Raw genomic sequence first — 246,448 nt, 5'->3', positions numbered from 1 at the left:
ATAAATTCTTAAACATATTTGGATGCAGTTTTATTTTCTAAGGGTCACAGTTTTAGCTCAGAAACCCTTAAGTTCCATGTGAATCAGAAAATATTCCTTTTATAAAATTTCAACCATAACTCTCCGAATGCTCTCTCATGGGCCTAGGAGTCCAAAAGCTTCATGTTAAATGAGGTTTTGATGCTTGTTCCTGTGCCCCAGTTTCAAAAGACCCCAACCAACTATTCCCCCCTCATCCCTGAAGCTTCTGCTTAAACTGCAGAGTATTTTTGGGTTGGGAGGAGGACAGAAAGCGTTCCAAACCATGAAGCAAATGGTAAACAATGAAATATTGATAGCGCCAAAAAGAACTTGAGGGAATCGCAGAGGCTCATGTTACTCAGAAGCTTTGTGGGTTTTATAAAGTTGCTTAGCCATATGTCTAAGGATAATAAAACACAAATACACTGCACAAACTCCAATAATGAGGGACACTAAGTCTTTCAAACAATAAAGAAAAAGGTTAAATTCCGGGTTTTAAAATATTTATTGCCACTTTCATCTTTTAGGACCTATAAGCAGATAAATTGAAGCAATATTTAGATTTGAAAATAAGTGCCTAAAAAAAAAAATCCAAACTCAGGGCTGCACACTCTAAAACAAAGCCTCCAGTATGTTATTATTTAAATGCTAATCAGCTTCTGATAAAACAGAGAAAAAATATAGATTTGAAACTTTTGGAAAACCTACTTTGAAAGAACTTTAAAATACATTCTTTAGGGATTGTAAGTAGCTGGGTTGGGAATAAAACACTCACATTTATCTTCTGGTAGAGGACGTTTGAAAAGGATTTTTATTTCTTTAGGAAGTTCAAAGCCAAATAATTTGGGGCAATTGCTTAAGCATCTGGAAATCCCAACTCTGTCATTATTTTGGTCTAATCTCAGAGAGATGCAAACATACATTGGAGAGTTGCCCCAACTTTTCCATTGTTTATGTATCCATGTGTACACAGATAGAAAAAGTCACGGGTGAAAATGAAAGTAGCTTGATTTATTGGGGTGGATGCAGGGTTGATGGGTAAATTTTAAATTTTTTTCTGATTTATGTTAATGTTGCTACTATTACCATGATTGCACAACCACATTTCATAAATGTTTCCTGCATGATGCTTCCTCTAGAGCCAAAAAGCATTGTACAAAAACAATTGTGGAGCAAGTAGTTTCTTGCCCAGATTTTGTGTGGATTCCCCCAACACCAAAATGAGAGCCCAGAATTTTGAGGGAATCTTAGGATAAAAATAACAACTTCCAGCAGAATCCATGTACCTGAAAACCTTATAAATAAGTAACAAATTAAAGGAGCATATGAACCATTGGATCTCGAATCTAGCTGCACATCAGCAGCACCTTTAGAGTTTCTAAAACATTATTGCTCAGATTCCTAGACGCTGTGGGTTCAGTAGCTCTGGGGAAGGAACCAGACATCTGTATTTTTTCAGACCTCCATAGACTGCAGTCAGGAATGAGAACCTTTGCCCTGTACAGAATAAGGCAGGATGGAGCAGTTAACTTTTCATTTTATATCCAAATGTATGCTTTGATTTTTTATTTTTTAGCATATGGATGTATTATTATAAAAACAGTTTAATTTGCAATCATATATATGTATGATTGGTAATCACATATACATTGAAATTTCTCCTTGCTACATGTCTCACAAATCTCTCCCTTCTATGCTTCTCCCAAAACAGCTGGGAGAGGCCTTCTCAGCTCTGTCCCTTTGATATCCAAATGCCATATCCCTTGGGACACTGGTCCTCATACTAGGCTGTGCATAAGAATCACCTGAGAAGCTTTCCAAAATACAGATTTCCTGGCCCCATCTGAGGGCCATCGAATTCAGAACATCCAGGGTGGCATCAGAAATCTGCATTTTTAAGAGGCTTCCCCAGAGAGGTCCATCAGGTTCTATCAGGACAAATTAAGCAGCTCTCTATCAATCATTGGTTATGGGACAGATTTGGCCATAGTTGGTCAGGGGAAGGAAATGGCGTGCTGGAACATACTACATGTTGTGTGAGAAGCACAGAGAGGAAAGGATACCACAAACCAACTCTCCCACCCCACATATATCTTTTACCTTTTCACAAACTCCCAAGTTAGAAAATACAGTAAACTCAGTTACCTTTAAGCTGTTTTGGTCTTTTGGTCTTGGGACTATTTTTAAACAAATAATATATGCAAAAGCTATGACATTAAAACGAGCAGCAGAGCTCATGCTCCAGTTTCCCATTCCTAGCAGTGTCTATTGAAGGTCTGGCCATGGCTCCGTGGAGGTCAGTCGCTCACTAAAAGTCCAAACCTCTTGGCTTTTATTTCTAGCTCCTCTTCTGAGTGCGCTGGGACAAATCATTCATTGAGCGCCTCAGGTTTTGTTTTTTTTTGTTTTGTTTTTCCTGGCAAATCAACAAGAATGTTTTTTTGACAAATTTTGAGGATAGGCCCCAGAATGAAAGTTTCTAGAAATTGGAAAACTGTGTTAAAAATAATAGAATCAGTTCTAGCCATTATCAGGGTAGAGTAAGATATGATGAGTCTAGAATAAAAATAAATAGGGGCAAGTCCGCAATAGTTTTTCAAAATCCCGGAGAACTTGTGCACATTGGGTTCGAATAGTTTTTAAGTATTTAAAGAGCTAAACACTTAAAAACTATCACAATCGTAATGTGCTATAAACATAAATCACAAGATAGCTTTCAAGAATTTCTTTAACCAAATATTTTAAAAACATTTTTACTAATTCAGACATGTTTATGTCCATATTGGTACATTCAAATAAGATTCGTGAAACAATATGTCTAAAGGTAACACTTAAATGACATTTCCTTTTGCTTTCGGAACAGACATCTCTCCTTTTTTAAGTCATATATCTTGGTTCCCTGTAACATCTTTTCTTTCAAATCCATTCACTTGCCTTAATTTTTTAAAGTGCCTTTCTCCACTAACTTTCAAATCAATTATTTACCATCCTGAAAATGTTTTAAACATCAACCCAGCCAAAACGAATGTAAGTGAACCCAGAGGAATTGACAATACATAAAACGAAAGGTTTTTTTCTTAAATGGGGCTACAGGGAAAAAAAGGAAAAGTGAATAAAAGAATAACCTTAATTCTCCATTTCCAAGGAGGGGAAATGAAGGCAAGACAAATTGAGGCATGATGATATTTTGCTCGATTTTTCTTTTTCCACCCAGGGGCAATAATTAGCATATTCAGTGTCTAGTATAAATGGAGGAGCTGCTAGCTTGCAAAAGTTAATTGTTACGTAGAAGTAGACCGAGTGTTAGAGTACTTTGTCAAAAAAGGAAATATTGAAACAGCCTAAAGTAAATATTTAGTGTGTTTAACACGTAGGCTCTAATTAAAGAAACTGAAAAACAAAGGGTATCAGCAAGCAAAAATGTCACAAAGTTTTATTTTGTGGCAAATGGCTAAGGACACAAAAAAATGAACTGTGATTTTTCTCTGGTTCACAAAGCAAGAATGAACATTTTCGGACTCTGACTTTTACCCTACAATAAATGCAGAAATGGGGACAGCTTCAGCCAAAATGAGGATTATGTACTGGGTGCATTCCCAGCCTGGATTTTTAAAAATGCTCCCGGGGGATGAACAATAAGCCAGTTTAAGCCTGTCTCACCGCAGCCAGCAAAGGAACCAGAAAGATGCAGAAAGCACAGACGAAGCAGGGCAGAGCGTCTTCATGGAATCAACTGTGGGCGAAGCGCCGAGCTGGGATCTGTTTCCACAAGAAATGTTTATATCTTCATTAAATCAGAGACTCCAGCCAAAGGCATGCCTCCAGGAACTAAGAATGAGGAATCTTTTTTAATGCTGTAGCTTGTGATGATCTACTAAAAAAATGAAGTTAATGCAGAAGAGAGCCGGCTTTATTTTCCTACCCCCGGACCCCAGATCTCTGAGGACGAGACCTGGTAATCACAGAATCCAACTCCTCCATCTCACTCTTTTATCACCGAGAAAACTGAGAGGCTCAGGAAGTTTTTTCCTAAACTTCCTGTCTCCCCTCAAAGCCCCAGTCTCTGCTGCTACTGCTCAAACACTGGTCTGGAGCTCTCTCAAGATACAATGTTTTTGGTCAGCAGACTGCTTAGGTGATATTAACAAACCGCCAAACGCCACTTACTCCCTTTTTCACAGAAGGGCGCATGTGCACGCAAGCACAAAAACTCACCCTCGAAGGACAAAGGCAAGAACAAATCCCTCACCTCAATAGCAGAATGACACTTAATAGCACTATGTACTACCTAGTATATAGACACAACGGAGTTACTGTAAAAGGCTCGGAGACTGCCGCTATACAGAAACGTGAGAATTAAGTGAGACTCAGGAAAAGAAGGCAGATAAAAAAAAAAACTCTACTTATTTGCAGTGGAGAAACCTGACAAAACCAACAGTGATAAGTCATGTCAATAGTATGTACTTTTGATATGATGTGATGTAATGAAATTGGCACTTTCCCCCATTGTTTTTCCCCCACAAAAACACATAACTCAGTCTAATCATGAGAAAAACAGACAAATCCCAATTGAGAGACATTCTACAAAACAACTGAACCACTTCTCAAAACGGCCAAGGCCATCAAAAACAAGGGAAGTGAGAAACTCATAGACAAGAGGAGCCTAAGGAGAGACGGCAAATAACTGGACATGTGACATCCTGGATGGAAACCCAGAACAGAGAACAGACATTAAATAAAAATGAAGGAAATCTGAATCAAGTCTGGACTTTAGTTAATAATAATGTGTCAATATTAATTCATTATTTGTAACAATATACCATACTAATGTAAGACATTCCTAATAGGGAAACCTGAATGCAGAGTATATAACTCTATATTATCTTTGTGATTTTTCTATAAATCTAAAACTGTTCTGAAATAAAGTTTATTTTAAAAGATTCTACTTATATGGTACATTTACCAGGGGTTTTGAAGTCAGAGAAGAAGTAGGTTATAATCTAATTTCTGCTTATTAACCTTGTCACCCTAGACAACTCTTGCCTTTATTTTCTTCATCTCTAAGTGTTTTAAAAACTGAAGAGGATTCAAATATGTCATCTCAAATATGCCACTTTGACATAAGAATTATTTTGATTCTTTTAAGCTGAAGGCAATTGAGAAACAGCAGACACCGAAGAGCTCTCTGCCCTCTCTCTTCATAAAGGTGATATAAACTTCCATCTGTGGAAAGGGAAAGTGTTCCCCTCTCCTATACCTGGAAGAGAACCAGCTTAATCACTGGAGAGGGCACCTGGAATCAGAGGCAGCATAACAAATCTTACTGAACAATCCTGTCTACCGTACACTTCCTAGTCAACATTCCACAATTTACTGCCCCTTGAAGCCCCCAACCCCTTTTCCTTTACCTAATTACTTCTCCACAATTTATCATCCGTGGTTTAAATGATATATAAGCCCCCAAACCTAATCACTTCTTTGGGGTTTCTCTTCTTTTCTGTGAAGCTCCCATGCACATAAAAATATTAAGAGTCTGTCTGCCTTTTCTCCTGAGAATCTGTCTTTTATCAGCATAAATCACAGGCCCTTGTTAAAGAACCTCAGAGGGCAGAGGAACAATTTTTGCTTCCTTACACAATCAAGTGAGTTCATTTAAACTGCATGTGGGATTGTAGCTAAAAGCATAGGAAGCTTCCAATTAGTTTTTATTTGTATGACTGCCTGCAGTACCTTCTTTAGAATTCAGTTTCCTCATCTATAACCTAGAGGGAATAACAGTACCTTTATCTCAAAGACACGTTACAACAATAGATGAAGGGTTACCGATGTGAATGCCCAGTGCCCTGTAGGACACGTGAGCCGTTATAGTTCACCGGCCCCGCGTAGCTGACCCGCAATCAGAGATCGTTCCCTTCCCTTGGCTCCCCCGATGGAGGCACCACAGGAGTGATGCCTGATCTCCAGCTCTGTTAAGTGTAAATACCACATTTTATTCGTCCAGGTAGGTGTGGCCAGGGGCAGGGAAACTGAGCCATTTTAGCCAAACTTTCAAGAGATTAGCTCACAAACCAGCAGGTTGATGCATTACGTTTTTTAGGCAATATAGTGGTCAAGAGGCTGTGTCTGGCTATGAGGCTGGTTCCTCCATGTTGGAACGTCCTCTTGGGAAAGCCTCTCAGGCTCAGAAGCCCGGTGAAGAAGGACTGGAATGGAGCGCAAAGAATATTACGGTCTTAATAGAACCTGAGCCACTTCTCCGTAATTTATGTTCCTAGTCCAACTAGGAACTGTTATGAGCCCAACTGTATCCCCTGAAAATTCATGTATTGAAGTCCTAACCCTCCGTACCTCGGAATGTGACTGTATTTGGAGGAGAGGCCTTTAAAGAGGTAATTAAGGTAAAATGAAGTCATCAAGGTGGGTTCTATTCCAACATGACTGGTGTCCTTATAAAAAGAAATTAAGACACGAACACAGAGGGAAGGCCATGTGAAGACACATGGAGTAGGAGGTCATCTGCAAGCCAAGGAGAGAGGTCTCTGAAGAAAACAACCCTGCTGGCACCCTGATCTTTGACTTCGAGCTTAGAGAAGTCTGAGGCAATAAACTTCTGTTGTTTAAGCCCCCCAGTCTGTAGTGCTTTGTTATAGCAGCCCTAGCAAAATAATACCCCCACTCTCAAGAAATGCCTAGAGAGCCTGAGACAAATTCTTCCTACTATCCAACTGTTTTTCAACTCTCCTTCTCAAGCTATAATTACAGCACATACTGAAATAAGTTACAATTAATTCACATAAATAATTTTTTGTATAACCTTATTTGTATGAATAAAAATTTACTTGCATACACACATTTATTTGTAGCAATATATACAGGCAGATAATCAGAATCCCTTGTTGAAATTAAGAAAACACTCTAGTATGGAGTTTATGAAAGCTGATTTCTCTACACAAAAAAAGTGATTCTGTGGTTAAAAAAGAACATTGGGAACATACTGCATACTTAGAAGTTCAGTGTTCATTAATATTAATATATTAAAGGTTCTGAGAAGTTCTATAATAAAGAATGTGTTTCAGTATTATTTAATCCAGTATTTGCAGAAATTATCTAGCCATTGCATGCTTTCTTTCTAGTAGGTTTCTATTTACAATTCCCTTTGAGAAGTATTGTTCCGTCTAATGCTTCCCACTTACCCATCATCACTTAAATGTATTATTTCCTCATAAGTCAGTGTCATCCTTTTTATTTCCATGGTTTTTGTTTTTCAGAGGGTGACATTTCTTGCCTGCCTTTCCAGTTCTCAAACTTCTAGTCTTTTATTCACACATTATGGAAAAATAAAATTCTCCTAGTAAAGAAAGGCAAAAGGAAAACTAGAAACCATTTAAGTTAGTGTCATTATCTTGTCACATCAGTTAACTATAAAAGTTTTGATGGGGACCTACAGAAGACAAGAAGCTCTTACTTGATGAAATGTAGTTTTTAAAAAGGCTATCTTTGTTTGAGGCTTTTTGAGGATCTTTAATCGCAACCAATATTTTAAAGAGCCGGATAAATAAGATAACTAGCTGGGAAGCTATTTGTTACTTGTGTAACGGCTGAAGGGGCCTTTCTGGAAATTAAAATTTATCCTATCTGTAGCCATCTTCAATTTGATTTTTATCTTGATTATAAGAGAAAAGTTAACTCAATGAGTTAAAAGCCATTGTTATTTATAATTGACTTTTGGCTTGCTTCTTGGCCAACCGACAAATAGAACAATTATTCCTTTTTGGTCTATTCTTCACCTTAGTCTCTCTTAGCATCCTGATTGTCATTTCAGATTTTGCACCTTGGGAAACAGCTGCTTCTGAAAAAAAAACAGATTACCAGCTTGAGAGCAAACATAAAAGTGCCTTGCCTACAATGAGTGAGCTAGGATGCTAAATTCCTCCGTGAAATTGCAAATACCAGGGATGCCAAAAAAGTGCATACTAGTGAACACTTTTGTCAGCGTTGCTCAAGCTGTAGTTCGCCATAATCAGAAGTGTCTGGACACTGATGGTAACCACTTTGAGCACCTCTTGTAAGTGCAGAAGTCAAATGTGACTTGTATTCATCTTTTGTTATCGGTATATGTTGAGTGTTACAATTTTAATAGTTTTCCTTTCTTAGAATGTGTATACATTTTTTTGGCACCCTCTGGAGAATTAGAGAAACTGACTAGATACTTAGAGTTGAAAGAGAAAATGATGACTATCTCATGTAACGTCCACCCTCTCCCATGTTTGTATTAGTAGAAGAGGAGACTTGGGACCAGACTGTTAGGGAGGCCATGGGGCATCCAGCAGAACAGCACAGAGAGCTGGCTGCCACCTCGGGCTCGGCAGCTTTCCAGCTGGTGGCCCTTGGCCAATCAGTCAATCCCTGTACAATGCTGCTTCTCCCCCATAAAATGCAATCAGTGCTGCTGTGCCCTCCTGGTGGCTTCAAGCAGTTAAGTAAGATCAAGTGAATTTGTAACTGGGTGACCTCTACATGGGAGGTTGCCAACTGGTGGCCTGTCATTTTCCTGATGTGTTTTTCTAAAATTTATTTTAGCTTTGATTTTTAACTTAGGAGATTTTACTTAAAAATCTGATTTTCCATCAGCTTTTTAGAGACTTTGCATACATTCGTTTATTTGTAGAAATCTAAACAAGCAGATAATCAGAATCCCTTGTTGAAGTGAAGAAAACAAGGCCCTTCATTCAATACAGGGCCCACGTTCCCACAGAGAGAGCCAAGGAACATTCCCCCCTTTCGATGGGGCACAGGCTTTCCAAGTTACCCTGGTGCCCACCCTATCCATGTGTTAATAAGACCTGCCTGGCACAGACAGGCTTTTGATTACTTAACCTGTATAAAGGCAACATCGGGAGTCAAGACAGCTGCACTCCAACTTCCCGCTGGGTCTGCTGTGTCCTTTCTTTACATTGGCGTTGGAGCTCCGATTTATCTATAAACCCATAGGTGCTGACAATATGGAACTTTACCTGAGCCCTGTGCTTCTGGAAAACAGGAAAGATGAATCCTCCTAAGTTTTTTTTTCCCCTAAAATCCTTCACCGTATAGTGTTACTGGAAAGGGCTTCTGTAAAGAACCACCTTTCCCCATAGGACTTAGATAAAACTTGCAGACATTCCCTTGCTTACCTATGAAAAGGCCAGACACAGACTCTGCAAATTCCTAATCCTTGTCTCAAAAATGGTTAGCTGAACTGACTCTTCCTCCCCCCAAAAAAATACCCAACTAACTAGACAGAGAGAGAAATGTTTCTTGTTCAGCTGACTGACTGGGACTTCCCCTGATGACAGAAGCACTCCCAGCTGTAAGATCAGCCCACCTATAACTTGCCTATTCCTCCCTATAAAAGGCTAGGGTGAAGCCACTCTGTGGAAACACTCTGATCTTGACATCTGGGAGGCTCTGGCTATTGCAATAGCCTGAGTATAATCGATTTCCTTACCTGTTCAGGTTTTGTTTTGTTTTGCCTTTGACACCCTGATCCTTGAAAACCGTAGGGTCTTTGCACAGAGCATGAACCCTTTAAAGCATTTTAGACATGCCTGAGTCACTGTTGCACAAAGGTTGGTAGGCTGAATGTCCTAGTAAGGGGCTGTTGGAGAAAGGGAAGCCCCAAGAAGACAGGAAGGGAGGGCAGGACAAATCCGGAGACATTCTGAAGAGAAGAAGGAAAGCTGTGTCTTTGTGATGGGCAGAAAATTCTTTAAAAGTCATAGTTACAAGCCAAGACTTAACAGCTTTCACCGCACCCCACCCACCTCTTGAAACATTGTCTGTTTCCTTCCTACCGTGTGTCCTCCAGACCACCACTTAAAATCCAGCCCTGATCCCTTCACTGACCCATTCAAAAGACTGCAATTGCCTTTGTGGTCAAGATCAAAATCCTCCGCAGGGCACAGAAGACGCTTCACAGCTTGATCCTGTCCCGTGTTCCCTGCAGCCTCCCCCACCAGTCCGAGAGCTTCGACCCACCCCCACCCCCCCGCCCAGTACAGCAGTACAAATGAAGCATCTGTCATTACAGAGAGGATCTCTGAGGAGGCCTGACTTCTACTCCCCACGTGGGAACTCTGGGGGGCCAGGGGAGGCCTCCAGATCCCTGTTTACATAAGGACCCAATGGCCCTGGGAAAGACAAGGGAAAAATAATGTTGGAATGAATGTTAATCCCAGGAACCCTGGCATTAAGGCTATCCCTATGCAAATGGTGCCCAGGATGTGCTCAGCTATCCAGGGAAAGAGGCGCTCTGGGGGTTGTGGAAAGAGAATTGTTATTTATTGGGCTACTAGGCATTGACCAGAGGTCAGCCCTCAGGTTATCTATTTCTAATCTTTCATTGCCTTTGAGCTCTTTTATAACATTTTTCACTTATAAGTAAGTGATAGTAATGCAAAATGTTCTCATAGACATGCAAATTTTGTCCTGCTGGGTAGCTTTCCATTTGATTTCCCTAGCTCCTGTGGAAGAATCAATTTGCTTCCATTTACACATTCATTTCAATATTTCTGATCTATAAAAATGTCTTTATAGAAGAACCTGCGATGCTAGGTTTTGTAGGAAAGCAAGTATCTTATAATGTAAAAAATACCCTCTTGAGCTGCCCATTTAAAGAACGCTTCCCTCAAACATCCCCCCCCAAGCAAGCTAGTAGCCATGTCAGCGATCAGTCAGACTTGTGGTCAGTCAGTCTCTCGTCAGCTGTCAGAAACTGTAAACAGAGCTGCCATTTTCAGATGACATCTGTCATTATGAAGACTACAATGGAATCAATCGCAAAATGAAATTGCAAGTCATCTAAAAATTGTACGTTCACACAGCAACGAATCTGACGTGGGAGAACTGTTTGAATCATGCACAAAGCCACCACAGGCGGGAGGAAACAGTTAATAACAGAGAAAGAGAAAACTGATTAGACAGATTTGGCAGACATCCCAGGTGACTCATGCAGCATCTCCCAACCCCTTCTTTTCTGGCCTGCCTTTACTTTAGCGGCTGGAAAAACTGATATAACTCCTCTCCCTGTCTTCCCCGTAGCTAGCAAGAACCAGATTGCCCAAGTTCAAATCTGACTTTGCCTCTTCCTAGCTATGTGATTCTGAGCTAGTCATTTAACTATCTTTCCCTGAATTTGCTCAGCTGTAAAATGTACTTCCTCATGGAGTTGTTCTGAGGATTAAATGAGTTAATGTACGTGAAACCCTAAGAATAGTTTCTGGCAAATAGCAAGTGTTCAATAAGTGTGACCAGGAGTCTGACTGACCTAGAAGTGGGGTCACACGCATGCCTACCACTGTGGGTGGGGGTGAGCGGATTTGATTAACAGGCTCACAGGCCGCGTATTTTGGAGGAAGGGAGTTTCAGTGAGAGAAACACTGGCCGCTGGGCTGGCCCAAACACAGGCGCTGCTAAGTCACCAGGGACAGCCCAGGGTGACTGGCACAGTCATCCACTCACTAGTAGCCCAAGGAGAAGGCATAGGACTCCTGGCTTATTGAATTCCAGAGCCATCCCCACTGTACCCTGGGAAGGCTCGTCTAGAGCCACACTCTTTGGGAAATTATTTTCTTCCTCCCCTGATATTCCTCTTACCTTTTCTTCTGCTACTTTTTCTCAGCCCTGTATCTATTCACACAAAATTGTGATAAATCCTCCTCAGCCCTCTGTAATGTTAGTCTGTAACTATTTGGAATACAGGATTTCCATGACACTTGGTTGGCCATATATCATCACCAGCAGAACAATTTCACCCCTCTTCCGCCACATTTGTTAAGTTCCTACCATTTGCATAATCAGACTTTTCTTCTACTTATTATTCTTGGTAAGCCCCGTAGTGTCTTCTCTTTTGCTGGCTATGTTTTCCTAACAGTCCTTCAATTTTCCTGCCCCCTGACCCCGGGCTCTTCAGGGACCCAGCCTGGCTTTTGTTCACTGTCAGGCAGCCTGGCTGAATACGCGTGTCCCATTTCTTGGCTGCCCTCAATCCCTTGGCTGCTTAGTTTTCTCTAGAGCATGGTGATGAGTAATTGCACCCAAGCTTCTAACAAAAGTAGTGCCAAGAACTAACAGAAGGCCCCCTGAGCATAAAATTACAACTTCGAACTGAGGAAATGTTTCTCTAACCATTTCTTGCCTTTCTCAATTCCTTCCATCCAGATCCTCTATAATCATCCTCCCTAAAGATACAAATAAAATAAAATCTGGTTATGGAATCTCATGACTTTAAGCAGATTCATTGGCACACAGGTTGTAAAGTTTCCATTTTGTGCAAACTTCCAATTTGAAGAGAATAGGCATGCACCCATCTGTGAAATTAGAATAGAATATTATTTCATTAAAAAGCAGGCCAATTCATTGGAGACGTATAGAAAGGACCATCCGGGTAACCAGTGAAATATATGGAACTTGAAATGGTGAAGCAGTGTTTCCACCACTGAGCAGCTGAGTCTCTAAAAACAGTCTGACTAGGAAATACACATGAGGTGAAGGGATTTCTCAGTGGCTGTCTTATGTGGTCATTGAAATTTGGAAAATAGTGTTCAAAGAATAATTTTAATTTAAAATATTGTGGGCAAGCAAACATTTCACCAAAGAAGGTATACCAAAAGCCAAAAAGCACAGGATAAAAATGTTTAATGTCATTAATCATAAAAACATACAAATAAAAACTACAATGAGACACAACTACATACCTACTAGATGGCTAAAATTAAAGAGACTGACAATCCCAAGTGTTGCAAAATGTACAGCAACTGGAACTCTCATACATGGCTGGGAGATGAAAACTGCTACAGTTACTTTGGAAAACAGTTTGGGAGTGTGTTAGGAAACATAGTCTTACCATATGACCCAGTTGTTCAACTTCTAGGTATTTATCAAGAGAAACAAAAACAAACATCCACACAAAGACTTCCACAAATGTTACCAGCAGTCATGTTCATAAAAGCCACAAATTGTAACCCACCCAAATGTCCATCAGCAGGCAAATCGATAAATAAAATATGATATATTCATACAAAGGGTCAGTAAAAAGATGACCTACTGATATATGCAACAAGGATGAATCTCAAAATCACTGTGCTGAATGAAAGAAGCCAGGCATAATAGAGTATATGCTGTATAATTCCATTCATACAAAATTCTAAGCAAAGCAAACTAGTCTGTAGTGACAGTGAAGCAGTGGTTGCCTGGACACAGGCATGGAGAGAGGACAGCCTGCAGACGGGCGCAAGGAGACTTTTGGAAGTGAGGAAATAGTCTATCTTAATTGTGGCGGTAGTTTCACAGACGTGTAATTTGTCAAAACTCATTGAACTTTAAATAGATACACTTTAGTGTATGTAAATTATACTTTTAAAAAGTTGATTTAAAATATCATGGGCCAGTTTGAAGAACAGCAATTACTATTGCAAAAAAGCAGAAAATCTTTTTTCTTCTTGGAAGGTATCTCCTGAGCAAATCCTAAATCATTTAGGCTTTTGCTACTATGACTAGGAACAAATGAGGTGTGTCCAAACTGGGTTGGTTTTCTTCGGGGAAGCCACCTGGAATCAGCTACTCTCAGACCTGGTTTCATTCATAGGCAAGTGGGTGATAACTTCCTGATTTAAGCAGTTCTTCTATCTGAGCACACTTTACCTTGAAAGGGTATTTGGCAGGGAGCTGAAGTTTTTCCCATACACTTAACTGTGGAAAGATCCTTCTTTCTCTGGGAACTGAGCGTCTAGATTCAGGAATAATGTCCATAAAGCTGAGAAAGAGCAGCAACTCCCATACCCCATACACTCAATCTTTCTTTCCTCTCTGCTGCCCCACTCCCCCAGACAGCCAAATAAACCCGTAACTGTAACTTTCATTGGGTGCGTATTATGGTTCATCACTTCACATCTCATTTAATTCACTATAGTTAACCACATACGGCAGATGCCGTTGACATGCCTATTACACAGATGAGAAAACTGAGGCTCAGAGCATTTGTGTAATGAACCCAAGATACATTGCTGGTTAAGTGGCAGTAGCTACTAGATTGTAAACCAGATATTCTAACTCCAGAGCCAACGTTCTTAATCACATCACTCCCTAACATGGAAATCCATGGCGTTGACAATTGTTCAGTTAAAACAATCCTCACCTTTGCTTACTATGATTAAGGCATCCTTTGGGTTCAGCATTCCCACTGTAACTCTGACATTGTGACGTGAAGTCTAGAGCACTTGCATGGCTGGCACTTTGCCCCTCAGAAGGACGGGAGCTGGTGAAAGGAAAGGAAACACCTGCTTCCTCAGAGGCTTTCCTGGCTGCCTGAGTCCTCACACAGGGACAACACACCTTCCTGGATAAAGCCAGAAGGGATTGAGGATCCCAGTGACACCCCAAGAAGAAAGCATTTCAGGTTTAAAAATCTCATTCCTCAGGAGTGTCTCTCTCTCGCTCTCTCTCAGTCTTTGTAGAAGCTACAGCCTTTTTCCATGAACATCTATAAAAGAGACATTGTCTAGATACTCTTGCAAAGCCCAACTCCAGGCCAAATTCTGTGTGAATTTTCAGCCCAATCATAGGCAATTCTAAAGGCTTTCCCTGGCAGGCCTCCTGGAGGCAGCTCCTCCCTGGGCAGCAGTGCTCTTACGCAGAGCTACCTTTGTAGCCCAGGCGCCCCCCTTGGGAAGTTCCTTATCAGAGAAGCTTAAAGACACTTTTTTCCACTCTCCATACTCAGTACTTTTCCACTCCTTGCTCTTCCCCACCTGCACTCCTGCCCCAGATCCATAAAATGGCCTCGGCCTTTTGTTTGGGGGCACCCTCAGCAGTGAAATGAACCCTCCAACCCTCCACATCTATGCTGATCCACCTCACCCTCACTTGATGGTCGGGGTTCCATGGGGCTCCATGGGAGGTGGGGAAGGGAACTCTGGGGAGTCAGTGCTTTCTTTGGTTGATAGTCTGGCTTATACCATTGCAGTACTTGACGACAGGCTAGACTGAACTGGTTACTCTGACACCTGGCAGCTTAGCTCTCTCCAGCTCAGCTAGTCTGTGAAGACCCGATGGCCTGTCCTGCCTTTCTTCCGGTCAGTCTTACACACACCTAGTTTTTCTTTCTTTTCCTCTTTATTACATAGTAAGTCTCTGCATTAACCATTTTCTTATTAATGCCTACCTCTCCTGGGGCACTAAGTGTGGCTCTCTCCATGTCCAGATACTGCTACTGCCGAGCTTTCAGACGCGGCGTTCCTGTGTGTAACTCCCTGTGGGCAGTAACCAACATCCTTGCACTTCACCTTGGAGGAATCGCGTTGGCTGTGTCTTCCCACAGGGAGTGTAACACAGCAAATAGTGAGGGCCACCCACGATGGCTCACAGCACTAGGAAATGATGAGTAGAGTAGGCCCTGGGATGGGCCCTTCCTGAGTTAGGGTGCTACCGACGAGAACTTTGGGAAGAGTGAGACTTGGTGGGTTTCCTGTTTGACTCGGCCTCATATCTAACTTTAGTAAGTAGAGCTGTGAATGACTCAGTCTCTAACCCTCCCTGTAGAGACGATGTCCACTTCTCTGACACGACTGAGTTCCTCAGGGCCAGGGACCCCGGTTATTTCACCTCTGTACCCCCAGTACTAGGTATGACTCACTAACCGTATGCTGATCACATGAAGCAAGCCATAGCATAAGTGGTTGGCACACAGGAGAAATGGGACTTCTGGAATGTTTTCATACTGCGGTTTAATCTTCCCAACCACCCTGCATACAAACTCGCTGGGTAGCACTGGTTATACTGGGTCCTTGATGAAAAGTCAGACAGGTCCTATGACCTCTCTGTCCACCTTAAGTCACCAACCCAGTCTCGAATTCAGTATTTAATGTGTCTAGGCCCGTATAAAATGCCAAACTCCAACTGTGACTTAAAGTTGAACTGCCCCTCCTGAGTATATGGTCGCCCAGGGCTAGCTGCAGACAGGAAGTCTCGGTTTGGGAAAGTGCTTTATCTCCTTTCTTGCTCCTGCCTCGTTGATTTCTGCCTCCTCTGTTTTGTCTGTTGTGGTTTCCGATCTCTCCAGGGCCTGAGGGTCACAGGAAAGTTCTGAATTGACTGGTTCTGTCATCTGCTGGCTCTAGGCTTTCAGAGTCTGGCAGGTGTTTAAAGGCAATGATTCCTCTCATGGGTGTTTTATGGGTTCTTTGGAGAGCTCTGCTCCCCCTCCCCCCGCCCCAAAAGTAAACAAAGATTATTCAACTTGCAACTATCTTGCCCTGGGTACATTCAATTCAATTCCACTGGTACCTGAGCTAGGATACTGGTCCCTAGGAATCCAGTCAGTTCTGTTTGGCCTTCAGTGGATTTCTGGGGTAGGAGAAAAAAATGACCCTAGAGCAGCTCTCTCTCTCATGTTGTGACCTACACTTGGTGCCCAGGAAACGTGTTTTTAGCCTAACAGTCTGTGAGTGACACCTGGCTCCAATGTAACCCTCCTCCTTTGCTTACCACCAAAGCTGTTGGCCAGCCCACTCCTCAATGCTGAGGTTCAGTCCTTGAGCCAAAGTTGACCTCAGACCATTAGGACCCACCTGTGAGACTCCATCCAGCACAACGTGAGGCCCCATGCATTGAGTTTGAGGTGGGAACAATCCTTACCCCTTGGCTGGGATGAGACGCTCAGTGAACCAACAATACTTTTCCAGAAATCCACTCGTCAACCTCTCTGTTGTCCCTATTCTCTTCAATTCTTTCTATGCCCTTGATGTGGGTGAAGAGTTCAAGAGTCTGTAAGGACTCTTGCTAACTCCTTTGGAAGCTCACATGTTGAAATTCAATGTCTATTCTATCTCTTGTACCGTGGCAGTTAAACATCTAAAGGAGCTGAAGCATAAATGCTGTTAAGCTTAACATAAAACGAACCTGCTTGCTCAGTGAGGTGAAGACTGGCTGAGGAGCTGTCATGACTGAATGCCCCCAGATGACTCGCTTGTGTTCCCTGACAGTTTCAGGGGTGCAGAAAGGGCCCCACAAACATGAGGTCAAGTTTTTGTAGATGGGAGATCATAAAGGTTTCCTCCTAGGGGAGTCTATGGCTGTGGCTCAGTGAGAACCGCTGGAATAAAGTGACGAGCCCCACCCCGCAGCCTTTGATGGCGGTGGTCGCAGAGAACTTGGGGTCTGCTGACAGTGTTTCCCAACAGCCCCTGTGGGAATGGAGGTGAAACCCATATTGAATAGAAGAGAAAAGTCCAGACTAAACTCCTCTCAAGAGGTCAGGGGTTGAGGGAGCTTGTGGATTGTTGGGACTGACTTTAGGACCATCACACCAGAGGTCAGCTTTCTCTCTGCCTGTGGCAAAAGAGACAGACATGGTTTTAATGGAGTCCTGGACTCCCGATCATGTCGGCGCACCAGGATGGATGACCAACAGACTTGGTTAACATTTGTAGGAAGGCACAGGCATTTGAGTGGTGACTGTAGTTTGGGACACCGCTAGGTAGCGAATGCCTGGCAGCACTTCATTTGGAGGGTCACTCCATTGAGAGTTAGGAAAAGCCAAGGGGATTTAGGGACAGAATCGATAATTCTGCAGACCATCAGGCAGGGGAAGTGATTGTTGCTGATGGGATTCAGAACACACTACCCCTTGGCATATTGAATATCTAAAGCTGAAGGATTTTGAGAAAAAGGCAGAAGCACGAAGGAAGATCACTCTGACACCCCACCAACCAACCCACTTCCCACCCCCATTGTCCTTCTTCCCTGAAATAGGCCATAGCCTTTGCGTGAGAGGTACCCTCCCTATCCCCAGAGAAAAGAAGCATCCTAACTTCCAAAGACAAAGGGACATGGAGGAGAATTCTAACAAACAGGCCTTGCTCAGTTTCTTCGTTTACTGCACTTACTATTCTTACACTGACTACACTTCATGTTCCTTAACTAGATCACATTTCTCTACAACTGTGCACTCTTCATCAAACCTAGATAAAAACACTCAGGTCTAACTGTTTCATTGGGTCTTCATTTCCTTATGAAGGCTCTCATGTCCTGTAAAATTTATGTTAAATAAATATGCATGCTTTTCTCCTATTAATTTGTCTTTGTCAATTTAATTTTTATACCCAACCAGCGACTCCAAGAGGGTGGAGGAAAACTTTTCCTCCCCCACACAACTTAGGATTTCTTACTCTCGGGATCCTGAAAAATCAAACCCACAGGAAGATCCAGAGACAGGCTTTCCCCCAAATCCTTGCCCCTTCTCTAGGCTCAGGGAGTGGGTGAGACCATTAAGAAGGAAAGTAGGAAGTTCTCTTTATTTCTGGAGCCCAGGTCCTAAGGAGTCTGTTGTTGGCTACTTTCCATCTGAGCCACCAATCAGAGACACTACCCCAAAATTCCCACGGAATTACAATCTCCCATGATCCTTTGCCAAGACGTCTCCAAAGAGCTCACCCAAATAAACCTTACTAGTTTTCATAACATCTTCACTTTTCCAAGTAAAATTCCTACCCACTTATCAAACCTTCCCTTCTTTTTCTGGAAAGGAGGGAGGAAGGAAGGATACATCTGCCAGTACCTCTGAGCCCAAAGAGGGGTTATTCTCTTTTCTCCCCATATTAACATATAACATAGTTCCCAAGATCTTATTTGTGAAAGTTGAGATAAAGGGGAGCAAAGAATTCTGAGAAAGTAGACTAAGAAGATCAGGAACTAATGAAAGTACAGGTTCAGGCTAGGGAAACCCTGACGAAGAGTTCAGACACACCAGGGATGGGGCAAATGGCATGAGTGTCAGAAGTTTGCAGAGAAGTACTTTGTGTTTGTTTGGACCAGAAATTGCCACTCAACCCTCAGGACAGAAGGACCGGCTTCCCCATAGATCAGGGCTAGGACAATGGGTGAAATAGTTCAGACTGATGTATTGTTCTGACTTATCAAATTCTGTGACTCTACCGACTTATTATGTGTAATACCCAGAGATTCTTCACACCGAGTATACTGATTTGGATGACTCACCTAGAAGCAAAATAAAGAGCAGAACTGAAGGATTACATGAGGTCCCAGCAAGCAGTGTAGAATAGAAACTAATTTGTTTGATTAGGGGAGTGGGGATTCAAGAGGACTTTACATGGGAAAGGGTCTTAGATAACTGTGTGTCCAATGAAGACATTTTTGTGACAGATGTTTTTTTTAAAAGACATACATTTAGCTTTCGTGGGAGAATGGAGAAACCATATTTATATTTTCTTCTGCTATAATATAAATCTTACCTAAAAATAGGAGATTAAATGACATAGGGTATGTAGCAAGTGATAGTGTAACCCATAGGTTTTGATTTCAGATTAAAATTCAAATTTACCAATGTGTATGCTAGGAGCTTACCTGTTTAAATATACTCTCAATGAATATCCTAGCTTTTCAACTTTTATGTTATGATTTTAATTTCTTCTCTTTTTTTTTTCCTAAACATCTCCAGATGTTTGAAATCTAATAATCCTTGCTTAGACTGTTCATTTCCTTAGCATGTCCTCCCTAAGCCCAAGCCACTTGCTATGAGGGACCCATCACATGAGACTTGGCGTCCTCGGGGTTTCCATTGCAAATTTCTAGCCTGTTGAGCGGTGTATTAGGTATTCTTAGCAGGCCATTCACCTCTGGTAGGAATTTAAGCTCCTTTCATTCAAATGAAAAATAAATTCAGTGCCCTTTAATGGGATTCATATTCAATTAGTCAATAAATGGAAGGAAGAGTCTACCAATGGAACACAGTCTAGATAATAGAATTAAGCTAATTTACCTCAACTTGATACTATTTTTTTTTCCTCCTGAAACACAGTATGTAGTATAGAAAATTCTAAAGTTTCCTTTAATCTTCAGAGTTTTTTCCAAATTTGTCTGTGCCTGAACACCCAGATACCCATGTATAATTGTGTTACCAAATCTGATACTTCTTTCTTAAATTAGAAGAGACCTTATGTAAGTAACTCATTATTTATCATTAGTCTCTTGCCACAAGAGTGTACCTTCCTGTCTGCACAGAGCTCTATCCTCAAAAGGCCAATTTCTTGTTCAAGGGAACCTGTGGTAGTCCCTCCATGGACTAAAATAGGTATTTGTTCTTCCAATAAATGAAGTTTCATGGTTTAAATGAACTTCTATAAAATATATAAGGTCAGATGAGAAATAAAATTGAGATAAATCACCATAAAGTCCCCCATTTAAAAACAAAACCACTTCGGCCTAGCCCTGCACGGGTAGGCCATAAGTCAGCAAAACAGAGGCTTCTGTGGACAATCCATATCTGCAAATGGCCTCTTGTTGAAGTTCCAGAAGTTGGAGCTTTACAAGGAATTCAGGAAGGTCAGCTTTTAAAAATAACATCAAACACTAAGTAAAGACATTTCCCACCAAATATGATTGTGTCTAAATATATTTGGAAATGCACGTTTGTTCAAATGATCGTCCTTCCGGGTTTCCCGTGTCAAATGCCACAGCCTCGATCATGTGGTTTTACCGAAACAATGGCAACATCAAAAACAACTGAAATTACAGGCCTCTGGCAAGTGAGGGTTACGCCTGATTTTTCTCTAAGTCTTCCTTCTAGGGGAATGCACCAACCAACCAGCATGTGTTGTTAGGTTTAGAGGTTTGAAGGGAGTGGGTTTGTCCCTCACTCAGCCCCACGGATGCCATTTTCTTGGCAGTTTATAGCAACCCTGGGTTTTGCCCTTGGCCTTCATGGATAAGACACTCAGTCTTCAGAAGGGCCCAGAGTTGACTCATGGTCACAAGAGGCTAATGTACAAAGCCTCATTTATTCATTTCCAGTGATAAATAGAACTGTAAGGTGGGCCAAAAGCACACGCCAGCTCAAACAGCTCATTCTTCCCCAGAGGCGAGGGACGCCAGTTCAGCTGGGGGTAATCAGGCAGCATGGCATCAGAGCAAGGGGCGGCAGTGACCTGAGCAGGAGGCGGGGGCGCAGCATACTCGGGTGGCCCACTGGACCATCTCTGCAATAGTTTTTCCCATCCTGCACACTGGCTGGGCGCTCCGTCATATGGATGGTGTTAGAGTAAGCACCAGGATTGTTTGCTTTGGACACTGTCTGAAAAAACCATCATTACAAGGGGGTTGGCTGTCCATGGAAATTAGAAAAAGGGCTGGGGCCCTGTATTTTTCTCAAATGTATCTCTAGCACCTAACAGTGTCTGATACACATAGTAGTAGCTCAATAAATATAGTAGAAGGGCAGAGATCAAAGAAATCAATTTATTTAGAGTAAAGGATTCATCCTGAAGTGGAATTTCTTACTGGGGAGTCCTGAATCGATGGAAAGAAGAATGGAGCTGGAATCAGAAGATCTCAGTTATGTGATCTAACATGTGACTTGAAGCAAGCCAGTTAGCCTCTTTGAGTTTGGTTTCCTCATCTATAAAATGAGGATGGCAAAACTCACTGTATCCACTTCATGGGATTGCTGTGAAAAGCATGTACAGTGGTGAGTGGGAAAGCACAGTGCTCACAAAAGGTGGTGGCATGAGGATAAATCACCGAGCTGCTTTGGCTGTCCAAGGGAAAGCCATTAAAGAAGAGAGTTGTGAGCCCATGTCTGTGGAACCATGTGCTGTGCAAGATCATGGGTAAGCCTGCTGAATGGGCCTCTGGGGCTCTGGAGACAGAAGAGGGGTTCCTCACCCAAGATTGGCACACTTGCCAAAATTAACTGAGCAAGCAGAGCCAAGAGTTAAATGAAACCTGGGTTCAATTAAAAGAGAGAGAGAGCGATAAAACTAGGACAACAAAAGTGAGGCATCAAAAGCAGAAGCATGGAGCCAGGAATCTGAGAGCCTTAGAGAGGCACGCAAAGCAGTGTCCTAAGTGTAGGCACACGCCCGGAAAACAGTGACTGCCTATGCTGCTTTAAAAAAAAAACCAAAACAGTTTTATTGATATATTTCCTATACCATACAGTTCAGTAATTTGAAGGGTACAATTCAATGACTTTTAAGACATTCACATAGTTATGCACCCATCACCACAATCAATTTTAGATTTCGTTAGCCTAAGAAGATAACCCACACCCCTTAGCTACCACACTCCAATATCCTCACACCACCCTCATTCCTAGTCAACTACTAACCTATTTTCTTTTCTTTTTTCTCTTTCTTTTCTTTTTTTCTTTCTTTCTTTCCTTCCTTCCTTCCTTCCTTCCTTCCTTCCTTCCTTCCTTCCTTCCTTCCTTCCTTCCTTCCTTCCTTCCTTCCTTCCTTTCTTTCTTTCTTTTTTTGAGTAAGGAAAGGTTTGTTGATTTAGAAGTCACCAACAGAGAAGATGGGAGCCCTACTGGTTCCTCAAATCTATCTTATTAACCTACTTTCTGTCTGTTATAGTTTTGCCTATTCTGGACATTTCAAATAAATTGTGCAATATACGTTATATACTCTCTGGTCCTTTGTGAATGGCTTCTTTCACTTAGCATGTTTGCAAGGTTCAACCAATTCTATAGCATATATCAGCACTTTATTTCTTTTTTATCGACAAGTAATATTCCATTTTATGGGTATACCACATTTTGGTTATCCACTCATCAGTTGATGAATAGACTTCTAAACCCAGCCGGATTATCATTAAGACTGAGATCACAATAAAGACCATTTTCAGAATTTTCAACATGCTGGTATTTTCAACCCTGTTAAGATACATTTAAGGCTTATGCTGAAGAAAAAAACTGAAATTCTAAATGATTGTTAACCACATGTTTCATTCATTTCATATTCAAGTATAAATAAAACAGTCTATGTTACTCACTTCAAAATATCAATGCCTCTGCTTCCTCTAAGGGACTCTTCCTTTCATTTACACGACATCAACAGAACAAGTAATTCAAGCTGTTTTTCCAGCTGGGAGAGTAGAACTGAGCCCCCATCTTGTGACCTGAACACCTGATGACAAGCTGTGAAGACAGGGCTTCCCTAGGACAGAAGGTCTGGAGCTTTCACTGTATAGAAATCACAGACTCATCCAGGCATCAGCCGTCCAATCTCTTCCTCATGTACCACATGAGCTCACAGCCCCAGGCTGCAGGCCTGAGCTGTGGTTATGCAAGAGGGTTCTTGAATTAAACATTACAGGTTGGAACCCCGTTGACTGGGAGCCCCGATGAGTGAGATGAGGGCGGTCATACCTGGTCTGCTGGGGAGGGCGGCCAAAGGCAGCGGCACTGGCTGTGCCTTCTCCAGATGGGAAAGAAAGCAGGAAGCAAATGCGTAAACATACGAAGAGCTGTCTCTTGGAGCTACAGTTTGTGAAAGTCGTACTGATCATTTCTGGCCTCCAGCCTGGGATCCCCTCTAGCTCTGTAAGACCTTCTCTTCCGAAAGATAAAGAAAATAGGGCCTCTAAACAGATTTTCTTGTCTGAATTGTGTGCTTTTGGTAGTTTGTGGTTTTCTGAGTTTATAAGTAGCACGTTCCATGAAAATTTGAAGGAAAAGACAGCAAAGCAAAAACTATGAAGAAGTAAAGAACAGGAAGTTTTCGCTCTGATTTAATCTACGCAGCTGCTGTTTTCTCATTCTGGAAGTCTCTGATTTACATGCTTGCATTGACTGGATTTGAACATCATGGCTTCTCTTTTCTCTGTGTCATTTTTGTCTATTACATTGTGGGAAAATGTCTCATTGATCTTCTTGCCCTAATTTAGTATCAGCTGTGTCCACCAGCCCATATGGCATTTCCAAACATGGAGATTGTATCTTATCTGTAAACAGCCCTCCTGCCCCCATGGCTCCTCTGTTCCTATCTGCCTATTCTTGTGTCTCGGGGCAATGTGCCCGTGACTCTTGGAGGATAAAAAAAAAGAGATGGTTTAAGGCTTCCTAATGGACTTGAAGTACCCTTTTCAGAAGGAAACATTTTTGCTCTGATTTCTCAGGTTGGGCCTTTCTTTTGTCTTTAAAAAACATCTTTTAACATGTTTGGTGGTTTTTCTCCATGTAGAGGGGCTATCCCTTTATGTCCACTATTAAGAGGTGAGATAGATTCTGGCAGCAACCCCGTGGATCCTTGCTTAAACCCCACAGGTCAAGTAAGGAAAATGGTTATCGATATTCCGAAGTTCTGCTCTTCCAGATTAGAGGTCTGGTGTCAAGGCGGAAGCAGGTGGGGTCGGACCTGACAGCTGGAGGCAGGTTTTGGCAGTCCTGTGCTGTGCGTACGTTCCTTTTCTGAGTTTGTCGTATAGCCCAAAGTTCCTGGGTGTGTCTTACCCCCGTTGGCCACCTCTGCCTTCATTAGGAACCTGCTTCCTAGTGGAGATGCCATCTGCTGCTGCTGGGAGCTGGGAGTGCCTCAGATGGGCTTTGGCACCAGCGGGACTGAGATTTCACATCGCACCTCAGGTCCTCCACCACCTTTGTGACCTCCCGGAGGATGCTCATCCCTTCGGCTTCTCCTCCTCCAGGTCAAAGGGGTTTAGAGGCGTCCTGCTGGGGCCCCCTTCCGCTCACTCCCTGGGGCAGACATGGCATCATCACGCGCCTGCCCAGGGTCTGTGCCCCTTCCTTCTTGCCTACAGAATCCTGATTTTGTTCCCCAGGATACTGTATGCAACCCGAGGTGAACCATGATTCACCTAAGTTAGTGGTTCCCCAGAAAGGTTGTTAACCACACCAGAGGGGGCTCTGGAGATTTTTGGGTGGTAGTAAATGTCACAATGATTGAGGGACACCAGAGAGTGGGGGTAGGGATTCTGGATACCCTGCAACGTGTGGGAGATTTCCATGGCATAAAGACTAGCTCTGCATATCCTTCTAATGCCCACTAGAAATTTGTGTAGATGATAAAACTGGATCATCTGTGCCTAACAATCTAACTCCATTTTACATGTAAACACAAAGTATTTGTTTCATAGCTTTGACAAACACTTAAATTCTCCAGAATTGCAGCTATTGCATAAATTGAGGAAAGATTGTGCTGTGCTTTGTTATGTTTGTGCTATGTTTTGAAATTTACCAATGGTTATTCACTATTACAGAAAATTACATCACCCCCAGGCATAACTCCTTGTATTTGAGTTGATGGGGCCACACCCCAACACTTGTAGCTCTCACATGTAATTATGTGACAGGAAATTTGGATCTCAAATAACAGGCTTACAATAAAATATTATTAAATAAAAGAGGATGCATGAAACATAGGAATCTGAGTTAAATTCATTATTAAAAGTTGTTTGCAAAAACATTTTGTTTGTAATCCTATATTTTTAAAAAAATTGTTTAGCATAATGATAAGTAATCTATGTTGTGAGAATAATGACATGTATTTATTTGGGGGTTACCTATTGTTTTTCAACCTTTTGAGTCTCTCACCAAAATTATACCAAACACCTTCTCTACAGCCTCTTTTATTATGATTTCCTTCTAGAACATCTGTTCCATTGCTTATTGAAGCACAAGGCCTCCCAAGTTGTTTTTAGGTCCTCAAGGCTAAGCATCTCTCTTAACATGTATTAAGTCTCCAAGATAGAAGATGGGTTTTACACACAGACCAATGGAATAGAACTGAGAACCCAGAAATAAATAAACCCACATAAATATGGACAGATAATTTTTGACAAAGAAGCTAAAAACATACAATGGAGAAAAGACAGCCTCTTCAATAAATGGTGCTGGGAGAATTGGAAAGCCACGTGCAAAAGAATGAAACTGGACTGCTGTCACCGTGTAACAAAATGAATTCAAAATGGATAAAAGATCTAAGCATAAGACCCGAAACAATAAACTGCATAGAAGAAAACATAGGTACTAAATTTATGGACCTTGGGTTCAAAGAGCATTTTATGAATTTGACTTCAAAGGCAAGGGAAGTAAAAGCTAAAATAAATAAATGGGACTATATCAAAGGAAAAGCTTCTGCACAGCAAAAGAAACCATCAACAAAATAAAAAGGCAATCAACTGTATGGGAGATGATATTTGCAAACAACACTTCTGATAAGGGGCTAATATTCAAAATATATAAGGAACTCAACAACTCAACAACAAAAAAACAAACAATCCAATTAAAAAATGGGCAGAGGACCTGAATAGACATTTCGCCAAAGAGGACATATGCCAATAGACATATGAAAAAAAATGCTCAATCACTAATCATCAGAGAAATGCAAATAAAAACCACAATGAAAGATTCACCTCACCCCAGTCAGAATGGCTACATCAACAAGACAAATAGTAACAAGTGTTGGAGAGGCTGTGGAGAAAAAGGAATCCTCATCCACTGTTGGTGGGAATGCAGACTGGTGCAGCCGTTATGGAAGGCAGTGTGGAGGTTCCTCAAGAAATTACGAATAGAATTACCATATGACCCAGCAATCCCTCTCTGGGTATCTACCCCAAAAATCTGAAAAAACATTTATCCGTAAAGATATATGCGCTCTGATGTTCATTGCAGCTTTGTTTACGGTGGCCAAGACATGGAAACAACCAAAGTGTCCTTTGATAATGATTTGATAAAGAAGTTTGGTATATATACACAACGGAATACTATTCTGCCATAAGAAAAGATGAAATAGTACCATTTGCGACAACATGGATGGATCTTGAGATTAGTATGCTAAGCAAAATAAGTCAGACAGAAAAAGTAGAGAACTATATGATTTCACTGATATGTGGGATATAAAACTGAAAACAACAGAAGAACAAGACAAACAAATGAAGAAACAAAACTCACAGACACAGACAATAGTTTAGTGGTTATCAGAGGATTAAGGGGTCGGGGGTGGGAGATGAGGGTAAAGGGGATCAAATATATGATGATGGAAAGAGAACTGACTCTGGGTGGTGAACACACAATGGGATTTATAGATGATGTAATACAGAATTGTACACCTGAAATCTATGTAACTTTACTAACAATTGTCACCCTGATAAACTTTAATTAAAAAAAAAAGAAGATGGGTTTTGTGTGTGTGTGTGTGTGGGGGGTATTTCCCCAGTTCCCTGTAACAATAGAAATAATTATTTTTGACACTGCACTTAGCAATAAAGCTTAGTTCACATGAGAGAATATCATAGTTGTCATTGCCTGTACTTCAACGTATAATTTGTCTGGACAATTAAGGTTTTTCTCCCTCTTTCTTTTATCATATACAAACAAGTCTGGTTTGTTACTACTTGTATAATAGTTACACTGGTTTTTATTCTAGTGCTCACTTGAACCTCTGCTCTTTCATAATCCTGTGCTCTTCTATGGAATATCTTTTGATCTTCTTTTTTTTTCTTCTCAATTATTCCTTGTAAATAGGTGCAATCTCTGACCATGACATTATGTCATCTAGTAGAGTCATACTGAGGCAATTATGTATTGAAATGCCTAACATTTTATTATAAATTACTTTCCTCTTCTTATTTTTATGTCACAGGGCATTATTCTGAAATTATGTATATAGATGGGTTATGTGATCTATTCATTGCCTTTCTGGATAAAGGAGTATTACAAAATATTTGTTTTCTAAAAGGAAGGAGTAAAAAGGGGGCTTACTCTGATAGGATTGAGTCTAGGGCAAATATGAAAGTCCTGTTCCCCACTCTCCTAGCCTCCTTGGAGTTGGGAAAGTGGGGGCGTGTGACACAGTTCTAGTCAATGAAATCCAAGCATAGCCGGGTGTGGGGAAGCCTCTTGTTCTCTTGATAAAAGCGAACATCGTAACTTGCCTGCCTCCTTTCCCTTTTTGTCACCTAGAATACTGATGCATGGCTGGAACTGCAGTTTGTAACCATGGGGTGATGAGTCCAAGGAGGAAACCAACATACTAAGGCAGCAGACTGAAAAGAGAGAAAGTACTTGACTGCCCAGATGACATCTTTGATCTACTGGATCAATGCAAATAACCCTTACTTCTGAGTATTTAATTTTATGGGGGGGAAATTTTGCTTAAGCCATTGCGAATTGTGTTTTCTGTTATGTGCTTATCTAATAACTAACTGTTCCTCTGCCTACACTGAATCCTGGGTTGACTGGTCTCACGTGTAACTGAGACCAGGAATCAGAAGTGTAGAAAACTAGGAATCAGAAGCGTAGAAAAATCTGTGAATGAGATCTGTACCAGCATCCACCACTATGCTTGGGGAAACTGCCCATATTCTCTCCAGAAGGCTTTGTTTTAAATGCTTATTCAATCTTTTGAACAAGCTATAGAGAAAAACTTGATCAGGGGATGACCCTTTTTTGCCACCTTCGTAGGACGGCAGCCTTCTGAGGAAAGCACTTCCTTCTTAGGAAATCACTACTAGCATGGCTGGGAAGGCTCCACTGCGGAACCGAGTCGCGCAGCACAGCAGGTCCTGCTGGTAGGTAACTGCGGTAGCACCGAGGAAAGAAAAGCATATCTATTAACTCTGCTACTGTAACCACTTCAGGCTAATTACTTAAGAGCAGTGGTTTTGCCTTCATTAGCCCATTAAATTACATTTGACTATCCATAACTTTTGTTCAAGGAGCACTTCATATACAGACACCTCTAATCAGAGCACAAAGCACTGTAACAAATACTTAATCTGGTTAAACGGAAGTCAAAACCATCATGCACGACATTCTTGCTGCCAAGGGAAGTCTTCAGCCACTCTGTCTGTGTAAGACCAAGCTTTAGAAATAATGAGCAACTACTAGCATTCACTTAGAGGATTTTTGGGGAGTATGGGAAAAAGGTACCCAAACTATAATTGTTTTTCAAAATCCAAAAAAAAAGGAAGAAAAAAAAATTCTTGAAATCATCCTTATACCAAAATCATCCTTATGTAAAATGATGGAAATTATAGTACAATTGATTGATTCCCTAATCAACCAGCAGAAAATAACAACGGGGATCCTAAGAGACAATTTACTATAGGATGTGGAAGTTTTTTTGTCCAGAAAACAGGTCACTTGCCATAGTTTCCTGGGAGAGATTTCGTTGGTGCTTAGTAACTGTTCTTTCATTCAGTGCCTGGTTTGCACAAGGCCACGTGCTGGGCATTGGCCACTACCCATAGCAGGAGAGACACTATCCCTGCTGCCCCTGAATCGGCAGACCAGGGGCTGGAGGATCGAAAAAGAAGGTGCAAGCACTGCCACTGACTGGGCCAGAGGAGCCTTGGGGACACACACCGCAAGGGTGTGGACTTAGAGAAATCACTGAAAGTTTTGCCCGCCCATCTCTGTATCACTTTTACATTGTAAAACCATTTCTCTGGCTGCAGAATGGACACTGGCTGGAGAACAAGCAAGACTGGTAACCGGAGTCCAGCCGACAGGTACTGAGGTGGGGTAGCGAGGAGGAGACAGTGAGAGGGCTTGGAGAGGTACTTAGGAGGCAGACTTGAAAGGACGTGGTGAATTACTAGACATCGGTTTGGGATGACTGTGACGCAATGGGTCTGTTGGTGCCCAGGAAGCTCAATGTCTTTAAGAAACACAAGCCAGGAGTTTTGAAAGAACACGGCATTTCCCCTATCTTCACTCCATGACTGAGGAACTGCACACCTAAAGCTGGTGACTGATGTTCCTTAGGTCACCTCGCCTGAAAATGCAGCTTCTCTCTTGGTTAGTTGGCACTTCATATTTCTTGCTGCTTGAGCGGGCTGCCTTCCTTTCCCCTCCAGCAAACCTCTGCGCAAAGCAGAGGTGACAGGTCTGTCACACAGACTAGATTGAGCAGCCTTTGAAGGAAACTCCCCAGCACCTCTGTGCTAGTAAAAGAGGTTAACAATATTTGTTGAGGCCCTCGTGTCAGATTCTGGCGAGATGCTCTATTTTATCTCATTTAATACAACGTTATTATCCCCGTTCTGATGAGATAAACTGCAAGTCACATGGTTAGGAGTTTATGGGGTCCCAACTCCGGTCTGTCTGGTTCCAAAGGATCCGCACAGCCGTTGCTGAGCAACAGACTCACTGGGGTGTGAATCATAGGGCTACTCCCCTTTTTTTTTTTTTACCAGAAAACTACAAGATGGAACGTGGCTCAGGCCAGTTCAACCAGCTCCATTTTAAGCCTACAATTGTGATTATTTTCTGTTGATGCGATTAACACATCTGCTGAAATTTAATACTTTAGTCAATCCTTGGCTAGCATCGTAGATCTGACCTTCCACCCACTTAAAGAAAGTGTGGAGGCTTTTTCCACTGTCAGATACAAATGAGATCCAGCTGCCTGTGACTTCAACCCTAGGCCAGATGTTTTAAATGTTAAGTTTCCTGCCCAGTGTATCTTTTCATTAACCTTTAAAAAAAAAACAAAAAACTGCAGGCTGCAACCCATTAGTGGTCCTGAAATCAATTTTGTGGATCAAAACAGCCTTTTAAAACATTGGAATAGAATAGAAAAGAACAGAAAATATCAGAACGTATCCCACTGAGTAAAGGGTGTTATTTTATGAAACTTGCATGTCAGTTTTGTTTGTATGTGGTGATAAAAAGTATATTTCTTACTCTGAGTAGTGCTTTTTTCTTTTTCTTTTTTTGTTAAAAAAAGGAAAACCACTGCTTTGGAGGGCTCTGTCACCCTTCCTCTGTGGTTCGTGAAAGAGTAGCTCTCTCTGCCCGTGGGAGAAAGTTAACATACGAAGAAAGAAAGAAAAGGGAAAGGAGAAATGAAAGGCGGAGTCTTCAAGCAGGCAGGAATAACAGCTCCCAGTAAAGTGAGATGATCTTGTCAACAAGTCATTCAAGGCCAGTGTCCTCAGGGAGACTCTGCCACGTACAGTAAATCATTTCATTGTATCAACTTCACCGTTTTCCCACATCTCAAGATTGCTTTGGGAAACTGCTTTGTGGATACTCAACATGTTGGCTTTCTGGATGGTGCAGCATGAAACAAAGAAGTGTATTTCTTTTTAATGTTTTATTGTGGACAATTTTTAAACATATACAAAAATAGTCAGATAGTTTAATGTCACGGACATACTATCGCCCAGCTTCAACAACACTCAAGTTGAAGCCAATCTGGTTTCAACTATACTTTACCCACTTCCCAGATAGTCTATCATTTCATCCATAAAGAATTTCAGTGTAACCATTCAAAGCGATGATTTTTAATCATTTATGAAGAGAACTGCATTCCCTGAGCCATGAGGCTGTGGCCAAAACACAAAAATAGGCAGTCAGGCCCTATAAAAAGTAGGTCAGATGGCTTATGTTCCCTCCTAACCATAGACCCCAAAAAGGAAACGTGATCACATGTCCCAAGACATCCTACAAGGAAAGAAAGGGTGGGAGCACAGAATGGCTTTATGAAAAGTAGGACGAGCAGACATAAATTAAGATCTCATGGTCACTGTGGCTGACTGTCAGAAGCTGGTCCAACACACTGACTGTCATTTTGCAGATAAAGTAACTGAGGCCAGAGAGATAAAATGACTTGGGATAAAGAGCCAGAGAACAGCTGACCATAGACCCTAAATAGTGCATGAATACATGTCTCCGTCAAAGTTAGGAGAGGGAAAGTGACTGAAGGCACTTTCAGGCAGGCAGCAGAACTAAGGGCAGCCCCAGGAGGTCTTCTAAACTGACCTTCTAGAGCTTCATCTTTCCTGAGTCAAATCCCAGTCCCTTTAACTGCCTGCAGATCAATTCCATTTTTACAGAAAATTAAGTGTGTCCAAAACCTTCCTCAGATTATCTCCTTCCTTCCATTTCATTTCCATGGCTCTGCCGTGCCTCAGCCAGGCCTTCCATGGCCTCCCCCCCACCCCCCATCTTCACACAGCTTCCATTTTGCCAGACTGGTTTCTCTGTCCTCTGAGCCCCCTCCAGCCCCTGCCAGGATGTCTCCCTGTGTAGAACACCTTCCTTCCTCCTCATGCCCCATGCCTTATCCATCCTCAGCCTCCCTCAACTCTCTGTGCTTTGGGAAGCCTTGCGCTCCCAGCCGCCCACGCCTCTCTCTCCCCGCCATCTGGGCGCCTGCAGTATTTCAAATCTATTTCATTAAAGGTACACCGGTGCTTTTAAAATTGTCTTCTGTCTTACCCTGGTTCACCTGGTGATCTCACCTGGCCTTTCCTCTCCTTGAGGTTAATAACCGAGGATTCTGCTTTTGTGGAGCATCTCCCACAGTGGATCGAATAGGGCAGCTTGTCAGTCAAGGCTCAGGGCACTTTGAAATGAGCTTTGGAACCAGACTTCCCTGGGTTAGAATCCCAGCTCCACTGCTCGGTCACCATAGGTGGTGGGCACGTTAAGGGACCTTCCAGTGTCTCATTCTCCTCTGGTAACATGGGGGGAAATACGTCCACCGAGCAGGGTAAATACAGAAATGTCTGCTTACTCAGATGATATTTAAAATCTATAGGTATATGTTTGGAAGCTACTAAAGACTTTTCTGCCACATCACTGAGGGGACGGAAGCATAGACTTAATTCTTTACCATCATTACTTTCTCCGAAGCAACTCCAGGATAAAACTGTGCCAGGAGCCAGGCCTATGTAGAAGTCAAACACTGTCAATCGTGAAGGGCTGTGGCAGATATTATTATTAGCGGTAATTATTGCAGATTCAGCAAGAAGTGCAGAGTGCGTTAGGGACAGTATTAACATGAGCTGCTGCAACAGAGTGACCTGAACTCTCCGTGGTTTTACTTAATAAAAGTTTATTGTTGTTGCTACTGTTGCTGCTCAGGTACACTTGGATGTAAGTCCAGAGGCTGTCCTCCATCTTCTCACTAGGAACTTGGAAACTGGGACGCTAAGACCTTGGCAGTGGAAGAGAGGCGTTAAGACTAGAAGCGCTACATCTCTCCTGCTAATTGTGTACAAGGCTGGGAAACAGAGGGAGCACGTGCCCATTTAGAGTGAACTCACTGCCTCTGCCCAGGACGCAGCACTGCAGGCAGCGAGGTCAGCTCCTAATTCTTCTTTGACTGTGGCCATGTTGTCTGTATCAGCCATCACCCTGACACGAAAATTCAAATCGTGCTGCTGTGCCAGTGAAATCCTCTGCTAGAGAACTCAGTGTGCTGCCCCCCGCCCCCGGGGCCAGACTTTCTCAGGCTGGCGGTCACTAAGAGGGAGAAAGAAGGTGGTCCTATGGAAAGCAGCAAGCCCTCCAAGAACCCAGGCTCTCTCTGCTCGTTCCCTCAGCTTTTGTAAATGGCCTCACAGCTGCCTGTTTGCATAGCTCTCCCCGCTCCCTCCACCCCTTGCTTCTGTTTGTACAGACTTTGGACCTAACACCTGTTGTGAGAGCCAAAACGGCAGAGGGAGAAGAAGCTGCTGGCTACCCCCAGGGGCTATCTGGACCCCAACTCCTCAGCTCCCCCCATGAGACCTGACAGTAGAGATCATGTCATTTCTGTGCACCAAGGAGGTGCTCAATACATATTTACAAGGAGGGCAATAGGTACTCCTATAGTGGAATTAGAAGAATGTGCATAGAGTTAGCCACTCCTTCATTCAAATTTTGGCTCTGCCATTTCCTGGTTCTCAGACCTTGGCAACGTTATTTAATATATCTGAGTGCCAGTTCCTGGTGCCAGGCCAGTGTCCACAATAGCTGCTGTTAACTATGTTTACATTGACATCAGCCCTAGATGTCAAAGATGAAATAACACAATATGCATGTGGTACTTAGCACATAGTAAGCCCTCTACAACTGGTAGCAATTATTAGTTCTCAAGGGCAAAATTCATATCTGACTCATACTTTATTCCTAGCACTGTCTTGCACATAGTAAGGACTTCATAAACCTTAACTGGTTGAATTCATTTTCCCAACATTTACTTGTTGGGTGCCTCCTCTGTGCCAGGGGAGCTGGGATTGCAAAGTCCCTGCCTTATCCAGTTACTCTCTAATGGAGAGAGAATGACAGTAAATAAATGGCCCAATAAAATTACATGAAGTGGCAAGTGTATTGAGGGAAAGTGCAGCGAATCAGCTAGAGAGAAGGGAGAGCACTGTGTTAGACGGAGTGATTCCAGAAGGCCTCACCAAGGAGGTGACACGAGAACAGATACCTGGGAGGACAAAGGTTGGGACCCTGTGGCACTCACAAAACTGCTACAGTCACTTTCGCTGCTTGAGACCAATACCACTGTAGGTCTTAATGCTTTGCTCAGAACGATACTAATCTTTTTAGTTTGTAAATAGCCCCTTTATTTGAAGGGCATCCATCCCTATTCGTGCCATTTCTCCCTTCTTATTTCTAACTACTGCACAGAGCCATCTCCCTGCTCCTGCTTCTTTTTTCCAGGCACTTCATTCAAATTTTATAGTCCCTCCTTCTCTCTTCTGTTCCAAAACCACTTTGATCTTTTTGTCCTTTTCCTCTCTAAGTGTTCTGTGGCCCTTTTCTGCAGAACATGCACATTTTCAGCAAAGCTCTCATCTCCATGCCCTTTGAGACTATCACAGAACAGCTGAAAGTGCTGAGCGCATTAGGGAGGCAAGAGCTGCAGACAGGGGGAAGGTCAGAGAGAGCTGAGCCGACAGAACTGCTCAGGCAAGAGTCCCGAGGCAGGTGCAGTGGCTCATGGGCCAGCATGGCTCTGAAAAGGCTCAGAAACCAAGAAATCATTGCCCAAAGGCCAGGAGCTGTGTTAGAGCATTAATCATGAAGATGTCATCCTTTCCAGTCATCCAGGGCTGACCCTGAGTTCAGGAGGGCCTTGGTGTTCATGGGACTCAGAGGTGGCAGAGGAAGAGTACAGACTCAATGGGTTTGTCAGCTTTCCTTGACTGTGACAACCCAAAGTAGGGCCCATAGACAAAGCTTGTAGGACATTCAATAAAGCAGCGTTTCCATCAGTTCTCTGCATACCTTCATCTCAATCTTTGCCACATCTTATCCCACTCATACAATTTTTAATGTAACATTCCACCTTAAATTGACTCATTTACCTTCCTTTATTTTCAAGGAACTCTTTATGTCAAAGTCAAAAGAAGGAAACTAGTAATGGGCAAGAAAAAAAATACACTGAAAACGAAACAATGATATCAAGCAGTGTTAGTCTAGGTACTGTTGCTTCCAGATACTCTAAACCTAAGACTATGTGTTTCATTAAACTCTCTGTTAAAAGGAAAAAACAAAGGAAGAAAGGTAGGTATATTAGCAAGTTAGAGAGGTGTTGAAGCCGTAATAGCACCGATTCTTTGGTTTTATCAGAAGGACTGAAAGAAAATTGAAGACCCAGGATGGTGGAGTAGATAAACACTGCCTGCTTCCTTCTATGAACACCTTAAAACTAAAACTAAATTACAGAACAATCAACCCAGAGGACCATCTGAAATCTGGCTGAAGTTTTATAACTAAGGATGTAAACAAAAAGCCACATGGAGACTAGTAGGAGCGGCAGAGATGCAAAATGGGCTGGTCACAAACCTCTGTGTGGGGATGAAAATTGGGAGGGATACCTTAGCCACAGAGGTTCCCCTTGGAGCAGTGAAGGAACCCAGCCCCCCAGCAAGCTCCCCAGCCTGGAGTACTGGTGCCAGGAAGGGGAGCCCCCACAACACCTGGCTGTGAAAAACAGTAGGAATTCCAACCAACCTGGTGGGAAGGAAGGCTGAGGGAAACCCAGGCGTCCTCTTAAAGAGCCCACACACAGGCTCACTCACTCACCTTGGGTTCTGTGGTGGGACAGTGACTCACGCAGGGTCAGAGGCACGCAAGGTGCAGACTGAGTTGTGTGGCTTCAAGACCAGGGCTGGAGGACGGTTGGCATTTTCCCTCTCCGGTGCAGCCGGCAGGCAGCCGCCATCTTTAATGTGTTGAGCCCGCCCCCTACGCTTACGGGCAAATCTGAATCTGATTGGTCTGGTGAGTTCTGGGGCTCTGTCCTGCTGACCCACTGGGACCCACCCCACCCGACTCCCCCACCCAGTGGGCTTCTTAACCCAGGTAGCCTGCCATGAGCCCCTCCCCCATGGAAAGGGCCCTGATAACCACACAACAGTTACAATTTATTGAGCTCTTATTATATACCAACATCTTAACATAGAGTGTCTGATTTTATGTCTCACGTTATTTTCCAAGGCATGTATTGTTAGAAATGTATGCTAGGCATGCATTTTAGAAGTGAAGAAGCTAAGAATCAAAGTTATGTCCAATTGAAAATCAAGGCTGTCTTACTCCGAAGTCCTTGCCCCGTCGAGTATTCTCCACTGCCTCCCTTGTTGTCAAATACGAGTTCTTCATAAAACCATTGATTTTGCTCAGAGGAGTGGTTTTTCAAGTCTTTAAACCTTTGCTTCCGTTTTCTATTGTTGTGTAACACACTACTGGAAAACATAGTGGAATGAAACATTTTCTTTTGAACACAATTCTGAAGTTCGTGACAAGGCAAGTAAGATTGGCTCATCTCTGCCTCATGTGATGTCTGCTAGAGACAGAATGTCCGAGGTGGCGTCTTCCTGTCCGCTAGGATGCCTCAGATGGCTGGGGGCTGGCTGGAGCTGCCCAACTAGGGGTATGTGTCGGTGCCTCGGGTCTCCTTGTTGGCTGGTTCCTTGAATCTCTGCCATGTGGTCTCTTCAGCTGAATAGGAGGACTTCTTAGACGGCAGCTGAGGCTCCCAAAGCCTGATTGTCAAGGGGGAAGTAGAAGCTGCCAGACCTCTTAAAAGCTGGTGCAGCATCACTTCTGCCACATTCTTTGGTTAAAGCAGTTACAGGACCAGCCCAGATTCAAGGGCAGGGTAAACAAATTCCACCTCTTGATGGAGAAGTGAAAGAATTTCTGCCTCTCTTTCATCGACCACAACTTTGAAACCTCTGAGAAGCTAAATCTTACACACGCTTTGAATGCGTAATACTGATAAAGGGAAGGAGGCAAATTGGTTTAAAGTGGGGATGGTGGGGGAGGGTGTAGAGCCTTGCCCACCCTGCTGCTCTCTTGGACTTTGCATGAAACTGAGGTCTCAAGGGAAGGCAATTTTCAAAGAGTGGCTTCATGACATCAGAAGAATGAGACACAAATTCCTCGCCATGGCCTACAAGACCTCTCTGATCCAGCTTCTGCCCGCCTCTCTGATCTTGCCTGGATTCATTGTCTCAGCCCACCCCACATCTGCTCTCTGAGCTCTGCCCTGCTGGCTTTCTCTCCGTTCTTCAGACACCCCAGGAGTTCTACCCCAGGAGCTTTGCACGAAATGGTGCCATTACTTGGAATTCTCTTCCCTCAAGTCTTCACATGATGTGCTCCATCCTTCCATTTCTACCAGACACCTGCCCAAGCTAATGCAGCCTTCCCCAAACCCCACTTTCTATTGCATTAACCTATCTTATTTCACATACAACAGTTAATACCTAGAATCTACCTTATTAAAAAGTTTCCCAAGGGCAGGGACCTCCTCTGTCTTATTCACTGCTGTCATTTCTGGCACCCTGCACACTGCCTGCCACTTACTAAGCATTTGATAAATATTCATTGAACAACAGCGTGATTAATTGAATGTAGGAATGAATAAGATTCAGTGAAAGGCAATTTTGCCTTGTCTTCTCTTCTCAATGTGTCCCCAGGCATCCCAGAAGAGGATAGATCCTTTGGGATTGTGTAACTAACGGTTCCTGCACAGAAAACAATAATTGTAATATGACTAATAAAAACAGCCTTGAGAGGGGCTCGGTCACTAACCCTCCCTCTAACCCAGGACTCTCAGGCCTCTTCAAGTGCTTTGCCAAATTCGGCATTCCCAAAGTGAGCCGGGTCTACTGACAGAGCTCACTGATGGAATTTACACAGGTCCTGAGCAAAATGTTTATCTGCAGCACTGTGAGACTCCCTGCCAATAAATGCTCCAGGACATGGCCTTTGTGTAGCACTATGTCCCCGGGTCTACAGTGTGCAGTGATGGAGAAGAACAGGACTCCTTTGTCCTCTTCCCCCACGACATGTGCCCAGCCAAGTATCCCATCGACACCCTGGTTATTTCAAGTTCACTGTGCCCAGTGGGAATATGTGTGTTCAAGTATGCCCTGTGGCCACTCTTTCAGAGAACCCAGCTGGGTGAAGCCAAGACTTCCTGGGACCCTGTCAACTTAAAGTGCAGAGCTGTGAAATGAGACCTTTGTCCCCGGAACCCCAGGGAGAACAAAAGTCTTCATTCCTAGACAGTGCCATCCCTTTGGACAGAGCAGCCCTGAGAAAGGGCTTCTTCAACTGCTGACCAGAAGAATGTGTGAGTTACCAAAGACTAACCTCAGTCCTATGGCTCTAAACAAGGCCTCTGTTTAGCATGATTCTCACGACAAACAGCCTTTGTGCTACCACAGAGTGTGTTTAGCCAGTACACTCTTAGAGGGTCTTGAAAAATTCGCTTGGGACTGCCCCTTTAACATAAAGATTTCCCTGTTCTCACCCTAGGGAAGGGTTTTTTTTCTTGCAGATTTCAAAAGATATTATGAACAGTACTAAGGAATTCCCAAAAAAGAAGAACTAGCTCTTGTCTTTAATTTATTCATGAATGTAAACTTTGTTTCCCTGGGCTATACCAGCTGTGGAGGAAAATCAGACGTGGGTTCTAATCACCGCAGAGATTGATTTCCAGTCCCCACCCCATCTGTTACTTACTGCAACTCTAATGCTTCCTGTTTCTGTAACTGTCACCCTAGGGCTGCTGCTAGCCCCGGTGCCATCACCCATGGATTCCAGACGACACACACCATCCTCAGCTGCTGCCAGCAGCACTCGACACAGGAGAAAGCCAGGGGAATGATTGGTCCCCAAGTGAAGCATGCCTTTCAGCCAAACTCTGGCCTTTTGGGCTTGTTTATTCTACTTTGTAATTCCCTGGTTTTGGGGGTGGGAGGTGAGAGGGTGTTCAGTTGACAAACTCCTTCTCCAATACTGAAACGAAGTGTAGAAATAGGGCCTCATCTTTACTGTCTCTTGCTTCGATAGAGTTCTTCACTTTCCTCAGTCACCTAATGACCCCAGGGCCCTAGGCGGCCATTATGTCTTCGTCTTCATCTCAGTCCTGACTGTAAATCCCAAGGTCCACTCACCCGTTTAACCCAAGAAATCTGCATGCAGCTAAGAATCCTCATGGCCTGCTTTGCGGCCCTCAGAGTGCACTAGCTTGACCTCTCCAACCAGAGATTAACTCACCTAAAGTTGGTCACACTGAAAACTATCGCAAATGTGGTAAAAGAAAGATTTTATTTTCTCAGACACACTGTCTATGGATTGGAAAATTTTTCTAGATAATAAACACTCTATACTTCAGGGTCTAATGGAACCTAACAGGCATTGTGTGAAGGAGCCACAGTTTTAGTACTTCTTAATTTCATAGAATCTCCCATCCCTCCCCCAAACTCAGTCACTCTATCTGAATGCTTTAGAAAAGAGACCCAAGGTCATCAGCCTTGGGACACAGCTCAGAATGGGTTGCGAAGTGTTTCCCCCAAAGACTGTAAGTTTTGGTTTATTATATGCTAAACTGATCTTAGCCTATGCAGCTGTCCTTTAAGACAGTGGTTCTAAAAATGTGAGCCAAGGATGTTTGGGCTTGGAGCATTAATCTCCACAGTATGTACTTTAGGGGCATGAATTAGTCATTACGTTGTGATCAATTTACTTGTGATAGCCCTTCTTGGTGTCTCATCAGGATCACCACCATCCATCAGAAGAGCCTATTTGTATCCACAAATAGGAGATTTGGGGGGTGGAGGGAGAAAAGGGTTAGGCGCAGTCCATAGACTAAAACTATTTAGAGAGAGCTGTGACCCAGAGTGCCACATTAAATTCTCAGGCCTCGCTTAGAGAATGCTGAGGAGTCATTCTTGGGGTTGGGCCTTAGACAAGTCGCCACGGGCAAACCATCTCCTTTGCCCTCTTTATAACTTTGGAAATAGAAAAACCACCATTTGGAAAATACCACAATACTAATCATAGCAGTCCTGAATCATCAAAAGATACTGAAATCAGTGGACAAAAGTATGATAAGAACCAACATATTTACAAGTTACTTATTAATTACAAGGGAAAAGCAATAATCTGAGAGTGGAGGAAACTGCCAGAGCCACCTTAGCCAAGGGATCAATGTTAACATCATCATTAATGGCACACGGAGACGTCATGCACCTTCTGATATGATGCACTGAAGAGGATATTCTTCGAAAAATGTAACACCTAAACATAAGCATGAGAAAATGTTACACAAACCTAATTTGGAGAACATGCTACAAAATAACTGACCAGGGCCCTTCAAAAATTTCAAGGCCACGAAAGACAAAAAAAAAAAAAAAAAAAAAAAAAAAGAGAGAGAGATAGAGAAAGAGAGAGAGAGAAACTGTCCCAGATTAAAGGAGACTAAAGAGATATGGCAACCTAATATCAAGTGTGATCCTGGATTTAGATCCTTATTCAGAAAAAGGACGTTAATGGGACAATCGACAAAATTTGAATAATTGTATCAGTGTTTATTTCCTGGTTTTGATCATTGTACTGTGGCTACATAAGGTGTTAACATTTGGAGAATATGATTGAAGAGTATGGGGGAATTTTTGGTACTATTTTTACAACTTTCTTAAAAGTCTGAAAGTACTTCAAAATGAAAAGTTTAAAAAAAATCTTTAGACACAGATACAATCAGGGAAAAATAAACATCAGAGCAAAGTTGATTAACAAATGAAGATTTGAAATAACAGAAATATTCATTCAACAAACGGAGTGCCTATCACATGCTGGGGGCTGTGCTTGGAGCTGGGACGACAATGGGAGGACGGTCCCCGCTGTCGATGATGTCTCAGTCTACACTAGAAGGATCTGGACACATAAAATGATAGGATGTTGTGATGACAGCTATATTAGAGCCATGGACGAAATGTTATGAAACAGAGGGAAAAGAAGTAACGAAAAACCAGGGTATGCCATAAACGGGCTAAAAGCAGCTTGCAGACATTACAAATGCATGGGAAAGAGAGATCCTTTGGAGGGAAAGAACGAGTGAATGTTAGAACAATCAGGGAGGTATGGAAGGTGGAATAGAGTGGGAAGAGACTCAGCAAGGGACTAGCAGAGGAATTTGGGAGCGTTGGAAGATGATGAGAGCGTTTGTAGGTAGCAGGAGAACCCTGTGATTGCGGCTGGAAAGGAAAAGTGAAGTGGTAAGAGCTTTATCCCTTGGAATTGAGTATGTTAGAAAGTGCCTCAGGAAGGAGTCCCTTGGGAGTAGGCACACAGTGAGGCCACAGGGAACGTGAGAGGGAGATGTAGTTTCTCGGAAGGCAGAGCCCTCTCAGCCAACTCAGAATGGTCCAGTGTTGCCTTCGTAACAAGAATGCCCAGGTGGTCAGACAGGCTGACGCGGATCAGGTACCAAGCGCCAAAGGCGGGATCTCACATCTTTGGCAGCATCAGCTGCTGGTGTTGCTATTTGCTCCTCCTGAGTGACTGCACTAAGCCAGACTCCTGCCACCTACAGCAAGGGAGCTCCCCAACGGGCAGAGTCTGGATAGCCACTTTCCTGTACCCCAGAGAGAGCTCTGATGAAAGGTACTGATCTCAGAAGGTTCCAGGCTCAGAGGCAAAGACCTAGCTTGGCCTTTGTAATTCAGTCTGTTAGGTGTAGCCCCCTTCTTTGAATAAAGATTTAAGATTTGGAAGGCTAAGTCTAGGAAATAATCAAGCCAGAAAGAAGGGAAACATGTCTAGACTATATTGAAGACAAATCTAAATTCTAAACAAAGGAAATGTTTTCCTAAATAAGTGTGTCAACAATTAGCTCCATTGTGTGACAAAGTGTCAGTTTGTTTAGGAATGTGAGTGTGGGTATAAGAGAGAAAAGTCCCTGCTGAAAAGATTGCTACAAGTCACAGTAGCTACACAATGAACTATTTCCTCAACGACCACATTTGAAGTCTTTTATTTTTAATTCCTGAATGTGGCCAGCAGATGGGGGTAGTTCTTTATGGGTAGATAATAACTATCACAATCTATTTTGTAATTTTCTAGGATAAACCAAAAAGAATTGTTAGGCCTGTATATTCCTTAGATAACATCAAAAGGACGCAAGATAAGTATGATCACTCCCCTGCTGAAGTAGAACCAGAGCTATCTTTCTCTAAGATTTATTAGGTACCAGCTAGTGAATTAAGCACTTTAGTCTTTATAAACAGCCCTATGAGCTGGTAATATACCAGGTTAGGTGTCCAAGGTCACAGAGCTGGTGTGAGGTGGAGTTGGGCTCTCATCCCAGCCAATGTGGCTCCAGTGTGTACCTCCCCGATTCTATTAGGTCCTGCTTCAGTGTAACTTGAGAACTGATGTCAGATAAACAGATACAGCTCGAGCATGGTGGGGGTTGGAGGAAGGAATATAACAAAACACAGATTGAGTGTTCACAGCAGAAGAGGAATAACTTCAGAAACAGAAGAAAATGTCAGACAAATATTTCCCCATGCTCTTAAAGAAATTAGAAAAGATATACAATCTCTGAGGAAAAGAAAACTCGAAGAAGAAATCGGAGAGATCAGATAAGATCTGATAGGACAACAAAATTCATTGGAAAGTGAGATGGTAGAGTTGAGGATGATGAAAGAAAAATAAAGATACAAACGTTACAAAAATGAAAGGCATATTAAAGGAACAAGAAGTAGAAAAGACACTACTGAACATACTTAGAAAAAAATGTTTTGAGAGAACATTAATAATATGAAGGAAGATGATAGAGATATAAACACGAAATGGTCTGAATTAGAGAAAAATAAGAGTTCTACAAATATCTAGGCAGAAAAACCAAGTCACTCAAAAAGAGGATAAATCAAGCTGGCCTCAGACTTCTCCACAGTCCTGAAATGTTCGATGTCAGAAGACAATGGCGGGATGTTTACAGAATTCTGAGTGAAAATGTGACCTAACAATTTTAAACAGAATGCATATGTCATTCATATAGAAGAGGCAAAAAACAGACATTCTCAGATATGCCAGAACCCAAGACAAAAATCACCCATGCTGTCTTGTAGAAAGAATTATTTGATGACGAAATCCAGCAAATCAAGGGATCATTAAAGTAAAATATTCAGCAATGAAGATGCCAAATTATGAAAAGTCTGGTGGTATTGAGAACATGTAAATATATTGTAATGTTAAGTTACTTTTTATACTACCCCAGGAACAAACAGAATAGCGTCTGAAAAAGATCCAAAAAATATAAGAAACTAAAAAGTAATATAGTTAACACTGCAAAATCAGTGAGGAAAGATGAATTATCTAAGTCACACTGGTTTGGTTACTTACATACTTAGAGAAACAAGCTCCTAAGTCTTAACCTCTTGTCTTTACACGAAGATAAATTATAAATAGATCGACTAGTTAAGTGTTAAAATATGTAAAAGTAGCTATAAAAATACTAGTATCTGTATATTTCGTTGATAGAGAAGAAATTTGTAAGCATGACTTCAAACTCGCAAAGCAAATAATAAATAAATTTGACTGCACACAAAATTTAAACTTCCTCGGGGCAAAAAATAAACAAAAAAAATAATCTGGAAAAAATTGTTGTGACAGATATGACAGACAGATGTAATATTCTTAAACAAAAGCTCTTACAAATCAAAAGAAAAAAAAAGGAGGGGAAGAAGTAATGGAAAAATGTCCAAAGGACATGAACAAATAAATTCATTCAAAAAAGTAATACAATAAATATGTAAGATGCTCTACTATATTCTAATCCAAAAATACAAAATTAAAGAAAAATGAGGGTTTCTGCTTCTAGTATGACCAAAAGAGCAAGAAAGCTTTCTCTGGACAACTATAAACTTGGAAGAAAATAACACACACACACACACACACACACACACACACACACACACACAAATATGAAAGCACTGGACAGTGAACAAAAGCTGATATATTATGAAGTTAAGTTAAAACTTGGAAGAGGGAAACAACAAAAAATGTCTGCTTTTATGGCTTTTAGCCTGAGGTCAGGCTAAAGTCATTGCTACACAGGGTGACTAAAACTGATAGAAAAAAACCAAAAACAGGCTTTGTGGGTTGATGAACCAAAGGACAGAGTTTAGAGCAACTATAGATACTGGAAAATGAATGGGGAATCTAGAAAGAAGAGAATCTGAGTGGTGGAGACCCCAAATTCTGAGTATAAATTATATCCAGTTCTCGGCACACATAGTGTAGACTGAAACAGCCCATATAAAGCAGAGTACTGAACTGAAATTTGAGCTGCCAACCAAAAGACACAATTTGCAGCTTGAGTCCCATCAAGCGAATTGCTTCCAGAAACAAAAATACATAAAAACTCTGGGTAGGATATAACAAAATTCAGCATCTATACAACATATCACAATGTACAAGATACAATCCAAGATTACATACATATGAAAAGTGAGAAAAATGTGACCCAGTTTCAAGGGAAAAGACAGTCAATGGAGACCAACTCCAGTATTACCCAAAGGTTCAATAGCAGGCAAAGATTTTAGAGTAGCTATGGTAATTGTGCTCAACAAAATTAAGGAATGGATGTTCCCAATAAAAGAAAAAATAAGAAATCCCAATAGAATAATGGAAACTTTAAAAAGAACTAATGGAAATTCTAGAATCCCAAACAACAACATCTGATATTTAAAAATTGACTTGCAGAAATAATTTTTTGAAATTTCTTTTATTTCTATTTATTTATTTATTTATTAAGATTTTATTGGGGAAGGGGAACAGGACTTTATTGAGGAACAGTGTGTACTTCCCAGGACTTTTTTCCAAGTCAAGTTGTTGTCCTTTCAATCTTAGTTGTGGAGGGCGCAGCTCAGCTCCAGGTCCAGTTGCTGTTTCTAGTTGCAGGGGACGCAGCCACCATCCCTTGCGGGAGTTAAACCGGTAACCTTGTGGTTGAGAGGATGCACTTCAACCGACTGAGCCATCTGGGAGCTTAGCAGCAGCTCAGCTCAAGGTGCCATGTTCAATCTTAGTTGCAGGGAGCGCTGCCCACCATCCCTTGCGGGACTCGAGGAATTGAACCGGCAACCTTGTGGTTGAGAGTCTACTGGCCCATGTGGGAATCGAACCGGCAGCCTTCGGAGTTAGGAACATGGAGCTCTAACTGCCTGAGCTACCGGGCCAGCCCCGAGAAATAAAATTTTTAATTAAAATTAAAAATTCATAGCAGAATGATGATAATGAAAACAAACAATAAAACTTGGATATAAATCAATAGAAAATACCCAAAGTGATTAACAGAACAAAATTGCAAATAATTAATAGAATCTTAGGGATCTGTGGGAAAATATTGAAACATCAACATACCTTGGGAGTCCCAGAAGAAAAAAGGAGAGAATGGGACAGGAAAAAAATTTGAATACATAATGGATAAATTTTCTTTTTAATTTGGTTGAAAATGTAAGTTAAGAGAGTAAATAATTTCAGTGAATCTCACACGGGGTAAGTATGAAGAAAATTCTAACTAGGCACATTATATTCATAGTGATACTACTGCTGGAAACCAAAGATAAAAGCAGCAAAAGAAAAGTAGCTTATTACAGGAGAACAATGATTCAAGTTTCTGATTATTTGAATCATAAATTATGAGGGCCAAAAGGCAGTGGAACAACATTAGAGTGCTGGAAGAAAACAACACAAAACCTAGAATTTTATAACCAAGAAAAATGTTCTTCAAGAATAAATGCAAAATATAAAGTTTAAAACAAAATAAGATAATTTGTCACCAACTACACCACTCCAAGAAGCACTAAAGGAATTTCTTTGGTCTAAAGGAAAATGGTACCAGATAGGAACCAGGATTTCCAGGAAGGAGTAAAGAGCATTGGAAATAGTAAATATGTGGGCAAAAATAAAAGTATCTTTTTCTCTTAGTTCCTTAGTTCCTTTAAAATACAAAGTAATACTTAAAGCAAAAATTACAAGGTTTATTATAATAATAATGTTTTGTAAGTATAATATAATCCATATATCAACTAGGACAAAAGCATAGAGGGGAGTAAATAGGCATTTATGATTGCAAAATCTTTACATTTTGCACAAAGTGATACACTATGAACTCTAGAAAATGGGTGAAAGAATGCCCAAGAAACTGTTAATAGTATTTACCACTGAGAGTAGGACTGGGAGGAAGAGGAGAATTCTCATTTTTTTCATTTATGCTCTTCTAAACTATTTGAATTTTTTTTTCCCATGAGCATGTATTACTTTTATATTTTTAAAAAGCAACTTGTAAAAAGTTATTTTTGTCCATTATAACAGGCTACTAGTTGATTTGTTAAGTCATTCCAGTTGCAGAATTTTAAAAAATCTTTTCCTTTAGTTTCAGCTAGTGGAAGGAACTTAGGTTTTACCATCATTACTCATCTCATTATGCCTTTTGTCCCTGTTTATGTTGCCTCCACAAGAACCAGGACTCCAGGTCACCTCCTTTTTCTGTACTCTGAATCCATGCAGCTCTGCATGGCCCTGACCCAAACTCCTGTAGCCTTTTCCTGGGTCCTCAGGAAACTCACAGTCATCAGCAAAATCTCCCTCTATCCATAGCCTCTTCTCTAGAGGCAGCCTTCACAGTCTTGCTCTCCGAGGAATACCGCTGTTCCCTGACAACACTGCTCCCCTGAAGCCCCCTCTAGTGGCAGCCACTACCCCTCTCACAGGCCTCATGCCTCTGGATCTGGGGAGAAGGGTTCCTTTTGCTTCCCTCCCTCTTCACTGTCTGCACCCCCTTGCATCTTTGAATCTCAGGTCATCAGGTAGACCACCCATACTTCTCCTTGTTGTCATCTACCAGCTCTGATGCATTGAAGATTATAACTCCTGGCTCACTGTCACTCTCTCTAACCCTGCTCCTGCCTTCATTCTTGGTGATATCAATAGCCACTCAGATGATCCACCGAAAGCCCTGGCCTCTCAGTTCCTTTCATCTCATCCAGTGATCCCACCCTCCACCCTGGGTGGCTACTCACATTCAGAGTCATAGTCCAGTCACATCATTACCAACAACCACAAACCCTCCCCAATCTACTCTCTGGCACCTCCCCCCCCCCCATTTTTCCATCTCTCTTTTTCTGGTACCACAACTGGATTGATAATCCATCTCTTCTATTACCTTTTAATTGTCCCTCAGCCCCCTCTTTCCCTCACGTCTCTCTTTACCCAGTTTAAATTCCATGGTCAATCTCAACTCAACTCTGCCAACTCTGGCTGTGCCCACACAGCTGAATGAGTCTGGAGAAAACACACAAGAGTTCAAGAAGTTAAGTGGGTGATTCATATGGTATCTGGAGGACGGCTATCCCAGAAATAACAAACAGCATGTGCAAAGGCCCCAAGGCATGCAACTGCACAGGAACATTAAAGAATAAAGGAAGGCCAGGCAGCTGAGCAGGAATATGAAAGGGAACCTGACCAAAAATGAGCCTGCAAAAGTGAGGGGCTAACTAGGTCATTTAGGGTTTTGCAAGTCATGGTAAAGACTACCTTTTCTCTGAGTGAGATGGGGAGCCATAGGAAGGTTTTGAGGAAGGAGTGACATCAACTATCAACTGACTTATGTCTACAGAGGTTACTCTGGTTGTGGTGTTGGGAGTAGACTATGGAGAGCTGGGGCAGGAGCAGAGAGACCATCTAGGAGGCTATTGTAATCATCTAGGCAAGCGACGGGTTGGTCTGGCAGTCATGCAGATACTGAAGAATGGTCTGACTCTGGATATATTTCAAAGGTAAGCAGCATATTGTGACTGACTGGATGTGGGTGTGAGAGGATCAGAGGGATTACTTCACATTGTTGTTCCTTTTTGTTTGGTTGGTTTTTGCCTGCACAACTGAAAGGATAGAGAGGCCATCAACTGTGGGTGAGTGGAACAGGGGTCATTTGGGGAGAGTCGCAGGTAAATCTTAAATCTCAGTGATGCCATTCTTGACCATTCTTCTTGAAATCATACTCCACTTCAGCACTTTCCATTCCTTTCCCTGGTATAGTTTTACAGCATGGATAAGAGTCCATCTGACTCACTGCTCCCCACCTCCACCCTTGGCCAGGGAGAACAGGGCTCCTGGTTAGCTGTCTGTCCAAGGAGGCATTCAATGGAGAATGAGTGTCCCAAGAGGAAGGGAAGGTGATGCTATCAGAAAAAGAAATGGGAGCTGAGTGGGTAAATAAAGACAGATGTCCATTACACAAGCTATAAACAGAAAAATCATTCCCTTTCCACTTATTTCTTTTTAAAATTGGTTACAGCTGCAGGAACAATAAATGTTTCTCTTTTCCTATCAGAAATAGATTTAAACCTGAACCAAATAAGATGAGGTTTTTGTATGATGCTATCACATCCTCATCCTGCTTTCTACTGAAATAGGTAGCCTTAGCTAATTGCCAACTTCCGGAACAGCAGAATCCGTCTGAGGTGTAATTTGGCAAGAGGCCACACAATAAATTTCATTTTGACGTTAAGAACTCCAATTGGACCAAATAAATACCTGCTCTATTAAGAACAATCTCAGGTAATGTATCTACTCATTCTTGTAAACATTTCTCTCTCTAGAGATGTCAGACAATGCTTTTTCACAATTAATATCCATATAAGTGCTGCCTTTTACAAACTGAGGCAACAAGCCACTCAGTCCTCATGAGGCTGAACCGCAGGTCACCCTTTTTGACTTCATATGCCTACTTTTTAACACACACACAGCTGAAGGGAAAAAGTCCCAAAAGAAGAATAATATTCTGGGACTTTAAGCCAATATATTAGCACGCTTGGTCATCCCTACATAGCACACATGGTTGACAAAAGAACATAGAGATTTTCTGTAATCCCTGACAGAGGCTGGGATTGGGACAAAAGCCACAATGCTTGGGAACTTCACAAGCAGAGGTAAATGCCTGAGCCAGAGGCTTCAGGCCTGTGCCAGAGACTGACTGGGGTCCGGTGCTCCTCTGTAGGTGCCGTCGTACGGCCTGTGCGTGCATCTGCTGAGGGGCCTGTCCGGAGCAGGCAATCAGCAGCTGACATCACCCCATTAGTTTCTGAGCATTTTCTTACTGTCTGACACAACTTAATTTTCCAGGCTTACCTTATACTTTCTCTGCCTCTGACATGGAGTCAGCCATTTTTCCAAGGAAACTTGTTTCTTTTTAGTGGGGAATGGTATTCAGAAACCAGGATCTTGTCTCTAGGTGTGCTCATGTCTACAGGTGTGTGTCCTTGTTTCTAGCCCTTTTCAGTACACATACTGGGACACACACACACACATACACACACATACACGTTTATTCGATACCTCCAGTTCAAATCCAACAGCACAGGATTCTCCCTGGCCTTCCCACATTCCATGTTTGTATCTACAACATGCTTGGATGCTGATGTTAGTGGTCCTGCACAGAGAGGGAGAAATCATGGGGTGTGGGAGACAAAAAAGACAACTGCAAGAGCAAAGTCTTTGAACATACAGGAGGAGACAGGAGATGGTGCACAATTGGCCTAGCATTTAGTTGAGACTTAATAAAAATGTGTTGAACGAAAAAAAAAAAAAGGTGAGTAACGGACTCTTTCCTGAAGGTGATCAAGTTCAAAGATGGGAGACAGATGAGTGGAGTGCTCATCAGGGGGCAAACTATGCCGTCTAAACTTGTTTTTTTGTTTCATAAAAATGCAAGACCTTTGAGGAAGCAGCAGCATCTTCTCCATGGTGAGCCTTCCCAGAGCAGGTGGCATCTGCTAGAACTTCAAAGATGAGAACATGAAGTGAAGGATTCTGAGAAAGGATGTCACCCCGGCCCGAGGACACAACATGAATAAGAAGAGTGATAAGTGATTAAGTTTGCCTTATCACTTCATAAAACTATGATTTTTACCATAGCCAACATCATACACAAAAAGGGTTTCCTTACCAATGGTTGAAGCTAAAGTTTATTGACAGCACTCTGATAACAGTTCTGGAGGAACACCCTGGTTTATGCTCCTGTCTCTGGTTGGCCCTGAAGAATTTAATGTGGAATCCTCTTCTTGCCGCTCTCATATACAAGCCCTGGATTTCTTGACCACACCACATATGGGGAATACTTTCATCTACTAGAGAGGGGTGGCTTCTCCATTAACTGGTGGAGAGAACTAGCAGAGTAGTTAACTTTTCAAAGTCTCAATTTCCTCATCTGCGAAGTAGGGATGGTAATACATAGCTTATAGAGTTTAGCGAGGCTTAAAGTAGGCAACATATGTGAGGTGCCTATGCCATGTATGGAACAGAATATGTGCTCAGTAAATGGTTAGCTCTTTTTGGTACTAATACTATGCGTGGTTACCATACAACAAATATTTGTGATATGCCCAGTACAGCTCTAAGTGCTTAACAGGTATTACTTCACCAAATCCCCAACTCATCTTAGGCAGTAGGAATTATAATTGCCTCTGCTTTCACAAATGAGAACTGTAAAGTAAGCAGGCAGCAGAGGCAGGATGTGAAGCCAGGCAGGCTGGCCAGAGTCCTGCCTGTCGCCCGCTGTGCCACACTGACTCTCCAAGGGTAAATGGAATCACACTAGGTCCAGAACCAGATCTATCTTCTCTTTTAGATTCATTTCTCTTACTAACAAGGAATCCAGGAAGGAAGCCAGTGGAGTTAGGGTTGTTATGTTCTCCACCACCATGGGAAGCACCAAGAGGTGCGAAAAATGATCCACACAGTTTACTAGCATGCGTTAGTTTGACCAAATGTCCTGCACTCACCAGTTACTACTCTAATAATAAAATGCAACTTTCTTTGTTTTATATTGCAGCTTGAAATTTACCAATTTTCAAGAGTAGGCAGAAATATCTAGGAACTTATCCAACCAAAGCACTTCCACAGGCCTGGAAAGAAATATGAACAAAAATATTTTTGCAGTACTTTTTATCATATTGAAAATTAGAAATAACCCAAATATTCTTCAGTGGGAGTCTAATTAAAGTATGGTACATCCATTCAATACGGTACAGTTTTTAACAAAAATGAGATTTAAAGACAAGAAACATTCTCATATGTAATATAAAGTGAAAAAGTGAGATGCAGAACTGTGTGTCTGATTTGGTTGTACTTTTGAAAATGAACCCAAGTGTTAGTATATGCATAGAAACAAATCTAGAGAAATAATCAAAAAACCCTTGACAGTGATGAGGAAGAGATAAAATAACAGATGACTTTTGATTTCCTAAATTATACATTTCTGGATTGTCTGAATCACTTACAGGCACATATTTACTTTTGATATCAGATGAAAAAAATATGTTTAAGTAGGCAGAAGAGGCAAAGCCTGTCAGACACGGAACAGGGAAGGATACAGCCTGAAATGGGGCTCCAATCCCCCAGTCTGTTAACTGCTGCCTCATTTCCTGGCAGCAGAGTTTTATGACTGGCTGGCTCTCAACACATCCTCCTGCAGGACATTGCCAAGTGGGGACATTAGAAATCTTCCTTGAGAGAACTCTAACCAAAGCATAAGAGGCATTACAACTTCGAAATAGGGCCAAAGGGAAAATCCATAAAAAAAAAAAAAATCCATTCCCCAAGTCTGTATCCAAGGTAGAAAATTTGGCCATTAAGCAAATGAAAGGAATTAGGATCATTATGAAATCACACTAGTTTAGCTATGGAAAAAATGAGAGACATTAAGTACAATTCATCTTTAGAGAACTCCATTCGTTTCCATCAGGCTTCAGAACATTCAGAAGCATGAAAGCAACAGAGAGCAGATAAGTAATCACTAGCACAGCTGATATTTTTGCAATGATACACAAATTTCAGAGTCTTTCATATCCATTTTGTGTCCTTCACACACCACATTGTGTGTTTGCCCTTTCCAAAAACTCCAGGAAGCAGGTTTTTGAGAAGAGGAGGCTATTAGTGATACAGTAGAACTTGAAACTAGGATGTCTCACATCCACCAGCAAAGAGGGTCAACTTGGAATTAACCAGAATAATAATGAATACAATTCATTTTTAGGCAAATATATCTCTTCCTGAAAATCTAGATAAACCATATACAAGATGGCAGAGTAGGTAAACACTGTGCTCACCTCCTCTCAGGACCACATCAAAATTACAACTAAACCATAGAACAACCATTATTGAAAATCACCATAAGTCTAGCTGAACTGAAGCCCTACAACTATGGACATACAGAAGCCACCCTGAGACTGGAGGGGCAGAGACATAGAACAAGCTGTTCCCACACCCATATATAACCATTAAAAATCAGGAGGGATATTTTGGCTGCGGAAGTCCGCCCTTCCTCCTCTCCCCACCCCCGGGAGCGACGGGTACCAAACTCTCCTTAGCCCAGGGTTTCAGTGATAGGGAGAGAAGTCCCCATAACTTCTGGCTGTGAAAACCAGCAGAGATTGTGGTTCAGTGAGACAGAGAGGGGCTGTACTCCCAGGCACTCTTAAAGGGCCCATGCATGTCCTTACTCACTGATGGACTCACTTGCTGTTAGACTCACTCGCTTGGAACTCCAGCAGCTTGAAAGGCACCAGAGACATATGGGGAGGAACTGAATTGTCTGGCTTCGGGATGAGGGCTGGAGGCGTGGCTGTCTCCCAAATGGAAAAGCTGGCAGAAGCCATTATTTCTTTGTTAAGTCCTCTCCCTCCCTGCATGTAGACACAGGTAGATGCCATATTTGAGTCTCCATCAAACTGGCTATCACCTTTCATCAGTCCTGCCCGAGTGATTCCCTGAAACCCTGCCCCACCCAACTTTAAGGCACACTCAAGCCACTTCCAGTGGCTTTTCCATATAAACGGCCTGCCTTGGCTCATACTGCAGACTTTCCTAAAATCTCTCAAAGGTTCACAAAACCCCAAAAAACTGCATGTGGCTTCGGTGTGTCCTATACCTCTACCTGAGCAGCCCTAAGCCTGGCACTAGTGACAGCTGGTCTTGGTTCATGACTTGGCTTCTCAAGGCACTTCCAAGCACAGCAGCAGCAGCAGCTATCTCTGGATTGCTTTGGGCTCATGCCAGGTCACTTTGGTTAAAGTACAGGCTATGGCTGAACTTGGCCTGCAACGATTCCTCTCCCAGGAGACCCTAGGGCTGGCAGGCCCAGTGGCCACCTTTGGACTGGGCCAGGGCAGTACCCAGCCACCTCCAAGGATGACACAACCAAAGGGCAAACTGGGCAGGCACCAGAGCACTACTAAAGCAAACCCTGCTCTGTAGGGTCAGACCCTGCATAACAACTCCTTCACTATAGTCACAGTCAACCTTTACAACCAATCAGGCTGAGGGTCAATCCCTCCCACTGATGTGCAAACAGCAGTCAAGTCTCAAGTACAACAGGAGGGCACACACACCCCACACAAGGGACACACCTGGAGCACCTAGCTCTGGTGACCAGGGAGACTGTGCCACTGGGTCCTATAGGACACCTATTACATAAGGCCACTCTACTAAGATCAGGTGGTATAACAGCCCTACATAGAAGCAAACACAGAGGCAGCCAAAATGGGGAGACAAAGGAACATTTCCTAAACAAAAGAACAGAACAAAGCTCCAAAAAAAGAACTAAACAAAATGGAGACAAGCAATCTACTGGATGCAGAGTTCCAAACACTGGTTCTAAGGATGCTCAATGATCTCAGGGAGACTTCAACAGAGATAGGAAACATAAAAACAGAGATAGAAAACAAAAAAAGAACCACTCAGAAATAAAGACTACAATAACTAAAATGAAGAATACAGTAGAGGGAATCAACAGCAGATTAGACAAAGCAGATAAAACAGCGATTTAGAAGATAAGGTAGCAGAAATCACCCAATCACAACAGCAAAAGGAAAAACAAATTCAAAAAAAATGAGGAGAGTTTAAGGGGCCTCTGGGACAATATCAAGCATAGCAACATTGGCATTATAGGAGTAACAGGAGGCGAAGAGGGAGAGCAAGGAATTGAAACCCTATTTGAAGAAATAATGACTGAAAACTTCCCTAATTTAGCAAAGGATATAGATATACAAGCCCAGGAAGCACAGAGAGTCCCAAACAAGATGAACCCAAAGAGGCCCACACCAAGACACATTATAATTAAACTGCCAAAGGTTAAAGACAAAGAGAGAATCTTAAAAGCAGCAAGAGAAGAGCAATTAATTACCTACAAGGGAGCTTCCATAAGACTATCAGCTGATTTCACAACAGAAACTTTGCAGGCCAGAAGGGATTGGCAGGAAATAGTCAAAGTGATGAAAAGCAAGGACCTACAACCAACATTACTCTACCCAGCAAAGCTATCATTTAGAATCTAAGGACAGATAAAGAGCTTCCCAGTACAAAAAGAAAAAAAAAAAAGATGAAAAACATTAACAATAAAATGGCAATGATTCCATATCCATCAACAACTACTTTAAGTGTAAATGGAGTAAATGCTCCAACAAAAGACATAGGAGGGCTAAATGGATAAGGAAACAAGACCGTTACATATACTGTCTAAAAGGACTCACTTCAGATCAAGACACACACAGACTGAAAGTAAAGGTATGGGAAAAAGATATTTTATGAAAATGGAAACAAACAAAAAAGTTGTGGCAGCAGTCCTTATACCGGAAAAAATAGACTTTAAAACAAAGGCTATATAACAAGTGACAAAGAAGGACTCAGTAATCCTACTTTGGGTATTTACCCAAAGAAACCCAATGCTATTTTGAGGGGACATGTGCATCTATACGTTCATTACAGCATTATTTACAATGGCCAAGATATGGAGGCAGCCTGAGTGTTTGTTGATGTATGAATGGATAAAAATTAGGTGGTATATATTCGAGGTTTGACAATTAAGTTCACGAGCTCATCCTAGAAAAAGTGCTACATACCTCATTGTTGAATATCACTATGGTCACCTTCGAAGTACTCCCCTTGGGAAGCTATGCACTGATACCAGCGCCTAGTTCACCCTTCAAAGCAATTTTGGAACTCTTTTGGAGTTCCAAAAAGAGTTGGCCATCAGAGTTTTCTTTGTATTATGCTTGATGTCCTGAATGTCATCAAAATGTCTTCCTTTCAATCTTTCCTTTATCTTCAGGTAAAGAAAGAAGTCATTGGGGGCCAGATCAGGTGAGTAGGGAGGGTGTTCCAATATAGTTATTTGTTTACTGGCTAAAAACTCCCTCACAGACAGTGCCGTGTGAGCTGGTGCATTGTCATGATGCAAGAGTCATGAATTGTTGGCAAAAAATGCAGGTCGTCTAACATTTTCATGCAGCCTTTTCAGCACTTCCAAATAGTAAACTTGGTTAACTGTTTGTCCAGTTGGTACAAATTCACAATGAATAATCCCTCTCATATCAAAAAAGGTTAGCAACATCGTTGCAACAAATTTGTGAACTTAATTGTCAGACCTCGCATACAATGGAATATTGCTTGGCGAGGGAAGGGAATGGGTTCTCGCCATCTGTGGCGGCATGCATGGACCTGGAGGGAATTGTGCTGAGTGGAGTGTCAGACAGAGAAAGACAGATGCACTGTGATTTCACTTATATGTGGAATCTAAAGAACAAAACAATGTATCCATCCAGGAAGAAAGACTGATAGCAGGTGAACAATGAAAAAAATGGAGGGGAAACTGAGGCCATAAATGAAGCCATAGATGAGGGGGGACATTGGTCAGCCTGGCTTCCCCTAGATGTTAGAGTGGATTAAATTTGGATGTGGTGACAATGTTCTAGACGATCTCGGTTTTATGGGCAAATGGACTATACAGATATTAATGGAGTATGGTCTCCTCTCCATTCTGTCTCCATGTCAGCCATCCCACCACCAAAATGGACCCGACATGCAGTGAAAGAATGGGGACACCAGAAAGCAGCCCCTCCCTGCTTCCAATCTCACTTGGATTGGAAGCCGAGAAGCCACCACCATGGCCTCTGGGGTGGCCAATGTTTGTTTCAAAAGACAAAAATAAAGATGCAAAATCATTACATAAATTCGTCAAGATGAATGAGTGACAAATCCAAGAATAAAATCTACCTTTTCTCAATGCCAACTTCAGTGCCAGACCTCAAAATGGGGACCAATAAGGACTTGATACCAGCCCACACCACACCTCATTTTAGTTCTCATTTTGTATACAAGCACTGACTTTACCACTGTCCTTTTCTAGCTGACTGCCCTTGCTTCCTTTTTGCTCTCACACTGAGCCAAGTTCATTACTCTATTAAACCAAAGGGAGAGGGAATAAATAGATTGAAAAAGGTAGAGAAAAAGATGGCTTAAATAGTTTCTAAAATAGTGTGTATCATCTTTTAAGACAACATATGTTCTAATAATTTTAATGTCTTATTATAGCAACAAAACTTGAGTTTTAAAAATTAGAAAAATATTTTTTCTTCTCAGTCCTTGGTGGGCCCTTTAGAGGAAGACCTCTTCCTTGCCAGCATTCCCAATTAAGGCTTCAATGAATGGACAGGCAGTTTGAAAACAAGAATAAAAATTATCCTGCTTCTCCGAAGTGAACCCAGGTTTTCTTAATGCTTTCTTTCCACCAGCAAATGGGAAAGCCTGAAAACTGAGATGCTGAGCTACACAGTCTTTATGAAAATGAGGACCGGATTCCTCCATTAGCAAAATCTATTATTTGTCCCTTAACAGTGCAAGAACCATGGATCAACAAAATACATATGTACATCTACACAACGGACTACTATTCAGCAATAAAAAGTGTTAATAATAAGTAAAGGAAACCTCATTTAAAATGGAGTCAGGAAGCCCTACATGGGGAGCTCTCATGCATTGCCACGCAGACCCCAAACAGGAAGACTTACCACAGCAAGAGGAAGGAGGATTTCTCCTTGCAGCAAAATACCTCAATACCATCACCTGAACCTCTTTAGCTGGTTGCCTTCAGGTTGGGACTCCAGATTATAGCCTAGCCAATGAGAAACTGCCACACTCAGCCAATGAGAAGCCATTATCACTTTGAACTCTGAAACTGGCTCCCCCCAACTTCCTCTTTTTCCTCTGTGAAAAAACAAGCCCCTCTCCTGTTCTTCCAACTTGCCTATGATTCACAAGTTTGTTTGTCCCCAACTGCAGGTCCTCTGCTATTCCTGAGTAAACCCATTTTGCTGGTAAAATAACTGGCTCTTTTGTTTTTTAAGGTCAACCAAAGGAACCGAATTACTAATAATCCCACAACATGAAGGAACCTCTAAAACATTATGGTAAGTGAAAGAAGCCAGTCACAAAAGACCACACCTCATATGATTCCATTTATATTAAATGTCTAGAATATTCAAATTTCTAGTGACAGGAAGCAGATTAATAGCTGCCTGGGGCTGGAATAGGGTGGGAATGAACTGTAAGCAGGCACAAAAGACCTCTCTGAGGTGATCAAAATGGTCTAAAACTGGATTGTGGTGATGGTCGCACAACTCACTAAATTTACTAAAAGTAATTAAAATGTACACTTAAAATGGTGGAATTTTACAGTAGGTAAGTTATATCTCAATAAAGTTACTTTAAAAAATGCAAGTGTCCCCTGCAGTTCTCAAGTTGCCACATTTAACATTACGTTCTTGCTAGTGTTGAAGCTACTTCAAAGAAAATGACATGCACGGCATTAGTTTTATAAAATTATAGTATGTCCTGTGATTTGCCGCAGAAGAGCCCCCAAAACAAGCCCAAATAGCAAATCCCCACTTTTTTTTTCCATTCAGCAAAGCTGACTATCATCTTCTTACATACTTCCCCTCTGCTTGCTGAAGGTGACTTTGGTTTGTTTACTTTTCATGGGAAATTTGCTATTGTCTAAACACTAGAGTTTCACTTGAAGTTGGCTGCAGAATAGTTTACTTTTGGGTGGTCAGATGTGACTTCCAAATGTTAATCGGCATAGCGTCAAATTTACTTAAACTATGGCATTCAATCCTGTTTTTCCCATTTGGCTGAAAGGTATTTCAAAGGTCTTTTTCCGGTCTCAGAAAGGGTCATTTATGGATAATCCTTATTTTCTATTTTACTTATAATGTATTTGTATTTCATGAAATCTGAGCGTATCAATTCATTCATGTCTTTTACAATATCATGCAGATGGGTTTATGTACAAGGATTTCAGCCTTGTTGGTAGCAGCAAAATATTATTTGTAAGTAGGGAACTGGTTAAACAAATTATTATGCATCCAAACATGGAACAAATTAGTATACAGCTATTAAAAATGTGAAACAAAATCTACGGGAATTGGTGTGAAACTACCTCCAAGATGTATGGTTCGGTAAAAAAAAGATGTGGGACAGAATGCTTATTATGCTATCTTTGTATTTTGGTTTTAAAAGAATATATATGTAGAGGCTGCGTACGCTGCAAAAGCAATAGATCTCTTGGTACTGGACATCTATTACTTACTCATCATTGGGTCATTCAGGTTGAATTGGACTTGACTTATGGTGATCAATTGTCTTTTTGTATTGCAGGACCAAATTCATTATCAGATCCTTAGGGACTAAGTTTAACATTAGATATGTTCGCAGCGGCAGACCAATTCATAATCTGCCTGTCAGTTCATTCCACTGCCTACTCATTCTGCCTATACAATTAATTTAGTTGAAGAAACACTAATAAACATATCTTAAAATTGTGATGGTACATTACAATTGCAAAACACTCCTACATATTTTATCACATTCGACCCTCTTAGCAACTTTGTGGGGGAAGCAAGACAGACATTATTATGTCTGTTTCAGAGATGGTCATAGTTAAATGACTGAACCAGGAAGCAGACAGCTGAAATTAGAAGCTGGGTTCCCACTATCCCATTCTACCAAGGTATACATATTTTACAGTGTGTATGTGAGTTCAGAAAAGGATGTCTTTGCATATAACATCTGTTTGTTATATTAGAACATAAAGACGTTTCAACTTCATAATTTGTTTTTTTCTGAATGGAATTCCCATAGACGTTGCTTCATTTGTAGTTTGAATTCACTTTGACAATTATAATATCTAAATTCACATGGGTAGCCAAAGAGTGTTCTTATGCGATGGGGACCATTCATTTTCATAGTCTCATTTATGAGTCATGGGTTTGTGTGGGTGTTGAAGACAAAAATCCAAAGGAAGAGGGATGGAAAAAGATTTCTTTCTATATTTAAATATAAATAATAGAAAAAGACTGAGCTAAGTTATAAATAACAAGGAAGTGAAATGTTCTCTGGAAAATCCATGGCAATAGCATTACTGCTGCTTGAGAAATGTGACTGCTTAAAACTCTGGTTTGGAAAACCTGTTAATTGTAAAATAAGTGCTTTTTTAATGTTGTTATTATTACATCAAGTCATTGTCCTGAATTTTTCCAGGCTTACAAATGTAACAAAATTGGTTTTATACATTTCAGAGTTATGGTTTTGAATATATACCATGTATTAGAAAGAGAAACTTGGGCTATCATTTCATGTGTTGTTCTGGAGTGAGATAAATTTTCACTATTTTTTGCAGCAAGGTAGGAAGACCTATTCATTATTTTAAACATTAACCAATTATTGTATGACAAAAAATATTATTAGGTTCAAAGTATCATCATATTATTTTCTCACACAATAATAAAGACATTAAATAGTATCTCTAAAACCAGAATCTGAGAACTGTGACAATATTCATGGCATTCTGTGATTTTCAAGACTTAATGAAGTTAAGTAATTTAGTTTGCTTTTGGACATTATCTAACTTGTTAACAGAAGCCATCACCTAATGTGGAAAGGGAAAGCATCACAATTCTGTGTAAATGCTGAAACTGCTCTTCATAGCTTAAAAGGAAATACTTGCTCACAGCAGAATGTTTCACATCTCTTTTATTTGGTTCCCTCTTGCAGTCATCTCGATTCTAAAACGATTTCAGAGCCAGTGATGGGAGGTTTACAAGCCAAGAAGAAACTCCCCTTGCCTTTGCATATGTGCCTTTTTAAAAATTGCATCTCAAGGGCCAACTGTATAGCTGCGTTCTAAAATTTTTAAGCTTCCATTGGATATGTTCAGCATGACTTAGCATCCATTTGAAGACTCCACAGAAGTTGTTCTAATAATCATGCACAGTGTTAATAAATAATTTCCATCTGTTATATAGATGTTCTAAGAATGCTGCAAGAAGGGGATGAAAGGACAGCTGAGGTTAGACCCATTAAAGCGTGAGTGGACTTCTGGTTTTGTTTTCTGCTCTTCAAGATTGGCTTAGCTAATCTAAGCTAAAGAAAAGCTAATTGCCTTGTGTTTGAGTTAATGCAAGAGTTTACATTGTGTTATTCTGCAATGTCCAGCACCCTCTGAGATGAACATTTACTACCCTGTTATTGAATATGTACATATATATGTACATATGTTTAGAATTATGCATATATATGGCTTTTGTCATGGGTAATGGGTTACAGTGAGCAGGGCTACTTCAGGAAATGTTAGCACTGAAAAAAAAAAAGCAGTAGTATGAAAATATGAATTACTAGAGCCACATCATAAAAGAGAGCAGAGATCAAAGGACACAAGCTTAAGAGTATGCTGTTATTCAAGGCCAGGTGACACAGGTGATCAGAAATTTAGAAGTCGGGCACTGAAGGTCTTACAGCACGGGCAGGTAAGTGTGAGCCAGGGACTACAAATCTAATTCTGAGGCAAAGTCTCCTACACACTCTCCAGAAAGATGGGAAATCTCTCACTCAAAGTCTGTGATCCTTTGACTACCACGCAGACTTATGGTCACCTAAATGAATTTTGTTAACAGGATAAACTGAGTAATGCATTATGGCTATTCTCCTGTGATTTCCTACACTCAGTGCTCCTCCTTAACTAGTAGCAAAGGGGCAAATTGAGACATGGCAGGGACAGCTGCCAGGAAGGTGTTTAAAAGTCAGGAGATAAGCACTGCACCCCACACCTCAGAGGTGGAATCTGGGTGCCTGGGGGCTTGACTTGCATGAGCTGCTAAAAAAAGGTTATCATATTTCTGTGATCATTTGTGTAGCTAACATAACTTGAATTTCAAGGTCCACAGGAAGAACGACTAGAAAGGACTTTCTTTGGCTGCTGCATGCTTACAAGGCAGCTACTTACTAGATCAGATTGCACACGGCTAGCCACCTCTGAGAACCTGGGTAGGGAAGATGACATTACTAGGAAGTACCCTGTTACTTGCTCATTAACAGGAGGGGACTGAAGCTCTTATACTGAATATAAGGGAAGTTGAGGTAGCATTACAGATACACATCTCGGTCTCACATATGAGCAATACCTTTGTTTCCAACTGTCACTGGGGCCTGCTCTGAGAGCAGGGCTCACCCTGTAGATTTCAGGTTGAGAAATGTTGAGCATTAAGGAAAGGGGTGTGGTTATCAGAGATGAAAAGACATGGAGAAGGAGTTGGGGGGTGAAGGGGGACAGGACAAATCCAACATGCAGAAATCCAGAACATGGGAGGTTCCCAAATCCAGGTTGTAGGACACCTTAAATGTCAAGTGTCAGCCAGGCAAAGGGTAGAACAGAAGCAAACAGATGTGCCAAGACAGCAGTTCTGAAATGGAGCCCTGTGTCTGATCCAATGATTGTCTCACCCCAAGATTCACAATGAAGAAAGGGCTAAACTGTACCCACAAGAGTGGATGGCAACAGTGTGTATTTATGGGAGTTGATGGATGTCAAAATATGCCAGATACCCAAAATATACCAGCTTGAAACAAACAAAATCATGTTTGCGTCCATTTCCCTCAGCATCCACAGGAGTTAGAGCTAAAAGAGACCTCGGAAAGTTTCTAATCCAGTCCTTCATTGTTCAGACATGCAGTGGAGGTCCAGAGTGGCCGAGTGACTTGCCTGGGTACACACAGTGAGAGGCAGCGCTGAGCCTGGAATTCGCACCTCCCAGCATTCTGGCCAGCATTCTGGCCATTTCCTGGGCTTTTAATATTCACCGAGCAGTGTGGATAAAGGAATAGGTCTCTGGAGCTTCAACAGTCAGAGTATCATAAATTCAAAATCCCACAGAAGGTAAGGGGAACACCCCTCCACGGTAGAAAGTTGAATGAGAAAGAAGAGTACTGAACATTTAGCAAAACAGTTTATATGTGCCCCTGGAAAGGCAGATGCGTGAGCTGAGATGTATTAGGGAAGTGTTCAGCTGGAAGAAACAGACATCCCACGCTTTGAGGGCTGAAATGAATATGGGGGTCTTCTCGCGTGACAAGGTGTCTAGAGAGAGGCAGCAGCTAGCAGTGGTGTAGCAGATCCCAGAGTCAGAGGAATAGCATCTCGGTGGTTCTCTAAAGGCTGCCTCCTGCTCACAAAATGGCTGCCACAGCTACAAACACATATCCAAACGGGAACTGTGTTACAGGCCACCCCTAACTGTAAGGAAGGTGAGGAAGGCAAATGTTTCGATTTTCCAGTATCTATAATAGACCTGGGCAAAGGAGAAAGTGCTGAGAATGGGTGTTGGCTCAGGCAGTACACACACCTGGGGTGGCAGGTCTGGGCATGGGTTCTACCACTTTATCCCTGTGGTGGACATTGCTAATCAACCAAGCTTAGCCGTGGCCTTGAAATGCTCCCCAACAGAGTTTTCCGAGGGAGTACTGCTAATTAATCAAACCTCACTCATGAGACGAAGCCTATTTACTCTCCCTGATTGTTTTTAGCTTTCAGGGCAACTCTGAGGTATGACAAGAAAGCTCTCTTAATAAAGATAATCGAGTTTAAATATCCAAACCATAGATACACAGGAAGAGCCGAGACAGTCTTTAGTTCTGAGTCTTCATTTCACAGCTGAAGAAACTGAAGCCCGGAGTGGGTAGGGGTCTTAAGATCCCATGATCCCACGGTACACTGGCTGAATGGGGTTTCTTTCAAAGCAGTCACCCCGAAAGGCTTTATACCTATTCCTTACGATGTTGCTGACACTATACTTAAACCATTTTTGACACTCCTCTTTTAGAATTTCTTTTAGTTATTGAGCTGCTAACAAAAGAAAATTTAGCTCTTCTGTCTTCTTCCTCCCCCTCTGCTCCCACCAAACAGTACAGCCTGAATCACTTACTCATTAATTCAACAAAAATTTGTTGAGCATGATTATGCCAGATTCATTGTATGACTTGATTCCAAATGACTCTAGGTTGTTTCGGAAAATCAAACCCACTCCTGGCCCTTTACACTCACCCAGCATCTGCCCCTCCCCCATCATGCTAAGGCGGGTTCATGAAACAATTTGCCTGTTGTAGGTTGTTCTAGAGTCAGTGCTATCCAATAGACTTTTTTTTGATGAAAATGTTCTAAAACTCTGTGCCACCCAATACAATAATCATTTGCCACATGCAATTTGCCTAACATAACTGAAGAACTGACCTTTACATTTTACTTGAACTAATTTAAGTAGCCACCTGTGGCTAGTGGCTACCATGTTGGGCAGCACAGTTCTAGAGCCTCCCTCCATTTCCTCCCAAACTCACCCTCTTTACGTCCCAGAGGCCTGGCTCAACCACAACTTTGATGCATAGTTCTCCCACCTTCTCTAGAACCCCCATGTTGCTTTGACTTCATTTCCTCTCTGATTCAATTTCACTTTCTAGTTTTGGCAACTCTACGATTCAGAGGGAGATGCTCTATGATCTAGCCCCCGGTCCACGGACCCTCATGGGTAGCCCTCTCCTGATCACCGCACAAGGGGACCTGGAAATTCAGACATTTGCCATCCCACTGGAGGCATTTAAAACAATGTCCTGAAGGCTCTTCCCCCTTTTGATTGGAAAGTGATAAAATTAGAAATTTGCCCTGGCTCCTAGGGTGACTTTACCCTAGAGGGAGAGCTTAGTGGCACTGCAACAAGTAGTCCGTGGGAAGTTTCCCCTCGGTGAGCATAGTGCACTTGGAAAACAAGACTGAACGATTCTTATTCTTAACACTCCAAAGCACTTCAAATAATCATTCACTCACTAGGATAAGGCAGCATTTCCATGGTATAGGGCTGGCACCCTCAATGCTTTAGTGGATATGCATTTGTGTGGAGGTGCAGAGCTCTTTCACCTGTCCCTGTTGGAATCTGAGATGCTGGAAGCTAGAGAAGGGGCGTGGGCTTCAATGGCAGATTGTGTTTTGCAAAGTTCGCCACAACAATAGCTTCCACATCATATTCTTCTGCCCTTGAATCTGGAAAGGCTGTGACTCGAGAAGGCAAGTGACGCACCTTGGAGCTCTAAACTGCCATGTAAGAAGTCTAGGTTCCCTGCGGCTGCCATGCTGTGAGGCCATGCAGGCTATGGAAAGGGGGCAGCAGGTGCCCAGCGGGTTCTCCCAGCCCGGGCATCAGACATGTGAGTGGGAGCTACAGATCACCCCCAGCCACATAGCCTTCCTAGCTGAGGCCCCAGACATGAGTCTCAGAGAAAATCTTTCCTTATTGTGCCTGTTTTGCATTCTTGGCCTCTAGAATCTGTGAGCATAAAGCGGTTGTTTTGTACCACTAAGTTTAGGGCAATAGTACCCACAATTGCTCTCTCAGTCCGAGAAATGAGTGACAAAACACCTGCAGTTCCCAAACAGAAAGCACTCATCACCCCTACCTTGACTAATTCTTGACGAATTCATGAGGATAAGCCATTTTCCTTCCCCACCCAAGAGGAGAAAAGGAGTGGGTGCTATTTTGTTATAGTTCCTTAGGAACTCCTGGTTAAAAATGGAAGTTAAGAAAGAAGGTCCGCAAAAGATTTGCTCATAAAGTTTGGGTTTTATTCCAGAAGGAAAGACTGACGTCTTGTTCCCTGTTTTGCTGTTCGCTTGGCCACTGGGCTCTCGGACAGCCCAAGTGCTTGCAGACTGGGCAAAGTACATTGGGGAGAGGTTCGCATCGTAGATGGGGGGGACAAAATGGATCTGATCCAAGCCCCCAGGACACAGTTTTGGAGATGAGGGAAGGAAGAGGAGATCGGGGCTGCAGGGTTACCAGATGGTAAGCTTGGAGCAAAGAGGCCCACAGTGGAGGAGCATATGGACAGCTGTGTCCCCCAGGTGCCACCAAAGGCATGGCTCAAATGCTATGGGAGATGGGCTGCCAATCATTTCACTGAGTCCGAGGTGACACCCATCTGAAAGGGAACCAAACCTTGGCTCAGACTCTTGCTTAAGGAGACAGCTTTCCTTCTCTGCACAAGCATGAAAACAAGAGGTGGATGGTGAAGGAAGCAGACCACTCCACCTCAAGCACTCCAGGCTCCTATATTCACAAGCTGAGCCTGAACTTAGGGAAGGAAGAAAGACTTGAATCAAATATGACGGTGGGGTTTTAAAACAAACAACACTGAGTTTTAAGAATGGTGTCACCCTGTTTGAATGACTGAAATGATGCAGATTTATAGAATCGAACTGAGATGACATTAAGGGAGCTCCCGAGAGCAGAGCATTGATGGGGACTGACATTGGAGGCATAAAGCCATGTCATGGGTGGAATAACCAGTCACCTAACTGGTTCCACATGTAACTGACATCAGGGTACAGGTCCTGGGTCTCACAGCCCTGAGCTGAACGCTGCCCTGACCAGCAGGCTGACCTTCAGCATGTCATGTGAAATCTCTCAGTCTCAGTTTCCTGTTTGTAAAGTAGGGCTAATATATGCTATGTCACACAGTTACGAGACTTAAAATGATATAATATCTGTACGCATTCAAAATAAAAAGGAGTAGTTTTTTTGCTCTGTTTGCTCCTCTACGTGTCATCCTCATGGTAAGAAGATCTCCATCATGCCTGGTCCCTGGGGCGCTGTCTCCTGGCCTGTCCCTCACTGTTCAGACCCCCTGGCTTCTGGGTCACTGACCACTGAGGAAGTGAGTTCTTTCCTGCCTTGGGGTCCTCCCAGGCCCGCCCCCCCCATTCCATACTGAATCGGTTTTCCTTGCAGCGCTCAGCACTGACCATCAGACACATCTTCTTTTTGCTGCAACCGCCTTTTCTCTTTCCCCTGAGAACCTGGAGCCCCTGAATTAGTGCTGCCACCCAAGGACTGCCCGTTTCCCTAGGTATCCTCCGAGAGGGGCCGCTCCAGACCCCCACCTGGGCCACTGACTCTTCTCAGCAATTGAGCCTCCTGGAATACCTGGGTCCAGCCCAGCTGCACAGTGCCCTGCGAGCAGCCAATTTTCAAAAATTGAGGTATAATTCATCTATAGTACAGTGTACAGATCTTAAGTATAGGGCGTGATGAATTTTACACACGTATACACCTGTGTAACCGCTACCTAGGTTAAGCTTTCTTAAATGGCATCGCCTCCAATGGCTTCCCCATGCTCCTTCCCAGTCAGGAACTTTCTCCGCCAGAGGTAACCAGCATTCTGACGTCTAACCGCACAGATGTGTTTTACCTATTTCTGCACTTCTTATACATAGAATCATACTGTATATAGTCTTTGCACCTGACCTATTTTGTTCCACAATGTCTCTGAGGTCCAACTGTGTTGTTGCATGTATCAGTAGATTCTTCCTTTCAATTGCTGAGTGGCATTCCATTGTAAGAATGTACCACGGTGTGTGTATCCATTCACCTGGACAGTCATTCGAGTTGTTTCCAATTTTTGTCAATCATGGATAAAGCTTTTTGGCAATTATGGATAAAGCTGCTATACACACTCACATAATGTGTTTTTGTAAACATATGCACTCGGTTCTCTTGAGTAAAAACCCAGGAGTGAAATCAGTGGGGTCATGGGGTAGGCATACGTTTAGCTTTAGTAGACATAATGGGCATTTAATGAATGCTATTTATTTGAATACATAAGTGAATGAATGAATGAATGAATGAATGAATGAATGAATGAATGACACTTTAGTGCCACAGTTAGCTTTCAGACACTAATATAGGGATGTTGGAGTTTGAGGTTAAAAGGGTTTATTGCAGACAGGGCTGGCAATGGTTTTAGGGCAGATAATGATGCTTGAGGGGCAGGAAGGGGGAGAAACTCCACCAAAAGACCCCCAGAGAGAGGCAGGTCAGAGCTTGAATGAGATGGGGGCTGGGAGCGGGGGGCTACTGCAGTGCTGAGAACAGGGGCTAAGCACAGACACGCAGCCCACACACAGCTGTGGCCACAAAGACAGCAATAAAGTATGCTTGCACAAGATTCTCCGTCATGGTTCCTAACTGGTTGCCTTCACCTTGGGAGTCTTTAGTCATAAAACATTTAGCTGCCAAAACATTATCAATTCAGCCATATGGATAATGTATCAGCAGTGTAATCCACAATTAGTGCAGCTGTCAGTCAAGGGCCACCCTCGGGAATACAATAGGCCCAGAGCTCTGCCCCCTCCCTTGCTGTTCCAGCTTTCCTTCCAGGCAGCGTTTAGACACCCAGGATCATCCTGCTTTCTCCAAGCACAAGAGGGCCTGCTCTCCAATCCCTCAGTCATAGGTGCAACCACTTCAGTATTGGCAGCCCTCCCCCCTCTTGGCAGTGCCGGAGTATTTTCTGTATGTCAACAAGGGATTGTGGGAGGGGTAAAGCAGTTGATTAATGGTGGACTTTCAGATACTTGGGAGAGGGGGAGTTGAGGAAAGAGCAATAGAGTCACCCCCTTCCTAAGCAGCATCCTTAGCGAACAGTCCCAGGGTGTCCCCGCCAGTCAGCATTGGTGGGCCCATGCTGCCCTTGTGCCAAGTAGGCTGTGGACATCTTGGTTTGATGCTTAGTCATTGCTCAAGCTCCTGACCAGGGAACATACCGGGGAAGGCTGGGTCTTACTTGCTGACCCTGGGGTAGGGGTGAGGGTGGGGGTTGCTGCCGAAGAGCCACTTTGTCCAGACTTTGGCTCTGTGGCCTGCTTGGCATTTTCTGCTCACTCCCAGGGCACATGGGACATGAGACGGACTTCAGAGCCCATCTGGTAGTAGAGGTAGTGGAGTGGCCTTGAGTTTGCCTGGAAAACAACCCCCGGTTAAGCTGGAACAATTAAACATTTCCCAGCAGCCATTCCCTAGAAAAGCTCAAGGGAGCTTGTCGTTGTTGGTCCCTGCTGAGTGACTTCATGCCCACTACTGGCAGCAGCAGCACCCCATCTGGTTCTCCTGCAGCACTCTGAGGGATACAGGGAAGCATCTCGAGTTTCCAGGGGAGGCCATGGACGCCAGGGAACATGCTGCGCTCAGGGCCAGCCAGTTAGTAAGCAGAGGGTCTGAACCTCAAGCTGGTTTCCCAGTCAAGCTGCTTCTCTTTCCTCTAGGCTCTGCATGGCATGGCCCTTGCTGACCTTAACAAAGCTCATTTCCCATCACTGCCACCCGTGGCTACCTTCCTGTTGCTCAGAGAAACCAGCCCTTTCCTGCCACTGGGCCTTTGCACTTCCTGTGTTCCCTGGGCTTGGATAGCACTGTGTGTGTGTCTTTGGATCTCAGTGTAAATGTCATGGCCTCCAAGAGGCCTTCCCTAGTTACTCTCAAGTAGCATTCACCAGTCATTCTGTGTCTCATCACCTGACTCAATGCCTTCAGATCCCTTATGCCTGTCATCTTTGTCTCCCTCATTAAGGCAAGAGCCTCAGGAATCATGTTCACTACTGTCTCCCTGCACTTGGCACGCAATATCACCCTCAGATGCGGCCGGCTACCTTAAGACCCTTCCATGGGCACTAAACTAACGCCCAGGGGGCCTGCACTGGACCCTACAGCTGTGCCCTCCCCATGGGTTGAGGAGTCCAGAAGGCCAAAGGGATATGCCCACAGTCTCCCCTTCTAGACTACACTGTGGTACTCAGGAGTTGGGAATTCCCTGGCCACATGGGCCTGCGTGGGCTCATCTTCCTGCGGGCAGATCACCACTCCTATGAGCCCCTGCGGCCTGAGGGGCAGCTAAGGGGCCACATTTACAGCCAAGGCTCCTCAGAACCTTGGTAGATGGAGCCGGGTGGTGGGGAAAAGGTGGGGGAGGGAGGTTCCAGCTGAGGACCAGAGGTCTGAGGGTTGGGGAGGAAGCTCTCCATGCCATCAAGTTTTAATGCAGAACTCCAAGGAGACCTGGAATTGTGCATTTGAGCCTGCTCTTCCAGGTGGTTATGAAGGTATGTGATTTTTTAATGAAGGTATGTTTGTTAGTTGGATTTATTACTTAAAATGTATACATATATGGTATGTAGGCCTCCAATTATTCTCTAGCCCTGAGCCTGACGAATGTTAGAGACAGGCCTGCTAGCATATAGCAGACAACCAGTAAACATTGGCTAAATAAATGTATAGGTGAATGAACAGGTAAATGAATAAAGTTTAGGCCCATACACCAGAGCCTCGGCAGTGGCAGTGGGGGGAAGCTTCCATAGAGCATAAAGCCGACTGACTCACTCAGTCAGTCTGGATATGCAACCCAAGCAAGGAGCTTGTGCCATGGTGGGTGGAATCAGGCTGCCCTGGGGATTGCTGTAGGACGGAATCAGCCTCACTAATGAGATCAAACTAGAACTGGGGCCAAAATAACCAGTCATTTTCTAAGGTGGCCTACAAGGCAGCTTTGAGCTTTTCCATGGATTTAATTCCTCCCACTGGCTATGCCTTCAACTGTTGATTGCTGGTGCATTTGAAGTAAAGCATTAAGGAACATTATGGCCTATAGCCAGCTCCATTCTATTTTTCTAGAAACTATGAAGCTTGTGGATAAGCCCCAGGAAGATAATATATTAACAAAAGAAGAAAAAAGAGTTAATGCCATAAAAGGCAGTAACTGCTAAGTCAACTCCTTTTAAAACATTTTAGAGATTTTAAGGTCAAGAATTAATGGTCCTCTTACTTCAAAAGGAATCAATTTATTTCTTCAGCGTTCATTCTCAGAATCAATCTTTTTTTTGTCACCTAGAGAACTTAAGAAATTGAACTTGAGAGCATATTACCGTAAAACACTCATCAGTCTTTCTATGACTTCCAGCTACTACACGTCTTTTCACATAAATTTCAAAGGTAGTTGATTTCTTGTTGCTTTGCTCTAAATATAATAGCTAGTAATAGTAATATGGTCCTGCAGAGGTGTTCTAAATAACGGGTAGCAAAGTGCAGGTCTTGCAGGAATCAATTCAGACCAGGAAACATGTAGTGCAAGGCTGTCCAAACTTTTTTCATCGGTTTTCACCAAGGGCCACATGCGGTAAAATACACAAACAGCCGGGCCACGCGCTCGAGGTGAAGTACTATTGCCTCACCTGGTTTATTTAAGTAAACTAAATATATTTTTGGAATTTGCTGCGGGCCAATTAACAATGGATTGCGAGCTGCAATTGGCCCGGGGGCCGCAGTTTGGACACCTCTGCTCTAGAGTGAACAACACGGGCCAGGCCTGTGCTGTAGGTGCTGGCAGCGGCTTCGGGCACCATTGAAGCAGCACTGGCAGCCAAGTCAGGAAACGCACATAGAAATATGCATTTGCTTTTCCCTCTGCCAGCTGAGTTATTCCTCCAAGATGGTTTTGTTTAGGGTCCTGAATTATTTAAAGATTTATGCTAAAGTTGGAGGACAACAATTAGGCACCAGTGTATCTTCAGTAACATTTGTTAGGTTTCTGCTATGTAAAATCATCCAATCAATGCAAGCTAAAGACTGATGTTAATATCCCAATGCTGCAACTAACAATAATTAGGTGAACTTGGGCAAGTCACTGCAGCTTGGATGGATGATCAGTAAGGCTGTCTGCAGTGCTAACAGCCTGGAAAGCCCCATGTTAAGAAACACCGGGGGTTCAGACGGACCAGCTCTTTGGCTTCAGAAATCAGAACCTCCAGATGAATGAGGGACATTTACTGTTGGGCTGTTTGGCATTTGCACACTCAGTGAATAGTGCTGGGAGCAGATTAGTAAGGAAGCCTTGGAGAGAGAAAGCCTTAGTAATTCAAGTCCCTAAGCATCCTATTAACTAAGAAGTGGCTCTGGATTAAATAAACATTGAAATGAAACACTCATCCCAAGTTGGATTTCAAGCTAAGTGTCATTACTAGAGTCGAGAGATAGCTGGAGGCCAAGGTTACCTGCTCTGCTCAACTTCAGTACTAATTGGATTGTAAAGGTTACAAAATCTCCCAAACTGCCACATAGCTCACACTGCATCTGACTGGATGTACTAAAGGGCAACTTGAGTGGGAACTAGTACTTAGTTGCAGGGGTGGGAGTGTGGGATCTGGCCATCCTATCCCTAATTCTTCACTGAATTTTTTGATGCATGAGATCAAGGTCATATATTTGACCTTGAGCAAATCTTGTTCTATAATCACTAAAGTCCTGTTCACCTCTAACATTTTACAACCTATTACTTGTTTCTAGTGAGAATCAGACCAAAATCAACGGTGGGGCAGTCCTTAGAGTACTAAAGGTAAAAGAGTGCAGTGGTTCCAGACCTTGCTGTACACTGGAATCACCTGAGTAGCTTTAACATTTACTGATGTTGGGTCCCACCCAGAGATTCTAATTCAATTGGTCTGAGGATAGCCTGGACTTTAATTTTAAAAAGCTCCCCAGGGTAATAATGCACACCCAGCTGAGAACTACTTCAGGGAGAAAGTTACACAGGGTGTGTGGCAGATGCTGTGAGCTACCCAAAAGTTATTGACAATTTTCTCTTGTCTTCTTCTCATAAAAAGGGTAGGAAACTTTCCTCCCCAGACTCCCTTGCAGCTAAGAGGCCCAAGTGACCTACTTCTGACCAATGAAATGTAAGTGTAATTCACTGGGTGGAGATCCCAGGAAAGCATTTCAAAGAAGACTGGCTTGGCTAGCATGCCCGCCAGCCTCTTGACCTTTACTTTCTTTTTTTCTTCCCGCTGCCCATCCCAGAATTTTTTGATGCATGAGATCAATAATCCCTTTACTTATTTTAACTATGGCCAGTCACATACCCTCTTTTCTGCAGCCCAACACCATCCTTACATGATATAGAACTTCAAAGGTGTTAACAAGAACTGTTTCACCTTCTCAAAGTCTCCTCGGTCTTACAGCAGAGACGCACAGTGAAAGGCAATTTCCTTAATTTAAAAATGGCCATTCACCTAAACCACTTTTACTGTTAAACCAGGAGAAGACATGTTTATTACTGCTGTAGAAGGCCTGCAAAGGCCTATGCTTTGACAGAACCACCTGGAGCCTAGTCCTTAGTTAAGGTTATGGCTCTTGAAAAATTAATACTTGACTACCATCCTAACCCCTCTCAGCCTCACCAAAGCTGGCTGGGTGAAAGGCCTAATGTGCTCAAGGGAACAAAGGTAGGAAGCTGAGAGCAGAGTTGTACAGAACAGGACTTCAATAAACCTCAGGAGCTTTCTAAAGTAATGTGATCTCAAAGGCCATCATCCTAACAGTCATTTATAACTAGCCCAAGAGTCTATATTTCTGGGTTGGGGGTTGAGATGGGGGCACTTAGTTTCTTTTGCTGCCTTGACTTCACTTCTCCTCTAAGTCTCCTTTATTTACCTACACTTATGCACCCACAAGGAAGAAACAAAGTGCTAGCCATCCTGTGTCCCCTGCACCTAGCAGAGTATCTGGCAGATAGTAGGTGCTCACTAAATGTTTGTTAAAAGAATTAACAGCAATCCTCATACTCTACTCACACTTATCTACACGAACCAACCACCACTCCCCCTTCTTGTGCAATAAGAAATCTAATGTCTTTTACCTATTAAATTATGTTTTCTTCTCTTACTACCTTCTCCAGGTCACCCGACTGCCATTCCCACCACCTGATGCTGGGATTAAGAAAGAGAAATGGGAAAGCAGCAGGAAACAGAGATTGAGGGAGGTGACTTTTTGTTTTTAGGGCACATCTGTCTGCTGGTGGCAGTAATCGACTGAAGAGGGAAAGGTTAGTGATGACAGAGAGAGAAAGAGAGAGAGAGAACAAAGGCACAGTCCTTGAGTAGGGAAAGGGGACCTGAATCATGGCATGAGTGGAGGATTGGGGGAGAAGGGGCCTTCCCCCAGCCCCGAAAGGACAGAAGACAGGTCTTACGTCAGTAGACTTGTAGGTTTGGCTTCTACTTCCCTGATAAAGAAGAAAGTGAGTCCCTCAACTGAGAAGAACAGTAGAGGTAAGGGCAGAGAAGGTTGAGAAAGGGAAGCAGGTATGAACCCACCACAACGCTTCCTCTTCTCCCTTTCTCCTCTGTGGGCCACCCTTGTCCATGGACTGCTGGCAGGCTTTTGACGGCTGGTATAATGACTGGGCTTGGCCTTCTTGGCCCAGGTTATGAGATCTGGTCAATCTATCAAACTGTCTTAACTGTCTAATCCCAACTCACACAGAGAATGGGCATGGAGTTATTTTCTTATACGAGATCTAAGCAAGTCCTTGCAATTTCTCCCCTATACTTAAGCGTCACCCTTTTCCTGGTGGTGGCAGGGGGAAGAGAGGCAGAGATTCTAATACGGGCTATAGCACGTGAAATTTGGGAAATTCAGTGAAGTCAAAATGAGGCCATCCAGATCCTGAAATATGGTGACTGAAAGAAGCAAAGATTTAGTAAGTAGTTTTAAGTTCTCTGGGCATCCTTTGGCAAAGCTTCCAATGCTTCCAAGACTTATAGTAGAACTAATAATCTTACTTAGTCAACCTCAGTCAATTCAAAACAATGACATTAATAGGTATGTCTTAAAATATGGGAGTAGGAGTGTAGGAGGTTGGGGAGAAACTACAGAGGGATGGGGACGCAGGGGTGGGGTGAACCTTTTCTCTCCATGGAATTCTCCAGGAATACCTCTTGGCACACTGCTGGGAATCGCACACCAGCAGGGAAGCAGAACCATCTCCAAAGAGGGGTAAGTAGGAATTGTGTACCATCTTCCTGGAACCAAGAAGGGGAAGGGTCTGAACACCCATCTCAGGGAACCACGATTCTTGGCTTCAATGGGAACCCAGACAGAAGGCTATGAGGCCCACAACTTGCATACAGAACTGAGGAAAAATAATGACCAACATTGGTCAAGAGAGCCCATGCCTATCCCCTGCTAGTTCAGTGCCCATCATAATCACATTAGCTTTTCACCTTTGTTTATTCTCCTCACCGTCAGAGCTTCTACATCTTATTCTTTGTCTCCAAAATGATTCCAGGGGGAAATCAAATAACTCCTGGTTCTCAACACAAGCTTCAAATATTTGACCCCCGCCTCTTCTTGCATCAAAGTCACCAGCACTGACAGCTCTAGAAATGTGGAGTTTGTGCAGAAGAGTCTTGAGGTGAGGCCTTTGCAAAGCACTAACTTTAACATAATGCGAAGACTGGTATTTATTGAGGAATTAAGATGAATGAGTTTTCATGTTTTTACAATGGGAAAAGGGATAGATAATTTTTCCAACCCATATTCAGCCTTCTTCCACTAAAATATAGAATGACACATTGGAGCATCTGGATGGTCTCAAAGCAATGGTTGGCCAGAGTATGGGGCTCAGTGGATTTATAAAGTGCACATTTGTTTTTAAAGAAAAAATAAAAAGAAAGATGTTATGTTGAGAAATTTTGCTAGCGTGACCGGACGTCACGGGAAATATGCTAGGTCCTTTGATAGAGGAAATCCAGCCTTTCCACCCAGGGTGATGGGAGAGAATTCTAAGCAATTTAAATGTATAAAAAGAAAGTAAGAGAAGATGAAAGTAGAAAGAAAATAACAAAGGATGTTAAGACCCAAACCTATATGCCCTTGGGCCACAATGTTCTCTACTACTGGGCATCTAACCACCCCTCCTTCGTATGTGTTCATCTTCTTTCACCCGTGGCTCTCTAGAGATTTGCAAGGGGTTGTGGTTAGACTCTGAACAGACCTTGTCCAATGGTCTTCAATCAGGATCACAATGAAAGATAAGCCAAGAATCCCATTTGCTCTTCCTATGCTTGGAGTACCTCCACATTAGGCCAACTTTCCATTAATGTCACTGACTTTAGACTTCTGGATGACAAATGTAAGAGGGGAAAAAAAAGTGATTCTGTTATTCAGTATCCTTAATAGCTCCTTGTTATCTTCTACCAAGATCTGAAATTACGAGCTGTCCCATTTGTGAGCCCATCAATCTCGGTTTTCCAGTGGGAACTGTACAATTACAAAGAAGTGCTCAGTGGAGGTCTATGACAGCTGTCCAATTGCAGGCCACAGGCACACTTGCCCAAGTGGAATGGGAATGCATATTAGGGGCAGAGGGGCAGGCAACAGGGGGTTTGAGCTCATCAAAGCACAAGGCTTGTTTAGGATTTATTGATGTGTTGTTAAATGTGTTGCAGCTTGTCTTAGTATGATGGCTGTTTATTTATTGATTTTTCAAAAAAGCTTTCAATATTGTGGTTTGTCTATCACGAGGTTTGAGCTGTTGAAAGTTGACCTCACAATAGATGTAATTAACTGCTTTTAGTTTTCTCTGTTTAATTGATGTTGAATTGTCAACAACAACAAAAGTCTGTGTTGGGGGTGTGATTTTCTACTTAGTTGGATATTGTTTTGGCATTTAGAGCCTTCTGGTTACTAAACAATAACTTTCCAAATGTTAGCTCTGCTCTGATTATTAACTTTATGGTGATTACTTTGTCATTATGCCTAATCAACAGCTGTGCGGAAACTCATTTCAATCATATTTTTCCTGCTTAGAAATTAGCAGATGAAGGATAATTACCACCAAGTAGCTCCAGAGTTCTGACTGGCTGCTTCCTGTATAACATTGTCAAAAATAAAAAGTGAAAATTTAAAATTAAAGAAAATGTACAAACTTTTATTTCTGTTCACAAATAAAGGATGACCTCTCAGCCTTTTTTCCATCTATAGGCTGAGAATGAGTTGATCATTTCTCTACTCTGAAACCAACCATTTATCAAATCAGGGTCAATTAACTAGATAAATTAGGTTAAAGGTGCTCTTCACAGCATGTGACTTAAGCAGCCACAGAGTCGTGAAGGATGGCAAAATCTCTCAATTCCCTCTCCAGAATTTAAGTACTGGACTTTTCCTTTGCACATATTTCACAGAAGCATCAGAGCTTTGAAAGACACCAGGGCTAGAATGACTTGGAGAGACCATCTATTCCAGGTTTGCCTGTGGGCCTGGGGGTGCACGTGTACATGTGCATATACCTGGGGAGAGGAGTCCTAGCATCCAGAGATTGCCAAGGGGACCATGGAGCCACAGAAGTGAAGAACCACAGAGCAAACCTAGCTCTCCCATTTCACAGAAATGGAACCAAGAAGGTCTGAGTCAGAGGTGGCAGAGGTAGGATTGAGAAGCAAGGTTCTCAAACTTCCCAGCACATCACTGCCTCACAAAAAAGCTGCCACTTCCCCTAATCCAACATCACTGTTAGCACCCGCTCCTGAAGGCTCAGCACGGCCCCCCATGGCACTGCCCAGGACGTAAATGATCCTCTCGTCCAGTGTATCCGGGCCACACACACTGCCTGCCATCTCAGTTATCAGATCAGCTGTCACGGTATCACAGTGCCTGTGTTCAAGTAGCCCATATTTGACTTAATAATTACTCCAAAGTGCAAGCGTAGTGACGCTGACAATTCAGATATGCTGAAGAGAAGCCATAAAATGCTTCCTTTAAGCAAAAAGGTGAAAGTTCTCAACGTAATAAGAAAAAAAAATCATATTCTGAGGGTGCTAAGATTGAATCTTTTATCTGTGAAATTGTGAAGGAAAAAGAAATCCATGCTAATTTGCTAAGAGAAAGAGAAACCACATTCACATAACTTTTATTACAGTATATTGTTATAATTGTTCTATTTTATTATTATTGTTGTTAATTTCTTACTGTACCTAATTTATAAATTAAACTCTATCAGAGGTATATGTGTACAGGTAAAAACATAGTATATATAGAGTTGGGTACTATCTGTGGTTTCAGGCATCCACTGGGGATCTTGGAACACACAGCCTGCAGATAAGGGGGGACTACTATATTCCATTCTCTGATGTTCTTTTAAGCATCTAATATTTAAGTGTAAACTCCAAATAATATCTGAAAGTATATATTGACTTACTGTAACTACAAATACAAGATGTAGTAAACATGCTCAGAAGAGCTTACCAAAATGTTTCTTTTAAGAGCCTATTAAGGAGCTTTAATATTTTATTTTGGATTATGCAGATAAAGTTTATAAACAAGGGTGTTACAAAATAATGGGGATGAGAAAGTCTGTGTCTCTCTTTATATGTAGGTAAAGAAAATAAAATACAGTGAGTCTAAGTCTGCACCCACTTGGTCAAGAACTCGGGCCATTCCAAACCCTGCTGTCCAGATTGATACAGAGGCTCTCTAATCCCTTCTCAACAATGTGGCTTCTCAACAATGACCAACATTTACTGAGAGCTTATCACACATGGGCCACCTTACATACAGCAGCTCACTGAATTCTCACAATGATTTTGAAGAGACGTATCATTATCCCAATTGTACAAAGCTAGTAAGTGGCAACACTTGAATTTGAATGCGTATCTGCCTAATTCTAAAACTCACGCACTTTCAATCACCCCACACACCCTCTCTACTGATGCTATGGTAGGTCATGTGCTAGAGCCTTGTTGGGAGGAGTCAGCAGGGCATTCAGCAGGCCGGCAGTGATCCCCCTACACAGGCTCTTATGGATTCCCTACTGGGAATAACAAGATCAAAGTTCAAATCCTAGCTCTTACCTTTTCTGCAAACCCTGAACAAGTCACTCTTGTTGAAACTCATTTTCTTCTACATTCTCTAAAATAATGTATTTATTGAGTATTTACTAAACATCAAGCACTTTGGATTATTTTATTTAATCCTCATATAACCTTATAAATTATATTCTATTATTACTTCTATTTTACAGAAGAGGAAACAGGCTTAGAGCCGTTAGGTGACCTGCCCCAGGTCAGTGACAGAGCCAGATTTAAACCCAGGTCTGTGTGACTCCATGGCTTGAATTCCTAACCACCCAGCGTAACTGCCCCTACTAATACTTTCTTCATCCACCTTGTTGTTGTAATAAACAATATATGTGCAAGCATTTTTAAAATGTTAACCATAAATTCTCTGGAACCAAACAAAAACATGCAGCCAGAATGCTATATTATTAGATGGTTCCACTTAGCAGTATCCATTTTGTTCAGCTTTAAGAAAAAGCAAATCACTGTTAAATGTCTTTTTGAACTGCTTTCATTTACATTAGGCTTGTCAATCTTAATAAAATTATTTCTCGTGTTTGAGGTTTACATATGGAAAAGTGCTCAAAAGCAATTACTTTTGTTTTCCAAGCATGTCATTTAAAAAATTCTTATATTCACAGCTTGATCCCTTTAACTCTATTCTTAGATTCATTTTTAATCTGATTCTGTCTAAAACTAAATTATGGCTCTATGATATTGAACAGCTTAAATGTGTCAGTAGTGACATGGTCATTGATTTTATATATCTGTCCAGACTAGTAAACTTGAAACAAAAACAGTGAGGGCCCAGCACTAAAACTGTGCATTCACTTCCAAAGAATGAGCTTTTATTATTACAATAAGATGAATTTTTTGTTTAATTTAAGAAATCTTCAAGATTCTGGATTCTAAGGGATGCTCTTAATTGATGGTAAAAAAAAACAAAAAAAAAACCCTTTCAGATCTTGTGGACTTATTGGAAAAGTGGCACTTGCCTACATTAGGTAGGCAAATCCGTCTACAGAAAATTCACCTATATTGGAGAACCCTAGTTCCTCAAAATATTAACTGGAGTTTCAGTTTTAAAAAAATGGCAGTGGAAATTTTCTATAAGTAGGCATTTCCCAAACTTACTTGACCACAAACCCTTTTTCCAAATGACAAGAATTTATGCTCTATAATACTTTGGTAAAGGTTATTATAATTGATTCTGAAATAAAAATGACTGAGGCCTTTGACCAAACCACTTCAACTTCTTAAGACAGTCAGTGCTGAGAAATATAACTACCAAAGACTGTAATCTTTTACCTTGAGATTAATTTCTAAAAATAATTGGTGACGCAGAATAACATATTGATGAAAACTCACATCATACTCTAAAAATCCTACCAATTCAGTGTTATTTATGTATGTCCCATTTTACTCCACAAAGAATGTACCACACTAATAACATGAATATAAATGGCAAAATATGAAGAGGAAATCAAACAAAAAGTAAATTGAATTAGAAAACCGAGGCCATATTAAAGTAGAAACATAAAAATGGGTGGGGGTTGGGGGGAAGAGCCAGCACAAGCGTTATAACTAAACTTTAAATTTAGTTCTGAGCTCCCCAGCAACCAAAGCAAAAAGAGATACATGGCCATTTACATAATTACCATGATGAAAAGAAGAAAACTTTAACAGGTCCATAAGAAAACCAACCAAGGCTTTTTTTTTTCCTGAATTCTAAAACAAATAATTCAAAAGGGAGAATTTCATACGAGACATAAGGCTTACGACCATTTTCCAAATGCAAAAACTAACTTATGTGGCTAATTTTTATAGCATTGCCAGTGATAAAGCTCAGGGACAAATATTAAATACTACAAAGTTAATGGGTTCCATTTGTCTTTGGCTAATTCAGGAAGACAAGTTACAAATCTAATAAAGTCATGATAACCCTAAGACAAATTAGCTTTTTACTTCACCATTTTCAGAATCAAACTAACAGGCAAGAAAAGATTATGTGCGTTTTTTGGTCAAATAATAATAGCCAGCACTTATATAACTCACTATGTGCCAAGCAATAGTCTCAGCCCTTTATAAGTATTCATTCGTTTAATCTTTACAACAATTCTATCCAGTAGGTATTATTTTACAGATGAGGAAATGCAGAGCCAGAGATAAGTGCCCACGGTCACATGGCAATACTAGCATGTTTACTGTCACTAGCAATCGAAGCCAACTTTTCCATGTGGATGGGTGGGAGGAATGGGACCAGCTTAGGCAGCAGAGGGGGGAACACTACTCCTGTCAGTCTACAGAATCAGAGTAATCACATAATTTATTCTCTTTGCATCCCTAGAGCTGGAGAAGGGGCACTGCATCATCAGTCAAGGTCCAACCAGAAAAACAAACCATCCTGAGTATTTACCAGAGGGAATTAAATTAAATACAAGAAATTGAGTACAAAGGAAGAGCTAAGAAGCCCCAGGAAATGGGGAAGCAGCCCAGAGATCAGCAACAGTGGTTAGGGAACAGTGTTCTTATGGGAAGGCTAGGGGCTGGGGTTACCCACAGCAGACCTCCCCTGGGAGCCCATCGAAGAGCTGCCAGAGCCCCCAGGCAGCTCCAATCTCCCGCTGCCTGAACACTTCCAGAATCCGGAGAGCAGAGGAATGTTCACACCCTGTAGAGATCAGCCTTCCTGTGATAAAGGTCAGAGCTATAAAGGTTGAAGAATGGATCTAAAAGCAAAACGCCCAAGACTGACCTAGGTAGTAACAGTAGAAGTGTGAACATTCTGTTTTCCAGTAGCTGAAGCATATGAGCCTCAGGAGGCAAATCACCGGGTAACTAAAGGCTTGTTCTCTAAATTCCTGGTCACTATAACATGGGGGAAGCCCTCTTTTCACATGAAAACATAGATAGATAAAACACCTCATTCTGCCGTAGCAAAACCATGGAATTGTTACTCAAGAGAGGAGTATACAATAAAAATATTAACAGATTCATACACTTAGGTTATTAAATTAATTCCATAGAAATGCACACAGCACCTTTGTGTACAAGTTGCCACGGCACAGGTTCCTGCGTGTGGCCATGGCATTCGGAGCCCTGTAAACTGCCCATGGGGCACCCCCAACTCTCATCGGCTCTTTTTGTCCCAGCTGATGTTATGTTATGGTGAGAGGCCTCTCCCATGAAACGATGAATGGAGAGTGCGTCCTGTGACTTACGTTCAGCAAGGTCAACCTTGCTGCTGGAGGTAAGAGTGACCAGCAGTGAATTGGGACTATAAGAAAGATGGCGCGCTGAAAGGACATTTGAGAACTTGGCCTCATGAATTTCTAATAGAGCACACAGGCAGGCAGGGAAGAGTGGCATTCAAGCAACCACACAGCAGTGGGTGGGGACAGAACGTGGGTCCAGGGAACCTTCAGATGAGCCTCCCAAAGTGGTCCAAAGGGTGCCAGTACACAAGTGATGGGGAACCACTGTTCTACAGAAGCACTGACACAGCCTACCACTGTGAACCGATTTCTAGAAACCCTAAGATTAAGATATATACATAACCACTTGAAATATGAGGTAGAAAATGAGAATTACCACCGATGGGAACAGTGCTAAGGGCATTCCGAGAAGGGAGAAATTACTTCTAGTGGGAAAGGTGGGTTTGGGATGTGTAATATAAGATTTTCAAAAGGAGGTGACATTGGAGTCGCGTCTCATATGGTTTTGACCTATAGAGATAGGGAAAGAGAATTCCTGGGAGAGGGAACAGCAAAAGGGAAATCCAAAGCAGAAGGGTTGGCAGCTGTATCAGGTAGCCCTTTATTGAAGCAAAAGGGTGCAGAAAGAAAAGGGGTCCAAAATAAAGATGACAAGGAAGATTAAGATTACACCCAAAAGACCCTTTTAAAATTCATAGTTGGGTAAATCTACAAGGAAAACTGTTACGGGAAATTTGGGCTATATTCATAATCTTTAAAGGCAAGTATCTTAGAAGACAGTTATTCCATGTCCTCTGACATTAGAAGTAGGACGCTGGTGAATGGACCAACGCCCTGCCGAGGGACTAACAGCCAGCTCAGTCAGTGCCACTAGTCCTGTTTAGTCCTGTTGTCCTGTTAAATTCACAGGCAGATGCAGAGCTAGAAAGGCACCTTACACTCCATTCAGAGTCACAGAGAACATCAGGAAGAAGGTATTAACAATCAATTTTTCCTCGTAACGAAAGGGAGGCAAAGAGTACATTACTAGTTTCAAGTTTAAATAATGGAGTGTAAAAATGTTTCACCTTATAAAATTATTTCTCTTATGAAGTAATTTCATGCTGTATGACTTTTCTGCCAATATGAGCATTTGGCTGGTATGTCAGCCTACTGACAAGTATATTCTAAATTCAACAATCTGACCACTTAAAAGGCACGAGTGAGAAAGAAATTCATTTAACTTACATAACTAGAATGCTAATTTCAGATCTTCTTAGCCTCACTAAATATGTCTCATAATATGTATGTTTTTTTTTTATATCTCCAGCAATAAAATTTGCCATGAGAAATTAACTGATAAATTGTTCCAAAGCAAAATTTACATGTACAATGCTAAGGCACTGATGAATAATATCGTACATTCATTGTGTTTTAGAACCCAATATATCCTTATTTTCCCGAGCATATACCATTAGTATATTGAACATTAGATGGCTTAGTTCATGGATAAAGAATGTAATGTAATGGGGGAGGGGAGTTTTTTTCTTTTTCTGGCAGAAATGCATACAAAAATAGCTGGCCTGTCACATCATTACCTAACATATTATTAATGGGTTCCCAAAAGTGGCCACAAAAGTGACAGAAATATAAGCTTTATTTCCTCAGAAAAATCTCGTGTTCATGGTCTAGAATAGGGTCTAGCTCAGCTCTCAGCCATTTTGCTCACAATTGGCCCCTCAACACATCAGTTGTCGGAGGGAAAACAAACGCTTTCCCCACTGACGACCCAGCCCCAGTCAGGGAGCAAGTGAGATACTTCCCACCATTTTTAACTAGACTGGGATCCACAAGCCTTGGATTACACTTTCAGCACCGCCACCAATTTGTTCTGTTGTTCGCGTGTTTTAACCTCTCTTCACCTGGAGGAAGGAATAATAATCAATTCATCTCACAGGAATGTAGTAAGGAGGAAAGAAAACAGTGCATGCGGAAGTGCTTTGAAAAGCTGAAAGGACAAATACAAATGTAGATACTATTTTCACAAGAGCCAACCTTTTGTTTCTAACTTTAAGCATGGGAGAAAGATTTCTACTTCCTTTTGTGCCTAATTTGAACAAAAGACACAAACCATCTCACTTGGACTTTTCTCTAGTTCAAGTATTTGGAGAAGGCTTTAGTCAGCAAGCTGCCAATTCCTCGTGTTGAACGGAAATCCAAGTTCCACTCCAAGTCAGGGGTGGAAAGAACAAGAAACATTTCTGGAGCTTTCCAGGTCTCCAAGAGGAAATTGAGCAGGACTGCAGAGGTAACTATAACCATACAACTTGTGACAGACCTCTGCAGAGAACCAGGTTTGGTTTAAAACTGAACAACAGCAGGGGTGGCTTGATTCTTCTTAAAGCTAACCTAGGAGAGAGTCTCAACTGTTGAGCTAGAAATTACACAGGTTTTGCCCCAAACATAAGAGATGACAAGTGAAGGGGTCCTCTTACCTCAGGAATTTGCCCCCATGAAGTTTCCTCTGCCTGGAACACACCCTTCCTCTTTGCCTTGTCCTCTCTTAAGGACAAGGACGTCCAGTGTAAGAACTCAGAGGACCCTCACTTCTCCTTCATGATCATTGGTTATTGTTTAGCATTAGTGATTCACTAATTTGACTGATTAGTGTCTGTTGTTCCCTCCCCCAATAAGCTCCCTGAGGACAGGGCACGGTTTGATTTCATAGTATCCCCAGAAGAGAGCAGAATGCTCAGAGTGAGCCCTCATTAAACATTTATTAAATGAGTGATGAAAGAAATACGATCTGAAAAGAACTTCAAAGCAGATTATTTCAGATCACAAATCATTTCTAGGTGGGTACACTTATGCAAATATAGGCCATTTACAATAAAACCCTTAATTTACTGTTGCTCAGGGAGGACATGTTGCAAATAAAGGGAAACCATAAAACATGGAAGTTAATAAATCAATTTTAATACCAACTTAGTAGGAGGGCCTATGCTTCACATCCCGAATAAGGTGATCTTATGGACTGGATGGCTTGTTTACAAGGTCTCAACTACTCATGTTTAGACATTTTGAAGAAGGGACATGAAAAGGGCAGAGCTGTTGCTTCCCAGGCTTGAAGCCATAAGGACATCAGGGAGAAATTCCCTGTGGACCAACTATCATGTGACAGAACAGAAAGCTGCATGATGGGGCTGCTCAGTCTTTCTTGAGCTGTCAGGACAGCTCCCAGAGGCACAGATAAAACAGCAGCCAGGATCGTTGCTTTCTGTTTACTTTCTTCTGCTCTAAAAAGTCGAAAAGTATGGCTTTTCACTCATTCATCTGAGTGCAAAAGAAGTGAGGAAGATAAAATTAAAAAAAAAAATATATATATATATATATATATATATATAGTTCAAGCACTACAGCAACATAAAGCAGTTAATATTCTTAATTTTTATCAAGCTATCCTCCAAGAGACCATGCTTTTTGGATAAAAGTCAGTCCTCATACACCTTCCATCTGTTTTTTACTCTTGCACACACTTATTTACACACAATTTGGTGCCAATTTTCAACAAAATGACGTTTCTTTTTTATTTTTACATTGTGATCTTCTTATCTTTCAATTATTCTATGGAACATATAATCAAATTCCATCTTCCTCACTAAGGGGCTTGAATTTACACCTTTCTGGGAGCGAAGTGTGCTCCATTCATTTGTGTGTTAAACAAATATAAAGAATAAGGATGCTGAGTAATGAAGATCCTATCTTTTCTGGGGCTTTTAAAGCTATAAAGTTTCTTTTCTTTCCTTCAAAGGTTGTATACAATAAATTACATTGCAAATAAAAATGAATTAAGTGAGGCTGAGAGATCAGAAAAGAAATAAAGGGGCGCCAGTTTCTGTAGAGGGTCTTTAATGGATGATGTTTTGGGGTTATCAGTTCAGAAAGAAAAAAATCAAATAAAAATCCATTCCATACTTATTCTGAAGACCTCGTCCTTGTCTTTGTTTTCATAAGTAACTCTGCCAACGGTTTATTTTGTATAAGATCTATGTTGTTCTCCTGTGTCCTAATATTTGACCCCCCCAAAAACCTAATCCTTAAGAGTAGACAGAAATTAAACAATTTAAATGTTGTTTAGTAATTTCAAAATAACAATATCAGGGCTCTTTCTCCTAAGTATCATCAACCACTCCCTCTTTACTTTTGCTATTGCTCCTACTACTACTCACAGAAACCCTAAAGGATCAGAATGAAAACCCAAAGGGCTCTTCATATTTTTCCAATGTTATACTTAAAGCCCATCTCAGGCTAGGAACTGCCTTCATTGCTTAGAATGTTGGAAACTCATTAATTTTATTTTTCCTTTGGAAAAGTAAGAACAAGTCAAGATCAGAGAGGAAAGCGCATTTGTTTCCCTCTGTGGAATCTCTCTTTGACTCCATTTCTTAGAAGCGGGGAGTGGGAGTGCAAACTTCAGTTTACCCCATGCTGGGGAAAGAGAAGTCATTTTTCTCTATAATGGTGAGCATCTAGCAGAGCTCCTTGAATATAGAAAACATTCAATGTAAATTGGCAAAAGAATGGGTGAATGAAAGAATAATACAATTATCGCTGTTTTAAAACAAATCATTTCCATCCTATTATTTTACTACAATTTGAAACCCCTTGTTACCAGGCTTTACACAATAGGTTTAAGGCCTCCCTACAGAGAAATAGGCCATGCCACAGAGAAATGTTGTGGCTTTTGGAGAGCTTAGAAAGAAGGACCTGTGCTCACCAAGCTTCACATGAAGCATCTCTTCTGAGTGACACTTAGGAGCTTCTCCATAAGGAGAACAGATTGTTTTGGAGTTTGAGACAAAGTAAGGTGTTCCCAACAGCAGAAATATTGTAAATGTTTTCATTTAGGCAAGGCAATGCCCTGTCCAAATCAAACCACCACCGTGGTCCATAAAACTATTAGGGAGATAAAATATGACTTACTCTGTGAGAAATCTTTGCTTTTATCTGACCTACAGTTGAATCTTGTCTCTTTGCTTTTACTTTTTTCTCTCAATGACTGTAGTATTCCAGTTTGGTTTCCCTGTAGGGGTCCTAGTATTTAAAGGGTGAGGGAATGAATAAATCCTAATCCTAAAAAGATGATTGTTTCAGCATTAGAAAAAGCGCAAGCTCCTTCCTGGCTTCCCCGTGGTGCCGCTCTAAAAGGCTGCTTAAGGCGACCGCCCAGATGCGCCAGGGTGTATGGTAACTCATCCCTCCCTTGGGTACTAAGGGGCTCTCTCAGGGAGTGGTGACTTCAAGCAAAGGTACTCTGCCCCATGTGCTAAGTAGGAGCACAGACTCCATCTAAAGGCAAACTTTGCAAATAAGAATAACCTTGAAAGAGACCCTTTGGATGCAGATCAATGCTCAGGAACATTGCCAACCACTTACAACTCCCCTTTGACATTTCACCGATGTGTTATTTACACTGGAGGAGAAGCCTCCTATCCTGAAACCCAAATCCCCACTGTTTCTCGAGGGCAGTGGGGGCTTGTTGGATGAGTCACTGGGAAGATAGACTTGGTCTACTCGGGTCACCTTCGCAGAAGGCTGGGGATACTTCTATGGTGCTGCGACCTGAACCTCTCCGGGGAATTCTCTTATCGTTTCAGGAGGTCTCCGGGGGGTGCCGGCTTCCAAGTCCCCTGGATGTGCCCGAAAACAGAACCATCCAGCGGTCCCCCACCCCCAAGCTCTGGGGCGGCTGTGGCGCTGCGCTAGCCATTAATGGCCATCATCCATTTTTAATCAGAAAGATCACAAGAAGGATGGTAAGCGAATCCCGGTCGCAAGTCAATTTAAATAACATTCCTGGGGAAATCCAATCACTTAAAACTGAGACACCTACGCGAGCAACAGACCCCGCCCCCGTCTGGAGGGGAAAAGCGCGACGGCTGAATTAATCGAGATCAGGATGCTCCCGAGCTGTGCGCGGCGCGTTAACCCTTCCAGCCCCGGAGGGTGACCGGGGGTGACAAGGGGGTCTTGGCAGAGCGCCGCCGGCCGGGGCCAAGATGCCCGCGGCAGCCCCGCGCTCGATGCCTCTGCCATCTTGGGCGGCTCCGGACGCCCTGCGCGGGGCCCCGGCGGCCGGGCGCGCGGGGTTAAGGTCGGACGCGCAGGAAGCGGCTCGGGCCGCGAGGAGCGGCCGCCTCCCGCAGCCTCGGCGCGCCGCCGGCTCCTCCTCCCGCGCCGGCGAGGCCAAGTGAGGACTGCTCCGGCCGCAGGTAGCGGAGGCGCGGGGGCGGCGCGCGGGGCCGAGCGCAGCGCCCCGGGAGGGGCCGGCGGACCGGAGGACAGGCGGGTCCTCCAATCCCCCGCCCCAGGCATTAGCGACGGTCTGCGTTGGCCATGTGGGCACCCGGGGTCCCCGCCGAGGGCCTGTCGGGGGCACCGGCGCCGCCAGCGCTGCTGCCGCTGTTGCTGCTCCTCGCGCTGGCGGCGCCCTCGCGGGGCGGCGGGGACTGCGCGGAGCTGGCGTGCGGAGAGCGGGAGCGCTGCTGCGACGCGGCCAACGCCACGGCCGTGCGCTGCTGCAAGCTCCCGCTGCACGCCTTCCTGGACAACGTGGGGTGGTTCGTCCGCAAGCTCTCGGGGCTGCTCATCCTGCTGGTGCTCTTCGCCATCGGCTACTTCCTGCAGCGTATCATCTGCCCCAGCCCCCGCAGGTACCCGCGCGGCCAGGCGCGGCCCGGGCAGGCGCGGCCAGGGCCGCCGGGGGGCGCCGGGCCGCCCGGAGCCGCGGGGCCGGACGACGACGACGACGACTCGCCCGCGCTGCTGCGGGACGAGGCGGCCGCCGGCTCGCAGGACTCACTGCTGGACAGTGGCAGCGCTGGTCGGGGCCGAGCGGGCGGCCGGCTCTCCGCCCCGTCCTGCGCCTCCGAGCACGAGCTGCGGGTAGTGTCGCCGGTCTTCCTGCAGCTGCCCAGCTACGAGGAGGTCAAGTACCTGCCGACCTATGAGGAGTCCATGCGCCTGCAGCAGCTCAGCCCCGGGGAGGTCGTGCTGCCGGTGTCGGTGCTCGGCCGCCCTCGAGGCGGCGGCGCTGGGGAGTCCGACGGCAGCGAGGGCCGCTTCCCGCTCATCTGAGCGCCCGGGTCCCCTCGAGGACCCCGAGGACAGAACTGGGCTGGGGGCTGCGGGTGGGACGCAAAGGCTGGGGTGGCCGCGGCCACCACCAACTGCCGCAGACCAAGCCTGCCCCCCCCGCCCCCCCCCCCGGCCTAATCGCCTGTCACCCGGCCACTGGGTTGGGATCACCCCACCCTGTACTTTTCCTGCGATCTTAAGTTTCCCTACGTTTCTCTCGGTTCAAGGAAACGTTAGGCCCGCGCAGCAGGGGCGACAGCAGCCGACGGGTCCGGAGTGCAACGTCGAAGGACTGTCCCCACCCTCAAATTGTGTTCACTCGTAAGTGCCTGCTTCCCGAATCACAAAGAACACGTGAGCCCGTTAGCGCGTCGGAGAAGGACAGTATCCTTTAGGGATGAGCGGGAAGGGATGCAGCTCCACTCCTTTCCCTCCAGCACAGAGAAGAGGGCCAGGAGCGGTAGGGGGACAGCAGCGGCTGGAGGCGGCTGCGCGCGTGTCCGGGAAAGAAGCATGTAGGCATAACCGAACGCCTCCCTTGAGGAGGACCCCCCAAAACCCCTCCGTGTCTTCCTGGCCAAGCGAAGTCACAGCTCATGGCTCACAATTCGGTGGGGGATCCCCGTGATATCCAGTTAGTTGCTGTACCTATTCAAGATACAGGAATAACGTATATCCAAGACCATATTCGTAATAAGGTACAGTTGGACTTTTGACTTTTCAGTAACTGAGAAGATATTTATATTTATCTTTTATTTTTATATTTTTACCATGTATTGAATGCGTCAGGAGGGCATTTCTCCAATTAATGACAAGATAATTGTCTTATCACCCTTTTTAGGCCTTACTGGCCTGAAAATTGCCCACACTGTCATTGTTTTAAAAAATGGACATTATTTCATTTACAATGGGGAAAAAAAGAGGCATGGTCAAACGAGAAAACATGAAACAAAAAACATGAAGGATATCTTATTTTCACTATTTGAGAAGAATATATATTATTTTTAGTACTGTGGCATAATATATCTTTTTATAGTAATAACTATGCATTATATAGTCTAGGTCTTAATTGTATCATTTACCACATAGTTATATGTAAAAATGATTAATACATATACGCCTACCATGAAGCATGATGTCATGCACTTTCCCCTCCATTTTTCATTTGGAATACATTCACAACATGCTACAAAACAGAAGAAATTGTGACTTGGAACTTTTGTTTAAACCCATAATTGTGCAGTAATATACTACAGAAGGATTCAGTCAACCTATTTTAAGAAAAAAAATGTCATTGTAACAGTTCTGCCATTCTACGAAATGTTCTTTAAGCAAATGGTAATATGAAATATTAAAACATGTATAATGTACATATGCATATTGTCTATGTACAATATATACATTGTATACCAAATAATTATTACAGTTTATGATTATCATGAAAGGAAAACAGAAAAGGTTTCCTTGCTTAAGGAATGATGAGTATTACATTAAAGATTAGACACATGGACTTCACATGTGTATCTCAAAATGTTCTTATACTTGAAAAACTCTGGCAATTCCAAGAAATCTTAAAACACCTGAATTGTATTAGAAGAAAATGATTTGGTTACCTCAAACTTTTAAAAGCTAGTTGAAAAAGTCTGATAGTTCTAAGAAATCTTAAAATGTCTCAATTGTATTAGAAGAGAATGGTTTACTCTAAACTTTTAAAAACTAATGATCCTGTCATTAAAATCATTTGAAGTGTATTAAAACAGAAAAACTTTAAAATCTTTCTCTGTGCAAATTATATCAGATGTATGACTATATGGTAGTATATTAAAACTTGAAATGTGTATCTTTGTCATTTAAAAGCAATTTTAAGCTGTGAATTGGCAAAAGCACCAGGAGTTGAGACTGTCAATTGAGTATGATACAAGATTTAATGAAATCACATATATTGTATAATTGCATATATTAATATTACTCAAACACTAAAATTTTATTGACATGTGACTATCAATATCACCCACCATTCAAACAAACCAGAAAATGGCCATATTCTTTTAAATGATTTATCCTTTGAGAGTACACTGTTTTAGACACTTCTTAAAATTCACCCATATCTGAAACATCAATATAAATATCTAAATACCAGTATATCAAGAACCAGAAGTTCTTGATTACTGTCAGTTGGGTTGATTGTCCTACAAGTTGTTGCTTCTAATATCTTGAGCTTTACAAGAAAATCTTGCAAAAATACGCTTATAATATGGACCAAGTATGTTTCCCTTGTATCAACTATGGAACATCTCTTTCCCTAAAATTCAGAATTTCTATAATGTAACACCAATCACGCAATGAGGTTCTCTTGAATTTTAAAACTGCAACAAATTTTACATTTGTTTCTTTCCCTATACATCACACAAGCCTTTATTCACATCTCTCAGTTTAATAAAAATGAGTTTGACTTTACTTTGGTTTTTTTTCTTGCAGTTCATTGATTTACCAGGCACAATTTGTTAAGGCATAATTTTGTGGGGAAAAACATCCTTAAGAACTATTTGTATTAGTGATAAATGAACATGTCTCATGGTAATACACACACATACAGAACAAACCATGTTAATACACGTAGAACCTATGTATTCACGAGGCTAGATAGAATACCTGGGTAGAAACATTTGTAAAGCACTAAGGCCAGTATCTACCTGGGTGTTCAGGTTTACAGGTTTCGCCTGGAAGTTATTTATCCCATAGAACTAGTAGAAAATAGAAATGTAGAAAATAGTTATTAATGTAGAAAATAGTTACACATATATATTTATATAGTCTGTGACTGATAATTTTTGCAAGGCTGCTACGTAAGTACCCATTTTAACCAAACCCACCTGAGAGTGCCAGGTTCTCCAGTACTAACCAAGCCTTTGCTCCTGGTTTTCAGTTATCAATGTAATTCACATACTAAAACATTTCAAGCATATTTTATTTCCACTGACTTCTCGTGTAGGGAAATAGTAGTCCTGGATATGTGAGAAAACAATGATTTTCTAAATCACATATATATATATATATATATATATATGATCATCAGTTGCTTAAAAGCAATTTGTTATTGGCATTCAAACCAAGGGGAAAATGTCTTCTAGAGATAGAATGATAGTTTTAAGAGGCCATTAATTGCCACATTACAAATGTGTGCTTCAACCATGGGAAATGGCATTGGCAATTATGCCAAACGGCATGAGGTATACTATATAAGGAAAACAAGATTCAATTGTAAAGGCCAAAGGGAATATTAAGGAAATGGCTCCAACAGTTTAAAAGGCAATGTGATAAGTAATGTCCTTTATGTATACTGTTTCTCTCAAGTGGAATTAATAAAGGCATCAATTCAGAGCTGAAACGGATATGTTATAAACATGAAATGTGGTCTTCAGATTTCTACAATATTCTGCATTGACTTGTAAAGATTTCATGAATCATAATTCATCTGGATTTCCAGACTGAGAGAAACAGTGATGAGTTGTTTTATTTTGAGCAACCCAGCACTAACCATTTCTCCAAAAGTGTAAGTTGCAGGCAGCCAATCAGTAATAGAATATTTGGCAAGTTTATATCTGACCTTCACTAGTTTACAATTAACTTTTTCATTCTCCTTTCATCCACTGGTAAAAAAGCTAATAACTGGTAGGCTGAGGTATTTTATCAAAGAATGAATTGGCAACCATTATTGCAGTCACATTCTAGTTGTGCTGCGAGATAAAGATCTCATGCCCTTTTACCTTTCCAGACAAGACCTTATTTGAGCCTCTAGACCTCAAAGATAGCTCGATTTACCATTGATTGCTGTATCTTTTGCTTTCTTATGGATTTTCTGCATAGGCTCCTCTTCTACTTCCTCTGTATATGGTATTCTCTGTTTTACTGAGTAGACTAGAAGATACCTCTAACTTGACATTTCTTTTATTCTAGATGATCTTGAAGAATCGCCACCAGTTGTTTAAGATTTTATCTGAGAAACTGTCAGTGGTTTTATCTTCTGCTTCTTTGTTGGCTATATTTGTTTCGTCTGACAAAGAATTAGAATCTTCCGGATTTATTCCTGTTTTATATAGGTTTGTGTGAATTTTCTCTTGTGTACTGACCAAAGATTTTACCAAATCAAATCAAAATTGATTTTATTTTTCCTGGGTCTTAAAAGTATCTTCATTTGTAGATTTAATTTTTTTCTTGCAAACTCTTCATTCAGTTGTAACCTTTCTCCATGTGAATAACCCGTTGAACCAGCCAAGCTATCAGATTCCTATAAATGTATACCAGTTTTACTTCTTCCCCTGGTATGACATCCTGTTTCACAGCTTCTTTACCTTTCAAATTTTTATCTTGGAAGCTCTTCACGGTATTCTTTGCGTCTTTAGTTGAATCTTTTCTGTTTATGTAACAACTGAGACTCTGAATTCTTTACTTTCATCTTTACTTGCATGTTATATGTTTGACTAAGCAAATGTTTAGATTCTTGAAAATCTTTCATTTCTTAGGGCAGATCTTGTTCTTTGACTGACTCTATTTTGTATGTTCTTTGGCCACCCATTTCAGTTTCAGAGACATTCGTTTTGGATTCATATTCACAAGGATTACAAGAGGAGTTTTTTTGACTGAGATCTTCTAGTCCATCTTTAATTTTTTCCGAAGCAAACATTTCTTCAAATCCACTATAGTCACCTTCCAAACTTCATATCTTTTGTTTGGATTCTGCCATAAGTGTTTGAGTTCCAAGAAGTCTTCAATTGCATTTTGCTTTTTTCTTGATGGTTTCAATAAAGTACTAATAAATGTTGGCTTCAGGGTTTCTTCTGGGGTTTAAAAAAAATTTTGTATGACCTACATCTTTTTGATTGAAAAATGTGTACACTCTGTTTATGTTCTACTATTTTTTCTATTACTTGGTTTTCACATCTTTTATTACAGATACTTTAGGTGTTTCTTATAATTTATCTGAAATAGCTGATTCCTTACTAAAGGTTTCCTGTGAGTCCGTTTTTAGAATTTAAAGTTGCCATAAATCTTATAATATGTGCCAAATCACCTACGGGATACACCTTAGGAATTTTCTTAAGTTTCTTTATACCTGTAGGATTTTCTGCTCATTCACATCTCTGCTTTGGGGTTGTCATGAGGTTCTTGACACCTGTCAAGTCTTCTACTTGTTTCCCTTTTCTTTTTTTGTTCTTTTTTCTTTTTTTTAAGATTTTATTGGGGAAGGGGAACAGGACTTTATTGGGAAACAGTGTGCACTGTTTTCCAAGTCAAATTGTTGTCCTTTCAATCTTAGTTGTGGAGGGTGCCGTTCAACTTCAAGTTGTTGTCCCTTCAGTCTTAGTTGTGGAGGGCGCAGCTCAGCTCCAGGTCCAGTTGCCGTTGCTAGTTGCAGGGGGCACAGCCCACCATCCCTTGCAGGACTCAAGGAATTGAACTGGCAACCTTGTGGTTGAGAGCCCACTGGCCCATGTGGGAATAGAACCGGCAGCCTTCGGAGTTAGGGCCTGAGCCACCAGGCCGGCCCCTCCCTGTTCTTTAGGTGTTTTGTTTGTGGGTGCCTGTCGGGTGTTCTGTGGGTTCAGTCTCAGTCTTTTCCACAGAAGTTATTGATTACTGTCAGTTGGGCTGATTCACATATCTCCCTGGGAGCTTCTCCGAGTTTCTTGTTGATGTCTTATCTTCTGGGTCCACAATTTCCTGTTGCGTCTTAACACTGATTCTGCCTTTTCTTTGTGTCCTAAACAATCTCTCAATACCTGTGAGATTTTCACCTTTTCCACATTTCCACTTGGGAGCTATGGAGTTCTGATTGTTTCCTCTCTGTAGTTGTATTGCTTGCTTCAGTGTTTTTAGAAGCTCTTTGATGCCTGTCATATTTTCTTCCACAGAGTCTGCATTTTCCCTCAGTTGTCTCCAACAGTCTCCTGAATATTCTTGGATTTTCTAGTGGTTCTGGTTTGTGCTTCGGACTGTTCCTAAGCTCTCTGCGGATATCACCACCATTTATTTATTTATTCCTCTGGTTCTTTTGGTGTTTGCAGGAAGCTGATAGCTGCCAGGTCTTCCAAGTATTCTGGTTTTACTTTCTTTAGATGTTCTCAGCAGCTTCTTGATTCCTGTTAGACTTTCTGCTGGTTCTGGATTCTGCTTTCAAGTGTTCCTAAGCTTTCTGTGGACTTATCATTTATTTGTTCCTCTGGTTCTTTCACTATAAGAAACTCAGATAGCTGCCAGGTCTTCCATGAGCTCTGGTTGTATTTTAGGTGTCCTCAGTGTTCATGGGAGTTTTTGCTAGGCCTTGTTTGTGCTTTGGTGTGCTTCTAAGCTCTCTATAGAAATGATTGCCCTTTTATTTGTTCCTATTTCTTTTGGTGTTTGTGGGGAATTTTCTGATACCCGCCAAGTCTTCCAAAGGTTCTGCATTTTCTTCAGCTGTTTTCACCAGTCTCTTGAAGAATGTTAGAGTTTCTAAAGGGTTCTGGATTCTGCTTTGGAGTGCTCCTAAGCGTTTTGTGGACACCTAGTTTTATTCTAATAAACATCTGTAATCTGTTTATTATTAATAATGTCATCAGTTATTTCCTGAAATTTATAGTATTGTATTTGAGTTCTGGCAATTCACTTTGGCATGTTAACTATCATTATTTCTAGCATGCTCTGACTTAAAATTTAGTAGCAATTTACATTTTAGCCTTTCTTCCAAAGAACAAAATACATGCACAACTTTAGATATAAGCTTGGCAGTTGCTGTGGAGGGTGACACTTTTCATTGGTTATGATGATGGTAGAAATAATAACTATACTTCATTGAATGCTTACATATGCTAGGCACTGTGCTAGGCATTTTACATATATTATCCCATTTAAAATTCACAACAGGAGGAGCTAAGGACTATTGATTCCCTTGTGCAGGTGAGAAACGTGCAGCCCAGGGAGGCTAAGTAGTGTGCCCAAAGATATATGGCCAATAACTAGAAGACCCAGCAGGTGGATCCAGCCTGACTGGAGCTGATACTTTTAACCACTAAACTGCTCCACATGCGGGTTAACCTCACAGGACAGCGTAGCATTAGGGCTGTGGCTGTAGCTACATAGCATCACGTTAGCATCAGTCTTTATTTTTTCACGTATAAAACAAGGTAGCTATTATTTGTTATTTGCTGTTTAAAGGAAGTATTATGAAAGAAATACTATAGAATCCGGGCCAGGAATATTTAATAACAAATTATTTGTTGGAATCCAGAAACGTTGCATAGATAAAACCTGAAATGGTCAACGAAAACAACTGATATTGTTTTTTTCCATTTCTTTCAGCCAATTCCTTAAGTGCCAAGTATGTTTCTTTCCTGGTCTGACTTCATTAACTTTAAAAATTCAAAAACATTCCTTTAAAATATCTGGTACATGTAGCCCGATATTTAAAAAAAAAAAAGAAACAGTATGGGGTTTTGAATGCTCGTCATAAAAATGAGAACCATAGAGTCAGAACTAAATACCCAATGCCAGCCAATGTGGAAGCAAGGATAAAAATAGCTTCCTATATTAAGGTTCTGTTTATATTCTTGTGGTAGAATATGAGTGTTTGTTAAGACTTTATATAGACTAACATACTGGTTTAGAGTTGGGCAGCCCGGGTGCTTCTCTGGACTCTAGATTTTACTAGTTATTTGACCATAAGCAAGTTGCTTAACTTCTCTAAGCTTATTTTCTCATTTATAAAGTGGGGAGAGTACCTCCCTTGGATGGTTGAAATGAATGTTAAGGTAATGTATAAAAATCACTTGACACTATGCCTGGGACATAAAAATATATTTCAAGTGCCAGTGTACACATATTGGTTGACACTGGGTTCTTGGTGTGAAATTCAGATAAACTTGTGGAAACTCAAAAACTTTTCCACTTGATCATGGGCATTAATGATTTGAATTAAGAATAGAAACACTTTTAGGAAAAACAAAAATTTACTTAAAAAAGAAAAACCTGTCAGCTGGTCTTAATGACTGGTTTTGGTTGAGGTGATACACTGTGGAGGAAAGTCTGGATAGAAAAAGAGAAATTGGTTTGGGCAGGAAAGAAAGGACTAGGAGTGGCAGACTAAATGAAATGGAAAGGCTTGAGAGTGTGGATTTCTTGATGTTGGTATAGTAAGTATAGTTGGAGAAAGATAAGAAAGATAGGACACTGGAGTAGGACATTGGAAACTGGATCTTGAGATTTCATAGACAGAGCTTTGGGAGAGGACAGGGGTGAAGCAGTGTCCTTAGAAGCGGGGCCTGCAGAACGGACATTAGGGCTGTAGGAATAGAGGGGAATGCTGAAGGAATAACAGTTGACGTAGAGGAGGGCTAATCAAGCAATAAGGAAAAAATGCATCGGTCCAATGGACATTGAAACCCACCTCAGGTATGATGGAACTGACTCTGCTATAAAGACTTTCATATAAATATTTCTGATTTTTAACCTGAAGAAGAGACAACCAAGGGAAAATAACTCATCAAATATTCAAAAGGCAAACTTGTGGAATTGGAATTATTTTATAGGATTCTAGAAGATAAAACTTAAAAGGAAAAAAAAAACCTACAAATACATCAATTAATTATCCCATCCATCCATCCATCCTCTCATCCATGCACCTACTCATCCAGCCACTAAGCCATTCTTTAATTTACACAGAAACAGAAATGAGGTCATTTACAAAAAGGACACACAAAACAAGACCCTCAGGAAGTAAATGAAGAAACCAAGGCAAAGGGGAAAAGCAAAGTTCGAAAAAAGAAGGCAATACCTTAGTTCTGAGCTTTAGAGGAGGAAATACAAAGAAAGAAGCAGATCAGTTAAAAGATTCAGTGTTTGTAAATAAAAACCAGACCAGCTGCTTGAGGGAAGCGCAGATCTTCCTGATACTGAGATCTGGGAGAAGCTTCTCCTGTGAGTTCTTGTGCAAAAGACACTATCATGTCAAGAATAACATATTCGACCATCTTTACACTAGATATATTCCATAGGGCTTCTAAAGATGAGATCCTCAGTATAGATAAATGGCATAACATTGTAAGCTCACTACAATTTTTCAAGGGGTCGAAATAGTAGTACAAGAACTCTTAATTCCCGATTCTTTGGTCCAATCCCAAAACAGGTTATATTCTAGAGGAATGGATGACTATATAACTTTCAAATTATTCTCCTAAAATGTCATTTCTCCAAACCCTTTTAAAAACCATTTTGTTGCTTTTACAAATTACAGAAGTGATATTTAAACACACACACTGACCCTAAAGATTCCTACAAAAAACTTAGAATAAACAAATTCTTTCAAGTCACAGGACACAAAATCAATATACAAAAATCAGTTGTGTTTCTATATACCGTGTTTCCCTGAAAATAAGACCTAGCCGGACAATCAGCTCTAATGTGTCTTTTGGAGCAAAAATTAATATAAGACCCAGACTGGGTATAATATAATATAATACCGGATCTTATATTAATTTTTGCTCCAAAAGACACATTAGAGCTGATTGTCCGGCTAGGTCTTATTTTCAGGGAAACACAGTATTAATAACAAACTATCAGAAAGAGAAATTAAGAAAACAATCCCATTTACAATTGCATCAAAAATAATAAAATATGTAGGAATAAATTTAACAAAGGAAGTGGAAGACCTGTACATTTGAAAATTACTAAGAGAATAGATCTTAGAATTCTCATCACAATAAAAATAAAATTCTGTAACCATGTGTGATGACAGATGTTAATGAGACTTATTGTGATCATTCACAATATATACATATATGAAATCATGTTGTACAGCTAAAACTAATACAATGTTATATATCAAAGATATAAGACCAGGTTTTATATTATACTAAGACCAGGTCTTATATTAATTTTTGCTCCAAAAGACGCATTAGAGCTGATGGTCCAGGTAGGTCTTATTTTGGGGGAAATATGGTAAAAGCACTTTCCAAGAAGCAGTGGGCAGTACATATTGTGGGACCACGTTGCCAAGTCTCCTGACCCCAGATCCCGTGCATATTAGGGTGGTAATTCCAGTTGAATTGCCTAATCTCCCCGTGCCTTAATTTCTTCTTCTGAAAAGGAAGCTAAGAGTAGTACATGAAGGGGTAAAGCTTGTAGAGCCTGGCACCCAGTAAACACTATATATGAGGTGGCTAGCACTGTCACTGTAAATGATTTGAGAGAGAGGAAGGGTCAAAGCCGACTTCAAGGCCATGAAAAAGTTTTCTGCATTGAGCTTTGAGGAGCCCCTGAATTCCAGAATATGTCAGAAGCAGACTTTTAGGAGTTATCAAAGCCTTAAAAGGTACATAGCGTTGATTCAGAGGTTAGATTCCCCACTGAGAATCTATCCCGTGAAAATACTCAAAAGTCCAAGCAAAGATCTGATTACAGAAAACCTGTCAAAGCACTGCTATAATGGTGAGATGTTGAAAACTAAATTATCCAATAGGGGGGCACTGATTAAATAAATTCTCCATCCATACGAAGAGACAGCCTAAGCCTTTAAAATAGAAAACATCTATTAATATGGAAATGTTTATGATTATGTCATTAAGTGAAAAGAACCAGTAATAAAACCTTATTATAATATAAATACACACACACACACACACACACACACACACACACGAGAAAATTACATTTTAAAGTCCATCTTTTATGCCACTACACTGAGATACTCCAACAAATGAATAGAACCTGGGGAGGCAGGTTTGCTCAGTGGTTAGAACGCAGTGCTCATAACACCAAGGTCACTGGTTCGATTTCCACATGGGCCAGTGAGCTGCGCCCTCAACTAGACTGAAAACAACAACCTGACCTGGAGCTGGACTGCGCCCCCCATAACTAAATTGCAAACAACTACTTGACATGGAGCTGATGGGTCCTGGAAAAATACAGTTCCCCAATATTCCCCAATAAAACAAAAAATTTAAAAAAATATGTATAGAACCTTTCAATCTTGCTTAAATTTTCAATTACTCAGGTAATAACAAATACATCTTCCTTTTTAACAAGAAAACATTACAACAAAGGTCCCCTCTAACACCTGACCCTCAATCCCTGCCCCTCCTCTAATCTGAGAGTCAAACCTTGTGTGGTATCCTTCTAGAATATTCTCTGAATATTTTTACTGCATATAGATGTATTCACAGTAAATATATATTATATAGCACAGTTTTGTACCCAAGGCTTTTGTTTCCATAGAATTTTGTCGCACGTATAGCTGCATGTAACCACTACCACATTCAACACACAGAGCTGTCCCACCCCCACAGAGCTTCCGGATGCCACCCAATATGGCCTTAGAACGTCAATCTTCTTCCTGTCACTAGTCCTCAACCCAAGGCAACCCCTCATCTGTTGTCCCTCTCTAGATTTTGTTATTTGAAGAATTTAACCCTCTAGCACATTATAAACGTTAATCTCTATGCGATTGCATTCTAGCATTTAAGGCTAGACACGTGGAGTGTCTTGGCTTGCACACGCTAATTACGTTGGTGCAAAAGTAATTGCGGTTTAAAAGGTTGAAGGTAACTGCAAACACCGCAATTACTTTTGCACCAACCTAATATTTTTCTTGTACAGGTAAACATTATTTGTCACTAGCCAAACAAATGAGCTCTCTGGTACAGTCCCAGTTGACTTGAGAACCAGAAAATAGACTTTAGGTAGATGTGTTATTGCTTCTCGAGTGAGGCACTTTAAACTCTCTGTTTTGGTGCTAATACTCCCAAAATGGAGATAAGTTTACAACCACTCTATACTTGCCTTTGTTGACTGGCCAAACAGTTCTCCAGGTAGTCCACCGAAAGAGCGGTTTATTCAGGGAAAAGAAAAAAAAAAAACCAAAGCCACCAAGAAGGCTGTGAACACACACCTGCCGGCGGTGCTCCAACCAGCTGCCAACGTGCAAAAAAAGCTCGATTCTAAGATGGTGTCTCTATTTATTAGCATCCCTCCCGCAGAAGTTACCACAAAGTTTAACAGGAAGTCAGGACTAGAGAGTTAACGAGGGGCCCAGCTCCACCCCATAGTCCTCCCAGCTCTATGGTTAGTCATCTTAAACTGCCAGTTCACTTTTATCACCTTACTGCCATAGAATTATAAAGTGTTTTTCCAATTAAATTTTTTATATGAACGTTGCTTTATAGTAGGAGAGTGTTAGAAGATAGTGTTCAATAATCTAGAACATCTGGAAATATGTGAAAAGTTGAATTGCTCTAAATTGTTTTGGGATGGTTATTTTGAAATGGTCTATTTTAGAAATCACTACCTTTTAAAAAGAATGCAAAGTGCATGGTAAGCAAAGTGCATTGTGACCCATTGGGTTGCAAATGTCCAGGCAGTGATTTCCAGCAGCTCAAGCCAAGTTGTAGGGACAGAGTAGCTTTAGAGTAAAGCTGGAAGAATGAAAAATGACTTTGTTAGAAGTTATATAATCTCTAACAGGTTGTGAAATCTCTAGAGGTTGTGAAAATCTTACTTATATTCTGGCCCAAAGGTCATTAACCACTAAGCAGAAAATACAAAAGATATACAGGTTGTGGGCAAGGAGAAGATAATGATGGGTCTTTCCAAGAGTTACTTCATCACCTTCTTTGGTTTTTGCAGATGTGTTTAAAGAAATTCTGACAAGCGATTTTGCCACAGTCCTACCTGCAGATTTGCATGTGAAATCTGCAGTATAAAAATTCATGTATTTTTATTGCTGCATATTACCTTTTTATGATGTGTACATTGTAAATCCTGATTTTTTTTCAGTATAAGAATTTACAAGGAAAATGTGTTTGAGATATTTATCTAATCAGGAATTATGTAGCATACTTCATTTGCAAAAAGGTATATATTTCCTATATGTACAAAATGACAGATATTTGAAAATATTCTTCAGTTGATACTCATGGTAATTGTTTAAAAAGCATTTTCTAAAATATGTTTGCTTTAAAACTTGTTTACTTCTTATCATAACTTATGTTCTATCTTACACACCATATCCTCTGTGATGAAATGTTTTTTGGGGGATCATCATGCCCTACAAATATTATTAATCTGTAACAGGGCCAGGTCCCAGGCATTCTGTATAAACAATCTTCTCTATTTGTTATGTTTATGAAATAATACAAAAGATGTATAGATACTGGGTTTCCCCGAAAATAAGACCTAACCGGACAATCAGCCCCTAATGCGTCTTTTGGAGCAAAAATTAATATAAGACCCGGTATTATATTATATATTACGTAAGACCCGGTCTTATTTTACTTTTTTTACTATAAGACCGGGTCTTATATTATACAGTAAGACCTGGTCTTACATTATAGTAAAATAAGACCCAGTCTTATATATTATATTAATATATAATATAATATATAAGACTGGGTCTTATATTAATTTTTGCTCCAAAAGACGCATTAGAGCTGATTGTCTGGCTAAGTCTTATTTTGGGGGAAACACGGTACATACAAAAGTACTAAATTATGTCAAATCCCCCCCAAAATGTATAAAATTATCAATGATAAACCAACTGAGAAGCTTCTATAATAGATATTTTTTAAAGTGTAAGACAAAGAAAAACAAAATATCATATCAATACACATTCAGTATGACTGAGAAAGTGATACCGTGATATAACAAAGAATATTCCTGGTCTTTGAGCTTCCGAAGCCCTTGGAATTTCCTGAGTGTTAGGAGAGAGAGAGAGAGAGAGAGAGAGAGAGAGAGAGAGAGAGAGAGAGAGAGAGAGAGAGAGAGAGAGAGAGAGAGAGAGAGAGAGAGAGAGAAGAGAGAGAGAGAGAGAGTTGGTGGGGCTAGGTAGTTTCAGGATGAGAGCTAGTCACCAGGAAAATCACCTACCTGGTCAGAAGGATAAAATTTTCAGCTACCTGACCTTGGGGTGGGGGAAGGAGAGGGTCTGGAGATGGAGTTCAATCACATGGCCAATGATTTAATCAATTGTGCCTAAGGAATGAAACGCTGATAAAAACTCAGGACGGCCAGGCTTGGGGAAGCTTCCTGGTGATGAACACATTGCTGGGCTGGGAGGGGGTGGGAATCCCCAAATTTGCAACCACATCTTACAGGCGTGTGCATATCCTGGGGTCTCTGCTTGTGACTGGGAACTAAAATATGGGCCATCTAGTTGGGGATCTCGTCTTTTACCTTGTGAGACCTGTTACTGACTCCAGGTAGGTAGTGTGGGAATTGAATTGCAGGACACCTAGTTGGTATCAGAGAACTGTTGGTAGAATACACACATATTTTGTTACATTTTTTCAACTTTTAAAATTGTAATAAAATAAACATAAAATTTACTCGTTAGGAGGTAATGGACAGTATAGAGAATAGGGTTATTAACATCGTAATCACTATGCACGATGACAGATGTTTAGTGGACTGACGTGATGATTCCTTTGTAAGGTATGTACATGTTGAATCACTGTGTTGTACATCTGACACTAATATAATATTGTATGTTGACTATAAATAAAAATAAATTTTAAGAATTCACCCCTTTAACCATTTTTCCTTTAAAACTTTTTATTGAAATATAACAATGTAGAAAACATAAAAGCACAACTTATAAGCAAACTCCTCATCATACTTCATAAATTGAACACATCCTCCTATCCAGCGTCTGGATGAAGAACAGAATATTCCAACAATCCAGAAAAGAAAAGGAGTATGCTGAAAAGACAGGAACATTTTCATAAAAGAAACCTAGATATATTAATTAAAATTGGGACAAGAGAGGTAATTACTTTCCCAAGCATTTACATATTCTCACTTCATAATATACCATTTCTAAAAATGGCTTCATGGAAGACTGTCTAAGAAGTACTTGTATCAATGTTAAAAAGCTTCTGTGGTAATAATAATTTGGGGACATACTGAATTCAGGCTAGGCAAACAGCTTTATCACTTAAGGAGATTTTTCACACACTCAGACTCCAGGGCCTAGTGCCTGAACATTCTCAAGTCAGGAGAGGAATGAGGAAAATATTTCTTAATCATTCTAGATATATTTCAAAAATTATGGTAAAATAGATATAACAAATTTTACAATTTTAGCTATTTTTAGGTGTACAATTCAGTGGCATTAAGTACCTTCACAATGTTGTACAACTATCACCACTATCCCTTTCCAGAACTCGTTCATCCCAAACAGGAATTGTGTACTCATTAAACAATAACTCCCCCATTTTCCCTCCCCTGGTCCCTGGCAACCACTATTCTCATTTCTGTCTCAATGAACTTACCTATTGTAGGTACCTCGTATAAGTGGGATCGTCCAATACTTGACCTTTTGTGTCTGGCTTATTTCACTCAGCATAATATTTTCAAGGTTCATCCATGTTTTAGCATGTATCAAAATTTCATTCCTTTTTTAAGGCTAAACAGTATTCCAATGTATGTATATACCACATCTTTATCCACTCATCTGTTATCCATTCATCTCTTTTTGTCCATCTTTTTGCTATTGCGAGTAATGTGGCTATGAACATTGGTGTATATGTATTATTATACATTTTCATAAATCCATCCTCATTGTACTTTTGACTTATAAACTCTGAGCGTACTTTACAGTTTAGAGGTCAAATAGAAATTAATGATAACATACATTTTAAAGAGTCCAATGGTTTATTATCAGCATTAATATTTGCTCATGCTGAAGATTCAGGGATAAACTAATGGACAAAAACTGAAATGTAAGCAACATGACGTAGGTGTATCATAAATATATCAAAATATTTTATGAATTATTGGACTAAAAATATAAAAGATGAAGTTATATCAATTATTTTGTGCTTAGTCTTTGATTATATGTTTATATTGAATACACAGTAAGTGCTTATACTCAAAGATTCTGTCTTTTTCTTTAGCAAGGAACACATGCTTCCCCTTGGTTAATCAGAATTAGTTTCAAAAGGCAAAACTCCTTAAAGGTGAGCATGGCATTTAGTGCTTTAGATCTATATTCTTGCTGGGCTGGCTGCTTGATCGCTCTCGTTCTTTAGTAATTTCCATCTCAATTTTGGCTTTGATTTTCTCCCAATCTATTTGAAGCTGCAGTAGAAGAAAAGAAGAAACATGCTTATATAGTAAAGACATTTTTGTTTAATGCAAAGAAACCAAGAGTAAACAAAAAGAGAATATACGACTTCTAAAACAGAGAAAAAGCGGGCATGAAGGAAAAGTTAAAAAATTGCTCAAAACACAAAATGAAATAGCTTTAGGAGTGAGAGCAAACAGAACAATTACCACAATAAAAAGCAAAGACTCTCATTGTGATTCAAAAGACCAAAATCTCACCATAGCTATTTATAGAAGGTACCTCTAAACAGGGTCACGGAGCCTTAGGGTTTTGCACAGGTGCACCTGGGGACACAGGAGAGAAGGTGGGCTGCCCTCCTCCAAACAAGAAGAAAAACCGACAGGGATCTAGACGCCAAGCCAACACGCGTCAGCGCTTTACTGCTTATATACTGAGGTTTCCTACGAAGCCCAACTATGAGGAAAGATCCAGCAGCATTTGCTTCCCCCAGCATACTCTGCAATAATGGCTCCTTTGCAACAACTCTTAAAGTAATATAAAGACACAGTGGTGGTTAAGACAGTGACGAAAAGATATTAGCAGAAGTAGTGGGAAAGCAAGGCTGGGAGACACATAAAAAGAATCGAGTTTTTATCTGTTTCCCTCCCTTTGATCCTGCCCCCTCTCTAAGCTCATTACACTTGGTGTCAGGAAAAGACTGCCCTGAGTTCTTTAGGAAAAAGCATTCTCTGTTTTAAAAAGTTTGGAGATCATTAATTTAGGAATGTGTGCCCTCTTTCAGGCAAAATATGGAAAAAACTGGGTCCTAGGGTAAACTAACTCTGATTTACTATGAAATAAACCCAACTCCTCAGACTGAGCCAGAAGTGAATAGGTTTTCACCTCCATGCAGGGGAGCTGAGTGGAATAAGTAGTATTAAAACAGACTGAAGCATTAGTTGCTGCTTGAACAGATTTATCTTAAGTAACCAAGAGATTAATTTAACCTTAACAGGAATTCATGCCCTTTTTGTTTTGTGCCAGAAGTTGACAGAATTAATTATTTGGTTCTTTTTTCATTCCAATATCCTTTATCCAAATCTGTGAATTAATTTTTAGATACTTTTGGTCATTTTTTAAGAAAGGTAATAATTCCATATACTTTTTCTGTAATATATCAAATAGATGAAATAAAAGAATCCTTTCTACCGTGTTTCCCCAAAAATAAGACCTAGCCAGACAATCAGCTCGAATGTGTCTTTTGGAGCAAAAATTAATATAAGACCCGGTATTATATTATATTATACCCGGTCTTGTGTTATATTAGATAAGACCCGGTCTTATTTTACTATAAGACCAAAAGACGCATTAGAGATGATTGTCCGACTAGGTCTTATTTCAGAGAAACATGGTAATAGAAGATGAATGTCTGTGCTGAGATGCAAGTGACAGCTCACTGAAAGGCAGAGCAAGCATCAGATTATTTGAAAGACTCATTTTTTTCAATCAGGCCAGAACTTGATAGTTTTCAAATGGCCAAATACTTGTTTCTATGTCTAACAAAACATTTGCAAAGAGAAAGACAAAACATGATGAATGCTTTGGCCTTCTTCCAGCCTTAAATTGATATGCATATGATTCTCAAATCAATCACAATAAAACGATACATGGATGGTACATTGAACAATTATTGCCCTGTTGCACCAGAAGTCCATCAAGTAAATTGATGACATCTATATTAGCTACTTGTTATAGTACAAATGAGGGTGTCAGTTGATAGCCATCCTACTGAAACAAATGTTTCACTTTCACTTTCACTTTGGCATTTATCCAGTTTTAGAACAGTGTTCTGACAATATAGTCCTTGAAATAGAATATTTTTAATAGTGAGTTTTACTGAATATGTACTCACGACAGCTGTCAAGTGACTTCTTATACTAAAACACATCCTTTTCTGCTATAGGGAGTGCCAATAGTAATTGGCACTTCCTATTCTAGCTCCTAGTCAATTCTTCTTATTCATACAGAAGTAATTTCAAAATCATACAAAATGGCTCCCCATCCTCTACCTCATCTCTCTTCCTCTCAGCTGGAAATCAGATTCCTACTTTATGGAGAATACAGTGGCCATTAGGCATGAGTTCACTTTATTTCCTTCCTTGCACTCACAAACTTACCTGTATCTGTATCCATCCTTATCTCTTTCCCTTCTGTCTCAGGCCAACCTCTTCACTTAAGTCCCTGATCCCATCTTCTTTGATTCCGCAAGGACGTCTGCCTTCAGTTATTACTTATGCATTCAGTTTCCTTCTCTTCACTGGCTGCTCCTCACCCCTCCCTCTCTATTCCACAAGCCACCACCCTGCTGCTTCTCATTGACGCTCATGCTCTCTCCAGACCACCGTGACACGACTGAGTTCTCCTTGCACTTCACAGTGTAGCGCTATCATCGTGTGCTCGTTCCTCGTCCTATATGCCTTCTCTGCATGCTTCACTTACTCATGCAACACATATTTAGTGCTGACTACATGCCAAGGGCTGTTTTAGGTGCGAGGACTCAGAAGTGAACAAAAAGATAAAAATCACTGTCTTCGTAGAGAGATAAACAAGGAAAGGCAAACAATGGAAGAGATACACATGTCCAACATGTCAGAAGTGGTAAGAGTTTTAGAAACGGGGAAGGGAGATCCTGGGTGCCGGCGGGAGAGTTGGGGTGGTGGTGTTGTATTTCCAGTAGTGATCGGAGAAGGCCTGGGCGAAGCTGCCGTGAAGACCTGGAGGAGACGAGTGAGTTCCCGTGCACGTCGGTGAAAGAGGGAAGGCCAGGGCCCAAGGCAGGAGCATTTCCTCAACACTGCTGAGCACTGCTCTTTGAAAAATCTCCACTAGATTGTCGAGTCCCCCTCCCTTCCGGTTTCTGCTCTCCTTTCTAATGTCCTTTGTCTCTTGCTTTTCTTTTTCTCCTGTATTCTCACTCTACACAAGCTCTTCACTGTTAGTGCTGACCAGGATTCCGACCGCAGCTTTTCCATGCTTTCCCGAGGAGACCTCATCAACTCATGGCTTCCTCATGCCTCCGTGGTCATGGCCATAAGCCCATCTAGCCTGATTCCTCTGCTGTCATGTCCTTCAATGTTCACATCTATATTTCTAGTTGTCCACTAGATATCTCCACCTGAATATCCCAGGTACTAAATATATATATATATATATATATATATTTTCATGCATTCAAATTCACAAGGTCCGAAACTTATATATTCTTCCCAGTCTAGGTTAATGACCTCCCCATCCACGTCACCCACACTAGAAAGACTGAAGTCACTCTCAAATGCCTGCCTCACCTCACCTCCTCTCCTCCCAACACCAACCACATGCTGTCTTGATTTTACAGCTGAATTTTTTGTTTCACTCATCTTACCCTTTCCATCTCCTAGTGGGACTATCATGAGACCCTCCCAACTGGTCTCCGAGTCACCACCCTTACCTCCAATCCACCTTGCACATCAGATGTTCTCTTTCAGTTCTCTTGATGACAGACCTCCAGGTCTTCTCATTGCCTTCACTATGAAGTCTGTTAGCACAATATAAAGACCCTTCCATGTCTCATCCTAACCAGTATTCCAACCACCAAGAACCCAGGATCCAGAGTAGTTACACTGTATTCCTTCCCCATTCTTTCAAGACCCCATGCCTTTGTTCTTATTATCATATCCTTTAACTGACGGCCAAAATCCTACTCAAGATAATTTTGTGGAAAATTCTGAGTTTCCATTTATATTTAGGAATTGGAATTTTAAAAGGGAAAAGTGATCACGCTATTTCCTTTCAATAGCTTCACATTAATCTTAGGAAAAAGTCCAATAATATCCTTAATTTACCCTATGAAACCCTCAAGTCAGTCTCCCCTTTGCTCTTTACTCTTTCCCACTTCGATGATTTCTCTCTGCTTGGAACATGTTAATTCCCACGCACCACCCTCACCCCTAATCAGCTTCTATTCATCCTTTAGAACTCAGCTCAAATACCATTTACTTTGCTTAGAAAAGCCTTTGCTGATCCCTCCACCCTAGATCAACTTCCCCATTCATAAAATCTTGTAGCACCATGTACACAGCCTTCAAGGCAATAATCACAATTGCAATGAACAACCATATAATTAACTATCATCTCCATTTGAACATGAGCTTCATGAGACCAGGGTTAGTGTCTGCCATGTTTACTATTATATCCCAAGCACCAAGGAGAGTACACACTCAATAAATATTGAATAAATAAATGGCAACTAATTACCCAGCAAATGAGATGTCACTACACAATCTCTCACTATTTTCTCTCCTGGGTTTTGTATCTCAGGACCTTGTAAAACTATCAGTCCTTAGAAGCTGCAAGACCTGAAGTGGTTTGTCTGAACTCTAGAGTGTTGACTCTTCCGAATCTTCTTCAAAATTCTATACTTTCTGAAATGCTGCTCAGGAGATGTCTGTTGGTTGGTTGTTTTTTCTCCATGCTTTTCTTTCTTTTAGCATAATATTTTAAACATTTCCAGGTTCTTCTACTTTTCTTCTTGTATAAAGTATGTATTCAGTAGATTGAATATATTCCTCAAGTGGATTTTATTTGCCAGACTTACACATTATTTTACAAATACTACTGAACACCACTATAAACCAGGTACAAAGACTCTAATGGAGTTCTTCGAAGACAATACACCTTGCATGAAACCAAGTTTGCCATATTTTAAACTAGAAATGCTCAAATAATATTTCTGGGCTCATAAATAAGAATGTCTATCAAACTTTTCACTTCTTATATTCACTTTATGAATTGTGAACCCACAGAATTCAAATTATCTAAAATAAATTTCTCAAATTAAAAAAATGACCTATCTCTATTCAACTATTATGTTCTGAAATAAGGTGTTCATATAATCACAATTTTGGCTAAGATGGATAAATAATTGGAAATTTTTAAGTCAAAGGTAATTTTCATCTTAATATACTGCTTTATGATTTCTAGTTAACTTCCAAATAACATTTATGAAGAAGTAGGAAATTAGAACATAGTGCCATACACAATCAAAGTAACCTATATAGTTTCAGAGAGAAAAGAAAACAAAATTCCTAAAAAAGCCATGTTGTTCTGATTATCTCACTTTGAACATTTGTGTGCTACTCTTGTAATTGAAATATTACACTTTGGTAACAGTTCAATACATATATGAGAAAGAATATTAAAATTTTAAGTTTGTGCTATCTAAAATATAATTTTCTTGAAGGTAAGAAGTATATTTTCTACGTCCTCCAAAGCACCAAATGTGAAAATACTGAAAAAAATATTGATGACAATGACGTTGAAAGGAAAAAGAGTAGCATTAGTCTGCTTAAAAATTATACAATAGGGCTGGCCCGGTGGCTCAGGTGGTTGGAGCTCTGTGCTCCTAACTCCGAAGGCTGCCGGTTCGATTCCCACATGGGCCAGTGGGCTGTGAACCACAAGGTTGCCAGTTCAACTCCTCGAGTCCCGCAAGGGATGGGGGGCTGTGCCCCCGGCAACTAGCAACGGCAACCTGACCTGGAACTGAGCTGCGCCCTCCACAACTAAGACTGTAAAGACAACAACTTGAAGCTGAATGGCACCCTCCACAACTAAGGTTGAAAGGACAACAACTTGACTTGGAAAAAAGTCCTGGAAGTACACTGTTCCCCAATAAAGAACCCTTCCCCCAATAAAATCTTTAAAAAAAAATACAATAAACTTAAGGTGGGTGCTCAGTGTTAACATAATGTCATATTTTCAAAACTGTGACAAGAATATCACATATCTGGTGACTGTTCTGCTTAGCACTGTAGTGGTGGTGGTTGCTGTCACATTTTGTGAGTTACAATGCAGCCCTCATGAGTCCCAGGGAGCCTGAGTTTGTCCTAGTAGAAGAGTAAAGCTTCACAGCCCAAACTCCCAGAAGTTTCATTTCAGTACTAGACAAGTTCTGAATGAAACAAAAGAAGTTTGGGGAACTTCTATAAAATACATCCCTTTCCACCGAGAAACCCACAACTTGTGCCTATCCTGAATTCAGATATTGAAATTGCATTTCAGAACTCTAAAAATGTCCCCAAAAGCTTCACTACCCTGACAACTGTTCTGAAGTCCAAAAATATAGATCACGACACTCAGTATTTTAAATATGGGAAGTGGATAGTATTGGCTTTAGTAGGAATTGTAGGGGCCTTCTCTCTACCCTCTTTCTTCTTCCTAAAATTCCTCCAATATACTCTGCCCTCTAGAATGGATCAGAACATTCCATTTCACTCTATCCCCAAGGAGGAACACTCCCACATAGTCTATAAGCTCCATGAAGACAGAAACTATATCTGATTCAACACCAAGCATCGTACTTGGCCCAGAGTGAGCACTCAGAAACATTTTTAAAAATAAATAAACGAATAAAAGGTTAAGAAAATCAACTGGTTCAGAGAGTTGGGAGCAAGATTGGCCCTGTCTTGGGCTTACAAGTCTTGTCTATACGGCTAGAGGTAAATTCTACTTCTGCAGTTGAGCTTAGAAGGATGGGGTCAAGTGGCCACAATCAGTTCTGCTCCAGGCACTGGGGCAAACTCTCTTGTTCTGCTCTCCTCATGGGCTAATATGTACTGGAATGACTCTATTAATTGGAATGATAGAATCTGAGATTGGGGTAGGAATTTGAGAGGCAAGGTAACCTTCTTTCATCGTAGATGGAGAAGTCTACTTATGCTAGGCCTCTCTGGAAGGGTAACCTAGCTCCCTAGAATTCTATAAAGTGCCAAAGTATCCATTTTCTGGTCAGTCCCCTCTGTGCTTATATATGTCTCCTGGGGTAGAAGGGGCAGCTGGTGGAAGACAAAATTCAGGATCTTGAAGCCTTTATCCCAGCCATTTGCATTGTTTATCTAAAATATTAATTAGCACCGAAGCATAACACAAATTGGATACTATGAGAACAGACTTGAGTTAATCAAAACATGGCTGTAAGAATCAAAAAGTTTTAGTAATATAGTCAAAATAAGACTTCCAACATCATAAGGTAAAAAAGTAGTTTTTTTAGATTAAGATATGGATCTAATTTTTGAAGATTAAGGTATGGATTATTCAAATTTTATCTCATTAAGATGAATATTATATAATTATAAAACATGTACATTATTATAAAATATGATATAATACTTACACCTTCTGCGTACTGCAAGTATCGTTTATTAGTTTCCTGTTTACCAAATGTCTCCAAAAACTTTTGACGGTAAGCAAGAACTGTATCAACATGTGTTTTGTATTTTACAGCCAATTCGAGTGCCCTATAATGAGAATAAAACAGATTATCAGCATTGCTTGTATTGGCCTCTATAGGCAGCAGAGTCTGGGGGTGAGTGGGTGGGACAAATGGTCTGCATTGTTCCCTCCACTCGTCCCTCAGTATGGAACGTCATTCCCTACCTCATCCACCTTGCAAACTCCTGTTTATAATTCAAGGTCCAGATCAGATATGATGTCTTCTTTCTGACCAGCTCCCCTTGTAGAAATAAATGACCATTATCTTATCTGTGCTCCATTTTATACATACCGTTATGATAGCACTGCTTACAGTATCATTAATATTTGGAAGTCTGATTCCTTCACCAACCTGTACGTTTATTGAAGGGAGATTTGGCTTTCATTTCTTTTTGGTGAGTATTACAGAGCGTATGTGTGTATGGTAAATGTTCACTTGAAAAATTCATTGAAATCATAATAAAATACAAGTAAGTGAACTTTCCTTCAGTGGAAGTGGTTCAACTATCTTGACCATTTTTGTAAGTCTACTTGTATAATGAATTTATTCTGTTCAATATTCAACTAAATACTGATCTCCTTATGTTATTAATACAGTACATTTAAAGTATGAAAATAAAATTTAAGGATAATAAAAACCCGACAAAAATGCCTTTGCCATTTGATTCTTAGAAAAAGTTAATAACCATTTAAATTTTGTAATCTAATTAACATCTATCTATGTAAAGAAGTTATTTTTAAGGTAATATTGAAACAGCAGACGAGAGCTGAATGAATTGCTGAAGTCAGTGGTACAACACCAAAGAAATAAAATCTCTATATTGATAATTTGGTGGAAAATGAAAAGATGAGCGCTCAGGTCCAGGCCGATTTTCGTATGCAGGTTTTAGGAAGCATCTCAGACCGTGATCCCGTAATCACTCATATCAGTTGAGTCATAAATAATTCAGTGAGTACAGCTTTCCTACACTGTTCCCAGTCATCCTGTTTTAAAGTATGGGAAAACAGCTATCATAATAATCAAAGTACATTATTCCTCACGTTTTCTTGCTTTCTAATATAACAGAAGACTTCTGAATAGGCCAGTCATGATGTATCAGAGTCAACTATTATAAATCTGTTGTTTTGGACAAGACTGACTACTGACTAGATTTCTTTTGCAATGTGTAACTCTTTAGTAGGAAAATCTGTTTCATTCTTAGCATGTTTTGATTTGACTTAAACTAAATAATAATTTTAAGAATGATTTTAGATACGCTGTATGTATTAATTGACAATTGATAGACAATTGAGATTAAAGACCTAATATGAAAAAATTATTAATATAAGTCATGTAGAATACAAATGATTATGCCAAAATTCAGCACAATTTCTTATAAAATATATATTGGCATAAACCATATTGCTAAATCCATGGGTATCTGCTACCCATCGCAAACTCCTCAAAGTTCCTTCATTCCTCTGACTAAATCTTTCAGAGAAAGAGAGGATATACAGAAAAGAATGTAGAAGTACTAGAACATAGAGGAACAAAAGTGGAAGAGAAGGCAAAAAAAAAATTTCATAAAGGATCAAAAGATGAGAAATAGAAGCTGCCTAATCCTTCTAACCCTCTCCCACATTATCCCCCTATATACCCCAAAGGCTCTGATTCCAGTGGTGAATGTGTGAGTGGAGACTCTGGTGAACCACCCTTTTGGTATCTTAGAAGTTCCACTTCCTATTCTTTCTTTATGATTGCACACGATGAGGGAAGGGGTTTTTGATTACGCACATCTATAAGAGATCTAAGTAGGGAGTACGTAAGCATCCATTCTGGGTTGGAGCTTTTCAAAAATTCCAGATATACTTTGTCATGGAACATCAATATATTTAATTATGTAGAAAGGCATACGCCTGCATTTAGAAACTAGATTCTTAGGATTATTTATCATTATGGTCATTATTATTATAAAATATGTATTATCTGATTGAAGAGCAATGCTAAGCGTAAAAATTCAAATGATATGTGCTAGTATAAATGGTCTCTAAAAGTACACACTGGGTAAAAAAATGTTTTCTTACCACATTTAGGAGGGAATTCACTCCAAATTATATAAGGGTTGTGGGAACAGTATGTCTCTAGCAAATGGTTATTTGGCAACCAAACAAATGTGACATTAGATTATGGGGTTGGAATAAGTCCATGTATCTTCTCTGATTTTAAGTAGAACGAAGTGATATAAAAGGATTACTCCAAAATATGATTTTTTTGCATAACTTGAATGAAGTTTGCTTTACATAACTGGTAGACACAGAGAAATTATTTTTATTAGTATTTACATAAAGGATCAATATGTATAACTGGAGTTTTTAGTTTCTATCTCTCTGAACCTTCAGTTTTTCAGAACAGCCCACCACCAAATGTCCAAGGTCAATGTCAGGTAGATAACTTGCTTACCTACCGCTCTTCAAGGGCTGCATTTTATTAGGCAGACAATTTTCAAATTCAAGTAGGGATGACAGCAAGACTGTGCTTCTCAAATGGAATAAGATATTAAAATAAAATCTGTTTCCTTCTAAAGGCTTTAAACAAAGATAGAAATTCAGGTATCTTAAAAGCAATCTAATATATGTATCATCCAATCCATTCTTTGGATTGCACTGCTATAAATGGATTCTTATATTGGATTCAAATACACATCCCTCTTACTCCTACCTTTTTATCTTAGCCATACCATTTGGAATCAAAACTGTCATTACAAAGCTTGGTTGGTTTTGTTCATTGCTGTATCCCCAGAGCCTAAAACCTGGCACACCAGAGACACTCAATAAATTTTTAAAGAATGAATAATGGCTACCATTTATTGAAAGCTTACTGTGTGTCAGGCAGTATGTTAAGAAATTTTCACACACTATGTTATTAATATTTCATCCTGACAATAAACAAGAGGTTGTAGTTATTTTCACCATTTTAAACATAAGGAAACCGAGGCTACAAAGCCTCCGCAACCTGTCCAAGATCACAGAGCTTGGAAGGGCAAATCCAGAAATCAAACCCAGGTCTGATTCCAAAGCTCCCATTCTCAGCTATTACCTTAGCCCTTTTTCTAATTCAACAGCCTTTTTGAACAAGTACACTTAAAATGACACTTTACCAAAAGACTTTAAAAAAAAAAAAAAGCAGATCTCCATGTAATATCTAAATATACCTGAAAGGGCAGGCACTCAATAACTATCCACTGAATAAATATGCAATAGGAGCAAATATTCCAAGAGGCTTCAGAAATATCTGTAGAATTTGGAAATGAATACAATACATAAAAGTTCCTTAGCAGCGATATTAACTTCTGCTAAGTCCTTTCTTACTCAGTCCTAGATAATTGTGCTAAAAGAGATGGGAAACTATGGGTTTCACTTAAATGAATCAGAGATCGGGAGTGACATGTTCAGATTTACAACTGTGCCATGACCGTTACAACTACAGTGTGAGGAATGGGAGAGGGAGAGAGTAACTGCAGAGATCAGTGATGATATAATACCGAGAAAAACTTGGATCAGCTTAGACATTAGACAAGGGTGCTGGTGGGGAAGAGAATTAGTGTCAGAGGTTTTGGAAGGAAAAATAGTTGGCCATTAGGGTGAAGGGGAAGGAGCATAAGGAAAATGTCAAATGTAATTCCTGGATTTCCAGCCTTGCATAGACTGAAAAGATAAATTACTCTGGAAGAGGACCAAGTTTATAAGAGAATAAACACAAATTTGAACTCCAATGGAAATGTTGAGGAGGTAGCTGGATAGCGGGGTTCTGGAAGCAAATATGGGCAGGTCAGTGGGCGGGATGAGAGATGCTTACCTGGAAGTCTTAAGTGTGTAAATAGTAGTCAGAATCCTGGAACAATGCTTGTGGATCTTTATCAGGTAGACACAAAGGTCTAGCAACACTTGACCAACCTACTGGTTTATAGTCAAAATAAAAAGCAAGACGCATAGGAAAGGGAGATGTCAGGTAGACAGTGTTCATTCTTTCCCCATTAAATCCTCTTTGCCCCTCTTGTTTTCCCTCTCCCTGAGATCCAATATCTTAAGGTAGGGTCATTTACTGAAAATTGGATGTAGAGGAGCAGGATACAGAAATAACAGGGAAGCTTTGAAGTTACAGGAAAATAAGTATGGCGCATGACATAACTCTCAAAGGATCACAGATTCTATAAGACAGGGAAATAAAGATGAAGGAGGCAAAAAGGACACCAACTCCATTCATATCCAGATCCTAAGAAACGTGGAGTTGGAAAGAATTGACTCTATTTGAGAGGAAAGATAAAGAAGCAGTGTCCTCTGGGAAGAGGCTAAGTTTCACTTAGGTCAAGGAGATACAGAAAGGTTCAGAAGGCATCATATATATTACATACATTTATATATACATTATAGGCTATCAACAGAAGCCATAAGAGGCATATATCCTCACCTTCCTGCTATGACATGGACACACTGCATATATCTACACCCAATGTTTGTAGAGGAGCAACATGCAAAATGATTAAGAGTATTGCATAAAGATTAAGAGCATGAATGTTAAGCAACTACTATGTATATATAATATGAAATGTTTCTGTCCTTCCATAGTATATAATCTGAAAGGGGAAAGATGATGGAAGTATCTGCACAAATAATGAAAAAGATAAACAGCAATCCAATAAAAAATATAAATAGTACATATCTAGTTGCTTGGTGATACTGAGATAATTCAGGTCCTCTTTGATATTAGAAGACTAAGTTCATATCCTAGACTTGCCACCAACTTATGAGTAAGCTTCGGTTTCCTCATTTGTAAAACGTTGTGATGCCTAAATGATATGATATATGGAAAGTGTTTAAAACAATTCCTGGTATATCATAGCACTCAATAAATAGAGGCTCCACAATTATTGTTTTACTGTCTTATAATTTTATTTTATTTTTTTTAAAGCACTTAATTTAATTAAGTGATATGGTAATTATGGTTCTGATTTGCATTTCCCTATCTGTTGGTCATTGTATGTCTTCCTGGGAAAAGTGTCTAGTTCTTCTGCCCATTTTTAAATCAGATTTTTTGTGTTTTGGTTGTTGAGTTCTACTCAGATATATTTTGAATATTAGCCCCTTATTGGAAGTATCATTTACAAATATCTTCTCCCATTCATCTGGTTGCCTCTTTATTTATTTTTTTTGATGATGGTTTCTTTTACTGCACAGAAGCTTTTTTGTTTGATGTAGTCCCATTCATTTATTTTCCTTTTGTTTCCCTTGCCTTTGGGATCAAGTTCACAAAAACACCTCTGAGATAAATGTCCATAACTTAGTGCCCATGTTTTCTTCTATGTATTATATTGTTTCAGGTCTTACATTCAACTCTTTAACCCATTTTGAGCTAATTTTTGTGTATGGTATAAGATAGTAGTCTAGATTCATTCAATTTACTATTACTAATGAAAATAAAATGGAATTCCTAACTAGGTTGAAAGCTTTTTACGTTAAAGATCATTACATTTTTTAAAAAAAATACTGTATAGCCTTTAGAGAGTTACACAAATAGTAGTGTCTAACATTTACCAACAAAAATATTTTCTCAAAAATATTAGTTGAAAGAATGCTGTAAACATTATTCTATCCTATTTCTCATGGAACTCATAGATTGGTAACAGAATACACAATTTTATTAGTTACTTAACATAGACTTTTTAGCAGACTCTTTCCAAACTAGCTACTTTAAAATAATGAATTAAGAATAAATTGAGAACAAGGACAATGACTTACTCATGTCTGTAGAACCAAAAACATCTTTCCTGATCCTTTGTACAGTTAAACAATGACAACAAATTTGTGTACATAAAGATATAAACAGTGGCTGAATTGTAAGAAGACTATATAGATCACTGGTGTACAAATTAAAGAGAGCATAGTATGACAACGACAAAATTAACCATCTGCCATTTTTGTTACTTGTATTCGAGGCAAAGGTACAGATAGGATATCTATAAACATTCTAATCAAAAGGAATTATAGAGTAAGGGGTCTGTAATTAAAAGATCTATGGGTTATTTTTGAGGCCAGAGACAAACAAAGATGAGGAAAGACATTTCTAACCTGGAAACGTAGGCATACCAATGTTACAACATAGTAACTACAGGTGTTTATAAGCAGTACAACCTCGGTCACTAAGAGACACACACCTGAGAGAGCGGTGGAACTTACTATATCATAGGGAAGAGCAGCATGATACTTTGTCTTAGAAAGCAATCTGTCCCAAAGCCTAATGGTGGAGGGAAGGTTACTAGCCAACACTCCTTACTACAAATCCTTTCATCTTCCTTCCTTAGCATCACAAACCTCTCTTGGCTCTTCTCTGCCAGACTGCTTTTCCAGAGTCTTTCAGTGGATTTCTCTTCTTTCTACCATCTCATAAGTAGTTGATGTCTGCTCACTCCACACAGTGCTTAGGCAATTGCATAAATTCTTTTGGCTTCAACTACCAAGCATTTCCTGATGACTCCAAAATCTATAGCTCCAGTTCAAATCTTTCTCACGGGCTCCTGGTCCATTTAATCAACTTTTATCACATATTTCTTCACAAATATTTCAAATCCAACATGCCGAAAACTGAACTCATTATATTCCCTTCCAAGCCTGCCAATATTAGTATCTTCATCTATCCAGTTACTACAATCAGAAATTTGGGAGACATCCTAGACTTTCTTTTCTTCTTCACATCCCAACTTCTGGTCCATTACAAGTTCAGAGAAGGCACAAATCCTTAATGGCGAACTACTCACAAATATAAACAAATTTCTTTGTGGTGTTAGGAAACTATTAAGTACAGTGGAAAATGTAATTTACTCAAGTGGTAGGTAAAAGAACAAGATCAATCAGGTTTTGAAATTGATAAAAACCATTTTATTACCTTTCCCAGTTGTAGAGATTAATATTGATCTGGATTGCTTGATAAACAAGGCCAGCCTGCAGAAGTACTATTTCAGCCTCCTGCATGTTCCCACTGAACATCAATATGTGGGCCATTTTTGATTCTTTAGATGGAAGATCTTTTATAGATTTGATGTATTGAACCTTATCAATCTAATAAAAGAAAAAATATTTGAAGTGGATAATAACAGAAATATAATAAATTATGGTAAGAAACACACACACACACATACAAATAAGTAAACATTATTTACTTCACCAATTGCTGCGTAGGCTATTTCGGCAGTAGTCATATCTCGATTAGCAACTGCCATAGCAGCTAGGCAAGCCCACATGGTTTGCTCCTAAAATAAAATATGAGAATAATTATCTCAACTACTTGGTTGAACTGCCTTAAAACATACTGATTTAAAATATAACACAATTATATTTTAATTTAAATTTAAAAATTACTGGGTATGGCACCGAAAGAATTAATAATTGAATAAATTAATGATGTGGAAATTTCATTGTGGCTACTTTGTTAAACTATATTAATAACACATAAAGAGCTTCTTTTAAATCAATTTTTTTGAAAAATTTCTTTTCTAATTATCAAAGTTTGGTTTTTGAACTTACAATATACTTTTAAGATAACAAGGTTTAAACCCTCCAGTCTTTTTGATGAGATGTTAAAGACTATAGTTTGTAGGAAACTTGAGGAACAATGAGGCTCTTAGATAAGGCTATTATAACAGTCTGTCATCAATAATCCACTGTAAAGAAAAGCATCAACAAGTCATTCCACTAAAGTGTACTCTAAGGGATGTTAACCAATGTTCAATAAAAGAGTTCTGTGGTCAAACATGTTTGGAAAATACTGAATTCAACCAAGTTGGGAAATGCTGACCTAAAGCAGATTATTAACTTAAGCTGCAGGAATCACCTGAGGAACTTAGAAACTATGCCCAGGCCTCTCCTCAGATTTAAGAAATTAGAATCTTTGTGAAGGAAGAAGGTGGAAACCTGACTTTTTAAAATAGTTCCACAGAAGACTTTTATATGTATTAATATTAAGAACGTGTATATATATAAATTATAGCTTCTTCAGAAAATAAACTACAAAGCATCTATCCACCTACATTATTCATGTCTTCACTTATAAAAAGAAACATGATCCCAATTGCGTATTTTCCAGCCCTTAACTGTTATCATTTCTCATCTTGCACAAAGATATTGTGTAACATAATACTAACATCATATAATATTATATACTAATATAAACGACATATACACAACTATGGATCTTAAATGTGAAGTACCTTAACAAAGCGACAAAGTCTTACAGCATCTTCCCATTTTGAGCTGCTTACATATTCATGGAGAATAGCAGGATATGGTGACATGCTGATGTGAACCAGTGAGCCATCAGCTCTTCTTATAGTTACCTGATTTCCAACAAAACTCACAATATGGGGATTTTTACTAAATTCACTGTTGGGGAGAAAAAAGCAAAGTGTAATTTATATTCTGAGCAAAATTTTTCGTATATATTAAATTTGAGGGTTGACCCCTGACATACATATGAAGTCTCCAACCTCCAAAATATGCCTCCAAAAAAGTTAACTCCAGGAAGAATGTATATATTCAAATAAACATTTGAGTGTAACTTGCTTTATACACTTGGAGCAAAATAGACAGTTTAACGTGGTAAAATTATTACATAGTTGAGAGCTATTCCTAGAAGTATTTGAAATGACCTTTTTTTCTCAGTCTTAAGGTAAATCACACAAATCATTACATCACTTAGCTTCAGCTTTTAGAAGTGTTAAAGTAAACCATTAAAAGTTAAGTTGAGTTCAAGATTTTATCATCATAAAAAAAGGTGACTAACTTCTCTTCATTAGTTTAAATACTTTTTAAATGATGCCTCTGGTTTAGCTAAGGTTGTGAACTTGAATATTAAAAATGAACTCAAAATAGATTTGCACGTTAAGCTAAGGTTTAGAGTTCAGAAGGCTTTGTATTCCTATTTTGTCAAGAGTGGGAGATCTTACTATTTCCTAGGAGAATTTAGAAATATAAATGCATTTAATTTTATGAAGAATATAAAATTTAAAAAAAGCTTTTCAATAATTTCATATATTTTTTCTATCTCTAAGATTAATTTAAAAATTCAATTTTAAGTTGAATTCAATTTTAGAACACATACATTCCTGGACATTTTAGGGTCCATGATAATCTGGGACAGAGGAAAGATAGTTACAAGGCTGGGGAACACTGAACATTCTGAAGAGTTATTAAGAGATATTAAAATCACTAAGCCACATTGAAAAAAAATAAAAAAAAGAAAACCCGAGGTACCATTAAACAACATTAAGCTTGGAAATTACATTCATATAAGGAACAAATAAATAACTATAATAGTATTGCACAACACTTGCAACTTGGTTCCATCACTTAAGTCTCACAAAGCTAACTTTAGCTGAACAAATTAGTTTACTGAGTAAAGTGAAAGATATCTTGCAGGATTGAAATTAGAGTCAAAGATGTGACACTCTTAAGAGTTTTATTTACCACAATAAACAATTTTAGGCAGTAAAATGTTACCTTGCATCCCTTTCATATAATGTTTTAGGCAAGATGTCTCTGTCCACATAAACCGTATTGGGGTAATACCACACTGTTAATCGAGTGTCTTGAAGTCCACACAGGATATTGCATGTATCACTCCATGCCAAAGTATGTACCATTGTTCCTTATTTTTAAGAGAATTAATGTACTGTTAGTTCCACAGTATTGTATTAAAAATATATCTTTAAAATCAATTGTCATGCAAGACCCCATCTAATTTCTGATAGGACTGACTATTTTCTGATCATATAAAGGTGAAAACAGGTACAAAAATTCACATAAGAATTTATGGAAATATTTGAATAGACTTCCCAGAACTATTATATTTTTAACATGCAAATCTTTCTTCAATGCCAATTTAGTTGTGGCAGATAAAGACTTGCCATTAAAATGGAGTTAAGTAGGTAATATCAAAGCATTATTCATAGATTCATTCAAACAAGTAAGCTATTTATTATAATACGACAGAGTAGATCTAAGAAAATTGAAAGTAATTTTAAATGTATTACAATTATTTTACCAAGTTTGATAATTTGTTCTTCCTTCCCAAATCGTTTCACTGAGGTGATATAGAGATCTCTATTTTTATCAATGAAAGCAATTTTTCTATCATTGGTAAGTCCTTTTTGATCCAGAGCAATTTCCAATATTTCATTCTAAAATTTAAAAAAAATCAAAATACTGGATTAGTTTTAGTGCTTAACATTAGATCATTTTAAGTATTTTAATTACAGAGTTTGTTTAAAGATCAATTAAATATCACTCCAGTACTTATAGTGATAAAATGTCCTTGTTAAATAACTTTAAACTGCTAATACACTAATAATTCAAAAGCTATAGTAACATGTACATTTTTTGTTTGTTTACCAGGGAAAGATGCTCCTTAAAACACTATAATATAATATATATTTTGAAACTCTGCAAACTGAGGAACACTGCATCTTAGTAGTCAGGGTGAGAGTAAGGCAAGTCTAGGTATCCCATGAGGTCTACTTTGATTAAGCTTCTCATACCAAAATTTAAGTAGATTGCTTATGCTTTAAAGATTTGTAAGAGTTGATTTATGGAGATATCTTATGTTCTTAAGAGCCTTAAATTTTATAGATTCTTTCATAGTCATTTCTTGCGAAACAGGAAACAATCTTTTGATGTGGGTATTATACTTACTTTGCAGATGAGAAGACTGAGATCCATAGCCATTAAGTGATTTTGCTCAGAAAAAGCTGGTAACAAGCATATCTAGAATTGACAACCCAGACTTCTGACTGCACAATTACTGATCTGTCTACAATAGTAAAGTATTTCTGGCATATAGCATTACTCTATTATACTAGCTAGTGAAATGAATTTCCTTGTAATTTGGAAATGTTTCAGTATGGATCTATTTCAATTCAATCCAAGAGGGATTTGTTTACTGCTTACTATGTCTGAAGACTTGCTAAGATCTATGAATTCAACAAGAATCATGAGCACACCAAGTTACTGTATCTAAGTATACTATTATAGCTCTATAAAAAAAAAATACTGGAAACTAAAAACAAAAACAAAAAAACCCCACACATAAAGCATCATCCAAGTTGATGGATCAGGATAAGCCATATACCAGTTCATAATACATTTTTTTTTTTACAAATTCTTCTTGTCTTTTGAAATTCCATCAATTGTATTATTTTATTTTATTGGGAAATATTGGGGAACATTGTGTTTCTCCAGGGCACATCAGCTCCAAGTCGTTGTCCTTCAATCTAGTTGTGGAGGGCGCAGCTCAGCTCCAAGTCCAGTTGCCATTTTCAATCTCAGTTGCACGGGGCGCAGCCCACCGTCCCATGTGGGAATTGAACCAGTAAGCTTGTTGTTGAGAACTTGTGCTGTAATCAACTGAGCCATCTGGCTGTCCCCAAAAATTGCATTTTAAAGAAGAAAAGAATGTTCCATTTATATCAAGGTATGCATGAAATGTAATTCTAGATATTTCCAAAATGGAAACCTTTCATAGAAACTGATCTTTACAATAAATTACTTGTCATTCCCATCAAAAGTACCTAGAACGTTTTTTTAAACACTGTTCAACAGATGGGATTCTCCTCTCTAAGAAATTCAAAATTGAAGATTGACCATAATAATAATGCTTCTGTACATGGTGGGGAGTGTTTCCTCCTCCTCATCCCCTCTGCATTCAGCAGGGCTTTCTCACTTCCTCCTGTCCAGTCCTCTTCTGTCCACTGCTGTTTTGTTCCTCCTGGGCCACTCTTTGGAGCAGGACATGAAAGCAGCTTCATGTTCACTTGAACCTTCTCCCTTGCCCTACACTAATATTCATTTAGTAAAAGTCAGACTTGAGTTCTAGTTTTGGTTCTGTTATTTATTTGGGATGATCTTGGGTTTCAGTTTCTCCATATACTATAAAATAAAATAGATTGGCTTTTTCTATAGAAATCCAAATTTGAAAATCCTTTGTATTATATACAAGGCAAAGAGATAAAAATATCCTGTGTAACTGAGTGAAGTGTGACATCAGGAAGTCACCTCCATTCCTACAATAATGAAATTGTAACTTTCTTACACTTAGGAAGGGTTCTAGAAAAAGAATGATCACATTAAAAGAAATGTTTATTAAACCTTACTAAATGACTCTCATTTCAATGCTACTAAGAAAAATAATGACTGTATCTTGAAAAAGTGGAAATTTATTCCCTTTACATATGCTTAATCCTACTGTAAAGGAAAAATTCTGCTTACATAGTCTTGATTTAAAATGATTATAAAGGAGAGACTGTGAGGAAGAAGGCATCTCATGTATTACTAGTGAGAACATAAATTTATATATCTCTTTGTAAGAGAACTTGACAATACTTACTAACACTCATGTCCTTTGACACAGCAACATTTCAAGATTTTATCCCACAGACACACCAACACTTGTGCAAGAAGATACATATGTAAGGTAGGTAATCTTGATAACATTGTAATAGCAAAAGACTGAAAACAAACGTCCATCATTTCAGCACAGGTTAAATTCTGATATATCCATAAAATGTTATACTATACGTATATGTGTATGCTGGGGGAGGTGGAGGGATAGGGGATTATTGGGAAGGCCCTTTATGTGTTGATATGGAAAGATCTCTAGAAATAGTGTTGTGTGAGAAAAGCAAGGTACAGAGTTATATTTTACAGTTTTGTGAAGGAGGGAAGAAAAAACATACAGTTTTGTTTGTATATGCACTAAAAACCTCTGGAAGGATATATAGGAGATCAGTGACAGTGGTTACTTATTTGGTGAAAAGCAACGATAATAATGAGGAATAGGTGTAGCAGGGAGACTTTTCCAATGTATAATTGGTGCTTTTTGATTTCTGAATCATATGAATGTATGTTATTTGAATTGAAAATGATTACAAAAAGAAGAAAATAACATATAGAGTCACACTTCACTAGCAGCACAGAACAATAAAGTTAAAAGCATTTTTAGACCCTAATATATCATTTATTAGAAAAATAATAAAATGTGCTCCTTTGTTTAAGGCTAAATATCAGAAACGAATAAACAATTCACAATTCAGGGTCTTTTTGCATTTCCCCCCCCCCCCAATTTAACTATAATCCTAAAATATGAAGAAAATGCTGGCGAAGGGCAGGTCAATGGAAAACTCACAAGCTGTTTAGAAATATAAACACATTTTTATTTACCGACAGGTGCTACAACTTTAATTAAGATAGAACATTCTACTGAAAAGCAGTAAAGAACCTGGACAATAGACATATAAGTCAGACCCTTTTCTTCAGTTAATTTGCATTTATAACTTCCTATTACAGTTTACTAGTGCTTAGTCTTTAACTGTGACATTTTTAGGCAAAATACTCTGTAGAATGAACACTCATTTTAAATATAAAACTAGTTCCTATATTTTTCTTCTTAAAGTGAAAACATTAATTTTAAAAAGGAAGTAAATAAATGGTGGCTATTTACATTAGAAATAGCTAATGCGCATTACCTTATGAGAAAGAAGCTTCCCATCACCTAATGGTTTTCCAGTTGATGCCTCAAAAAGGTAGATTACTTGGGAAAAAAAAGAACATCAGTTAATGTATTACAATTTTTATTGGTAAATTTCAGTGGCATTACCATAATCCTCATGAGAAACTGTTTAACTCTGCGCCCCTAGGAGTATCTCCATCATCAGCACATAAGAGCGGCGGCAGCATCCATTCCTACTTATTAATGGGGTCAGAATTCTCAATGAAAACGGTGGGACTAAATACTTCTTACTGAAAACACACATTCCCTAATTTGAACTGTTAGTAATGGTATGGCCTCAATGCTCCATAAGATCAACAATGGCAAGTCCAAATCTGGATGTAATTTGTAATTTTGATAACACCGATATAGACCAATATAACATCACAATTGTATTTCACAAAGGAAACACGTGTCAAGTGCCTACTATATACAAGGCAGGCAATGTGCTAGGCACTGTCCAGTTCCCTGTGGTCAGTAGACCACTGTGGGATAAAGAGTGTGTCTGGGCTCTGTCCTGGGTTCCTGGCAGAGAGCCTGTACTCCTGGAATTTCCTTAGTGACAGGAAAGAGTCTTTGTTTTGCTCACAGGGGTACTCCTGGTAGAACAAATGCTGCTTTGGCCCCCTTTTCTGTTTCACCAAAGGCTTCTCCTAATCTCAAAAATGACAGTAGTCTTGGCAGCGGTTCTTTCCTCTTGAAAATATTGTTGGAGTGTTTGTTTTTAAGTAATTCCAGAGTTACTTCTGTCCATGATTCATCCCAAATGGAGTGATTTTATATGACTGAACACACATGGGATTACAAAAATGAAAAGACAGAAATGGCATTTAAAGAGCGTAGTCAGAAAGAAAAACATGGACAATTTATAAAGATCATAAAAATGCTAAAATATGTCTAACATGATATTTAAATGCCAGAGGATCACACTTTTATTAATAGTATATTTATTAGAAACTTTTAGTAAACCTTAGGATATTAAATTTGACGTCACTGGTTATATTCACAGAGGAAATCAGGTGCATCTTTTAAAATTGCCAATTATACTGAGAAAGATGAAAAAGAAAAGCACATAACCATTTTTAATTAAGTGTACAAACAAAATTAGAAAATTTTGGCTTCCATTTTAAAAAATGCTTTGGGCTTGGCTAAACCTAGTTATTTTCATAGCTATACAAGTATCTTAAAAAAAAAAAAAAGACTTCCATCCTTTTGCTGACTGTGTGTATTACAATGAGCTGAAAGTATGAGGATAAACTCGTCTACTTCTTTCCATAACTGTAAGTGGCCCTCATCTATAGGAGGCTGGACCTGTATTTTAGTGTTAACATGTCATAGAAACTGACAGAAAGAACAAGGAAAGAGTTGGGAGCTGAAAGAGTTGTTTTCTAAACATATGTAACTTCTCTCTAACTCCTACTCCCCTCATACCCAGACATTTGTTTCAAATAATCACCCACATTAATCGCATAGTGTATCTGTGCAAAGTGAATGGGAAAAAGAAGGAAGTCAAAAGTAGTACCTCTGCTACTTAACCAATCACTCAAAGGGGAATTCACATCCATTTAACATGTACTTATTGAGCACCTACTATAACATAGAATACTGTTCTTGGTTCAAGAATCCTGCCTATAAAGGGACTCGCAAATTATAAAGGAACCACTGAGTTCACTTGTGGATGGCCCCTTTGAAAGGAAATTTTAAAGATTCAGATACTGCAATTGTGTTTTCGATTGTTAGTATATACCTTCACTAGTTTCTTTAGAAAGGAACATAAGGAAAATACTTTCCCTCATTTTATATCAGTTCTACAATAATTTTATTTTACTCTTTTTGATTTTCTATTTACAGCAAAACGAAATTACATGATTATCTTGTTCAACAATCAAAGTTTATGTAAGAAAAACAAAATTTATTAGCATATAAATCCATATTTCTGAAAAATGTTCCTAATTCTTTCTGTCAAATTCTATGAATCACCAAAGGATTAAAGACTAATGAAATATGTTTCAGATGCAAATTAACTATAGAAAAATTCAGAATAAGGTATGTTCAGTTGGAACATGTTTATTAAAGCTTCTACCTAAAATATGTGGTGTTGAATAAGAAAAGTATAAACAACTCATAGTGATCACTAGGATTTTTCAAATGTTAAGTTTGTTGAAGACAAAAATCTGACTTCCTAATTATCATTATTAACAATTACACAGCCATCTTAAATCTGTCTGCTATCTCCATTCTATTTTATTTCATTCTCTTTTCTTCTTCTTTAGCTAGAAAGCAAGTCCTTAAAAACAAAACAATTACCAAATGTCCTCTCTCAGAGAAGGCCTAAGGCATGAAGAGACGGAATAGCTTTATTTAGGAGAACTGTGTTTCCCATTAGTATGAGAGGTGATGCTATCTCAAAGTACAGAAGTTTTAAAAGTGGGACAGTTTTGCAGCTCCTGAATTAGGTCTTCCATGGAATGAACTAATAAAATTAACAGCCAGGTCAGATTTTTTTGCTTGGTAATATTCACAGTAATGAACAATGTTTAGCAATATGTATTAACAGAGAAAAACAATTTAACATTTTTCCACGAGGCTTCAGGGATAAGTCACTCTCACCCGACTGGCTCCTCCTCCTCTTACCCATCTCTAAATATTGATGTGCTCACTCTTTGGTCCTCTTCTCCATATACCTACTTCCTAGCTGATTTCATTCAGTGCCATGGCACTGTACAACGACATCCAGATTTTCTCTAGTCCCCACCTCTCTCCTGAGCCCTGGGCTTGTTTATGTTACTGTTTACTCACCATCCATGCTCAGATGTCTAAGACACATTTGAACTTATCCTGACCAAAACAGAACTCTTGGTTTGTGGACTTCCTCTACACTTCCTCCTTCCCTGTCTTCCATCTCATTCATCCAGGATGAAAACCTAGGATACCGTGCTTGTCTCCTCTCATTCCCTCATGCCCACATCCTTACCATGGCCAATGCTTTATGTGATCTGGCTCCTGCTTATCTATCTTTCTGTCCTCCTATCCTGTGACTCTTAACTCTGGGAACTTTGTCACATAGCCCTCTAGCAGTTCCTTTTACACGCCAGTCATTCTCACCTTAGAACCTTGCACTTGAGATGGTCATTCCTCTCCCTCACCTCCAGAATTCTCTATTTCCTCATCCTGCATTAGTTTTCCTCACAGCCATGTATCATTAGCTGACTATTTAAAAAATATATTTGTCTGTCAATCTTGTTCATTATTGTATCATCAACTTCTAAAAAAGTGCTTGGCATACAGTAAACACTCAAAAATATTTGTTGGATAAATGAAACTGTGATACAGCAATGCCTTAATAAAATGGTTTCACTGTACCATGCAATTGCAAAACACCTGATATATTTATTTGTAAATACTAATGTGGTCTAGATTTTTATATGAACATTTAAAATTATTCATAACTTTCCTCTTTCTTAATTTAAAATTCTGATTAAAAATATATATCAGCAAAATAAATAGTACAATGAAGCACAATATTTACTGTTACCAAATGAAGAAAAAAGGAATGTTTTTAAAAAGATCAATAAACTTAAAAGTTAACATATTCTTTTCAGACTCACAATCTTGAATTCAATCTCTCTACGAACAGCTACTGAATAAGTAAAGATTTATTCCTTACCACTAAGCTGTTATTATTATGACAACATCTATTTGTTCCATCAATTGAGTACGACAACTTTACAGATAGTATGACAACTTTAGTTCTTTCATTGGTTCATGATTAGGACAAATTAGGAAGCTTATAATGCTTTCATATAAAGTTAACATTAATAGATGAGAAAATGAAAGTTAATTTATGAAAATTTTACAGTGTTAACAAATTGAATGGCAATTGGACATAGCAGATTATAAAAATGTACTTACTTTTTTCATCAGCTTTATCTTTTATTGCTATGGTATCATTACTCAGAGACACAGTCTGTGCATTCAGAATATCTGTTCTCATTCCAGGAAATTTTGGAGAAGAAATGAAGCGCCCTTCATAAGAATATAAATAGATACCACTACCATTTACAAGAAGAAAATGTCTAAAAAATAGAGAATAAAAATATATTCTCAAATAACAGTTTACTATATTTTTATATCAGAATAGTTTATCCTTTGGAAAAATCTAAATCTTAAAATTAAGATAGTAAGTATATAGATATATACAGAATGAAATATACAAATAACCTGAAAAGTCAACACTGGCTATTTTGGTTTATTTCTAGGTTTTTGTATTTTGATGGAGATAGAAGAAAAATGAAAATGCCCATAATCACAATCCTATATACTAAAATTTTGACTTCTTTTATATTATATTTGCAATTTATTTCCTTTCCTAAAGAAGCATCTCTACAAAAAAAAGCAGTAAGAAAAATCTTACCATTTATAATTCAGTTATTGTAACGCCAGATGCCATTTGTTTCATTAAACCGTATATTAATATATGTTTCACAATTAAAGATTATGCTAAAGATAATTAAAGATTAAATACTGGTTAAAGTCTAAAACAGTGAAAATGACTCAAAAGTTAACCTCAGGGTCAGCATTTATTAAAATAAGATGTTTTGACTTTAAAATAATATATTGACTATTAGTAAATGTATTCATATTGATGTAGGAATATTTTTCCTGTGAGTCCCCAAATCATGTAGATGATGTTGGATCTGCCAGCAGTTTCTGGGTGTGGACCAGGATCCTGTCTTGTGAAGCCAAAGAATGGAAACACGGACCAGGGAGAAGCAAAGAGTTTTAAAAAGAGGATAGTTTATTGAAAGCAAAGAGTTAAGAGCTCCCGAGTGAGAAGGGGTCCCGAATGTGGGTGCCCCATGACTGAGGCAAAAGCTCTTACTTTTGTACTTTCCCTCGCCTATTTGGGGAAAGGGAGCTGTTTCAAGAAGGGAACTGTTTGAAGAAGGGAATTGGCACCTTCTAATGAAATTTGTCTGCCAGGTTTGTTCTGCTTGCCCATCCTAAAGGAATTAGCAAAGTAACCCACTCTTATGTATCAGATCAGCTCCGTTTGTCAGGCCAAAAGGAATTTTATGATTAACCTCATGGCCTTGTTACATTATGTCCTGGAGCAAAGGAGTGATTTCAAAACCTGGAGTTTTAGGCTATGGCTGTCTTTTGTTTATTCCACCAGGGACCTCCCTTTCTACCTAGGGACATACTAACTATCCTGTCTCAATATCTAAAACAACACATTGGTGTTGACAGCTATATTCAAGGTATAAGCGTTCTGTGTAGCTAATTTTTTGTTAAGTCAAAATGTAAATATTTATGGCTATTTTTTTCTTTGAAAATTTATAAACATTGCAAAAAACAATTCAAACAATACAGAGAAAGCAAAAGATCTCTTGCAATCCTACCTCTGTAAAAATAGCTTATGGCAAACAAATTATGAATATAACATAACTTTGCTTAGTTAACTCATTCCTAACGGACTTCTATTTCAAATTACTTACTGTTTTAAAGAATGTCTAACACATCTCTGTACATCTACCTTATTTACTTTCTTAGTACAACTTCAATAAATGCAATTACTTTTAAAATTTAAATACATATTGTTAAACTGCCCTTTGAAAGGTTGTATTGATTTACATTCATAATACTGCTATATTGGAGGCCTATTTCCTCAATGATGAACACATTACTTTTTTTTTTTTTGATTTACTGGAACTTTATTTAGTGAAAGGTTATTAGCATTATTACTTTTTAAATCTTATATTCAAGGTTTTAATATCCTTGATTCAGAACTATTTCTTTATTCAGGAATAAATAATTGTTCTTTCTTGCTATGGAAACAAATAGAAATAAACAATAAAACCAATGAAAAGTTAATATATAATGAATACCAAATATACACTTTAATTAAATTAATACTTGAGTATTAGTCTAGTTTATTTAATTGAAGGGTCTGACCCTTACATATTAGTGTATAAAAAAATATTTGCTAATGTTGACAAAATGACACATCATATTAGTATATATTCTTTCTTAGTCTCAGTAATAAAAGCACTTTCTCTTCTAAACAAGATACTATAGCTTTTAATCTACTTGTGAGTAAACACTGTGTTTCAAGGGGCAAACATATCTAAATGTACAAATAAAACTAGCAATAGGCAGTAAGTAAAATATTCTTTAATTACCTAATAATTTATTCCATTAACATATGCCTTTACTAAGAGAATATTCAATGAATACATATTTATAAATAATGTACAAATACATTTATTTGGAACTGTTCGAGTAAAAAGAACTTCAGAAATATGTTTACTTTTTTAAAACTTTTATTAAATTATTGTGGTGACGTTGGTTAATAAAATTACATAGGTTTCAAGGATACAATTCTATAATACATCATCTGTATATTGCATTGTGTGTTCATCACCCAAAGTAAAGTCTTATTCCATCACCACATGAAACATGGTTTTTTAGATAGCTGACATCTTACCTTTTAAGGAACAAAGATATCTTTTTTAAAATTTATGATAGAACTAAATAAATAAAGCCTATATTAATTTCATCAAACAGATGATACAAAATTTGACACAATTATTTTCTTGATCACTCAGGGTCATTGATATGATGATCATACTTTCCAGTAACTAGTTAACTGATAGCTTTGATACTCATGAGAATCTGTTGATGCCTCAGAATAATGCCACCCAGCTCCACAGTTCTGTGCTTTAAGTTTCCTCTGTGCTCCCTTGCCAGGCAGTCACTTTTCTTCCTGTCACTGTGCCAGCCTCTAACAGCCCACCAGCACCATTCTGCTGGTTTGCTATTTATAAAAGGCTGTGGGCCAGCAAACCTGATAATAAACACTATTAAGAGCTGCCTAGGTGGTGAGTAAAGGGATGAGGAATAAAATGATACATGGTTTTGGTGCAAAGATTTTCATACGAAGCTATTTTAGGTAATTGTCTATTATATTTTCATATTTATTCCAGGTTTTACTGGGTTGCAGCTCTCTAGTTTAACTTGTGATTCAGTAGGGTATCACTGTACTTGACAGACTGATTGATAGTGTTCATGTAAAACTGTGGGTTCCTGAGTAACAACTATTCCATCCTTAGTCCAGTTAATTGGTCTGAAATTTCTCAGTCCTGTCTGCACAGAATATTATTTTTCAAACTTGAGGTCACAGCCTAGTAATGGCTCGTAAAATAAATGCGTTGCAACTAATATTTAAAAACAAAAACAGAACAGAATAGAAAACAGAGGGACCATGAAGTCAAAACTATTTCATAGTAATTAGCCTGTTTCGCTCTCATTTTCTTATGTCATTACTCTGATGTTTACTTGTTATGAGTTTATTCGCATCATTTTAAATAAATTAATAACTTTTAAATCTCAATTTTAATTTCTAATATAGTAAATGGTGATACATATACCTTATTTGAAAATGACAACTTACAAAAGTGTTTAGATAACTGCCTGTTATGTAGCAGATACTGAACAAATAGAAATTTTGATAACAATCACATGATAAACATAATTATTTTTCCCACAAGTCTCCCAGTGTTATTGTTGGGCTGAATAAAAAAATGTTTACACCTGGAGCTAAAGTTGAATGTCAACTATAATTAAATGTATATATATATATATATACACACACATACACACACACATATATATAAGTGTGTGTATATATATATATATATATATATATATATATATATAGAGAGAGAGAGAGAGAGAGAGAGAGAGAGAGAGAGAGACATATACACACACACACACATATAGGGATATATATATATATATATATATATATATATCCCTTGATATCTTTTTAACTATGCAAGGCAATTTTGAGTCCAAAACAGTTTCAGAACCATTGATCTAAGAGCTATTCTCTTACTTTTTTTCTTTTAAAATAAACAGTAGAAACAGATTGATTCCAGATAATGTACCATTCTGTAGATGGCACGCTTTAAAGAGTGCTTTACTGTGATTTTACTGTAATTTGAAGTATTTTAACCCCAAATTCAATAGTCAAACATAATAAACAAATTACCTTTCTGCCTGCAGAATTAAACTAACAGTTTCTTCTTTGAGATCAAATATAAGTGGTGTATTCCAGTTCTTTGTACTAAAAGACAAATAAAATGGATATTTGTTAACATATAAAACATTAAATATTTTTTAATAGAGAGATAGGTACTCATTTTAAACAGCGTCTTCAGTTGCCCAGTAACTTTGTATATATTTCTATTACAGCAGTTGACTCATTGTGCTGAAATTATTCACATAATTTCTGTATCCCTCACTGGAAAGCAGAGACTCTGTTTTCCCAGCATCTAGCACAGAGTAAGCATTCAATAAAACTTTATTGTAGGTATCACAATAAATTGAGGAATCCTAAGTATAAATACAAGTTCTGTCATTTATTAGCTCTGCGATTTGGGAAAGTCATCTAACATTTCCAATCTGAAAAACAGTAGCAGCATAGCATAAAAGAGGGGTTTTGGCTAGACAAATCAGGATCGTAAATTTGGTTTTACCACCTGTCTGCCATATGATCTTAATAAGCTTAACTCCCGAAGCATTAGTCTCCTTATTTGAAAATGACAACTTATAAAAGTGTTTAGCTAACTGCCTGTTATATAGCAGATACTGAATAAACAGAAACTTGGTAACAATCACATGATAAACATTATTTTCCCTACAAGTCTCTCAATGCTATTGTTGGGCTGAATGAAAAGATGTTTACACCTGGAGCTGAAGTTGAATGTCAAGTATAATACACACACACACACACACACATACACATATATATACACACTTTTTTCCTTTCTTAAAATGTGTATACATTTTATTGGTACCCCCTATATGGGTGTGTGCATGTGTGTGTGCATGTGCGCATAGTCATGGATGTGGAGTACGACATAGAGAATACAGTCAATGGAATTGTAACAGCTATATTTGATGTCCGAGGGGTAGTAGGTTGGGGGGGCTATCACTTTGTGAGGTGTGTAAATGTCTAACTATTATATTGTTTTGTACAGCTGAAACTAAAAATAAATTTTAAAAAAAGAAAAGATGTTTGTGAAGCATTCTGTATACTATCTAAAAGCAAGCTATGACCACACTTATTGAATGAATGGATGAATAAATGAACACATAACTCCTTTGGTTTTTATCGTATAATATGATTCAAAGATAGGGATGGTTGGAGAGAACATTTACAAACTGAAAAATCTGTCCCCAAATAATCAATTGTTTCACAGTTTAAAATATGTTTTATTACTCCTATATATTCTGAATTTCTCTCAATTACCTCCATAGAGGCAATGCTTTAAATCTCATATTCAGTTCCGGAAGTTGGGGGAAAGGGAAGGTTGTAGTGAGTAGACACACTGGTGGGAAATTGATCTTGACTAATGCAGAATCTGATACCCACTTCAATAAGTAAATGCACGCATAGAACAAAACAACGAATAAATGCTACTAATAATTAGTAAATCTGGGGTTCGCAGATATGAAAAAGATATGTGCTTTTGTATTTTAGAAGAAAAATCACGGCATGCTTCATTTAAGAAGTCATTAGAATTAAGCAAATTATATTTAAAAAAATGATATTCAAAACTAACCACTTCCAGATTATTTCATTACAATTTACTATTATCTATGTACTTGAGATTATTTAAATCAATTGAATCTATACAGTGGCAATACTATGTAATGGTATGTATGCTACTGTGTATCTCTCCTCAATTCTGCTTTCAGCAACACATTGAAAGCTTGAAATCAGCCACAGTAGAAATACTACATCATAGAAACCAGCAAACAATGAAAATCAAGTTTGTTTGTTTGTTTGTTTGTTTCCAGAAAGTCTGTTGTTCAACATTTACTAGCACCTACTAAGTTACCATTTTAAAAATACCAAATACTCATTGTTAAAATTTTAGGTGCAAGTTTCTTGGATGTATTGAATCACTCCCTGCTTTCTAATACAAAGCATACTGAATATATTTCCTTTCATCATTTCTGGACAACTCTGGATTATCAATATGAATATTCACAACTACCCTGGGATATGATGTTAAGCCTTACTACCTTCGTGTGTTCTTATTGAGTATCTTTCAGCCTACTGTTAGGCTGCTAGCTGTCCTCTCTTCCAGTGGTTAGAGGTTCCTTTTCCCATTATTTATCAGCTGCTCCTAATCTTCTCTGGACTTTGAAATAAAATTACACTAAGTTCCTTAGAACTGTGAGTAAAGTGACAGTAAGCACCATCTCAGAGAAGATATTTTATATTATTAGAGTGATTATTAACCTTTGATGCACAAAGTTTATTAGATCTATTTTCACTGCTCATAGCTTATTTATTTATCACTCTTTAAAAAAAATTTATCTATCTATCTATCTATCTATTTATTTATTTATTTTTAAGGAGGGCGCAGTTCACAGTGGCCCATGTGGGGATCGAACCAGCAACCTTGGTGCTACCAGCACCACGTTCTAACCAACTGAGCTAACCAGCCACCCCCTTATCACACTTTAGTTGGGATTAGATTCATGATAGGTGAGATTTTGAGAAAGTTAAGTTTAAGCCAAATAGTGTTGATATGAAAGCTTGAAAATAAATTCTTCATCACAGACAAAACTCTGGATTTTTAAAAAATGCAAAATGCTTACGAGAACACATAACACTGAAGAGACGTTGAAACAACTAAGTGCGCATAGTTCAAAGATGCTTTAATGACTCTATCACGGAATTCCAGTAAATCCACTGCATCATTAAGAACGTTACGAACCTAAACAAGAAAAAATGAAATACCAACAAACAACATTAAAATACATCACACTTTTTAAATAAGTTAGCAAAATTTTGTAGAACAAAAAAATTGAAAGCTCTCTTGATTGCCAATCATATAAAAATGAATTCAATAGGAACTAGGCATAAGATGACACATTTGGGTATAAAAATCAACCAACAAAAGTACAGACACAGAACACTTCTTAGAAATAAGTTGAAAAAGACCTATAGAGATTTCTAAACTGCAAGCTAATCTGAACGATGGAGCAATAGAGCAATAAGGTGAAAAATGGTATAACACTAAGACATAGCCAAAGGAATGTGGTACATATGAGTTAGAAAGAGGCTACTATATGATTTCTGGTCAAAACAGTAAGAATATATCTTTTTTAGGATTAGGATTTATATTAAAATTTAAGTTCTAAAAAAAGACATAAATAACTTTAAAAATCAAAAGTAGAGTAGGAGGTATTAGCAAATAAACCAATTACATAGTGAAGAAACAAACTTCACAGAGGGGAAGAAAGTATTTCCCTATGTAAAAACACACAGATAATATATAAGAAAGGTAAGTACCAATCAACAAAGGAAATTTGCCTTTGATAGTCAAAATTGTTATAAAAGTTTGTAACAGAATAAAGCTTGCAAGGATTTTAACAGTTGGTAATATCAGCCAAACATCTCAAAGTTGATGGATAATCTGCAAAAAATTAGGAAAAATGTTGGGCAAGTTAAACTTATCTAATCTCTGGCCAATGACAAAATGGGAAAGATATTATTGTAAGAGCTAAAAGGTACAGAAAAAGAGATTAATTGCACCTAGACATTAGTATTTCTTTAAATTCACTTCATAATGCTACCATCTTTCTAAATACAGTATAATGTGACAATTATAATATTAATGAAGAATGAAAGGTAATGGAAAGACAGATGGGAAAATAAAGTCAAACTTCTTGTAAGTATTTCTTTGACGTACTTCTACTTATAAGGCATATTATATTTTTATTATCCGTTCCTCAACTCCATCCCCACCAAACTATTATCACTATGATAAGAGATAACAAAATTACATATATGTATATTCCTTGACCCAGCAATCTTACTTCTAGAATTCCATCCCAAAGATAAATAAGCAAAATTATGAAATGACATACACACGAGGATATTACTATACATAGCACTAATGGTAACAGCAAAGACTAGAAATAGCCCAAAAGTCTATCAATAGCAGATAAGTTAAACTATGATATATTCACAAAGTGGAATTATTATACCGCTGTAAAAAGAAACAGGGAAGACCTATGGAGTGATCTCCAGGATATACTATAAAGTAAAAAATATAAGATGCAAAACTGTGTATATAGTATGATACCTTTTATCTAATAAAGGGGAGGATACAAAGATATATGAATTTGTTTATATTAAAAAAAAATTGTGCTCGCTTCGGCAGCACATGTACTAAAAAAAACAAAACAAGAAATCTAAAACAGTTTTTGGTAACATATTATTGGAATAGTATTGATTTGTTATTTGAAACTATATTTTAGGATATATATATATATATATATATATATATATATATGTAAAATCACCATTAATGTCTTCAGGAACAAAAATTTTCTCGTAAAAGAGCTTCAAATAAAAAAACAAAAGTAAAACTCTAATCTTAAATTTGAAACTTCAGTATACACTCATATTTTTATCTGTCAAAAACAAATACATTGTATCTTAAAGTAATGATCAAACCAGTAACAATGAGCACACGTAGCACCTAGATTATGGACTCTAAATAACATTTCCCTTCAAAAGGAACAAGGCCTTTTGGGAAAAACGGCTGATTGCACATCTGGAACAGGAAATGTATAAGAGGAGCCTAGAGAATATTTTGTCAGAACTGCAAGCAAGCTATGAGATGATCTCAAAAGAATACAGGAGACAATTGGCCAAAGCCATTTGAGCATTAAAGAGAATAATGACTGCAGTATATTGAAACACATCAAAAATGTTAAAATCTGCAAATTTATTATAACAGCAATAAAAACAACAAAAAAGAAACTCATTGGAAATGAGTTAAGAAATCACTGCTAGGAAATCAACTCATTATGTGAAAACTGGTAAATAAAGGAAAATAATTCAAAAATGTGTCTCACCTCAGGGTAACCAAATGGATGATAAGGCAAAGTCTTTGATAAAAGACTTAGCTAATAATTGCAGAAGAAATGACAGAATAACAAGATTAACATTTTGCGATCCCCAGTTTGAAACATGGTTCTAGACAAGTGTCATCAACGGCTGACAAAAATATTAAGTTAAAAGCCTAACGGGGAACTACATGACATATGAATCAAACTGACAACAGCTGAACACACGGATTGATCTCAGCATCACTGAAAGAGCGATAAGCAGACGTATGTTTCTCCTGATGTGGCACAATAGGAAGTCACAGCATCACCCACAAAGGATTCTTTACACTTATCAAGGCTCTCGATCTAATACAGGGGTTAGATGAACCTGTGAAATGTAATCACCTCACAGGGATGCAAAGAAGAAAATGCGGGAAATTCAACAGAACAAATGACCTGGTTTCTTAAATAAACAAACGAATAAGAAGAAAGAGGAATTGTTTCAGATTTAAAAGGAATGAAGAGACAAATTAACTAAGTGCAGCATGGGACTTTGTTTCCTGACAAACAAACAAACTACAACAAAATATATAAATAAATAAAAATAATTGGAGAAATGGGACCTGTTACTGTAAAAGACATGTAGGAGACAACTGGAGAAATGTGAAATGTTACTATGTTAAAATAAAATAGTTCTTATCCTTTAGACATATAAAAAATGTCTTAATTAAAAAGAGTGATGCCAGGACTAGCGGTAAAGCAAAAGACTATGTTCCCTTCACTCTTCAATCAGTGGGGGAAATGACTGCAAAAGAGGGGTTGTCTGATGGCAAGTGCTTCAAAGGAGCTGGAGTTCTTCAGAGAAATTATTGTGGTCTGGAATTAGCAATGAGAGGTAAGGAAGACACCTACTGAAACTCCAGACCCAGTAATATTTGGCATAAAAAAGAAAAACACCTTCACTTGAGAAGGTTGTAGGAGAAACACTGGCCTCAAGAATCAGCAAGTTTTTACTTAGAGCAAAAATGTGAAGAGAGTGCATTCAGTGACCAGGCCACAGGTGCACGCCGCAGGTGTGCACAGGACAAGTGCAGTCTCAGTGAATAGGCCCCAGCACTGAGCAAGCCATGACTGTAGATGGTGACCCTGGGAGTCCCTCTTCAAATCCTAGGCTTTCTAAAGCCTTCTTTCATGACGGGGAGAAGAGAGCGGCTCCACAGACTCCCAATGCCCTGATTTCACACCTGGATTAGCGCACTTGTGTCACCTCATGGACTTTTCAGTTCCATTAGCCAGCAGGAGCTAACCGCTCCCCTCGCTGCCTTTGGCTGCCTGCTCTGGGCCTGGAAGCAAGCAGGTCAGAGACTTCACTCCACATTCTGCATTTCTGTTCCATTTCTGGCCCACAGAGAGGTTTATCTTGTTTTTGAGTCCAGATAAGTCTTTTTAAAAATATTTTTTTCATATATTATTGATGTCTTTGGAGCCAAAGGTATATCTATTCCTTCCAAGTGTGAACTTATGTCAACATCTTTACCAGAAGCCTGAGCTTCCAGAGACTTTTTAAAAGGTCCAAAATGCCATCGTCTCCTAGAAACATTTTAAAGCTAATGGAAAGAAGTAAGTTTTTAAAGGAAGTTATATGGTCGCTTCTTTATAGCAACATGATACCCAGTGAAACAAACTGGCTCTTAACAGGTTTAGGAAAATTCAATACTTAAAAATTTGATTGTATAAGCCTCTGCCATTATTCAAATTATAAACAGATTTCTTAAAATCCATACTTGCCTAAAGCGTCACATAGGGGAATTCTGTTTTTTTTTTGTGAATCTGGAACACTACAACCAAACAGGAATAAAACATCCCAGCCATAATAACAAAACTAAAATACTCTGATAATTGCTGTTACAATTTCAAAACTGTAGTGACTCCCATATCAGAAATGTCCAGTGCTGAATTTTAAATTGTACCCATTACTCTGTTCAATTCAGGGCAGATCCAGGATTAACCTCATGATACTTCTATCACCTAATATGTGTATCTAACCACAATATATAGACTCTTCAGATTGACATAAGTGCAAAAAATCTGTTTCCACATTTCCAAAATACTCATTTAATCCTATAGATAGCTATAATCTTAGCAATAACTACCATTATTTTTGTTTTACATCCGTTATCTCATTTTATTCTCAAAGTCACTCTGCTATTAACTCATATCTTTACAGGAGATAAAATGACTAAGAATCAAATAATTTTGAATTTTGGCAACTATTAAAAGCCAATGCTAAATAAAGAGTGGCAGGAAAGAGGTAAGCTTGAGATCTGAGAAATGCTTCATCTCCTTCACCTGTACCCTCTCCCTTTCAGGCACTTCCTCCTAACAAAGACATCAATTAACCCTTTTAGAAAGAATTATTCACTGGAGAAAAGAGATCCAAGATGGCGGAGTAGACAAACACTGCCTGCTTCCTTCCATGAACACATTAAAATTACAACTAAATTACAGAATAATCAACCTGGAGAATCATCCAAAGTCTAGCTGAACAGAGGCTTTATAACTAAGGATTTAGAGAAGAAGCCATGTCGAGACTGGTGGGGCAGAGACACAAAATGGGCTAGACCCAAACCTCCATGAAGTGGTTGAGAACTGGGCAGGATATCTTAGTTGCGGAGGCTCCCCCAGAGTGAGGGACCCCAGCCGACCCACACCAGGTTCCCCAGACCAGAAGAGCTGTGTACATCAGGATGTGAAAAACAATGGGGATTCCAACCATCCAGGAGGGATGGAAGGCTGTGGGAAACCCAGGTGTTCTCTTAAACGACCATCGCACAGACTCTCACTCACTCGCAGGCATTGACCTTGGGTTCCAGTGGAGGGACAGTAACTCTGGGGGGTGTCGAAGACATACAGGGAGCAGACTGAGGTGTGTGGCTGTCATGCGGCGGACCCTGCTCGCTGCGCCATTTGTCGTGCAGGGTCTCTGCTCCCGCTCCCCGCCCAAGAACGCAGGACACGGTAAGGCCAAAAAGGAACACCCATGGAGCCATAAGTAGGGGAGTCAAACCAATATATTCTCGCTGGTGTCTGGGCTGGAGACACAGGAAGCAGGATCTACATAATCTGCCTAATAGCAGTCCGCTCTTGCCAGCCACCATCTTCTTGCTAGCCCCCATTCCTTTTTTGCTAGCATAGCCACAGCCGTTATATTAGTGGCCAATGGCTTACGGGTTACAGCTGACGGCCAACTAGCCACAGCTGCTGGCATCTGATCACAGTTTATGGCCATTTACTACCCGAGCCAGCACCTTTCTATGTGAGGCCGAGAGCCTGGACACTGTTTTTTGGGGTTTTGTCCCCACACTCCACCCCTACAGGGTCTCGCCTCACAATCTACGCGACAAGCGTCTTCTGCGAGGGGCCCTGTGTAAGGAGCCTGGAGGTGAATGCACTATCCTGAACACAGCCAGGCTCTCTGGGCACAGCCAGGGTTTCTCAGGGCACCACCACAGTACTTCTGGGCACAGCCAGACTTCCTGGGCTTCTTAGGGTACCACCGGTCTCCCCAGGCACAGCCAGGTTTTCTCAGGGGACCACCACAGTACTTCTGGGCACAGCCAGACTTCCTGGGCTTCTTAGGGTACCACCAGTCTCCCCGGGCACAGCCAGGTTTTCTCAGGGGACCACCACAGTACTTCTGGGCACAGCCAGACTTCCTGGGCTTCTTAGGGTACCACCTGTCTCCCCGGGCACAGCCAGAGTTTCTCAGGGCACTGCCACTCTCTCTCTGGGCCTCTCGGGGTACTGTGCTGGAACAACAGCGGCTCACATCAAGGTGCTTACATATTATCAATGGCGGCCAGTCAAGACACAAAAGCAAACATTCTCGCCAGTCCCACTACATGGTGGTATGTTCCCAAACAGTCAAGCGTCCATTAAATCAGGGATAGAAGGCAATTCCTCATAGTCCATAGTCATTCGCCAGGGCTGTCCTGAGGTGAGGGATGACCTTGACCTCACCCTCATCTCCCACGGAGGACTCAGCAAGCGTTTCCTCCTGGGACAAGTCCCCCATCCAGGCTGCCTCAGCAAGCACTTCCCAGCCCACAGGGTGGCAACAACCTTCGCTTTCTCCGCTTTCTCCGGCCTCTGCTGGTTGGGGAACCATCCACATCTTTCCACCCCTCCACGGGGATCGAGCTCTCCGGCAGCTGCTCCTCCTGGTCTTCCTCAGACTGAGCTTTCATACGCACAAACTGCTCCACTGTCCTTCGGAAAGCTTTGGCCAGCACCGTATCCTGCCGACTACGCCAAGTGTCATGCGGCGGACCCTGCTCGCTGCGCCATTTGTCGTGCAGGGTCTCTGCTCCCGCTCCCCGCCCAAGAACGCAGGACACGGTAAGGCCAAAAAGGAACACCCATGGAGCCATAAGTAGGGGAGTCAAACCAATATATTCTCGCTGGTGTCTGGGCTGGAGACACAGGAAGCAGGATCTACATAATCTGCCTAATAGCAGTCCGCTCTTGCCAGCCACCATCTTCTTGCTAGCCCCCATTCCTTTTTTGCTAGCATAGCCACAGCCGTTATATTAGTGGCCAATGGCTTACGGGTTACAGCTGACGGCCAACTAGCCACAGCTGCTGGCATCTGATCACAGTTTATGGCCATTTACTACCCGAGCCAGCACCTTTCTATGTGAGGCCGAGAGCCTGGACACTGTTTTTTGGGGTTTTGTCCCCACAGTGGCTTAAGAGTGCGGCTGGAGGACAATCCTCATGTTCCCTGAATGAGTTCCTTCTCCTGTGCAGCCGGCAGGAGGGCACTGTCTTTCCTATGTTGAGCCCGCCCCCACAGGACAAATCTGAATCTGATTGGCCTGGTGAGCTCCGCTTCCTCTGGCCTGCTGACTCACTGGGACCCCGCCCAACACCAGAGGCACTTTCTCTGGAGCAGGCGGCACCGCCAGCATTGCACTTTCTTGGAAAACTATCCGTGTCCCGGGCCTCAGGTGGGTGGTGATTGACCTAGGTGTGCTCTCAGACTTTTGCTGAGTAGCTTCGGGCTCAGCAGAGGCACCAAACCAGAATTTATATTAACCTGGTGACCACAACTCTTCCCACTCTAGTGAACTACTCCCTGAGACCCTGCTTCACCCAACTCTTATACTATATGAGGCTTTTTCAGTGGCTGAAACTTAAGGAAGCAGGCAAGTGGCGGCAAGCCTCGGGGTGTTCTGACTTTTTGCAGAGTTACCCCAGGCCTAGTACTGGTGGCAGACGTCCTCAGTTTGTAGCAAAAAACTGTGGATCACTTTGTAGCTCCTACCAGGTAGACCCTGGCTAGTCATAGGCAGTGGGTGACCAGGGCCTGCATTGAAGTCCTTTGCAAGAAGCCCCAGACCCAAAATACTTGGAGGATGGCTCAGACAACAGCAGAGCACCATCCAATTATCCCCCACAAGCAGTACACCCAAAGGGTGGTCTTAACAGGCACCAGAGCCCATTGGGGCAAACCCCACTCGATGGGTTCAGCCCTGGCACAGCAGCCCGTAAGCCGTGGATGTGGCCAAACCTCACAGCCAATCACCTAAGGGCCAATGCCACCCATAGACATGCCAATAGCAATCAAGGCTCAACTATAACAGGAGGGAGGGCACACACAACCCACACAAGGGACACACCAGGAGAGCCCGGAGCAGGTGTCCAGGCAGACTGTGCCAGGGCCCTACTATATAAGGTCACCCAGCCAAGACTGGGAGACATGGCAGATCTACCTAATATATAGAAACAAACAGAGAGGTAGCCAAAATAAGGAAACAAAGAAGTATGTCCCAAATGAAAGAACAGAAGAAAACTACAGAAAAAGAACTAAACAAAATGGAGGCAAACAACCTACCGGAGACAGAGTTCAAAACAATGGTTATAAGGATGCTCAAGGAAATTAGTGAGAATGTCAACAGAGAGAGCAAGCATAAAAAAGGACATAGAAACCATAAAAAAGAACCAATCAGAAGTGAAGAATACAATAACTGAAATGAAGAATGCACTAGAAGGAATCACCAGCAGACTTGATGAAGCAGATAATTGAATCAACAATTTGGAAGACAAGGTATCAGAAAACACCCAATCAGAACAAGAAGAAAAAAGAATCCAAAAAAAAAAAACCCCAAAAAACAAAAATGAGGACATAACAACATTTGCTTCATAAGGGTACCAGAAGGAGATGAGAGAAAGCTAGAGATTGAGAACCTATTTGAAGAAATAATGACTGAAAACGTTCCTAACATGGTGAAGGAAATAGCCATACAAGCCCATGAAGCACAGAGAGGCCCAAATAAGATGAACTCAAACAGGCCCACCCCAAGACACATTACAATTACAATGGCAAAAGTTAAAGACAAAGAGAGAATTCTAAAAGTAGAAAGAGAAAGGCAACTAGTAACTTATAAGGGAGTTCACCTCAGATTGTCAGTTGATTTTTCAACAAAAACTTTGCAGGCCAGAAGCAATTGGCACAAAATATTCAATGTGATGAAAAGCAAGGACCTACAACCAAGATTACTCTCTCTACCCAGCAAAGCTATCATTTAGAATCAAAGGACAAAGAGCTTCCCAGACAAGAAAAAGCTAAAGAAAAAGCTAAAAGCCAAACCAGTATTACAAGGAATTTTAGAGGGACTTCTTTAAAATGGAAAAAAAAAAATCAAAATTACGAATAATAAAATGGCATGCTACACATTTATCAACAATTACTTTCAATATAAATGCAGTAAATGTTCCACTCAAAAGACATAGGAGGGCTGAATGGATAAGGAAACAAAACCCTTACATATGCTGTCTACAAGAGAATCACTTCAGATTGAAAGACACACACAAATGGAAAGTAAAGGGATAGAAAAAGATATTTCATGAAAATGGAAACAAACAAGAAAAGTTGTGGTAGCAATACTTATACCACACAAAACAACTTGAAAAAAAAGTTTAAGGGAAGAGACAATGAAGAACCCAGTAATCCCACTTCTGGGTATTTATCTAAAGAAAACCAAAATGCTACGAGGGGTTGTGTGCATCCACATGTTCTTTACAGCATTGTTTACAATGGCCAAGATGTGGAGGCAGCCTGGGTATCTGTCAGTGGAAGAATGGATAAAGACGAGGTGGTACATATATATACAGTGGAATATTGCCCAGCCATGGAAAGGAATGGGTTCTTGACATCTGCAGTGGCATGAATAGACCTGGAGAGTGCTGCGCTGAGTGGAGTGTAAGACAGAGAAAGACAGATACAATGTGCTTTCGTTTCTATGTGGAATCTAAAGAAAAAATAAACAAACAGAACAGAAATAAATTCATAGATACAGAGAACATATTGATGGTTGCCAGGTCAGAGGGGGGTTGTGGGTGAATTAATAAGGGAAAGGAATTAAAATATACAACCTGGTAGTTATAAAATATGTAGTCATGGGGATGTAAAGTAAAGCAAAGGGAATATAGTCAATAATATGGTAATAACTAGGTATAGTGCCAGGTGGGTACTAGACTAGTCAGGGGGATCATTTCTTAAATTATATAAATGTCTAACCACTATGTTGTACACCAGAAATTAATATAAAATAATATTGAGTGCCAACTGTAATTGAAAAATTTAAAATGGGGGGAAAAGGTGAAGGGGAATAAGAGGTCCAAATTTCCAGAAATAAAACAAATAAGTCATGGAGATGTAATGTACAGCATAGGGAATACAGGCAATAATATTGTGATAGCATAGTACGGTGTCACATGACTTATCGTGGTGATCACTTCTTTAGGTTTATAAATGTTGAAAACCTATGTTGTACACCTGAAACTAATATGATATTGTATATTAGCTATATTTTAATAAAAATATATTTTTTAAAGTAAGTATAATATTAAAAAAAAGCTAATGGAAAAGTAGCAAGGGAATTTGTATCACAAACCTCCTAATTGTACATTAAGACTTTAAACATAAAGAAAAAACATTAAATTTCAAAAGAAATTAAAAAAAAAATTTATCCACTGGTATCTAGCCCGGAAGCAAGGAGCAGATTAAGAAACCTTCTCTCTCTGGTTATGGGGGTGTGTGGGGTGTGTCTCACAAACGCTGAGAAACAGGGGGACAGGGGGACAGGTAGAGCAATGAAGCCTATTACCAGGTAGCAACTGCCAGGTCAAGGTCTAGATTCAAGAATTATGACTCAAGGACTGGCCCAGTGGCTCAGGCGGCTAGAGCTCCATGCTCCTAACTCCGAAGGCTGCTGGTTCGATTCCCACATGGGCCAGTGGGCTCTCAGCCACAAGGTTGCCAGTTCAATTCCTCGAGTCCCACAAGGGATGGTGGGCAGCGCCCCCTGCAACTAAAATTAAACACAGCACCTTGAGCTGAGCTGCCACTGAGCTCCCGGATGGCTCAGTTGGTTGGAGCGCGGCCTCTCAACCACAAGGTTGCCAGTTCGAATCCTTGACTCCCGCAAGGGATGGTGGGCTGTGCCCTCTGCAACTAGCAATGGCAACTGGACCTGGAGCTGAGCTGCGCCCTCCACAACTAAGACTGAAAGGACAACTTGAAGCTGAATGGCACCCTCCACAACTAAGATTGAAAGGACAACTTGACTTGGAAAAAAGTCCTGGAAGTACACACTGTTCCCCAATAAAGTCCTGTTCCCCTTCCCCCAATAAAATCTTAAAAAGAAAAATAAGAATTATGACTCAACATGGTATCTGGTTTCTGAATTAATGAAACACAAATCAACCAAGAGTCTACTAAGCTTCTAAGGAAACTGTAAAATTCTAAACCAGGCAAATAAAAAGCTGTGATTGTTCAGTCCCTATGGCCAACAACAAAATCTCACCTCACAACAAAATTAAGTGGGCTACTTCTACTTTTGGGTATTTATTCAAAGAAAACAAAAACACTACTCTGAAAAGATATATGCACCCTATGTTCACTGCAGCATTATTTACAATAGCCAAGATATGGAAGCACCTAGGTGTTTATTGACAGACGAATGGGTAAAGAAGATGTGAGATATATCTATATCTATATCTATATCTATATCTATATCTATATCTATATCTATATCTATATATCTACATATATATGTCCATTATATATATATATGTGTGTGTGTGTATATATATATATATATATATATATATATATATATATATGTAATGGAATATTACTTGGCCATTGAAAAGAGTGAAATATTACTTGGCCATTGAAAAGTGTTGCCACTTGCAACAACAGGGATGGACCTATAGGGTATTATACTAAGTGAAATAAATCAGACAGAAAGACACATATCTTATGATTTCAGTTACATGTGGAAAATTAAAAAACAAAACAAATTAATAAACAAAACAGAAATAGACCCACAGATACAGAGAACAAGCTGATGGTTACCAAAGAAGAGGGGTAGGGGGAAGATGGGGGATAAAAAAGAATTTGTTCCCTAATGGGGTTGGCTATTGGAGTTCTCTGAATGTTGTCGTACAGGTTGTCTGAATTAAAAATAAATAAATCCCCAATTGCTTTAGCTGGTAGCACAGGTGCTTTCATTAGGGGATGAAAAAAAAATTAAGTGGCCTACTAAAATGTACAGTCCCCAGAAAGGGAATTCTCCCAGGTGGGAGATCGTCCCAGAAAAGCGAAGTAGAATTACCAAATTAACCAAGCAATCGACTCTATTGCTAAGAAATAGAGTTCTCAGGTTTTTAGGATATTCTTGGCCAGCTCGACTGTAGCTATAGACCCTGTAATCACTGTGTATTGTTTTCCCTTCTCCCCTTTCCCCACCTGTTTTCACTGAAACTCTCCATTTTGCCTTCATCACCGTAATTTGGAATATGGGGAGGGAGAGGAAAATAATTAAAATTCACATTTTTTTTACAGTTTTCCAGACAAGAGATTTGGAGCTGAATGGAGTAACTGGATGAATACAGGTTAATTTCTTTTAGGGGGGAATGGGTTTGTTTTCAATTGCATATGGAATAGCTGCATTAGTTAAGCATTGCATTTTCTCAATTTTCACATACATGAATAAGGGTATGTATGTGTGGTTAGGTAGCTTGTAAGATGGCTCCGAATGATCCTCATCTCCTCATATTCACATCTTTGTCTGGTCTCTCCACCGTTGGTGGATTGGACCAGTAGCTTCCTTCTAGTGAACATGGCAAAAGTGGGATGTCACTTCTGAGGGGAGAAAATAGATATGGACATGAAAGGGGCAGGCTTGATCATGGGTTGGTGTTGGGGCTGGGTGATGAGTACATGGAGATTCATTATATTATTCTGTGTATTTTTGTATATGTTTTAAATTCTCCATAATAAAAAGTTTAAAATTTTTAATATAAGTAAACAGAACAAAGAAAAATTATACTGTAACTAATTTGGTGATCATATTATACAAATTAAAATATCGAGATATTAGGGGCTAAAGAATATTTAAAGATACCTGTCCAAGAAATCACAAGATATATGCTTCCAAAATTTTATATTATTTATAATAATCTGAAATCTGAATACTGAAGATAGAGGCAACTGACACATACAGAAAGAAGAAAGATATAGTTTCACTTTCTTTGGCAGAGGATTTGCCATTGGCACACTGTCTTTGGCCTCTTCCTACCTTCTGTCAATTAACTACACAAATATTTGTTGAGTGGAGTGCTTATTATATGCAAGACACTGGGCTAGGCTCTACAGGAGAGCTAAAGACAAGAGAAATGTAGTTCTGTGTAAGGGGCTCACATTGACTAAAGAACCCCCCCCCCATGTTCTCTACCTGTAAAACATTTCTCCCCATCTTCCATCGCCATGTCCCAACCTTCCTGTCGTAGTCTACAAAGTATTTCACTCCAGAAGTACCTACCCTGTTTCCCCGAAAATAAGACCTATCCAGACCATCAGCTCTAATGTGTCTTTTGGAGCAAAATTAATGTAAGACCCGGTCTTATTTTACTATAAGACTGGGTATAATATAATATAATATAATATAATATAATAAATATAATATAATATAAATATAATAAATATAATTAATATAATATAATATAACACTGGGTCTTATATTAATTTTTGCTCCAAAAGATGCATTAGAGCTGATTATCCAGCTAGGTTTTATTTTTGGGGAAACACGGTATTTTTCTTCCTAACTCCCAATAAGAACTTCCTACCATTTTCCCACTTTGGCTTGCCGTAGGTAATTCTTAAAAGGAAAAAAAAATTAGTCAAGTTAAATAAACTCATACAATTATAAATAAATAAAATACTGTAACCCTGACTGTGACTAGCAGGTTAGATAGACCTGCCTTGGGGTCAGCCCCAGGAGCTGAATCGAACTTGTCATAGCTTCCCTCCTGCCTTCCTCAGCTGAATCCATACACTTCCCAAACGCTTTGAGCTTCACTCTCCCTGTGCCTCAACCCTATGACTGCATTAGCTGTGGGCACTCAGGGTCTATACTAGTGAAAAGTTCTCACCTTACATCATGAAAACATCACTAATGGTATAGTTAAAATATATCTAATGTAACTGAATTTTTATAAACTTCATTTAAATATAATTAAAGAAGATAATTCCATAATCTATATAGTGAACTAATGCGAAAAGAAGCAGGACCATGGACCCTAATCAACCATGGACCATAATCATACCTGCATGGTCCTTCTCTTAGTTAATGTTACTTGAAAATTTTTCCATTCCCAACGCTGCTCCACCACGTGTGCGAAAACAACATGTCCATTGCCACAGGCTCCAGCAATCTGAGTGCCATCGATCGACCACGCAATATTGAATATGCTGCCAGTGTTGGGCTTTTCTAACGCATATGACCACTGGGGAAGAGAGAATAAGAAAAAGCCGATTTATTTAAAAAAAAAAAAAGTGTTTTTAAAGAAGTTTTAAATTGAGCATATGTTAACATATTAAGATAATTTGTAACAGAACGTGTCTTTATTCCAGAATTATTAAGATATTTTTCTTGATAAAGCTCTAGTATACTGAACGAAAGATAAAGATGTAATTTTTAAAGTACACAGTGGAATAACATGAAATCTCTCTCAAGAACTGCAAAACACCCACACAATATATTCACATATTGATTCACAATATTACTTTTAAGTAACACTGAATGGGTAAATATAAAGATTCTGTAGAAAAAACAAAGCCATCTTACTATTACTTCTTAAGGATCTCTAAAGTTGCTATACCTAAAAATTTCTGAGCACAATATTTCAAGAATGTCACTAAAAACTGAAACTAAACACACAATATAACTAAAACATCTCTGATATATACTTTAAATCATGAAAGTATAGGTAAATCGACCTTTTTTTTTTTTTTTTTAAAGAAGGCAGTAAATATAACCTCTTCTAGGATCTACCTATCTGTGTGAGAATGTTATCTAGAGATATCAATAAGCACTAACTGGAACAAAAGAGGTGTGTGTGTGTGTGTGTGTATGTGTGTGTGTGTGAATAAGACAAAGAAAAAAAACAAAGATGGTTTTACATGAGTTTTCTTTCATTTTTCAGAGGTAAATACGTATTTGCTATGTCAGGGCCCAGAGAAGGCCACCCCAAAATGGCATATTGATTATTTTGAATTGAAGTTACTTGAAAAGCCGCTGGTGTAAGGGCACTTGGAGCCTCCTTTGTCTCCATGAATGCATGAAGTAAATCCCCCTATGAAGGTGCCCTCCTTGCTCCATCGTCCTGAGAGACGGCCCTTATTGTTCGAGTTAAGGAATCCAGGGCCAAGAAACCTATTTAAACAAACCTTGTGATATTTTTACTTATTTACTACCCAAACCCTCTTTCTGTTTAGATTCCTTCCTAATGAGCACCCAAACCTAAGTTTCTTGTCCTGTCAATTCTTCACAAATTTACAAATGTATAAACAGCTGGCTGGTTTGATCATTTCTGAGTATCATTTATGATCTCCCATGTGGACGTGTTAAATTGGTTTTTTCCTCCTGTTAATCTGGTCTTGTGTCAATTGTACTAGTAGTTCAGCCATGAGAACTCAAGGAGTAACAGAGGGGAGGATTTCCCCGTCCCACCACCTAAAAGGATTATTTATTTGACTAAATTTATATACATTCTCTTTCCATTTTTCCAATCCTATGGCCTACAGTCAAATTAAGTCTTGATTTCTATTGCTCTTGGATGGGTATTTTTGTTCTATATCATTATTTTTTTCAAAAATATTCATTATTAATATGTCAGCAAAATCCCACCCCAGGGAAGAACCGCCAGGAGGAGTCAAGCCATCCAGGTCGTCTTCTATACTGAGCAGAGAAACAAAGTAGAAGGTGTAGATAAGGAACTAAGGCCACGTGGATGGTGGTTAAGAACCCGACCTCTGGAATAATCAGAATTGAATCTCAGTTCCGCCACTTTGCTTTGTGACTTCTTAAAGAGAAATTTGAACTTGTTAAAGAGAACCTTTTAGGATAGAACTTGTGATGCCACCATGTTGCCAAACCTGACCCAGGATCCAGTGCACTGAGGTCAAAGCTAGTGCTTTGCTTTACCTCTAAGTTACCTTCCTCCTGTGAGGTGCACGGGGATGTTTTGAGCACAAAGCCTGGCAAATCTCGCTCTACGCCTTGTTGTGAGGTTTCAAATGAGGTAAGGCAGAATGCTGGAAACCTCACAAGTGGGCAGAAAAATGCCAGTTAGTGAGTAGGTCTCTGGCCAAGCTCTGCTTCCTCTCTCCCTGGAGCCCAGTGCAGCCGGGTGTCCAAGCCTTCCTTGAGACAACAGAGGTACATGGAAGAGATATCTGTGCGTTTAGAGAGAAAAAGCTGCCACTAATTCTTCCCTCTCTACTCCACAAGAGAAGTCTGAAGGCAGGTCTCATGCAGACTACGTATAAAATAAGACAGGAGATTGAAAGCAACAGCAAAGAACATACTAACAGCCATAAGAAGGAGCAGTTGGTAGAGAAAAATAGCATTTAAAAATATATAGAAAACTTAATATACAAAAAGCAGGATGGAATTATTAAAAAAGCACAGAGTACTCTACTGTGTGGTCATCCAGAAACAATACTGAGGCCCCTAAGTTTCTAAGGAAATAGTTCACACTAGGAGAGCTCTGATTCAGAAAGCAAAGCAGGAGAGTGTGCAAAAACCTTAGCAAGATTTCAATCTTATAATGGTCAAAATATGTTTATATAAAGTTTTTGGTACTTGACGTACTTCCTTAAAACTACGGAGCGGCTCTTCCCTCCCCCAAAAAATGAATTGGGAGGTGCTACTGTATTTCACCTTTAAAGAATCACATTACTTGTTCCTTTTCTTTTCTTATTGTTCACAAATTGTGGAAGTACTTTTTTTCCTCAATGCTCAGCCCATTTCTCTGCCATTTGAGCTCACAATATGGCAGGGGACCATCTAGGGACAGGTATGTCAGCCAACGTATGTTCAAACAAACAGCAGAATCCCTTTTTCCATCTTCACCTGTCCACTACAGGGTGTCTTTTGAAAGACTCTGCAAGAGTGCAGACCCATCCTAAGATAAAATCATCAGCTTGGATCTACCCCAATCATCTTCAGAATCGGATTTCAAATGACTCAGGCCTGGTGCGTGTGGTCATCTATTCTGATGCCTGGGAATCGGTTCTGCAGGAAGCAGGCGAAGCAGAGTCACAACAGAACCAGGAAGCCACACAGGTATCACCCATCTGCTAGGGTGTGAGCAGAAAAACTTATACAGTCAGAACAGCAAACTCTTTTTTGTGGGTGAAGGGGAAATGTCAGCCACACAACAAAAAGAATATTCAGTATTAGCTATGGGCTCACTGACAAAAATTTGGAGGAAATGGAAAAAAATACAGAAAAAGATTCACTAATTCGTATTCCTATAAAACAAGATTCCCAGTGAAAGTTCATATATATAATAAAAATGCTGAATGACTCTTACTATTCACTGACATTTTTTTGCAACTCCTTCATGCCACTCTTCAAACTGATACAGGTTAGCTAGCATGTCCCCAGGTAGACAGGAAGGTCCCTGGTGGAATAAAAGACAGCCATATCCCAAAAATTCAGGTTTTGAAATCACTCCTTTGCTCCAGGACATAGTGTAACAAGGCCTTGAGGTTAATCATAAAATTCCTTTTGGCCTGACAAACGGAGCTGATCTGATACATAAGAGTGGGTTACTTTGCTAATTCTTTAGGATGGGCAAGCAGAACAAACCTGGTAGACGGATTTCATTAGAAGGCGCCGATTCCCTTCTTCAAACAGTTCCCTTCTTCAAACAGCTCCCCTTCCACAAGCAGGCAAGGTAAGGTATAAAAGTAAGAGCTTTTGCCTCAGTCATGGGGCACCCCCATTCGGGACCCCCCTCCCGCTCGGAAGCTGCAACCTCTTCTCCTGCCTCTAATAAACTATCCCCTTTTTAAAACTTTTTGCCTCTCCCTGGTCCGTGTTTCCATTCTTCGGCTTTACGAGACACGATCCCAGCCCACACTCAGAAATTGCCGGCAGATCCAACATCACCTACATCAAAACCTCTGTTACTTAAGTTAAAGGGCCAATAATAAAGTTAACAAAGAGGTGGTAAAGAACAAATCATAAGCTTTGCTTCTTCAGCAGCATGAAAAGAGTACAAACTTCCTTTTTTGAAATTATGAACAATAAGTTCAAAAAATGAATACATCGGGGGTGCCAAAAATATGTATACATATGACTTGTTTTCATAGTTTGTTATTGGTATATATATTATTACAATTTTAATACAGTTGTTTCCTTTCTTAAAATGTGTATACATTTTTTGGCACCCTTTGTATATAATACTTGAGGTCATCTTTTTAAAAATAAGTGTAGAAAACTAGGAAATTCAAGAGTACAAATAATCTGCTTCTGGCAATAAAGTGAAATCAACTCCTTTGTGTTCGACCAACAAGAATTATGAACTACTACATGACTTGCTTTACGTATGAGATAAAAAGTGGTTGATACAGACAAATGAGACTCGATTTGATAACATATAATACTTAATGGCTTGGACCATGCTTATGGCACAGCTTTCATTCTAAATCTAGTCTGTTCAAATGGTATAGATGGGACACAGAACTGATTTTAAATTGTGTTTGAAAACTACAGACTCATATTTTAAAATTATTTAAAGTATGATTTTAAAACACCGAAAGAATCAAATCAGCCAGTAAAAAACATCTTACTAAACTTAAACATACAAGTATCTAAGAATTCATGGATGCCCGACCCTAAGAGGAGGAAATGGCAAGAAATGTTTAGATAATATTATCAACACCCCACATTCCTCTAATTTCTTTCACAGTCCATATGAAGCAACAAAAGTAAAATATGCAACATGCAACTTATCCCTAAATACAAATTTCAAAGAATATAAATCGAAACCCAAGTTGTATTAAATTGATACTTTTATAAATTTAAGAAGTGATTTCTTTTAGATTACTGTAGTAATAAACACACACACACAGCACAAGCATATCATCAGAGAACGGATCTTTAATTGTCACTTAATTTGGGAAGACGGGGTTCAATTTTGTCCAATCAGTAAATTTAATAATTTTTATTGGTAAGTCAGAAAGACCTACCAGAAAGACCTATGTATCACTTGTGCTTATAAAGAGACTTTTAACACTCTTAAGTCTCTTCTCTTCCCCAAATACGCCAAAGAATATTGGATTCAAGTTTGGATTTCTACCCTTCAGAAAAAAATGAGGCAGATGTAATTTAGTGGTTCTAGCAGTAAGAACCCTGAAGATAAAATTTCAAATACCCCTCACTTACATTTATCTCTTTCTTTAACCAAATGATCCCTTACTTTATGACAATGTTATTAAAAATGTGCTCTGGCCAGCAGCATCTTTATCTCCAGTGATCTTGTTAGAAATGCAAATTAAAGGGCCCCACCACATCCTATTGAATCTCCCCTCTCTCTAGGGCAGGAGGTCCAGGAAATTTTTAATGAGCTGGTCAAATTCTTAAGTGTGTAAGGTTAGGATACTGGTTCTCAACTATGGCTGCACATTAAAATCATCTAGAAAGCTTTAAAAAAATACACACACACACACTCCCACACACCCCCCAGGGCTGGCCCAGTGGCTCAGGCGGTTGGAGCTCTGTGCTCCTAACTCCAAAGGCTGCCGGTTGGATTCCCACATGGGCCAGTGGGCTCTCAACAACAAGGTTGCCAGTTCAATTCCTCCAGTCCTGCAAGGGATGGTGGGCAGCGCCCCCTGCAACTAAAATTAAACACGGCACCTTGAGGTGAGTTGCCACTGAGCTCATGGATGGCTCAGTTGGTTGGAGCTCATCCTCTCAACCACAAGGTTGCCGGTTCGACTCCCACAAGGGATGGTGGGCTGCGCCCCCTGCAACTAGTAACAGCAACTGGACCTGGAGCTGAGCTGTGCCCTCCACAGCTAAGACTGAAAGGACAATAACTTGAAGCTGAACAGCACCCTCCACAACTAAGATTGAAAGGACAACAACTTGACTTGGAAAAAAGTCCTGGAAGTACACACTGTTCCCCAATAAAGTCCTATTCCCCTTCCCCAACAAAATCTTTAAAAAAAAATACCAAAGCCCATGAATCCAACCAATTAAGTCCTGAATCTCTTTGGGTGGGGTCTGGGTATGTTTTTCAAAGTTCTCTAGGTGATTTTAATGTGAACCAATGTTCAAGAGAAAAAGCAAAATCTGTGATTTGGTTTGAGACCATCCTGAGCAGTTGGCTCACTGTTAACACCTTGCCAATTCATCTCCAATTCAACTCATCTGCTAACTACACGACCTCCATCTTAGCCTCTAAACCAGCGTCTCATAGTATGTGTAAATTTGGTTTCTTACATTCATCAATTTAATTTTTTTCTTTTTCACTTTTTATTATTAGCATTTCAAACATCCAAAATCCAGACTGTGGGAAACTATAGGACATAATACAGTTTCTTCAACTACAGAAAAATGCAAGGGGAAAGAAGAGATGGACGGGGAACTTACAGATCTAGAGATCTAAGAGACTTATCAACCAATCACAATGATTATACCTTATTTGCATCTCACTTTCAACAAGCTGAAAAAAAAGACACTAGGAAAAATTTGAACAGTGACTGGATACTTGAGACTATCAAGGAATTATTGTTTTTAGGTTTAATAGTGGTATTGAGGTTAGATCTTAAAAAGTCTGCATTTTTAGTAATATATACTGAAATATTTAGTGATGAAATGATATGATGTCAGGGAATTGTTCAAAATAATCTGGGCCACGGAGAAGCAGGTGGTGATATAGATGAGATAAGAGTTAGCCATTAGTTGATAACTGTTGAAAGATGGGTCTTGGGTAAATGGGACTTCATTACACCAGTTGGTTCCCTTGTAACTTCCAAATGTAACCAACAAATGTTGTTTCGTATCATTAACTCATTAATTTTAACATATTTGATGTGTTTTAATAAATATAATCCTCAAATTAAGCCAGTTTAGCCACTGGTATCCCTCAAGTTGTCGTTTAGTCTTTTTGACAGAATCTTGTAGTCTTTGATCACTTCCCTTGTTTTCTAGTATGACACAATGTTCCAGATTCATATTTTATATTTCCTGACCCACACCTGGAATCAGCCTTTTCTTCAGTGGGTCCTGGTTCATTTTTTAGAAATGTGGAAAATGGTATTGAGAGAAACATCCACAAGTACTAGGGGTGCTCACCGATACTGAGACGAGCACCGCTTTTCTAGGTCTTTTTTACGAACAGAGCTAGGACATTTTTTCATGAACTCAAACTGACACTTCCATTTCAAATCCAGGAACTATAGGATTTTTGTTTACCCTCACTAGTCTTACCTCAGTATCTCCTTTCACCTAGCCAAAAATCCCAGTTCTTAAAAGCACTGATATCAATATTCAAAGTAACAATATCAACACCATAAACAATTCTAAGTTTAATTTTTTTTCATTCTTTTGACTTTAAGCCTACTTCTTTTAAAAAAATAACAACTTTGAGATACATTTCACATATTATAAAATATGGTATCCAGTGGTTTTCAGTATAGTCAGAGTTGTGCAAACCATCACCACTATCTAAGTTCAGAACATTTTTATCACCACAAAAAGAAACCCATACCCATTAGCAGACACCCCCATTCCCCCTCTTGCCCAGCTCTTGGCAACCACTAATCTATTTTCATTTTCTATTCTGGCCATTTCATATAAATGGAATAATACATTATGTGGCTTTCGTTTAGTGTAATATTTTCAAGGTTTATCCATGTTGTAGCATGTATCGGTACTTCATTTCTTTTTATTGCCAAATAATATTGTATTGCATAAATATAACATTTTTTTCTCCATTCATCATTTGATGGGCATTTGAGTTTTTCAGCTTTTTGGCTATTATGAATAATGCTACTATGAACATTTGTGTACAGGCTTTTGTGTGGACATGTTTTCATATTTCTTGGGTGCATACGTAGGAGTGGAATTTTGGGGTCTCTGGTAACTCTATGTTTAACATTTTGAGGAACTGCCAAACTGTTTTTTTTCAAAGCTACAGGGAGATTTTGCATTGAATATGGTGAGCGCAAGGAACACACAATCAAATCGTTTAGTCACTGGGAATAGCTCCTCTCTGGGTAGCTACACAAACAACTAAATACAATTAGGCTCATTTATTTTACTTACTTTTGAGTTTGGGGAATTGCTTTCTAAAAATTTAATTTTGTTTTATAATTATGTAAAGTATTTACATGGTTCCAAAGTTAAATTTACCAAAAAATACGAAACAAGGTAAAGTCAAAGAAGTCTAACTTCTATCACTTTTCTCTCTTTCCCCTACAATAACTATCTTTTTAAAAATTTTAAATTTATATTGGGGAACAGTATGTTTCTCCAGGGCCCATCAGCTCCAAGTCGTTGCCCTTTAATCTAGTTGTGAAGGGCACAGCTCAGCTCCAAGTCCAGTTGCCCCATTTTCAGTCTTTAGTTACAGGGGGGCACAGCCCACCATCCCATGCGGGAATTGAACAGGCAACCTTGTTGTTGAGAGTTCATGCTCTAAACCACTGAGCCATCCGGCCGCCTCTACGATAAGGATCTTTTATTTTGTTTTATCCATACATCTTTCTTCAAAATAAGTGTGTGTGTATGTATGTGTGTACGCACCAGCATTTACCTAAGAAAGGGGTTGGAGTAGTGATACAAATATGTCTAACAATATACCTGATATTATCTATTGTAGTATATGAGTATATACATTCCTTTATCGCCACTGATAGTATGATCAGTATGTTTTTATGTACTATGTCTGTGCACACGTGTGGCTGTCCTCTGTGGTCTTTATTTGCTCTCTCTCTTTTTTAGAATATATTTTAGTATTCAGAAATGTTTTTAATCTAATTGTTACCTTTATACTAATTACTTTTACAAGAATACTCTTAGCCCCTTGCCACCTTTAGAACACTGTTCTATTGGTTGTCCACTATAAACAATGTGAAAATTAGGAGATATCCTTGTCCTCCCCTTTTCCCCTTGATTTTAAGTAATATCCTTTTATTCTCAAATTAATACCTACAAAATAATCAGCAAGTTTATTCTACTTTTCATATACTTCCTCAATTCTCCCATTTTTGCAATATTGGTGCCTATACCCAGTATATACTATACTGTATTCTTCATAAACATTTTGTCATAGTTCTACAGAAAAATATGTATCTAGTGCCCACAATCAGTCCTTATTTTACTATGTCCCTAGACATATTGTTGATCTGAAGCTAATTCTTCAGTGGACTCCTCAAAACACTCATGGGAACAACATTTCTTGAGTTCCTACATACCCGTTTATTCCAGTTTGCTTATGACCCTTACACTTAAAGGTCAGAGTGGCTGGATATAAAATCTTTGGCTCACCTATTCTTCCTTCGACTATCTTATGCTAACCTATTGTATTCTCACATAAAGTGTTGCTATCAAAGTTTGATGATATTCTGATTTTCTTCCTTTTATGAGCGACTTGGTCTTTTCCTTGGATGCCCATAGTACTTTTTCTTTTTCTTCAAACTCCTTTAGTTTTAGTACCATATATCCGGGTGTTGGTCATTTGAGTCAATTTCCTAGGTATCTGGTATGCCTTTTCAATAACAATTTCAAATTTCTTGTGTTGGAAGAAATCTTTCTTGAATGGTAGCTTTCTGTATCTGTTCTGTTCACTGCTTTGGGCTTCTCCTTTGAAGACTCCTATTAGACATACTTTGGATCTTTTGTATCTACCACTTTCTATCAAAACCTGTATTTCTTTTGCCATTTCCTTGCTTCCCATTTCACATTCTATTTATGTCAAGTCATTATCTATTATGTTTATTTGCTCATAATTATATTTCTTCTCATTTGATCTTCATTTCTGTAATAATTTTTCCTTTTTTTATAATACCCTCCTGAGTTCTGTCATCTCTCTCCTTAAAAAAATCACCTCATTCCTTAATTTTCCTACTTCTTATATGGTTATTTCACAGCTTTTGTCATATTCTTAATATCTTATAGCTTGCTTTGAATTATTTGGTTGCAGTGCTTGTCTGTTTATGGCATACTTTCACTGTCTTTGGCATTACATAAGTTGGCTGTGATCCTGTTCTGCTGCTCATTTTTAAATGAAATGGATTTTGCTATACTTTTGAGAGGGAAGGATGTTCCACCAAGATAGCTCTAGAGCTCTCTCTTCTATTGTTTCCTCATAGTGATTTAAAAAAACAAAAGGCTCCATTATTATCTTTCTTCCATTTTTATCTGAACCTTCTATTTTCTTTGCTCAGATGCCTCTGTTCCAATCAATCTGGATTTTACTACCAGCAAGTTTTGTTCAGTGTAGGGTTTTGTCCTGAAAGGAAGCTTGATTTGTTAGTTTCAAGAGTACATTAGGCCCAGAGAGCTACAGCACTGTCAAATTCTGTCATGGCCCCCTTGCACTCACTCAGAATTGGATCCTATAGAAATTTCTTTCCAATTTCAGCTGCTGTTCTCAGATTGGTCTGTCTCACTTTCAAGTATTTATGGTGATTTGGGCATTCTTTTCTCATGGTCTTAGAAGGCTGGCTGCTTTTCCTTTGCTTCCTCACACACAGATTCTGATACTATGTGTACCTGTCAATGGTACTTGGGAAAATCACTTGTATTTGCAAATTAGTAGGGGTATCGTGTTACCTAGTTTTATTGTAGTTGCTGTCTGTGGGTTTTTGGTTATGGTCTCTTATTTTCTGTTGTTTTTGTTTTAACTTTTTTAAAAAAAATTTTTTTATTGTGTGTTTTTCTAGGACCCATCAGCTCCAAGTCAAGTAGTTCTTTCAATCTAGTTGTGGAGGGCGCAGCTCACAGTGGCCCATGTGGGGATTGAACCCGCAACCCTGCTGTTAAGAGCACCGTGCTCTAACCAACTGACCTAACCGGCTGCCCCTTATTTTCTCTGAGGAGATTTGAGAAGATTCAAAACCATGCCCCTATACCCAACAACATGGATAAATCTCACAGACATATGGTTGAACAGAAAAACTCAGACACAGAAGTGTAAATGCTGTATGATTACATTTATAAAAGAGTTAAACACAGGCAAAGCTAATTGGATGACAGAAGTCAGAATAGTAGTTACTATGGAGGGGTAAATGACTAGGGGAGGCACAAAGGAAGATTCTAGGTTGTTAATAATGTTCTATATAAATATGGGTGATGGTTTCTTCTTCAGTAGTTACACATATAAAAATTACTGAGCTACATACACAAGATACTGTATATGTTATATTTCAATTTAAAAATAAATGCTGCCTTTGCCATTGTCTTTCCCTCTCAACCTATTTTATCAAAATTATACTCATGCTTTGCTTTCATAGTTTGAGCATTTTGAGACCATAATATAATACTGAGCTAAAGTAAGTATTCAACATAAATACTAAAGGATATGTAAAAATACATGTATAGTACTCATAACTATGTGAAAAATATATCTGCTCAAAGACTTGTAAGGTACATAGAAAATGAAAATTTTTTTTTTATATGTTGTGATTATGGGTATTATTTTGCTATTTTTTGTTTTCATTATTTTTCTTATACTGCTTTATGCCATAAATTTCTTCAAAATACAAGCCTTATATCTAATTAAACTATTTCATATTAATCACTATTTGTTCCTACACATTACTGGTGAGGTTTCCTATTTTTTCCCCAAAATCCAAGCAATAAATTACAGCTAAGAGATTTCTTAGGATCCAAAATATGAAAAAGTAAACAAAAATTACTTTGGACTTGGTTAAGTGCAATTAATTTCTAAAAAAACAAACAGCTGAATAAGCAAAAAAACAGAAGAGCAACAGAAAAATCAGTAATTATAAAAGTTTATAGAACACAAATATGATCGGTATTCACAATATGACTTCCAAGTAAAACACCGATGTTATTTTGAGTTGTTTAGGAAGAAGCATTATGCCACTGAACAAGATCACAACAAATTGCTATTATGCTTTTGAAAGACTTAGCAATATATTTTTTGTCTTAAGGCAGTCTTGAAAAATTATGAGGCTTGCCACTTTGATTTTGACTCTGGGCAAATATCGCTGGTTTCTCCCCAAATATCTAGGGTGCTGATGGTCCCCCAATCTCCCTGGGTAATGGAATTCTATGCCTTTCTTTTCACTCTGTCATCCAAAACCTGCTCTAGGCTAGCCAAATTACTGAGAAAAGACCTGATAAGTTTAACGTATTCCTCCAAAGATATATTACATTTTAAGAAATAACAATTTCTTAAATCAAAGCAATAAAGCTCATGGGAGAAATTTTGTTATCAATAAGAAGGTGGTGAAAGCCATCCTCAGAACATGCCATCCACATAACTCATTGCTAAGAGTAACCCTGAATTGCAGTTACAAAGATACAGTTTGCTATTACTGCTGTAACAAATTCCCACAAACTTAGAGGCTTAAAACAACACAAATTTATTATCTTACAGTTCTATAGATCACAAATCCAACACCAGTTTCACAAAGCTAAAATCAAGGTGCCAGCCAGCAGAACTGCATTCCTTTCTAGAAGCCTGGGGAAAGGTCCACTTCCCCGATCATTCTGGGTGTTAGCAAAATTCAATCTTTAAAGCCAGCAATGGCAGGCTGAGGTGCTCTTACATTGAATGTCCCCTCCGCCTTCATTGTCTAACCCAGCTGGGAAAGAGTCTCTGCTTTAAAGGACTCATATGATTAAATTGGGCCAACCTGGATAATCCAGGACAGTCTTACCATCTAAAGGTTCATAATCACATCTGCATAGTCCTTTTTGCCACTTAATGTTATATATTCAGGTTCTGGAGATTAAGGGGTGGGCATCCTTGGGGGCCCATTATTTGGCCTACCACAAAATTACAGCAGTCAATTTGGCGACTTTTACAAGCTTATTCATTTTTTCCTCTAAAGATTTAAACTCAAATATAAGCATAAACACATGAAACAATATGTTTACCACTTTTAAAAAGTAGTTTGGTGTTTGTGGTTTTGGCTTTCAAAAGGCTTATATTCACAATCAGAAAGAAACTGAACAATAATTTGACCGTGTTGTCCCCAAGTGGTAGTAGAATCTTGGTATTTTTCATGTGGTACTGAATATCAAGAAATCCAAGAGAAAATATTTAAAAATTATTGAACAAGTTGCTTTTAGAAAGAAAAAAGAAACAAAATAGGTTTATGACATCAAGCAAAATATGCATTTAATATTCTATCGTGTAAATTGTATTAAAAACATTATTATACTAAGAAAAAGAAAGCTATCATTTTTCATGACTATTTTCTGGATAGTATGAATAATTAGACTGAGATAGAATCTTCCTCGGAGAAAATATGGACATCTTAGAATACTGAGGAAAAAGTCCTTAAGGAACATTTTTTTTTTTTTTAAGATTTTATTGGGGAAGGGAAACAGGACTTTATTGGGGAACACTGTGCACTTCCAGGCCTTTTTTCCAAGTCAAGTTGTTGTCCTTTCAATCTTAGTTGTGGAGGGCACCGCTCAGCTCCAAGTGACTGTCTTTTCAGTCTTAGTTGCAAGGGGCACAGCCCACCATCCATTGGAGGAGTTGAACCGGCAACCTTGTGGTTGAGAGGACGCGCGCTCCAACCAACTGAGCTATCCGGGAGCTCAGCTCAAGGTGCCCTGTTCAATCTTAGTTGCAGGGGGCAGAGCCCACCATCCCTTGTGGGACTCCAGGAGTTGAACTGGCAACCTTGTGATTGAGAGCCCACTGGCCCACGTGGGAATCGAACCGACAGCCTTCGGAGTTAGGAGCATGGAGCTCTAACAGCCTGAGCCACTGGCCGGACCAAGGAACGGTTTTTAAATCCTCAACTCTATAACTGCTAACAGATGTTACTGCAAATAATTAGATATGGCCTAATGGTCTGGAAAAATCTATAGAGTCTTAAGAAGGTAGATGGTGAGGAAAAGTAATTTAACTAGAAACAATGAAATGAAAGGAAAAAACATCTTTTCTTAAATAGAAATAAACGATTCAAGATTTTTTACATGATTTGGTATCTCTGGCGATGACTAATCAGAATGTGCGAACGTTGAAGTTTGGTTTACGAGGTATTTATAAGTAGAAGAAAATATGAGAGAGATTTTAGAAGAGAAAACTGTACTCCAAATGGAGGATAGAGGAACAATGACACACTGTATAAGAAATCATAGTTGGATTGCCCATGTGAAATGGAAGCTTTTGCATGATTTTAGCATGTGCACTTCTAGAGAACATTGTCAAACAGAAGTAAATTTCTGTGCTTCTACAGATAGAGAATTAAATACAGATTTTTAGGTACCAAAATCAGAAAAAAAGCAAATTCAAATTTATGCTTCTTAGGGTAAAAACAAACAAACAAACAAACATCATGATCTCTGGTTTGAAAAAAAGTGGGGTTTTGGGTTTTTGTGGTTTTTTTTAATGTTTTTGTTACTCAACCAGAGAGGAATTTTACTTGGTTTAGTGTCATCTAAAGTAAGTACAGACGTATCTGAAAATTTACTGTTATTCTACTCCTTCTCTATTCTCCCACAACTATTATAACCTTTGCCATTAAATAACTTAATTATCTGTTTACATGTCAGTATTCTCAATAGAGGGTGAGCCACTCCTGGAGGACAGGTGTGGATGTGATTCTTTGAACAGCCAGAATATCACACAGAACTTAGCACATATGAATATTTGTTGGATGGATGAATGACTGACTGACTGACTGAATGAATGAATGAATGAATGTGCCTCTGTACTTAGGCACTCCTTCCTTCCCTGAGCTCAACCATGACTTTAACCAAACTCGACTTTTAAAATTAAAAACCCAAGGAACAAACTAAAACCAAACATTTAGAAATTTTAAACTCGCCTTCTCAAAAACATCGACCAAACTGACTAAATGGATCAATTCTAGTAGTGAACTAATGCAGTCAAAATGCTGCAGTGTAAGTCACTGAGTTACACTGAGTTAAGTTAATGTAAGTCATTAAAAACTAAAACAAAATCTTTTATCTGTCCAATGACCCATTAAAATGCAACACTTATGGAACACCTACGCTGTGTTAGCTGTTGATTTAAAGAAAGATTAAAAGTAATAGAACTCTGATTTTGTATTGCTTGCCAAGTTTCTTACAGCAAGTCTGGACAGCAGGGTTTCATATTGTAAAGGAAGCACAGATCCCTTACTTTATGGTTTATACTTTACAGCTTTATAGCTTCTAGCAAAGTTGGTTTTATATTAAATCTGAAAATACAATTCTAATTTCCATTATAAAGGCAGACATTTATTCATGTAAAAAGAAACTCTCTCAGAGGATTAAGTTGAAAACTTTTGGTAAATCAGGCTAAGGTGGCTTTGAAACACAAATGATCACCTACAGGGTAGGTTGTCTCCCTCCTGCATTTTCAGGACCTGGCGCTCACCAGCAATCTCTATGGTTACTGGGAGAGTCCTGGCAGCCATGTTTATACAACATACCCCAACCTGCCTAGGCATATCTGATTAGATTAGGCATGAGTACCTTACCTAGGCAGGGCCAGTGACTAACAGAAGCAGAGGTAAAAGACAAAAAGGGGACACTTTCTGTGTTTTCTTAGCACTTCAGTCTCTGATTCCTGAGGCTCTTTACCTGGCTTCCGGATGGTATCCCTGTAAACTTATAACCAATTCCTCTTTTTGCTTAATCGTTTCTGCTTCTTGCATCCAATTATAATGAAATGTAGAGTAAATTTGAAGTTATAGGGTCAGCTACATTTCTCTAGTACTGCTTGAGTCTTTCCCACTTCTGTCATATCATGTACAGTGCTGCCTCTTGGTATTAAATTTATATTAAAAAAAACAAACGAAGAGCACAGTAATACTACTCCTGAGAGGAAGCAACCACTATGTCCAGTGCCTATGGAAAAGGTATCACAGATTGTGAAATTGAAAGGAGGCAATCACTTCGCCTTGCCCATCTACTTCAGAGATAAGGAAAATGAAGCCCCAAGAGAGGCCTTTAACTTTGTAAATTCACCACTGGAGTCTTGACTCCAGAGCGCTACAAACATGTCAATACTACTCCTACATTAAAATAAAATAAAACAGGCAATCATACCACACAGCACAATACAGAGAACAACAATTGAAAATGTATCTATAAAGTGTTGACCTACCTACTAAAAGATATTATAGCCCTTTGAGAGACCATACATTTTTTTTTTCCTGTAGTCTTCAAATTGCTTAGGCATGCAGATTATTTCCCAACAGGAAAATAAGAGATATTTAAACTGAAAAACACGTCTTTCCTATAATAACTTTTAAAAGTACCTCTCACATGCCAACCTCACCCTTCTCTTTACTAGTCTTGTATCAATATACAAAGTTAAAAGCCTCTTCAAAAGCATGTGTCTTTAGCCAAGTTGAATGAATTCAATTCATAAAATTGTGTATTCACAAAGTAAGTTTAGGTGGAAGAGAAAACAGATGCACAGTTTCTTAAATTTCTTTAAAGTACACTGATTTTTACGATCAATATTCTCTCTTATATACTGTGTTTCCCGGAAAATAAGACCTAGCCGGACAATCAGCTCTAATGTGTCTTTTGGAGCAAAAATTAATATAATACCTGGTCCTATTTTACTATAATATAATAATATAATATAATACCAGGTATAATATAATATAATATAATACCGGATCTTATATTAATTTTTGTTCCAAAGGAGCTGATTGTCCGGCTAGGTCTTATTTTCGGGGAAACAGGGTACCAGGAATTAACAAATTGCAGGCTGTCTTAAATTATGTGTTGACATAAACAAGTATAATTGACCATGAAAAGTTACATGTAACAGTAAGACCAGTTACTGCAGATGATGAACCACTGCAATTATTTTAACTGAATGGTAGAATGAATGAAGAGAGGAAAGTGTTTTTATTATAATGACTAATTGGATATTGAAGAACTGAGAAAATAAGAATGGCAAAAAGTTCTCTCACACACAAGCAACAGCACCACCTGCTGATAAATAAAAGCAACAATGTCATTTAATTTAAAATGTGCTCAGTTACCTTATATATCCAAATCTTTTCCCTTGAATTGTTACATTTAATGCAATATAATATAATTCATTAACATATTCTGCATATTTATTTATAACTATGTTAATTTGAAAGCTTTTACCTTACATATTTAAATCATGCCCTTCTTAAAAAGCAAAGGTAAAAATAAAATTTATTATGGAATCTAGAGAAAAATTGTAGTACCATGGCTTTTAATTTTTATTCCATAAGTAATTCACTTATGCCATAATTTACTAACCTCTCGATAATGTACATTTGATTTGTGTCTGATATTCCCTGACCACCTAACCTAAAATAATGCCATCTCCCATATCCAGGTTTATTTTTTATAGCATTTATTACCATTTAACATATTACATATTTATTTTGTTTGTATGCTTATAGTCTTTCATTTGCTGAGTTAAAACTCAGAGCAGGGAATTTATTTTGTTTACTGCTATTTCTTTAACACCTCTGGTAAGTGCCTAACATATAATAGACTCAATTAATATTTGTGAAGGAATTATTGAATATAAAAATAAATGAGCAAATGAACATGCAATGCATTTTTAAACTTCCTTGAAAGCATAATAGCTATTCAAAACTTTCAAGTATCTTGATAGATTTTGCCAAATTATACAAATTATACTTGAGAAAAGTTGTACCAATTAATGCTCCCTTCAATGCATTATGAGGAGGCCATTGTCCCATTTTCTGGTAAGTGGGAAATGGCATTGTACTGTGATTTTTATTTGCACGAAACTCATTATTGAAGAGACTGAACATATTTTGGGGTTCTGGGGGGTAGGGGTATTTACAACATACTTCTTTTATCCTTTGCTCATTTTTTTCAGTTCCAAATTTTCTATTTGGTTCCTTTTTTAAAATTTGTATCTATTGAGCTTTTCTATTTGTTCAGATCTTGTTCTCTTGATTTCCTTTAGCTCTTTGAACATACTTAAGACCATTAATGTAAATTCTTTGTCTTATAAGTCAGCACTGGGCCTGCTCAGGGATGGTTTCTATTTCTTTTTTTTCCTGTCAAGGGGCCATACTTTCCGGCCTCTTTGAATGCCATGTAACGTTTTTGTTTAAAAATAGATGATCTGAATATTATAATGTGGTAACTCTGGAAATCAGATTCTCCCCCCTCCCCATGGTTTGCTATTGTTGCTTTTTAGAGGGTTGTAGTCACTTGTTTACTGACTTTTCCAAACTATTTTTGCCAAGACTATTCCTTTTATGTGTGGTCACTGAAGTCTCCGTTCTGTTAAGTCAGAGGTCAGCTTATGATGTGACAGAGCCAAAAAGAAAGAAAAAAAATACTCTCCCACTCTGCCAGTTGGCTCTGAGCTGGGGCACTCATTAACACTTAGCCGGGCCCTATAACACTGCCTTAGCCTTTACCTCCTGCCTGTGATCCAAAGCTCTGCCCAAAGATCACCGGTGACATGAACTTAGCATCCTTTCATGTCTTTTCTGAGCCTGTGTCTGGCCCTGGGCATGTGTGTTGCACTCTGGATGCCTCAGTATATGTGAGAGCCCCCCAGACCTCTGCTCTCCCATGTATCTTCCTCCTTCCTAGGCTTTTTGGTCTGTGTGCTGCTTGCCCCATCCACCATCCCTTGCCTCAGGTGGCTTGGGTAGTAAGTCTTTACATAGTTTCAACAGATGTCACCTGGGAAGCCACCCCAGCTCTGAGAGATTTCCAAAGGAGGCAAACAAAAACAAGGCTCTGTGTCAGTCCTCAGGAACCATCAACAGGTCAAAATGTACAACAATTTTTTGAGAACATGGTCCATATTGTTCCCTCTGGCACCAGCAACCTGCACCAGAACACAGGGTACGATCCCCATGGCCACTGCCAAGCTGGGAATGAGGGATGGTAAGCAGGTAAGCGAAAAATGTCACAGTGTTTTCTTACCAAAATTTAGCAGCATCTTTCTTCATTAAGCATTTCCCCTGGTTGCTATAAGTTTTAAATTAGATTCCAGAACTCTGAAAAAGTTGAATCTGACATTTTTTGCCAGTTTAATGGTTGCTTGAGTAGAAGGTCCAATCCTTGGAGCTCCTACTCCACCATTTTCTGTGACATCACTCCTCTTTTGCTCATTTTTATTGAAGAATTTTTAAAAGATATTTATTGCATCTCTATAATTGATATCTTTCATTAAGAAAGGTTCACACTATACAAAATCATAAAAGGAAGAGGACCCAAATGTATCCAGCAACAATGGTTATACTTCAAGCCATATAGTTAGAGACATGGGTATACTGCTTTACTTAAGTGCGATCATAGGATAAAATGCTCTCCTGAAACCTGGTCTTTTTACTAATAAATTATGGATATTTTTCCATGTTACTCAACATAACCTCTCTTCCCCATTTTCAATGAGTTGAGAGGGTAGTCCCTTTTAGATAACAGAATAACAACCTAATTAGTCTCCTAGTTGGGGACATCTAATTTATTTCTAATTTTTACTATTATAATACTATAATAAAATCATCTTTGTATAATTGTACAATAATCTCTTTAGAGCAAATTCCTAGAAGTGGGATCCCTAGGTCAAAGAATACCTTACACTGGGGATATGTATTATCAAACTACCCTTCAAAAAGATTGAATCAATCCACATTCCCAACAACACTGTATAAATGAGGATGCTCATTTCCTCCTACTTGAGAGAACCCAAGGTTTTTAACTCCTTGTTAAGCTTTGCAACCTATTGGGTAAAATACCTAATAGAGTTCTTTATTTTATATTTATCTATTAGTTAAATAGATAAATAGGACATCCTTTCATGTTTATATTGGCCATTTGCCTTTGTTTTGTGAACTGACTATCCATGTCATCTGGCTATTTTCCGTGATAATTCCTTGAACAGTGCATCTCAAACAGCTCTCCCTCTCCACTTCACTTTGAGAATCGCTGCAGTAGTTAGCACAGCTCTCAAATGTGCAGAGCTGATTTTTAAAACTCATGATCAATTATTTTAAATAAAATGTTGCTATGTAAGGAATGATAATAGCAGGACAGCTGCTACCAGGCCCGCCTTCTCACAGATAACACCTATACACTCCAGACAAAACACAAAAACAACTACTTGAAGACTGGAGAGCAATCAAAAGCAGGCAGACAGCCACTCTGGAAAACAGTTTGGCCATTCCTCAAAAACATAGAGTTAAACATTCTCTAAAAATAGAGTTACTATTTAACCCAGTAATTCCACTCCTAAGTATATACTCAAGAGAAATGAAAACACACAGGTACGTCCACACAAAAAATTATACCCATGCAAAGCAGCATTATCCATAATAAAAAAATTGAAACAACCCAAATGTCTATCAATTGATAAATGGATAAACAAAACGTGTCATATTTATATCATGGAATATTATTTGTCCATAAAAAGAAAAGATGTACTGATATATGCTACAACATGGATGAACCTTTAAAATATTAGGCTAAGTGAAAGAAGCCACAAACCATAATGTTATTCCATTGATACATATTGGCCTAACATGTATCAGAATAGATACATATTCTGTATCTATTACAGAATATGTAATAAATATTACATATTATCTAGAATACACAAATCCGTAGAGAAAGAAAGTAGACTAGTGGTTGCCAGGGGCTGGGGATGATGTTGGGAGAAACAGGGATTAACAGTTAGTGAGTATGAGATTCCCTATAGAGGGGAGGAAAATGTGCTGAAATAGAGTGTAGTAAACTGTACACTTTAAATGGATAAATGTATAGTATATGACTTATATCTCAATAAAGCTGTTAAAGCAAAAAGCAGTCAGAAACTTGAGGGGAGTCAAATGTTGAAAGAAGGGCACAGTATTGACTGAATTTCCATTTTTTTATAATCTTTTACCTGAGAGCAGGCCCGACTTGGTGCCTGCACCCCTGTTCCTATGGTATCAAAGCAATATTTCCAATATACGAATATTATCATGTTAGCACCCACCATCCATGGTTCTCTACTGATTAACATACTGGTTTTCCAACTTCATTGTTTCAGCTGTTCAAAGAAAATCTTATATTGGATGCTAGTAGTAAACCTTATTAATGTGTAGCTTCTCTGGTTGCAGGTGGCAAGAAAGACCAGGAGTTTAACACTCTCACCTGTTTTCCACCCACAGCAACACTTAAGGGGGGGAGGGGGCTCCACAGAAAATAGATTTTAAAAGATTAAGTTCTAAACTCTCTTTCATGGTAAACAAGATCCGGTCTGAGAATGTCTTCTCTGTATTCTTTCCTGGCACTTATCCTATTAAATCTTACTGACATTGCACGAAAGCACCATATTTTATACTTTGATGACAAGAGGTTCCTTTAGCCTGCACCTCTCTTCCATGACTTGTCTCTCTGGAGAACTGCTAATTCTTCAAGCCTCTGCTCTCCAATCAGTGTCCCACAAGCAGAGGTAGGCTCTGCCACACCTTCACAGCGCTTGCACAAAACAAACCTTCTGTATAGCACTTATGGCACTGTACTTTAAGTCTTATAGTCAAATTCTCCCCTGGACTGTCAACAACTTGAATGAAAAGCTTAACAGCTTCCCATCCCCAGTTACTAAAATACTCTGATGAGTAGTATATGTTAATATTTAATGTCTATTGAATAAAAGAAAATCTATTTAAAATGTTAGTCTCAAGTCCTTAAAAAATTATTACACTATATTCATCTATTCAGTTGAACAAAGTAAAAGGAAAATCCTTTGAGAAAGTTTACTTTTTCAGATTAGTTAACATTTTAAAAATAGGTTTAGTGCTTAATAAAGTAAATCTCTAATTCACTTATTCAGATGAATTCAATGCCTCAAGCTTTTAAATTTTTTAAATATTTTCATCAAATTGGCAAATTAAAATTATTACGCTTAAATTCACTTATCAATGAATTGCTGAGTATCTACTGTGTTGTACAGATAATCATTAAGCTATGGGATCTTATAAACTATCTAGGGAGGCAAAAATAATATACATGAAACTAAAATGGACAGTATAAGAGCACAATGCATTGTGAAAATGAGAGCACATATATTTACAGACTTAGAATCATTGATAGAAAATTAGATGGAAATGAGATCATCTGATCTAATGTCCTGATGTTATAACTAAGAGAGATGGAGGTGAGAGAAGTTATAAAAATAGGTTAAACTTTAGATTATCTATGAAAGGTATCTTGAAAGGAAGTCGAACATGAGATGAGCCCTAAAGAATGGGTAGAACTCAGTAAGTATTAGAAGGAGCTGAGAGCATTTCATGAAAAAAGATGACTAAGAACATTAGTTGGGGCTGAGAAGATGCCTGAACCAGTGTTCAATCTGATCTGAGTACAGATACAAATTAGGGAGTTGTGAGCGGAAGCACTGAATGGATTTTTATGGCACCCGGTTTCAGAGAACTTTTAAAGCCAGGCTGAGGACTTTATATTCTACATCATAGAAAACAAGCAACCAGAAAACTTAACAGGTCATTCATAAAGCTCTAAAAATTCTAAGTTAACTGTCTTATTTTGGAATTGAGTAAAATAAGCCACAGAACGATTCTGTGACTTCCTCATAGTCAAGAGTAGCATGGAACAGCCCCACTCACCTAATGCTGCTGCTTCTGGAGCACTTTGATGAAACAACTTATTCTCCAAGTGCAATGGGTAAATGCTATTGAGCTTGGCTGTTTGCCTAAGTTCTAAACAAAGTTTGTGTGAAGAAAGGCATATTCTCTTGTGAGGAAAAAGTCTCACTCAAACATGAATTTTTGACAAAAACCAACGTCCTTTGGTTTTAAAATGACCATTCTTAAAATTTACTATCAACTCTATCAAAAATATGCAACCCAAATTTTTGTATGGAACATATGGACAGTGAAAAAACAGTTTAAAACTAACTCTCCATATTGATTGGGCATGAATTTTAATACTTTGTTCCTTCACCATTTTTTACAATTATGCTTAAAATAAGTATTTCCAGAAAGACAAATAGTAGAGAACATACCTATTCTTCAAACTTAAAGAGCTTGGTTCCATAAATCTGGAATTGATTGAACCACTATATTAAGAAGACAAACCAGAAAGATTCAGTCCAATGTATTCATTGAAAATGTTTTTTAAAGATTGAGAACCAGGTGTGTTGTACATTACCACATTTATGACAGCACATCTGTGATTGCTCACCACTATAACTCACCCCGGTTTTATCACACAAGCGTAAAGTATGAAACGATCCAACAGCAAATAATTCTCCATCTGGAGCCCAGGCAACTGAGGTAATAGGATGTTCGTGAGGTTGTGAATTGTACAGAGGGCGGCCATAACTATCCCATACCTACAAAAGCAAATTTTAAAAAATATTTCATAACCGTTACCACATTATTACAAATTTGTACTCCAATAAAGTTCAAGTAAAGATCTAGAAATCACCACTTTACAATATTAGCAATTAAATGTTTTTACTATCACACAAGGGAGGGGTAAGCTGTATTCCTTGAAACCTAACTATCTTGAAAAAATATAACATTGTGGTAATTTTCAGAATTTACTAAGTCTTTGATTAATCATAAAACTTACCCATCTTAAGTCCTTTGAAACTTAAAAATAAAGTTTTGAGATGATCAGTTTTTTGCTTAAATTCTTTCTGTCCAGTTAAGTGCTCTATCAACTTTCCCTACAAGTTTTTGTTTCAATTAAATTTCCTCTAACTATAGTTATATTAAATCTTGTTGTTCCCCCAAAATTATTTTGGTCTGAAGCTGATCAATGTTTAATAAACCAATAAGGCTGATTTTTAAAAATCTGAATTGATTTAAATTGAGTCACTAAATCTAGGAGTTGTATTTATGTTGCTACTTATTAAATCAAATTCTATAGGTCAGTGAGATAGGCCAATAAGAAAGTCAAAACACTAAAACACCACTTAAATTTATAAAATAACAATTTGCTAACGTATTAGAGTTAAATGACATGGCTAAAGTGAAGAACTAAAAGAATATTCTCAGATGCTAAATACTTTTCACCTATATTTGATTCTTTCAACTAGGTGGTAAGTTCAAACATCACATACCTTATATTTACAGTCTTCACCAGCAGATAAAATTAAATCATTGACTGAGTTCCAATCTACTTTTAAAATAATGCCATCATGAGCTTTCCACTATGAGAAAAAAATAAGATATTAATTATAACTTTAAGAGTACTGAAAAAAACTTTTTTATAGAAGAAGACATTTTGCCCTTTCTAATGATTCTCTTGTCCTCTCCTTGGAGATTCCCATCTTCCTTTCATAGCCATTATGCATTAAGCTCATTTGCTTGTTTCATTTCTAATTTATACTGATGAAAGCACCTAGCACTATGACATCCACTATATAGCTTACGTCCTTATGAATTTCCTCAGTTGCCTGAACTCCAGATGGAAAATCATTTGCTGTTGAACTATTCCAAACTTGACATTTGTGTGAACACTGGAACAGAAAACGTTATGTATTCCAAAGCTTAGTTAAATCCAAATCTTGTTCTCCTTTGTACAGTTGATCCCATTACTGATACTGCCTTCATTCTTGTTTACTCTCTTCTTTTTTTAAGAAAAACTTCTACTACACGAACATCTTCTTTAGTACTTTCTTCATCCTCTTCTGCATATTCTCCTAAGTATCATTCTCTTTACCCTCATGTCTCCAGAGTAATCACTGAACTACCCTGAGAAGCTTCTGCTGCATTACCCCTATAACAAAAGGACATATGAGTATTCCACAGATATCTATATACTCTGTATTCTATACATATATAGAATGCATAGATATGATCTATACATATATAGAATGCATATATATGTATATATGTGTGTATAAGTGACCCAGAAATAGACAATCTAGAAAGTAAACATGGATGTCTTCTTGCTCTTAAATATTATTCATATGTCCATTAGCTATTACTACACATGTAATTAAAAGCTGTCTTTCACCATGTTTAGCTGTCTTTCACCATGTTATTCATATGTCCATTAGCTATTACTACACATGTAATTAAAAGCTGTCTTTCACCATGTTTAAAAGCTGTCTTTCACCATGCAGAATAATATAACTGAAAAAGAACTAATTTTCCTTGAAGATTATAAGGTACATTTTAACATCTTAGCCAATAACTTCATATCAAAGAGTGACCAATTTTAAGGGCTCTCTCTACAGACCCTTCCCAATCTATTATACGTAATGCATACAGAATAAAATATTAAATTATGGTCAAATAAGCTCTAAGAATAATTCATAGCTTGTTTTATTCAAGATACATAAAAATATACACTCTCAAAAAAAAATGTTTTGATAATATATGTTAAAATGCAATAATTCTCACAATTTACTGCCAAATTAACCCAATGTCCTAAATAAACAACAAGGACAAAAATAACAACATATAGACATACATATATAGGTAGATATACACACAGAGATCCTTAAGAGTTTAATTTTAAAGCGACAAAAATTAATTCTGCATATTCAAGTTAGAAACAATATTTGATTTAAATTTTCCTTATACAGTTGACCATTGAACAACATGGGTTTGAACCACCCATAGGTCCATGTATATGCAGATTTTTTTCAATAAATACTGTAAATGTATTTTCCTTATGATTTCCTTAATACCATTTTCTTTTCTCTAGCTTACTTTATTGTAGGAATACAGTAAGTATATAATACATGTAACATATAAAATATGTATTAATCGACTGTTTATGTCATCAGTAAGGCTTCCTGTCCACATTAGGCTATTTGCAGTTAAGTTTTGGGGGAGTCAAAACTTATACTTGGATTTTTGACTGTGTAAAGGTTGGCATCCCTAACTCCCATGTTGCTCAAGCCAACTGTACTGTGTTTTAGGACATCAACTTATATACTACATATATTCATACATAACGCACAGTTTTCAATTATTTCTCAATGTACTAGACACTCTGTGAAATTCCTTTGAACAATGAACTCCTTGACACCAGGATCTATGTTCTGCTTCACTATGGATCTCACACCTAGCACAGTGCCTGGTATATAGTAGGTATGTACCATATTTTCAGTAAATGAAAACAAAAGTCTCTTCACTATAAAATCAAGTTCTGGGTCTCTAGAAGAGTCCCTAGAGCTCTTAAGGGAAATGAGATATATACCTTTAAACAGCATTCTACAAGGAGGAGTTAGTTAAGCATTCTTTTTTGGGGAGACAATCCAAATTTGAGTATATGTTTATGACCAACGAGAACTGCTGCAGCTTTAATTTTCCAAAAAGAATGGAATATTTTCACCAAATTACTACTTTAACTCCTCCTCCACTCTAGCTGAATTTTGGTACCAGATATTCCCTCTACTACCTCCTGGCCCAAAGGTTCTAGCAAACCACTTAATTCTCATTTAATTTATCAATGTATTGATATAAGCATCTTCCTGAGTTTCACTTATATAAGCCTGATTACAGGTATTTAAACAAATCATATACTTATAAACGAAAAGATTCATCTTGCCTGTTTTTGCTATATAATTTCTTAGCAGATTTTCAGAGTGTAAGTGGTATGGAAGAACTTGGACTAAAGGCAGTCAGAACTGGTCTTCTTTTCCAGCTTCTTCCCTTTGCCCAAATTCTTTACCTTAGTTACCTAAGAGCAAGGACATGTATCTTCTATTTCTTGTTTGCCCCACTGTTCCTAGCAGACTGTTCTTCATGCAGTAAAATGTAAATACATGTTGATTATATGAAATATATATAGCATAATCTACATAGACGTTACTAATATGAAAGCTCAAAATCATTTCTATTTCCTTACTCCCCCAAATCTGTATCTTTTCAACTGTTAAATCTGATGCTACTTCTTCTTAAAACATCTCTACACCTGCTGTAGCCAAACTCCAGCACCAAATCCCTTCACCAGGACCTAGTCATTCTACATCTTTTTTCTGGCCTCCTTGGCTCTAATTTATTAGGGGCTGACTAAAAGGTAGAGACGATATAATAATGCATAATAATATAAATATATATATAAATATATATATTTATTTATATATATTTATAAATATATAAATAATATAAATAACCACTCCTCTATATTGAAAGCTTATTGTATGTACTCACTGTGCTCACTGTATGTACTATTCTGTGCACTTTGTAATTTAACTCACTTAATCCTCACAACAATCCTATGAGGTAGTTATTAGCATCACACCTAAGAGATGAGAGAGCTGAGGTGCAAAACTTGCACTGGAACCCAAGGCTTAAAGGTTTTCCATTAATTTGTCCTACTCTGACCTGTTTTCACTGCCACCACTGTTTTGCTTCCATATAATGGATAAAATTATATACACCTAATTTGTTCTAAACATTACATTGACTCCCCCTCCACTCTAAAAATACTAAAAGAATGCCAGAGTCTTAGAGAAGACTCAAAGTGTATTTGAACAGATGAGGAGGAAGATGATAGTGATGATAACAAAAAAAACCATAGTCTAAACAAGCTCTTAAAGTTTAATGATTTCATCCTGTTTTGTCTCAAATCTATACATTTGAGGCTGATTCTGCTAAATTTAAAGATGCTTATCATGCCAAATCATGTGACAATTTAGTAACTCAAAACACATTTATGATTTACTGCCATAATGTGAGTTGGAATAAGAAGGAAGTGAACCTTCTTGGAAACATAAGCTGATATTCCCTGTTCTATAATAAAGACTGATAAAATCACACACTTAAAAGCCTGAGACTTTAAAAAGACCACCCAGAAGAAAGGGACTCCTAAGAAAGTGACCTCTGACTTAGCAGCCTGGCAGATCCTTACAACAATTAACAAATGCCTGAGAAGTACCTGTAAAACTTTAGCATTTGGTTGAAGAGGTTTAATGATCAGCTGCTTGCCTGATGTGTAAAGAACCTTTTCTGAATCAGGGCCCCATGCGACTGAATACACTGGTGTTCCTGTAAAAAAAAAAAAAAAAAAAAAAAAAAAAGAAGAAAGAAAAGAAAAACCTGATAAACTTTAATTATTATGCCTTATGAAAAGGGAGAATGTTAAGAGGATCAAAAAAATAATTTGGGGTGTCATTTTGTTTCCTCTTAATTGAAAAACCTTTTTAAACGGGATTATATATAGCCTTATACTGAAGTACAGACTGGGTTAATATTACCATTGAAAATCTACCTTGACAACTGGAAAACTATTTTTTTTTTAAGTTTTTGGGGGAAGGGGAACAGGACTTAATTGGGAAACAGTGTGTACTTCCAGGACTTTTTTCCAAGTCAAGTTGTTGTCCTTTCAATCTTAGTTGTGGAGGGCGCAGCTCAGCTCCAGATCCAGGTGCCATTGCTAGTTGCAGGGGGCGCAGCCTACCATCCCTTGCGGAAGTCGAACCAGCAACCTTGTGGTTGAGAGGACACACTCCAACCAATGAGCCATCCGGGAGCTCAGCGGCAGCTCAGCTCAAGGTGCCGTGATCAATCTTACTTGCAGGGGGCAGAGCCCACCATTCCTTGGGGGACTCGAGGAATTGAACTGGCAACCTTGTGGTTGAGAGCCCACTGGCCCATGTGGGAATCGAACCAGAAGCCTTCGGAGTTAGGAGCATAGAGATCTAACCGCCTGAGCCACCGGGCCAGCCCTGGAAAAGTATTTTTTAACTAATTTTGATCTTGCTGAGGAAGATGGAGTTTTTAAGAATTGTATCATTGAAAAATACATGATATAGACACACTACATTATTTTAAGATCTAAAGAGGTATATAGGAGGCATCCTTTTCCATCAACAGCCATCAGTGTTTAAACTGACTTGAGGCATAACTGACTTAAATTTTCCACACAAATATAGACATTATATTCATCTTATAGATTATTTCCCATTCCTGATGTTGCTACAGGCCGCAGTACTTTCCTTCAACTGCTGTTGAAGCAGTCTAATGAATAGAAATCATCCAACCCCCAAATAATCTATCTCTCCCATCTATGAATTCATAAATGGCAAAATAAATATCAGATTAGGGAAAGTTTTTCTATCAATAAAGTGTGGCTTTGGCCTGAAAGCTAGGCTAAAAAGGGATCAAATGTCCTATAACCAGGACAAAGTTGACTCCACTTCCAGGGGAAAGGTACGAGTTTGATTTACTTATCACACAAAAAACTATATTAAATGCTAGACTGTTTTCAATTTCCTAGAATAGGAACTTAAGAGATGGTATTTCTTAACTCAATTACTTTCTAGATTACCTAATATCTTCTGGAAGGCTGTACTTTATGTGATCCTAGTTTTTCAAAAAATGAATATCATAACTGTTGAAAGCATTAAATATTTGTACTCCACTGTATGACCCAATTACCTCTTCATTAGGGAAGTGAATCAGGTTATAAAATTAATCTATGAAATATTAACCCACCTGTATATATAAAACCAAGCCTTTAAAAGTTGTCTAGGTCTCCTAAGCCAGACCATTATAGCAGTTGACTTTCTGAGAACGAATGAGTGAATGTTTCAGGAATTTACTTTCTCAATAGAAATGAAATGTGAATATGAGGATTTATGGTCAATCAATATTTAATTATTTATTTAAACAGTAAATCCAACCGATGCTAATCAACAGGGAATAATCAGTAATCAATGGGGACTACATTTCAGCAAGATAAAAGCTTGTGTTCAAGTGGCATCCTACTCTTTTTGTGTCATTTTCTTCCCAGTCAGAATACAACTGGGAGCAAGTCTCAGTCATTTACAAGACTTAGAAAGTCTAATTTAAACCTAGTCCAAAAAAATCCTGAAGCATGTCTTCCACAGTTTAGGTAAGACATTTTATTGCATCTAAATATCCTGTTTAGTCAATGACATCTAGGATTGTTCTGTATCAGAGGAACCTACAGATGGCCAGTGAAACAGCCAACCTCCGAAGGCACTCCTCCTTCTTCTGTACTTGGTAAGTACGCTCTCTTGGAATATTCTTTGGAAGTAGCCAGGAGCTGACCTGGGCTTCAAAAGTATACTTTCTTGGAGCTGATGGGCCCTGAAAAATCAAACTGTTCCCAATATTCCCCAATTAAAAAAATTAAAAAAAAAAAAAAGAACAAGTATACCTTTAAATAAACAGAGCTCAACTCTAATAAACTCCCCGGAAAATGTAAATAAAAATTTCACATATCTCAAATGTGGTTCTTGGGTGAGAACTGGGAGGCAACGGGAGGAAAGCTTATTTGATAAGGTGGTGGAATTATAGGTACTTTCTTAATTTCCGTTATTATAGTTGTAATTATTGTGCAAAAAAGTAAATTAGTATATTTTAATTACAGACTATCAAATCTTCAAGAATACATTTGATAAAATTACACTTTCCTGGGGTACATATTAAACTATGACAAATATCTACCCCCAAGGAAATAATTCAGTAAATACAACTCCTATTGAGTTATACAGGATGTGACTCTAGCCCTTCAGTTGTGGTAAAAGGCACAGTTGGGGTATAGGATGAGGAGCTAGGGACGCTTTTGTCCTCTTTAACATTGACTTTGTGGCCCCATCAAGTCAGCTGTGTCACCATTTCCTTGTTTATAAAACTTATAGCTCTTCAGAATACTTATTTTTCCTTTTGGGACATGGAGATTATTCATTTCCTGTTTATAAAACAATTTTTTAAACAATAATAATGTTAAAGAAACAGGTATAATAACTTATGGTTTAAAACAAAATAAGCTTATGGAGAACAGTTAAAATAATTCCTTGGTTATAACATGTGGTTTTTAACCACATTCCTTCCATCAAAAAATAAATATGGAGCTATTTATGATAAATAAGCAACCCTAAATAAGATCAACAGCTAAGTCTCATTAGTTCAATCTTCCTAACCATCAATATTCAAAATGGATAAAACATCAAGAACTAAGAGAAGTCTTCATTATATTCACCCCTTATAATAAAATATTAAGTGTGGCATTACTGTATATATGAATGTTTCCTTTTCTAAAAGGAGATATACTACACATCACTGTATAATTTCCCAATTTGGGTAGTTCCAATAAAGATTATTATTGAAAGTGGATGAATTAGCTTCATAAAGAAAATAATGATTTCTATTATGATGAAATCACTCTGTTAGCATTTGAAACAAAACCATAATATATACAATGTTTTAAAACACATACTTATTAAAACACTGAATTATTCCTAGTGCTACACTTCACTTTACAAAGTCAGGTGGAAATAACATATTTAGCTTTTCAGATTGAATAACTTTAAAACAAGATGTTTTTAATTTCATCATTAACAAAAAATGGACCAAAAAAACAAAAATAGTTTTATTAGAGTTAAGTAATTTCTTGCTTTTTATATTGGGAATTTTTATTTATGTTCCATTTCAGTTAAGACACTCAAAAAGATCTTGTTTTTCTGACTTTGTACACTAAGATCATGTGACCTTTTTGACATTTTTTAAGAAACCACATGCACCTGGGGTTGTGTTAAATGTCAGACCCTTATCTCTCTGTAAAACAAATTATCTAAATTCTTTCAACCTGTTGAAGGCATTTTAAACCACAGAAGAGGAGACAAAAATGTATTTCAATTGTTTTAAGGAAGTACATGGTTAAATATACCATGTTTTTCACATTCATACTAAAAGGTATCCCCTAAAAATGTTGTTTTTGCATGTTTTTAAGAATGCTTTTGAAACAAACTCTTCACTATTATAATAAAGCATTAGCTATCTTTGCCTTGAATGCAATATAGGTCTAAACTAAGTGACTATAAATAAAGTGCTTAGAACAGAGTCTGGCACTATATAAACACTATCTGTTGGTGTCTGCTACTAGAAATTATTTTGTAATACAATAAGCAATCATTTATTTATTGTGTTGTTCATGGGAGTAGGTACTCTTTTTTCTTTGTTTGTTGCCAAATTAAGAATTCAAAAATGAAGAATTATTTCCTTCATTCTATTTGTAGGGACATGTACTAACAATAGGTAATCGAGTGGGATTTATTACAAAAAAAAGCAACTTTTTGTCACTGGGTCAGTACAGAGAAGAAGTTTAAATGAAGGCATTTGTTTCTTTAGTTTCTATCAGTCACATCTCATTTTGGGGATCTCGACTTCCCCCATAGCTTCACCTTTCACCTTTCTGTAACTGACTGTCACACTAATATTTCAGCCTTTACCTCTAAGCTCTAACGCAACAGTTCCACTTGCCCCAAAGACATCTCAGAACTTCAAACTCTACAAATACAAAGCTTTCATCCCTCCACACATATCCCCTCACTTATTCTTCCTTCTGAAATCTTTACCTCTTACAGGGTATCCATTCCTCTCAGCTACGGAGGATGGCTATTCCCTTTTTTCAAATCTATCACCACTGCCTCTGTTCAAGCCTTAATCAACACTAGCACAGAATATTTTAATAACCTTCCTACTGGGCACCCCCATTTAACCTCTATCTCCTCTAACGTATCCTACATATTACTGCTAAGGTATTCTTCCTAAACAACAACCCTTATCTCTTACTCTTGTGTTCAAATTTTTTTTTTTTTAGGTTTTAGAATAAAAAGCAATAGAAGCAACTCGAAAACCCTCCATTTATCATCCAAGGTCATCAATGTCTTGGTTCTTCTGGCAGTACTATTCCTCACACAACCTACACTTTGGCCCAGAGGGTCTGCTCCCACTTACCTGACTTCCATGCCTTATGCCATTGTACCTCTGATCATCTAACTTCCTCCACAGCAACAATCCTCTGCCAATAAGCCCATTTCCTTACCTAATTTCTTTATTTTTCAAAGCCCAGTCAAAGATGCTGCAATATTTGCCAAGAAGCCTTTCTGATACTTTATGCCCCCCGCAAAAAAACCATTAATCTCTGCTTTCCTTGTCCTTCCACAGTACCTTAGAGCAATGAGCACATTCTGCCTTGTATTACAGTTATTCATATTTCCAGTTGACTTCCTTTACTAAGCTCATTAGGGACAGGTTCCATGTTTTGTCATGCCATTCTTCCAACTGAAAAAGGTTTACAGTATTACCTATTCTAATTTTAATCTATAATTAAAATATACAATGTAACACAAGATAGGGCTTAATTATAATAAGCATCACGGGCCTACACATTATTTTTCTCTAATAAGGAAAAATGTTCAGTGTGAGGTCGGAGGGATAGTGGATGGGGGGAGGGGGGTTCACAGTGTGAGGGATATAAATGATGAACGTCTAAGTATTACCTTGTCTTGTACACCTGAAACTAATAAATAAATAAAATAAAATAAAAAAGGAAAAATAACTCTTCAGAGGCACAAGTAAGAATTATTTTTAAACCAAGTCAAATTTTCCCCAAAAAACTTGGGATTGATACTTCTTCTGTATTAGAGAAGAGGATGATAACTGACTTTTTCTATCTGTACATCTGGTTCCAATCATCGAGAAATGAATTCAGGAATTAATTTCTATTCATCAAGGAATAAGTATGTTTATGTTTAAACAAGGACGCTTTCCACATTGTTTACTGAATTCCAAGTTGTACAATAATTCAGGCTTATATTATTTCATTTGCGCCAAAATTTACAATATTTCTTTTCAAAAGAGGCAAGAGTCCCCTACCCCCACCTAACTTGACTCTTTTAATTGAGTCTTTAGCATTCAGCTCTCAATAGTTCAGATTTATAATCACCCTAGTTTCTAATAAATCAAACAAATCTTATGAATAACCAGGAATTTTTCTTTTGAAGTTAATGTCATTATAACTTAGCTTCTCTGATGATTTTTCCCAGAGATAAAATAGGAAAAGTCTTTGCCTGATTAGGAAAATGTGAGTGGCACCAATCATCAAAACCTCAAAAGTTAGATGCATAGCTCTATAGTAAATTTGTAATCCTTAATCTAGAAAAAGATATCAGATGACTCAGTTGAAATACCAGTAGGTTAACTAAAATACGAAAATCTATCTAATTTTGCTCGTTAATCTTATAATTAACATTAACTTTGAGGTTGAGAAGAATAAGTCATAGGATTCAAATAAGATAAGAATGATTGGTCCTTTCACAGCCATTTGATGTTAAGGACATTATAGCTATTTGGAATGTTGACGGAAAATATCATTACATGATATGAATATATAATAAAACGATCTATATTATATGACATAATCTATATCTTAGCTTTTAAGAGCATCCTATTTACCCATCTAGTTGGGAGGAGTAAAAAAAAAAGAGAAGAAGAGTATGACCCATCCCTCTCCACATAAACAACATACACAAAAACAAAACGGATCATAGACTTAAATGCAAACACTAAACCTCTTAAAAGAAAATATAAGTGTAAATCTTCATGACTTTGGATTAGGCAATGTTCTCTAAGACATGACACTAATTATAAAGCCAAAAGGATATCCTTATGCCCACTAGAAGATTAAAATAAAATTTATTTTCTAAAAGTACGTTTCATTGCTAAAGTAACAATAAATTGATATTTTTTTCCTAACTGAAATTCGCCCCTGAATGCTTCTACCAACTCTAAATTTTCTACTTGTGGATAAATAGCCTATTTGGAGGTTAGCTATAGTGAAGATTTAAGCTCAAGAGAGTACTCTCTAGTACTTCTGGTTACCTTTGCTAACATTTGATTAACATTAAAGAAATGGAACTATTTTAGTACTATCCTAAGAGCAAACATGATTTAAAAACGAAATCTGGAAATTTTTGGAAATCATTTATTGAAAATGCTTCACAACATGACTTTATCATATAATTCTGAAGAATAGCCTGTAAGCAAGCTTTTTGGCCACCTGTTCCTGAAGATCAGCTAATACGCGCTCAGGTCAACTGCTTTATCTCAAACCGCTTTACTGTTCCTAGGTAAAATCTAATTAGGAAAATAAATCTGCTACATAGAAAAAAACCTGTTATCTAAATCCCAACAGGAATGACCACTGGATTGACTGTATGAGGTATTTCATCCTAATTAACATGGAAAACTGAGATGCTGCTGAAGTAGTTGTAGCTTGCCAAGTTTTGGATCATCCGGGTGTCTGTTCCCTTCCCTTAGTGAAGTAACCAAATATACAACATAATTTAGAAAGGGTGCTAATATTATGAAATTATTAGGACTTTTTAAGTAAGGAGAAACTCAATGCTTTCTATTACTATTGTTTACCTAACTAGACACCAAATCCTATTCTGGATAGGTAGGATATGCTCATAATACTTCAGAATTATTTTAAAAAGAATCACTAGCCTATAACTGCATTTGTACAGATTCACTAACGAAGAAAAGGCCCTTGAGTATTTCCTGGCTTGAATAATACAAGTACCTTGATCCACCAGACTACCTGGAAAGGAAAAGGAAAAAGTGTAAAAGGAAATAAAAGATTTCAGGTTTTGAACCTGAGCAAAATCAGTCTTAGAAACTATATTAGACTGGTTTTAAAGGAAAATATTAAGACATATTTACTGATTATATACATACCTTGCTGAGCTAAAGTTGATCTCAGCATTCCACTCTTTGACCAGATTTTTATTTGTCCATCTTCTCCAACTATAAAGAGAAAATAATAGTTGATAGTTTTATCTATAAGAAATAAATTTAAACATTAAATATACATATACAAACATTAAATTTACATATAATCTGTAGCATCTGTATTAATGCATATTGAAAATTCAGACAAAATTTAATTAAATGACAGTGCTTAATAACAATAAAATTTAATTAAAATTAATTTGAAACAATTTTATCAAAGTAGCCTGACTTCCATGACAAAATTTTTTCCCTTTAATATTAGAAGATTCATGAGTATATTATTCAAATAACACTTTCATTTTCACTGAAATCTCCATCCTAGAATTCTAAGAAAAGTGTTTTCAGTGTAATAAGATGAGTTGCAGCCAAATTTCAGTGAGTTGGGGACTGAGTGGATGAAGTAGTAGACTACTCTTTTGAATAGCTTGCCTGAAAGGGGAAGAAAGGAAGAGGAACTTGTAACTAGAGAGAGTTATTTGTTAACGGAGGGATTTTTTCTTTCTTCTTAATTTTCATGACAGATGACATCTGAAGACATTTATACACTGAAAAAGAAACCACTGGAAAAAGAGAAATTGAAAAAACAGACAAGAGAAAACTCACTAAGAAAAATCCTACAGAAGGCCCAGGGAATAGGTGTGGTGGTTTTAAAACATATCCATAAATTCTTCGTTATTCCTCCTATTAAGATGTGGAGTTTAATGTCTCTCTCCTTCAGTGGAGGCTATATTAGTGACTTGCTTCTAAGAGAATGTGGTGGAAATGGTAGAGTATGACTTATGAAAGTGGGTCATAAAACATTCTGTGGCGTCCATCTTGTTCTCTCTTGGATCACTCACTTGGGGCAAAGCCAGCTGTCATGTTGTTAGAACACTCAAGCAGCCATGTGGAGAGGCCCAAGTGGTGAGGAAATAAGTAAGGCCTTCTGCCAATAGTCAGAGAGGAACTAAGACCTCTTGCCAACAGCCATGTAAATAAGCTATCCTGGAAGCAGATCTTCCAACCCCAATCAAGCTTTCATATGACTGCAGCTCCATCAAACTTCTTGAGTCTAGCACAGAACCACCCAGCCAAACTGTTCCTTGTCCCATATAAACTGTGAGATAATACATATTTATAATCTTAAGTCACTAACTTTTAGGGTAATTTGTTATGCAAAAATAGCTAACGTACAATAGGTGAAGAAGAGAATCCTTGCAGTAGGATAGGAGATGGGAGACTGAAACAGGTAAAGGGCAATTAAATGAGATTATGTTGAATTTTAGAATTTTAAAGAATTACAACTTTGGGGCCGGCCTGGTGGTTCAGGCGGTTAGAGCTCCGTGCTCCTAACTCTGAAGGCTGCCGGTTCGATTCCCATATGGGCCAGTGGGCTCTAAACAACAAGGTTGCCAGTTCAATTCCTCGAGTCCCGCAAGGGATGGTGGGCTGCGCCCCCTGCAACTAAGATTGAACATGGCATCTCGAGCTGAGCTGCCGCTGAGCTCCCGGATGGCTCAGTTGGTTGGAGCACATCCTCTCAACCACAAGGTTGCCGGTTCGACTCCTGCAAGGGATGGTGGGCTGCGCCCCCTGCAACTAGCAACGGCAACTGGACCTGGAGCTGAGCTGCGCCCTCCACAACTAAGACTGAAAGGACAACAACTTGACTTGGAAAAAAAGTCCTGGAAGTACACACTGTTCCCTAATAAAGTCCTGTACCCATTCCCCCCCCCCCAAAAAAAAAAAAAGAATTACAACTTTTATTTATTCTCTACTTGATCATTCCAAAAGCATTCTTTGACAGTACATTCTCCATAAGTCATATAAGAAAACTAATAATTAATGACAGTCTCAATTATAGCATTATATAGCAGTCTAGATCAATAATGTGCCAATTGCTTGCTATTAGACAGTGCAAAACTTTTGCTAAATATGAATATTTTGTTGCTTTAGAAATTTTTCTTTAAAAAATTTATTTAAAATGTCATTTTTGCAGACAACTTACCTGTAACTAATGCTGTTCCTTCATAATTCCATCTTCCTGCAAGTACTGCTCCACAGTGAGCTTCTACACTTTTTTCCACTCTTCCTAACTTGGAAATCAGATGAAATTTACCTAAAAGAAGTTATACTTGAGAAATCTGTTTTTTGAAAATAATTTATTCAATCAACAAACATCTGTTGAGTACCTACAACTAGACTGGTTAGCATAGTGCTAGGTAGTACTGGAGATAAAAGAGCAAATAATATAATTATTCTTACTCTCAAGGAACACACAAATCTATTGGAAAGCAGACACAAAACAAAATTACAAAATCTTAAAACAAGTGGCATAACAGAAAATACATATATGATACTCTGATAGTTCAGAGAGACAATAAAACTCTGCTGGGGTATGGTCAAAGGGGGCCAAAAAAATGTCAAGAAAATCTTCTATTTGTTTTGTTTTTTACAGACTTTAGAAAAGGTAGAGAGGAGAGGAACCAAGATAGTTAAATGCTGTTCAAAGATAAACTGAAGCCTATTTTAAAATTTTAGGACTGAACTCACCAATAAAAAGGCACAGAGTAGCAGACTGGATCAAAAAACTAAACCCAACCATATGCTGCCTCCAAGACACACATCTCAGCTACAAAGACAAATATGGACTCAAAGTGAAACGGGTGGGAAATGACACTCCAAGCAAATGGTAGTCAGAGAAAATCAGATGTAGCCATACTGATATCAGATAAAACAGACTTCAGGCTAAAAAAGGTAACAAGAGACAAAGATGGACATTTCATAATAATAAAGAGCACTATACAACAAGAAGACATAACAGTCATCAATATTTATGCCCCCTTCAGCAACTACTATATAAACAGAACTAAAGGGAGAAATTGACCAAAACACAATTATAGTAGAGGACCTAAATACATCATCGACAGCTATAAATAGATCATCCAAACAGAAAATAAGTAATGAAATAGCAGCCCTAAATGACACATTAGATGAAATGGACATAACTGACATTTAAAGAGCACTTCATCCTAGAACATCAGACTGTACATTCTTTTCTAATGTACAAGGAACATTCTCAAGGATAGACCATATATTGGGACATAAAACTAGCCTCAGCAAATTTAAGACTGAAATCATCCCAAGCATATTTTCTGATCATAAGTCTTTGAAACTGGATATCAACTGCAAAAAGAAAGCAGGAAAAACCACAAGCATTTGGAGATTAAACAATATATTTTTAAAGAATGACTGGGTCAAAGGAGAAATAAGAGGAGAGATCAAAAGATACATAGAAACAAATGACAATGAAAATACATCCTACCAAAATTTTGGGGATGCAGTGAAAGCAGTTTTAAAGGGAAATTTATATCATTACAGGCCTATCTCAAGAAACAAGAAAAATTCCAGATAAATAACCTCATGTTACACCTTAAAGAACTAGAAAAAGAAGAACTAATGAAACCCAAAGTCGGCAGAGAAAGGAAATAATAAAAATCAGAGCAGAACTAAATGAAATAGAGAACAAAAAGACAATAGAAAACATTAATGCAACAAAGAGCTGGTTCTTTGAAAAGATTAATAATATTGACAAACCCTTGGCTAGACTCACTAAGATAAAAGACACAAATAAACAAAATCAAAAATGAAAAGGCGGAAGTTATCACGGATGCCACAGAAATACAAAGGATCATCCGAGAATACTATGAAGGACTATATGCCACCAAATTCAATAACCTAGAAGAAAATGGACATAGAAACATATAGCCTTCCTAGGCTGAATCACAAAGAATTGGAAAATCTAAATAGAAAGATCAACAATAAGGAAATTAAATCTGTCATCTGAAACCTTCCCAAAAGCAGAAGTCCGGGACCAGATGGCTTCACTAGTGAATTCTACCAAACATTCAAAGAGAATCTAATACCGGTCCGACTCAAACTCTTCAAAAAAATTGAAGAAGAGACAGTACTCCCTAACTCATTTTATGAGGCCAACATTACCCTGACACCAAAACTTGGTAAGGATAACACAAAAAAAGCAAATTACAGAGCAATATCTCTGATGAATACAGATACAAAAATCCTAAACAAAATTCTAGCAAGTCGAATGCAATAATGCATTAAAAAGATTATACATCATGACAAAGTGGGGTTCATCCCAGGGGCACAAGGATGGTTCAACATATGCAAATCAATCAATGTGATACACCATATAAACAAAATAAAGGACAAAAATCATATGATTATATCAATAGATGCAGAAAAAGCATTTGACAGGATACAATATCCATTTATGATTAAAACACTTAATAAAATGGGTATAGAAGGAAAATACCTCAACATAATAAAGGCCATATATGACAAACCCTCAGCTACTATCATAAATAACAGTGAAAAACTGAATCCCTTTGCTCTATGTTCAGGAACACGACGGGGTTGTCACCTATCACCTCTGCTTTTTAACATTGTGTTGGAAGTCCTAGCCAGAGCAATCAGGAAAGAGAAAGAAATAAAAGGCATCCAAATTGGGAATGAAGAAGTTAAATTGTCACTTTTTGTAGATGACATGATGTTATATGGAGAAAACCCTAAAGACCCTACCAAAAAGTTATTAGAAAAAAATAAACGAATACAGTAAAATTGCCTGCCTACAAAATCAATGTACAAAAGTCCATTGCATTCCTATATACTAACAATGAAATCTAAGAAAAAGAAATAAGAAAAACAAATCCATTTGCAATTGCAACAAAAAGAATAAAATACCTAGGAATAAATTTAACCAACAATGTGAAAAACTTATATGTGGAAAACTAGAAAACATTTTTAAAAGAAATTGAAGAAGACACAAAGAAATGGAAAGACATTCTGTGTTCATGGATTGGAAGAATCAACATCGTTAAAATGGCCATATTACCCAAAGCAAAATATAGATTTAATGCAATCCCCATCAAAATCCCAATGGAATTTTTTAAAGAAATAGAACAAAAAACGTCAGATTTGTATGGAACCACAAAAGACCCTAAATAGCCAAAGCAATCGTAAGGAAAAAGACTCCCTGACTTCAGCTTGTACTACAGGGCAATAGTAAACAAAACAGCATGGTATTTGCAGAAAAACAGACACACAGACCAATGGAATAGAATTTAGAATCCAGAAATAAACCCACATAAATATGGACAGATAATTTTCAAGAAAAAAGCCAACAATGTACAATGGAGAAAAAGAGAGCCTCTTCAATAAATGGTGCTGGGAGAACTGGAAAGCCACGTGCAAAAGAATGAAACTAGACTGATACCTGTCACCATGTACCAAAATTAACTCAAAATGGATCAAAGACCTAAACATAAGACCTGAAGCAATAAACTGCATAGAAGAAAACATAGGCATTAAACTTGTGGATCTTGGATTCAAAGAGCATTTTATGAATTTGACCCCAAGGGCAATGGAAGTAAAAGCTAAAGTAAATGAATGGGACTACATGAAACTGAAAAGCTTCTTCCCAGCAAAAGAATCCATCAACAAAATAAAGAGGAAACCAATTGAATGGGAGAAGATTTTTGCAAACAATGCCTCTGATAAGGGGCTAATACCCAAAATGTATAAGGAACTCCTACAACTCAACAACAACAACAACAACAACAAAAACAATCCAATTAAGAAATGGGCAGAGGAACTGAATAGACATTTCTCCAAAGACACACAAATGACCAATAGCCATATATAAAAATGTTCAACATCACTAATTATCAGAGAAATACAAATAAAAACCACAATGAGATATCACCTCACCCCAGTCAGAATGGCTATCATCAACAAGACAAATAGTAACAAGTGTTGGAGAGGCTGTGGAGAAAAAGGAACCCTCATACACTATTGGTAGGAATGCAGACTGGTACAGCCGCTATGGAAGGCAGTGTGGAGGTTCCTCAAAAAATGAAGAATAGAATTACCATATGACCCAGCAATTCCTCTCCTGAGTATCTACCCCAAAAATCTGAAAACATTTATCCATAAAGACACATGTGCTCCATTGTTCATTGCAGCTTTGTTTACGGTGGCCAAGACATAGAAACAACCAAAATGTCCTTCGATAGATGAATGGATACAGAAGTTGTGGTATATAAACAAAATGGAATACTATTCTGCCATAAAAAAAGATGAAATATTACCATTTGCGACAAGATGGATGGATCTTGAGATTATTATGCTGAGTGACATAAGTCAGACAGAGAAAGTAGAGAACCATATGATTTCACTGGTATGTGGGAAATAAAACTGAAAACAACAAAAGAACAAGACAAACAAATGAAGAAACAAAACTCACAGACACAGACAATAGTTTAGTGGTTATCAGAGGGTTAAGGGGGGTGGGGGGGTGGTAGTTGAGGGTAAAGGGGATTAAATATATGATGATGGAAAGAGAACTGACTCTGGGTGGTGAACACACAATGGGATTTATAGATGATGTAATACAGAATTGTACACCTGAAATCTATGTAACTTTACTAACAATTGTCACCCCAATAAATTTTAATTAAAAACAAATTTTAAGAGTTTAATTGAAGAAAAATCGATTCCAATCAGGCAGTGCCAAACCAGATGTATATAGTTAGGAGCACTCCATTGGCAGGAGGTCAGAGAAAGACTTTGATAGAGAAAAAGTGGAAGCAAAGTAAAGAAATTATTAATTGACTACAGCTTAAAGCCTAGTTGGCTGTTGTGATTGGATGTCCTTACATTTCAATTTCGTAACCTTGAGGCCTTTAGAGATTTAGATTTTGGTTTGCTTATGTAGGCCGATGGCATTAAAGTCACCTCAGTCTAATGGCCTCCTCGTTTAGTTAATTTATCAATTGATAATCCCAAATTTTAAAATACTTGTCTTACATGATATTACACTGCGCCAGGCACCAGGTAGACAGAAAGAAGTCGGCCACTTGGTTGCCTGCTTCATAAATATACAGGCGAAAAAGTTAAAAACTTACAACTTTAAAGTATATAAAGAATAGAAAAGAGATGTCAAGGGGAAAAATCAGCTATGCAAAGAACAAGTGCTACAGGAGCTGAGAAAAGATCAGTGTGGTTTTGAATGCTCATGAAGTCTAATAATGCATAACTTGAAATAAATTAAGAACAGTGAAATTAGAAACTTTCCCCCAAATATATATGCATATGCAGTAAAAGAATAATGTGGCTGCCTAACCAAATTTTGTCTCACAGGATTTATGTTGTTTGAATTCACTTTTAATTTAAGGCTTTTCAAGATTTGGCCTATTATTAACAATTCATTAAAATATATTTAAGTCAGATGCTTAAGATGGCTTTAAAATATTTCTCTGGAGAACTCTAACTATTACAGATGGCTTTAAAACATTTAACACCTAGCACCCTGTGGTTATTTCACTGACTACCTACCAGTTCCCACCAACAAAGTCGTTCCCTCTTTTTCACACACAGTGTACATTATTTGTAACTCTGTTGTAGCACTTTTTTTTTAAATTCGGCTATGATTCATTTCAGGGCAGGGAGCCATGTCTTAGTCATATTTTTATTTGCAATAGTGCTTTTACATGATCAGCATTTGTTAAATTTAACCAACTCAGTAACCACACCCAGTAACTAAAAATAAAATAAAATAAAATAAAATGTACTTTGACATTCTCTTCTTTCTCATTCAGTCTGATAGTTTACTTTTCCCATCCTTCATTTTCTAGCCCCTCAATTCTTTACCTTTATCTAGACACTAACACCATCTACTTTTCCCCAAACCTTCCTTTTAATTTTATATTTACCTCTGGGTCATTTTTCAGTGTAACAATTACTTTGAATTAAACTGTGCTATTGTTCTCTTTATGAGGCTAACTTAACATAACAGAAAATACAAGGGGGGAAACAATCTCAAAATAGGAAACTGTAAAGATGACACATAGTAAGTGGAAAGCTAAGTGTGTGGTCATTTACTTTACCCAGGTCTGTTTCACTAGGAGAAAAGAACCACATACTAAACGTTGCATATGATGAATTAATTCATCACTGAAGAGATTAACCAAATAACTCTTGAACCAGAAATGAAAGGTCCAGAAGTTGTCTTTCAACCAATTCCATATTTCAGAAATTTTATGTATTTAGGCAATTGATATTTCTTATCCTAAAAATACTAATACTGACTTTCTGACAAGTGCTAAAATTATTCTTGCTTCCTATGACCACACAGAAGACATATATGGGGACAACTAAGGTCAATTCTTTGCACTGCTTTAGCCTTTAATAAATCTTTGGCCTTTGCATGTTGGCTGATTATTACAAATTGCTTGACTAGCACACCCAGAGTAAAGTACACATATAAAATTACACATACAAATATTTTAAAACCCATAACTATCCACTTAACTATTTTGATTCTTCTCTCCAGCTTTTCTGTAATGTTTTATAAGTACAAGACCAAAATTAGAGATCAATTCATTTATTTCCAATTATTTGCTAGGATTGGGGTTGGGAAGAGAATATAATCAATATGATTCATTTATTGATTTATTAAACAAACAATGGATAATTTGGATAAAAAGTATGGATATTTAAATCCTGGAGTATGAAATTAATCTCTTATTTTTAAATAAAAGATAAACTAAAAAGAGGAAAATGTCATAAAAGAGAAAAAGAACAGAGGAAGTAGATTAAAGTTACACAAAAAACATTTTTTAAAGTTACAAATGCCTTAAGAAATGTCTTAGAAACATGAGAAGGCTTGGAATAGGGTGTTAGGAAAAAAGGCACATGAGCACTTTCGCAGACTGCTTAATAGCAGAAATGTTTTGGCAGTAGGTTGCAAAAAGCCACAAAGATTGGTAACCGCTAACTTCTGATAAAAAGAAATAAACACACAAATTCTTTTCAAAGTGGAATTTTAAATGGACACGGTAACTAATAAGAGAATATAGGGATTATTTTAAAATGTCTAACACAATGTATGAAAATATCAACTTTCACTAAACATAATTTAAGGAGTGTTTAACGGCTTTACAAAAGATTTATACCAGAATTCCTTTACATAGCAGCTCCCCTAATGCATTTTAAATCATTGAATTCTTTTTAAAATGTAAATCTTTTAACACATTGTTAAAGAAATATCTCCTCTACATATGGGATACAACTGCATGAAATATTCAAAAAGAGGTAATAATGTTGAAGAGAGAATTATTGGTGAGACAAAACACTTGGCAAAAGTCTGCCTTATGTATTTCAGGGCCTGCCCCCAAAACCCAGGGATGTTTTCTGAGTGTTACCACGAACACCACAGAAGAGGGAGGGGGACGGACAAAGGGAACATTGGAAGAGTGATGAACAAACTCAAAAACTCATCTTCTCTTCCAGCACTGAGGGAAAAAAATCAAGAGGAGAAAACTGGTGGAAACTAGAAAAGAAAACCTTTTGAACAATGAATTAAATCTTGAAGGAATTGTTTTTGTAAGTATCAGGTTAACGTCACACAAAATGAAAAAGCCCCTGAGATCTGCTGTACAACATTATGTTTATGGTTAACAAAACCAAATTGTACAAATAAAAATTTAAGAGGATAGATCTCATGTTACATGTTTTTTTCTAAAATTGACAGTTATTCATTTTTTTTGTTTTTGTTCTTGTCTTTTTAAAGTACTGGGTTAATAAAGAACATGGCACTAATATATAAAATGACCTCAGATCTTTATCTGGCAGGAAACCCCTTGACCACCTCCTGATGCCATCACTTTCTTCTTCTTTTGAACATTTCTTTCTCATTTCTGAATGCTATTTTCTGTCTTACCCTTCCACTTCTTTTCTTTGATCTATCATCCTTTTCCTTCCCTTTCACAAGATCTCAGATATTCCTCATGTTAGTCTAGCAGAAAATACTCAACTATTCTGCTTTGGTTCTCTCTTCTTCCCATATCTAATTGTGGCATGTAATCTTATTTGTTTTTTTAATATAGTAAACCGAAAAATAAAATTAATTAAACATTCTAGTTTCTCAAGCATCATAATATATTTTCCTTTATTTCACCTTGCAAATTTAGCTTTTAAATTACATTTGTTTTACTTTACTTTCTTTCCCCATCAGAAAGTATTTTGACTTTAGGTAAAACAGTAAGCAAATATTGAACTCTAACTTTTTGCAGTAGTATGGGTTAGCAACTCTGAAACAACCTACTGTATGTTGCAGAATTTAGCAAATGAGTTAACATATTGAGAATGATGGGAGTGAGGCTTTCTCACTGTTTCCAAGTGAGAAAACACACACACACACACACACACTAGAATTAACCTTTTGGTGTTGAAATAGAACTGATGATATCAGAATTAACTCATGGTTTTTATAATAACCTGTTTCCCTGAAAATAAGACCTTGCCGGACAATCAGCTCTAATGCGTCTTTTGGAGCAAAAATTAATATAAGACCCAGTATTATATTTTATATTACATTATATTATACTATACTATATTATACTATATTATATTATATTACATTATATTATATTGTATTATATAAGACCCGATCTTATATTATAGGAAAATAAAACCAGGTCTTATATTAATTTTTGCTGCAAAAGACGCATTAGAGCTGATTGTTCGCCTAGGTCTTATTTTCGGGGAAACACGGTAGTATGAAAAGAAAGGAGGAAGGGAAGGAGGAAGGGAAAAAGAGAGAAAGAAATAGCTGTAGATATATGTTTTTAAATATGCATTTATATTCATAATTCTTAACTCAGTCCTCTGAAAGGCCTTGAAGTAAACGCATCCCACTGAAATGAGCACACCTAGCACTCTCATCTTGGTTTTTAAATGCCATTGAACACCAAAAAAAGAACAGGAGAAGAGGCCGATTTGAGGGCTGGGACTGGGAAAGCACAAGATGGGCCTGGAACATCTCGTGACAGCAAAGAAGTGCTCAGAAATGATGAGGACACATTACCCCACGCACACACCAAGCAAAGTTTCATTTGAGCTGGCTTGATGGGGCTCCCACTGACCAAATCTGGGACAATTTTAACATCAAAATTTAAAAATGATAGTAACAGGATACTCAAAAGAATCTATGAGTCTAACTGACGTAAGTAAACAAATAAATGGGTGGGAAAAGGGAGGCTCCTCTCCTTGCAGTAGAATACCAACTAATCAATATGGAAGGAATTATGGAGTTTTTTAAAAAAATCACCATTTGGTAACCATCTTAGATAAATGACTCAGCCAAGAATCATCAAGATGCTGAGATAGTGGGAGGAAGTTTGAGGAGGAAGAGAATATTTTTACATAGTGTGAAAATATTCTTTCACAAATTATTTATTAAATGGGAAAGACAGTAACTTTACAGTAGATTAATTTAGTAAACACAACTTTTTGAAGTAATCAAAGTTAATACCACTGGTAATGAGTCAAATCAGCATCACAAATCTCCCAATCTTATGCCCTAAGTATTGATGCTAAAAATGTGTAAACTGAATCTAATCGTGAGGAAACATCCAACAAAAGCAAATTAAGAGACTTTCTATAAAAATAACAGGCCTGTATTCTTCAAAATTGTCAAGATTATAAAAGAAAGACCGAGGAGTTGATCCAGATTAAAGGAAAATAGAGACGTATGATAAAAGCAATGTGTTATTTTATACCAGAAAAAACAAATTTCTATAAAAGACAATATTGGGACAATTGTTAAAATTTTAACATGAACTGTAGATTAGATAATAATATTATATCAATGTTAAATTTCCTGATTTTGATCAATGTATTGTGATTATTGACAGAAAATCCTTATTCTTAGAAAATACATTGAAGTATTTATGGTTAAAGGGGCATATCTGTAAATTACTCTGAAGTATTTCAGAAAAAAGAGTATGCGTGGTGGGGGTGGGGAGGAAAGAGAGGAAAGAAAGCCAATAATGAAGAATACAGGACAAAATGTTAACAGTTAGTGAATGTGGATAAAGGATATGCAGGAGTTATTTGTATAATTCTTGCAACTTTTCTGTAAATGTGAAATTATATCAAAATTAAGTGTGTGTGTGTGTGTGTGTTTAAACTCAACCACTTTGTCATCTGAGGTAAATTAAATTCTAGTGTGGGTAGAATCATTCTTCTAAGCACAGGCACTATAGGAAGTCAAAGTTCAGAAAAATAAAGTTTAAAAAAAAAAAAAAAACTAGCCTGGCCCAGTGGCTCAGGCGGTTGTAGCTCTGTGCTCCTAACTCCGAAGTCTGCCGGTTCGATTCCCACATGGGCCAATGGGCTCTCAACCACAAGGTTGCCAGTTCAACCCTTCGAGTCCCGCAAAGGATGGTGGGCTGAGCCACCTGCAACTAAGATTGAACACAGCACCTTGCGCTGAGCTGCCACTGAGCTTCCAGATGGCTCAGCTGGTTGGAGAGCGTCCTCTCAACCACATGGTTTCTGGTTAGACTCCCGCAAGGGATGGTGGGCTGCGCCCCCTGCAACTAGCAACGGCAACTGGACCTGGAGCTGAGCTGCGCTCTCCACAACTAAGACTGAAAGGACAACAACTTGACTTGGAAAAAAGTCCTAGAAGTATACACTGTTCCCCGATAAAGTCCTGTTCCCTTTCCCCAATTTAAATAAATAAATAAATAAATAAATAAATAAAATAGACATACAGAGAGAGAAAAAACTACCATAAATTCTGTCTGTAAAAGATGTGGAATCTGATGTGATTGTCTACCACAATATACCCACCCAGTTCTGGTGATAAAAGCCCTCTTCTCTTTTCTCTCCCTTTCCACAGTAGCCTGAGGCCTGACGTGCTCAATCAATGACCCATTCTCTTAACTAAAGTGATTCACTCAGTGACGGGCAAGTGACCATCTGAGGAAGACGCATTCCCTCAGCTGACCTTTCTTTTCTATTAGAATGAGACTTGGGCTGTTGGCTGCCATCATGCTCACCTTGTAGGGAGAGTGTGTCCAAGAAATGGTGGGAACAGGGGCCTGACGCAGCTGTGCCTAAGGAAGCACCCTTCCCTGGAGCTAGGTGGACCAAAGACTCCATCTGTGCTAAGTATTAGCCAAGTAAGTCCGTTACTTTTGATGAATGTACTCTTAATTAACAATAGTAGGTAAAGTGTAATATAGACAAAAACAGTTCAAACTATTTCTAAGAAAATTTAAAAAAAAAAAAGAAAAGAAAATTAAAACATCCGTAAAACGTAGACAAATCATGCTTTTTACTCGTCAGTAATACAACTATGGTCAAGTTACATAAATGTCCAATTATGTAAGCAGAAATTAACATGTACTGGAAAATAAAGATTATATTTAACAGATAGCTTACTAATGAGTATGTGTTATGTCCATATTTTTAAGTGTAATTATGTTATAAAGTTAAATTTGAAGAAACTAGAAACCAAAATTGATAACAGCTTAACAACTATTAAGAGAGCACAAAGGAAAGCCAAAGGTTCAGATTCAATTCCAGTATACATCAGTATAATTCACTTTCTTCCATGACAATAGTTTTAAAGCCTATACACAAACCAAGTGAATACATAGAAAACAGATGAAGGTGTAGATAAAGGTGTGCAGATCCACAAAGACCAGTTTTGCAGAACAAGTCAAAGCATAAATCATTAACATATTATGTCTTTAAAATACATGAGCATATAACATTAAAATGAGCATATAAGATGAGCATATGACATTAAAAACTTACCATCAGAACTTGTGAGGACAAAACTTTCTGCTTGAGTTTGTTTCTTTATGCCTAAACTTTTTGGAAACCAGTGAAGGTCTATTGGGTAAATATCATCAGGAAGCGTTACTATTTGACTTGTTTCACTGGTTAACAAGTTCCACTTCACTATTTGGTGATCATCACCACATGAATACAGTTCTTCAGCAGTAGTCCAGCCAACACAGCTTACTAATTCTTGATGTGTCACCGTGTTAAGGAGACATAAAACACACGCCAAGTCTTAAATCTTAATAAATAAAATAATTTCCAGTGCAGATTACGAGTATAAAATAGGATCAAACATTTCAAGCTTCTAAATTTATTTTTCATTTGATGATTTTCGTATTTTCTTTCTATTTAAAGGAAAATAAGCATCAAAACAGTTGTAAGAATGGAAAGCAAGATAAGAAATCCAGATACTAAAAGAGGAAAAAAAGAAAGATTTGACTACATGAAAATTTAAAAATTATGTTACAAGATAGTCCACACACAAGACCAAAAGATACATAAAGATATCGAACATATCCAAAGGTGTGAAAGGATCTACACTAAACTATACGGGGATAGGCGGGGAGAAAAGGGAACTGTACTTTTGTATTTACATATACGTATCTGGATCATTTACGTTATTACATTAAGCAGGAATTATTTTGATGTTTTAAAAAAATCAAGTGTTAAAAGAAGACGGACGTGTAACAATAAAACACCAGCTTAAATTACACATTATAATAACTATTTACCTTGGACAAAACCTAGAGCTTAATAGTTGAAACTAAAACCTTACCAAACTTATTAACGTTAAATTCAGGAAACAGTTCAACTAGTAATACAATTTACAGTACCTATAAAGTGCATAGTGCTGGATGACACATAAACCCTAAAATTCTTACTTTATTTAACCCACTTTTTCAGTCTCTGACTTAGCAGGGACGATTTCTGTAAATTGAGGTGCTCAAGTAGCCCTCAGAGGCTGTTTACCCAGCAGAATTGTATGTCTACAGAAGGCATTTCAGTTCATCGTTTAGGAGAAATCCTTTCTCTTGCTTACATCTGGATTTCTATATTACCAGATTCCTAGGTGGGTTGTTTGTTCTCTTGTAGTTATTGCATTTCTTCCTCCTCTTCTTATCAGTGCTTGTTATTGGCTTATCTGAGCATTATATAAACTCCAAGGAAAAAAGAGACAATGTGCCATAAATATTCTGGGATGTTCTAAGATTTTTTTAGTACTTCAAAAAATCTCATAGATTAAGCAAAAAACAAAAAGGTAAAAAAAGAAATTATGGGAAGATTTTAAGAGTCTTCAGATAAATAGATAATAAAGTAGCACTGGAATACTTAGAATTCAAAATATAATCTAAACAAAAGGACCTGGATATCAATAGACCATTACTGACAACATTGTTCCAATATATTTTCTAAAGTCTAAACAATGTTAGGAAAAACCTTTAGAAAGGGAGAATGTTAGGTAAAACTTGGAAAGAGAAAACACACACACACACACACACACACACACACACACCAAAACATAAAACATTAACCTTATCCTTACATAAATTGCTGTAAGTGCTCATCAGATGTACATGATGGATCTTCAAACCACTAGGATAACCAAAATTATGAGACGCCTACCGGATTAAGAAAGCCTAAAAAATTACTAGACTGCTGTTCTTCAAGTTTGAAAACAAAGGTAAAAGCAGACAATGGACATAGTCAAAATCTGGTAAATGGCATTAATCTTATATATGGCATGAACTGCTGAGGGCACACTTTGAAAAGAGAGCAAAAATGATTTAAGTAGAAATAAGAGAAATTATATCTTCATTCAAAAGGTAAAATAAGCAGACAAGATAATATAAATTCAAAAAGTTTGATCAAATGTCTAACTCAGTGCTTTTCTATCTCTGATGAAAGGCCACATTTTTCTTTATTTCAAATCTGTCGCAGATCAAAATTTTGTAAGATAAAATAAAGATGAATTACTAGAAAAATGATCTTATAGTTGGATGTTGTGACAATGTCAAATTGCTACAAAAATTGTTTACCTCTTACTTTCAATTTTTACTTATCCCTTCACAGACCTGTAATGGTCTGTAGATGATAATTTTAGAAACTCTGGTCTAAATAACTAAGAATGAAGGTAGAGGGACCTATGGTATCTTCCTGACACATAATTGGGAATTCATGCTGACAAAACACGGTCATGCACTTGGAAAATATTTATAATTGCCATCTTCCTACATGAAATAATAAAGGTCTGACTGCTCAGATTTCCACAACTTGTCCTCCACTTTATCAAAAGTTATATAAGAACCACAATATAATTATCATGCATATGAATAGAGCTGAACTCATGAAAAAACATTGTAGATCACACTAGCTAAGAAATTATTTGGTTAAAAAAAAAGCTGCTCCTTAAGATCCTACTAGACTAAACAAAAACTGTTTTTTTATGTACTTAAGTATGGTACTTAAGTAAAGTAAGAAAAATGTCAATAAGAATTTGAAAGTAAGATTCAGAGCAAATAGTTTGCTTTGGAAAATTACCTACAACACATGATCTGAAATATTTCAAAAACAATTCGGCTAACTGCCATTAAAGGAATGAAAAAAAAAAATCCATGCTCCAAGTAGAATACAAAATAGAAGAATACTTTTAGCAATACTCGAGTAAGACGATCACAATAAGATCTATACGTATTAAAAGGATATGCTTTGGTTCTTTTAAAAGAGATATCTTCAGTCTCATGTTTCCACTTTCCAGCAAAGTTTTAAAATGCTACTTGATTATAGTCACTGTAAAAATAAAAGTTAGGGGGAAAAATATAAAATCTGCATTACAGACAAACACGTGTACACAGAAAAAGAAAACAAAACATCCGAACACCCCAAGGACAACGAAACACCTTCAATCCTTCTGACATCAAATACATGGAAAAAGGATGACAACTAATCGGTGTGCTAATCCTGCCGGGGTGACTGGAGGCTATGGGATGGACCCCGGAAGTCCTCTCCACCCTGCCTGGAAGAGTCCTCCAAGGGCAGAACATCACTAAATGTGGTCAGCTAAATAATTTCCAAAGGCTATCTTGAGGCCAAGTCTAAAGATTCTGCAACCTGGGAACCCCTCACTGGCAGATCAATGTTGATCCTGTTGAATGGATATAATTAGAATAAATCCCCAAAGTCTGACTGTGGGCTAAGATACTTTTAGGGCCTTAATTCTGGAACCCATATGGGAATATTCAGACATCATCAACCTAGTGGTTCAAATCTGAGGTTTACATTCTACTGGAGGTAGATTAAACTGCCCCAAGAGTCATGTTTGCCATGGTCACAATGTAAAAATAATTGAGTTATTGAAGGCAGAGGTAAGAAATCCATTACAAAAGTTATATAAGAACCACAATATAATTGCCAAATAAAAATTTGGAAAAAGAAAAGTAACACTTTCCCAAATAATCATGTCATCAAAAGATACAAATCAAGAAAATGCTAAATTGTCTGAGTCCAATTTATAGTTAATAGGATTTTCTGAGTAATATCACTAACCTAAAAAGAAAAAACATAAATAAAATGAAAGTGTAATTAAAGGAACAAAATCCTCTTAACCAAATAGAAAATGACTAACTACATCAAAGGAGGTGTTGAGTATAGATAAGAATTCAGTGGGCCTCCCTTATATAATTTCTTATCCCCCGAATCGAGGAAGACTTTTAGATCAGTGAGGTGCTAAATGTTACTGTATTTCAAACCACCTTTTTCAATTATTCTACTCATAAATTTGCCAGACTGGGAGGAAAAAGTTGTTAAAACCACAGAAAAAAAATCTGAAGTTTTATGGTCAGCCAATATGCAACTCAGGTAAGAAGACTTCTCTCTCTTCCAGTTCACTTATGAAGATTTCAGTTCAACATCAAATGTATGAAACTAAATATGACCGCCAGAGCAAGAACACACGCTCTCCCCAGCACATTTCTCAGGCTCACTTTTTGGTCCTTAGGAGTTTCAACATTTTTCTCAAAACTCCTTCCGCCCCTTCCATCAGACCTCCTCCAATTAGAAAGGGAAAAAGGGTAAACAAATTTACAATATTCTGCTTTTTCACAATAATTCAAATTCACCCGGTTTATGAGGATTTTAAAAGAATAAAGGCATGCCACTGAATTTCCAAAGTGTACCATTTTTTAACTGTGCTTCAAATAAATAGATACAAATTACTTAAAATATAAAGGCAGATAAATTGTTGCTTCTGGAAATGACAAACAACACAAAAGACAATAAACATACATATATACATATATATATATATAATATGAATATACAATTACAATCAGAAACTTAAAAGACCTTTGACAAAGGCCTGATGTATCCTAGATCAAAATACCTCAAACTACTGAAATCCATAATAATTAGGAATAATTTCTTACCAAAAGAAATCATAATCCCATATAAATAGCAAAAGTACGTTTTTTATGAGAAAGGAAGCTGCAACCATTCAGAAACATGGTGCCAAAGAATCATAGAAAGAGGAGGGTGACGTTCTAACACTGGGAAGATTCTCCCTTGCTTAGAAAGACCTTTCCCTTTTCGTGAAGGATATGTGCATTGTGATGCGAGACTGAATAGAGCAATGATGGAAAAGTAGTATTAGGACACAAGACAATTCCGGGAAGCGCAGAGCTGCCTGAGGGCTGCACTGAGGTGGTTTTTATCTGCCCGAAGGCATTGGTCATCAAGGATCTGACTAATCAGTGGTACTGGGGCAGGAAGGAGGGAGATAATAAAAAGAAAGATCTATGTCACAACTTTATCTAGGGAGCGGGGCGACTATGCCTTTGCTCCCAAGAATCATTTATAAGTTGTCTTTGGTCTGCTATGCATCAACACTCATAGGGCTTAAGAAAAATATGTGCTTGGCAAACACTGACAGTCCAACTACTGAAATATACCCCAAATCTGACCACTTCTCAGCACCTCCATCTTAGTCCAAACCATCACCATCCCCTGCTTTGGTTATTGCAGTAACCCCAGAACTGACCTTCCTGCTCCTACACTTAGCCCTTCAAATTCTTCTAAATACAGTGGCCAGTAATGCTTGTAAGGCTAAGTCAAATCATGAAGTCCAGCGTGGCTAATACAGGGTGAGGGGAGGGAGTGGCAGGAAAGTGGAGGGGGAAAGGAAGGATACAGATCATGCAGGGGTTTGAAAAACCACAATAAAAGCTTCAGTTTTTCTTCTGAATGAACAGAGAAGCCGCTGGAGGGTTATGAGCAACGGGTGATATGATCTGACTTACATTTTAAAAGCATCAGTATGGACGGTATGAAAAAAAAAAAAAAAGAGGAAGGATGAACAAGACTGGAAGTAGGGAGGCCAGTTAGGATTTCAATAATTCAGAAGAGAGGTGAAAGTAGTTTGGATGAGGAAGGCAGTAGTGGTACAAATAATATGAAATGGTCATATTCTGAATATATTTTGAAATGAGATTCCAGGATTTGTTGATGAACTGGGTTTAAGAGAAAGAGGAATAAAAAATGATTCTGAAGTTTCAACAATGGAGTTGCCATTTACTGAGATGAGGAAGACTGAGGGGGGAAACAGATTAGAAGGGATGATACCCAAAATTCTGTTTCAGGGGCGTCTGGGTGGCTCAGTTGGTTAGAGCATGAGCACTGAGCAATAGGGTTGCCAGTTCGATTCCCACATGCGTCAGTGAGCTGCGCCCTCCACAACTAGATTGATGACAAGGAGCTGCCGCTAAGCCACCGACCAGAGGGGGCGGCTGGATGGCTCAGTTGGTTAGAGCGCGAGCTTTCAACAAGGTGCTGGTTCAATTCCTACACGGGATGGTGGGCTGTGCCCCCTGCAGCTAAAGACCGAAAAACGGTGACTGGACTTGGAGCTGAGCTGTGCCCTCCACAACTAGACTGAAGGACAATGACATGGAGCTGATGCGCCCTGGAGAAACACACTGTTCCCCAATATTTCCCAATAAAAAAATTTTTTAAAAATTCTGTATTGGATATGTCAAGTTTAAGGTGACTATTAGACATCCAAGTGAAGAATTCAAGGAGAAATTGGATATACGAGTCTGGAATCAAAGAAGAGTTTGGACGGAGCTAGAGACATCAATGAGATATCAACTTGAGGGCTATCAACTTGAGGGCTGTCAGCATGTTCAAAGCCATGGATAAGATGACACTACCAGCTACATGAAAAGGTGGTAGCTTCAATGGCCTAGAAGTACTACTGAAGTATGAAGAATTGTCTGCATCAAGATTCTATAGGAATTAAACTAGAGAAAACAAGTGGAGATATACAGACAATCGGACGCTTAAAACAGATTTTGGGAGAGTGTAGGTATTGGTAATGATGAAGTAAAAACTGAAAAGTGGGTGGCCGAGGTCCAGGAACTGAGAGGCCAGGGAGTGGAATAGAATGATTTGTGGATATTGAATTGCTGAGAATAATGAGAGGAATAGTGGTGTCGATAGTGACAGTTAGCCAGGTGCTAAAATATTCATGGCATAAGGAGAAATAGCAAAGAGACCTGGAGACGACTGCAAAAAGGTAGGGTAGGGAATGGTTTAATCTGGTAGGACTTGTTTCAAAGAGACTAGGGGATTTTAGAGAGGAAGAAAAAACAGAAGCAATTGTCCAGGTACACTAATGAGAAACAAGGTCCTTCAACTCATGGGAGTCTGGGGGCAAAACAGCCTCCCTTTGAAGGCCGGGGGGAAAGCAGCTTTCCTAAGGAAACAAGCCGATTTAAGTTTGACTAAGATGGTAAAGAAATCATTCAGAGTAAAGGTTGAGGACACAGATTTGGGCAATGAAATACTCAGTTCCAAAAGGTGGAGTGGAAGGATTTCGATAGGAAAGAGCTAAGGGTTTGGGACAGGTGGAGGGAAATGGCTGAAACAGCTGACAGTTCTCCAATATTCACTCATCCCTATTTGTGTGGTAGAAGAATCTGAATTGTTGCTGCACATCCGGCCATCTAGAATAAAGACTATGTTTCCCAGCTGCCCTAGAAACTAGGTCTAGCCACATAGGGCATTAACAATTCCAAAACCCACATGTGGATATTACAACATCATCAACCTAGTGGCCCAATCTGGGATTTATATTCTGTGGGGGTTAGATAATACTGCCTACAAGTAACGAACCCACTGTGGCAACATGAAAACTAAATGTGTTACCTCATTTACTTTTTAAGGAAGCCATTTTATTACCTCTTATAAAAGTTATATAAATCACAGCATAACTGGCAAATAAAAACTTAGAAAATAAGAGTAACACTCTCCATGCCATGCCATCAAGGCCATGTATAATATGGTAACAGATAGAAGGAATCAAGACTCTTGGCCTTATGGAGAGTCATATCAGTCCTGTACCACCTATTCAGGCTTTTAAGTGATAGAGAATAAAGTTTAATCATGTTTAAGTTACTGTCATTAACAGCTAAACCTACTAATGAACTAAGGCAGGGAATTAAGAGTGTTGAATGTGAAGAGTGAGGTAAATGTGTAACAGGCGTGATGGAATACTCCCAGGTCTCTAAAGGGAAGATGGATACTCAGTTTATATTGTATCCTTCTTCCTGGAACTGGTTTGCAGCATCCATGTGGAGTTTTTTAAAGGAGGAAGGGGCAGTCTTGCTAGGAGCATAAGGAACTCTTTGGGATTCCTTTTCAATCCTGCTAAGGGTATTAGGATTTATTTCAATGAGCAGTTTAGGGAGGGGAAGGATTTGCAGAATTATAGAGGGAATAAATACCCCCAACCTTTCCTCCTAATTTCCCATACCTTAAACTGTGGACTGGCCTTGTATGTCTTCTGTATCTATACTCACTGCGATAGTGACCTCACCCAGTTTCATGACTCGATGTAAATGTAAATGTATTGACTACATAGTGACAATTCCCAATTTCATACATCCATTTCAGACCTCTTCACTGAAGCCCAGACTTTTACATCTGACTATCTGGCAACTCTATTTGAATGTCTAACAGACATCTCAAACTTAAGAGCCAAATCAAACCCGTGATCTTTCCTCCAGTTATGTTCCTTGCAGCCTTACCTATCTCAGTAGATGGCAACTCCATTCTTCCAGTTGCACAGGCCAAAAATCATCATCACTGACTCTTCTTTTATATCCCAATCCAATTTGTAAAAAATAAAACCTATATGTTCGACTTTCAAAAATACCGGATTCTCACCATCCCCACTGCTATCACCCCAGCCCAAGGTGCCATCATCTGTTAACCTGAATAACAATAGCCTCCTAATTGGCCTCCTAAACCCTCCACAATCTATGCTCACCACAGCAGCCAAAATGACTGTTTTAAAATAGATCCTGGCTCTTCTCCACTCAAAACTCTCCAATGGCTCCCTATCTCAGAATTATAACAAAGTTCTTACAATGGTGTTCAAAGCCTTTATGGATCTGGACTCCCATTGTGATGGTTAATTTTACATGTCAACTTGGCTACAAGACAGTGCCCAGTTATCGGGGCAAACAGCCATCTAAATGTTGCTGTAAATGTATTTTTAGAGGTGATTAAATTTAAAAATCAGTTGACTTTAAGTAAAGCAGATACCTGGCATAATGTGTGTGGGCTTCATCCAATCAGTTGAAGGCTTTAAGAGCAAAGAAAGAATTCTGCTTCCAGTTTGAAACACAGAAATTTTGCCTGAGTTTCCAGCCTTCAAACCCAAGACTACAACATCGAATTTTCTTTCTCTGGAGAGCCCTTATATACCTATTATTTCTCTGACCTCATCTCCTGTTTTCTCTCTTTTCACTCATACTGCTCCAGTCGCACCAGCCTCGGTGTTTTTCTTCTAACATACTAAGCATGCCTCAGGGCCTTTGTACCTGTACTCTGCCTGGAATCCATGTCCCCAGATAGCTTCATGGATTACTCTTCTTCCCGTCTTTATGTGTTTGTCCAAAAGTCGTCTTCTCGGTAAACTCTTCCCTGCATTCTCCATTTAAGGCCATCTGTCATACTATGCGTTTTACTTACTGTTGCTTCTTTCTAAAATGTAAGCTCCATGAATGCAGGAATTTTTGTCTATTTAGTTCACATCCATATCCCCTGCAACTAGAACCATCCTTGCATACAGTAAGTGCTCAGTAAATATTTGTCTGATGAATGAATGGGAGAAAAAAGCAGGCATAGCTCATAAATGTAGAAGTTAAAGGTATATAAATATATAGAGAATATAGAAATAGAATAGTAGCTATGAAAGCCTTTTAAACTTGGGTAGACCTCTGTATGTTTGTGAGGACAAAAGAGAAGGAACCAGTGGACAGGGATAGATTTGCAGTACTATAGAAACAAATAACCAAGACAGGACAGTCCTCTATGAAGTCACTTGGTCAAGGGCACTGATAATTTTTAAACACATAGATTGACAGTTCACAGAAACATAAATATAGGATGTCAGTGGGCAATCAAAAACATGAAACAACACTCAGCCTCAATTATAATTAAAAAATGAAAATTAAAACAGATACTATTTTTCTGTTTTCCTTCTAACATACTAAGCATGCTCCTTACCCACAGTCTTTAATTTTAGAAGATTTGAAGCTGGAGTTACTGTAGCTTTCTTACCACAGCAGGGAGAGAGCCTGGAGGTGCCAGAAGCCACTAGTAGAGACTGAGAATAATGCCAAGATAATGGTATGCAAAGCAGAGCAAAGAAAGAAACCAAATCCTGTCGTCTTTGTTTGAACACTGAATCCAGTTATACTCATCTGATTTTCTGGTTATGGGAGCCATTTTTTTTAAATTAATTTATTTTTTTTATCAAGACAATCTGGATTGGGTTTTCTGTCACTTATAATCTAGAGAGTCCTACCTGAGACATTACTATAATTATTTCTTCCTCCTAGATTCTAAGAATGCCCATTTTCTAGTGCCGTCCTTTCTTTACTCACAACCTTAAAAACCTACTCTATTTTTAGTGTTCCAAAGTGTTATTCTTATAACACTGTTTCATCTGATTTTCTCTCTTGAGCTATATTCTCTACCATTACTGCCCACTGGACACATCTTTCCACAAACATGAATAAAAACAAACTCATCTTTTAAAGTGGTTCTTCCCCCTAAAACTGTTCTGCTTCTTCACTTCCTATTTTTTCTGCATTAAGTTAGGTGAGAGTTTCAACAAGTTTAATGTATTAGGTAGCTTATATTATCAAGAGGGATATTCATTACTATCCGTCCTGTGTCTATATCCAACATATAGAGCCAATATGCTCTAAGTACATATACATTACTTATATGAAAAAATTCATGTTTATTTTATTAGCTAATATCTAATTAATTCAAATATTTACAACTACAAACTCGATTAATATTTTGAAGCATTTATTTGCAAACCTAATTTCAGACTTAATGAAATGTTATAACCACATTAGAAGGCCGACAATGTACATTATTATAATGACAAAATCATGCACTTAAAGAATTGCAAATGTGCATTGTAATTCTAATTCCAACTTTTCTCTGAACTTATTCTTATTTCTTCCTGTGGGGTACAACTTTACTTTTAAAATGTAAAAAGTGAGGGTTCTCGTCTTGGTCTGCCTGAAATTACAGATAATGGTTGTTAGTAGGTGATTTTGGACCAGGAGCATCAGACTTAGTTATACTTTCCAAAATGATAATAACTTAGTCCATTCCAATTAGACCAGCCTTTTTTTTTTTATAATTAGACAGTGTCAATTTCATGAGAAGTATCAAAAGTATTGGCAAGGATCAATTACGTCTTTATTTCTTGTGACCCTAATCTCTTCTCAAATCACTTCTTATTCTGAGTGTACTATTGTTACTCTAGATTTAAGTCTACTTTGTAGCTATTATGAATGTCTTTTCTTCATTAAACAACCTTGTTTAAGTCTGTTTTGAAAATATTCGTTCTGAATGGTTAGTTCAGAACGTGGGCGTGGTTAGTTTCAACTAAATCTAAAGCCATCAGTCACTTTATTGGTTTATTGAAATTACATTTCTTTCCCATCAGTCATTAGCCTTACCATTATTTACAGCAATTATCAAAGGCAGCAAAATTAGGATTTATATGTGCCTTATCTTTCTTCCTGTCCCTTCATCGCTAATTCAAAGATTCACAAAGAATAGTATCTGACTTTAAGGGTTTATACTCTTAACTTTGTACATTAAAATCTATAAAAGCTATAGATTTTATTTCCTCCAAAGTGTGTTGGGATTTTTTTCCATTCTACTGTGGAAGCACTTCTCACCTCCCACATGGAGGGACTGTACAGTAATAATCTAAGCCATGTCTGATCTCAGTGTCTTTAGCCTTTAACACATCCCACATAGCTACTGTTTTCTTTTTGTTGTTGTTTTTACCAAGTCATTCCTTATCCCAAATTTTTCATGTTTCCTCCATAACATATCTAAAATCCTTGACTTGGATTTCAAGACCTTTCATAAGCTAACCTTCTTCTAACTTGATTCCATTATGCATCTTTCACACAATATCAAATGCTTGTAGCATGTGTGCTACATGAATAATCATAAATAATCCCGTGAAATAGGTATTATATGCTGGTTTTATAAATAAATACTCAGAGAGATTGATAAATTGAATAAATTATCCAAGTATGTAGCTAAAAAGTGATGGGATTTTGGATTCTCTTATGTTACATCTTTCTGCTACATTGTGCTCTGTCCCACACATACACCACTCAACTTGATCTAGTCTTTGCTTTTTCGTGGTTGATATCTTGCCAATTCAAGTTTTACAGTTTTACAAACTTCAAAAATCCAAAGGATTCCAGAAGCTCTCAAAGAGAATCCCTTCATCTTTTCCCCTACATCTTTTTGATATGCCTACCAACCAAATTTTTTTCTTGAGCTATATTATCTGTAGCTTGTCTTATGAAAACAATTAATCCTTTTTTTCAACTTCAAATATAAAGGTATATTAGGATATTAAGTCAATGAGTATTCAAACCACAACAGTCTCCAAGCTCACCAAATTCTTACACTTGTGAGTGTCCACACCCCTTTATGAGAATCACTGCACCTGATTTTATGCTCCTCAGAACAAGAGTCACAACACTTACTTAGAATGGCAATATAAATTCATTCATTAAGCAGATTTATTAGTGCTTTAGTATGCCAGGCACTAAGTATGCAAAAATTTAAAAGAAAACAAAAAGGAGGCCCCCAGTCTCAATGTCAAGCACAGAAGAGTTGCTGAATACTTACTGGAGGTAGTCAGATCGACCAGTGGTTAACATTGTGGGGGATTAGGACCACGTTTCAGAATCTGATCAAAGTTCTGGGAAAACTAACTCCCCAGAAAAATGAGCGCGCGCGCACACACACACACACACACACACACACACAGAATTTTGTATATAATTTCGGGAAGCGGGGGCGCTATGAACTCCTCTGAAGCCCAATCACCAACCCCTGATCCACAGACTCCAGATAAAAACCCACTGACATAACTAAGTTCTCTGGGAACAACAATATTTGCTTAATAATCCTGATTATGTCTTGCACAGTGCGACGTATACAAAAGCTACTGTAAAAACATTCTCTCATAAAGATAACCAAATGACATCGTCAAATCGTTTCTTCCACGACGGGGTCTTTCAATCAAATGATTTCAAGAGCCCGAAAACCCCTTTCACTAGTGACACTTAAAGATCTAACACCAATAACTCAAAATTATTATTTTGCTAGTAACATGTGGACTACACCATCATTCACCAGTCCAGGTCTTCTCTTCTCCTTGTTGTCCCTCGACTCCCTCCAAACTCTGGGCTCCTCCTTCGCATCCCAAAAGCTACGTCCAGAGCCCCACTGCCACCAGGGAGATGGAAAATAATAGATGCTCCCCGCCGCACACACCCTCAAAGAAAGTGGGATCCAGTGATAGCTACCATTTCCAAACCCTTTCTTCACCACATTCGGAGGTGAAGAGATTTACCTTACGTTCCAGAACTGCGGTGCCGATTGCTCTCGCAGAGCTGGGGACCAGTTACCAAGAAGCCTCCCGACCTCCCCGTCACCATAGCGACTTCAAAGAGCTACGCTCACTCTCGTCCCGCGAGACTTTCCCGCCGCGCGTCACCCGAGCGGGCCTGAGACCCCGCCCCTCAGGGAGCCCGCCCTCTCTTCAAGGGGCTTTATTGGACGACTGAGCCCCGCCTCCAGCTTGGGGCGGAACCCTACTCTTATTTCTCTTTTTCAAAACTCTCCAGGTTCTTTTGTCAATATTTTTTATAAGAGTGCTGTTGCCGTAGGCCCCAGGGAACACAGTGTTTCGCGCTTCTTCTTCACGTAGAAGAAACGTCCCGGGCCACCTGGGTTCCCCAGCGCCGGAGTTTGCGCACGCGTGTAAGCGACCAGAAGATGGCGGTGATAATCACCGCACTTTTTTTTTTTTTAATTAGTGGTTCCCAGAAACCATTGCGCGCATTTGTAACGAATTTCCGTTCGAGTTTGTATTTTAGGCGCCATTTTCGAGTGAAGGACCCGGAGCCGAAACACCGGTAGGAACGGGGGGGGCTGTCCAACCGTTTCCAGCCGTGGTCTGAGTGGACTGACCCGCAGGTAAAGTACATCTTTTCCTAATCAGGTTGTCACACCCTCACTCCCTGCCCCGTCCGCGGGCGCCCGGAAAGCAGAGGCCTTGAGCAGGAGCCGCCGAAGTCTGGGCTGCGGCTGTCGCCGGGAGATCGCGCTCGCTGTCACCCCTCCCCCCGGCCGCTCCCCGCAGCTCGCCTGCCTCGCGCTGCTCCCGGGCGCTGCTCCCGGGCGCTGCTGGTCGGAGCTTCCCAAGCGTCGCTCGGGGCGGTGCAGGGGGCGCTAAGCCTCGCGGATCTCAGAAATCCTGGTGTCTGTCGAGGAAAGGGCGTCTCCCCGGCCCCTCGCCTTCTCGCTTCTCCCGAGGGACCAATCCCCGGGTCCTGGCCCTGCCTGGGGACCTGGCGTAGTTCATTAGCCAGCGGGATTCCGCCGGGGGCCCCGGAGAGACAAACCCCGATGGTCGCTGGCGTCCGACTTGGAGTCCCGAGTGGTGGACCCCGGCCTCCGGCCGCCCTGCCCGGGGGACTGTAGCGAGCAGACCGCGAAGCCCCCGAGCCGTCCTCGGCGCCGGGAGCTGGATGGCGGGGACAGGACGGGGCGGCCGGTCGCGCTAAGCTCGGCCTGTGCTCTCGGCAGAGCGGATGGCCCCGCAGACCCGGCGCTAAGACGGACCCCGCTCAGTCCGCGCTGGCGCCCCGAGCCCCGGGAACGTGGGAATGTCAGTAAACGCCCGCGCGTGCAGATTACTTCGTTCAGAAATTACACTCAGATATTCGTACACGCTTGTACTGTGGCGGCGGGGGCGGGGGCATTACAGACGGAGAGCCCGGACGCTAGCCCCGTCAGCCTGTCGTGCTCGGGTCCCAGGCACGTCGAGGTTTCCCCTCTTGCTCGGGACTCGGTTCAGACCGCGGGCCCCGCGCCGCGTCCGCACCTGGGCTGTGGGCGCCTCGTTGCCCAGGGGCCCGCCGGCGTTGAGCGGTGTGTTTGAGCCAGGCTCTCGGGACCGGGACAACGGGGTCTCGTCCCGACCGCGTCGCGGGAGCCGCGGGGAAGGCGCCCTGCGGCCCGCGGGCTGACTTAACGTAACCCCCGGCTCTCCCCCGGCCGCAGCGACCATGCCCCGCAAAGGCACCCAGCCGTCCACCGCTCGGCGCAGAGAAGAAGAGCCGCCGCAGTCCCCGGACGGCACCGGCGACGACGCGGAGCCCGAGCCGCCGCCGGGCCGCGCGGGGCCCAGGGCCCCTGCCGCTGCAGGTGAGGAGCCGGCCGGGACGGCCGGGGAGCGCGGGCGGACGCCACCGGGGCCGCGCCTGGGCCGTGCGCCTCGGCGCGGGAGGCGGGCTGCGCCTTCGACGTGTGAGGGTCGCGTGTCTGCCCGGCAGATGAGACCCAGAAAGCGAGTCGGTGCTTTTCCGAGATTAGACTCTTGATGCAAGTTCGGTGCGACGGTGCTTGAGGGAATGGGGGCGAGTAAATGGCTTCAGTTGTGAATTCTGTTTGTGGCCTTGTATTTCCGCGGAAATCGGCACGGTCAGCCAATGGCCAGTGGACTTCTTTTCAGATAGAAGCAACGTGACTATGTTAATGTGATGAAAAGTTGCTTGACTCCAACCTCACTCCCGTGGTCTTAAATTGCGATTAAAGAGAAGATGATAATGTCCTGGAAACCACCATAACATTTGTCAGTCCGGTAATTAGATGAGCTTACGAAACCTCTGACAGTGTCGCTGGAGCTCTAGTGTCCAGAGTTAAGGTTCCAGAGGAGCACAGATACGGAGAGTTGGGTAGAGCCTTGGGGATTTAACCACCTGTTCAGGCGCGGAGCAGGGAATCAGGCTGTTGTGGTTTTACCACATTTGCTTTATAATGGAGTGTTTTGGCTCGTAAGAGGTATATTTCTATAGAATTTTGAGACTGGTGGCATTTCTTTTAAGAATTTCCTTTTTTTTTTTTTTTTATAAAACCAAGATGAAAGATTGTCATCTCCTGTGAGCTTAGGACACTATTATATTTAACTGGAAAATATAGATTCCTACGTTTCATAAATAACATCTCTCCAGAGATTAGCAGGCACTGGTCCTCAGAACTAATTGCACTAATACAGGCTTTCCCTCCACCCCTTGCCTTCCCTTTCCTTTCCTTTGACTGACTTAGAGACTCCAACTGAGGAAATTGATAATCGAAGTTTAGAAGAAATTTTGAATAGCATCCCTCCTCCCCCACCTCCAGCAATGACCAATGAAGCTGGAGCTCCTCGACTTATGATAACTCATATTGTAAACCAGAACTTCAAATCGTATGCTGGGGAAAAAATTCTCGGACCTTTTCATAAGGTATTTGACAATTTTAAATAACTGTTGAGAAATCATGAGTCTTTATTACAAAATGTTTCAATTTTGTAACTGTTAGATTGGTCCTGAATGATTCACACACGCTGTGTTTCCTATGCTTTTAACAACAAATTAGTTTTTGTTTTATCTAGTTATCTTTGGTACCTTTTTAGCTATTATAAAGTTTTTCTCACTGAATAGAGTTGGTGAGTTATTCGTTTGAAAAGAGTATTTTCTCTTGATTAGAATGAATTTTGTAAGAAGTCTGTTAGAAGATGGTCTTATTTAGAGTGTTTGACGCTTGTGATAAAGGAGTAAGAAAATTTAAGTTGTGTTATCTTGTAGGAATGAAAACTTAAATATTTGTAGATTTGCTGTAAGTAAAAAATCAAGGCATTTAAATTAAAATCAGTAGTATGACCTTTTCAAACTTCATTTTAATTTTTTTTTATGTTCTTTTTATGCAGCGCTTTTCCTGTATTATTGGGCCAAATGGCAGTGGCAAATCCAATGTTATTGATTCTATGCTTTTTGTGTTTGGTTATCGAGCACAAAAAATTAGATCTAAAAAACTCTCAGTACTAATACATAATTCTGATGAACACAAGGATATTCAGAGTTGTACTGTAGAAGTTCATTTTCAAAAGATAATTGATAAGGTAAGGGACTTTGACTATTCGGTTATTTGCACTTTCTTCAAGTAAGGAACATAGAATTTCAATATAATGCACACTTGATTATTTTTGACTTAAATTTGGCTGTTTAAAATTAATGCATGGTTAAAGTAGAGCAGATTATTGGTTTCATTACCTCGATGACCATATTTTCTTTTTGAGGAGTGGTGGTGGTGGCTGTTAAACTTAAAAAATTTTTAGCCAGGGAAATGAATTATAAGTAGCTTGTAGTAGTGCTTACCTTTTTGGAATAAAACATTTAAGCAGTTTTAGTATCCTGAGTGCCAAGTAGCATTCTTTTACTAGAAAATTTTGGTTCGTTTTTAAAGTTATATTTTTATTGCCTTCTGATAAATTACCTAAACTTGAAAATGTAACAGTTGACTAATTTTACCATCTGTGTTATTTCAATTCACATTAAATGTAATGTTATTAGTCCTGTGTATCTGATATGAAAGAGCTTTGCTTCAGTTTGAACTACCCTTTTAAAATGGGAAGACTCAGGCTAACATGTTTGTTGAAAAGGAGACAATTATGGGTAAAATGTCTATTTAGGTTATTTACACAGTTTTGTTACTATAAGCTTTTTCTCTTTTTTTAAATAATTTTTTTTATTCAATTATAGTTGACGTACAATATATTAGTTTCAGGTGTGCAATATAGTGATTAGACATTTCTGTAACTTACAAAGTGATCACCCTAATAAATCTAGTACCCATCTGACACCATACATAGTTATTACAGCATTATTCACTAGGTTTTTTTCTGTTCTGATTAATAATTAACTTTGGAAATTCATGGCTCAAAAATGACTGGCTGGAACCTAAAAATATAGAAAAGTAATTACATAATAAAACAATGTGACTTGGCTTCTAAATTTAAAAAAAAAATTATATAAAAGGGCTTTATACACAGTGACTTCTATTTTAATTTTGTTTAAGTGCTTTTCTTATTGTACAATTTGGATTGGAAAATAGATAGCCAGTAAATCAGATTTGATTCCATTGCCTATTAATTACATCTGATTCATGTAAATTTTAAAAGCCTTAATTTCAAAATGACATAGCTTTTAAGGGGAAGTGAATTTTAATAAAGTAGATTTGTACTTCACTTATTTTTTTTAATCTGATTTTTTTTTTTAATGTCGACAATATAGTTGTCAATTCTTTACAATTCTTTTTACGTTCAATTAATGGCATAGTCTTTGCTCCCCCCAACCCCCCCCAAAAAAAAACAAAACCGAGCCGTATTACTGCCTTCCTTCCTTTTTCCTTAAATCATCTCTTGCACCTTTTTAAAATGGACTAGTATTTTAATCTGTCAACATTATTTAATAATTTGAGTTTATTTTGGATATGGTCAGATTCTTGTACCCCTTCATCAACTCTTTTCAGTCAAATATGTTTTTTGCCTTGTTAGGAGGTGGATGGTTTTTGTTTTGTTTTTGTTTGGTTTGGCGTTTTGGTTTTTGTGATCTGTGAGAAAGGAATCAAACAACTTTGAAAAGTATCTATTCTTTGCTAACAAGGTTATTTTTGAGAACTATTGCCAGTTTATGTGCATGTTCAATTGAAGTTTTTAATCCATAAAATTAGTTTCAATATGAAGTGAGTAAAATTTGGAGCAGACCTGTGACTTAATACCAACAGTTGTTTTCTGGTTTTGTTTTTCCTCAAAACAGGAAGGGGATGATTATGAAGTCATTCCTAACAGTAACTTCTACGTATCCAGAACGGCCTACAGAGATAATACTTCTGTCTATCACATAAGTGGGAAGAAGACGACATTTAAGGATGTTGGAAATCTTCTTCGAAGCCATGGAATTGACTTGGACCATAATAGATTTTTAATCCTACAAGTAAGTTTATTAAAGACTTCAGAGTCTCTTATTCTTGTTACCTTTTTTCAATAAAGTGTAGGGGAGTTTCCCCTGTTGCACGAATCCTGTATTTTTGAAGCCTTAAAGTACTGTAGCAGCACATCATGGTTTACACACTACAGTCAAGATGCGAATCATTATTTGCTGCTCTAGAAATTTAAGGAAATTCATTCAAAACTATATTGTCATCATCAGATGCTCATTTTATTTTTGGATGGACTGACATACTTGTTCCGCTCTAGCAGCACGTAAATATTGGCGTAGTGAAATAAATATTAAACACCAATATTATTGTGCTGCTTTAGCGTGACAGGGATATAGCAACTATCATTTCTGTTTGTATTTCCCTTTAATATAGCATTTCAGATTGGATTCATTATCTCTTAATAGTCCTTTTCCTTTACTTTGTTCTTATTCTTATCTCTACTAATATTATATAGCAAAAAAAAAAAATGAAAAGACTGTAACTTGGTGTTTGGCAAATTTACCTGCACCTAACTAATTTAACTTAATCTTTTTTTAACACTTAGAGTGGTTAACTAAAAGCTTACTCAAGTTAGTTTTTGTTTTGGTTAGAATAGTCTACTTGAACACTACTGGAATATCAGAAAATAACTGATATTTTATTTTTAAGTATCACAACTCTTAAAGTCTTTTTAAAGGGATATAAAATTAAGTACCTGGTCTTAAGTTGATTTTTATTAGAAACCCTGTATTCTTTATTTGAATAAGGATATATTCTACCAGCATTGCTTAGTAAGAAAAATCCATTTTCTATGTGTTACCTTTCAAAAAACTTTTTAGTGTAAAACATGGCTTTGTTAGATGTATTCAAATTCCATTTCGATTTGAGGCTGTCTTTTCCTGTGTCTTATCCAGGACACCAACAGTATGATAGTAAAAATATATTGCGATGTGGAAATAGCTGCGATATTCTTTAGTGTCTTGTCCTACTGAATTTACACTAAGTTGGAAATTTTGATTTGATACTAAAAGTTTTGTTAGGAAGACTGAGTGTTCCCAGTAACAAACTTATAAAATCTTAGCCCCTTTTCCCATTTTTGTATCTGTTCATCAACTGTTTTTTTAAAAGAAAATATTTCTTTTAGACATACTACATAGTATTTGTACAAGGTAAATCAGTATCATTCTGAAATGACATATTAATATCTTTTGTTACCAGGCCCACAGTACATTTGTAGTACTTCTGTAACCCAAACTTATTTTTAAAAGAATGTGGGAAAATCAGCTGTAGATATATTTTTTAACAAAATTTGAATTTACACAAATGTGGAATTAAAACTATTGTGGGTTTTTGAAATCAAATTTAACTGTTTTATGGACTTTTGTGTTCTGGGATTTGGTTTGGTTAATTATGGGTGAAAAGTTATGTCCCTTTATAATACTAAATTTGATAATGATACCATTTTGCAAAAACCTATACTTGTGTCTATTTTTTGTTTGTTATTTGCTATTTACTATTATCCTGGGATAATCCAAGTTTTACATATGTGTAAAGACATCAAAATAAAGTGAGCTGCATTTTAACCCTTACAAGGGTAATTTTTTTCCTTGTTGCAGCTTCTCTCTCCATAATTCAGTAATAAAAGAGGCTAAATAAAGTAACAGGTTCCCAAAAAGGTAAATACAAATAATTTTTAAATTGTTGACTTTATATTAAATATGTGCTTCTGAAGCACCTGGGATACTTAAGCCATTTGTCCTCATAATAATCTCAATTTTTTTTATGTCATGTTAACAAATTGTTTTAAACATTTTTAATACCAAAGTAAACTTTCCAAGTTAACTGATTCAATTCTCTTTAATTAAATTTGCAGACGAGAACTTTAGGAATACACCTGCTAGGAAGGAAAAAGAGGGATGGGACTAGGTAGAATTAATGATGCCCCATTTAAAAGTTTGAGGGAAAGTGGCAGTGGTGTCTGTGGATGTTTATTTAGTTCTTTAACAAAACCTTAGACTCCTGCATTAGAGGTTTAAAGCATTTGAAGGTAAGTAAGGGTGCAGTTTTTATCTTGTCTCCCGCTGAATAATATTTATCTTAAAAACTAGCTGTGATTTGGGAGGCTGGGAACTTGGAGGCATCATAATATCACCATCCAAGACATAAGTAATTACTTAGAATAAAATGTATAGACTGGACAGTAGAAGTGATTAACAGAAGTCCATAAGGGTAAATTTTTTTATAGTGTTTGTATTGCTTTAGTAGGTTCTTTAAGTAGGCATTTCTTGTATTTGAATACATTTAAAATTTCATCAGTTGACCACTCTGAGTGCTTAATGAAGGTACTATATGCTAAGATACTATAAATGATACAAAGATGGTTAAACCCTGTTCTTGTCCTTTAGAGACACTTCAAAAAGTGTTGACCATTGTACTTGCCATGTTTGTACATATCTTCATTTATGTATACCTGATCTGGGAGCCTTTGTCCCATTGTAATAACTATTAGTGCAGACAAATACAGAGTTGTATTAGCTCTGTAAAGCATTTCAAACTATGACTTGTAAATTAGGTTTAGTTGGTTTGGATGCATTTTTTCCGTTCCAGGTTGGAAAAATGATAATTCTTAATGCTTTTATTATAGTTTAAAGTTGCATTAATGATTACTGTCTGAGGAGTGTTTTTGTAAACTCCTGAAAAGCTACAGCTAGGAACACAATTTTAGTTTTGTCAGAGTTTTCAACTTCATATGCTTTGTCTTCATATTATAAAATCTAAATTAAAATTTAAAACAAGAACCAAGATTTTTTTCCTTACTATTTAATAATTTGGAGATTAGATTAACTTAGGTCTGAGTTGTTTTCTATCCATCTCTTCCTTTTTCTTTCCAGTATACTATTAAGCCTGGCATGGCATACAAACTATTTGGATTCTAGTCTTTTAGCCTGTAGAAATATGTCTGTCATATCAAAGAAAGTTTTCAACTTTATCAATAATGCCTCAATTATCCAAAAGTGTCTTGTACAACAGCCTCAACTATGAAAGAAAACAGGAGGCTACCTTTAAGCAACCAGAATAGATACCAAGCAGTCCACCCACTAAAGCATTATCCTTTCTATTTATGTACTAGTTTAGATAACTACTAACCTTGGTGATTTGATTTCTTGGCGTCTAGTAGCTCACAAAGAACAAATTAAAATAAAATTTGTTAGAAGATAAATGATAATAATTTACAGTACAGTGAAAAATGGAGAAAATAAAAAGATTAAGACAAAATACAAATTCAAATCTAGTAATTCTGGGCCATTTAATTTTGATGCAAACACACATATATAATCTTAATCTTCCCTCTTCTACCACCTGTTTCCCTTACCCTCTAGTAACCACTAATCTGTTGTCTGTGTCTAAGAGTGTTTGTTTGTTTGTCTTGTTCATTTGTTGCTTTCAGTTTTATATCCCACATATGAGTGAAATATACGGTTCTTGACTTTTTGTCTGACTTATTTTGCTTAGCATGATAATCTCAAGATTCATCCATGTTGTCACAAGCGCAATATTTCATCTTATGGCCAAGTAATATTCCATTGTATAGTATATGTACCATATCTTCATAGGAAAAGAAAGTTTTATTTTAACTACGTATTTGAGTTTCTGTGGTTCATGCTTGCTAAAACTTGGATTCCATTTGAATAAAGCATTAAACTTACTTATTCCTCTTAGATTTTTAAGTTGTATTCCTGTAACTTAATTATCAAAGAAGGGTATAGCTGAATCACAATACCCTGGTTTGCCACCCACTTCATTAAGTTAAGATTTAAGCCCTTGGTATTGTAAATATTCTCTTGAAGTATGTTAGCTATTTCTATGTTACTCTTAAAAACCATAGTTGATATTTTCCACAGATGTTTAATATCTCTGATATAGTATGAACATAATTTAAAAGATGAAGTCCACAGTAAATAACCGTGAAAAAAATTGTTTAAAACCTTGTTTAGTATGCATAAGCTATAGAAACTAGACATAATGGTATGGAGGCCTATAAAACCTTGCCAACTTCAGATGCTAGAATTATAGCAACTTGAAACATTTTTTGATGTCATTATGCTACTACTATTTGTGAGCCTTGATGTGGAAGAGTGACTTTAAATTTAGGTTGATGCTTTAAAATTATGTGTGAAACGTACTGAGCTTATTGCCCTAAATTAAAACTATATTTTATAATTTCCCATGGCATAGGTAAGATTTCTGAAAAATAAGATGTGGTCCTCTAGGCACAGACTAGCAACCCATAGATTGTATATGAACTAGCACAAAATGGAAAAAGAAGAAAGCAAGCAAATAGTAGCAGGTGGTAAAGGCAGGCTAGGGACTTCGGGGAACAGAGCCACAAGAAAGGGTACCAGGTTGTCATTGGAATACCATAGCAGTCCTAATAGTCAAGTGACAAATTGAGGCTTAAATGTTCTAATATCTAATAGCCTGTTGATTCAGTAGTGCTAATCTGATAATAACTGGTTAAAAAAATGAATGCATATAGTATGAATGTTACATGGGACTCGAGATGGGACTATTTTGATTCATGAATATCCTTGCCTTTCACTTTTTTATTTTCAACTGGGCAACCTTATTAGAATGAAATTACAGCTGTATATCCTTCATTTTAATTGGGGTTAGGGGATGAGGAACTGTTAACCAAAAACAAGCGACCACTGTACTTCACCCGAAGCTATAGGTGGTCTCCTAATAGTCATATCTCTATAAGTAATTTGGCCAGGAAAAGTGTGATCCCTTTAGGAATATTTTTATCAGTGTAAACTGGTATACTGAATCTCAACTTTTGGTTCTCTGAAAAATGTACACTGTAGTTAAGTAATATAGCCATTTGACTCAGGTATATAAGTTCTCTTGGCACAGTTTTTCGTTCATTTTAATATAGGTGTTCAAATATTCAAATTGAATTAGGTAGTATATTAGAATATCAGGTGTCAGGTACTATATTTGTTACTTGAATTATAAACATTAACCCAAAGTATTTAAACAAGTACAACTTCTGGATCAGTCATTCTCAGCTGAGGGTAGTTTTATATCCCCACCCCCAGGATATTTAGCATTATCTGGAGACAGTTTAGGTTATTACAGCTGGGAGAGGAGAGATGCTGCTGTCAAATAGTGGCTAGAAGTCAGAGATGCTTTTAACATCCTAGGATGTCCAGCAGAGCTCCCCCAAAAATATCCAGCCCAAAATGTCAGTAGTCCCGCTGTCGATAAATCCTGCCTAGATGAAAACTTTGAATCAGACTCTTGGCTTCTTCAGTGGCTGGAGTTCATTTTGTTGTAATCCAAAGCTTTGGACATTCTTCCAGGCTTAAATCCTGCCTAAAACTTAAACTATTGCTTCAAATATTTGGAAAGCATTTATCACTGAACAGAATAGTTAATATAAATAAATATCTACGTTATTTTAGTTTAAACACTAATTTAGTTAAAACACTAATTCATACATACTGAAGGTTACAGAAAATTTAGATAGACTCTTAGGATGATAACATGTCCCCTTATATTTATTTGATGATAATGTGCTGTTGTGTTGTCAAAGTAGAAAGTGTGATGATGTATAAAAATATTAAAAATTATGCCTTTCAGTGAGTAGATTCAAAAAAAATGAGATGTTTTGTTTTATCTTTAAATTTTTTTACTTTCTGCAATTATGTTGAGACTGCTGGTAAACATGATGGTTTGCCATTAGCAAGTTTGACCCCAAGTTTTTAGGGTTCATTCATAAATATTTAAAATATTTAAATTGAGAAAGAGTAATATGTTCTTTTTAATGTGTAAATTTTTTTTTTCATCTTTTCTATTTCCTGAAATAAAGAGGTTGTTTTTTTCTACTTGCCTTTTTTTTCTGTTGTAGTAGTATAGAGTACAAGCAGGCTACTTTTGTGAAGTAAAGTAGCATTTTGCCTGAGCATGTTTAGACAAAATTTACTCCACCATCAAACTAAATGGCTGCCTGGCAGTCAGCCTTGAAGATTACTGATTGTGGATTTTTTTCTTCTTTTTCTTTGTAATTAAGCTGCATAAATACAAATACATAATGTTAATCCAAGATTTTAATTACAGTTCAAAATTTTATATTGATGATTGCAAACAAAAGTTTTTCAGTGTCATGTATCAGGACCTTTACTTTTCAGTCAGTTGAATTTTTTCTATCCTTACCATAAGAAATAGGTGATTTTCTTTTCCATTTTATGGTCTTGCTTTTAGAAAGTTAGAACATTAACTTGAGACACCCTCATGAAGCGCGCAGCACTTGTTGAACAACTCATAACATCAGGTTTATAGAGAAAGTTTAATAATACTAACCACCTTGAAACAGGATTTTTACCAGAATATAACCATGAAGGGTCTTTTTGAAAATTCTTTGTTTTAGAATAGGAACTCTATGTCATTAACAGTTGACAGTGTTGCCACAATAATTGAATTGTAGATTATATAAAGAGCTTGCTGAATCTTGCTTAATAGAAAAGTTAACAGTTTATTTATATTGAATGAACATTGTAGATGGGGAATCTTCCTTTGGCTCTGTTTATATGTGGGCGTATCCTATAATTTATCAGAGTTTATGTAAGGGAGTATATATATACATTTCTTACCCCTGTATGTAAAATTTAAACTCTTGATATCAGTAGAGAGAACATTTTTATTTGTGTCTTATTAAATCTCTTTTAAACTACTGATTTACATCACTTAATTATTCATTACTCTTGGGTTTGTTAATTAACTGTTTCTAATTCTCAGTTTAAAAGATTGATGTAGCTAAACATACACAGTGAGTGTAAAATATGACTTTTTTTAAAGGGTGAAGTTGAACAAATTGCTATGATGAAACCAAAAGGCCAGACTGAACATGATGAGGGTATGCTTGAATATTTAGAAGATATAATTGGTTGTGGACGGCTAAATGAACCTATTAAAGTATTGTGTCGGAGAGTTGAAATATTAAATGAACACAGAGGAGAGAAGGTGAATCTTCTGTAGACTTTTGCTGTGAATCAGAATTTTTCGTTTATTAATAAATTTTACTGAATCAAATATTCAAGTTATAATTATTGAAATATTCTATTTTAGATTGAATTTTATAATTTTTATTGACATTTAAGATGAACGTTTTATTAATATAGTTTGTTTTTATCTAGTGTTGTCATATTTTAAGTTCAGATTGTACATTTGAAGTGTATTTTAACAATCTATACACTTAATTTTTATAGTTAAACAGAGTTAAGATGGTAGAAAAAGAAAAGGATGCCTTAGAAGGAGAGAAAAACATAGCAATTGAATTTCTTACCTTGGAAAATGAAATGTTTAGAAAAAAGAATCATGTTTGTCAATATTACATGTAAGTACCTGAATTTATCAATTTTTATATTAGTTTCTGACTATTAAGTGAAAGCTCTTCTCTTTTCCTATAATAGATGTGAAGGCTGAAGTAAAAAAAATTTTTTTAAATTGTTTTATGTGATGAATTCATTAAATTAGGGTTGTTTACCATAGTACTGAAGTTGACTTAAATATCCTACTTTAAGTTGGGAGGTGGGTTCACAAGTATTTATTAGTATATTTAATAGTTCTACATACATAGTTTTCCATTCTTTATAATTCATGTAACAGCTCTAATTGTGTTTATATGGCCCTGTTTTATTCCTAATTCTAGCCTTTACTCTGGGTTGGTCATACCCCCACACCCCCCAACAGCTCTAGGTAATTGTAAATTGACTATAGTTACCAATACTTTAGAAACAGCTGGTTTTACTGAAATAGTTTTACACAATTTTGGAAATGGTATTTTAGGATCTCCGATTTCTTTTTTTCCCTCCCTCTAGTCATGATCTACAAAAACGAGTTGCTGAAATGGAAACTCAAAAGGAAAAAATTAATGAAGATACCAGAGAAATTAATGAGAAGAGCAATATACTGTCAAATGAAATGAAAGCTAAGAATAAAGCTGTAAAAGATGTAGAGAAGTAATAATTTTTTGGAAAGTACTAAAAGTATTTAGATTCAGTTAATTTTATTACATGTATGTGTGTGTGTGTCTATACATAAACTGATTTGTGGCACAGGAGTATGACATTCACCAGCATATAAAATGGTGCTGGCAAAAACAAAAACTTAATTGCCCTGTATCAGTTCTTGAGTGCCCAACACTGAAGTCTTAAAATAATGGAGGATACTCCCCTCTAGTGGCATGACTCCGTAACACAAAAACATCGCAGCAAAAATAAGCATTTAACCTGACAGGTTAGTTGTCCTAAGAATAAACAGATTCACAGCTCTAATTAGATAGAATTGGGACCACAATTCTAGATAGATTTTTTAAAGTTTTATCATAACCTTCTCTGTGCCAGTATTCAATGAAATCAGTGTCTTTTTACCTACGTGACTTTTATTTAAAATAAGTTTTATGATACATTTAAAAAATACATGTCTAGACATCACAGTCCCTGGAAAATATATTTCCCATCTAGCTTAGAAGGCCAAAATAACTCTCATAATCACTTAATGGCTTCCTCAAATATAGTGGCATGGGGAGAGGATCAACTTGTAATAGGTTGTTTTAGGATCCTTCCTTATAAGAGGTTGGACACATAGTGGAAGTGTTCCAGGCAGGATATAGATCATAGCTTTAAATGTCTGAATATCCAAAGTAGTGACTGATAATTTTCTTGTTTTGCTAGGAAACTGAATAAAATCACAAAATTTATTGAGGAGAACAAAGAAAAATTTACACAGCTAGATTTGGAAGATGTTCAAGTTAGGGAAAAATTAAAACATGCTTCAAGTAAGGCCAAAAAACTGGAGAAGCAACTTCAAAAAGATAAAGAAAAGGTAGGTTTTAGAAAAATTAAAATTTCGTGTCTGCATATGGTATCTAATTTTTATTATTTTTCATAGATATGCTTGCCTGTATTACTTAAGAGAATGAATTGAGATTCTCAATATTAAGTGTTTAAGATTTATCTCTGAACCTGATTTTTTCCCCCAAAGAGAAATCTTGTACTTCATTAACTTTGAGTTTTAGAGTTTATAGTCAGTGATGCATATTGTTGGGAAAACATTTACCAAATCAGCAATTATATTTTAGTGATAAAATAATTTTCCTAGGGTAGAAGTTTTAAAAAGATATTTTTGGTTATGTATGTTAGACTTAAAAATATTACCTGCCTCCTACAAAAATTAAGTTAGTACCAGCAGGAGTTGCCTCTTTAAAAAAAAGGAGGGAAGGGGAGGCTCATAATTTACAATAAAGGGTTGATTTGCTATTCTGAGGTTAAAAAAATACAAACTTTGGACCAGAATGTATAACCTAACTTGCTTAGGTAGCAAACTCTAACAATTAATGTGGTGTCTTTAAAACTGTATTCATAGCTCTGTCAGATACTACTAGGTATGCTACCTAAGCGCCTCCTCCAAAAAAGCTTTGTACCATATAGTTACATAAATAATACAGGCTTTGCTTTACCTTATAAGCATTTTCCAAATGCATTCGTTCACAGACTACATTCTGCTTGGTACGATAACAAGTCATGTGAATCAGTGTTTGAGGAACACCATTTTGGGAAATGTTAAACTTCTCTAGTACTAGATGATCAGCATAAACAAAATAACATGGATTTGAGAGTAACTCCTTCATTGGACAGATAACTAAATGTAACTGTTGTAAAAGGATTGACCTTTAGGCATCAAATGTAGATAAGTGATTATTACCAGAGAGTATTAATGGAATAAAATAGCCCTACATGGTGACTCCAGAAGGGTAAAGTTGTGAAAGATTTGAGGGAGACTAGGGGATATAAAGGTAATTTGTGGTAAATTGTAATATACCATGAAGGATAGTTTAAGAAATCCCATGTAGTCAGAACATATTAATAGGTAAAGGAGGCTAATTATAGCCTGAAATGGGAACAGAAGGAAGAAAGACCTAATGACCAGCCAGGGAGAATTTTCTTCATAAGGAATCGGGAATTCATAGAAGTAGCTTTACTGTTTGAGAGAATATAGTAATTTCAGTAAATAGTTAAGAAAGGACTTGCTGAAGCCAGCTAATTTAAATCTAATTACAAAGAAAACCACTAACACCTGGAAGACCCTGAGAAACGCTTTTTAAATAAGTCAAATATTGATAGTATTGGATATAGCCTAAAGGTACATGCTCCTGTGACTTTGTTTTATCATCTTAGGTTGAAGAATTTGAAGGTATACCTGCCAAGAGTGAGAATATCATAACTGAGACAACAACTAGAAACAATGCCCTTGAGAAGGAAAAAGAGAAAGAAGAAGGGAAATTAAAGGAAGTTATGGATAGCCTTAAGCAGGAAACACAAGGACTTCAGAAAGAAAAAGAAGTAAGGTTCTTTATCAGTTGGTGTTTATATTAGTGGCTTTCTTTTAACTTGATTGTTTTTGTACTAATAGTAAAAACTGACCAGTTAGAAGAAAAGGTTTGGACTTTTCATATCTAATCTAACATTCCTAAAAATAGGCTAGACTCTCTGATTTCCCATTTAAGAAAATTAATTGACAATTTATAGTGGTCGCAGAAAATGTAACATGTCATACTTTGTTATATATGCCATTCTTTGTTAAGCCTGTTGATGCCATCATCAAATTTTCATCTTCTCTTAAATTATTTTCTTGATAACTAATTGGTTACCACCTATAAAAACCTGGGGTCATACTAACCACAGATTGACATCTCCCTTTTTTGCTTTTATAGCTCTTATGTAATAGTTTATAGCCCTTGTGTCAGTTCTTGGTTCAAGTCCTAGGTTAGTCTCTTAATTTATTCTGATCTTGTGCATGTTATATCTGCAAGGATTCTTCCTCAAAATGGGGGAAAATATTATCTATCTTTTGCCTCTTTTTTGAAAATAAAATATATACAAAGGGTGCCAAAAAGACGTATACACGTTTTAAGGAAGGGAAAAACTATTAAAATTGTAACACTCAATATATACTGATAACAATAGATAAATACAAGTCACGTTTGACTTCTGCAATTACAAGAGGTGCTCAAAGTGGTTACCATCAGTGTCCAGACACTTCTGATTACAGAGAACTACTGCTTGAGTAACGTTGACCAAAGTGTCCACTTGTATACATTTTTTTGGCACCCTGGTGTATGTTACATAAAGTGCCTAGAAATTAAGAAATTAATTAGTGTTAGCTACTACATTATTGTAGCACTTCATTAATGAAATGAGCTTGCAGTTGTCACATTGATGTGCTACCTATCTAATGAAAGTATTATAAGCACAAAATGTAGCGGTCTTTGTTTATATTCACCACAGCCTTTTTGAGAATACAGCCTATTAAGTAAATATTTTAATAGATAATAGTAATTGATTTGAATTGACTGTTACATTAGTAAGTTATATAAAACTTATGTACATAAGTTATAGACTTATGTACAACCTTTGTATGTTGATTATACCTCAGTAAAATACTGTTGTTGTTTTATAGTTGCAGATGTAATAGATTCTGTTTTGGAATATGGACATGTTCTAATGTCACACTTAACAAAACTTTAAAAGTGGGATGCCCGTGTAGTAAAGTGGCAGTGGATAATACAGTAGCTTTCATAGCGGAATACTTTATGGATATAGATTTTTACATTTGCTTATCTAATGTATATTGAGTACTCCTATGTGCTTTTGCACCCTTTGTTAGTGAAAAAGCCAGGACTCAACATCCAGATGTCTTCACTCCGCAGCTTAATGTAGTAGCTAAAAACATTGGCTCTGCCACTTAGGAGTGAGTGCGTTTAAGCAAGTTATTTAAACTCTGACCTCAGTTTCCTCAAAATGGACATAATGATGATATTTACCTCATAGGATTGTTATGTTAAGGAATTAACCCCTACAAAACATTCTTAATGTAGTGTCTAGAATATAGTGAGTGAGCAGTGTGTATGTGTTAGTGTTCATAATTTTTACCATCAAACATTGAAACTGATCATCTGATGGCCTTGGATGTAACCCCACGTTCCTGGGCCTGTTCCCGTGTGTGTGAAATGAAGGTTAGGATTTTTTGTAAGGGCCTTTTCTCTGCTGTTATTCTAAGTAGATCCTTTCTACACTATCGATTATAGAGCCCCAAATTTCTGCTCGCTCATCAAGTAATGACTAGTGTTGGGCATTATCTGGCCTTACCTTTAAAACTATGAAGATGTTTAACACAACTGTACTTGAGGGAACTTTCTGCTAAATAGTCCTTAATCTTGACCATTTTAGGTAAGGTAATGTGGAAAGACCATGAATCTGGAGTTTACACCCAAATTTTTGTTCTCTTAACCACTACTTTTATGTTGTTTTAATCTCTAAAATGAGCATAGTAATATCTACTTCATTAAGTTCTTGTGAAATCAGTTGGGAAAGGACTATATACAGTAAACATTGACAACTAGGCAAAAGCTTATTTGTCTGTTCCACTGAAGAATTATTTATTTCTATATATTATGCTGGTAGAATCTCTTAAGTTGAATTCAAAATATATGGTTTCCATTTCAGCTTAGGTTTGAAAATGCAGTATTTCAGATATAATGGATTCTCTCATTTTAACAGAGTAAAGAGAAAGAACTTATGGGTTTCAGCAAACTGGTAAATGAAGCACGTTCAAAGATGGATGTAGCCCAATCAGAACTTGATATCTATCTCAGCCGTCATAATACTGCGGTGTCTCAATTAAGTAAGGCCAAGGAAGCCCTAAGTGCAGCTTCTGAGACTCTCAAAGAAAGGACAGCTGCCATCAGAGATATAGAAGCAAAACTCCCTCAAACTGAACATGAATTAAAGGAGGTAAATATTTGCTTATGTTTTTCATTTGAACATTGTTTATCAATCCAAGTTGTTTTTTTTAATCTCAGCATCTGAAGTGACTATACCAACTTATGATTTTCTGACTATGATGGTGTAAAACAGTACACATAATAAATTACATGAGCTATTCAACACTTTATAATAAAATAGACCTTGTGTTAGGTGATTTTGCCTGACTAGGCTAATGTACGTGTTGTGAGCATGTTTAAGTGGCTGGGCTGAGCTATGATGTTTGGTAGGTTAGGTATATTAAATGCATTTTCAACTTAAAATTAGTTTATCGGGATGTAACCCCATCCTAAGTCAAGGAGCATCTGTACAGATGTTTTTTTTCATTTAGCGTGATCTTCCCCAAAATAAATAGGGTTAGTCTTTCAGTATTCCAACTGAGACTATCAAGAAACTAGCTGTATTCTCCCCAGAAGCATCAAACATTAAATAACAATGCCACCACCACCACCACCATTATTTCCCATGGAAATAATTTAAACAAAGTTTGTATTTCCCTAAATCTAAGTGTAGACAATTTATGCAAGGGTAAATGAAAACCATAAATATATTTATGAATGAATATGCAAACCAAACATCTTGGTGTATTCTGTTTTTCAATTTACAGATAATAGTTTCTTTGTTGGGACTGCAAACTATTTTAAACGAATCAAGATATCTAGTTTAGCCCATTAGTGCCCTTCCTATCCTTAAGTGAATTAGATATTTAAGGAATTTCATAACTTTAATCTCCAAAGCCTCATTAGGAAAGATGGCAATAGAAAATATTGTCTGAAGAGAAATACTGCAAATAGTTGTTTTTTGTTTTGTTTTTTTCATTTTAGTAAATGTACACTATTTGGTCATCAGAGAATTTCATGACCAATAGAATTTATTTAAGCTTAAATGTATATCTAATGACCACTTCTATCTCCCTGGTGATTCAGTTTATTTTGGGATAAATTTTAACTATAATTTGAGCTTTTATTTTATACAAGTATGACAAGTAATAGAGGTAATAATTTAAAGCCAGGTGATGAGGGAGAATATCACTAGAAAAAATGACTGCTCTAACTTGGAGATTGAGTAACTGAGAATTGAATTTTTGTGTACATGTGTATGGTTCCTCTCTAGTTGGCAGCCTGACATTTTCATGTAGCTGTACTACTGTTCAGTCATCATGAACCCCTTCCTTTCAGATAGTGCTTTTTTGTTTTTTTCTTTTATTTAATTAAACATAATATATTTATTGTTTAATAATAATAAATTTATTATTTAGAAAGCAAAGCACAGTATGACCAGTCCTGCTCAGTCACCCATATCTAGGGTCCTGTACCAAGGTCTGATTTTTATTAGTGCAGAACTTACAAATTAGGACACACACATAATAACTGGGGTACCAAACTGGGATTTCCACAATCCTAGTTCTGCTTTCTCTTATCAATCAGTGTATTGCTCCTAGAACCATACTGTATTTACGTTCTTTATTATTGACCCAAATAATTTATGCCCTTTTAAAAATACAAAATCCATCCACATTTTTCAAAGCCAAACCAACAGCTGCTGGATGGTCACTTAGTTCTGGTTCAAGTGTCTATTGTTGGTCTTTTCCTTCTTTTTTGAGGTATTACAACTAGTTCCATGCTGCATTTGCGCATATGCTTCTGGTATTCATTTTTTTTACTTTTCACTTTTAGAAAGAAAAAGAACTTCAAAAACTTACACAAGAAGAAATAAATTTCAAAAGTTTGGTTCGTGATCTTTTCCAAAAAGTTGAAGAGGCAAAGAGTTCCTTAGCAATGAATCGAAGTAGGGGGAAAGTCCTTGATGCAATAATTCAAGAAAAAAAATCTGGCAGGATTCCAGGAATATATGGAAGATTGGTAAATTAGATTTATTTGGAAATGACTATACATTTTTCTCAAGAAAAACATAATTTTCTTAACTTAAAGAACTTTATATTGAATGCCGCTGTAATAAAATATGTCAATTTTTAAACGTTTTGCTCTTATACTCAGGCATAGTAAAATTCTTTGGTATAGATTCACATTAAAAATAGTTGTTTGGGATTTTTTTGTTTTTAGTTTGGGTGTTTATAATCAATATAATTCCAAAAAAAAACCCTAACTTTAGTTAGTAGTGATAAACGTAACAGAAGTACTCTAATCTTTTTAAAAAAAAAATAAGAATTTGATAAATTATGTTCTGGGTTTCATACCATTATACGAAGGGTACGACTAAGGGTTCGTGGATATCAAAAAGTATAATTAGAAATCCAAGACTAGCGACAGTGGGGACTATTCCCACTTTGAGCCTAAAGAGGGAAGGGAGCTGTGGACATGGCTAGAGGGTGGCCAGGAGGAAATGGGGAAAATGCATATTTCAACCCCATTCATCTACCCTGCCTGTTTCTCTAGCTGGTGCCTCAAACTGGCTATAGCTAGAGAGCAAAAGGAGCCAACTGATGGAATCCCTGAGTCAGACTTTTAGAGAAGGAAGCAGAAGAAAGAGTGATTCAGAATGGCGAATGATGCCCAGCATAGTTGCTTCCATGTCTACATGTTAAGCGACTTCCACCTTACTTTCTTAAAGATACACAATTTGATCCTATTCAGTTGCTCTCAAAGAAAAATAAAGCTAGTCAGTGAATTCTGCTTGATGCCTAGTTTGTTAATCGATTGATAAGCAGGCAAATGTTTCATTAGAATATCTGTAATCTTAGATGGCTTACAGTAATTCAGTTTTACTATTTTATAAGTTACTTATAGAACTTCAAGGTTTCAAATTTTCACATTTTCATTTTTATGCAATGAAAACAGTTCATTAAAAATTTAAACTCTGCATACTCATAACCGTTTAAAAGGTAGATTTAAAAACTAATAGTGATTGCCTTTGCAGGAGAAGGTTGGTGGGAGGAACACTTAGTTTTCGTGTGTGCTCTTTTTGTACTTTTTAAAACCATGTGTACATATAGTTTTTCAATTAAGAGTAATTTGGAAAATCTATATGAATAGTTATGAGATGATCCTGTGCCTAATTCATTGCTGATTATGCTTTGATTTCCCCCCACTCCTATTAATTATTAGGGGGACCTAGGAGCAATTGATGAAAAATACGATGTTGCTATTTCATCGTGTTGTCGTGCATTAGACTACATTGTCGTTGATTCTATTGATACAGCCCAAGAATGTGTAAATTTCCTTAAAAGACAAAATATTGGAGTTGCAACCTTTATAGGTTTGGATAAGGTGGGTATTCATAAAAAGCTATCTATAATTTAATTAAGTGCCCAGTGGTTTTTTTTTTATTTCTTTTTATTGTGAATCCTAGCTTTTTTCTTCATTGTTATTCAGTGAACACCTGGTAGGCTTTGAGGATTATTTTAGTAACCAGACGGGTTATCAGAGAGACTGCATTCACGTAGCTTTTATTTTAGTATAATTATAATTGTTCTATTTTATTATTAGTTATTGTTATTCTCTTACTGTGCCTAATTTATAAATTAAGCTTTATCGGATGTATGCACATATAGGGGAAAACATAGTACACGTAAAGTCAGTACTATCTGAAGTTTCAGGCATCCATTGAGGGATTTAGACCATATCCCCTGCAGATAAGGGGGAATGTACTCAATTATGCAGATACTCAGAACCTTGTATACATATCCTTACATTTTATATGTGTACGTTATGTAAATGATAACCTTTAAATGACACATTCTTTTTTTAATATATATCTACTTATTTTACTCGTAGATGGCAGTGTGGGCAAAGAAAATGACCAGAATTCAAACTCCTGAAAATACTCCTCGGTTATTTGATTTAGTAAAAGTAAAAGATGAGGAAATTCGTCGAGCTTTTTACTTTGCTTTACGTGATACCTTAGTAGCTGACAACTTAGATCAAGCCACAAGAGTAGCATATCAAAAAGATAGAAGATGGAGAGTGGTAACGTTACAGGGGCAAATCATAGAACAGTCAGGTAATAATGATTTCTTCCTGCTGTTGAGTTCATTTTTATTTAATCTTGTTAGGGGAGATATCTAAGCCGGACTTTGTCTATTCTCCAGGTACAATGACTGGCGGTGGAAGCAAAGTAATGAAAGGAAGGATGGGTTCATCAGTTGTTGAAATCTCTGAAGAAGAGGTCAGCACATATAAAATTGAAGTCAGACTTTAAAACTGCTCTATTGATGTACAATATACATACTGTAATATTTAGCCATTTAAAGTGTATTATACTCACATTTTAAATTAGCAGATTAAATATTCTATAAATGATTTGATTGTAAGATGTAGGATTTTATGTAAAACCCTTTAAAGTTCTAAAAATAAAACATGTTCATTAGAAAATATATGCTCAACATACATTTTTTTCTATTACACTTGGATCTTGTGGCTATTTCACAATTTAACCATTCACTTCCTCTTTGGCATTTAATTTGTTGTTTCATATAATTACTGCATTACATAATTAGTTTTTTATATTTCAAAATAATTCTTTAAGGTATAAGTATAGTAAAGGCGTCTGATGCATGTTTCCAAATTTTATTTCAAAATATATGCCCACAATATATGAGAATGTCAAAATGTCTAGGAAAAACTGTTATGTTCTATTCTTGCCCTCAGAACACTATGTACTTTTTTATTCCTTAAAAACATATACTTGGGTATATGTTTCCAAAGTATGCCTTGATTTTTTCCCATATTTTGAAATAGTTTATATCCCCACTGAAATGTTTGCATAGGGTACCGTTAGTGAACTTTACTATTAATCTGAAATGACTCTTGAAGAAAACTTATTTCACTGGTATTCTTCGTAGGTAAATAAAATGGAATCACAGTTGCAGAGAGACTCTCAAAAAGCAGTGCAGATCCAGGAACAGAAAGTACAACTGGAAGAAGCAGTAGTTAAGTTAAAGCATAGTCAACGAGAAATGAGGAATACACTTGAAAAGTTTACCGCAAGCATCCAGGTATTCTTTTATCAGTATTAGCTGAAACTATTGGAATTCAGTAGCAATTTGGCAGAAGCATTTTGCTGTTTGCTTGCAATGTTAAAATATTAAGGGAGGAAGTGGGAGGGTCTCTAGGTGGAAGGCCTGGCTCTTAATGATTTTGTTTCCCTGAGTATAGATGGATAATGCCTTGTCAGTTTGCTCTAGCCACTATTCCTGGTTTCCATTTGTACTCCATAGAAATGTGTCTTTCCTTAACAAGTTTGGGACCCATTATTTTCATTCTCTTCAAAGTGGAATGTTTTCTTAATTATGAAAAAGCAATGCATGCTCACTGTCTTTTTAAAAAAACAAAGCCAAAAAAGTTTTCAGAAAATACTGAAGATTATCAACCTCCATTTTTATGTATATCCTTCAACTTTTTAACATAAACATCTAGTTTGCATGCATGTTTATGGGAAATACAGATATACATTTAAAATTTTTAATGGGTCATACTAATTTCTTAATAAATTATGGTTTTCTTTCTAAGCTAATAAAAAAATTTACTTTGCGATTGCGTTAGAGCTTTTTGTTTGTACAATTTGTTAAATGTTTTTCTGTGTTCTTATATACACTATTGTGTTAAATTATCTTTGTTAGGTATACCTTTATATACTCCTCCAATTACTTCCTTAGGTTAGATTCCTAAAATTATAGTTATTACTCAGTATCTGTACAGTGTTTAAAGCATTTGTTGCATAAGACCAAGTGACCTCAAAATGATAGTTCATTTACTGCTAACAGCATATACAAATAATTTTTTCAAGTCTTGAAGAAACACTAGGTAGTCCTCAGTATGTTGTAAATTTGCTGCTTTGAAGTACTGAAAATGGCATTTTAACTTGTCTTTGTAATGAGTTTACCCATCATTTCATGTGTTTGTTGACTTTCATTTTTTATATTAATTGTTCATAGTTTTTGCTGTTTTTCTATTTGTATTTGTCGTTTTCTTAAAGATTTTAAGTGCCTTTTTAAAAATTCAAAATGTTTAAAGCAAATGTTACTGAGTTAAAATGTTAAAACATTTCTGTAGCGTTTATCAGAGCAAGAAGAGTATTTGAATGTCCAAGTTAAAGAACTTGAGGCTAATGTACTTGCTACGGCTCCTGACAAAAAAAAGCAGAAATTGCTAGAAGAAAATGTTGGTGCTTTCAAAACAGGTATGTTTACGAATAAAGACCCTTTTTTTTGAAATTGTCAAAACAGGTTTTTAATGTTGGAAATGTTTAAGATAGTTCATAGGCTAAGAATAACAGCTACATATATTATGTTCGAGTCACCACTCAGGTTGATGGTTTCTCTTTAGTCTCATAATGTTATAAAGTAAGTGCTAATTGAACATCAATCAGTGTCATTACATTAAGTACTATATTTGACAGATAAGGAAACCAAGGCACAGAATGGTTTCTATAATTTGCTCAAGATCACGTGGTGTTTACAGCATAGGTGTTATAGGAATTCAGGACCAAGGCAGTCTGATTCCAGAACCTGTGCTCTTAAGAATGTCATACTTTGTATATTTTGGCCCAGTCTTCACTGGAACCTTTCAAGGTGGTAGTTATTTTATAGATTGAAGGAAACAGGATTTGGAGAAACTAAATCACTTAAACAAAAGCACACAGGAAATAAGTGGTATATCCATGAAGAAAAACAGTATTTGCTTGAAAACTTAAAAACACTTTTTTCCAGAAACTTTTCTTCTTGTGCACACATAAACATGAGTGTTCTACCAAAACAGAATCTGTAAGCAAGAAAGGGAATTTATAGGCTCGTAGGCAGAATTGGCTTTTATACCAGAATCCCCTGATCATGCACTTGAGCAGCTCTGCTTCTCCTTCCATGTTGACTTCAGTCAAACACAGATACAGATGTGCATCTCATTGCAGGAGGGAACGATGAGTTACGATGACACATCCCTTCCTGGCTTACAGTATCTTAGCTAGTGATCCCAGCAAACACAGTGTGCCTTCATCGCATTCTCAAGAAACCGTTACAGTTTGTGAGCTAAGGAAGGCAAATGACTGATTGTCTATCCCAAAGAAGTAAGTGGAGTGGAGTTCGAGCAATTATGCAAATGCTCCAAAAATGAGGGAGTTTTCTCCCAAAAGAAAAAGAGGTAAAAAGATGTGAAGCAGACATAAGTCCACTGTGCACATTGAATATTCATCTAGACTCATTTTATTGTGGTCATGTTTATCGGCATTTTCAATATTAAGGCATTCATTCAAATAGCATCTGCTAAAGTCTCTCTTTACAAGGAGCTCACACTTAAGATAGGGGAGCAAAACAGTATATTGCATATTGGATGCTAAAGAATAAGTAAAACCAGGATAACGGGACGGGATGGGGTTGGGGGTCACATAGACACCGTGGTTAGACAGGCCAATGCTACAGATGTTTGAGCAGAGACCCAAAGGAAGTGAGAGTGCTAAACGTGGATATTTGGGAGGAGAGCTTTCCAAAAAGAATGTAGAAGAGTAAGTACAGAGGCCTTGAAGTAGGATTGTGCTAGAAGTTTCTAGGAACACAAGGAAGCCAGGGTGGCTAAAGTAAAGGATAGAAGAATCCAGACTAATGTAGGGCCTTCCTTCCAGGCCATATCTCCAAGGGAAATAGCCATAGGATAGTGACTAATATACATAGTGAAGGTGTGTGATCCAGCAGGATTTTTTCTCCTTTCATTTAATTTTGGATCTTGCAAACATACTGACTTCAGCCATGCTCCTTTTACCTCACACATACCCACAATATTTGTTGTGACTTTGTTTGTTTTTGTTTGAGGGAGTGTTTTGTTTTATTTCAGAATTTTTATGAGTTTTTTTGAGCCAAACTGACAACATGTGCTGGGGAGCAAGATCTCCAGTGCTCCCTGTTTTGATGGTACCTAGTGGTCATTTGAAAGACCAAAAACATACATTCATGTTATTTATAGCAATACTTTCACAGAGACTGCAGGAATCTGTATTTTATTTTTGTTTGAAAAGGAAGCCTTGCCTTTATTAGGAACTCTGTATATCTCATGGAAATGCTGGCTATTATCAGTAGATTTTGTTAATGTCTAATATGGAGGACCCATTTCTGCAAGAATATCTCGAGGATTAAATAGTTCATTTTACATAGGTTTAGGTTTTTTAAATATCTCTCTAGTTAATGTGCAGAGAATAGAGTAAGGGTGGTATACAGAAGGTGGTATAGAACAGTTAAATTCAAAATCACAGACTTAACATGCCAGTTTTCCCCTCCTGTTTCTAATAGACATGCTACTACAGATACTAAAAAAGAAATGCATCGTAGATACTTGGAAATAGGGAAGAAAATGCCTAAAGACTGGAACCCTTTCCGGCTGCATACTTGCCACTTCCGGTATAGTCATGGTGCGGGCCCCCACAATAGCTCTGCCCCAAGAGTGAGCTGAGCACGCAGGCAGCCAACGGCCTGTCAGCCACAAAGAACATTGCCACTGTGAGCATAGCACTTCCTTCAACAAATACAGTGTCTCAGACCGAAAATATAAATTACTAGTGTTGGCAATATAGAACTTTTAAATGTGCATTTAATATCCTTGGGGAAAAGCGGGATCCAGAAGACCGAAAAAAAAACAGGTAGTTTTTGTTTCTTAAGAGCCAAATGGTTACCTCAGAGATATAAAAAATAGAGTTGTTGGAATTAACTCAATAGATGGACTAATGTCAAGCTAAAGAATTTTCTGATAATATAGAACAAAAAGGTAGAGAAACAGTAAGTTACAAGATTTAGGGAATGTTGAAATTCCAACCTGCCTAACAGGCGAGGAGAGACGAAGGAAGCCACAGTTGAGTCTTTATCCAGTCCTTTCCTCACAGCACGTCTTGCCTGCCTCCACCTGTGCCACCCCCATGCACCTCCCGCAGGGGCTTTATGGGAACCTCTTTCCATGAAGTTAGCGCCGTGTTGATGTTTACCTTTCTAGACATACCATAGGTATTCCTGACAGCTTGAACTCCTCACCTTTTTGTCTTTGTCACCTGTCATCCTTCTGATATCGTATAGTGATTAAGATTCAAATAGGGTAACAGACTCCACTCTGGCTAATGTAAATAGGATTTGTTTAGTACGTGTATGTGATTAAGAGTATTACATAAGATCATTTACAAAATCATTAGGATGGCTCAAGAAAGGAATTCTAGGTTGAACATTCTAGAATAATTTCCAGAGCTACTTTGTAGAACCATCAAAGGAGCCATACTGCCTCTTCTACAATTGGAAAGTCAAATCTCAAATTGAAAAGATAATAGTACAACTACCAATAACAGAAACACACTGCACCCCATGTAATCTACACCATTAGAGTTAATGCCACTGCCTGTCACAACGCTTTTGACTGGACACCGGAACCGCTGACCACCAAGAAAATCCAAACTTCTTTGTGACTGCTTGCTAGCAAAAATATGTTTGATTCTTCACTTAGGCCTCCCAAATTACGCAATTTCTTTTGAGCTAGGTACAGGGGAATCTAAGCAGTGTAACTTGCAGCTTTCTGTGCCACAGAGAAATGTGCCAATTTATCCTTTCTCCCACTTTCCTATTATTATGACATGTGGAGGAGAACTTTTAGGTTAGCAGAACAAAATAACCCCAATTTTTTCTACCATGGGCAAGTTAATTGTCAGGCACCTAGTCTATTTAAGGGAAAAAAACATTATGAGACCAGTAGTCAAAGGAAGCACCGGAAGAAAAAGTTGAAAAGTCTTTGAAAAGAGCTTGAGATCATGAAGCCATTAAGAAATGGGTTATAGAGGGTAAGGGGGTTGGGGGGTGGGAGATGAGGGTAAGGGGGATTAAATACATGGTGATGGAAGGAGAACTGACTCTGGGTGGTGAACACACAATGGGATTTATAGATGATGTAATACAGAATTGTACACCTGAAATTATGTAATTTTATTAACAATTGTCACCCCAATAAATAAAAAAGAAAAAACGAAATGGGTTATGTTCAGGGCTGAGCCAGAGAATGTATGTGTTGTTATAACATCATTTGTTTTGACATAGGGAGTTCTGGGTTTTTTTGAGATACTTTCTCCCAAATGTCTAAAATTTCTTTTGCATGCATCAGGATAAGTCCTATCGACTGAAGAAACTTATCTAACAAGTAATGCTTGTTAACCTAGAAACACGAATTAAGTTCTTTATTTTTTTTATTTCAGAATATGATAATGTGGCTCAGAGAGCTGGTAAAATAGAAGCTGAGGTTAAAAGGTTACACAATATCATCATAGAAATCAATAATCACAAACTCAAGGCCCAACAAGACAAACTTGATAAAATAAATAAGCAATTAGATGAATGTGCTTCTGCTATTACTAAAGCCCAAGTAGCCATCAAGACTGCTGACAGGTAGAGTATGCTTACTACTACCCTATGCTGTCCTTCTCTTCCCTACTCCACATCAGAAAAGGGCTTAATGTTTAGTGCCCATTAAATGTTTCTATTACTGTTACTTATGAAGCCTGTCTCACCCGGTCTTATAATAAAATAAGATCAGGTCTTATATTAATTTTTGTTCCAAAAGACGCATTAGAGCTGATGGGCCAGTTAGGTCTTATTTTCAGGGAAATACGGTAGAAGCTTCCATAAGGAAGTTTCAGTAATTTATACTGAGTTTAATGAAACAACATCCCACAAGTATATGTACAAACACAAAAACCAATTCAAGACTGGTTTTATAAATCATAAATATTAAAATCTGTGATAGAAAAAAATGTCGCATTAATATGTCATGAAAAGTTCTTTGGTAGGTTTTCAGAAATAGAATAAGTCACATGTTACACATTTTTAATATACTATTTTGCTTGTTTAGAAATCTTAAGAAAGCACAAGACTCTGTCTTTCGCACAGAGAAAGAAATAAAAGATACTGCGAAAGAAGTAGATGACTTAACAGCAGAGCTAAAAAATCTTGAGGAAAGAGCGACAGAGGTCATAAAGAGTACAAACGCTGCAGAGGTAAGACGAAGAGGGGAGAAAATGGTATTTGTAGCAGTTAAAAGACTTGGATACATCAGTGCCTTGCATTGTAAGCATTCAGTAGGTTAAAACTTATAACTATATATTTACTTGTACAATAAAACTATAAGTACTGTATTATAACTTTTTAGTAAATACGTTTTAACTTAATATGGAAGGGGTAATGGGAGAGAGTGCCGCTTCCTCATCCCTGTGATGTGAAAACACAGGTTCTTTCTGTTTGGGAAGGTCATGTCTGTGACAGTTCTTCCTGGCTTTTAGGAGACCCTACCAGAGATCCAGCAAGAACATCGCAATCTACTTAAAGAACTCAAAGTCATTCAAGAAAACGAACATGCTCTTCAAAAAGATGCACTTAGTATTAAATTGAAACTTGAACAAATAGATGGTCACATTGCAGAACATAATTCTAAAATAAGATACTGGCAAAAAGAGGTAAGATTGTTAACCATTTAAATGTCACTTTAAAATATCCTTTATGAAAAAGGGTTGGGTTTTTTGTTCTGTGTGTTCGAAGTATGTTGTGATTCTTTCATTCTTTCACTTCCCCGGTTTTTATATACAGAAAAATCTGGGTAATATTTAGAATTAGTCAACATTTTGATCCCAGCGCTGATTTGGAAATTTAACAGAAGGCTACATGGACACTTCAGAAAACTACAAACATTTTTCTTTGAAAAGTAGTTAATACTCAAATTAGTCAAATCGTTAGTATATGCTGTTTTATTAGATAGGTAATTTGTCATATTGTGGATTTGATTCTTTTTAAACAATGAATTATACTGTGCTCTCCCTAACTCTTCTCATTTATATTGAACTTTTAGATTTCAAAAATAAAATTGAATCCCATAGAAGATAATCCTGTTGAAGAGATCTCACTTCTGAGCTCAGAGGATCTTGAAGCCATCAAGAATCCAGATTCTATAACAAATCAAATCGCACTTTTGGAAGCCCAGTGTCATGAAATGAAACCAAATCTTGGTGCCATTGCAGAGTATAAAAAGAAGGTCTGAATAAACTGAAGGCATAATAGTCAGAAATTCTTTTTAGTCCTTAGCCTAAATTGTGATCTTTAATTTTATGTAATTAGTGGTGTTAATTCTCATCTCAAATTTATAACTGATTAGATGTTTTTTCTCATTGTAATTTTTTTTTTTTTTAGGAAGAATTATATTTACAACGGGTAGCAGAATTGGACAAAATTACTTGTGAGAGAGATAATTTTAGACAGGCATATGAAGATCTTCGGAAACAAAGGCTTAATGAATTCATGGCAGGTTTTTATATAATAACAAATAAATTAAAGGAAAATTATCAGATGCTTACTTTGGGAGGGGATGCTGAACTGGAGCTTGTAGACAGCTTGGATCCTTTCTCTGAAGGAATCATGTTCAGGTTTGTAAATTTAATACTGAGTTTTAGATCCATACAATATCTGTATATTCTCCAAACTCTTAGTATTAGGGGTAGGATGTGAAGGTTAGATACATAATTTGTTTTATTAAATGATACCTACTCATTTATTTACATATTGGCAGTTTAGAGCATAAATTCTGAGCAAACAGCAAATATTTAATTTTACACTATTTGTCTAATTAGCCTTTTTCTAAAATTTTCAAGTCATTTCAATTTAATGTGTGGATTTTTAAATTGCAGAGCAAAAAAATGCATTGGAAATGGGGAAAAGTATCAAGAAGTACTTATTAGCCTGCTGTTAAAATCTTAAAGTTTTCATATATGTTCCTATATGTCCATCCTCCAATAACGTTTTTATAAAATTGCCCCCCAAAAGTTTAGAATTATGAAAAGCAAGTTAGAGATTCCCAAGAAAGCTGGTAGAAGCCGGTTGTGTTTCAAAAACGAATTACAAAATCTTAATTTAAGCTTTACAAGTAGACTAATGAGATTTTCTTAATTATTTCAGTGTTCGACCACCTAAGAAAAGTTGGAAGAAGATCTTCAACCTTTCAGGAGGAGAGAAAACACTTAGTTCATTGGCTTTAGTATTTGCTCTTCATCACTACAAACCCACTCCCCTGTACTTCATGGATGAGATTGATGCGGCCCTTGATTTTAAAAATGTATCCATTGTTGCATTTTATATATATGTAAGTAATCATTTAGAGGTTTTCAGACTTTTTAAAAAGTTATGGATTCCCTAAACATTACGCATGGAATTGACATTTCTTTTGAGTTTTTTCTTAATTCTCTAAGTTCATGTCTGGGGGTATCAAAAGAAACAGTCTTTTACTTGAACCAAATATTAATATTTCCATTGGGGGGAAGTAAAATACAAATTGATAATGTAAATTAATAGTAGAAACACAGCTAGAATCTAAAGTCTCCTGCCTAGATCTTTTTTTACTAAAAGACTTCTAAGCAACGATGCTTCCAAAAACACTCAAAAGTCCCCTCAAATACAAGTACGGTTTCCTAAATTATCCATACCATCATTCATATTCATGTTAATTTATCAATGTAATATTGAATTTACTGCCTAAAATATATTACAGGGAAGTAAAGTTTAGATGTTTATTATATGATTTACCTGTTAATAATGTTTCTAACTTTTTCTTTCTCTTTAGGAACAAACGAAAAATGCCCAGTTCATAATAATTTCTCTTCGAAATAATATGTTTGAGATTTCAGACAGACTTATTGGAATTTACAAAACATACAATATAACAAAAAGTGTTGCAGTAAACCCAAAAGAAATTGCATCAAAAGGACTTTGTTAAACTTGTTTATACTTAAGATTCCTCAGATTGAATCAGCAGATTCAGTGTATTACTGATTTTCTACTTGTAAAGGATTATAAACTGTATAAAATACATATTCCTAAACTGGATCGTATAATGGCCTTCTAGTTTATGCTGTTACAAGTCTAATAAAATGTTCTATATACCACCTAGGAGATTATAGAACTCTGATAACTTTGTAAACAGCAGACTGTGGAGAAGATAAGATGCCTGCAGGGTCAGGTTACTGCCTTTTTTCCCAAATTGCTACTAGCAGAGTTAAAAGTATGTTAGTTGATTAACAGTAAAGTTCTAAACAAGATGCGGCATACCCTCATGGACCTTTGACCTACAGTGGAAAAACCTGCCTGGTAGGAAAAACTATTGTATAAATTCTAAAGATTTTCCACTTAATTTACTAATTTAGATAATCAAAATATTTATTACCTGAATACTGGGACCATTTTTTTTTTAATCAGTCATTCTGAATTGTAATGATGAGATTTTAAATATCTTACGTGTTTTCCTAAAACTTGATATGTTTGTTTAAAACACTTGCATGAAGGCAGGCAAACTGAGTCAATGTCGTACTGAGTATGACCAGGTATCACATATGTTAAAAGGAAGAAATGGCCACTGTATAGTTGCTTCATAAAAGAATGAAGTTTATAGGAGTTAACTTCTTTAGTGTAAATAATTGGGAATTAAGGTTGAGGGCTGTTTGCCTACCAAATTGTCAGGATTTTGTGGGGTTTGTTTTTTTTTTACACCATTAGCTCAAAAATGTTAAAATGCTACTGGAAATAAATAAATGCTACTTGGCAACCACTTGGTTTTCAGAAAGAACTTGGGTATTGAATCAAGTCTTTGCCCTAGCTGTTCAATTTCTAGATATTGATCCTGAGGACTTAAATTAAAATTGTGAGTTAATAGTTATTCAGTGAAGCATTGTTTGGTTACTAAAAATCCAACAAAGGTTTGTGTCATTAAAGCTTTCTGGCCATTAAAAATGTAAATACATTATCGCAGACTTAAATAAAGCAAGATCTGAAACTCAACTGTGGTCATTTGTTTTAAATCAAGATTATAAAGAGAAAACTAACTGGAAAAGGCTATAATTATAATCAAGTGCTTTTTCATTGGTGAGAGTAGAGGTGAATGGAATTTAATACTTTTATTATATTTTATAACCAATGTAGTAGAGTTTCGTACTAAGTTTTAAAGAGTTAAGGCAGATGAGGAGAGAGGTCCAAGATGGCGGATTAGGTAAACGCTATGTCTGCTGCATCCCAGGGTCACACCAAAAATTACAAATTATAGAACAATCAACCTCAAGAATCGTCTAAAGACTAGCTAAACAGAACCCCTATAACTAAGGATATAAAGAAGAGACCACGTCAAGACGTAGGGGTGGAGACGTAAAACGGCTGACCAGTGTTTGAATGCTGGGAAGCACACCTCAGTGGCAGAGGTCCTCACTGAAGAGGGAGGGGTACCAGCCCTATGCCGGGTCCCTAGTCCAGGGGTCCTGTGCTAAGAAGTTCCCATGGCACCTGGCAGTAAAAATCAGGGAGGAATCTGTCTACCCTTCCCGGTGAGGTAGAAGGTGGCTGGAAACCCAGACACCCTCTTGTAAAGCTGGCACATTGACTCACTTGCAGGCACTCACCTGGTCTGTGGTGGAGGGGCGGCAGCTCCTGAGTCCCAGGGATGAGCAGAGAAGGACTGAATTGTGTGGGTTTGGTGCAGGAGCTGTGTGGCGCCTGACACACATGGCCTACAGGAGGGCACCATCTTTTCAGAGTTAAGCCCTCCAAAGGGCCAAGTCGGACCACACTGGTCTGGTGGAATCTGCACATGTGCACTGCCTTGGTGACACCCGGGGTCCCCAAACCCCTGCACAACTGGTACTACATTGCCCAGAAAACTCAGGTGCTCGGCTGCTGGTCCCACCCCACAGGCTGTGGAAGCCCGACTGAAGCAGATGGAGGGCCTGCAGCAGCCTGGGAAACATTGCTGGGGTGGATGGTAACCCAAGACCTGTGCCATACTCTCTTGGGCAGCTCTTGGGAACCTGGGGGCCTGAGACAAGTGGTGGCTGGTTGTGGTGTTCTCGGCATGTTTACGCGTGGGCAGCACCGGTGAGGGACCCAAGACGGCACTGGCTTTGTTGAAACTACTGTTCACACCCCTTACCTCCCTGTAGTCCCACCCCACCCACCAGCTCTATTGCCAGGGGCAGTCTGGGCACCTGGGTGGCTGGCCCACTCCACAAGCCACTGGAGAGCTTGTACAGCAGCGAACAATCCGCAACACCCTGGGGAGATTTTCATGGTGGACAGTGACCCAAAAACCACAGCAGCTACTCTGGGGCAGTCAGCAAATTGTTTTTGGGGCACTCTGCAAAGTGGTCACAGGCCGGGCACTGGAGTAAATTAAATCTGCATTCCCTTTTTAAAAACCACCAGTCACATCTTGTGACTCCATTGAACTCCACCCTGCCCAGCTAGTGCTGCATCGAGGGCACTCAACACTGAGTCAACCAGCCCGGCAAGCGCACCTAAGGAGGCTCTTCCAATGACGGCCTTACATGCAGGGGGTGGGTGGCAAGCGGCCTAGGGGGCCCTGGGGCTTTTGCTAAGCTGCCTCAGGCCCACTATTGGTGGCCGCCAACTTCGTACACAGCCCCCAACATGCCTCCAGGTCCAGCATGGGCAGCAGCCAACCACATACAGCTCCGTGGCTCCTACCAGGTAGCCAAGGGCCATTAACAGGCACGACTGAAACTGACCTGCACAGGAGCCCATCCTAACAGACACCAGAAACACACCCAGGGGCCAGCTTCAGACCACACCAGAGCA

General features: G+C 38.4%; 3 protein-coding genes across 7 annotated transcripts; 2 read left to right on the top strand and 1 right to left on the bottom strand.

Annotated features, from left to right (window-relative positions):
* Positions 1-87,006: 87,006 nt before the first annotated feature.
* On the top strand, positions 87,007-90,337 carry LOC308509356 (putative membrane protein C3orf80). Its single transcript, XM_081077341.1, has one exon. It carries the CDS (start codon positions 87,146-87,148, stop codon positions 87,884-87,886), a length of 741 nt encoding a protein of 246 aa, XP_080933467.1. The 5' UTR covers positions 87,007-87,145; the 3' UTR covers positions 87,887-90,337.
* Positions 90,338-102,440: 12,103 nt separating this feature from the next.
* Positions 102,441-211,650, bottom strand: IFT80 (intraflagellar transport 80). Of its 4 annotated transcripts, XR_013994318.1 has the most exons (21): positions 211,530-211,650; positions 201,260-201,343; positions 198,527-198,748; positions 186,843-186,953; positions 184,802-184,870; positions 177,189-177,298; positions 173,413-173,502; positions 172,540-172,677; positions 149,434-149,613; positions 135,514-135,632; positions 132,890-132,964; positions 128,749-128,912; positions 124,814-124,878; positions 121,339-121,474; positions 120,795-120,942; positions 119,507-119,678; positions 118,460-118,549; positions 118,186-118,358; positions 111,169-111,292; positions 103,183-103,990; positions 102,451-102,610 (listed from the first exon to the last, which is right to left on the bottom strand). XR_013994318.1 is itself a non-coding variant. In XM_081064282.1 (20 exons), the coding sequence occupies exons 2-20, from the start codon at positions 201,294-201,296 to the stop codon at positions 103,883-103,885; spliced, it is 2,331 nt and encodes a 776-aa protein (XP_080920408.1). In that variant the 5' UTR covers positions 201,297-201,343; positions 211,530-211,650; the 3' UTR covers positions 102,441-103,882. The 4 variants fall into 4 exon arrangements, 3 of the variants coding, with proteins under 3 accessions (XP_080920408.1, XP_080920409.1, XP_080920410.1); XM_081064282.1 differs by having other exon boundaries at positions 102,441-103,990; XM_081064283.1 differs by lacking the exons at positions 172,540-172,677; positions 173,413-173,502 and having other exon boundaries at positions 102,441-103,990.
* Positions 211,651-211,805: 155 nt separating this feature from the next.
* SMC4 (structural maintenance of chromosomes 4) lies at positions 211,806-244,644 on the top strand. 2 transcript variants are annotated; one of them, XM_081064279.1, is made up of 25 exons: positions 211,806-211,939; positions 212,056-212,155; positions 213,245-213,388; positions 214,289-214,467; positions 214,932-215,123; positions 216,820-216,996; positions 223,841-224,005; positions 224,251-224,378; positions 224,863-225,003; positions 225,718-225,868; positions 227,221-227,385; positions 229,603-229,836; positions 231,543-231,728; positions 232,932-233,093; positions 233,601-233,826; positions 233,915-233,991; positions 234,668-234,820; positions 235,878-236,004; positions 240,031-240,220; positions 240,684-240,828; positions 241,111-241,284; positions 241,674-241,856; positions 242,012-242,244; positions 242,774-242,957; positions 243,435-244,644. In XM_081064279.1, the coding sequence occupies exons 3-25, from the start codon at positions 213,250-213,252 to the stop codon at positions 243,585-243,587; spliced, it is 3,864 nt and encodes a 1,287-aa protein (XP_080920405.1). In that variant the 5' UTR covers positions 211,806-211,939; positions 212,056-212,155; positions 213,245-213,249; the 3' UTR covers positions 243,588-244,644. The 2 variants fall into 2 exon arrangements, with proteins under 2 accessions (XP_080920405.1, XP_080920406.1); XM_081064280.1 differs by lacking the exon at positions 211,806-211,939 and having other exon boundaries at positions 212,049-212,155.
* The last annotated feature ends 1,804 nt before the right edge of the window (positions 244,645-246,448 follow it).

Source organism: Rhinolophus hipposideros, assembly GCF_964194185.1.
Source record: "Rhinolophus hipposideros genome assembly, chromosome: 2".
Classification (NCBI taxonomy): Eukaryota; Metazoa; Chordata; class Mammalia; order Chiroptera; family Rhinolophidae; genus Rhinolophus; species Rhinolophus hipposideros.
The sequence above is the reverse complement of the archived record's forward strand: the minus strand, read 5'-3'. Positions and strand labels throughout refer to the sequence as shown.

Excerpts from the sequence above, each read along its gene's own strand:
- IFT80 (XM_081064282.1), bottom strand. The coding sequence starts at position 201,296 with ATGAGACTGAAGATATCTCTTTTAAAAGAACCAAAGC. Across the intron at positions 173,503-177,188 it reads CAAATGCTAAAGTTTTACAG|TGGAAAGCTCATGATGGCAT; the intron begins GTACTTCTCAGG and ends TTTTTCTCATAG. Across the intron at positions 111,293-118,185 it reads AATCTCTACAACTGGGAAAG|GGCACTCGAATTGGCTGTAA; the intron begins GTAATAAAATGG and ends TTCTCATTATAG.
- SMC4 (XM_081064279.1), top strand. The coding sequence starts at position 213,250 with ATGCCCCGCAAAGGCACCCAGCCGTCCACCGCTCGGCGCAGAGAAGAA. Across the intron at positions 214,468-214,931 it reads TTCTCGGACCTTTTCATAAG|CGCTTTTCCTGTATTATTGG; the intron begins GTATTTGACAAT and ends CTTTTTATGCAG. Across the intron at positions 241,285-241,673 it reads TAAGATACTGGCAAAAAGAG|ATTTCAAAAATAAAATTGAA; the intron begins GTAAGATTGTTA and ends TTGAACTTTTAG.
- LOC308509356 (XM_081077341.1), top strand. The coding sequence starts at position 87,146 with ATGTGGGCACCCGGGGTCCCCGCCGAGGGCCTGTCGGGGGCACCGGCG.